The sequence below is a fragment of the Stomoxys calcitrans genome, chromosome 4 (genome assembly GCF_963082655.1).
Source record: "Stomoxys calcitrans chromosome 4, idStoCalc2.1, whole genome shotgun sequence".
Taxonomy (NCBI): Eukaryota; Metazoa; Arthropoda; class Insecta; order Diptera; family Muscidae; genus Stomoxys; species Stomoxys calcitrans.
The window spans coordinates 31,873,748-32,110,240 of NC_081555.1; the positions used below are offsets into that span (position 1 = coordinate 31,873,748).

The 236,493-nt window shown below is 38.8% G+C and overlaps 9 protein-coding genes and 1 long non-coding RNA gene across 19 annotated transcripts; 3 read left to right on the forward strand and 7 right to left on the reverse strand.

Annotated features, from left to right (window-relative positions):
- Positions 1-3,980: 3,980 nt before the first annotated feature.
- On the forward strand, positions 3,981-16,505 carry LOC106084552 (uncharacterized). Its single transcript, XM_013248308.2, has 5 exons — positions 3,981-4,089; positions 15,406-15,617; positions 15,683-15,862; positions 15,931-16,131; positions 16,200-16,505. Exons 1-5 carry the CDS (start codon positions 4,078-4,080, stop codon positions 16,246-16,248), a joined length of 654 nt encoding a protein of 217 aa, XP_013103762.2. The 5' UTR covers positions 3,981-4,077; the 3' UTR covers positions 16,249-16,505.
- Positions 16,506-26,769: 10,264 nt separating this feature from the next.
- LOC106084544 (monocyte to macrophage differentiation factor) lies at positions 26,770-49,593 on the forward strand. Of its 3 annotated transcripts, none has more exons than XM_013248296.2 (5): positions 26,770-26,893; positions 33,122-33,351; positions 33,432-33,622; positions 48,160-48,328; positions 48,446-49,593. In XM_013248296.2, exons 2-5 carry the CDS (start codon positions 33,181-33,183, stop codon positions 48,728-48,730), a joined length of 816 nt encoding a protein of 271 aa, XP_013103750.2. In that variant the 5' UTR covers positions 26,770-26,893; positions 33,122-33,180; the 3' UTR covers positions 48,731-49,593. The 3 variants fall into 3 exon arrangements, with proteins under 3 accessions (XP_013103750.2, XP_013103751.2, XP_013103752.2); XM_013248297.2 differs by having other exon boundaries at positions 26,770-26,887; XM_013248298.2 differs by lacking the exon at positions 26,770-26,893 and adding an exon at positions 27,508-28,501.
- A 3,469-nt stretch (positions 49,594-53,062) lies between these two features.
- On the reverse strand, positions 53,063-56,814 carry LOC106084545 (HEAT repeat-containing protein 6). The gene is made up of 3 exons (XM_013248299.2): positions 56,754-56,814; positions 55,413-56,557; positions 53,063-55,254 (listed from the first exon to the last, which is right to left on the reverse strand). The coding sequence occupies exons 1-3, from the start codon at positions 56,810-56,812 to the stop codon at positions 53,123-53,125; spliced, it is 3,336 nt and encodes a 1,111-aa protein (XP_013103753.2). The 5' UTR covers positions 56,813-56,814; the 3' UTR covers positions 53,063-53,122.
- Positions 56,815-57,414: 600 nt separating this feature from the next.
- On the reverse strand, positions 57,415-75,243 carry LOC106084546 (retinoblastoma family protein). Of its 2 annotated transcripts, none has more exons than XM_059368000.1 (15): positions 74,876-75,243; positions 74,668-74,810; positions 74,406-74,594; positions 67,825-68,167; positions 67,607-67,757; positions 67,503-67,537; positions 67,289-67,440; positions 66,450-66,985; positions 64,804-64,902; positions 64,619-64,716; positions 64,371-64,547; positions 60,732-60,849; positions 60,571-60,665; positions 60,327-60,494; positions 57,415-58,450 (listed from the first exon to the last, which is right to left on the reverse strand). In XM_059368000.1, exons 1-15 carry the CDS (start codon positions 75,014-75,016, stop codon positions 58,289-58,291), a joined length of 2,607 nt encoding a protein of 868 aa, XP_059223983.1. In that variant the 5' UTR covers positions 75,017-75,243; the 3' UTR covers positions 57,415-58,288. The 2 variants fall into 2 exon arrangements, with proteins under 2 accessions (XP_059223983.1, XP_013103754.2); XM_013248300.2 differs by having other exon boundaries at positions 60,571-60,668.
- Positions 75,244-76,820: 1,577 nt separating this feature from the next.
- On the reverse strand, positions 76,821-83,898 carry LOC106084556 (protein twisted gastrulation). Its single transcript, XM_013248310.2, has 3 exons — positions 83,673-83,898; positions 77,222-77,561; positions 76,821-77,152 (listed from the first exon to the last, which is right to left on the reverse strand). The coding sequence occupies exons 1-3, from the start codon at positions 83,896-83,898 to the stop codon at positions 76,966-76,968; spliced, it is 753 nt and encodes a 250-aa protein (XP_013103764.1). The 3' UTR covers positions 76,821-76,965.
- LOC131997291 (uncharacterized) lies at positions 83,018-83,653 on the reverse strand. Its single transcript, XR_009398175.1, has 3 exons — positions 83,521-83,653; positions 83,164-83,375; positions 83,018-83,106 (listed from the first exon to the last, which is right to left on the reverse strand). It is a non-coding gene; the product is annotated as an uncharacterized LOC131997291 (long non-coding RNA).
- Positions 83,899-85,877: 1,979 nt separating the features above from the next.
- Positions 85,878-102,815, forward strand: LOC106084532 (GPI inositol-deacylase). The gene is made up of 17 exons (XM_013248268.2): positions 85,878-86,165; positions 86,292-86,438; positions 86,516-86,591; positions 91,779-92,272; positions 92,341-92,520; positions 92,577-92,741; positions 92,819-92,916; positions 92,980-93,130; positions 93,190-93,328; positions 96,723-96,852; positions 96,912-97,037; positions 98,502-98,695; positions 98,770-98,959; positions 101,776-101,926; positions 101,986-102,323; positions 102,395-102,502; positions 102,563-102,815. Exons 1-17 carry the CDS (start codon positions 86,031-86,033, stop codon positions 102,726-102,728), a joined length of 2,988 nt encoding a protein of 995 aa, XP_013103722.2. The 5' UTR covers positions 85,878-86,030; the 3' UTR covers positions 102,729-102,815.
- LOC106084537 (DNA polymerase subunit gamma-2, mitochondrial) lies at positions 86,760-91,565 on the reverse strand. Its single transcript, XM_013248284.2, has 4 exons — positions 91,498-91,565; positions 87,923-88,683; positions 87,769-87,867; positions 86,760-87,706 (listed from the first exon to the last, which is right to left on the reverse strand). Exons 2-4 carry the CDS (start codon positions 88,608-88,610, stop codon positions 87,426-87,428), a joined length of 1,068 nt encoding a protein of 355 aa, XP_013103738.2. The 5' UTR covers positions 88,611-88,683; positions 91,498-91,565; the 3' UTR covers positions 86,760-87,425.
- Positions 102,816-107,285: 4,470 nt separating the features above from the next.
- Positions 107,286-215,528, reverse strand: LOC106084536 (inhibitory POU protein). 6 transcript variants are annotated; one of them, XM_013248283.2, is made up of 9 exons: positions 215,163-215,528; positions 183,619-183,675; positions 177,711-177,890; positions 119,091-119,268; positions 118,885-119,025; positions 118,315-118,546; positions 113,502-113,665; positions 113,087-113,444; positions 107,286-108,606 (listed from the first exon to the last, which is right to left on the reverse strand). In XM_013248283.2, the coding sequence occupies exons 1-8, from the start codon at positions 215,184-215,186 to the stop codon at positions 113,383-113,385; spliced, it is 1,038 nt and encodes a 345-aa protein (XP_013103737.1). In that variant the 5' UTR covers positions 215,187-215,528; the 3' UTR covers positions 107,286-108,606; positions 113,087-113,382. The 6 variants fall into 6 exon arrangements, with proteins under 6 accessions (XP_013103737.1, XP_013103733.1, XP_013103731.1 ...); XM_013248279.2 differs by lacking the exon at positions 215,163-215,528 and adding an exon at positions 204,845-205,999 and having other exon boundaries at positions 113,502-113,659; XM_013248277.2 differs by lacking the exon at positions 215,163-215,528 and adding an exon at positions 204,845-205,999.
- A 3,450-nt stretch (positions 215,529-218,978) lies between these two features.
- LOC106084538 (casein kinase I) lies at positions 218,979-233,679 on the reverse strand. 2 transcript variants are annotated; one of them, XM_059368004.1, is made up of 4 exons: positions 233,429-233,679; positions 226,211-226,314; positions 225,301-226,075; positions 218,979-219,576 (listed from the first exon to the last, which is right to left on the reverse strand). In XM_059368004.1, exons 2-4 carry the CDS (start codon positions 226,284-226,286, stop codon positions 219,387-219,389), a joined length of 1,041 nt encoding a protein of 346 aa, XP_059223987.1. In that variant the 5' UTR covers positions 226,287-226,314; positions 233,429-233,679; the 3' UTR covers positions 218,979-219,386. The 2 variants fall into 2 exon arrangements, with proteins under 2 accessions (XP_059223987.1, XP_013103739.1); XM_013248285.2 differs by having other exon boundaries at positions 226,211-226,317.
- Between the last annotated feature and the right edge of the window lie 2,814 nt (positions 233,680-236,493).

Sequence of the window (236,493 nt, forward strand, 5' to 3'; positions counted from 1 at the left end):
AGAAATCTGGTCGACATGGGATTACTGTGACCACCACACGGAGCTGAAACTTTGAACTCAAACTTTTGTGGTGTTCTTCGTTATCATGGGAAGCTTAGCTGAAAGCTACCAGGCGACTCCACAGGTTGCGAATAGTGAAAAGCTTCGTATTTCTGCGGAGTAGCTGCAAATGCGGCCGCGGACAGTTAGCGCTTTCGAAAGGAGAGTCCCAGTGGGGGATCAGGTGGCACTGACTCTTACTTAAATACTGTGTGCCAATGATACTCGAAATGACAAAGGAGAGTTATTGGCACCTACAAATAAGCGTCTGTTCCCAGGATAGAGGCAACTGGAGGCGAGCATGAAATCTTGAAGCAAGCGGTTCGCTGCATCGAACGTGAATGCAATCTCACATAACCCATGCGGTTAGGACTCTCGGCCATTAACCTGTACCCGAAAAACTATAAGGATTATTCTGAGAAACAAAAGAAGAAACGAAACGAAACAAGTAAGAGCGTGCTAAGTTCGGCCGGGCCGAATCTTATATACCCTCCACCATTAATCGCATTTGTCGAGTTCTATGCGCGGTATCTCTTTTTAGACAAACATAGAATATTGAATAAGAACTGTTATCCTATTGGAGCTATATCAAGTTATAGTCCGATTCGGACTATAAATGAATGCTGATTGACATTGTAGAAGTCATTGTGTAATATTTCAGTTCATTCAGATAATAATTGCGCCTTGTAGGGGCTCAAGAAGCAAAATCGGGAGATAGGTTTATATAAGAGCTGTTTCAAGCTATTGATCGATTCAGACCATACTAGATACGTATGTTGAAGGTCATGAGAGAAGCCCTTGTACAAAATTTCAGCCAAATCGGATGAGAATTGTGCCCTCTAGAGGTTCAAGAAGTCAAGATCCCAGATCGGTTTATATGGCAGCTATACCAGATTATGAACCGATTTGAATCATACTTAGCACAGTTGTTGAAAGTAATACCAAAACACTACGTGCAAAATTTCAGTGAAATCGGACGATAATTGCGCCCTCTAGAGGCTCAAGAAGTCAAGACCCTAGATCGGTTTATATGACAGCTATACCAGATTATGAACCGATTTGAACCATACTTGGCACAATTGTTGGATATCGTAACAAAATACGTCGTGCAAAATTTCATTAAAATCGGATAAGATTAACGCCTTCTAGAGGTTCAAGAAGTCAAGACCCAAGATCGGTTTATATGGCAGCTATATCAGGTTATGGACCGATTTAAACCATACTTGGCAAAGTTGTTGGATATCATAACAAAACACGTCGTGCAAAATTTCATTCCAATCGGATAAGAATTGCGCACTCTAGAGGCTCAAGAAGTCAAGACCCAAGATCGGTTTATATGGCAGCTATATCAAAACATGGCCCATTTACAATACCAACCGACCTACACTAATAAGAAGTATTTGTGCAAAATTTCAAGCGGCTAGCTCTACTCCTTCGGAAGTTAGCGTGCTTTCGACAGACAGACGGACGGACGGACGGACGGACATGGCTAGATCGACATAAAATTTCGCGACGATCAAGAATATATATACTTTATGAGGTCTCAGACGAATATTTCGAGTAGTTACAAACAGAATGACGAAATTAGTATACCCCCCATCCTATGGTGGAGGGTATAAAAAAGGGACATGATCTACAGATCTACAAATGTAATGTCCGGACACTTTATAGAGAAGGTGCAGTATACACACTGGCGGATGTATTGGAGAAGTACAAGGCAGACTTTACCAACCTATAGGAAGTGCAATGGAGGCATCACAACAACACCAAACGCTGACAAACTATTCTATAGCTGCCATAACATGAGGCACGAATTCGTCTGTTAGTCGGAGACTGAAACACCTTGTCTCCAGCTTTACTCCGGAGACAAGAGACTAGCCACAATTCGCATAAAAGCCACAATTTTCGACATTAGCCTTTTTTGTGCCCATGTCTCGAGGGAAGACAAGGGCAGGCAAACCAAGGATATTTTCTATGAGTACCCAGAGAGAGAATATGACGGCTGACACGCCCACGATATTAAAATAGTTATGTGAGAGGTGAAGACCACGGTAGCACAGAGGTTTGGCATGTCCACCTATGACGCGGAACGACTGGGTTCAAAATCTGGCGAGAACATCAAAAACAATTTTCAGCGATGGTTATCCCCTTCTAATGCTGGCGACATTTGTGAGGTGCTTTGCCATGTAAAACCTTCTCCCCAAAGAGGTCTCGCACTGCGGCACGACGTACGGACTCGGCTTTAAAAAGGAGGCCCCTTATCATTGAGCTAAAATTTGAATCGGACAGCACTCATTGATATGTGAGAAGTTTGCAGCCCCTCTTTCTTAATGGAATAATCATGGGCAAATTTGTATTTGCTGGGAGATTTTAATGCAAATATTGAAGGAAGATAGGAAAATATCTTTGGACCAAAATTAAGCCTCCACGAGATAACGTCCAATAGTGGGTTGAGGCAAATAGATTTCGCCGCAGCAGAAAACATGGTAGTTAGCAGCAACTGATTTTAAGATAAAACAATTCACGAGGCCCCAAATATAGAATAAAGGAACCAAATTGATCGCGTTGTGATAGATGGATGACTTTCATACAGCGTGTTAGATGTACGATCGATCCGTGGAGCGAACATAGATTCGGATCATTATCATGTTGCAGCAAAGGTTCGCACCCGTTGGAGTATGTACGAGTAAAGTACGATCTGACACTACCCGAAAGCTGGACAATGAAAGCTGCAAAACAACGGATGATAAAGACATACAAGCACTCCTTGTCCTGATGATATAATGGCGCTGTGGCAATCCATTGCCCAGTCCAAGGAAAATGCCTCGAAATTTGTATTTGGGTGGAGTGGCGAAATGCTACTGAAACCAAGAATACAACATACAGAGCAACCCTGCAATCAGTAGCAATGCGCAAAATGAAGGAAAGGCATCGAGAGAAAAGGAGAGAGTAGAAACGTCTTTTCCGCAGAAAAAACAAGTAAAAGCGTGCTAAGTCCGACCGGGTCGAATCTTATATACCCTCCACCACGAATCGCATTTGTCGAATTCTTTGCCCGGTATCTCTTCTTAGGCAAACAAAGGATAATGGATAAGAATTGTTATGCTATTGGATGCTATATCAAGTTATGGTGCGATTCAGACCATAATTTAATTGAATTTTGGTGACCTTGGTAGAAGTCATTGTTAGAGATGAGCGATGGGTAAGTACCCAAAAGATTTAGGATGAAAAAGGTTCTTTTTATAGGCTCAATACCCTATATCGGGAGATCGGTCTATATGGAAACTATATCCAAATATGGTCCGATCTGGGCCACATTTGAAAGGAATGGATAGGGGTCTACCAGAACTCACTGTGCCAAATTTCAATGAAATGAAATGAAAAATTACCAATTTATTGCCTCAAGACTTTAGGCCTGAAGATCGGTCTATATAGCGGCTATATAAAACTAAAATCCGATTTCATGAGATCAGAAGATTATAATATAATATATCTCGATTTTTGCTTAAGTCTTAAATTTGTTCCTTTCATTTCATGTGACATTATCATACCGCCCTCGTACATAGTAGATCTAGTAATTTTATTATTTTTTAATATGTAGTATCTTTGTGGCTAATAACTCGCTTAGAAGCGGCTCTTAGTCTATGATAGTAGTAATAATAACAGTCAGCCAAGTCAATCGAGAGAGAAAGAAAAGAGAAGAAACTCTGGCAAAGGCAAAGGTGGTAAAATGCTGGCTAGCTACACATCTATACTCAGAATTAGCCAAAAGCCAGGTGATGGAAATTGCTCATCATTATAACGAAAGCTTACGCTGTTCGCTGGCTGGCTGGCTGGCTTGCTCGCAATGTCTTTGTTGGCGATTTTCAAAACAAATCTCGTTCCAATACCATTTTGGCATTGGACACATTTCATATGCAAATGACAATATATAAGGAAACAAGAAGCGTCTTCGGTCGTATTTGCCAGTAAGAATTCGTTCGATTAATACGTGTCATCTGAGCAACCCGGATCGATAACAGATTTCAAAAATACAAAATGACACGATTAGTAAGTCTTTGAAAAAAAAAGATAAGTTTATAGACTTTAAAAACTTAAGAGAGAAAAAAAAAGAAAAATGGAAGAGCATTATTAATACTTACAGTATAAACACTAAAGGATCTGCAAAGAAAAACAATATCGAAATATATTAGAGTGAAATTACCAAAAATCGATAAGTGAAACAAAAATCGACAAAGTGAAAAGCCTTAAACAAGCGAAACATTTTAACATTTTTATGAAACAATTATTATTAAAAAAATAAATGAAAAAGTTCAACATGAAAAAAGAAAAGATGACAATTGAATTGTTGGAAAGAACAAAACCAAAAGTTTATATGAAAAATGATATATAACACATTTAAAAAACAATGAAATGTTTGTTAATCGGAATTTTTTGAAATTCTATGCCAAGTGAATATTAAGTGAAATGCTTTTAATGTCAAAAAGAAAAAAAAAATTAAATAAAAGTATAGTAAAAAACGTCAAACATAAAAAAATTCAATAGAACCTTCATCGGTTATTTTAGAAATTTCTAACAATTTGTGTTTTTTATATATCAAAAACCTAAAAAACTAAAGTGGATTTTTTGACAGAAATAAAAATGGTGAAGCGCGTGTTTGTCTACTTTAAACACCTACAAATGCTCTCAAAAAAGAAAAAATTATATAAATAGAAACTTTAGATAAATATAACTAGAATACTATTGGTATAAATATAACTCTCATATTTATTAACAAAATTAAAAATAAAATTAAATATTTACACTAGAAATAAATAAAAAAAATATAAGGAAAACAGAAAACAAATTAAAAAAAAGTGCTGAAGCACGTGTCTATCCCTTTAAGGCCTCGATGAATAAATTAAAAAAATTATGATAAACGTCTTATTTTATAAAAATCTATATATGTGCTTGGCTGTATTTTCCCTATAGACCAACAAAAAAAGATGAAACGATTTTCTTGAAATGTTCAAAAATTTTTCTTCTTATCCGATATCTGAACCAAAAAAGGCATGTGAATGAATCTTTGAAGATTCATAAATGAAGATCATAACAAGAAAGTTCGCCATATCGAATAAGAATTACGGCCCATAGGCCCTCCAGAAGTAAAATCGGGAGGTTGTAGGTAATCGTCTGACGATTCAGAGATATATGTTTGCAGAATTTTTCCAAAGTAGTTATACCAAATTGTCTTCGTGTTCTAAATATGCTTTTAACATTAATAGGTTGAATTATTTCCAACGGATTATTCTTACTGAGGATGAGGTGCTGAATGGTTTAAAGTCATTAAAGAGTTCCAAGACACCAGGGTCGGATGGTGTACCGGCAAATATTCTTAAATCTTGGGCCTACGAGTTACATAGACCACTTACGGCCATAGGCAATGATTCATTATCTTCAGGATATTTTCCTCATTACTGGAGGTCAAGTTATGTAATTCCTCTACATAAAAATGGTAGCGGATGTATTATTGAGTATTATAGGGGTAATGCGAAACTAAGTACAATACCAAAGCTGTTTGAACTGCTGATTTCTCTAGGATATCCCATTTTGTCACACCAATTATTTCACCCTACCAGCACGATTAAGGGGAGGTCGACTTTGACGTGTCACGCATATGATTGTTTTGCAAACTGATTTCAAACAGATGCAATTTACACTGATTTTAGTAAGGTTTTCGATACTGTGGTGCATGATTCATTACTGTTTACACTTGATATGATGGGTTTCCCATTTGTTCTTTTGAATTGGATAGCTTCTTATTTACAAGATCGTATACAGAAAATTTACTTTAACAATAATCTTTCCAAAGATATAGCTGTTTATTCTGGTGTTCCACAGGGCAGCCATTTATGTCCATTACTGTACGTTCTTTACTTGAATGATCTTCCATCAGTCATTCAGTCTTCAAGGATTTTAATGTTCGCAGATGATGTGAAGATGTTTTGTAATTTGGGTTCTCCAGATCGGTCACTGTGCTTGCAGAGCGATCTGCACTCTCTGGTGGACAGGTGCGGTGTTAAGGGCACTGCGCTTAATCTTAAGAAGTGCAAGAAGTTTGCTCTTTTCAGAGTTGAACCTATTCTAGGTGACTATTATATAGGTTCTTATAAATTGGATAACGTAGATTCTTTTACTGATTTTGGTGTTATTTTGGATGGTGGATTACGTTTCAATTTGAACATTGACTCTTGCATCAATAAGGCAAAGTCTATTTTGTTTATATTTATATTATATTTTGAATTGTTGAAAAAGTCAGAAAATGGAAACTCTTGAACTACCAGTGTATAAACATCTCCAAAGAACAGTGTGTCGCTGCAAGAAATCACTGGTATTGATTCGTTAGGGATTGCAGAGAAAATTATGTGTGAGTCCGGAATTCTTTGGGGGAACAAAAGTTTTGACTGCTTTAAATCGCCAGGATCTGATAATGTATCAACGGTCGAACTTCAAGTGGTGTCCGATAGACTGGCTTCATGGCTTAGAGAGATTTACTTTCCTTTTATCACCATGTCATATATACCAGGGGGTTAAAGGGACACTATGGTAATTTTTATTCCAAAAGCAGCTACGGCTGCCGGAAGAAAGTAAAAGATTTTCGTCCTACTAATTTGTAATCCTTATAACAAAAAACTCTAGGGAGATTCATAGAAACATGTCTTGGAACGAAAATTCCTGGAGATAGCCTTTCTCGGCAATAGCACGCCTATAGCAAAGACAAGTCCAAAGAAACTTCCCTACAAGATCTAGTTGGCTACATAGAAAGCTTTCTGTGTCAGGAAATATACATAAAGCCGGCATTTCTTGACATTAAAGTGGCTTTCAATAATGTAAACCCGACTTCAAAAATAAAGGAATTCCTAGGCATTTGTACTAACGTAAGAAATTTTATTAATAACTTACTTACTAATTCACATATTATGACTGGCTTGGAATCTGTAGATCTACCCAGATGGGCCACTTATCTGGCAAAAGAGTTATGTTGGTTAAATATTCAACCCTATTTCATTATATCTGCATAAGTTCGTTAGACGTTTTATTTTAGATAGTCCCTGGACTTTCTCCAGCTCGTTTTTCTCATTTACATAACTCAAAGAGGATTGTTTAAGAAAGAAGAGACTCAAATCCACTGTCACTTTAGCTTTCGATAGTGAATAAATTGAAAATCTTCCAGACTTTTAAATTTGTGCACACACAATAGAGTTATTTATGGTACAGCTTCAAAAAATTTGCATACAAAATCCGTGCCAAAGAGATGATCTTTGCCATTCTGAGTACTGGTTTGTGGTCAATAATTTTTTTCTTGAAGTTTTGAATAAATTTGAATGTAGGTATATGAATGTAAATACATTCATAATTCTTTTATTTGTTTTTCTTAATCTATAAACCTGTTGCTACTACTAAGCAAAAGTCAATGACCCCATGTTGACTTGAAGATATATTTTAGCAACATCCTGCTTGGGGCTAAGCAAAAAAAATCGATAAAAACAAACGGAAAAAGGAAATAGGAAAGTTTAAACGCAATTCAAAAAAAAACTTGTATCAGTATTAACATAGGTTTAAAGGTTATTAAAAAATAATTTAACACATTTTGCCACACACTTGTATAATTTTAGATGTCAATCACGAACGTAATAAGGTATAAACTTCCCAAACTGTTTAAATCATAGCTTTGGTAAACGCCTATTGACTAATTATGAGCCTATTATATGCGGGGAACTTTATTATTTATTTAATACACAGATAAAATGAAGCTTCTATGCTTCGTTTTTAATTATTGTATGAAAATTTCCTGTTTTTTGAACTTACATTAAAGACAACATTTCAGTGAAGTTTTCTTTAAATAAATTTAAATTTAAATTCAACTAAATTTTTCTCTAAAAACCAAATTTTCCCTGAATAAAAAAATTTAATGAAATTTTCTCTGCTTCGTGTTTGGTATTAGCGTGTAAGGCCACTACAAAATGTTATTGATAACTTAAAATGCTTGTATCTCCTTAACTTAGCTTCTGAATGGGAGCAAAATTCAATAAAAGTTTTTCTTCAGATAAAATTTCTATGACATTTTAAAAAATTTTTTAACAGACAAAATTTTTATGAAATTTTCTCTAAAAACCAAATTTTTATGAAATTTTTGTCTAGGCTCGCTAACATACATTGCAATGTGTAACAAAACAAATTACCACCTTAATATACTTCCATCCTATGAGTAGAGGGTATAAACATTTAAAAGTTATAACTTTTATAACTAATGCAATATTTGCATAACGTCTATTCCCAACATTCGCCCCATACACACCTTAAACTTTAGGTTTAAAGCGGGCTGAATCAAAACTTCCTATAGTTTATAATTATAACACCTTGTGCAACACATAAACTTTCGTCATTAGTTTATCAACCGATTGAACCACTTTTGTCGCCCCATATTCATTAAAAATGTCTTTCTCGGTCACAGTTTGCGAATACTCTCTGCTTTGGTTTAAGACATTGGCGGCGATTCACATTAATTAAACATTAATTGGTATTAAAAACGCTTAAGTGTCAGCTTATATTTTGATCGACTTTGGTGACAGCCTTTTGATATGCAAATATTATGCGAAACGTAATCCATGCTAATTATAAAGACGTTTGCTAGTCTGCCGACATATTGATAGTGGAATTTTAGTTTTAAATAAACTATAATAAATAATAAATTTTTGCAGTATAGTAAATTTAGTTTGCAGTAGATTAGATGGTGGCAGATCCTTATTGGTGTAGAGTCTACAGTGCAGACCCTTCACATACAAATATATAAATATTTGCGAAAACTTAAAATGATTGTATCTCCTACATCGTAAAATTTAGAATAAATTAAAAAAATTCAGGAAATATTCCTTCATAAACCAGATTAGCCAGTCCATTCTAGGCTCACTTAGTCCTTTGCGCCCGACCAGAGCCTCAGGTGATATCATTGTCGTTCTCCATATCTTGATCTCATGAGTGTAGGGCAAAGATATCCCGCTCCACTAGAAACAGGTCATCAAACCATTAATGGATTAATAATGGTATTGTAGCTGAGCAGGACTCCTGCTGCACATCGCAGAGTATACAGGGAAAAAATTAAACGTTTCGATTGATGGTTGGAAATGAACTCATTTTATTATTGCTTAGAAATAAACTTAACACATAATACATACTTAAAATCCTACAATCTATACAAGACTGAACACCTAAGGACAACAAACGAAACACATGTAGCCTCTTTCCATGCTCAGGATATTTCAGCCAGTCAGCTAGCTACCTGTATTAGATGAAACACATTAACTCTTAAGGACAGTGAAGATCACTTAAAGATAAACAATACATTTAAATCTTCAAGTTTTTTTGCCTGTAAGGGCGAAAATCATGTTAATTTTACAATTTTCGTTTGTTTCTCATTCGAGACGAGCTCAGTGATCGGAGATTTTTTTGCAATGGAAAAGGAAAGTCAGAGATCACCACACACACCAACCACTATGGGACGCGTTTCGTTATTTGGTTAGAATAACTCATAGGCCATATTAGGTGTGAAGGCTTCAAGGGACGTATGTTGGTATATTTTACTTATATCGTATTTATTGCGAAAACGCCTATGATATAAATATCACATTTCACACACTCGACAACCCTGTCTTCAAGCAGTTTCTTTCCCAATGCATGTGTTTATGTAATGACAGATTTTTTGTCTACACAATTACTCTACTCCCATGGCTTACACATGATACTGTGTATCTTTTGGAAGTTGTATTGATGGCTTCTAACGCTAAACAACGGCAACGGCTCTCGCTGTTGCTCTGTGTGCCCAGGTTCGAATCTCGGCCGGGCTCTGCCGAATTTTTATTTTCAAATTGTTTGCCAGTTAGAACGAAGATTATTTAAATTTTACAATTTTCGTTTGTTTCTCTTTCGAGACGAGATCAATGAGCGAAGATTTTTCTCTTATCTCATTGGTATATATACTACATTCAAATGTTTATGACTTGTTGGCTTATCCTAAAATTACCGTGCAAAGCTGTACGGCAGCTAATAATAAATAGATACCTATTATGATAAATAAAAAATCGATACCTATTATGAGCACGTGAACCTCTTTTCAACAAAGAACGTAAAAATTTTATGTGCGAAGTCCTTGAATATTATAACCTTCCGACTCCTGTCTTTGTTGATCTTAGATTCTCTATAAACTTTATTCTACATAATTATCCCTATGCAGTTATGTTCTGCATGCCAAAATACATAACCCAGATCAGGGAAGTAAAATCTCCGCATCCAAATGTTCACTTGACCATTCAATGTTATTTTGTATGAATACAGCTGAATTCAATTGAAAGGCTTCAATAAATCAAACTCAACATTTCTTATTTTGTGTTTGATTATGCACATTTGCTCATTAATCAAGTTTTTTTTTGAGTAAAATTCTCCTACAATCGCCGCCATAGATATGATTTTGTTGTATCAAATTTCAATAAGAGCAAGCAAAGTAGTGGTTATTGTGTTTTATATTTGAACTTTGGTGTGAATTTGGCTCTAATGTAGGCGCTTGTGGAAATAACCTCCATTTTATGCTCAACCCACATTATTTCCTATGCAGAAAAAAAATCACAATTTATGTACAGGAAGTAAATGTACTGGGTATTTGAAAGAAATTAAGTTATCGGAACTAAATATGGACTAAAAGCCAACATCACGCAATATATCACACGAATGTATTCCCAATCGTTTGCCTTAATTGAATATGTATGTATGCATGTACGTATTCAAAACAAAATATAATAAACAAAATCTTAAAATTCTAAAATTTATATGCAAATGGTAGATATTGGCGATGAATACCACATAAAGCGCCAACTAATTTTACTGTTATCACAGTTGGACCAATAAAGAACCTCTTATTATGTTATTTCGCTTTTAATTATCACCATAGAATATTTCTTACCATAAGCAATGCCTTCATCAAAGATCTTTAAATTAATGAATCAGTTTCAAATATTTTTAATCATATGTTTAGACATTTGAATAGGTACATGGGCCACATATTCAGTTTCAATAGATCTCTGCATATTGCAAGGGCTATAATTAATAAGCGATCAATACAATATTAATATTATTTCATAAAACTTAAAATGCTTGTGTCTCCGTATGACTTTTTTCTGGTTATTTCCATTTCTTTTTTTTTTCTTACTCATCATCATCTAAAGTCTTCAATTTAATGCTTCAGTAATTAATAACTCAATTTCATGTATTGGCATTTGAATAAGCCAATAAATCAATATAGTGATTTCAGTTTCAATTTAAAATTTGTATGATACCCATCAATAGCGGCTCTTTGTGAAAGAGGTGAATTATCACTTTCTTCGGCTGATCACTCAATCCCTGTCAACGTGATGTCATTTACGATGAATGGACACAGGCGTCACCAGACTTAAGTATCAATAACTTTTCGTACAAGTTTTATTCAGAGATATGTTCTTGGTGTTAGGTGCTGTCTTTATGGCCATTCCCATCAGCTTAATAAATTGCGAAATGTCTTTGGTGCCTAGTTTCAAAATAAAGCGGGAGATTGTCGGCCAAATTTCCAGTTTAGCTTTATTTCGCATCAATTACTGATGTTAGACCATGGCTTGTTGCCATCACATGGCCCCGAACAGGCTGGACAAGTTCATCTTCAAATGGGAATACGCAGACCGTTAACAAAAACTTGGATATTACGGAAGAACAATTAGACAAATCGATATTCATTTATTTCATTAAATAAAAATTCATTAATTTTCTTTGTTTCGCTCTACGAGTATTAGACCACTGCAGGTATTAGGGGTGACGATGGGGATATTCGAAATATGGCGGTGGATAAATAAGAGCAAAAAAGAAGATTGTACATATCTAATACATTAAAACCCGTATTTTACCGTCTACCATTTTTAGAGCTTAAACCTGTATTTTATGCAATGACATTTTTATCCATCCTCCAGTTTTAAAGTGGGCGTGTGAGAATTGATTTCAATAAAATAGATTTCGAAATTAGGATAATGACCAAATATTTTATTTTTGGCCATGATGAGGGACATTCATAGACAAAATGTATAGGCAGAAACACATTCCTAGAAGGATATCTTCTATGGATTGCCTTTTTTTAAACACATATTACTTAAAACCGATTTTGGTGCATATTTTTCTCACCAATGGTTATGCAAAACAAATGCAATTTTTTCCACAACTTTGGTATTAAGGAAATTTGGGAGAATTACTCTCTATCAATGGGAGGCCACCGAGACCATCAGAAAAAAATTTTCGACGGTGGTTTTGCCCTTCTAATGCTGGCAACATATGTGAGGTACTATGCCATATAAAACTTCTCTCCAAAGAGGTGACGCACTGCGGCACGCCGTTCGGACTCGGCTATAAAAAGAAGGCCCCTTACCATTGAGCTTAAACTTTAATCGAACTGCACTCATTGATATGTGAGAAGTTTGCTCCTGTCGTGTGAGATAGTAAGTTGTTGGAAAGTTGCAAGATTAAGGAGTAAAGAATATAAGGAGTTTATATTTTAATTATAATCACAGAGTTGTGTAAGTTGTTGGAAAGTTCAGTAGACTCCTAATACCTTTTGTTTCGTTAGACGTTTAGAGTCCTATGGCTTTCTAGCAATATATACCATAGCTACCAATATTATGATTACAGACGTTGCACATGGTCCAGTTCTTTCTGCCTCTCTATTTCTCTTGATAATCTCTTTAGGTAAAGACCCCAGAAATTTCATGGACCAGAACCTTATATGCTTGAACTTTACTGGCCGTTCTGTATAAGATATTTCCCCTTACGCCGGTTAAGAATAGCTTAGAAGAATATAATTATTAAAATCTTTTTAAAATTTGTTTTTTTCTACAGATTTTTAGAACAATACTTCAAAAGGATTATACATGATACAAGTTTTAGGCACACTTTATTGCTGGTAGCTAAATGCTCGCAGCTAAACGCTGGCAGCTAGAACGAGTTGTTCATTTCGCTTAGACATCAGTTTGAATAACCGGCGAATTTAGCCCGTTTATTGCTTATCTGTATAAAGAATCGCTAAGTATGGAGAAATTTAATGTTATTACCTAACAAGCCAAATATCGAAACGATAAATTATAATTAGGCTTAATAAATATAAATTTCAAATGGCTTCTATTCATTCAAAGTTCGTCTATTCATCTAAGCTCGGAGCCTAATTCCTAACTCGCCTCGATTGGTCGGGTTTTGATTTCATCTTATCCATATGTATGTACTGATATGTATGGAGTTTGCTGCCCGCTGGCAAACTAGTTAGACCTGTTATGACTTTTTATGAAATTATAAACATATGTATATGAAACTTTCATAAATTGTTGTGCGAAATTATAATTGATTGAGGAATTATTAATTTATTATACTTTTGAACCCGGATATTATGCTCAGCTTCGTTTTGCACTAAGCAAAGAGTAGAATGAATTTATTCAAACTAAATGTTGTTGACTTAGAGCAAAATATGTATAAAAATCATCAAAAAAAAAAGAAATTCTCTTATATGATATCAAGCCAATTGGATTTTCCCTAAATAAGCTATCAAATCTTTAAAATGGCATGTTTGCTTTAATTAAGCAATTTCTCCTATAAAAGCTTCAGGTGAAAAAAAGGCCTGCAGTTGACTGAATCGTAACCTTCACCTTGAATAGGTTTTTAAAAGTTCTCTTAAGGATTATTTTCGATAACATTCTCAAATCCTTCATTTTTTCTATAAGATATGGATTTAATGGTTACTTGACCATAGATAAAATTTTTGATAAAATTCGCGGAGCTTGATTTCGATTGAATAACTGAAAATTACTTTAACTCCTTAACTAGATATTAAAAAAAGATTTTTTTGACTTACTCCAAAGTCTGGAGGAGACTCAAATTCCCCCGGCCCTAACGCAACAGTGGTGGAAATTCTGAATCCTGACTATCGCACATTTTATGCAGATGAATATCCACAATTGTAAGGCCACTAAAGGTCCTTCTGATGGAGCAATGGTTCGTGGACTAAGAATTCCTGGGTTTAAACTACTCAAGGGTGCGGGTAATGGTAGACACAGAGTCTGTATTCTTGCTAAGAGAAGTATAAATGTGTGTTTTCTTCCGTCGCTAAGCTCTGAAGATTCAGTAGAAGCCACCATTTTAATTAATATGTTTCATTATTGGTTAGCTTTCCCATACAAATATGGCACACGTCCAGCTGTCCCTTCATTCTAAAAATATATACAGCGTGTGTATGATCAATGTTCGCAACCACCTATTATCGGAACTATTCGTTGCTTGTAAGCATTTTAGCCATTAACCCTGGAAAGTCATACTTATTTTTTAAACACTTACATCATCCTTTGTCTGATGACTACGACCTATTTTTGGGCGCTGTAAATTACAACGTGAGCAAAAAAGAAAACTAAAATTTATTTTCATTTTTATTTGATATTAAATTTCTTGAGTTAATTGGCAGAAAAATGATACCTATTACGTCTTGTGTAAAGCGATAAGGTGGAAGTAGAGACTAGTTATCTTGGAAAATTTCTTCGAAATTTATGCATTTTACTTGATTAACTTAAAATGACAGGCAATTTTTAACTGGATATCTAATGTGAACTCTCCTCAATGAAATACAGCGTGTGGGCAATGATCGCACCAACCTATTATCTGAACTCTTCGTTGGTTATACCTATTTTTAAACATAAAGACCTTGATAATTGCGTGTTGGCTGCGATCATCAAATTTCCTGTTAATTGGCATAAAAATGGTACCTTACGACTTGTGTAAGATGAAATAGGTTATTCCAATCAAAAATGTGTAGGTGGTACTAGGGACTTCTTATCTACAATACACTTAATAGAATAGGAAATGTATGGCGGTGAAAAAACGATTTTTACGCTTATTACTAGTTTTTCTAAATATTTTTTCTGAGTTATGGCTGTACTATGTTTGTTTTTCACAGCTGGAAGCCCATGTTTTTCGCGACTCCTTTTTTGAATACTACGCAAATAAAATCTATTATCTAAGAAGAAGTAGTTGACGCAAAATGGTACATATTACATCTTGTGTAAAAGAAGATATAATTTTAATCAATTCAAAAATAAGTTGGTGGAACTAGAGGCCTCTCTAAAGTTAGCTTAAAATACTTGCAAAAGTACACTACAAACTTTTTTAATATTTTAAGGAGTTCTAAGTTAATTTCAAAATATTTTCAATTTCTATTATCAATACCTATTTTTCCATATCCCTGAATTTCATTACTCATTATTGTGTTTTGTTTTATTCTTACAGATCATTCTATTGTGCGCGGTGGTGTATGTTTCCGCTGATGTTAAAAGTCTGACAGATAAATTGGATTTATTCAAATATGATCCTTCTGACGTCTATTCCCTACCCGAGGATATTGATGATGAAAAGCCAGCTATTATATTCAATGGCGATGTCATGAAGGCCAAAGTGGATAAATTGCAAAATCTGAGCGGCAATAAAAAATTCAAATTGGAGTAAGAAATCCTTTACGAAAACCAACAAAATGAATTAAAATGCAACTACTCCAATACTTTTTCAGATTGAAAACCCAGAACGGCATTGAAGTATCTAGTGTGGGTAAATTGAAGGATGACAAAACTTTTGTTGTCAGTGGTTCCTACTCATTTACTGGTGCCGATGGCAAACGTTACAGAACCAGATACACCGCTGACGAATTCGGTTACCATCCCATTACTGAACTTGACTTGGACATTCCAGAGTAAGACATTTATTTTCAAGAAAAAAGCAATGGTCTTCTCCATTATACAAATTATCTCCTCATTTTAGACCTCAGCCCCTTAATGCAGGCTTGGGAGCTTTAAATAACAAATTTGGCTTTGATGACAAGAGAAATCGCTTCCAGTTCTTGAAGCAAGATTTAGATGCTGATCTCGATTCCTCAGCATCAACTTCCTCAACAAGGGGCAGTGGCCAAAGCGGCGATGACTACAGCTATGGCGGTGATGGTTACGACTATCAGCCACCAGCGTAAGTATTAATTTCAAAGATGAAATTAAACCCATGTTTACGTTTAAATTCTTTAATTTTTCTAATAGACAAACCTTCGAATCGGATCCATCCCGCCTATACTTGCCAGCGCTGTAGAATTCATTGTTTTAGTCCATAAGTCATTCAACACACATTACCTTTAGCAAAATCCTTGCAGTTTATCAGCAAATCATTAATTTAAAGGTTTTAACAAATAAATTTATACACTACATATGTACACATTACAAAAAAAAAACACAAACAACAACATATTTTAAGCGTATAAAATTGAAAAAAAACAAAAATATTTAATGAACAAATGAATACTTTTAAAGTGATATTAGAAATAAAACACAACTGATTTCTAAAAACAATCTCAATATATATTTTTTATATATCCATAACGATAGCTGATCTTCCGTTTGCAAGATTCTGAGATTATGATCTGATTAGATGATATACTAAGCTATAAAATAGGGCTTCTTATCTTTAGACTAAAAACATGAACTGAACATGAGATCTTTCGCAGATGTGCAGACTGCAGTATGCAAACAAGAAGTCTAATAGCTAATAATTTGTATAAATTCCCAAGCAGCTTTCTGATATCAAGAATCCCTCGGTAATACCAGCCGACAATAATTGTTTTGGCTAATAAAAGTTAGTTTAGCATAAAATGGGAGGTCAGGTTACAGGAATGCCAGAAAGACTAACGGCACCAGTCTTGCCATTTTGAGTAGTTATGAAGAAAACTGTCTTCTAACCTATATGGGTAAGAGATCGCAACCTGTTTGGTAGAACAAGACTTGAGACAGTTTAGAAAGAAAGCGAGAAGGCTCTGCAATTTGTGAAATAAATCAATGGAGCGTGTAGACCGTGACTTAAACAAGTACAAGATTGTCTATGTGAGTCTGTAATGGACTGGCACTCCACCTAACCCTAACCTAACTTTTTTAAAAATATTCTTTTGGCATTTTTTGGCAAAAATCCACCATTTTGACTGATGAACTTAAAATGATTGTAGCTCGTTAACTGGATATATAACATGGGATTTTAACTTTCCGTTACAGAAAGTTAATGCTTGTAGTTTTCCCATCATTCTAAACAGCGTGAGCTCAATGATTGCAGTCGCCTATTATCGGAACTATTCGTCGTTTGCAATCCTTTTTAAGCCATGGGCCTAGTTTTTCTTCTTTAGATGATTTTAAGGAGCAGCACTAGACTTCACCTTGGACATAGAAGGGGTTTTAATAACGTCAGATCGAAGACCATACATGAATCTCTGATTCTCCTTCTTCTAGCGAGTTAGATTGATTCAATACAGAAGGGCAGGATTATTAACACATCACTAACGGATGACAAGAGGTTTTTAAAAGGGATTCTCAAATCTTTTGAGGAGGAAAAATTAAGGGTTGTTGCTTACGCGGATCACTTCTTCATCATGGTGGGTGATCGCTTTATCTCTACTTTTACGAATTTCATTAAGGGCGCATAAAATTAGCCGTCTAAATACGAGTAAAGCATGGAGCTTGCCATTTATTGTTTATGTTGGGCCTAATGATGCGGTCTGACAGCAGGGAAAATGCGGCCCGGCGGAGTATGTATCAGGAGCGTTATTTCGTTTGCGTTTTGTCGTTTCGTTTGGAGGTAACCGTCTTTTCCTTGAACTTTTGTTTATATGAATTGGTTCAGATTAGATCAGGAGAAGTTGCTAGAAAAAATGGCGACAAGTTGTCTTGTGGACGGATGTACTTTCAGGCGGACTACCTCGAAATCAATGCCTTTGCATCTTAACACTTTATGGTGAAAGCTATCAGGGTTTTCTGGTTCGCGGTTCAGTCAGGGAATGAGACAACTGGAGTGTTAACCAGGATGTAACAGTTTTTTATTTTTTTTTTATTTGCAGTTAATTGCTAATTTGTTTTTACATTTTTAGGCTTTGTATTAACGGCATCATATTCTACAAGTCCCTCAGCGAAACAGTAGAACCTGGCCTTTGAGCAGTAGCTGTTAGTTTTTATTTGCCCCTCACATGAGAGGCAAAGATCCCAGATCGGTTTAAATACCAGCTATATCAGGTCATGGATCGATTTAAACCATACTTAACACAGTTGTTGGAAGTCATACCAAAACACCTCATGCTAAATTTCAGCCAAATCACGCTAACTTTTGAAGGAGTAAAACTAGCCGCTTGAAATTTTGCACAAATACTTCTGATTAGTGTAGATCGTTTGGAATTTGAAATGGGCCAAATCGGTTTATGTTTTGATATAGCTGCCATATAAACCGATCTTGGGTCTTGCACGTGGTATTTTGGTGTCATTTCCAACAACTGTGCTAAGTATGGTTCAAATCGGTTTATGTTTTGATATAGCTGCCATATAAACCGATGTTAGGTCTTGACTTCTTGAGTCTCTAGAGGGCGCAATTCTCGTTCGATTTTACTGAAATTTTGCACGTGGTATTTTGGTAACACTTCCAACAACTGTGCTAAGTATGGTTCAAATCGGTCTATGTTTTGATATTGCTGCCATATAAACCGATCTTGGGTCTTGACTTCTTGAGCCTCTAGAGGGCGCAATTCTCGTCCGATTTGACTGAAATTTTGCACGTAGTGTTTTGGCATCACTTTCAATAACTGTGTTAAGTATAATTCAAATCGGTTTATAATCTGGTATAGCTGTCATATAAACCGATCTAGGATCTTGATTTCTTGAGCCAATAGAGCGCGCAATTCTCATCCGATTTGGCTGAAATTTTGTATGAGGTGTTTTGTTAAGGCTTCCAATAAATGTGCTAAGTATGGCGCAATACTTAGCACATTTCCAATTGGTGCATAATCTGCTATAGATGCCATATAACCAATCTGGCATTTTGACTCCTTGAGCCTCTAGAAGGCGCAATTCTCATCCGATTTGGCAGAAATTTTTACAACGGCCTTTCCATGACCTTCAATATACGTGTCTAATATGATCTGAATCGATCAATAGCTTGATACAGCTCCCATATAAACCTATCTCCCGATTTTACTTCTTGAGCCCCTACAAGGCGCAATTCTTATCCGAATGAACTAAAATATTACACAATGACTTCTACAATGTTCAGCACTCATATATATTTATATGATATAGCTATATATGATATAACTCCAATAGCATAACAGTTTTTATTCAATATTCTTTGTTTGCCTTAAAAGAGAGAGAGGAGAAAAGAGGTGCGGTGCTCCAAATATCTGATATCGGTGCACATTTGAATATCTGATTCGTATTCTACACCCAAATACCTTTATCTAAGCCCCATATTGCGATGGTCAGTAAATAATTGTTGCTTGTGGGGTGTTTTAGGCAAGGGGTAAACCCCCAATACCATTCATTTTAGCCCCACATTGATGTGGTTGGTAAATATGCCCGATTTAGGGGTGTTTTGTGGAGTGGGGTGGTTCCCCAAACATCTCAAATACCTTCTATTTAACCCCTTATTGCAAAAGTCAACAAATATGTCCGGTTTAGGGTATAGGCCTTAAAACTATAAATATCGAGATCCACTCCCTTTAAGACCCCAAATTGTCATGGTGAGCAATACGTCCTATTTGGGCGTTGTTATGGGGATGGGACGTCCCCCAGGCAGTTGGCCCCGAATTTTGATATCAGATTCGTGGTCTACTCCCAAATACCTTTCATTTGAGCCCCATATTTCCATAGTCGGCGAACATGACCCGCTTCGGGGGTGATTTGGAGGATGGGGCGGCCGTTCTGTGACTTGGCCTTGAAAATATATATCGGATTAGTGTTCTACTCTAAAATACTTCTTATTACAGACCCATATTGGAATGGTCAGCAAATATGCCCTATATGCGTGGTCTTATGGGGGAGGGGTGGCCCCATACACACTTTTTCCCGAATATTAATATCAGATTCGTGCTTTACTCCCAAAGACCTTTCATTTGAGCCCCATATTGCTATTGTAGTAAATTTGTCCTCTTTGGGGGTTGTTTTTGGAAGGGGTAGCCCTCCATACACTTGGTCCCACATTTGGATATAAGATTCGTATTCTACACTTAAATGCCTTTTATTCGAGCCCCATATTGCCATGATCAGTAAATAAATCCTGTTTGGGGGGTGTTTTGTGGAAGGGGTGCACCCCCAGAAACGTTTTCTACTCTTAAATACCTATCATTTGAGTTCCATATTGTCATGATTGGTCTATATATATATATTTGGTAGGTTTTGGGGTTGGGGCTGCCCCGAACTGCATCCGAAATTTGGATACCAAATTTTTATTTTTAGTTTACTGTTAGAGAGCACCCAAAATTTCGCTTAAATCGGGTAAGGGGGAGGGTCCGCTCCCCTTCAGATATCAACAAATGTAGTACCCTATTTTCAACACGGGATCATTATGCACCATCTGTGAAAATTTCAAGAAAATCGGTTCAGCCGTTTTTGAGTCTATAAGGAACACACAAGCAAACAAACAAACCGACAAACAAGCACAAATTGATATTTATAGATAAGAATTTTCGAATATTTCCAAAAATTTAAGTTAATGCTTTTTTACTCTTTTTTACACAAAATTTTATTCGATTTTACGCTTTCTACAATTTTGGTTACGCTTTTTGCTAGTAAATTGTTGGCATCACTGTTCATGCCGCTGGCCTATGACGCCAGCGTCAGCAATTTTTTGTTTGCCATATAAAATGTATGTATGTATGTTATATGAGTCGACTCGTTGATTGCGTTTAGACTCAAAAGGAGTGCCCAGTAACGCAGGCGAACAATTCTGTCAAATAAAGATCGTGCTGCAAGTATTTTATAGCTTCTAATTCATGAAAAAATCGGTGTAGACAATTTTTTTTTTCGAAAAACACCTCAAATTTGTAAATAAATCACGCGATCTTTGCAATAACGTTGTAAGTTTGAGCTAAAGAATATTTTTGCGTGTTTTTCCTGTAAACTGTCCTTTAGCAGCCTACATTTTTCAACATTTGATTAATTACAAAATATATTTTATAATAATAATAATTAAAGAATATGTTTTAAAATCTTTACCTGGCTTGAAGCTGCTTTACAAATCTATTTCACAGCTGTTTGCGCACCTTTCGTCACTTTGCAATTAATCTTTAGATCTACATATGTATGTGTCCACGATTTGAGAACGAAAACTTATGACGTTTCCAACGAATAGTGAGTTATGCTCTTCTTTAGTACAGCGGTCAAAAAAAGTATTCATCATTCAATGTTTTTTTTTTAATAAGTCTACAAAAGACAATTGGATTAAAAACATATTAAACTAATGATGCAGTAGTGCTTGTGTGATATATATGTACACAATTTCATTGTTTTTAAAGAAAAAAATAGTATTTATTGGAACAAAAAGGGCCATTTTACAGCTGAACACAAAAAATTAAACAAAAAAAGTATTCATCATTGCAAAAAAACAAAAAAATAAATAACATAATTTAAAAAAATTAATACTTTGTTATTCGACCACCGCGTCTTATAACTTCTTTTAAACGGTTTGACATCGATTGGACTAATTTAGCGGTTATATTTTGGTCTATATTAGTCCATTCCTCCATTATCACCTGTTGCATTTGACTCTTGCTCGAAAAATTGCGCGTTCTCAATTTGCGTTCGAGATGTTCCCAAAGATGTTCAATTGGGTTCAAGTCGGGACTTTGAGGAGGAGTTTTAATGACTTTGGGGCAGTTATACAGCATCCACATCTTGGTATTTAAAGCAGAATGTTTGGGGTCATTATCTTGATAATATTGAAAGTTATTACCAAGCCCAAGTTTTACAGCACTATCTTTTAAATTCCTCTTTAAAATGTCAATGTAATACTTATGATCCATTACTCCATTAATAATTTCAAGATTTCCCGCTCCTGAAGCCGCCATACACCCCCAAACCATTAAACCACCTCCACCATGTTTTACAGTAGCAACTGTGTTTCGTTCTTCAAGCTCTGTATTTGGTTTTCTGTACACTATGACCTTTCCATCGCACCCAAAAAGATTAAACTTGCTCTCGTCTGCAAAAATGACTGTTTTCCAAAATGATTCGGGCTGTTTTACATACATTTTTGCGAAGTTTAGCCTTTTCACTCGGTTTATTTTATTTATAAAGGGCTTCTTACGTGCAGTTCTTCCTCTGTAACTATGCCTTTTGAGTGTATTTCGAATTGTTTGTGTAGTAACTTCCTTCCCTAAATATTCCATAGTGTTTTTACGAAGAATGGTCGCATTTGTCTTCGGAGTTTTCTGAACTTGCCGCACTAGCCAACGCACATCTCCAACTGAAAGTGCTTTTGGTCGACCAGATCTTGGTTTATTGTCAACAGTTTTCGTTTCTGTCCACTTTCTGATGATGGATTGTATAGTAGATCGTGGTCTATTTAATATTTCACTGATAGTTTTTTGAGTTAAACCATTCCTGTGGTGTTTTATTATCAAAACTTTTACCTCATCAGAAACCTCGTTTTGCTTACGACCCATTTTGACAAAAACTATATTTTCAATGAAATTAAATATTTGCTGTCAAGGGCAAAGCCTCCTTTACTAAATAAAACAGAAAAGGGGGATTCCCAAATAATATTTGAATTTGACTTTGATGATAGCACATCAATGATGAATACTTTTTTTGTTCTGTTTTTGGTGTTATTATATAAAATTGCATTTTTTGCGCTAATTAAATTTATTTTTTTAATTTATTTTAAAACATATTACGAAAAATAAACTATTGCATAAAACTGCATTATTTGTTTTCTTTAAATTTTCTTCAATTACCCAAAATAAGTGAATTTATTATCAATTTTGCTAATGATGAATACTTTTTTTGACCGCTGTATGTATGTTTGCTAACACGCACTTTTGCAAAATTTCATTAACAATTTCACAATGCCATAAATAATCATAACACGCACTTCTGCAAAATTTCATTGAAAATTTCACAATCCCATAAATAATCATTTATTTATTGGCAAATTCTTGCTTATTTCTTGCCTATTTCTATTGAAATTGATTTAAGAAGTTCGACAAAAGTTAACACTACCGCAAAATCACTTAACACTTGTCGATTTTGTGTCGTCATACATTACAACAACAATTTTGCATTAATGTGAGATTTCTTTCTTTGCAAGAGAGAGAGAGAGAGAGAGCAGCATTAGCAACCACAAAACACAGCAAAATCAATGAACATAGTCTAATTTCAAAATCGCGAGGCTCTCGCAGAACACAACATAAACACACTGGAGTGAGGACACTATGAACTTTGATATGGGTAAAATGCAAGAATATACCGTTATACAAATCACGCGACCAAGAAATTAATGCAGGGGTTCACTATGGTAAACTCAGTTTACTTTAACAAACTATTTATAAGAATATTTTCACTTTGTTTGTATTTCGCAAATGTAACAATTATTGAGGACGACAACTGTATTACACACTAAAACAATTTTTCCCGACATTTGTGCAACCGTTTACAGTGGCAAGATAGCAGAAAACTTCATAGACGAGTAAAAAAATACGAATTCCAAGCGGTTGAGTTTTAATTCTGACAACGTTAATCAAAAACTATGTAATTAACAAATTTATTTTTTGTATTTTTGCCACAGAACGAACCCGAAAGTGCATATGCACTTTAACGACCGATCATTAGCTCTCTTCGCACTTGACTAAATATATGACTCAATAAATAAAGGACAAAAAAAGAATGGTAAGGTTCAGGGCTACCAGAGTTACCGCTTCTTTACTTTAGAAATTTGCAGATTTGAAGGGTTGGTATTCTGTTACCATTTCTGTTGGGACGCCACAAGTTCGAATACACAGAAAAAAATAAAATGATAATATCAATCAAAGTTTTTGAGAAAGATAATTGAAAAAAATTTTCAATTAAAAAAATTACATATTCAATTCAAATAATGATTGAAAAATTTTGAAATTTTCGATTAATTTATTAATTGATCTAATTAAAAAATTATTGCAATTTTCGAAATATCCAATTAATATTTCAATTGGATCAATTAACATTTAATTGAAAATATGCACAAATTTATTAATGAAGCGTTGAAGTGCAAAATAGTTATTAAGTGGTTATTGTACAATAAACCCAATTTAGCAAAAACCTACAATAGCAACTCAATAACTAAAGTGCGTTATTTTTCTTTTGGCAACCCTATGGCATTTTATTGCTAGTGCGGAAGAAAATTTTTTATGTTTCGGTTTTGTGACAATCGGCTCACGATATTATGAAACTTATTTGTTTAACAATTATTAAAAAAAACTGCAATTCATTAAGAACATATGCATTTGTTTTTGTCACAAGTAGCGTCGGGTGTTGGGTTTGTTTTTTTAGATTGCATCACTAATAATTAGCCCGTGAACGCAATAAAAATGCTGATCCCAATAAAAACGCTGTCAAAAACATCCCTGTTTACAAATATTGGGTTGCCCAAAAAGTAATTGCAGATTTTTCATATAGTCGGCGTTGACAAATTTTTTCACAGCTTGTGACTCTGTAATTGCATTCTTTCTTCTGTCAGTTATCAGCTGTAACTTTTAGCTTGCTTTAGAAAAAAAGTGTAAAAAAAGTATATTTGATTAAAGTTCATTCTAAGTTTTATTGAAAATGCATTTACTTTCTTTTAAAAAATCCGCAATTACTTTTTGGGCAACCCAATACAAATCACTTGAATCGTAATGTAAACGGCTTTTGGAGATTATCTCAAATTAAATAGATTTGGGCTCTATTGTAAATGTGGTTTTAACAAACTTGTTTGGAAGTTCAAAACCTGCAAGAGAAAAATCGTGTTGGGTAAAAAACGATAATTCTAAATAAAAAACGGAAATTCTGCTGACCATTGCTTTCTTGAAAGAAGAAATGTTGTTATCTGTTTCAGTAATCTTAAACTATCCATCAGATCCACCAGACCAAATCCTAAAATGTATTAATCCATCCGTTTTAATTTTGTAAAATAAAAGGAACACCCAGTTAAAAACATACGCATATCGATAAATGCCAACAGACATCGATATATGTATATCGCTTTTACTTTTCCATCCCTACTTCTTTTGGTATTGGCTGCAGAGTACAAAGCCGAGCCGATGTCAGCCGGCGGTGCGTCGCAACCGACCTAAGGTACGTTCAGATTTGTCAAATATTTGACCCAGCTTGTTTTATCATTTTCGTCGAAAATATGTCTAATTCATACATTCTTGATTTTGTATTCATATTAGACACATTTATTTGAAACATTTTGTTTGTCCAAAAAACAAATCATATAGCGTTAACTATTAGATTGAAAAAGATTTTTATTTGCCTTACATTCGATTGTATGTAAAATTTGTGTCTCCTTGTTTAATCGAACAAAACAATTGTAATATCAAACATCGAATTGGACATATTTTAGGCGAAAATGATAAAGCAAACTGGGTCAAATAAAGGGTGATTTTTTAGCTATTATCTTTTTGGCAACACTGTTTTAAACAACGCACGCATGTTTCGTGTCAAACAACTTCAGTTTCGAAGATGATGCGAATCGTTACGCGCTACCGTGAGATAATATCCCACAAATGCAAGAGCTTGGCTTGCATAACATGTGGTTTCAACAAGACGATGCCACATGCCACATAGCACGCTTAATAATGGACTTATTGAGAGGCGAGTTCGGTGAACATTTTATTATAAGTTTGGGTCCGGCCAATTGGCCTCCAAGATCAGATCATGCGATTTTACGACTTTAAACTACTTTTTGTGGTGCTATGCCTCGTGACATAATTACCAGGTAGTGAACCGTAAACAGCTGAGTACAATTTTTTCTCGCAAAGTGCACTATCTTTCAACAAGCTTTGGTTGTGTGGGTGTGTATTGTAGTTAAGATCCATAAAACACACATACAACGAAAAATGGCACGAACCAGTAACATACACAGAATCAGAGTTGCACTAATCACTGATTTTGACATATGGTGCACTCAACATTTTGTTGTTGGGCAACTGCCACCACCTTTAAATGAATATATCTTGCTATGCCTGACATAACGAACGGCGTGCCGCAGTGCGACATCTCTTTCGAGAGAAGTTTTACATAGCATAGTACCTCATAATAATATGGCATGATACCTTACAAATGGAAAACCACTGCAAAAAATTTTTCTGATGGGCTCGCCACGATTCGAACCCAGGCGTTCAGCGTCATAGGCGGACATGCTAACCTCTGCGCTACGGTGGCCTCCACATGCCGTGTAATAGCGGCTTAATTCATAGCGCCGCCGTTTTGAATCGGCTCAGCCGACAAGCCGCCGCCATCACTCAAGATTTTGGCAAACCGCCGTCGTCGACAAAAAGCCTCGTCTTTGTCCTCTGATTGGCTATGTGTGGTTGATTATTTATTATTTACTGGATTTATTGATCGTCAAATTGATAAATACAAAACAACCCACTTTGCATTTAGAATTCGTCTGAAGTGGACGCTTCGGGATTCGGTGCATAGTCATCGTTATACTCAGTACAGTTATAACTGTACATTGTTTTTAATTCTGTAATTTTATTACACGTGTTTTTATATACAGTTGGTGGGGACACCAACTTCGGAAGTACAACCTGGCATATAGAGTCGTACTCTGCCATTTCAATTAAAGTCCAAAACAACCCACAAACTACACAATAGGCCAGTCCTGGTGGAGAGTGAAAGAACCACATAAATTGGCGCTTTTGTTTTGTTTAAGAGTTAGTGAAAAACCAGAGTAAAATGAAGTAACGGTAATTGTAAGAATCACTTCCGCATTTTGCATACAACAATGTTATAAACTAAATTGTTGATAGAAATCAGAAAAAAAACTGTGATTTGTGAATAAATGCTATGCTGTGATATAATAGCACTAAACGGATAATGACGAAATCGAAGAAAGAAATTTAATATACGTAGCCAGAAATAGAAATTTAACAAGGATAACCATGTGTAGGGCTTCGTTAGAAACAACACAGTGGCGGAAGTGAAGAACAAGACATCCTAGTGCTCTTTGTTTGATTGAAGCTATTGTGAAGTGCATAGTACTTAAGTTGATTTAGCTCAATACGGTTTGTTTGTGTAAATCCCTCTACAATGTTGAGAAATTCCAACATAGTACCTACTGTATATTATAGATGGCTTTATATACATACATATTTTAATATACTATGTTGCTTCTTATAGTGTTATGAGAGTGTTTCAGCACCTGTCAACGACCACAATAATCTCAACCAAACCACCCACCCTCTCAATGGTCATATGTCTCGATTTGGTGTCAGCCATTTGGGCCATGTTTTATTTGTGTGTTAGAGGAAATATCATAATTTAATTATACAGGACCCCACTCACTGTTCGGGAAATCAAAAAATACTTGTGTACATTTCCCTTTAATAGAAAACGTGTGTAAGCTGGCCATCTGTATCTTTATATTAAAATTATGTAGGGTGATGAGTAATTAATCATTGAATATAGTGTGTTGAATGTGCAAAATTTAGCAAGTTTCTTTGCATCATGTTATGGCCAAATAAAAAAAAGATCTGAACACTTTGGGGACTTAAGAATCAATTTGGGAGGCAAATTCTACAACAAAATTAATAGCACAAGTGCTTTGTATAGTGTAATTTTTGTCTGCTACCGAAGACCGACCCTTGGCAGCCGGTTGTACGTACCGGATTGACCCGATGGAATCCCTTATCTGTAAGAGCTGCCGCCTCGCTGTACAACACACTGCTACAATAACAACAACCGGCTCACAATATCGGTTTTGGCAGTTTGAGCGGCCAGCATGTGTTCATTTGTTTATAGCGCGCCATGGCCATGGCCAGCAGTATATTAAAGAGATCACACCTTAAAACTGTTGTTCACTTTGAAATCTCGTTTGTTATGGAACGATTCAGAGAGGTTCATGCTTTTTCGAACTAAGAAACGTGTATCAGCATGCATCATCTTGCAAAGCCATCAATTTATAGGGACACCAAACTCACTTTTGGTCAAGTCAACGTAGCGCAGTGGTTACCATGTCCGCCTTTGCCTTGGTTCGAGTCCTGGCAAGAACACCAGAAAAATTTTTCAGCGGGGGTTTTCCCTCCTAATGCTGGCGACGTTTGTGAGGTACTATGCCTTGTAAAAAAACTTCTCCACAAATAGATGTCGCACTGCGGCACGCCCGTTCAGACTCGGCTATAAAAAGGAAGCCCCTTATCGTTGAGCTAAAACTTGAATCGGACAGCACTAAAATGGGAGAAGTTTGCCTCTGTTCCTTAATGGAATGCTCAAATTTGCTATTTTGAAAACTGAGATTATGCTTGAAATATCTTTGAACGCATAGAGCTGTTGAGAGCGACCTTGCAGTCGGGGAAAAGATGGTAAGTCTCGATTTGTCTCATTTGGATCCTTAATATGAATTGCATGGAGTGAATATCTGGGTAACGGTGGGTTTACAAAGTCTAAGGCCACATCGATAGTTGATTCTGGCTAAATAATTAATTTTGTTCACTCGGTTCATTCTGCAATTCATCGAAAACAGCTGATTTGAAAGAATTGGCGAACAAATTGAATGGCAAAAGGTTAATGGTTTGTCTCACACCAAACGCATGAAAGTTTAGCGTATGCAATGTAAGAAAGTCTTATTCCTTGTTAGTTGTTCCATTATGTCTTGTTGTAACCACATTTTCATGTGGAGGTGGCGATCCTCGTCAAGCTTCTAGAGGTGAGCGAGTTCGATCCGGTCCAAAGGAACGATCGCCGCTGGATCTGTCTTGTTGTTGTAGCAGTATGTTGTGTTCTATCTCTCGGCTGCTTGATTTTATTCCATCCAGATCCAGGACGTCTGCGACTAAGATAGAGTGCGTCCAGACGGATCTGGGTCTGAGTCAGGTGGTTCTGGCTAGGCAGTTAAACAGATACGTGTTTCTTGTGGTCCCAGTTCACAATCAGAACACATCCTGCATGTTGACATCAACCCTTGCTCTGTAGTAGTAGAGGCGGCTGCATCTGATAGATCATAATTGAGCCAGAACTACACTGGTTTAACGGGGGAGGACAATTTCATCAGGTGCAATGAGAGGCAGTCGTTCTCCAAGGTTCTCATTCACGTGTTAGCAATTCATTACATCTGATACAGTGTCTGCATGAATGTTGTCTAGTTCTGTTTGATATGCCGATTGATCTAGAGGAGGTGATGGTTTAGATGGTCCCTGCGATAACAGCTCAGAATGTATTGCTTGGACAGCATGTAGTTAGATCTTTTTTAATGTATGGGTCACAGTATACTTATGTTCCAATCATTGGCTATTCATTCTTCCAACCAGATGGGACAGACAAGTTGATGCATATGGATCAGCGTATCGCCGGTCTTAAATTGCTTCGGAACTTGTTGCCTTGTTCTCCTTTAGCTAGGCCACATCTACCTCATTCTGACTAGGTTGTGATTGTAGCCACATTTGTATGTGGAAGTACCGATCCTCGTCAAGATCCCTAAGATAGCAAGCTCATTCCGGTGCATAAGAACGATCGCCTCTGGATCGCTTTGGCCATTGGTTATTTAAAGGCGCTAATTACTCGAATTGTCATATCGAGCATCACAGGCACTCAGTATTTAAGCAAAGGCTGGTGCCGCCAGGCCTCTTACTGAGACTATCCCCTAGCTATCGCTGATTATTCGATACTGCAATTGCATTAACTCCGTATACAAAACATTCCCAATAGCTTTTCGTTGAGCCCGGTAGCTCTCAGCTGAGCTTCTCCTGATGACGATGAACACCACATAAATCGGAGCTCAGAGTTCCAATCCATGTGGTGCTCATAGTCATCCTGTGCCGGGCTCATTCCATTTTCTGTCTTGTTGTTGTGACTAAAGCCACATTTGTATGTGGAGGTATCGATTCTCATTTAGTTTCAAAATTGAGCTAGCTCATTCTGGTCTATAGGACAGATCGTTGCGGGAATATTATGGCCATTTATTATTTAATGGTGCCAATTACAAGTCTTGTCATATCGTGTATCACAAGCACTCAGTATTTAAGAAAGAGCCGGTGCCGCCAGGGCTCTCATTGAGACTCTCCAACCGATATCACTGATTGCCGGCGATGTGCCGCGATGTGCCGCTATACCATAGAGAAAAGGAGTAATTTCTTCATAAAATTGGAGCAGTCGAGCGAAGTATATCGTAGTCGTCAGGTGGCTGTCATTTCGCGGCCATTTCCCATGAACATTTCATTAGGGAACAGCGGATACTTCTCTCATATCAATGAGTGCAGTCCAATTAAAGTTTAAGCTTAGTTATAAGGGGCCTCCTTTTTTAGGCCGAGTCCAAACGGCGTGCCGCATAGCGACTCCACTTGGTATAGAAGATTTAACATGGCAGAACACCTCACAAATTTTGTTGTTGTTGTAGCAGTGTGGTGTACATTGCCAAGTGGAAGCCAAGATTCAAGCACGGTTTATGTGGCAGCTATTTATATCAGGTTATGGACCCATTTGAATAACCATACTTAGCGCAGTTGTTGGAAGTCATGCCAAATTTCTGTCAAATCGGATAGTAATTGCGCCCTCCAGAAGCTTAAAAAACAAGACCCTAAATCAGTTTATATGGCAGCAATATCAGGTTATGGACCGATTTGAACCATACTTAGCGCAGTTGTTGGAAGTCAGTACACGTCACGTCAAATTTCTGTCAAATCGGGTAGTAATGGCGCCCTCTGGAGGCTCAAGAAGTCAAGATTCAAGCTCGGCTTATATGGCAGCTATATCAGGTTACGGACCGATTGGAACCATAATTAGTGCAGTTGTTGGAAGTCCTAATGAAACACGTTTTGCCAAATGTCAGCCAAAAAAGATAGGAATTGCGCTTTCTGGAGGCTCAAGAAGTCCAGATCCCAGAAAGGTTTATATAACAGCTTTATCTGGTTATGGACCGATTTGAACCATACTTAGAGCAGTAATTGGAAGTCATAGCGAAACACGTGATGCCAAATTTCAGGCAAATCGGATAGTAATTGCACCCTCTAGAGGCTCAAGAAGTCAAGATTCAAGAACGGTTTATATGGCAGCTATATCAGGATATGGACCGATTTGAACCATAATTAGAGCACTAATTGGAAGCCATAGCGAAACACGTGATGCCAAATTTCAGGCAAATCGGATAGTAATTGCACCCAAGAGATTCAAGATTGAACCATACTTAGCGCAGTAGTTGGAAATCATAACAAAACACCACATGCAAAGTTTCAGCCCAAAACAAATGAGAATTGGCATGGGGTCGAATGCCTTCGATAAATCCAGTGATCCCGTCCTATCACATGGCCTGGGATAATTGAAGCCACGGCAAATGTGTGCGGAGAGGGCTTGTAAAGCAGTTGCTGTGCTATGCAGTCTTCGAAATCCATGTTGATACTCGGCAAAGGGAAATTCTCCTACGAGGCTCGGGAGAGTAATGCCTCAAGAGTCTTTGCTACTGCTGAGAGAAGGAAGATCGGTTTATACGACTCCCCCAAACTCGGGTCCTTTCCAGGCTTCAGTAGCGGGATCACTCTGCCCATTTACCAGACATCGGGAACTATAAGAGTGCTTAAAGACAGGTTGAGGAAAGTAGTAAGATACTCAACTCCAGGTAAATCCAGATTGTTCAACATCAATGTAGAGATTCCGTCGTAGCCCAACGCTTTGCATAATTTGGCGCCACGGATGACATTCGTAACTTCACCCACAGTAAATTGTGATGGCTGTTCATAGGCTCGGCTTTCCGCCTTGCACTATAAATTGACGGTTGAACAACCTGGCGCATCTCTTCGGATCAGTCAAGGTTACGTCGCCAAAAGTGACTGACGTCCTGTCATCAGCCAAAACGAATAAGAAATGCGCCCTCTAGTGGCTCAAGGAGTCAAGATCCAAGATCGGTTTATATGGCAGCTATATCAAAACGTGGACCGATATGCCCCATTCACAATCCCAAATCCATCTACACTAATAAAGTATTTGTGCAAAATAAATAATAAAAATTGTGCAAGCGGCCAGCTTTACTCCTTCGAAAGTAAGCGTGCTTTCGACAGACAGGCGGACGGACATGGCTAGATCGACTTAAAATATCATGTCGATCAAGAATATAGGCACTTTTTGGGGTCTTAGACGAATATTTCAAGGAGTTGCAAACAGAATGACAAAAGTAGAATATCCCATCCTATGGTGGAGAATATAAAAAGGTTCCTAACTTTTTGAGTCATTTGAAGCTCAAGACATTCAACCGGCATATCGATTACCTAAACTCGGAAGACCATGTATTTTGGATAGATAAACGGACAGGATCTTTAATGGAGACAACTGTGGCGAAGATCTAGCATTAGCGAATCTTGACATGTGGTGCTTAAATTTTTCAATTGAACTAAAGAATCCTTAGCAGTTAATCCTTTTGTATATGTCATCCCTTGGTAACCGGCGTTTGGACTTTTAAAAACAACTAAAACAAGAGCCACCTGTTCATATCGAAGTTCTATTATTATTGCCCCTAGACTAGCTTATCTAAATGATAATAGATTTCAGTGGCTACTAGTTTGCAACTGACGACTAAAAGATAAGACGCTTAAATTTGCACAAATAAAGAACCTATAAACAGCAATAGCAGGTACTCTTTTTATGGGCTCATATGAATTAGTAGACTGCCGTTTGTGATATACGAGCGTCCAACTATACCATGTATTATCAATTCATTATTATAAACATTAGAGCGAGTGTATGTATGGCCACTGTAAAGAGTATTTTGCATTATCGCTTTATATATATATGTATAGCATATGTACCAATAAATACATATGTATATTCATTAAATGTACATATGTAGGCAATTTTACTACTCCACTATTGATGATCGCCCCAAAGCAGAATCAAGTGTTTTTTTGGTTTTGTGTTGTATTCGTTTCGTTTGTTTCTTTTTAATTCATTCATATCTTTTTATGCCTGCCCTGAACGTCTTTTTTCTGTTTGATTTTCAGTTTAACACATTTAGTAGACTGGTGGTTACGAAAGCGAGGGACAAATTTCACTGGCCGCTATGAAAAACGTCATACAAGAAGTTCAAAATAAATACTCATTTTTAGATAACCTTCTAACGAACTTCTGGAAATCATGGACAAAGTCGAATTCCACATTTAAGCTACAATTAAAGAATATCAAATGGAAAAATAAAAAGGCAGAGCCTGGTTGTGCATACAAACCAACAGAGGTAAGTGCACTCAGTCCATAACAACAGCAGATTACTGTAGTTTTGTTTTTTTTTTTTTGTTTTGTTTCTCTCGGTTACAGATAGAGAAGCTGGCAAATGTTATAACCCATGGTATTTGGATTATTCCCGCAGTGATATGTGCCAATAAATTATTTGAGCGTTCCAAAAATTCCAGCCAATATTTGGTTTCGTGGGTTTATGGTGGAGCCTTAACGCTGCTTTTTACAGTTTCAACATTTTTCCATTGCTCATGTTTTTGTGATAATCAGAAGTAAGTATGACTAAAAGGAGATCCCAAAAAATTAGGTTGTTTAACAGCAAAATATCTTCAAACACAAAGGACATCTTTTGGGGTTTAAAATGCTTTGGAGGAAATTTTGTTTGTGTTTGGTAAATGGTTAAATCGAGGCTCGTTTCGAAAGAGAAACAAACAAAAATTGTAAAATTAAATGAACTTAAAAATGAAAAAAAAAAATCGGTAAAGCACGGCCGGGATTCGAACCTGGACAAACGGAGCTACAGCGAGAGTCGTTGTCACTGTCTAGCGTTCGAAGCCATCAATACAACTTCCGAAAGATGCACAAAATCATTTGTATACCATGGGAGTAGTGTAATTGTGTAGACAAAAAATCTGTCAATACACATAAACACATGCATTGGGAAAATTACTGCTAATAAACAGGGTTGTCGAGCGTGGTTAATGTGGTATTTATATTATAAAAGCGTTTTCGCAATAAATTCGATACATGTACAACCTTAAAACCTTCACATCCAATATGGTAACAGCTAGAGCCTTTGCTGTTGTCTAGCGTTCGAAGCCATATACAAATTCCAACAGATGCACCGAATCGTGTGTATACCATGGCAGTAGTGTAATTGTGTAGACAAAAATTTTGCCATTACACAAAAACACATGCTTTGGGAAAAATACAGCTGACAGACAGGGTTGCCGAGCTTGGTTAATGTTGAATTTATATCATAGAGGCGTTTTCGCAATAAATTCGGTATAAGTACAACATACCAACGTAAGGCCTTTAAAGCCTTCACACCTAATATGGCAACAGCGAGAAACGTTGCCGTCCTCTAGCGTTCAAAGTCATCAATATAACTTCCAACACATGCACAGAATCATGTGTATACCGTGGCAATAGTGTAATTGTGTAGACAAAAATTTTGCCATTACGCAAAAACAAATGCTTTGGGAAAAGTACAGCTAACAGACAGGATTGCCGAGCTTGGTTAATGTTGAATTTATATCATAGAGGCGCTTTCGCAGTAGATTCGGTATAAGTACAACATACCTTCGTACGGCCCTTAAAGCCTTCACACCTAATATGGCAACAGCGAGAACCGTTGCCGTCCTCTAGCGTTCAAAGCCATCAATACAACTTCCAACACATGCACAGGATCATGTGTATACCGTGGCAATAGTGTAATTGTGTAGACAAAAATTTTGCCATTACACAAAAACAAATGCTTTGGGAAAAGTACAGCTAACAGACAGGGTTGCCGAGCTTGGTTAATGTTGAATTTATATCATAGAGGCGCTTTCGCAGTAGATTCGGTATAAGTACAACATACCTACGTACGGCCCTTAAAGCCTTCAAACGTAATATGGCAACAGCTAGAGCACTTGCCTTTGTCTAGCGTTCGAAGCCATAAAGACAACTTGCAACAGGTGCACAGAATCATGTGTATACCGTGGCAATAGTGTAATTGTGTAGACAAAAAATCTGTCATTACACAAAAATGCTTTGTGTAATGACAGCTAATAGAAAGAGTTGTCGAGCGTGCTTAAATACAACTTCCAACAGGTGCACAGAATCATGTGTATACTGCCATCAGTAGTGTAATTATGAAGACAAAAAATCTGCCAGAGAAGATTTGGTAAACATACTGGCGGGTACTATGGAAAGTACAAATCCGACAGTACCGCCTTACAGGATGTGCAATGGATGGGGATTGGCTGTAACGAGAAGCTTAGTTGCGATCTACCGGACGCGTCCACAGGTTGCGGATAGTGGAAAGCTCCATACGCAATAACTGTAATTGCAGTCGCGGACAATCAGTGGTGTCGAGCGCAGAGTCTCCGTGAGTGGCCGGGCAGCACCGGATCTCGCACAAATATTGAGTGCCTATGATGCTCAATATAAAAAGGCGAGTTATTGGCGCCTTAAAATAACTAATGGCCATCATGTTCCCGCTCCACTCGGTGCCTTGGACACCTATAGAATCTAGACGAGAAACTCCACATACAAATGTAGCTACAACAACAGGGTTTAAAGTTCTTAAGCCATACATTTTCTAATCATGATAGAAGACGAAGCGTCTCAAATTCCGAAATAAATCATAGTTGGATTGATTGACTAAGTCGAATTCTATTTATACCCTACATCACTACTGTGGTACAGGGTATAACTTAGTGAATTTGTTTGTAGCATCCAGAAGGAATGCATAGATAGACCCGTTGAGAATCAGAGATAGATTCGTCGATTCGATTTAGCTACAAGTCGCAATTTTAATCCGGTCGTCTTCAAATTTGGCACATAGATTTTTGTTCGCGTAGAGACGAAACCTATTGAAATTGGAAAAAATCGGTTCAGATTTGGATATAGCTCCCATATATATGATCGTCCGCTTTGCACTAATAATGCAATAAAATGGTCATTTGTTAATCGATTTTCTCGAAATTTGGTATGAGGGATTTTTTATACCTTCCGATATTACAGGTGAATATTATAGAAATCGGTTTAGATTTAGTTATAGCTCTCATAATATATATCGCCCGATTTTCACTCCTAGAGCCACTGCAAGCGCATTTATTGACCAATCTTCCCAAAATTTTGTACAACGCTTTTTTCGACGACTTCCACATGTCTATGGAGTTTGTTCGAAATCGGTTCAGATATAGCTCCCATATATATATTCGCTAGATTTTGGGAACTATTGCAATGAAGTGCCCACTTGTTAACCGATTTTCTCGAAATTTGGCAGGAAGGATTGCTTATGATTCTTACTATTACTTTTCACTTCTAGAGCCACTGCAAGAGCATTTATTGACTAATATTTCCAAAATTGTGCAAACCGCTTTCCTCGATAGTTTGGTAAAAATCCGTTCAGATTTAGATGTATCTCCCATATAAATGTTCGCAGATTTTTTATAAATTCGGATGTTGGGAGGCTTAGAATACACACTGTTTAAAATGTTGGCAAAATCGGGTAATTAATGCAGCTTTTATGGGCTCAGACCCTTAACCGCAGATTGGTCTACATGGCAGCTATATCTGAGTATAGTCCGATCTGAAATAATTTTAAGTCGGAGGTTTATAACTACTCACTGTTTGAAATTCCAGCGAAATCGGGTACTAAATAAAGCTTTTATGGGCTTCAGACCCTTTTTCGGCAGGTCGGTCTATATGGCAGCTATATCTAAATATAGTCTCATATGAACCATATAAAATTGGGATGTCGGAGGGCTCAAAGCAACTCACTGTTTCAAATTTAAGCGAAATGGGGTGATAAATAAAGCTTTTATGGGCTTCAGACCCTTAACCGGGATATAGGTCTAAATGGCAGCAATACGATCTGAACCGTATTTGGGTCGGATGTCGGCAGGTTGAAAATAACTCACTGTTTGAAATTTTAGCGAAATCGGATAATAAATAAAGTTTCTATGGGCTTCAGACCCTTAACCGGGATATCGGTCTAAATGGCAGCTATGTCTAAATATAGTTCGATCTGAACCATATTTGGGTGGGATGTCGGCAGGTTGAAAATAACTCACTGTTTGAAATTTTAGCGAAATCGGATCGGAATAAATAAAGCTTTATGGGGGATATATGTATCTAAATATAGTCCAATCTGAACCATATTTGTATCAGATGTCGGGAGGATTAAAACAACTCTGTTTCTAATTTCAACAAAATCGGATAAAAAATAAAGCATTTATGGGCTTCAAACACTTTATCGCCAGATCGGTCTATATAGCAACTATATCCAAATATGGTACGATTTGGCCCGTTCAAGAACTTAATAAGCGTGCAACAAATTTTGCCAAATATCAGCTCAATATCTCAATTTTTGAAGGCTGTAGAGTGGAAAGACACGAAAGGACACACGATCGTCTTAAAATTTTACGGCGATCGGAAATATATATACTTTGTAGGGTCAGAAATTGATATTTCGATGTGTTGCAAACGGAATGACTAAATGAACATACCCCCTATCCTATGGTGGTGGGTATAAAAAACACTTCCCTCCCCAAAACACACCTGATATGACTTCCAATGTTCATGCCAACACTGCTAAATTTCCCATGAACATTCCATTAAGGAACAGAGGATACTTCTCTCATACCAATGAGTGCAGTCCGATTAAAGTTTAAGCTCAATGATAAGGATAAAAGACTAACTACCACTGAAAATTCTTCTGATGTTCACGCCGGCATGTGAATCCAGGCTTTCGGCGTCATAGTCGGTCATGCTAACCTCTGCGCCACAATGGCCTCCAATATTTATGCCATAGTAGTCAGCAATTTGCGAACCCGATTTTAGGCTTCGAGCCGGTCAAACTTCACATCTATCAAAAGTTTTGGTAAAACTTCTTTTGCATTTAAACCTTAATTTTACGCTTGACATCGAAATGAATGGCAACAAGTGATCTAACATATACTCATGTATATATTAGCGGATTTTTTAATCACATTGAATTATTAATATCCCAATCTCAAAATCAACTTTAAATCTTATCACAATAAAGTACGAAGAAGATAAGGTTAGCACTTTAATACTCTTTGCGTTGTCATCGAATGCATTGCATTTCCTTTAAATAATTTCTAAAACAGTTGTTGAAATCAAAATAAGTAGGGTCTGCGCTTTGTTCTCCTTTCTGTTGCTGTTGAAAACAACTTGAGATTATCATGACATTCTCAAGTGGCAATATGTTATAATTAAACATCATAAGAATTAGAAAACTGTATTCACGTGTTATTAGCATGTTTGTATACAAGGTCAAAGGCACGGTAAAAGCGGGACAAAGCCCAGAATAATCCCTAACAAGTTAAAGCTTGTAAAGTGCCTGGACCGAATGTTAAATACCCTCCACCATGGATCGTATTTAGCAAGTTCTTGGGCACACATAGGCAGAAACTAAAAACTTATCGATATAAGATAAGTATTACATCCTTCAGATTCTCAAGAAAGGGCCACTGTAACGCGGAGATCAAATGCTGGCAGAAGCATCAAACAATTTCTCAGTGGTGTTTATAACCCCTATTTTTCTGCAGGCGAAATTTATGAGGCATCCAGCCATAGAAAAGTTCCCAGCTAAGTGGTTTAGGCAGGCGGCACACAAAAAAGAGACACCTTATCATTCAGTTGATATGTGGAATCTGTAAATTCTCAAGAAACCGTTAATAAATTGTTGTAAAACTCCACCCATTCCTGTATCCGATGCATCAATCCACAAAGATGTTGGATGAACAAGTAGAGCTGCATCAGCTAATGAGTTCTTGCATTCCTTGAAAGCTTCAAGTAAGTCCTCTGTCCATTGGATCTTTGCGTTCGTTCCCTTTTTATTTCCAGAACAGATTGCATGAAGTTTTGACTGTTGATGTGCTGCATTAGGAATAAATCGTCTATAAAAATTTATCATTCCTACAAACCTTCGCAGCTCTTTTTCAGTTTCTGGCAACTTGTAACCTTTGATTGCTTCTACGCGGGATGGCAGAGGTTTGATACCATCTGAATTGACTACATATCCTAAAAATTCGACTTCTGCAACTCCTAGCACCGACTTGGAGTAATTAATAGTAACGCCAAACTCTCGAAATCTTGAAAATAATTTCCTGAGATGTTCCAAGTGCTCCTCTTTGTTGTTTGACGCAATGAGGATATCATCTATATAGGCGTAACAGAAATCCAAACCTTGTATGACCTCGTGTATGAAACGCTGAAAAGACTGAGCTGCATTACAAAGTCCAAAGCTCATTCGGGGAAACTCAAATAACACAAATGGAGTTATAATTGCAGTCTTAGCAATGTCAGATTCTTCAACTGGTATTTGATGATATGCTTTAACAAGGTCCACTTTACTAAATATTTGCTTACCGCTCAACATGTGTCCAAAATCGTGTATGTGAGGAACAGGATAGCGATCGGGAGTGGTAACAGCATTTAAACGGCGGTAGTCGCCACATGGACGCCACTCTCCATTTGACTTCGGGACTAAATGCAACGGACTTGCCCAGGAACTTTTCGAAGGACGACATATACCTTGTTGCAGCATCAAATCAAACTCACGCTTTACAATTTTGAGCTTCTCAGGGGACAATCTTCGAGCTTTTGCATGAACCGGTGGACCTTCTGTGTGGATAACATGCTTCACAGAATGCTTTGCTTGTAAAATACGATTGTCACTTTGCGTCAGTTCAGGAAATTGTAGAAAAAGTCTACAAAATTCTGAGTTTTTTGAAATTGATTTTACAGAATTTAAAGATCCAGAAAATAACGTTGCTTTACTTTCTGATCTGGACCTATTATCTATCAGACGATTGTTCTTAACATCAACCAATAATCCAAAATGGCTAAGAAAATCAGCGCCAATTATTGGTCTGTTAACACTGGCAACGATAAAACTCCAGATAAATTTTCGGTTGAGGCCAAGGCTTAAGGTAAGAGTTTTTATACCAAATGTTTTAATAGGGGACTCATTAGCTGCTATTAATTCAAGACTTGATGGGTTTTGGCGTTTTTCAGTTGAGGTAGCCGGGAACACAGATACATCAGCACCAGTATCGATGAGAAACTCATATTTTAGGTTTGTATCACGAACAAAAAGGCGACATATCTGTTGGCAGTCGTCATCCGTCAGCGATGATGAGGAGCCTTTTAGTTTTCCGGCGAAAAATTTGGCACAAATGAGCAGGGCTGGACACATTTGTTAGCACGATCACCAAACTTATAATGATACCAACAAAAAGGTTTATCACGTGACTTACTCTGTGACCTGCCTCTTGTTTTTGAACGGCTTCTTGATTGATTTGCGAGTGCCTCGATTTTCTCGATTATTTCTTCAATTTTGGCTTTTAAATCCTGAATTTGTGTAGACTCTGTCGGTTTTCTTGAGGATATAGCACTAAGATCCCATGTGAAATCTTATCGGCCATAGCCGCCAAATTGCTTAAAGATTCACTGCTTACCGATAAAATTGCTTGAGTTTGCTTCGGAAGTCGTTGCATCCAGAGAGTTTTTAAAAGTTCATCCGAAACCTCACCAGAGGCTAAACAGATCATCTCACGGAGTAATGTTGATGGTTTTTTATCGCCAAGCTCCATTTCACGCAACAAACGCTTCAACCGCTTCTCCTCCGAATCCATGAAACGCTCTTGGAGACTCTTCTTTAGCGTTTCATACATATTTGTTTCTGGTGGATTGAGAATAAGGTTGCTTACCTCCGAAAGAACGCATGCGTCTATGGAACCAACAATTGTATGAAATTTGGTTGAATCGGATGTTATTCCAGATGTTATAAATTGGCTTTCGACCTGTTTGAACCATAATGCTGGATTGTTGCGCCAGAATGGTGGAATTTTCACTGAAACTCTTGAATCCTCCACTGGGTCTGTTGGTAGCGGGTCATCCATTATAGAGTTTGACGAAATATTACCATGAGCCAATGGTGAATTCATTCCAGGAATGATTTCTTCAAAATGACTATCTAGGGTTCTGCAGGTGTTTCCGGTTGGCGAATGAAACATTGTCTTATGTGCTTTAACGTGTAGTCGGGGTCACCAATTGACGTGGTTAAGGATGCAAAACGAAATAAAACGCAAACAATTAACAAATTTATGAATATTTTTAATTTTGCTTCCTGACACGTCACTTATATTTTTTCGAATGAATCAAATTTTTTTGTACAATGAAAAGAAAATGACAATCCAATGCCTACTCAATTTAACATATTTTTTAAAACTCAAAAGTGTTATATAAACTAACAAGGAAAATGAAAACTTAACCTACTTTGTTAAAAAAATAAATAATTTAAACGATTGAGAATGATAAATGTGGATACATCACAAACCTCTTATTAATGCTGGTGACATTGGTGTGATAATTCCCTGATCATATCATCTACACTAAATGCTGCAGAAACAGCAGTCATTAACATGAGATGAGTATCCTTTATGGTATTTTTTGAGAAATATTTCATTTTTTCTATGAACCCAGAACGGCAAGTGGTTTAGTTTAGATTAGGAATGCCGTCCGGAAACTTAAGGATACTGTGTTGTTGTTGTTGTAAACACATTTTCATGTGGAGGTGGCGATCCTCGTTAAGCTCCTGCAGGTGAGCAAACTCGTTCCGGTTATTTAAAGGCGCCAATAACTCGCCTTGTCATATGGAGCACCATAGCACTCAGCACCATAGGTACTGTGCAAGAGCCGGTGCCACCAGACCTCTGATTGAGACTCTCCACTCGATACCGTTGATTGTCCGCAGCTGCAATTGCAGCAATTCCGTATGGAACATACCACTATTCGCAACCTGTGGACGTACCCGGTAGCTCGCAGCAAAGCTTCGCGTGATAACCATGAACGCCGCACAGATCGGAGCTCGAAGTTCCAGCCTGTGCGGTGCTCATTGTTAGACCGTGCCGGGATACCCATATTGCATATGGCGTACCACCTTAAGCTCGGAAAATATTTTGTTTAACGCCTTTGAAGTCTAGTGGAAGATAGCTCCAAAAGAAAGTTTTCGTTTTACAACTTCTGAAGAATTGGACCAAGTTAGGCCAAGATGAACAGTCATTCGCCTCTACTATCGGTTCTGTGCACCGAAATGACCCAGCTGCTGCAAAAAACCTGATCAAGTTTTGCAATCCATACACGTAAGAGTGTTGTACACTGAGGCGGCAGCCCTTGTCGATGAATTGCTCCATCGGGTCAATCCGATACGTACAACCGGCTGCCATGGGATTCACGTAAACGTCAATGGACCTTGTGGCATGCATCCATGATACCATCCGTGCTCTCGTTTCCTCTCAGGTTTCATGGCTCGTATAACCAGCAGAATGTGGTAATGCCACCTATAATCCCGTGGGTAGCAAAAATTGGCTTTATTTTTTGACACCTTCACTAATTTTTTTCCGAGAATAACGAATTTGAAGTGCTTTTAGGACAGAGGCCAATAGACCACCTAAGGTCAAACACCCCAAAAAATGCAGTGTCTCAGCCTATAAAATTCGTTGTATTCCATCTTTCGTCTGCTTGATTCTGCTGAATATCCAGATGCAGAAACTCTGCGACTAAGGTGGGGTGCGTCTAGAGGGATCTGGCTCTGGATAGAGTAGATTTGGCTAAGCAGTTAAACAGGTAACATTAGTCGTGTGGTCTCAGGTCAGCCTTAAAGGCCACACCGGATACAAGATACAAGTGGGAGATGTATGTGAATCTGGGCCGATTATTATGAAACTTATGGTAACTATAGCTATCATAGCTCATATCGGATGAAAGATATATATGGAAGCTATATCTAAATCTGAACCGATTTAGTTCAAAGTCAATAGCATGTGTGTTTGAACCAAAAAACTGAATTGTGCTACAACAAGTTCGACCTGCACCTTGATGACAAGAATAGATGGACGGACATACCTAAATCGGATCAGGAAGTAATTCTAAGCCGATCGGAATATTTAAAATGGACCTAGGTTTTCTCTTTTTTAGCGTTGCAAACAAATGCACAAGCTTAGAATCCCTTGCACCACAATGGTGGTGCATGGCATACAGTACAATTTTTACATACAATTATGGTTTTACATATTTGTTGACCATTTATCGCTGTGCTCATTAGTAATCGCCAAGAAATGTTTACATTTTCCGGCACAAATGAGTTCAGAACAAGTAATAAAGGGTGATTTTTTTGAGGTTAGGATTTTCATGCATTAGTATTTCACAGATCACGTGGGATTTCAGACATGGTGTCAAAGAGAAAGATGCTCAGTATGCTTTGACATTTCATCATGAATAGACTTACTAACGAGCAACGCTTGCAAATCATTGAATTTTATTACCAAAATCAGTGTTCGGTTCGAAATGTGTTCATTCACCGTAACGTTGCGTCCAACAGCATCTTTGAAAAAATACGGTCCAATGATTCCACCAGCGTACAAACCACACCAAACAGTGCATTTTTCGGGATGCATGGGCAGTTCTTGAACGGCTTCTGGTTGCTCTTCACTCCAAATGCGGCAATTTTGCTTATTTACGTAGCCATTCAACCAGAAATGAGCCTCATCGCTGAACGGTGAATGAACACATTTCGAACCGAACACTGATTTTGGTAATAAAATTCAATGATTTGCAAGCGTTGCTCGTTAGTAAGTCTATTCATGATGAAATGTCAAAGCATACTGAGCATCTTTCTCTTTGACACCATGTCTGAAATCCCACGTGATCTGTCAAATACTAATGCATGAAAATCCTAACCTCAAAAAAATCACCCTTTAAAACAAAATCCGATAGCTACACAATTTTAACTTTTATAGAAAAATAACTCGGTTTTAGTACTATCTGACAATTTTGCAAAAATTTATTTACAAACTGATTTTAAAAAAAATTGTTTTAATTCATGCTTAAAATAATCACCATGTTAAGCCCAGGGGCACATAATGCCCTTACTGTTTTTTTTTTCTTTTTAATTGAAATCTCATTTGCTTTTTGTAACGGGATGCATTTTTTTCATTCACATCAATCACACACACACACACACACATGGCATTGCTTTATCCACTACTAGCCACAATGTCCGCATTACACAGTTTTGATTCAGTAATAAACTGAACTTTGAACAGAATGTAGTTGAAAATTAATTGCATGGTATGTGATTAAGAAAATTATCATCATATGGAGAAAGTTTTGCCTACGGTCAGAGAAATTAGAACTGTTATTACAATTACAGTGGAAGATTGCGGAAATTTATGCAATGTGATGTTAATTAATTCTTACACAGAGAAAAATTTAATGAAATTTTTTTCAATTTGTTCCCTTAAATATTTTATTGATAATTAATATGAATTTAATTAAAAAGTAATCCATTCAATCGTTTTTTTCAATTAAAAAATTATTGAATTTTATAATTAAATCCGGCTTGGTTTTCATTTACAAAAAGTGCAAAAGCAAATTTTGCCTTTTTCAAATAAAAAAAAGGAAAAATTAGCCTGTTTGCGCTCTTTTATTTTGATCTCTTAAATCGTTTCGTGATTTTTCGTGCATAGACCAGCTCAAGATCATTTAAATTCAATGCTTTCTGTTCAAAGAATACGAGTAGCAAAGAACTTATTAAAGTTAAGCAAGTGTATGCTGTTGTCAAAACACTTTGACTGGCATCGTGGATCGAGATTTCTGATACGCCATGTGTATTCATCAACACCTTTGTCAAATTGCTTAAGGTGCTCCACATACCCAACGACTATTGAGTACGGTGTAGAGCACTCTTTTGTCAAACAGGTCTCTCCCAAGCGCAGTAAGAGAGGAGAAAGGCTTACTCTCCACTATTCCGATACAAATATTTAGAACAACAAACACATCTACTTTGCTAAACTCTTTTTGTTGTGCCCCTGAACATTCTTTGTATGTCACTGCAAGTGTTTTTATGCTGAGGCCACATTGACCTACGGACCGGTTCTTTTGGTTTGTCTGTTTGCGCTCTTTTATTTTGATCTTTATAATCCTTTTTGTGATTTTTCGAGCACATTCCAGCTGGCAAACCCTTCCATAATTCATTAGCCAAACGTTGGATTTTTTATAAAAAGCCTTCAAAATTAAGATAAAATAACAAAAAAGTACACCATCCGTCGATATTTCCACTATAGTAGAATTGACAAAAGGACTTGATAGGTCGAGTACTGAAATATTAAGCAATTTTGACTTCTTGCGCATCTAGAATCCACAATTTTCGCCCACTGAACTACCAATTTGATTTCTCAGCCCAAAAAAAAATTATTAGCCAATTACATTGAAATTTTGTAAGTGAATCGAACCAAACACTATGGAGCAGTTTCTGGGCCATGGTCTTTGGTGGGGACTATTCAAACTTTAAGCGCACTTTACCGGTCAAAAGGGTAAAGCCTAAAAAGGTCTTAAAATTCTCTTACCAAACATTTTTTATACGCTTTGGATAAAACCTTGATCGTAGACAGATACACTAATCTCTCAAACACGGCTCGGGTTTAGCTGGTTGGCTGTGCAAATTGAAAAAATTCATATTTTATAATATACCAGCTGAACCTGGCCGACTCGGCTGCGCCTTCTTTTGCTTTATATGGAACAAAACTATCCTTTACAAATTTATTATACTCCACTCTTAAATGACTTTATTTGATATTCCCATTGGAATTTTGGGAGTTGAAGGCCCCCAGGGTGATGGTTGGTGGGTTTATGGAGTGGTATGGACCCCCAGTGTGGACTCCCGAAAGTGGGTATGCATTTCATGCTCTACTCCCAAATACTTCTCATTTGAGACCCATATTGCCATGATCGCTACATATGTACATCCAATTTAGGGGTGTTTTCGGGGGTGAGGTAGTCGCCTAGACATTTAGCCCTGAACAAAATATAAGTATCGTGCTCTACTTTCAAATACCATTTATTTAAACCAATGGTAATAGGTTTAAAGGGTTTTTATGGGATCAAAAGGGATTCCCCGAACACTTGGCCCCATAAATGGTAATCAAATTCGTTTTCAAATCTCAAATACCCTTCATTTGAGTCACACATTGTCATTGTACTCTTTCGAGTATGTTTTGGGGAATAGGCGTAGACAAATTGTTCCCAACAGTGTGTATCAATTTCGTGCTCCACTTCCCAATACCATTAATTTGACATGGTTGATAAATATGTACGATATAGGTGTGTTTTGGGAAGTGGGGTGGTCCCCCAAACTCTTTGCCCTGAAAATATATCAGCATCGTACTCTATTCGCGTGTATCTTTACATCATTTATTTGAACCCCATATTACCATTGGCTTTAAAATTGGGTATCAAATTTGTTTTCTAATCTCAAATACCTTTCTTTTAAACCCTTCATTGCAAAAGTCAGCAAATATGTGCTGTTTAGGGTATGGGCCCTAAAAACAATCAATGTCGAACTCCACTCTCTTTAAGACCCAAATTGTCATGGTGAGCAGATACGTCCTATTTGGGGGTTGTTACGCTGGGTGGGTCGTCCCCTAGACATTTTGTCCGGAATGTTGATAGAAACGCGTTTACCAAATGATTCCTGATCAAATTTGCAATCCAGGGTTGCCATTGAATTTTCGAAATTCGAAAATTGGAAAAAGTTACAGCACTTTTGAGCACACTTGAATTTTTCGAATTTTACTACAAGAAAATTGCGATTTTCAGTTTGTTTTTCGAAGAATAACTTTGGGGACTGTGTCTAATAGTACTTTTAAGCCATGAACTGCAACTCTTCGTGTTTAACTCAAAAATTTTTGGGGCTTCGAAACTCGAAAATTTTCAAAGGCTAACCCCTTGCTCGAAAAATGCAAAAAAAATATCAAAATGAAAATTTTTGAGAATCGCATTTACCAAATGATTCCTGACCAAATTTGAAATCCAGTGTTGCCATCGAATTTTCGAAATTCGAAAATTGAAAAAAATGTTAGAGCACTTTCGAGCATACTTGAATTTTTCGAATTTACTACAAGCAAATTGCGATTTTCTGCTTGTTTTTCGAAGAATAACTTTGGGGACTGTGTCTAATAGTACTTTTAAGCCATGAACTGCAACTCTGCGTCCTTATTCGTTGTCTACTACCAAATACCTTTCATTTGAGCCCCATATTACCATAGTCTGCGAACGTGTCCGGTTTAGGGTGTGGTGAGTCCATTCAGTGCCTTGGCCCTGAAAATATATATCAGATTCGTGTTCTACTCTAAAATACCTCTTATTTGAGCCCCATATTTCAATGGTCAGCAAATACGACCATTTTAAGTGGTATTATGGGCGTGGGGTGGCGCCATAGACACCTTTATCGAATATTGATATCAGATTCCTGCTTTACTCCCAAAGACCTTTGATTTGAGTCCCATATTTCTATGGTCGTAAATTTGTCTTTTTGGGAGGTATTTTTTGAGACGGGCGGCAACCCAAACACTTGGTCCCATATTTGGATATCGCATTCGCATACTCAAATACCTTTTTTAGGCCTCTTTTTGTTATGGTAAGTAAATAAGTCCTGTTTGGGAGGGATTTTGGGAAAGGGGTGGAACCCAGAAACTTGGTGGCCCCATTTGGATGTCAGATTCGTATTCTTCTCGCAAATACCTTACATTTGAGTCACATTTTGACATAGATGGTAAATATGTCCGTGTTGGTGGGTGGTCCCCAAACTCTTCGTTCAAAAATTGGATATCAGACATGTTTTCTAATCTTAAATACCTTTCATTTGAGTCCCATATTGTTGTGATTGGTCTATATGTATGTGTTTGGTAGGGGTGGGACGTCCCCCCTAGGTACCCCAACCGAAATTTGAATAGCAAATTTTTGTTTTTAGGTTACCATAAGAGATTAAACAAAAATTCGCTTAAATCGCACCATCCATCGCCGAGATCTGGCATTTCTGAAATACAGGGTGAGGGGGAGGGTCCACAAACATAATTTTAATCAATATTACAACTTTTAATAAGTAACGAAAAATTCAAATTCGCCTTTATTCCCATATGCATATTAACTCCTTGGGTCAAGACCTCCCCCACACACACTCTCTCAGTCATTGGAAATTTATCAGCCATATTGTTTCTCTTATTTTTAGTGGCATCAAAAATGTTCTACATCGCTGTGATCGTGCTATGATATACATATTCATTGCTGCTTCATATTTCCCGTGGCTACAATTAGATAACCTTGATCATTCCAATGTCTTGGTATGTTTGGAATGGTTAATTTGGTTACTGGCAGCAATTGGTATCACATATCAACAGGTATTTGTTTTGTGGAGTATTAAAATATAAAAAAAGAAGAAAAAAGAAAAGAAAAGAAACAATTGATTGATTGTCTTGTTGTGTGGCTGGTAAAATGAAACTATTCCTTTTTTACAGATATTTCATGAACGATTTAAATGTTTGGAAACTTGTTTTTACATACTAATGGGATTAGGCCCGGCCTTAGCTGTTTACGGGACGGGTCATGAATTTCCTGGTATGACTGAACTTAAATTGGGTGGATTTTTCTATATTGTAGGAATATGTTTCTTTAAATCAGACGGTCTGATACCAATGGCTCACGCCATATGGCATTTGTTTGTGGTCATAGCTGCCGGATTTCACTATTATGCCATTCTAGTTAACCTATATCCCCCCGAAGAGACCAATTCCAATGTTTAACAAAAACCCAAAAGTGTGAAGGTGGTGGTGAGAGTTAGTTACTTAATTTATTCAATTCTTTTTAGTTTTTTTTCGCATTCTTCATATTGATTTTTGAGTTTTCACTTCACAAAGCGCGCGCCCCTCCCATCCCATCGTTTCCATTAGTCAATTTCTCAATGATGTTCATTTACTCGTTACTTTGTTTTCTTTGGAACCATTGATTTCATTTTGTAATACCGAATTTATTTTGTTACAACTATTTTAGTTAAGTTTTTTTTTTTTTTTTGATTTTTTTTTGGTTATTCTATCGAATATTTTAGAAATCATTGCATTGCATCTTCAAATTCAAAGCTTCCGAGCAATTTATTTCTATTTTAATTATAAAATATATACGTTTATAAGCCAATGTACACGTACATAATGAACAATGACAGCCTGAAAGAGACATATTGAAGACTCCATACATTTGTATTCTCTCCATACTATAAAAATAATTTTTTTTAATTGTCGACTTGGAGGAGTTTGAATAGAATTATTTTGAAAAAAAAAAAAAAAAAACATAAACGTCTTCCTTGGGGGACCGATCAAACAAACGTGCGACCGACCGACGAACAAACCTTATGTGTGTAACAAGATTTTCTCCCTTATACTATTTACCGCAAGGAATGTTTACATATGTATGGCACCATCATGTTAACCGCCATACATGTATACACGCATACCAACACACGTATGCATATAAATGTGCACATTATTTTTGTAAAATGTAATCGAGAGAGTGTTTACCCAGTGTAAAGTGTGATTTTTTCAAATATTTTTGCCTCCAAAGTATAACCACCAATTTTCCAAAACCAAATTATATATACCTAAATAAATGAAAATGAATAAAAAATAACTTACTAGTGTTCAATAGTAAATGGAAATAATGTTTTTTATAGGTTAGCATCCAAGACATTAGTAAAAAAATTGTAATTATTATTATTCTTATATATATATATATAATGATAAACATATGTATATGTATGTACGTATTTAAGCTATAAAAACAAAACAATGTTCAAAATAAAATAAATTGCAATGAAGTTAATCGATATATGTGTGGGAGTGTTGTTTTTTCCTCTATTTTTGAGAATTTATTTTGGGATTTTCTTAAAAAAAAAAACATTAAGAAACAAGCAAGAGCGTTCTAAGCTCGGCCGGACCGAATCTTATATACTCTCCACCAAGGATCGCATTTGTCGAGTTCATTGCCCGGTATCTCTTTTTTAGGCAAGCAATGAATAATGGACAAGAATTGTTATGCTATTGCAGCTATATCAAGTTTTAGTACGATTCAGACCATAAATGAATTGAGTGATGAAGACCATAGTAGAAGTAATAGTGTAAAATTTCAGCTAAATCGTATAAGAATTGTTGTTCTTGTTGTAGCCACATGTCTATAAGTGGAGGTGGCGATCCTCATCTAGCTCCTATAGGTGAGCAAGGTCGTTCCGGTCCGGTACGGACTGATGGCCGCGAGAACATAATGGCCATTGGTTATTTAAAGGCGCCAACAACTCGCCTTGTCATACCGAGCATCATAGACTCGCAGTATTTATGCAAGATCCGGCGCCACCCGGCCAGACACTGAGACTCTCCGCTGATTGTCCGCGACTGCAATTGCAACTACTCCATATGGAGCATTCCACTATCCGCGAGCTGTGGACGTGACCGGAAGCTCTCAGCTAAGCTTCTTGTGATAACAACGAACACAACACAGTTAGGAGCTTAAAGTTCCATAGTTATCCCGTGCCGAAATACTCTATAGAGACTCAAGAAGTAATATCGGGAGATCGGTTTATATGGGAGGTGTATCAGGCTATGGATGGATGCAGACCATATTTGATACGTATGTTAAATGTAATGGGAGAACCTGTTTTTGCTAAAAAAATGCAAAAAAAATAAAATGTGAAATTTCACGTAATTTTGTTTATTGTTCGAATCGTTTTCGAATTTCGAACTGCAGAATGCTGGAAAATGATCGAAATTCGAAAAAATGAAGGAGTTACAGCGTTTTTAACCTTGAATTTTTACGCCAAAATAGATTTGATTTTTGCGATGTTGTTCATAGAAAACTTTACACTATTCCTTCATCCAGCACTACTACGGAAAGAGATTTTCCACACGAATCCAACGGTGTCTGAAAAATTGTGAAGTTTGCAAAACTAAGGAAGTTACAGCAATTGCAAACTCACGTTGGTTTTTTTTGAATTTTTTGGATATTAATTATGCGATTTTGAAGCAATACTCTAAAGTTTTCAAGGAAATAGTCCAGCACCATTACAGAAAGGGGTTTTCCTGATGGACGAATCCAACGGTGTCCTCAGAATTTTGAAATTGGCAAAACTAACAATGTTACAGCAATTTCAAACTCACCTCGATTTTTTTTACCATTTTTCCAATATAAATTATGCGATTTTGAGCTTGTTTTTTGAAGAAAAAACATGGGAGTTGCACTAATCCGATTTTTTGCAATAATCTACAATACTGTATACTCAACTCGAAAAATTTTTTCGCATCAAAAATTGAAAAATTTCATAAGGGGTTAGGCTTTGCTAAAAAAAATGCAAAAAAAATAAAATGTGAAATTTCACGTAATTTTGTTTATTGTTCGAATCGTTTTCGAATTTCGAACTGCGGAATGCTGGAAAATGATCGAAATTCGAAAAAATAAAGGAGTTACAGCGTTTTTGACCTTGAAAATGACCTTGAATTTTTACGCCAAAATAGATTTGGTTTTTGCGATATTTTTCATAGAAAACTTTACAATATTCCTTCATCCCGCACCCCTACGGAAAGAGATTTTCCCCACGAATCCAAAAATTGTGAGGTTTGCAAAACTAAGGAAGTTACAGCAATTGCAAACTCACGTTGGTTTTTTTTGAATTTTTTGGATATTAATTATGCGATTTTGAAGCAATACTCTAAAGTTTTCAAGGAAATAGGAAAGAGTATTGCTTCGTCCAGCGCCATTACAGAAAGGGATTTTCCTGACGAATCCAACGGTGTCCTCAGAATTTTGAAATTCGCAAAACTAACAATGTTACAGCAATTTCAAACTCACCTCGATTTTTTTACCCTTTATCCAATATTAATTATGCGATTTTGAGCTTGTTTTTTGAAGAAAAAACATGGGAGTTGCACTAATCCGATTTTTTTGCAATAATCTACAATACTGTATACTCAACTCGAAAAATTTTTTCGCATCAAAAATTGAAAAATTTCATAAGGGGTTAGCCTTTGCTAAAAAAAATGCAAAAAAAATAAAATGTGAAATTTCACGTAATTTTGTGTTAGAAGTCTTAAAAAACACTTCATGCTTAATTTCAGCCAAATCGGATGAAAATTGTGCCCTCTAGTGGCTCAAAAAGTCAAGATCTAAGATCGGTTTATAGGGCAGCTTTTTCAAGTAATGGACCGATTTGAACCATACTCAAGAAGACAAGATCCAAGATTGGTATATATGGCAGCTATATCAAAACATGCACCGATTTGATCTATACTTGGCCCAGTAGTTGGAAGTCATTATAAAACACTTCAATTATAGCCAATTCGGATGAGAATTGTGCCCTCTAGTGGCTCAAGAAGTCAAGACCCAAGATCGGTTTATATGGCAGCTTTTTCAGGTAATGGACCGATTTGAACCATACTAAGCCTAGTTGTTGGAAGTCATAATAAAAAACACTTTATGCAAAATTTCAGCAAAATCGGATGAGAATTGCTTCCTCTAGTGGCTTAAGAAGTCAAGATCCAAGATCGGTTTATATGGCAGCTATATCAAAACATAGGCCGATATGGCCCATTTACAATCCCAACCTACCTACACTGATAAGAAGGCCTACACTGATAAGAAGTTCTTGTGCACAATTTCAAGCGTCTAGCTTTACTCCTTCGAAAGTAAGCGTGCCAGACGACAGACAGACGGACGGACAGACATGTCTAGATCGACTTAAAATGTCATGACGATCAAGAATATATATACTTTATGGGGTCTTAGATGAAAATTTGGAGGTGTTCCAAACAGAATGACGAAATTAGTATAACCCCATCCTATGGTGGAGAGTATGAAAATGGTGACTGTCAATATTTCCGTAGCTCTTAACTCATGGAAATTGTATTAGCTGGGTCAATCACAGTGGTTCATATAGCAATTGTGTTCAAAAAAAGTTGATCCAAGCCTAATGTACTTCTGGCCGACAGATTTCGATTCTGAACTTCTGTAAGGTGCGACGTAGAACTTAGAGAGAAGCTTTACATAGTTGAAATACTCACATCGATGTCGATAGCGGCAATGAGATATAGTAAATGATATAGTTTTTTCTTCTGTTATGTATTTTCTTATGCTATGAAGATCGATCCCATTTTTCCAAACTATTCTAGTGCCAGTGTTTCGCATAAATAATCATTGGCGGACTTTTGTTCAGGGCCGAGATTGTGTTGCTGCTTTGTTTTCGCTCGCTCTGCCAGCACAAGTGAACATGATAGTAGGGGTGCTGCCTTTTCCGGTACCATACGAAGAACAACCCGTTTCCAGGTGCTTCTTATGGTCTCCACTTTCAACGCTAGATGCCTTTTCAACATTGGCCAATCTTCCTGTTCAGAGCACCTCAACAAATGTGTTAAGGCTAAACACAGTTGTTCCTGTAAGTTGTCTCGATGATTGTATTCATGAAAATTATCCAAATTATGTGACTGCTCTATAGCCTCCAATATTGAGGACCAAAACTTTTCGAAATAATTGCCAAAGTGTTGCCTCTCAGCGATGTTGGTTATGGCAGAAGTTGCATTTATTCGCACTTTAAAGTTGGCATGATGCACTATGACATGGCACAAGGCTGGATAAAGGGTACTTTGCCAATCTATTAGTTCGGTTATGGTGAATATGACTGGATTTCGCATAACATTGCTGATGGCATAACAGCTGTTCCATTTTACCTTAGCATTGCCCGATGATCTTATACAATCGCTTAGTTTGCAAATTGCACGCTCAAATAATTCCCTCCAATTCAGGTGAGTATTTTCCAATTGTAGATGTTCCTTCCTTAGCAGGCGCAAAAGATTGCCCAAAGTGCGTACAGCATTACAACGAACTTTATCATTATCACTGCAGGCCATTGTAGAAGCCTTGATCATTCGATATAACAATTCGTCGGATACACGCTTCTGATTGTCCTTAGAATCTATGGATTTGCCCACTAGCGCATCACTTATGTTACCCAAAGCCCAGAAGGTCTTGATACGTACAAGCAAGTTGGCATCTGTTACCAGGCGCAGTGCCAGATCTGCGGTATTCTCCACAAACACAAAATCACTACGCAACGATGGATAGAGGACATAAACGGCTAAAGCTCTGACAGCTGCTGCACGTAGAATGGGTTCTTCGCTGCTATCTGAGCTTACACCTGAAAGAAAGCTAAGCAGTGCCAACTGCAGGGAATGTGAACAATTTTCAAACATTACAACACCAATGTTTGATAGAGCATCGCATAAGGTAATTCTAACAGTACTGGTCTCTTCACTATCCCTTCGTATGTGTTGCATTATAATGGGTAGAATATCAGTCCAGAACTTGCCAAAACTTTTTGTTTCAAGTGAGGAAGTGGCCAAGCCATTTTCTAGCACGTAGCGACTTATTTGAAAAGCGCAACTGTCAATGCATCTTGCCGCATATAGACGAACTTCAGGCAAAGTGTTGGCTATGACATGTTGCAATGCTGCAGAAACTTCTGGCAAATGCGATTTAAGCATAGCAAAGTGTGAGCTCATAGCTATTAACACCTGTATACTTTCAATGCGCACAGATTGTGGCACAATGAGAGAGTCGTGATCTTTTAAATTGAATAAGACCCGAAGTAGTAACCACGAATTATCGTTTGAAGTACGTTTTTCACTGTCCGCACTGGGGGGTTTCTCTTCTTTTGGTTTTTTTAGAACTTCCTCCTCAGCATCTGATTCCACAAATTCCTCATCATTGATTATATCCAATTCTTCCTCACCCAAAGCATGTGTGTTATTCTTGGCCGTTTGTCTGCCACTCTGAGGTTGCGGTAAGCCCAAGGCCTCAGCAATTTCAGGAGTGGCTTCAGCTGAAGGCACTAGAAACTCCAGCACCATCAATGAGGAAACTTGAATTGCAGCATCACGATGGTATATCAAGGGCTTGACATGCTTTACAAAACCATTCACAAAGCCCTTATCGAATTTTTGAAAGGGTGTGGCTTGAACCAATACTGCCAAACATTTCAGAGACTGTGTCAATACTGGCAGTGAAGATTCTCGGGTAAGTATGGTGCTGAGAGCTTGATAAATGGCAACCACTGTAAAGCCCAAATTAACAGAAAACGGTATAAATGTTACGGGACAACGTTTGGTGTTGATTTCTGCTTGGCATAAAAATCCTTTGGATCCATATAAAAGCTGTGCACAAACTTGTAGAGCTGAACAACGACATCGCATATTTGGATCATGCTGGGCAATGTATAAAAGATTATCTGGTGATTCAGCTGTAATAAAGTAAAAAATATATGAATTAAGCTTTAAAAAAAATGGTTTTTATATTCAATGGGAAAAACAAATACAAAAAAATGATACTGGGTGAAATGATTTTTGGAGACCCGTGTTGCTATTGGATTTGGTATGTTATGCATTCTAATATATTTACCTGCCGTTCCACTGGGAAACAAAACATGCCAATAGCCATAAACATATCTTCGCTCCAATGTTTTGACAATGGCTTCGATAATGGCAATGGATGCTAATCGTATTTTTGCCATTCTATTCCTCTCAAAGAGAACACGATTCCCTGAATTCTCTAGTTCTGAGGCTTCCGAGTCACTGGTTCTTATATCCATGGATAAAAGAGTTACCTTTCTCTCGGGACTTCCACTGGTCACATTTCTTTCCGCTGTATTGGATTTTAAACGAGGCTTGCGTGTTTTTGGAGTTTTACCTCCACAATTGCGAGTTTTCTCGGAACTCATGCTATTTTCAAAATCCTCTGCAGAATCATATAATGCTTGCTGTGACATATAAACCTTTTGAGGCATTATTGGAAACTCCTTGATGTTATCCAGGCCAAAATGCAAATAAGATCTTGCAAAACCCAATAGTTCGGAGACATTCTGCTTCACCAGTTCAGGGTTTAGGCTTATAATCCTTTGTATGGCTTGCAATGTATGAAGTGCAAATACTGGCAGCATATCCGAATCAATTTTTGGCCTTGATTCACTGGCATTAAAAAATAAATTCAAAAATTTCTTAAGTATATCATCACAAACTTGTTCCTGCTCCTGGGATAATGGGGAACAGCATAGAATGCCAAGGCATATATCAATACAACGAACTGCATTCACTAGCACATCAATAGAACTCTCCCATGCCACATACTGAAGTAAACCATTATTGCCAGAGCCAATAATATCAATGAAATATCTGTCGACATTCATGGGATGCTTTGCAAATAAACCACACAAGGTATTTAATATTTTTATGAGCGTTTCTGGCTTTTGGCATTCCTCCAAGTTTTTTCTTAACAATTGTAGAACCACATCGAATTGCGTTTCATTCAAGGTGGGCAGTTTATTTTGCTCCCAAAGGTGTGTCATACAAATGACCACACTCACACTCTCGTCCGGAAGTAATGCGTTCAAATCATTAGCAAGCAGCTGGATGATTTCATCAACAATTCTAAACTGCTGCGATCTGTTTTCACAACCATATTTGTCCACATGTTGTATTAGTTTAGAAATCTCAACCAGATCCTTATTTCCTTGCCGGCAACAAAGCAGGTGTTCCAAAACTAGATCCCTAAAATTGGGTATTGAGTTAGTTTAAAGACTTGCGATATGATATATGGGGGACATATTGACATATTACTTTCTAAAATTTATACAAATTTTAAATATTTTGGGTCACATTAAATCATATTGCCAAAAAGTCCAAATCCATTCCATGTTTTGATATAAAAACATAAAAGATATTAAATAAATTGTATATTACTCACATAGTTTCACCAGTCTCTTGAGAGGTATTTTTTGGTTTGTTTTGATTTTTCCCTTTCATCATTCACAATGAATGGATATCGATTCATTGTGAATGATGAAATTGATAACCTCGCAACGCCGCGAGATTATCAATTCCTATGAATGGCGGTTGCTGTTATTAGATGTGTTTTATTTTACTACTATATAGTGCAGTGCAATGAAATTTGAAATTTAGATTTACGACATCGTAATGACGGTTGATCGTTTGGCTTAACCTTATTCAGTAAATCCTGGGGCCCAATTCTCGCGTCCGCAATCGACTTACTACGATCAATTTCGCATTTTTTGGATTATGACATCCGTTATCGATTAATTCTATTCGAAATTCGCAAAGCAAGTTATCAAATTATTTATATAAAAAAACATGACCAAACCAAAAGTTGTATCATTTAAGCACTTAATTTAAGACAGCAGGATATTTTTCAAGGAAAATGTTATGGCTTTATCCAATTGAACTTTGGATGCTGTTCTCCTTGTGCTCGCCCGAAAAAACAAACATCAAACAAGCACCGTTGGCTGTGCTACAGGCGACATAATCCACATATTTTTTCTCCTCTTTCACATAAAACAGCAATTTATGGCGTAAAAACAGTAACATATCGCTAAAAAAAAACAATTGCATATTGTGAAGAACGTGTTTCATTTATTTTTTTGTACTAATAACTTTTTTAAACTACCACCATTTGCTTTGTTTACCTTTGAGATGGCAAAATATGTTCGGCGTGTGGATTTTTCTTCCCCGAAATCGATAACTTTTTGACAAATTACGATCATAAGCCATGATCAAATTTGTACTAACGGAATTAATCTTCGAACAAAAACTCGCTAGATAGCGGGATGCGAGAATTAGGACGATGGATGACAACAATCTATTTATAAAATTATTTTACGTATTAATTTAAAGTTTTTGTTTATTATTAAATATTGAATAATTTACATGGTTTTTCACGTTATTAGATAATTATTTGTCATTTCTATACGACGAAATTTTGTTAACAAAAAAGTTAGTATTAGCAATACAATGTACATAACTAAAGACTTTTTTCATTTTAAATAGATTTATATATACTAGTGCATATATATAGATAGATAGTTGATGGAATTCATTCTAAAACAACGCGTTGTTAATTCAAATATACATATGTAAGTATGTATGTATGTTTGTTTAGTTTTTATGTTAATAAAATTTCTAATAGTAGTTTAGAATGATTATTTCGATAAAATTAAAAATTAAAATTTATGAGTTCAAATACTTCTAAAGGGAAACTTTCATATAGAAAATGTTGGTGATAATAAATGGTTCTCTTAGCGAATTATATACAGGAAAGTTCATTTTTATATTATAAACCAATATTTTGCTTTTTCTCTATCTCTCTCTCTCTCTCTTTTGAATAAAACATAATAATAATTGAATATAAAATCTTGTGCAAACTACGGATTTCATTTTGTCGTTGAATAAATAAAAAAAGTTGGTTTTATAAAAACTCGAGCGCAATTATTGGTGTTCTTGTTGACGATCTTTCATCATTTTTAAAAGAGCCTGATTTCCGGAACCTCTTGTTCGTTTTCTATCTGGTTCATCTGCTGGGTCCATTAAGGCAAAGGGTAGATTACGTTTTCCATTGCTGTTAATGATGGCATTTATCTTCTCTAGATCCTGAAATAGATTAAAAAAAAAATGGGTTACAAAAGAATTCAGGTTTTAGGCGGATAGTGGAATGCTTCATACGGAGTAGCTGCAGCGGTATCGAGCAGAGAGTTTCAATGAGAGCCCCTGCGGCACCGACTCTTACAAAAATGTTGACTGCCTATGATGCTCGATATGACAAGTCGGGTTATTGGCGCCTTTAAATAATCAATGGCCACCCTGTTTCCCCGGCGATCGGTCGAGCTTGCTCACCTACAGGAGCTTGACGTGTATCGCCACCTCCACATGAAAATGTGGCTACAACAACAACAACAACGAGTTCACTTATGTAAAATCGGTGCGGCGAGTGATAGCATGTGTAGGTCATGCGGAAAATATGATGAGACGTTGGAGCATTTAATATGTCATTGCCCGGCTTTCGAGGCTAACAGATACCGGGACTTAGCTGGGGACACTGTACCATTTATGAACCAACTTAAGGGCGTGACATGGAAAAGAATTAAGGATTTTGTAAGTAGCACGGAATTCCGTCCGTCCGTTTGTCGAAATCCCAATAGAGGTCGAACGTGCAAAGCTAGCCGCTTGACATTTTTCACAGATACTTAATATCGATGTAGGTTGTTGGCTATTGCAAATGGGCAATATCGGTTCAGATCTAGATATAGCTCCCATATAAACCGATCATACGATTTGACTTCTTGAGCCCCTGGAAGCCACAATTTTTATCCGATTTGGCTGAAATTTTGCATGTAGTGTTCTGTTATCACTTCTAACAACTGTGTTGCATGCGGTCCAAATCGGTAAAGAATCTGATATAGCTGCCATATAAACCGATCTCCCGATTTGACTTCTTGAGCCCCTGGAAGCCGCAATTTTCGTCCGATTTGATTGAAGTTTGGCACGTTGTGTTCCGTTATGTCTTCCAACAACTGTGCCAAGTACGATTCAAATCGTTCTATAACCTGATATAGCTCCCATATAAACCGATCTCCCGATTTAACTTTTTGGGCCCCTCGAATCCATAATTTTTGTCCGATTTTGGCTGAAATTTGCACATAGTGTTCTGTTTTGACTTCCAACAACTGTGCCAAGTACGGCCCGAATCCGTCTATAACCTAATATAGCTCCCATACCAATCTCCCGATTTGACTTCCAGAGCCCCTGGAAGCCGCAATTATTGTCCGATTGGGCTGAAATTTTGCATGCGATGTTATGTTACGACTTCCAACAACTGTGCCAAAATCAGTCTATAACCTGATATACCTCCCACGTAAAACGGTCTTTCGACCATCCTTGTTCGGTTCCTAGAAGCTTTAATTTTTGCTGGTTTGACAGAAGTTTGGTATGTAGAATAACCTGATATACCTCCCACGTAAAACGGTCTTTCGACCATCCTTGTTTGGTTCCTAGAAGCTTTAATTTTTGCTGGTTTGACAGAAGTTTGGTATGTAGAAAAAAATTATGCCCTACAAATAAATTTATTTTGAATAAATTTTAAGGAGAATCCATGGTGGTGGGTTCCCAAGATTCGCTTTCACTTGCTTAGTATTTAGAGCGCACAACAAGCCGATTACTGGCTTAGGTGTATATCCATTGTCGCATGGGGCGGATTAATATCCGTACCCTCTTTTCAACCTAACCTAATATTGTTGAAAAAGCTTTGAGGAATTCAAGGAAAAGAATATAGAAATTATGCTTTCCCCCACTGTCAATAAGAAGGAGCGCTAAACTTTAAATACTCATTTCTATAAAGCCTTGTAAGAACTTTTTGATTTTAGACCCATTGTATCTTGGGCAAATTTTCTAAGAATTTTTCGCAGATTCCGATTTTGTTAACCGCTTTGTGGATTTATAAATTGTCCCACCCTTATATGTATATATTCACCTTGCCAGGACTGCGACAAATTTCAAATATTAGTTGATTGGGCGAGGCCGTGTATTTGTCCAATTCGTTTTTGTCCAAAGCATGAACAAAAAAGTAGTGATTTCCCGAGAGTTGTTGTGGAAATGTTTGCTTTTCAGTTGGATGTGGCGATAAAAGCAAAACATTATCCTAGAAAACAAAACGAAAACACAAGCATGAATAAACATACATACATTTTTTTTTATACACATGATTTTCCACTTACCGAATTCTCTGGTTTCTTTTTGCTGAAATTCCAAGCGTATGGTGTCATCTTTTGCATATAAATTTCGTTGTAAAACATTATGATGTCTCCCACTTCTGCTGATAGGTTTTAATTGGTTTTATTAACAATTTTAACATTAGCTAATCGGCTTCTTTACTTACTTATATCATCTTCATCTGCCTTAATTAGGACTTCCCTGTAAATGCTGCTTGTAGCCTGTGGCTGTTTTCTATAGAACTTCATTATGTCTCTAAAAAGTTTATCACTTACTTCGCCAACCTGAATGGGGAAAAAAACAAAACATAGACCATCTGTGATTAGGGAGGTTTAAAACTAAATGTATCCAACTATTACAATTTAATAGTTCTTAAAAACATTAAATTCTAATTTGTATCCTTAAAACCATTCCCCACTCTATATGGACCGGAAAAGCCCCCAATCTGTGAGGTTTCCTTCTAGTCTGCCACTTCAGGACGTTACAGTAGTCCAGAATGACGGGGAACTAATCGTCCGACAAGTGTCAAGAAAAGAAACAAGCAAAAACTTGCAAAGCTCGGTCGGGCCGAATCTTGGGAACCACCATGAATTCTGCTTAAAATGTCCATAAATTAACTTAGTTGAGGGGCATATGTGTACTTAACATACCAAATGTGTGCCCAAAAAAAGTCAAAAATTGAAGCTTGTCAGCGGCAGTAAAAAAAACTAGTCGGGAGATCGGTTTATATGGGTGCTATATCAGGTCATAGAACGATTTTGACAATTAATTACCATTGATGTTGAAAGTTACAATAAAGCACAAAATTTCACCCAAATTGGATAACAAGTGCGGCTTCCAGGATCTGTTGATGTCAAATCGGGAGATCGGTTTATAAGGGTGCTTTGTTTATCAGAGGCCCAATTACCGCATACGTGAACGAGCAAAACATAGAGCTGGCAAACTATCGATAATCGCAACATTCGATATTTTCAATACTTTTAATAATAAATACCGATAGTATCGATACTATCGTTAATTTCCCATCACCTATATTTTAAACGAAAATGGGAAATACAAATCTGGAAATCGATTTATATAGATGCAATATCAATGCAAAGACCAAATAAAACCAAGGTTAATAAAGTCAGTTGGAAGTGATGAGCGAAATCATTGTAAAAAATATTAGTCTAATCGGATAAAAATTGCGCCCTCTATAGGCGCAATGTATCTTAAAGGATACATTCAGTGTTGGATTGCTTATTTTTGTTTTGCAAAAAAAATTTTACTTTTGCGATAATATCTATCGGAAAAATATCAATCGATATTCAGTCAAAAAATGAAATATCGATAGTGCCATTGATTTTTTGACAGCTCTATTAAAACAGCTGCCGAATTACCGCATACGTGACCGAGTGCGCTTTCGTATCGAATGAAATTTGATTCCGCCACAGGATATTCGCCGTCCTGCCGACTCTTTCGCTGTCCCACAATGTTGCATGCGCATTCGTCGTTCACTTCCTTAACTCGGACCGTATCCAGCGCCATGTCAATTTATGGATGTTGTAATGACCAGTCGGCAATCCGACCAGTCTGCAATCCGAGGTTATGCTCCCTCAGCCCCAAAATAAGTGACGTCCGGTCCCGGGAGATACTCATCCAAGGGGCCATGGCAACCTAAAGTTGCACTTTTTGTACAATTAACGTAGAAAGAGTCTACCCAAACAAAATGCTCGCCCGGCGAAAGGTTTATTAATTCGGTATTAATTCTTGGCTAGGCCACTGCCTGCTTCCACACCACATCTTGATGGGCCGGCACCCAACAAGGACTGAAGGACTTTGCCATTGCTCTTTGCATCTCCCAACCAGTCTTGACCTCATAAAGCCCGATGTCTTCATCTCCTTCGCCAAATATTTTTTACTGAATGATTCTACACCCGATGATTCCCTTATTCCCAGGAACTCAATGAAGTCCCCCGCCCCGATGCCCTTAACCATTTTCGGCCATCCGTGTAAACAGGGTCAAGAGAAAAGCGGAGTACCTTCAGCCCAGAGCGCCAGTCTTGACCTCATAAAGCCCGATGTCTTTATCTCCTCAGCCAAATATTTTTTACTAAAAGATTCTACAACCGATGATTCCCTTATTCCCAGGAATTCAGTGAAGTCCCCCACACCGGTGCCCCTACCCATTTTCGACCATCCGTGCAAACAGGGTCAAGAGAAAAGCGGAATACCTTCAGCCCAGAGTGCCTTTCCTGGAGGCTGCATCTGCCGGAACGTAATTAAACCAGAACAACTCTAGTTGCCGGGGGAGGTCAATTTTTAATTTAATAAATAAATTACAAATTAAAAATTAAATTAAATTAAAAATTGACCTCCCCCTCCAATTTTTCTGGAATTACCATCGGGTATTGTGCGGCTGCGGACCGTAGGCCCTCTGCCTCCTAGACCCGAACATGATGGCAACTGACTGGAGAGATAGAGAGAGAAACAAACTTGGGGGCTATCCCCTCCAGATGCAAAATTGACCTCCCCCTCCAATTTTTCTGGGATTACCATCGGATATTGTGCGGCTGCAGACCGTAGGCCCTATGCCTCCTAGACCCGAACATGATGGCAACTGACTGGAGAGATAGAGAGAGAATCAAACTTGGGGGCTATCCCCTCCAGATGCACCCATTCTCGACGCCCTCCCGGACCAACTCACCACACTGGTGTTTTTATACCCTACACCACTAATATGTTACAATGTATTATAACTTAGTGCATTTGTTTGTAACACCCAGAGAGAAGATAAGTATACCGACTCAGAATCACTTTCTGATTCGATTAAGCTATGTCCATCTGTCTGTCTGTCCGTCTGTCCATGTTAATTTGTGTACAAAGTACAGATCGCAGTTTTCATCCCATCGTCTTTAAATTTGGTACAGGCATCGGTTCAGATTTAGATATAGCACCCATATATATGTTTGTCCGATTTGCAGTAATATTGCAATAAATTTGCCTTTTGTTAAGCGAAAGTTGGCGGGAAGTATTTTCAAATGACTCTTGACATTACTGGTAAATTTCATGCAATTCGGAATCAGATTTAGATAAAGATCTTATATATATATGTTCATTCGATTTTGAGAAATATTGCAAGAAAGCGCTGATTTTTTATTAACCGATTCTTGCGAATTTCATAGAAATCTGCCCATATTTAGATATAGCTGTCATATATGTATATTGGCAGATTTTCACCCCAAGAGCCACTGCAAGCGTATTGATTGACCAATCGACGACTACCAAATTATTTGAGAAGTTTGCTCGAAATCGTTTCAAAATTAGATATAGCTCTCGTAAATATGTTCGTCAGATTTTGGGTAATTTGCAATAATGTTGTCATTTGTCAATCATAGTCATTAAAGTTTGAACATTACCGCCGGGGTCCACTAAAATTGGTTCAGAATTGGATAAAGCTCCCACATTGTACTTACAGGGTAGGTGTAGTGTATTATACAGTCGGCACCGCCGGACTTTTGCCCTGCCTTACTGGTTATTAAATAAGTACGTTTCATTGGCGCACCCTGTATAGATAGACGATGTACACCACACAAAGTAAATTAATTTTGAGTCATCCCTGGCGGTCTTTTCAGTAAATAGCTTTGTATTTATATGTTTTAAAAACCTACCAATTTTGGTAGGAACCTACCAAAAACGGCAACACTGATCACAAATACTTATAAACAAACAATGTGTCAAAGCTGTGGTTAGAGTAATTGTTATTAGACTATAGGTTGGTGTGGGGTTATTTTTAAAATTTTCCCAGAAGATATTGTTCACTTACCTTTATATATAAATATATTGCACACATAAAAATTTGATCTAAATGTCTGTCTTGCATCAATTCGGTTCTCTTCGTTATGGAATATTCAAATAGAGTCCATATTTTAAGCACCATCTCATCCCCAAGATCCAGTTCTCTGCATAATTCTTTTATGCGCAGCCAGGCAAGTGTATAAAACTGTAAAATAAATTTTATGTTAAAAAAATGATATTGCATCTGTTTATTTTTTTTTTTATCAATACACATACCTTTCTGAGAAATAATTTCAAGGGTTTAGAGCGCTTAGGAGCAATTGCTTGTCTACTGACATCATTATTTTTGTTAATGATTTGGGATGTAGCACTCTCTACAAGTATTGAAAAAAAAACTCAAATTAATTTTATGTTTTTGGTCTTTTTCTCTAACTTAGTCTATAACTTAGTTTTAAAATTACCTTTGGGCGTATTAAAGAGATCTCTTCTTACAGATTCATTGACTACAGGTGTAGATGCGGCACTGAACGTATCAAACGCAGAGTTCATTGGTGATTGTACTATTTGGACAAAAAAAAAGCAAAGCAAAGATTTAGCAAAGCTTTCAAGTGTTATTAAAAATCAAAGAAAGGGCGAAACTTAAGTTTTGTAGCTTAAAAATAAAACTGAAATTTTTTTATCTGCTTTGTTCTGGTTTATAAATTCGCAGTGCAGGTTTATAAGAACAGTAAAATTTTACAACACATAATTTTGAAGAAAAATTGAGTCTTTTTTTAAATTGACGCGTTGCTGATGTTTAGGATATTGTGAGGAAGAGTATTCGTTAGAATTTAGGGATGCCACCGTAGCGCAGAGGTCCGATGTAGCATGTCCGCCTATGATGCTGAACGCCTGGGTTCGAATCCGGACGAGACCATCAGAAAAAATTTTTAGCGGGGGGTTTCCCCTCCTATTGCTGGCAACATTTGTGAGCTACTATGCCATGTAAAACTTCTTTCCAAAGAGGTGCCGCACTGCGGCACGCCGTTCGGATTCGGCTATAAAAAGGAGGCCCCTTATCATTGAGCTTAAAACTTGAATCGGACTGCACTCATTGATATGTGAGAAGTTTGCCCCTGTTTCTTGGTGTTTCGAACCCAGGTGTTCAGCGTCTGCGCTACGGTGGCCTCTACTGGTAATTAGAATTTAATTAAAAAGATGAGTAAAATAAGATAGAAGGTAAAGAACAAATATTCTAATGAATCTTTGGTCAATGTTATCAAGACCAATAGCATTCGACTTGACTGATCTAAGACAATGTAAAACTTCGTCGTGCGATACACATCTAAACTCAAAACTGCAATCAAAATTTGTGCTTTCCCAAAGCCTATCAGTGTCTAGGTAACAAAATCTCCATTCTATTCATTTATATCACCTTGGATTTCCAATGCCGATATCGTTTATAGCCCTTCACTTGATTTTCGTGTCTAACAGCGAATAATTTTTGGGTGAATAATATCGTAAATTTGCATCACTAATGAGTGCATTAACTTTATTTCTTGCCGTGCGGAATTCCTCATGAAGTTCAGGCGTTTTAAAACGTTTCCACCTGGAGTAGGCCTGGTCCCTGTTACGAATAAAATTCCTAATAGTGGAATTAAACCAAGGCTTAGTATCCGATTTCTTCATCTTAGCCGGAATGGGGACTGTTGCATCATAGATTCGTCCAATGTTATCTTGAAGAAAGCTACATTTCTCATCGATAGATATAAGACCATATATCCCATTCCAATAGACTTCCTGAATCCTTTCATCTAAAGCAGAATAGTCAAAATTGTTGAAGTCGCGGTACGAAAAGTTCTCCATTGTCTTTGACACAGTGAAATTGTAAGTCAGATAAATCAAATCATGTCTTGAGAAACAAGGGACAGACGATATTTGGTCATAGAGCGAAATATTAGAACACATCCTTTGATATCCTTTTATTTGCCCATTACTATATACAAATTTGTAGCATATGAATATCGAACAATTATATGGCAGTGTTGCTACACATTCGATGCGTGCATTCTTAGACCGAACTGTGGGATGATTTCTTAAATTTCTCAACATTTATTTTGTAACTTACATTGCGGTTCAGAACAATCGCTATTGTTAACTTTAACTTCCGACCATGTTGGTAGCGGCATAGGCTCCTTTTTAATCAACTCCCAGAGTGGCGAAGACTTTTTCCACGCCAAATTATCCAAACACATTTCCTCTATTAGATTAAGATGCTTAATCAATTCCCGGTTTAGTATGCCATTGTGACTTCTGACTATAATTTCGATAAGTTTGTAAAATTCGAAAGCAGTAATACTGAAACATTCCAAAATCCAGGGAAACTTCAGAGGTGAATCGTAGGCATCAAGAACTATTTCAACACTGCATGCAATTAGTGTAGTATTGATGCTATCACTTTTTTGTAGTATTATATTGAGATCGATGTGCCTATTGGTTACTTCGGATTGTAGAATTTTGTCCATTAAATAGTAATACAATGATTTTGCTAGTTGAAATTTGTTCACAGACTCTTCCTTGTTGGGGAACTTGTTGTAGAATATCTTAGACATAACTGTGACTTGGTCTTGCATTTTCTTCATAACCTCTTCACTTGTAGATTTCCTAATAAATAGATTTTATGTTTGTATGGTTATGGAAATCAAGTTATAATATATATTGGGTTGCCCAAAAAGTAATTGCGGATTTTTTAGAAGAAAGTAAATGCATTTTTAATAAAACTTAGAATGAACTTTAATCAAATATACTTTTTTTAAACTTTTTTTCTAAAGCAAGCTAAAAGTAACAGCTGTTAACTGACAGAAGAAAGAATGCAATCACAAGCTGTGAAAAAATTTGTCAACGCCGACTATATGAAAAATCCGCAATTACTTTTAGGGCAACCCAATATATGAGCTTAACCTTTACCTTATAAAATCTGTGTAATCGGTTATATTGGAAATTTCACGTAATTTCTTGACATTGTTTGTAGCATTTGCCACCGGATCTAAGATGCCATCTTTGCTGGGCAGGCTTTCTTTCCTAGTATATGGTGTATTGGGCATCAATGACTTTATATCCTAAAATAGTTGCTTATAAATACATATGCTGCGACAAATATGGATCAAAAACACCAACTTACGGATTGTAAATCAATTTTTATGCCAGATGACTCATCTGTTGGGCAAATGCATTCAAAAATCAATAATGGCAATTAGCTATATATAACAACGTGAGCGAGCTTACGTGAACTATTAATCTTGCGATAATCCAACAAAATTCGTTCATCTAATTCGCCCATATTCAATACATAGAGTTCGTAGGCGCCTTTCAAAGACCTCAAATTACGTTCAAAATTGGCATTGGACACCAAAGTATCTTCGCTGCCACACAGAGTCTATAATTTAAACATAACATAGTCTAGTATAATGATCACCTATAGAGAATTTGAAAAAAGAACCTACATTAGAGTCGAGGAAATCCTGTATGTTCCTTTTGAATGTTTCCTTCATATTTATGGCATCATGTGGTGAAGCATTCGTCATATTACACAGTGGCTCAATAATGCAATAGTCTTTCAAAATTCGAGCATCAAAATCTGGTTGTCCCCACTTGGGTGGCACGCCCACAAACTTTGGATTAATGAGATCGGGATTTTCGCTTAGTACATTTCTATAAATTAGGTCAATACACCAGATTAAAAGATGGAATGACATTACAATGTCAGTCACTTGGTTCTGATTTTTGGCACAGAGGTATAGGTACCAACTTATTTTAAATAATTTTCCATATGGGCATTTAGCAGTCCTGCAAATAAATAAAAATAAAACTTTTACATTAAAAATAGAAAAAATTAAATTAAAAATTTCCAAAAACTAAAACGAAACAATTTAAAATTTTGGTAAAATTTTATTTCCATAAAAAATTACACATCCGATTTCTTTAGGACTGCGAAGATATCATCCACATATTTTGTTATTATCTTTGTTTTGGCTATTTACTCCATTGCGTTGTCAAGTAGGTCCTTAGTAGGTGTAGGTGTTTAGAATTAAAATTGATACGTCATCCGGAAGCGGTGGATTTTTGGTACCAATCAACTTACAGTACGTTATTTTGTCTATGTACCATACGGTCAAGGTATGGTAGTTTGATTTCTAGTTCCTCCTCTTTAGCGACCTGTATTTGTCAGTGGTAAGCATTTAGAGCTTTTAAAGTTTGGTCCACATCCGATTTCCTTACGACTGGGAAGATTTCATCCACATATTTCGTAAACTTTATCCTTATATTTGAAGTATCTTGTGTCCTTGATACAAAATGAAATTATTTCCTTTAAAATGTTGCATGGTATACGGTTATGTTTTCCATTTCTCCCAATTTTCTCTCAATCATTGCACCGGGGTGTTCGGAAATAATGAAACCGCATAAAATGAAATTAAAATGTCATCTCATTTTAAAGCTTCCGATTTTTGTCCTGAAGTCTACTGCGTGCTTTATGTTTTATTTAGAATTCGCGGTTGTTTGTTCCAATATATTTACCACGTATTTCCATATGTTATAGGATGGGGAATTAACATTTGAACCAAGGCGTATTTATTAGGTGTCCGCATCAACCCAGCTGATAGACCTTGATATGTCAATTCATTTTTGAATTCGCCTTACAAAAACAAAAAACATCAAAATAAATATTTTTTAAATAGATTTCTGTGTTTACCGGTGTTATGATTCTTAAACTTAGTTTATATGATGGCTTCCAACAACCTTAATCGCTTTAAGCTTAACTCAGGGTACTTGGGTCCCTTGTGTCGACCTTAAAAAGATTGAAAAAGCGCAGAAGAACCCAGATTAGATTTACCTCAGTACAATGTCAGACAGTAGAATGAAAAAGCCAACATGCATGACAAAACGGCGGCCCGGCGGGCTGGAGAGATTCCTCTAATCTGCCATTTAAGGCTTTAGTTGTCAAGAATGGCAAAAGAACTAGGTTAGGTTAGGTTGAAAAGAGGGTGCAGATATTAATCCGCCCCATGCCACTATGGACATACACCTAAGCCAGTAATCGGCTTGTTGTGCGCTCTAAACACTATAAAGTAACCTCTAAAAAGAAAATTTTAAGTTTGGAATTCCGGCACATATTCTGCATAACTACCCCGGAGTCTTATGTGGTCCATAATTATGTCGAATGACATATTGACGTACTTCTTGCTTCCTCTTAGGTTAGGTCCACTATAGACATACACCTAAGCCAGTAATCGCCTTGTTGCCCGCTCTAAAAACTGTAAAGTAACCATGCTACTTACAAAATCCTTAATTGTTTTCAATACCACTCCCCTAAGTTGGTTCATGTCTGATATTGTGTCTCCACCTAAGTACCGGTATCTGTTGGACGCGAAAGCCGGGCAATGATAAAGGAAATGCTCCAACGTCTCATCATCTTCCCCGGCAAAAGGACTAAGTGCCTGAAGATAATTTTGACCTAAAAAAAGGTTTTCGTTTAGCCATAATCCTAAACCTAACCCCGCAATTTCTGGGCAATGCCACAATAAATGCTCAGCCGTCTTTAACTCATCCTTATCCCTACAAATCAAATGTAAGTCGGTCATGTGTCCATCAAAGTCCTGAAATTGCAAAGAGTGTGGTAGCTTCATCCCTGAATACACCAAATTGCTTCAAATTGGTGAATAGCACAAACTTTATCTTTCGGAGAATACATCAAGCCCATCGGTCAATCTTGTCACACGGCCACACACCATAATGACAACATCAACCTCGGGGCCAACATATTTCAACTGTCCTCTTCAAATGACCGGAAAATCCCATGAATATCCAAGAGCTTCAAAAAGTCATACAAAACCCCTCCTTGTGGTGATTGAGCTCTAGTTAAAATCTTCCCATTTGAGACCTTTGCTAGCAGCTTCACTTGATAGCTATCTACCGCTAAAATAACCTAGTGAAAACAATGCCTTCTCGATGGTTATATGGGTTAAGCCTTTGGATCTAATGGGAGTTTTGTATATTTTTAAATTTGTTTTTTCTTGCTTGCCACTTCTAAACTTCTTGATCTGATTGGTCTAAATAAATTTTCCGAAAATTTTAAATGTCTATCTCTTGATCTTCTCGGCTCTCAACCGTCTGTACACCTGTTAGAGTGAGGCTTATTTTTATTTCTCTTTCTAATCTATTTCTTTTTCAACTCGAAATTAATAGTCGAATATTTCATTTATAATGATTTTCTCTGACTGGGATTTGAAGCCATGGATGTGGATTATGTTTAATTGCACTTTTTTTACAGTGCACTTAGATTTTTCATATATTGTATGGAAATTAATATATATTTTATGAAACAAGTCATTGGCATTGCTTGATCCATTTAGTTGTAAGTACCAGTCTGTATCTTTTATTAATTGGTCCACTTTAGATGTGTCAATATTGACTTTAGCTTCACCTTGTGTTTTTTTTATTTGATACTCTTTACGATTCTCTTGTTTGATTCATGCATCCACATATATCGTAATGTTCAGCGATTTTTGTTTTTATTACTGCAGCATCCACTCGCTCTCTTTTCCTGATGCATCTTATGAATAAGTGATCTATTCAGGTTTTGGTATTGGTGTTTAGTCTTCTCTTGTTGGGAGTATTCCAGGGTTTGTTGCGCTTTCTCTTTAATAAATCAATATTTAAGTCGCCAGTAACTCTCAGGTCATTTTTGTTGTTTACATTGCTATGGGCTTCATCCAACTCTTTCAAAAAATGCTTTATGCTTAAATTCGGTGGGGGATAAATAGCTATAATTGTTATGTTTGTGTTAAACATGCTCATGTCTATTCTTAATACATCAGCCAAATTCATTTGCACATTTGCATTGCAATGCAATGCCACAACCTCTTCCTTGTCTATTGAAAAAAGAGGAACTGAAACCATAAATTTTGTACAGTGCATTCTCATCGCGCGTAATATTTACTTCTGCTAAAATTTTAATCCGTGTTATAATCATAATATATCTTTAATATAAGTCATGAGCGTATTATAATGTTTTCGTTGTGATCGTATGTTTATGTGCAAAATATTAATAGAATAATTCATTAGTTAATGTTTTATTTCACAAAAATTATTTAATGTATCATATGTATAGTTCATACCTTATATTTTTCATTTTATTCCGTTTTCTTTTTTTTATCAATGTTTATTTAGAAATTGTTTCCTTGCGATATTGCTTTTATTCCCATGTCTTATTTCTATAGGAAATTTTGTCAAAATTTCATTTCTATAGGAAATTTTGTCAAAATTTCATTTCCATAGGAAATTTTGTCAAAATTTCATTTCTATAGGAAATTTTGTCAAAATTTCATTTCTATAGGAAATTTTGTCAAAATTTCATTTCTATAGGAAATTTTGTCAAAATTTCATTTCTATAGGAAATTTTGTCAAAATTTCATTTCTATAGGAAATTTTGTCAAAATTTCATTTCTATAGGAAATTTTGTCAAAATTTCATTTCTATAGGAAATTTTGTCAAAATTTCATTTCTATAGGAAATTTTGTCAAAATTTCATTTCTATAGGAAATTTTGTCAAAATTTCATTTCTATAGGAAATTTTGTCAAAATTTCATTTCTATAGGAAATTTTTTCAAAATTTCATTTCTATAGGAAATTTTGTCAAAATTTCATTTCTATAGGAAATTTTGTCAAAATTTCATTTCCATAGGAAATTTTGTCAAAATTTCATTTCTATAGGAAATTTTGTCAAAATTTCATTTCTATAGGAAATTTTGTCAAAATTTCATTTCTATAGGAAATTTTGTCAAAATTTCATTTCTATAGGAAATTTTGTCAAAATTTCATTTCTATAGGAAATTTTGTCAAAATTTCATTTCTATAGGAAATTTTGTCAAAATTTCATTTCTATAGGAAATTTTGTCAAAATCTCATTTCCAAAGGAAATTTTGTCAAAATTTCATTTCTATAGGAAATTTTGTCAAAATTTCATTTCTATAGGAAATTTTCTCAAAATTTCATTTCTATAGGAAATTTTGTCAAAATTTCATTTCTATAGGAAATTTTGTCAAAATTTCATTTCTATAGGAAATTTTGTCAAAATTTCATTTCTATAGGAAATTTTGTCAAAATTTCATTTCTATAGGAAATTTTGTCAAAATTTCATTTCTATAGGAAATTTTGTCAAAATTTCATTTCTATAGGAAATTTTTTCAAATTTTCATTTCTATAGGAAATTTTGTCAAAATTTCATTTCTATAGGAAATTTTGTCAAAATTTCATTTCCATAGGAAATTTTGTCAAAATTTCATTTCTATAGGAAATTTTGTCAAAATTTCATTTCTATAGGAAATTTTGTCAAAATTTCATTTCTATAGGAAATTTTGTCAAAATTTCATTTCTATAGGAAATTTTGTCAAAATTTCATTTCTATAGGAAATTTTGTCAAAATTTCATTTCTAAAGGAAATTTTGTCAAAATTTAATTTCTATAGGAAATTTTGTCAAAATTTCATTTCTATAGGAAATTTTGTCAAAATCTCATTTCCAAAGGAAATTTTGTCAAAATTTCATTTCTATAGGAAATTTTGTCAAAATTTCATTTCTATAGGAAATTTTCTCAAAATTTCATTTCTATAGGAAATTTTGTCAAAATTTCATTTCTATAGGAAATTTTTTCAAAATTTCATTTCTATAGGAAATTTTGTCAAAATTTCATTTCTATAGGAAATTTTGTCAAAATTTCATTTCCATAGGAAATTTTGTCAAAATTTTATTTCCATAGGAAATTTTGTCAAAATTTCATTTCTATAGGAAATTTTGTCAAAATTTCATTTCTATAGGAAATTTTGTCAAAATTTCATTTCTATAGGAAATTTTGTCAAAATTTCATTTCTATAGGAAATTTTGTCAAAATTTCATTTCTATAGGAAATTTTGTCAAAATTTCATTTCTATAGGAAATTTTGTCAAAATTTCATTTCTATAGGAAATTTTGTCAAAATTTCATTTCTATAGGAAATTTTGTCAAAATTTCATTTCTATAGGAAATTTTGTCAAAATTTCATTTCTATAGGAAATTTTGTCAAAATTTCATTTCTATAGGAAATTTTGTCAAAATTTCATTTCTATAGGAAATTTTGTCAAAATTTCATTTCTATAGGAAATTTTGTCAAAATTTCATTTCTATAGGAAATTTTGTCAAAATTTCATTTCTATAGGAAATTTTGTCAAAATTTCATTTCTATAGGTAATTTTGTCAAAATTTCATTTCTATAGGAAATTTTGTCAAAATTTCATTTCTATAGGAAATTTTGTCAAAATTTCATTTCTATAGGAAATTTTGTCAAAATTTCATTTAGGCCTGAACCATATGATGCTTGATGTTTAGGTTACCTTTATAGTGCTAAAGCTCTAGCTCTCAGGGCGGCGGTTGCCTATCCCTCAAAAAGTTGTGTTGTTGATGCAGTAGTTACATATTTGCATATGGCGGTAGCAATCCTCGCGAATTTCCTATAGGTGAACAACGTCGTTCCCGACCACTGGCCATTGGTTATTCAAAGGCGCCAATAACTCGCCTTGTCATATAAAATATCATATCCAATCAGTATTTAAGCAAGAGCCGGTGCCTCTTGGCTTCTACCTAAGAATCTGCACCGGATAACAATGATTGTTTGTGTGAGCAATTGCAGATACTCCGTATACCTAAGGAACATTCAACTATTTGCTACCTTTGAAGGCGCTGGATAGCACTTAGTTACTCTGGTGAGCTAACCACACAGATTGAAGCTTTAGTTCCCACCTGTGTGGTGTTTATAGTTACTCTTGGTGCCCCCCAATATGCTGGTTTGGATGGTTGCTGCAATAACATATACAACTACATAGTAAACAAGTTTTCGATTATTCGTGGTAGAATTTACATATCGAATGCCAATCCCAGAGGACCTTAAGACATTTGGCAATAACCCTTATTACGTAACTAATAACCATTTGGAATAGTTTTAGTGTGTATTTGAAGCAAGTAATGGTACACATATTTTTTAAAAATTTACTCACCTGAATTTGGAATTTTTCTTCTCATTGGGTGGTGGAACAAAAAGTTGCTCAAATATATCGGTATAACGCATAAAAACATTCGAAGTTATGCTGTAACTACGTTCCATTTTATTGATTTGATTCAGAAACTGCTCGGGTAGTTTTGCCATTTCACACCATTTCCTCATCTTTGAGGTAAATTCATAAATGCTGAAAAAAATACATACGCAAATAAATTGGGTGTAAAAATTTTTTTAATTCCCTAATAACACAGCCTACATACCTCATATTGCAATTTCTTAGCAATTTAACCACGGATATGCAGTTGCCCAAAACAACATCGTTTTTACCACCTCCCACAGTTGGAGTATATGAACCACGGCAAGCAGCATATAGAGCACAACAAAACCAATGTAATTTGTCTCCCTGATGATTTAATGTGAACATTTGAACAGTTTCGCTTTGTTGTCATATCATATCTTCCTACTTACCTCTAGGGAACAACTCTGAGATATTTCTAGGTACTTGTTCCATGACAACTCTTCCGTCTCCCTGTCCATGTTAAGTTCGCGGCACAATTCCTCATATCTAGCACGTATAGCTTCGGTTTCATCTTCGCGAGATTGGGTCATTATGATAGTCAAAACGTTTACTATAGGGTCTGTTGAATTAAATATATACACTAGCAAGGTCTTCACAGTCCAAATGTATTGTTGCTACACATTTAAAAAGGAACAAAGCCACTAGCACTAGCGTTGTTAACTTTATTTCTTAGTAGACTTGCCAATAATGACAAATTTTTGTCTTTGTCGACTCAGAAAAACACAAATATAGTCTCCCCCCAACCGATATGAAAGAAAATAAATGTCAAAGAAAAAAGCAAAAAAGGCGGGAATGTCATAGGGATCTATTAATCGACTAATCGATTAATCGACTTTTTGTGTGAAATAGTCAAAGTCGACTTTTATTGGCTAAAAAAGTCGAATAATCGACTCTGAATCGACTCGAAATAAGTAAAAAAAAATTGAAAAACGTCGAAAAAGTAAAAAAAACATAAAAATTAGAAAAGTCGGAAAATCAAAAATAGTTGAAAAGTCGATGCGGATTTAATTACAAGTCGATTTTTGCCGATTTTTTTAACAATGGTTGCAATAGTTACAAAAGTGATCTTTACGAAGAAAAATAATGAAAATAACTCAAAATGGAGCGTTTTAAAAAAGAAAGTAAAAAAAAACCCAAAACGCCACCCAAAAACCAAAGTGAATCTATCTAGACAATATGTGATTCAATATAAGGTATTAGAGTAAACAACGAATCTGATTATAATTGACAGTCTTTAAAAGCTCACAAAATTTGTTTTGCGAATTAGGGCATACATGGCACAGATGTTAAGTCATAATACAATTAAAACAAGTAAAAACGTAGTAAGTTTGGACGAGCCAATTTTTGCATACACCGCACCACGAACAAATTTTTTATCCTATTGTTTCTACTATATTCATAGTTGTATCCAAATACGGGCCGATTTGCATCATACAATATTTGGTTTAGATGCCCAGAAATCTAATACCAGTCCCAGCGGTTATAAAATTCGCCCTACCCAGCCAGACCTATTCGACTCAGACCCAGATCACTGTGAACGCACCCCATCTTAGTCGCAGAGTTCCTGGGTCTTAACACTCAACAGAATCAAACAGACTAAAGATAGAACACAAACTGCTACAACAACAGCCATATTTATTGCGACACTTATTAGCGAAAAAATTAATCATATAAATTTATATTAAGGAATGCGGTGACATCTATTGACAAAATAGTTGGTTTTTATACTCATTTATATTTAGCAGTGCTGCATAGTATCACACAACAAGATCTTTGTTACCTCTCTTGTTATAGACATGAAATTGAGAAATATATTACCATAATCCTCAAAACAAACACACTGAAAAAAATGTTTCCATAAATTAATCTACAAAAAATCAACCGTGGTAATCAACAACGCGTTAAATAAATAGCAACCCCATATCATCAAATATTCAAATCACCCTTTATTTGTAGAATTAATCAAGAGAATTGGAAAAAAAACTCACTGGTTACAAAAAAAATTCAAAGGAATTCCAACTTCCTAAAGACACACGTTGCACGGTAAAGTAAATTTTTGATAATTAACTAAATATGTACGTTATATAAAATTAAAATATTTTTTAATTGTAATTGTTCTTGGTTTTGTGTTGTACGCAGATTATAAAGGCTAAGAATCGTTTGAGTTTATTATTTACTTCTTATACATCTATAGTTTGCCTTTCTATCCACTCTATGTAATATCGTCACGTTTCTTTTCATTTTATGAAACAAACACTAGCCCCTAATAATATGTAGAATAAAATGTACAACACGTAGGTAATGGACAAATTTGTTGTTAAAATATTGTATATATAATATGTTTGTATGTATACATACGTATTCTACTTTATTATTGTTTTCTATTATACATTAGATACTAAAAACACAAAATACACAATTCCTATATGTATAATATTGAATACTATATAAAAAAATCGAGTAGAGTCTGCTGCATGGGTTAGTAGTTGCTATTTACAGAGCCGTCAAACGGTCCCATGTTATCGCCGAAATCTTGCATATCCTCGTCCTCATCGAAGTCATCACCCAAATCCTTAGGTTCAGGGCAATTTCTGCAGCGACTTTCATTGAGTCCATAATTAATGCATGTTGAGCCAACACACTCACAGCAACCATCGTGGAACCACCTGAAATTGTGTTTGACATATAAAAATATATAGTATTAAAACAATATGTATTGCCTTTTCCCATCTTACCTATAACCACTTGCGCCGGTGCTTTGACAGCTTTGGCGACATTTGTTCCACGATGTACATTGATCGAGATAGATAACAGTACAATTCACTGTTCCCATATGGTCACGTTCTTTGACGGCAACATCCAAGTTCTTATCATTGTTTTCCATAGGATAACTGTGCATTTTTGGACCAGACAATACCTTATCAAAATCTAATTGGAATGTAAATATATTCCAATCCAAGCCATCCACTGGAGAGGAAACAAGAACATTAAAAAGCTCGGGTACACCTTCAAAATCTTCCACATGGGACTTTTTAGAGAAAAAGTTCATAGTATCATTTGGCTTGGGGCAAAGCTCTGAAAAGAATAGATTTTATTGGGTTAGTAAGTGGCTAAAATCATTTGAAATAGGTACAGAAACGTATGCACAAAATAATGCCAGTGTAATATTCAGGAAAATGTTCTAATGTCTCCCATACTTCGTCTTAAAGAACCTGGAGAAACTACTGGTAAGAAAGCAGCTATCAGCATACTAATAGTCAGTCGGTTTACAGTGCCTTTTGGAATAGACGATAATTTTGGCTGTCTCCTTCGGTACAGAACGGCTTGAAGTTGGGACCTATGAGGATCTCCTCTCTCCTGGCGTAATGAATTAATACGATGCTAGATGGCAGTATGTTAAGGCATCACTAGCGCTGGAATCGATTAGAAAGATTGTGATTTGAGCAACTCCGCAATGAGGAGTTTGATTACATCTTTTGTGGCTTTTTGTTGTCAGTGGGATTCTTATGGTCTTGAACAAGCTCGTTCCGGTCCAAAGAACCGATCGCCGCAGCAACAAGATGGCCATTGGTTATTTAAAGGCGCCAATAACTCGCCTTGTCATATCGAGCATCATGTCGTGCTGTTGGGCCATGGGTTGTTGTTGTTGTGCCACATTTTCATGTGGACGTGGCGATCCTCGTCAAGCTCATGTATGTGAGCAAGTCGGTTTTGGTCCAAAGAACGTTCGTCGCGGGAACAAGGTGGCCATTGGTTATTTAAAGGCGCCAATAACTCGCCTTGTCATATCGAGCATCATAGGCACTCAGTATTTGTGCAAGAGCCGGTACCGCCCGGCCTCTCACAGAGACTATCCTCTCGACGTGTATATACCGCCGGTTGGCAGCTGTGTCCCGATTAATGGCCAGGCCTACAGCCCCGACATAAGTGGGTTGCTATCTGGCCATAGTCGTCTGGTTCTGGGGGATTTCAATGCACATCACTCGTCATGGCATTCTCCCCTAGGCAACGACCAGCGTGGCATAGCTTTGGCAGAGCAGATAGATAGCTCCACGTTTTGCACGGTGAATGAGGATGCCCCCACTAGGATTACGAGGAGGTGCAGCAGCTCGCCAGACATCTCAATCGCATCCCCTGATCTCCTGAGTGACGTATCCTGGCAAGCCGTCATCTCTTTGGGGTCAGACCACCTCCCCATAATCCTCACCATCGACCGACCACCCGACTTCATAACCTCTGAGCGCCGAACGTTCATCAACTATAAGAAGGCCAATTGGACTGGCTTCAGAGAGTATACCAATCGCCGCTTCAATGAACTGCCACCCCCCTCTGATGTGCTTGTGGCCGAGAGGAAATTCCGAGACATCATCAACGCAGCAGCCGCTCGCTTTATACCAGCCGGTCGAATACCGCAAGTGCGACCCAATTTCCCGGCGCAAGCAGTGGTACTCGCAGACGAGCGTGATGGGATTCGTGCTATGGACCCCGCTAACCCCAGAATCAGCGAGCTGAATCTGGAAATAAACAGGGTAGTCAACGAACATAAGCGGAATTTGTGGCTGGAACACTTGGAGCAATGTAACTTAGGCACCGGTGCAGGCAAATTGTGGGCCACTGTTAAGTCTCTCTCGAACCCCGGTAGACGGGACGACAGGACCTCAGTCACTTTTGGCGAGTTAACCGTGACTGATCCGAAGAGATGCGCCAGGTTGTTCAACCGTCAATTTATCGTGCATCCCGAGAGAGACAGGGCAAGGAGGAGAGCCATTCGCCGTATTCGTGGTCTCCGAGCCGATGAACAGCCATCACAATTTACCGTGGGCGAAGTTACGAATGTCATCCGTGGCGCCAAATCTTCCAAGGCGTTGGGCCCCGACGGAATCTCTACATTGATGCTGAAGAATCTGGATTTACCTGGAGTTGAGTACCTTACCACTGTCCTTAACCTGTCATTGAACACTCTTATAGTTCCCGATGTCTGGAAAATGGGCAGAGTGATCCCGCTACTGAAGCCTGGTAAAGACCCGAGTTTGGGGGAGTCGTACAGACCGATCTCCCTTCTCTCACCAGTGGCTAAGACGCTTGAGGCATTACTCCTCCCGAGCCTCGTAGGAGAATTTCCATTCGCCGAGCATCAACACGGATTTCGGAGACTGCACAGCACAACAACAGCTTTGCATGCCATCACCACACACATTTGCCGTGGCTTCAATCAACCCAGGCCATGTGATAGGACGGTCCTCGTGGCATTGGACCTATCGAAGGCATTCGACACGGTCAGCCATGCCAAATTATTTGAGGACATCGCCAACACGTCCCTCCAGCCAGGCCTTAAACGTTGGGTCGCGAATTATCTGTGTGGCCGCCAGTCATTTGTGGAATTTAGGGATAAGAAGTCAAAACACCGTAGAGTGAAACAGGGAGTTCCCCAAGGCGGGGTGATATCTCCGGCTCTGTTTAACCTCTACCTTTCCTCCATCCCACCTCCTCCAGACGGCATAGAGATCGTATCATATGCGGACGACTGTACGATCTTGGCATCAGGCCCCCCACCCATTGATGACATCTGCGATAGGTTGAACGTCTACCTCAACGAGCTTGCCTCATATTTCGCTGCAAGAAATCTGAAGATATCCGCCACCAAATCTTCAGCCACACTGTTCACTACAAATACGCGTGAGGTGAATTCTGAGCTGACTGTGATGGTCGATGGAGAATTGATTCCGACCATCAAGTGTCCCAAAATACTTGGCGTCACATTTGACAGCTCCTACACTTTCTCCCCACATGCCACAGCAATCTGCAATAAAGTCAAAAGTAGAAACAAGGTCCTCAAGTCACTCGCTGGCAGCACTTGGGGTGCAGGCAAAGAAACCTTGTTGACCACGTACAAAGCAATTGGCCGGTCTGTGGTAAGTTATGCAGCGCCAGTGTGGTCACGTCAGCTTTGTGACACGCAGTGGAATAATATTCAGATCTGTCAGAATGCCGCCCTCCGAACTGCGACGGGCTGCCTCCTTAGTTCTCATGTGGACCACCTCCACCAGGAGACAAAGATCCTACCAGTGCGAAGACATAACTACATGCTGTCTAAGCAATACCTTTTGGGCTGTTATCGCAGAAATCATCCAAATCATCATCTTGTGGATAGATACCCACCGCCCAGAAGCCTTAAGGTAGATCTACATGATCTAGAGCGTGAGGTCCAGCGCTATAAGAGAGAACCTCTAGATCAAGCGGCATATCAAGCGGGTCTGAACAACATTCATGCAGACACGGTAGCAGACGCGTTAACTGGCTACCGGGTGAATGTAGTCCTTGGAGTACGACCGCCACCCATTGCACCCGAAGAAATCGACCTCCCCCGGCAAACCAGAGTGATTCTGGCTCAATTACGTTCCGGCAGATGCAGCCGCCTCAATTCCCACAGAGCTAGGATTGATGCCGACGTGCAAGATGTATGTCCCGACTGTAACCAGGGACCGCACGATACACGTCACCTGTTTAACTGCCCGGCCAGACCCACTCGACTCAGACCCAGATCCCTGTGGACGCACCCCATCTTAGTCGCGGAATTCCTGGGTCTTGACACTCAACAGAATCAAGCAGACGAAAGATAGTACACAATAAACTGCTACAACAACAACAACAACTATCCTCTCGATACCGCTGATTGACCGCGCCAGCTTTTGCAGCTATTCCGTATGGAGCAATCCACTATACGCAACCTGTAGCTCGCAGCCAAGCTTCTCGTGATAGCAATGAACACCACACAGAACGGACCTCAAAGTTCCAGCCTGTGTGGTGCTCACAGCTATTCCGTGCCGAGTGGGCCATGGGTACTCGAGGGTGGCGACAAGCTATACACCTGCGCGACCTTCTGTCAACAATAGCCGCGCGAATAAGGTGTTGGCAAACGCAATGGGTTACAGGTTGGCAAAGGTGCTGTGGTTCAGTTTTTCGCGGAACATGTCACTTATCCTCGGGCTAAGGAAGCACAACCTTAGACTGTTGGTAGGGGTCTTGATTGGCCATTGCAATGCCTGATATTTAAAGTCTACCTTGACGCTGAGGGAAGCGAAATTCTACAGGATGTATTACGACGAGGAGGAACTGGAGATAATGGATGCCTGGATTCATTTCCGGCTGAACGAATCTCTTGCTTGTAAGAACTGTTGTCTGGTCCGCCTGTTTCCCTTCGTTTTTGTCTGGATCGATCGATTCGCCTTCATTGCTGTTTTCGTTCTACTTGTGTACATCGTACTATAGTGGATCTCCATATGTATTCTTCATCTTCTTTTTCTCTTCTCTTTCCTTCTAGGGTGAAAAAAAATAGACTTCTCCGAGTCAAGCGGAGAAGTCTATAGTCCCTTTAATCTATTATTATTATTTTGGTACGTATTTCACAGTCGGATAAGAATTCCATTCTACAGGTTCATAAAAATTCAAATCGGTAGATCCGTTTATACGAAAACTATATCAAGTTATAGACCGATTTGTACCATACTTTGCTTTAATATTTAAAGTCATTGTGCAAAATGTCAACCAAATCAGAAAAGAATTTCGTTCTCTAGCACATTGAGTGCTAAGCGGTTTTGAGGAAAACCATCCCAGGAGACCAAAGAACTACATTTCATACATCTTTCACTAAATAAAACCTCAAAAAGTTATCCTAGACCCATGTATGATTTTGCAAAAATATTCAGTAAATTAATCTTTATTTAAAAATCACAACTAATTTCAATCAGTGTCGTTTTAGAAAAGAAATACAGGCACCCCACGACGGGTTATGTGTCTCAATGTGCTAGAGGCGCATGTCGGTAGACTGGGTGGATGGTAGCCATGATTCAATCTAGAGGTAGCGTCATTAGCACAACAACAAGAATCTATCCCCAACAAAACTACCTTGAGTGACGAATGCCGTAAATAGAAATGTCAAAGTGGTTTAGGAAGTAAACTTTGTTTTACAACTTATCTTCTTCAAATATGTCTTATATTTGTGCGGAATATCGGATCAAATAAAACACCTTTTTAAGATTTTAGAAAAAATCGCAGCTGTGTTATCAAGCCTTTGACATTTAGATTTACTACAAAATTAAATTGTATTCAGCTGTTCGAATGACCTCACCTTATAAGTCCATTGCGTATGGGAGCACTATACATATCCACATATGGACCGATTTGACACATTTTTAATCTTAAATAACGTACTCCGAAAGAAGTGTATGTCCAAATTTAGGAGGGGCTAGCTTGGAAGTAAGTGTATTTTCATCAGATAGAAGAATGGATTGGGCTAGACCGAATTAAATGCCATGGTGTGCAAAAATATATATGTATATGTATGGAGGCCACCGTAGCGCAAAGGTTGGTATGTCCGCTTATGAGGAATCCTGGCGAGAACATCAAAACAACATTTGTGAGGTACTATGCCATGTAAAAACTTCTACCCAAAGCGGTGTCGCACTGCCACGTCTTTCGGATTCGGCTATAAAAAGGAGACCCCTTGTCACTAGGCCTAAACCTGTATCGGACAGCAATCTTTGATATGTGGGAAAATTGCCCCTGTTCCTCAAGGAATGTTGATCTGCAAATTTGCATTTGCATATATGTATGTATGTACCTATAGTGAAAATTACGATTTCTTATTATCTGTTATTGCATGTAAACGGCTAATTACCAGTACGACTTCGCATCCAAAACATCTGACTTGCACTGGATAGGTCTTTAATTAAACACAGCAATTATCGTTTAGATTATTGTAGCGTTTACTTTGATTTTCACTGTAAAACACCTGCACCCAACCTATTTGAAATCCTTCTTTGATACACCTTGCAAAAATTAGCAGAATGGATTCTCACTTAATACTACAATATGAAAATCCGATATTTGCTGATATACAATAAAAAAATATGAAACATGGTAACCACAATCATTTATCGATTTTAGACAATGTTTTTTCTTTTTTTCTTTGATATCGCTAAGATATTTATCAAATTCCTATTTAACAAACACGCTTGCACACAAACATACTCACACACACACACATGCACACAATTATGATCAATGATTGTTTGTGTTATGCGCAAAGTAGTATCTATGGGATACTACTCTATCACTCAAAACTTGTTAATATTCTGCCCATACGTCGCATTACTGGTTGATGTTGATTGACATCTTTCGACTTACCCACACAACTGCAACATTCTTCGTAGAATTTCTTTCCAAGACATTTGAGACACTCGTGACAACAGGAACAATTTTTTAATTCACATTTACAACTTTGTGTCAACAAACATTTGGAAACGATGGGAGCACATACGGATTCGTTACATGACTCGACCACTGAACTGTAGAAAAATATAAATGCAAGTAGCAACAATGTGCCTAGCGTTAAACTCCGCAAAATCTCCATATTGTAGAAATTTGTAATTGAATCTTAGTTCAAATCAAAAAAAAATAAAACAAGAACGAAACACGAACAACAAAAAAGGGACGGAAAAGTCAACTTAACATTATTTTGGCACAGGACGACACTTCTATAATATGGCTTGCCGTAGGCACACTCACGTTGGGATGTTTAACAAAAATAAAACATAAAAAAATTGTCGCTTGCAAAAAAAAATCTAAATCTATTCCCTGTTTTCTTTGTGTATTTGAAAGACGTTTGATTACGTTTGATGCTGGCTGAAGATCATATTTACTTTTTTCTACGAGATGACGACTTTTACGTAACGTACATAAAACGCTACAACGTAAAAGTCGTAATAGCTTTTTACTATTGTCTAAGTCGAGAATGCCTGGCAAAACCATTATTATGCTACGTTTCGATGGGACAAAAAAATAAATCATATACCGTGTTCGGGCAGGGCGGATTTAAAAAGGTGGTCTCACAGCTGTTAACAGCCAGCCAGGTATGACGGTATTAAGATGTAAAATTTTTATTTACATTCTCTTTGTAGTTATCTTTTTTCTCGCATATTCTCTGCTCATGTGTATCACAGAACACAAAGTTCTTTGTTTGTGTTGGCAAAACGTCGATCAGCTTTATGACAAGATGGCGGATTGCATCATATGATTTGTGGTTGTTGTGCAAATGAGACCACTTTTAATATGTTTGTCATGGTGTTCGGGCAAGGGTTTAAAATCTTAAAATCAGCTTAAAGACTATCAGCGTACTGATGGTCGGATATCAGACCACCTTTAATTTTTTTGCCATGGTGTTCGGGCAAAAGACTATCAGCGTACGGATGACAGGAGATTAGAAAACGCGGTTGCTAACTGCTTAACAAGAAGACCTTCACTAGGCCCATTTTGTTCCCAGATAGAAATATTCCATAGAGGATGCAAAACAGCAGAAATTATAGAAGAATTAAATAGGTAACCAACTCTTCTCGATGAGAGCACCGTCCAGTCAGCCAATTCAAGCCTACATATAGCTGCAGAATGGCGAAGTTTCTCCGACCGAGAAGCTCGAACAGAAGAAGCACTGACTCCGTAGCTTGATCTGCGCTTAATAGAGACCAATTCCTGGCCAGTTCTTCATTCGCCTCATTCTCCCCCATCCCATGGAGACCCAGAGGAGCCTGCCAGTCCTTCGAATGGTTCCAAGGAGGTCCTTGCATCTTCTTGCCTATCTCGACTTCACATGGGTCAACTGACAGTAAACTGGCTATAAGGGCAATTGACATCCTCGATTCACTGAGAGGAAACAATCCACTGGAGAGGAAACAAGAACATTTAAAAGCTCGGGTACACCTTCAAAATCTTCCACATGGGACTTTTTAGAGAAAAAGTTCATAGTATCTTTTGGCTTGGGGCAAAGCTCTGAAAAGAATAGATTTTTATATGAGTTAGTAAAATTATTTGAAATAGGTAAACTGGCTATCAGGGCCATTGACATCTTCAATGCCAAGTACTGGCAAAAATTAAAAAATGTATGTCGACAGATCGCTTGGCGTAACTTTAAGCTTTCCTAGCGGGATGCTGTCAAAGTCCATATTAAAAAAAACGTCGGCGAAACGCTGGAGAAGAATAGGCGAAAAAGTTGTACTCTGTTTATAGTGAGGAACGTGGCAAAAAAAAGTTTAGTGACAACGTTTGACATCAATGACGTCATCATTTTTGTTTTATTGGTTTTAATTGTTCTTTTTTTTCTTTTTGTTATTTTATTCATTTGCAAAAAAAATAATAAAATCATAAGTGCAGTTAAAAAACGTATTTTGGTATGAAAATAAAAACAAAAAATAACTGTCAAATTCCGTTCGCGGAACAATTAAAGATTTCCGTGACTATCCCGGAAGCAGAATACAATACCAACCCTTATTCAGTGAATCCTATTCGACAACGGGAATATGGGTGATTTTCTTAACATGTGAAGGGAGTTGTTAGCTGTTCTCTCTCCATTCATTTTTAATGGGCATGGCAACCCTGTGCAACAACCGGTAAAATGTCACCTAATTCCACGGTAAATAAACAGTCCATTCATTCATTTGTTTACGCAAATAAATTTTGAGTCGGTAGCGCTGCTCGCCAGCTTGCCTCGAAATGTTTAAAAATGCATTCATTCTAATAATTGTTGCTTCGTTTGGATGCTTCCTATACGGTATACGTCATATATATTTGGAAGTCGAAGATAATGCATGCCGGATGACTTATATGTTTGGCGTGCCACAATTTTCGGTAAGTATTCAATGAAAAATAATATAATAATAGTTTGTATTTCTGTATTTGGTACATATACATGCTATGGGCATGTATAAGTATATTTTTAAAATAATAAACTAATGCATGCCAATTTTCCTGAAGCAAGTAGAATTTGAAGATAATAAACTATATCCCCACTATGGTCTCTACTACTACTACGAGGGAAAAATTCTCCAAAATGTAAACAATTTAAAACTTACAGGAGCTCCAGTAATATTTATACCCGGAAATGCGGGTTCCTATAAACAAGTGAGTGCCAAAATTGAAATATGTATTATCAAGGCCAATGACATCATTTTATATATAATATGACTTTGATATTTTAGGTTCGGTCCTTGGCTTCTGTGGCGCTGCGCAAAGGCATGGATAATGAGCGTGGCATACATTTAGATTATTTCACAGGTAAGTGTTTATTTTTGTATTATTGTTGGACTCAACATTGACTAATCGACTAGACGTTTTCAAAATGTTGTCCTTAAAAAATCATTATCTTTCCAAAATTATGTTTTTTTATGAGTAATATTGATATGCTCTATAATCTTTATTGTGCTTATATAAAATTTCCCCAAATTATAGTAGTATTCAATATTTATTGCCTTCAATTTTGCTTATCACATTGCATAAATGCCAAGGCCACATTGACTAGTCAAATTTTTTGTTCTTTTTTTTAATCTAAAAGTATGTAGCCATTGACCAATCTGCATGGTTCAGATAATGATTATAGATAATTTCATACAAAATTATTTGCCATATGACTAGCTGTTCAAAGAAATATAAAATCAATTTTGATTAACACATGTTCTGACAATATTCGGATATGTTCTGGGTTTCACTTTCCCCCTCAATTCAATTTGTTATTATCACGCAAACAAAAAGTCCAAATTATTTATTTGTTGTAAGATACTTTTTTGGTTTTATGTAAAAAAATCTAGGATATTTTGAAACTTTATTAACGTGATAAAAAGCAATTGATTTAAGGGGAAAAGTGAAACCCAGAACCCGCCCGATTATGTACATAGACTTTAAATTCTTGATCCCAATACTTTTTTTTGTATAATTTTTCTGTCTACAATTGTAGCAACTGAATGTTAAAGACCAACTACTAAAATAAATAATTTAAATAACAATATGTATTGCTGTGAAAAACTTTCAAAAGACTACAGATATTTTGCTTTTTGCAGAGGTAACTTAATGCTAAATTCCAACAGCTACAATGAACAAGGATTTTTTATATCATTATTTACAAATCTTTATTAAATACAGTGGAAGGTCACTGATATGTATTGTCTCTGCCAAAGAAGTATCTCTATTTCGCAATTTTAAAAGGCCAGTTTTTAAAGAATCATTTTCCACTATAATTGTGTATGGTATACCAAGGCAATCAGATTTTGTCAGCAAAAGTTCAATTTCATTATTTGATTTAGCATGCAATGGCTGTTCATGCAAGCGTAGTCCTGCCCCCTTTAGCACATATTTCAAATGTAGGCATAGATCATCTATATCGCCACTACGGACATCTACAAACTCAAGAAAATGATCAAAAAATTTTATTTTATTGTCTTGATGTAAACTTGAATACCTGTACACAATGTTGCTATGCCACATTGATATGGTGCCAATTTCTTATTTAATCTTAATATTGGTCTATCATTGTAGCTGCCAGCATCAAAAAGTAGGGCTGTAAAACAAATCTAATCTATAAGCCATGAATATTTTAATAGAAATCCACTTACCACAAGTTGTTAAACCCATATCTATAACAGATCTGATAAGAGCTATGGCTGTGGATGACTCCTTTTGCATAAAGCCATTCAAACGCACCAAAGTAATCGTTTCCATATCCACAGTGTTATCAAAAAGATTAGATTTTATAGTTACCGATTGAGAGTCCTTGCTAAAATGTCCGTCTTCCAATTCTTTTGACATATCATAAGGTTCCACCAAATAACGGCTGGGGTCGGCCGAGAAACGCATCCACCATATTTTACGTTCTCTTTGTATGCTATAAAAGTTTTCCAGGCCTTGAAAAGCCGGCAAATACTTATCTGAGATTAATTGCACGGTATGAGAGCACTTTTGTTGGAATAAACACTCGTTCTCCTCAATTGCTGGTTCTGTTAATATGCTCTTCTGTATTATTGATCCAAGTCTAAAATTTGTGGAATCTAACAATTTTTGGTAGTTTTTCTTGAAGTTTTTCGACTGCATAAAGGCCAACCGTCCATTACCGGTTGTTGATGCTTTGATTTCTCGTATATCACACTGATTGTTGTTTGATACCAACCCCTTCCAATGGTTTAATAGTTGATTTTTAAATATTTCACCATTTTTTAACAGGTTAACATCTGCAACCCGATTTTCATTTAGATAACGTCCTTGTAAATAGTCTGTTTCTTTTAATGTTTGTAAAATGCGTTTCATTGTGTGACCTTTTAGGACATTTTTATACGAAAATTGTAAGGGCCGGCGGTTTAAGTGGTAAACAAACTATCAGCTGTTTGTGTTTACCACACGTTGCCATATTAAACGTTTGGCAGAGAGAGAGAGGAAAAGTTAAAAGTTGTTTAGACGATGCAACTATTACTAGCGACAAGAAGCAAAAAGCGACAGGCGGCAAAAATAAATCAATTAAATTACACAATATAGTGAAAAATTCGTTTAAGTCATATTTTCTGTGGTTAAGATTGGTTAGGATATGCAAAGAGTTTCTTCCAATAATGTGGAACGGCATGTGAGATTGAGATTGTTGTTGTTGTAGCAGTGTGTTGTACACTGAGGCGGCAATCCTTGTCGATGAAGGACTTCATTGGCTCAATTCGGTACGTACAACAGGCTGCCATGGGATTGAGGTTGAGATTGGTTAGGATATGCAAAGAGATCTTTCCAATCATGGGGAAGGCTATGAGGCTCTGCTTCCATGAACGGATAGTGGAGACCATGAATGGATAGCGGAGAATGAGGCGGTTGAGGGTCTAGCCACCAATGGATCTGATGGTGAGCGACGATTATTCTACTGAATCAGTAAACTTCCCATTGTTGTTGTTGGGGCAGTGTTTTGTACACTGAAGTGGCAGCCCTTGTCGAAGAAGGACTCCATCGGGATAATCCGGTACGTACAACCGGCTGACATGGGATTGCTTGACAAAGCCCTGTGAGGCCATGGTCCTTGGCTCAGTGTTTCGCGGAACATTTTGCTATTGGGAGTCCTGACTGGTAATTCCAAATTCAGAGTTTTTCAGTCGTGATGATGGAGAATTTTGAGACGGTCGAGCACACTTTGAGTCACTGATACCCAATTGCAGGGAGAAGCCATAGGTTTGTGGGTGAACGCCTCTTTCATCCAGGGATTTAGCCTTTTCGTCATTCTTGACAAACCTAAAGGCTTAAGCGGCTGGCTGAATAAAATACTCAACAATGTGTAGTGATCTCCTGTTTGCCCGACTCTCTTTTTGTTGTAGCCACATATTTGTCTGTGGAGGTAGCGATTTTTGTAAAGATCCATAGGCGAGCAAGCTTGTTCCGGTCCATAGGATCTATCGCCATGGGAACATTATGCCCATTGGCTATTTAAAGGCGTCAATAACTCGCCTTATCATATGGAGGATGAGCGCGGTAGCTCTCAACTGAGCTTCTGTTGATGAGGATAAACACCATATAGTGGAAGCTCAGAGTTCCGACCCGTGTGGGGCTCATAGTCATCCCTTGCCGGATGGCGAACCGATGATGCGACAAAGACGGATAATGTACAAGGCGAATCCTTCCATGTTAATGGGTAGGACATTTTCTTCCCCGATACTTCAAAGCTATTTCCCAAGGCTTTCTGTATATACAGATATGTCCAAATTGGAGGAGGCAGGATTCCTTTTTGTGGGATTTTTTAGGCTTCTAGACGGATATAGCGTTTTTTAAGTAGTTTAGGTATTCTGAATCAGTAAAACCTCCTTTGTGTGAGTTTTCTGGTAGGTTAGACGATTTCAACGTTGACCGCGCAATGAGGCGTGGGCTGATGTTGTGAATTGTAGGCCATCAAGGCATTGTGATAGAGTATTTCGCCGAATAGAATGGAGGCCACCGTAGCGCAGAGGTTAGCATGTCCGCCTATGATTCTGAACGCCTAGGTTCGAATCCTGGCGAGACTATCAGAAAAAAATGTCAGCGGTGGGTTTTCCCTCCTAATGCTGGCAACATTTGTGAGGTACTATGCCATGTAAAACTTCTCTTCAAAGAGGTGTAGCAATCAGTCACGCCGTTCGGACTCGGCTATAAAAAGAAGGCCCCTTATCATTGAGGTTAAACTTAAATCGGACTGCACTCATTGATAGGTGAGAAGATTGCCCCTGTTCCTTAGTGAAATGTTCATGGGCTAAATTTGCATTTAGAACATGAGATATCATGGGGCTGACAAAGCATGACCCCGGAAGTCTGATAGTTCTGGCTGGTCATTGCAATGCCACGTCTTTACCGACAAAGGAAAAGGCGGACATATACATCGCTTGTGGTAGCGATGAGGAGTTGGAGGTGGTCAAGCATCTATCAGGCTCTGCTGGATCCCGGCCAATAAACAGTGGTAGATAAAAAGGCTGCTGCTGATGTTCTAGCCACGAACGGCTTGCTGATGAGCACTGCTCATGCTTCTAAATGAGTAAATCCTATCAGTTAAAGCTTCTTGGTAGGATAAACGCTTTCTACGTTGACCACCACGGCTTGCCAATGCCAAGGCCTTGTACCGGGTGTTTCGTGAATTGAACGTTATTACACCTGGGGCTGAGTTCGCATGACCTCGGACTGCTGATAGAAGCCCATTGAAACTTCAGGTCTTTGACGTCGTGCTGGACATAGGAAAAGGCGAACTTCTGCGGTCGAGCACCTTTTGGTACACTGCTCTGCAATTGGGGGGAAAACACAAAGGAATATGGATTAACATATTGTTGTTGTAACCACATTTTCACGTGGAGGTGGCGATCCTCGTCAAGCTCCTGTAGGTGAGCAGGCTCGTTCCATTCCAAAGAACCGGACTCAGTATTTGTGCACCCGACCTCTCACTGAGACTCTCCACTCGATACCGCTGATTGTCCGCGACTGCAAATACAGCTACTCCGTATGGAGCATTCCGCTATCCGCAACCTGTGGACGCGCCCGTAGTTAAGCTTCCCGTGACAGCAATGAACACCACATATATCCAAACTTAATGTTCCAGCTTGTGTGGCGCTCACAGCTATGCCGTGCGGGGATGGATTAACAACGAAACTTTTTCCTCTCGTCATTCTTGACTTGAGGCCTGAAGTGGCTGACTGAACCAAACTCTCACCTATAAGAGGAGTCTCTCGCTCGCTCGGTCTGGCTTCATCTCGCTTTTGTGTTGTTGGTTAGTTTGCTCTTCCCTTTTCGTTCTACTGTTTTGCGCCTTACTATGGGTCTCTATGTATATTCTTCGTTCTACCTTCTTTTCTAAGGCGAACACAATGGATCTAAGGTCTCTGAGTAAAGCGGCTAGTAACCGAGTTTGCTTGAAGCGTGTCTCTCAATCTGTAAAATAATTTATTTTTTTTATCTCCAATTAATTTTTTACTGTGTTATTTTACCTTTCAGTTAATTTTGAGGAGCAACTCTCCGCTCTTTATGGTGGTTATTTGGAAAACCAAAAGAAGTTTCTTCACTATGCAATCTTGGCAGTAAGGCGGTTGTATGCAAAGAAATATAATGTTGATAAATCCGTGATCTTGATAGGTCATTCCATGGGTGGCAAGGTAGCTGAATCTGCTTTGCAGGATCCGGAAATTTCAAAATACATCAACACCGTTTTATACATTTCAACGCCCATAGACAAGCCAGTGGTGTATTTCGATTCAAAACTGGATAAATTTTATGCAACAAGCACAAATTATTTGTACAACAAACATGCCTCACACATACCGAATAGGGAGACCAATGTTTGTACAAATTTCCAAGATAAAATACCCCATAGAACGAATGAGTCAATGATCTTGGATAATGTTCTTATGATTTCTATGGGTGGAGGCAATAGAGATCTATTGGTGCGTGATGGCTTAACAATATCGCAATTTAGTGACATACATGCTATGGTAAGTCTGAAATGGAGCAGAAAATGTTTATAAATATACAAAATTTTTTTTTTTTCATTTTTTTAAAGACCTCTTCAATTCCCAATGTATGGTTGAGCTGTGACCATTTGTCAATTGTATGGTGTTTGCAATTGGTAACGGTTATAAATCGCTTCCTCTTTGGCATAACTGTGATTGATGACTACCGCAATGTCTACTTCTCGAATGATAAGTTATACCGCACCAGAGCAGCCATCAATTATTTTGTGGTCAGTAGCTTTTTGGCATGAACTGATAGTGGAAATATTCATTTTTTGTTTTACAGAAACCCTTAAACAAGCGCAAACCCAGTGAGATAGAATTTACAAAATCAACTGGTGATTCCATTTGGCAGGAGGATTCCAAAATTGCTTTTCGCAAATCTTTCAAATATGGCTTGCGTACTGAGTATAATCATATGATGCCAGTTTCAAAATATAAAGACTTTAAGGTAGCATGGCTATTCGAAATTTATAAAATACGGACCATTAATCATTTTTATGTCTTCGATTTTTGTTTCTATTACAGAAAGTTTACATAGAAATTGATAGTTTTGAAGATTTTGAAGATGATTGGATATATGGCTGTGCTGCAGTTGCTAATGCTGTTAATGGAGGCATCACATGGTAAAGTCACTTTACCTTAATCGAAAAACTACCTACCATTACTCACATTTTTCTGCTTAATAGCGAACAAGGTCTACCGATTTCTCATTACGTACAAAACATACCCTCAAATGACAGATATCGTAGCATAGCTCTGCTTGATTTCCAGCATCTTATAAATTATTATCCCGATTGGTCACATGTGCTTGTTAGACTTAAAACTACCAGCAAAGCGGTTAGTATGACATATTTTTATGATGAATTTCGAAATTTAATGAGAAACCGATTTTACAGACTTCTTTAAAAATAGATGCCTACCGAAAAGATGAAAGAAGATATCAAGTCAAATCTCCTCGACTATTTTCATTTAAGCCCAAGGTTCTAGTCAATGAAACAACGCTGGGCACCATACATAATGAAATTCTTATTGAAGGTAAGACTTGCGATCGTATTGCAATTCTCTGCGACAAATCATAATAGCTATAAAATAAATAATTTACACTGTGTGAGTATTATAAAACTCAATTCCCGTTCATTTCGCGGTAAATCCAATGATATTTGGTGTGTTACCCAATTGGGGGTAAAAGCCATAGGTTTATGGATGAACGCCCCTTTCATCCATGGATTTAGCCCTTTCGTCATTCTGGACTAACGTTGAAGTTTAAGTGGCTGGCTGGATAAAATACTCAACAATGAGTACTGATCTCCGGTCAGCCTGACTCCCTTTTTGTTGTTGTAGCCACATATTTGTGTGTGGAGGTAGCGATTTTCGTAAAGATCCATAGGTCAGCAAGCTTGTTCTGGTCCAAAGGACCTATCGCCAAGGCTATTTAAAGGCGTCAATAACTCGCCTTATCATATCGTCATTTTTAAAGCAAGCACGGGATTGCTGTGAGCACAACACAGCCTGAAACATTGGGATCCGATCTGTGAGGTGTTCAATGCTGTCACGAGAAGGTTAGCTGCGAGCTACCTGGCGCGTCCTCAGATTGCCGATGGTGGAATGCTCCATACGGAGTAGCTGCAACGGCAGTCACGGACAATAAGCGGTATCAAGCAGAGAGTCTCAGTGAGTGGCCGGCAGGCACCGGCGCTTGCACAAATACTTAGTGCCTATGATGCTCAATATGACAAGGCGGGTTATTGGGGCCATAAAATAACCAATGGCCACTCTGTTCCCGCTGCGATCAGTCATTTGAACCGGAACGAGCTTGCTCACCTGCGGGAGCTTGAAGAGGATCGGCACCTCCACATGAAAATGTGGTTACAACAACGACAACAACAACTGTCACTCGATACCGCTGATTATACACGACTGCATTTGCATCTACTCCGCATATAGAGTATTCCACTCCATATCTGGTGTTTTACCCTGGTCTTTCTATTCTATTCTATCAATTCCAACTTTTTCCACACATTTTCGATAGTGTAGCCCTCTTTAGCTGTTGTGGTACAATCGACAAACTGCAAGTTTAACCCAACCAACCATCTAGCAAAATATTGGTAAAACATTCTTTGAAATACCTTGCAAGGTCTTCCAGATCAATCTTCATTGTCTCAATGAGGTTGTCAAGGAAAGATTAACACGATCAATGAGGCACGGTCAGTGTTGCCACTCAAGAAAATTATTTCCTACCAAACCCGACCAAAAATTACCAAATGTTCAACAAACCAAAAATGGGGTATATGTTTTAGTACCCACCATCGAAAAGTTGGCCATTTGGCCAACACATCAAATTATACAGGGCTACAAAGTACTATATCGTCCTTATTCATATAGGATCTAGACATGTCCGTCTGTCTGTTTGTTGAAATCACTCTACAGCCTTAAGTTCAAAGATGGCCTATATCTTGATAAAGCACCCTATATACCGATCTCCCGATAAAAAATCTTGAGTTCATAAAGTCGTATTGCCCAAACTATAATGAATATCCATGTCGAGTTTGGATAAAGCGATCTAACGATTTGAGTGTATGAGCCCAGAAATACGCTTTTACTTCCCATTTTCGTTGTTGCAGTGAGATGCACGTGCCCCCAACTTTTGAGTGTAGACCAGATTTAACCATATTTTTATGCAGCTTCCACGTAGCCCTGTTTTCCGACTGAAGGGATTTACGCAGAATTTACAAAGTTTGGAAGATATCCCTTAACACTCGTACCAGCAGTTGCGTTCCATATCTCAACTTGCAAAAGCAAATTTTGCCCATGAATATTCCACTAAGGAACAGGGGCAAACTTCTCACATTCCAATGAGTGCAGTCCGATTCAAGTTGAAGTTCAATGATAAGGGGTCTCCGAATGGCGTGCCGCAGTGCGACGCCTCTTTGGAGAGAAGTTTTACATGGCATAGTACCTCACAAATGTTGCCAGCATTAGGAGGGGAAATCGTCATAGCCGGACATGCTGACCTCTGCGCTACGGTGGCTTCCCAACTTACGCCCTTTTTTTAAATATGAAGCAATGAGACCCTTTGGAACCCCCTTGGCCCCTCGCTATCCTTGGCTTAATTCTGTACTCCTAACGACTTAACAGAAACGACACGAAGTAAATTAATTGAGTCTTCCGCGGCGGTTTTTTCGGTAATCAACTTGTTGGAAATACCGACCAAAAATTGAGGTCAGCCTACCAAGAGAATAAAAACCTACCAATAAACGGCAACACTAGGGAGCATATTTTTCAAGGAAAGACTTCCAACTTTATCCAATTATACATTTTACTTTGGCTGTTGCTACCTTGTGCCTGCCCAAAAAAAAAAATTATGAAGAAACACCGTTGCTTGTTCCCGGCATGGGATAGCTGTGAGCACCACACAGGCTGGGACATTGAGATCCGATCTGTGTGGTGTTCATTGCTGTCACGAGAAGCTTAGCTGCGAGGTAACGGGAGGGTCCACAGGTTACGGATATTGAAATGCTCCATTTCGAGTAGCTGTAACTGTAGTCGCGGACAACCAGCGGTATCGAGAGGAGAGTCTCAGTGAGAGGCCGGGTGCCATCGGCTTTTCCACAAATACTGAGTGCCTATGATGCTCGACATGACAAGGCGGGTTATTGTAGCTTTTAAATAACCAATGGCCACCCTGTTCCCACGGTGATCGGTCCTTTGGGCCGGATGGAGCTTGCTCACCTACGGGAGCTTGACGGGGATCGCCACCACTACATGAAAATTTGGCTATAACAACAACCGTTGCCTATTATAGAGTCGACGTAAGCCTCATATGTTGTAGGCCTCTTTCATATAAAACAACAATTTACTATGAAAACTGTAATATATCGTTAAAACCCATGACATATTGTTTAAAATGTGTTTTTATTTATTTTTTTACCTGTAATTACTTTTTTAAACAACCACCATTTGCTTTGATTATCTTTGAGGTGGTAAATCGATTTTTTCTCCTCCAAAATCGATAAATTTTTGACAAATTACATTTGTTAGCAATAATCCAATTAGTATCTGCGAAACGGAATTAATCTTCGAACAAAAACTCGCTCGTTAGCGGATGCGTCGATTAGCCCCAGCTTATTGGCGCCTTTAAGTAACCAATGGCCAACCTGTTCCCGCGGCGATCGGTCCTTCGGATTGTAACGAGCTTGCTCACCTACGGAAGCTTGACTTGACAGGGATCGCCACATCCACATGAAAATGTGGCTACAACAACAACCGTTGCCTGTGATAGAGTCGACGTTTGCCTCACATGTTTTAGGCCTATAATTTGGTCCGGCTGTACTTTTCATCTATTGCTTTATGAATTTTTGATTTAATATACATATTTCTAAAATTTTTATTATTTCATATATAATAATAAAATATATACATATATTCAAAGGCTTGGAAGAACCCTTTCCCACTCTGCAGTTCAAGGTTGAACCTCTAGCTTGTGCAAATGATGACTATGAAGTTAATGCTAAAATATGTGTGCCTTGGGCACGAGGCTACGATCGCCATGTCCATAGAAAGTATGTAAAATATATATCATAAAATTGTTCAATATCCTAATAAAAGATTTTCCCCTTAGGCATGATTCCAAAGACAAACATATTTATGTAAATGCACCGTTTTCTGCACCCTCGGGATACAATACTACAGAGAATCCGATTACATTAGAGTTGTATCTAAATCCTGCTTGCCGTTACAGAATAAGGTATGCACTGCAAATTATAGAAAAAATACATATAACAAAAAGAATAGAACATTTAAGTTTGGATGTTAGATGTACTCCTTTCTTGAAAGACTTTCTTTCAGCCCGATATTCTAATGATGTCCAATTTAGGGGTGTTTAGGTAAACCATACTGCCTTTAGTTTAAGGGGAGTTTATGTGATGAGGTATGCCCCAAACACTTGTCTCCAAAATTGGTTATCAAATTCAAATACCTTTAACTTGAGTCCCATATTGCCATGGTCGGTAAATTTGCACTCTTTGGGGCCGTGTTTTGGGTTGAGTCGTCCCCTAAGCACTTGTCCCCAAAATTGGTTATCAAATTCGTTTTCTAATCTCGAATTACTTTCATTTGAGCCACATATTACCATGGTCGGTACATTTGTACGCTTGTACGATTTAGGGGTGTTTTGGTTAGCATCGTGCTCTACTGTCAAATATCATTTATTTGAACCCCATATTGCCATCGGCCTCAAATGGGATATCAAATTTTCCTTCTAATTTCGAATCATTTCTTTCTTGAGCTCCTTATTGCAAAAGTCCGCAAGTATGTCCGGTTTGGGCGTGGGCCCCCCAAACCGGTAGGACGTCCCCTAGACAGTTAGTCCCGAATGTTGATGTCAGATTTGTGCTCTACTTCCAAATATCTTTCATTTGAGCCCCATATTTCCATAGTCTGCAAACATTGAGCCCCATGTTGCCATGGTCAGTAAGTAAGTCCTGTTTGGAGATGTTTTGGGGAAGGGTGGACCCACAGAAGAAGGGGTGGTTCCACATTTGGATATCAGATTCGTATTCTACTCGCAAATACCTTTCATTTGAGTCCCATATTGCCATGGTCGGTAAATGTGTCCGATTTGGGGGTGTTTTGTGGGTTGGGGTGGTCCCCCAAACGCTTGGACCGACAATTGGATATCAGGTACGTTTTCTAATCTAAATACCTTTCATTTGAGTCCCATATTGTCATGATTGGTCTATATATATATATATATCCGGTAGGTTTTGGGAGTGGGGCGGCTCGCCTAGGTACCTCATCCGAAATTTGGATACCAAAATTTTTGTTTTCAAGTTATTATAAGAGAGCACACAAAATTTCGCTAAAATCGAACCACCCATCTCCGAGATCTGGCGTTTCTGAAAATTAAGGTAAGGGGGAGGGTCCGCCCCCACTTAAAATTTAAAAAATGTAGTACACTATTTTCACCGCGGGATTATTATGCAGCACCTATAAAAATGTCCAGAAAATCGGTTCAGCTGTTTTTGAGACTGATTTCCAAACCGCTATACTGCGGTGTAGTCAGCCCTAATGATGCTTCTTCTATATAGACAGGGTTGCCATCGAATACAAATTACAAGCGGATACAAATGGATGCCAGACTAATATATAACACCTTTTTATTAAAAAACCAAAAAAAATTCTTAACTCATTTTCCTTTCTTCATCATTAGTTATGAACTCTCTGTGGCTGGAACTTCATCGAAGATAGTGCAAGAATTTTATCATTGGCTACCAGCGCATTTAACAGCTGTTCTCTTTTGGGTGCTGCGAAATCAAATAGTGAAGTTTCAAAACTCCGAAAAGACCATATTTATTAAACCCTATGCTGGATTTTTCCAATGTAAATCCCTATATATAGTCACAGGTAAATAGCAATGGCTGTTGTTGAATTTCCTTTGTAACTCAAAATCCCCTCTCTCTCTATCTCTCCCTCTTTAGCTTGCCGTCTATTGAAGAAAATGTTAATGCCTATGAAGTTCCTGCCTATCACTACTGATGCTACCAATTATAGTTTTTATGTGTCTATAATAATACATGGCACTGCTATTGTGTTGTCGATTATAGCAGTTTTTGCCATTTGGACTGTTTTAACTTTCCATGGAAATATCCTTTACAAAATAGCACTCAAGTAAGTTTTATGCAGAGGTTTAATCACCTAGTAATATAACACAACAAACGAAGATGAGGGCTACAGGGAGAGATCCACAATTGGAAGGTGGAAAAATAACCCCCACGGGATAACTATGAGCACCACACGGGTTGAAACTTAAATGCAAATTTGATCATGAACATTCCATTAAGGAACAGGGGCAAAAATCTCATATCAATGAGTGCTGTTTAAGCTCAATGATAAGGGGATTGCTTTTTATAGTCGATTCTGAGCTGCGCGCCGTAGTGCGACACCTCTTTAGGGAGAAGTTTTTACATGCAAAGTGTCTCATAAATATTGTCAGCATTAGGAAGAGAAAACTTCCGCTGAAAAATTTTTCAGCGTCTTAGGCGAACATGCGAACATTGTTGCAATCACAAATGGCGGACAATCAGCCATATCGATTGGAGAGTCTCAGATAGAGGTCGGGCGGCACCGACTCTTACTTAAATGCTGAGTGCCTGCGATACTCAATATGAAAAGACGAGTTATTGGCGCCTTTAAATTACCAATGGGTATAACGTTTCCGCGGCGATTGGTACTATGGACCGGAACAAGTTTTCTAACTTCGCCATTCCGTTTGTAACACATCGAATTATTGGTCCAAAACCCCATAAAGTATTGGGTTGCCCAAAAAGTAATTGCGGATTTTTCATATAGTCGGCGTTGACAAATTTTTTCACAGCTTGTGACTCTGTAATTGCATTCTTTGTTCTGTCAGTTATCAGCTGTTACTTTTAGCTTGCTTTAGAAAAAACGTGTAAAAAAAGTATATTTGATTAAAGTTCATTCTAAGTTTTATTAAAAATGCATTTATTTTCTTTTAAAAAATCCGCAATTACTTTTTGGGCAACCCAATATATATATTATTGATCGCCACGACATATAAATTGGTCCCGATGGCCGAGTCCGTCTGTCTGTGGAAAGCACGTCCACTTTGGAACGAACAAATACTTCTCCTATGACCTATGACACACGTGCCAACTATCGCCTGAATCGGCCTTTAACCTGATGTAGCTCTCATATAAACCGATCTCGGACCTTGAATTCTTCAGCCTCTAGAGAGCGCAATTATCCGATTCGGCTAAAATTTTGTTCTACGACGTTTTCTATGACCTTCAACAGATGTGTCAATTATGGTTTGAATCGGTCCAAAGGTTGATATAGCTCCCATATAACCCGATTTCCCGATCACATTTCTTGAGCTTCTAGAGGGCGCAATTGTTATCTGATTTGGCTGTAATTTTGCACAATGCCTTCTCTCATGACCTTCAGCATACGTGCCAAGCATGGTTTGAATCGGTCTAAAACCTGATATAGCTCTCATATAAACCGATCTCCCGATAACACTTCTTGAGCCTCTAGATGGCGTAATTGTTATCCGATTTAGATGTAATTTTGCATAATGTCTTCTCCTATGACCTTCAACATACGTGCCAAGCATTGTTTGAAACGGTCTAAAACCTGATATAACTGTCATATAAACCGATCTCCCGATAACACTTCTTGAGCCTCTAAATAGCGTAATTGTTATCCGATTTAGCTGTAATTTTGCATAATGACTTCTCCTATGACCTTCAACATACGTGCCAAGCATGGTTTGAATCGGTCTTAAACCTTATATAGCTCCCATAAAAAATGATCTCCCGATCACATTTCCTGAGCCTCTAGAGGGCGCAATTGTTATCCGATTTGGCTGAAATTTGAATCGGTCTAAAACCTGGTATAGCTCTTATATAAACCGATCTCAGATCTTGAATTCTTGAGTCTCTACGGTGCGCAATTCCTATCTGATTCGGCTAAAATTTTGTATTATGACGTTTTCTATGACATTCAGCAGATTTGTCAAATATGGTTTGAATCGGTCCAAAACCTGATATAGATCCCATATAAATCACATTTCTTGAGCCTCTAGAGCGCGCAATTGTTATCCGATTTGGCTGAAATTTTACGCAATGACTTCTCCCATGACCTTTAACATACTTGCTAAGCATGATTTGAATCCGTTTAAGCCCTGATATGACTGCGATATAAACCGATTAGACTTCTTGAGCCTCTAGAGGACGCAAATGCTATCCGATTTGGCTGAAAATTTGCACAATGACTTCTCCCATAACCTTCAACATAGGTGCCAAGCATGGTTGGAATATGTCTAAAACCTGATATAGCTCCCATATAAACCGACCTCCCAGTCACAGTTCGTGAGCCTCTAGAGGGCGCAATTGTTATCCGATTTCGCTAAAATTTTGCACAATGACTTCTGCCATAACCTTCAAGATACGTGCCAAGCATGGTTTGACTAGGTCTTAAACCTGATATAACTCCCATATAAACCGATTTCTCGATTACACCTCTTCAACCTCTAGGTGGCGCAATTGTTACCCGATTTAAAATTTTGCACAAAGTCTTCTTTTACGACCTTCGATATACCTGACAAGCATGGTTTAAAACCCGATATAGCTCTCATATCGATCGATTTTACTTGAGCAAGCTCGTTCCGGTCCAAAGGCCGACCGCCGCGGGAACAGGGTGGCCATTGGTTATTTAAAGGCGCCAATAACTCGCCTTGTAATATCGAGTTTATTTGTACAAGAGCCGATGGCGCCCGGCCTCTCACTGAGACTCTCCGTTTGAGCTCCCAGCTAAGCTTCTCGTGACATCAACGAACACCACACAGATCGAATCTCAATGTTCAAGCCTATGGGGTGTTCACAAATATCCCGTGGAGGGTATATCATATTCGGCCCGGCCGAACTTTGCACGCTTTTACTTTAATGTTTTTACTTACTTTTAAGGATGACACGAATATCATCTGCTTCATCCGAAGTTTTATTGAAAATAATGAGCACTTTACCACTGTCATTTGGAGCCCTTTTCATATCAATTTCTATGGCCACATGTAGTGGCATTGGACTTTTATTGGCCACAATATTTTATTTCCTTATGGTAAGCAACAACTGGTCTTCCCTTATTATATTTCATTTAATTGCTATGTAATTTTTAAGATTTCAAATGCCTACAAAGATTATCTGGAGGATTGGGCCAAGGATAAGGCAAAGGGAATTTTCAAGACAATAAGCAAAAAATTTAAGGAAAGAAATAAGAAAAAGTCTGATGAAACTGCACTTGTGCCCAGCAATGCTGAGGTTTCTACAAACAATGAAGACAACGAAGAAGACAATCAAGAAGAAAATGACAACGAAAATGAAGTTCAAAATGCCGAATCCGTTGAATATTTTGAAGGTCTCGAAAACTTTGCCTTTCACATTGCCATGTTGTTGTTGCTGGGCATAATGGCTATGCTGAACTTTGGCCTGGGTATAGCCTGGATAAAATCGCATTAGTAAGAGTTTACCATTTACTAAAAGTTTTCCGCATAAAAGTTTTAAATATTTAATTTTATTCTATTTTCAGTCATGGTCATCATCTTAATGAACATCTTCCGGATCCTAGCTTATGGCCATCTATTATAACTTTATCCAGTCTCAGTTTGTTGCTTCAAGCTGGAGCTCCTCATAAATCGTTAGTATTTATTGGCTTGTGCTAATCTCATTTTTTGTATAATTTTTTTCATACTTTCAGTTCCGGTTACAACTACGTTGCCATTGTATTGTATATGTGCTTTTGTTGTTGCATTTTGTATTGTCAGGAGCACATATACCGTTTGAATTATCTAATAGCCGCTGTCTACCTTAGTGTGGCTTTACAGGAAGTATTACATTACATACAAAGACGCAGATCACATTGAGTTTAAGAGTCGAAAAGTATTTATTTATGCCAATTACATTGTTTTTAGTTTTAATATTTAATAAATATTTAATTTTTTGTTACACTACAGTTTGACTACTCAATTTGTCACACGGTTGTGCGCACCGGATTGACCGATGGAGTCCTTCCTCGGCAGGGGCTTCTCAGTGTACAACACAATGCTATAGCAACAACAACTACTCAATTTGTCTCTGAACACTCTTGTTGTATTCGTTCACTGGAAAAAAATGAAAATGGATAGTTCAATTTCGCCATTTAAACCAGTCAAGATTTCGAGGGAAGGTCTCGCCTATAACTAAAACTCTTCAGGAATTACTATGTCGAGCGTTTTTGAAAATTAACCCATAGGATGGTATTGTCTCAAATTGTCTCTGAACACTCGTGTTGCATTCGGTCACTGGAAAAAAATGGAAATGGATAGTTCAATTTCTCGAGTTCAAAAACTCGAGGAAAGGTCTTGTCTATAACTAAAACTCTTCAGGAATTACCACTCTCGAGCGTTTTTGAAAATTAATCCATTGGATGGTATTTGACTCTAGCAAGGCCTTAGATGCGGTAAATCACGCAAAATTTTCAAGGATATCGTCAGCATGATTCCCCAGTCGAGGTGCAACATCAACTATTTGTATGGTTGTCCATCCTATTTGGCGATAAAAAGTCCGGAAAAACACAAAGTGCCCCAAGGTAACTTGATATCTGTAGCGTTGTTTATATGCGGAAAGTTATATTATTGGAGAAGATTTCGTAAGAGCATCTGCGTGAACCGACAGATTAATATGCATGTGACATTTTAAGTGACACATAACGTTATTGCTATGGGTTGCCCAAAAAGTAATTGCGGATTTTTTAAAAGAATTTAAATGCATTTTTAATAAAACTTAGAATGAACTTTAATCAAATATACTTTTTTTACACTTTTTTTCTAAAGCAAGCTAAAAGTAACAGCTGATAACTGACAGAAGAAAGAATGCAATTACATAGTCACAAGCTGTGAAAAAATTTGTCAACGCCGACTATATGAAAAATCCGCAATTACTTTTTGGGCAACCCAATATATTTTGATAACGATGACAAGCAACCTATATCAGTTTCATATTCACATGGCGGGCAACATGTTTTGTGTATGGTATGTTATGTCTATGTCTCTAGGAGGCCACCGTTACGCAGAGGCCACCGTAACGCAGATTTTAGCATTTCCGCCTATGACGCTGAACGCCTGGGTTCGAATCCTGGCGAGAACATCAGAAAAAATTTCCTGCTGCGGTTATCCCCTCCTAATGCTGGCGACATTTACGAGGTGATATGCCATGTTAAAACTTCTCCCTAAAGAGGTGTCGCTTTGCGGCACGCCGTTCGGACTAGGCTATAAAAAGGAAGCCGCCTATTATTGAGCTTAAAATTTGAAACGGACAGCACGCACTCAGTTGTATGTGAGAAGTTTGCCCCAGTTCCTTAGTGGCATGTTCATGGGCAAATTTGCATTTGCATATTATGTCTATTTCTCCAGCAGGATATTTAAAAGATCACAGCACACTCATACAAAACAAAAGGCAATTTCCCATTTGAACTGAAGAACGTAAATCAGTTAGTGTCCTTCTACAAAATCCTTTATTATTTTCAAGGTTTTTGCCTGTTAGGGCGAATATCATTAAAGTCTACAATTTCTGTTTGTTTCTCTTTCGAGACGAGCTCAATGATCGGAGATTTTGCTTTGCAAATAGAAAAGGAAAGCAAGAGTTCGCAACACACAGCAACCACTATGAGGCGCGTTTCGTAATTGTGATTAGAATTGCTCATCGGCCATATTAGGTGTGAAGGCTTCAAAGGCCGCACGTTGGTATGTTGAAATTGTCCTGAATTTATTGCGAAAAAGCCTCTATAAAACAAATACCACCTTAATCACGCTCGACAACCCTGTCCATAAGATGTACTTTCCCCAATGCATGTTTTTGTGTAATGACAATTTTTTTGTCTGCACAATTTACACCATTCCCATGGTATGCACATGATTTTGTACATCTGTTTGAAGTTGTACTGATGGCTTCGAACGCTAGACAACGGCAACGGCTCCCGCTGTTGCTCCATGTGCCCAGGTTCGTATCCCGGCCGGGCTCCGCCGAACCTTTTAATGTTCAAGTTTGTTGCCTTTTAGGGCGAATATCATTAAATTTTACAATTTCTGTTTGTTTCTCTTTCGAGACGAGCTCAATGATCGGAGATCTTTTTTGCAAATGGAAGGATTTCAAACTCAGAGATGGCTTAGGTTGGGTTAGTTTTAAGTGGGAGTCTGCCATCAGACTCACTTAGACGTTTTCGTCCATTGTGATACCACAGGAACAGAAGAAGGAAGATGCCTTCTAGTTCCTACCGTTGAACCATCCAAATCAGTTTAAAAAGTCCAACAACTTGCGAATATTCACATCCGCTTAATTAAACAAGTTCTCGAAGAAATGAGAGTCGAAAGTGGAACTCCTTCTGACTGTCATTGCGGGACACACACACAGCAGATATTCTATAGTCTATTCTTTCTCGACGTCCTCATAGCTTCAGCAAAAGTCGTCACTAATAACCTTCAGTCTGTCAGCATATGACCTGTCAGACAGTGATTTGTCATGAAGGACACAATGAGTAAGACGTCACGTGAGTGACAGTAAAGCGTTTGACGTGAGTGACAGTAAAGCGCTAGACTGCTTCAATTCTAGATTAGGACCCATAATTTTGGGGTATTTATATCCCCCCTGTGGAACAGAGAAACGGTCGATAGGACGGCGAAAATCCCGTGGGAAGATCCTGGTCGTGAGAAGACGAGGCTATTGCTGAAAGGAAGTCAGTATAGCTTTCGGTATCATAACGGGACACATAGGACTACGAGCTCTCGTATGCAACATCGGTGCGGCAAGTGTTAACATGTGGGGAAGATGATGAGACGTTGGAGCATTTCCTATGTCATTGATCGGCTTTCACGGCTAAAAGACACCGGTACTTAGGTGGGGACAAAATACCAGACGTCAACCAACTTAGGGGAGTAGTATTGAAAACAATTAAGGATTTTGTAAGTAGCACGGAAGTCCAAACTTAAAATTTTCCTTTTAGAGGTTACTTTATAGTTTTTAAAGCTCACAACAAGCCGATTACTGCCTTAGGTGTATGTCCATATTGGCATTGGGCGGATTAAATCTACATCCTCTTTTCAACCTAACCTTACCTAACCTAAGTACACCAATTACCTTCAACCCTCACAGAAAACACGTCCATTTAAGCAGACCCTCCAATTTAGTTTCATGATTCTCTGGAAGCCTTAATGTTTATTCGATTTGAATGAAAGAGTCGATTTGAGGCCACCGTAGCGCAGAGGTTAGCATGTCCGCCTATGACGCTGAACGCTTGGGTTCAAATCCTGGCGAGACCATCAGAAAAAAAAAACTATAATTTTAGCGGTGGTTATCCCTCCTAATGCTGGCAACATTTGTGGGGTACTATGCCATGTAAAACTTCTCTCCAAAGAGGTGTCGCACACTGCGGCACGCCGTTCGGACTCGGCCCCTTATTTTTGAGCACTCATTGATATGTGATAAGTTTGCCCCTGTTCCTTAGTGGAATGTTCATGGGCAAAATGTGCATGTGTGTAAAAATTGAACCACAAATTAAGATTAGTAACTTGAGTAGCCTACCAAAAGGCGCCCGAACCTCGTTCGTTAATACCTAAGTTTTTGTGTAGTTCTTGTGGAACCTATGTTAAATATAATTATCCCAGCTAAACCCACAGGCAAATTAGTTGAGATGCAGAAGGGAGCGAGATTGGCCACTTTAAAGTTGCCAAGGTAATGGCATTCAGAACCATTATTTGCTATTCAACATCTTCAACACAGCAAATACAGTCCAGTAAGGTACATAAATAGCAATAGTTCCCATTGAAGCCAATCTCCGGATTTGACTACTTGAACTTCTACAGGCTTTACTTTTTATTCGATTTGATAAAAATTCCAATTGCCTTCAACCCTTACAGAAAATACAATCCAGATAGGTAAGTAACAACATGTATCGTTTATTTAAGCAGAGTCACCAATTTAGCTTCATGATTATCTGGAAGCCTTAATCTTTAATCGATTTGAATGATAAAACTCAGATATAAACCGATTCTCCCATTTAATTTGGCTGCAACACGGTAAGTAAAGTTCGTGTATTACCTCCAAAATCCACATAGAATACAACCCAGATATATCCTCAAATTAGACATGGGCCCCATTTCAACTGTTAACACGATTTGACTTCTTCAGTTCCTACAGCTCATTTTGTACTTTTTTTCTTGGTGGAGCTGAAATGTAGATAAAGCAATCAACGTCATATATGAATATTTTTCAAAATAACTTTGAAAAATCCTTGTGCTGGTGCTCCCTTTTAATCCCAAACATTTTCGAAAAGAGAAGAGTGCCAGTGGTAAAACGGTTAACAAATAAAAGTCAGCTGAAATTCCCAACCCCTAGTGGGACTAGTGGATTTTGGTAGTTTTTTTTGGTCTGCACAAAATGAAGTCGCATTATTTTCAACTAGACTGACTTTATTATCCGCTACATTCGGTAATAGTACATCTACAGTTAGTAATGAATTGAAATTAACAAGATAATGTTTTATTCGTTTTTAATTTGGTTTCTTTTGTTGTTGTTGTTGTTGTTTTTAGTTTCATTTTGCAAATTACATATTTACAGATATAATAATTAAAAAGAGATGGAAAAGGATACTCGTTATTGGAATAAAAGTAAAACTGCATGGGGGTATTAAAATTTATTGCTACTTATGTAGATACAAAACTACTTAAAAGTAAATCTATGAAATGTTTTTTTTTTGTTTTTTATTTCACTTTTCGTTTTATTATTTAAATATTAATTATTTATAATATAATTTTCTCTGTTGGTATTTTCTTGGTTTTGTTTTTTTTCTCTTTCTAATGGCTTTGTTTCTTTTTCTTCTGTTGCTGTTATTTATTTGTTTTTGTTTTTTTCTTTTTTTTTTGTTATGTATAAAGAATATAGCACATACATAGTTTTATATGTATGTATATGCTTCTATACATAGTTATGCATGTATGTATGTAGTACGTTGTCTTTATGTATAGGAATATTTACATACATATTCAAATAGTAGTTTAGTTTTCGCCATTTTGTTTTTCGTTTGGTTGTAAATCTAGTTAAATCTGTACATCTCTATAGTCTTAGGAGTATTTTGTAAAAATCTTTATTGAAAATCATCCTGACCGTCCACGACAGGATCATTTCATCAATAACAGCATTTGCGTCAACGTCAGCATATTTTTCTTCGTCTTCTTCTTCTTCTTATCACTGTTAACGCCTTCCTCTATAGTCCTCTTTGTCTGTTTTTTTTTTGTTATAATTATATTAATAATTAATTGTTATACTTATAGTTTGGCAACAGGTTAAATTCGTTGCATTTCCGAGTGCTTGAGTGCTGCTTTCGTTTTTGAAGTTCCATCGTTCACCAGTTCCAAGGAAAATCTTATCCTTTTTGTGGGGGTGGGGGAAGGCGGCAGCCTTCAGTGCAGATAGGTGACTTTATGTATTTTGTTTTCCTTTTTTGTTTTTATTAGTCTGCATGTTTGAAGTATGGATTTTCATTTCAGATAAGTGGCTTGTATATGTGTGTGAGTGTGTGTGTGTGTGAGTGTTTTTGTGTGTAGTACTCTAAAGGAAGCATAGAGACTACGACATTGCAATTACTAAAATAAAAACAAAAATAAAAAAACTTAAAAGGTATTCCAGATGTCCTTGAAGGTCTCCGAAAGGCATACATAATAAATTTGACTATACACATCAATGTCGTAGTTCCCGGTTTTAAAAATGTATCTGAAAAAAAAGAGAAAAAAACAGGATATTTAATATGAGACAATGATTAAAAAGCATTCAACAAAATGTTTATAAAAATTTAAAATTAATTTAGATAATAAATAAATTGTCAATCAGTTAAAACAGTTATCATCAAATAAATCAGCAAAAATGGGTTTCTGTAAAGAAAAGAAAAAAAAAAACAGGAAAGTGAAAATAAAATTAAAACAAGAAATGAAAAATAAACAAAAATAAACATAGGAAATAAAATTAAACAAGTAAAAGCGTGCTAAGTTCGCCCGGGCCGAATCTTGAGAACCCACCACCATGGATTCTGCTAAAAATTTATACAAAACAAGTAAAAGCGTGCCTAAAAGTTCGGCCGGGCTGAATCATGCTAATCGGAGCTATGTCTGGTTATAGACCGATTTGGACCGTACTGGGCACAGTTGTAGAAAGTCATAACAGAACATTATATGCAAAATTTCAGCCAAATTGGTTTGTAAGGGCTCAAGAAGTCAAATCGGGAGATCGGTTTATACGGGAGCTATATCAGGTTCTTGACCGATTTGAACAGTACTTGACACAATTGTTAGAACTTATAACAGAACACTACATGCAAAGTTTTAGCCAAATCGGAGAAAAATTGCAACTTCCAGGGGTTCAAGAAGTCAAATCGGGAGATCGGTTTATATGGGAGCTCTATGTGCAAAAATTCAGCTAAATCGGACAAAAATTTGCCTTCCAGGGGCTCAAGAAGTCAAATCGAGAGATCGATTTATATGGGAGCTATATCAGGTTCTTGACCGATTTGAACAGTACTTGATACAATTGTTGAGAATTATAGCAGAACACAATGTGCAAAATTTCAGCCAAATAGGACAACAATTTTGGCTTCCAGGGGCTTAAGAAGTCAAATCGGGAGATCGGTTTATATGGGAGCTCTATGTGCAAAAATTCAGCTAAATCGGACAAAAAATTTGGCTTCCAGGGGCTCAAGAAGTCAAATCGGGAGATCGATTTATATGGGGGCTATATCAGGTTCTTGACCGATTTGAACAGTACTTGATACAATTGTTGAGAGGCATAGCAGAACACTATGTGCAAAATTTCAGCCAAATCGGACAACAATTTTGGCTTCCAGGGGCTTAAGAAGTCAAATCGGGAGATTTGGAGCTTTATCATGTTCTTGATCGATTTGGACCATACTTGACACAGTTACTGAGAATTATAGCAGAACACTATATGCAAAATTTCAGCCAAATCAGACAACAATTTTGGCTTCCAGGGGCTCAAGAAGTTAAATCGATAGATCGGTTTATATGAGAGCTAAATATATTCAAATCTGAACCGATATGAATCAATGTTGGCTTCCAGGGGCACAAGAAGTCAAATCGGGAGATCGGTTTATATCGGAGCTATATCCAAATCTGAACCGATATGGCCCATTTGCAATTCCCAGCGACCTACATCAATATAAAGTTTCTGTGCCCGACAGACGGACGGACATGGCTAGTTCGAATCAGAATTTCGGGAAGATCAAAAATATATATACTTTATGGGGTCCTAGATCAATATTTCGAGGTGTTACAAACGGAATGACTAGATTAGCATGGTTATAAAAATGCAAAAACCAAAAAAGTCGATAATTTAAATCAATAACAATTAAAAAGGCGTTAAGTTCGGCCGGGCCGAACTATGGATATTCACCACCTCGGCTATATACGTAAACCACCTTTCGTCATAATCCGGTGAAAAATGCATACCTTATGCCTCAAAGCGGCTATATCGAAATATGCTCCGATTTGGACTAAATACTTATAAGTACAAGTCATTGTTCATTGGAGGCCACCGTAAAGCAGAGGTTAGCATGTCCGCCTATGACGCTGAACGCGTGGGTTCGAATCCTGGCGAGACCATCGGAAAAAATTTTCAACGGTGGTTTTCCTCTCCTAATGCTGGCAACATTTGTGAGGTACTATGTCATGTAAAACTTCTCCGAAAGAGGCGGCACGCCGTTCGGACTCGGCTATAAAAAGGAGGCCCCTTATCATTGAGCTTAAAACTTGAATCGGACTGCACTCATTGATATGTGAAAAGTTTGCCCCTGTTCCTTAGTGGAATGTTCATGGGCAAAATTTGCATTGTTCAATTGTGTATAACAAAATATTGATCCTTTTAGTAGCTATATCCAAAAACAAACTGATCTGAACCATAAACGATATGGATGTCGAAAAGCCTAACATAAGTCACTGTGTCAAATTTCAGTGAAATCGGATTATAAATGTGCCTTTTGTGGGGCCAAGGATTTTAATCGAGACATCGGTCTATATGGCAGCTATATGCAAATTTTGATCGATCTAGACCAAATTGCAGAAATATGTGGAGGAGCTTAAGTTAACTCACTGTCCCAAATCGGACAATAAATGCCCCTTTTATGGGCCCAAAAACATCGGTCTATATGGCCTAACACAACTCACTGTCCCAAATTTTGGCGAAATCGGACAGTAAATGCGCCTTTAATGGGTCCAAAGCCTTAAATCGAGAGATCGGTTTATATGGCAGCTATATCCAAATCTGGTCCGATCTGGGCCAAATTGAAGAAGGATGTCGAAGGGCCTAATACAACTCACTGTCCCAAATTTTGGCCAAATCGGCAAATAAATGCTCTTTTATGGGCTCAAAACCTTAAATCGAGAGATCGGTCTATATGGCAGCTATATGCAAATTTTGATCGATCTAGACCAAATTGCAGAAATATGTGGAGGGGCTTAACTTAACTCAATGTCCCAAATTTCGGCAACATCGGACAATAAATGCCTCTTTTATGGGCCCAAAAACATTAAATCGAGACATCGGTCTATATAACAGCTATATCCAAATCTGGACAGATCTGGGCCAAATTTAAGAGAAATTTCGAAGAGCCCAATACAACTCACTATCCCAAATTTTGGCGAAATCGGACAATAAATGCGCCTTTAATGGGTTAAAAGCCTTAAATCGAGAGATCGGTCTATATGGCGGCTATATCCAAATCTGGACCGATCTGTGCCATATTCCAGAAGTATGCGAGAGGCTTAACTTAACTCAGTGTCCCAAATTTCGACGACATCGGCCAATAAATGCGCCTTTAATGGGCTCAAAACCTTAAATCGAAAGATCGGTCTACATGGACCGATCTGGGCGAAATTGAAAAAGGATGTCGAAGGGCCTAACACAACTCACTGTCCCAAATTTTGGCCAAATCGGAAAATAAATGCGCTTTTTATGGGCTCAAAACCTTAAATCGAGAGATCGGTTTATATGGCAGCTATATCCAAATCTGGACCGATCTGTGCCATATTCCAGAAGTATGTAGATAGGCTTAACTTAACTCATTGTCCCAAATTTCGACGACATCGGGCAATAAATGCGCCTTTTATAGGCCCAAAGCCTTAAATCGTGAGTTCGGTCTATATGGCAGCTATATCAAAATCTGGACCGATCTGGGCAAATTGAAGAAGGATGTCGAAGGGCCTAACTTAACTCATTGTCCCAAATTTCGACGACATCGGGCAATAAATGTGCCTTTTATAGGTCCAAAGCCTTAAGTCGTGAGATCGGTCTATATGGCAGCTATATCCAAATTTGGACCTATCTGGGCTAAATTTCAGAAGTATGTCGAGAGGCCTAACACAACTCACTGGCCCAAATTTCAGCAAAATCGGATAATAAATGTGGCTTTTATGGGCCTAAGACCCTTAATCGGCGGATCGGCCTATATGGCAGCTATATCCAAATCTGGACCGATCTAGGCCAAATTGAAGAAGTATGTCGAATGGCCTTACACAACCCACTGGCCCAAATTTCAGCAAAATAGGATAATAAATGTGGCTTTTATGGGCCTAATACCCCAAATAGGGGGATCGGTCTATATGGGGGCTATATCAAGATATAGTCCATCTTCGAACTTAACTTGCTTATGGACAAAAAAAGAATCTGTGCAAAATTTCAGCTCAATATCTCTATTTTTAAAGACTGTAGCGTGATTTCAACAGACAGACGGACAGACGGACGGACATGGCTAGATCGTCTTAGATTTTTACGCTGATCAAGAATATATATACTTTATAGGGTCGGAAATGGATATTTCGATGTGTTGCAAACGGAATGACAAAATGAATATACCCCCATCCTTCGGTGGTGGGTATAAAAAATCTCATTTGAATTGAGAATGCCAATGTGGCGTATGATTATCGATACTGTGACAGTTACGGAATCATACGCCACCCAGTACAATAAAGGTAAATGAAATATTTAAAGGGAATTGAATTGAAATGAGAAACAAATAAAAAATTAAAGCGAGGATGTAAGTAGGTCTAGTAATTGAATGAAAAATAAGAAAAAATTTAATTATAATAGACTACCAAAAGTAAATAAACTAAAGAAAAAGTACAATATTTCGCGTAATATCTGTATGGAATATATTTGGCAACCTATTAAAGTTTAGTGGCAAACTTACCATTAGTTGTAATGTTATTGCATTTGATATGTTGGTCCATTGTTTGCATTGATCGTTCCATATATAATCGCATTTGATTGTTGGCATCATGTAGAGTGTGCAGCCATGAAGGGGTCGATGATCGATTTGAATTTGGATTGGTGCTCGCTCGCATTTGGTCATCTTCATGGTCATCATGGGGTGTTGGGGTCTGTTCACGTCCACGTCCACATCTTGGGGCTGGGGCTTTGGTGTTCGGTGTGATCCGTGGTGGGGGAGGCAATCTACATGTAGTGGTCTCCGGGAAACATCGGCTATCAGTAACCAAACCCCGTTGATCCGTGTCCAGTCATCGAGGGTGTAACGCTGCTAACTATACCTAATTGTGTTGTTGTATTAGTTGATTGTCATTGTTGTTGTGCAGCAAATTTCATACGTTTTTGTTTTTGTCTCTGATTACAGAACCATACTCGCACCACATTCTTCTTCAGGTCCAGCTTCTCGGCAATGGCAGCTATCTTCTCACCAGATGGTCTCGGTTGAACGGCAAAATACGCTTCCAAAGATCGCTTTTCAGGTGCCGCAATGGAAGTCCTTTTTCTTGAAAAAAGACTCGATATAGATTACTTTAGAAAAACAAGCATTCCAATATGTCTAGAGGTTTTTTTTTTCTTTTTTTTCCATTTGGAATTCATGTGGAATATCTGACAGTTTCTGAGACTATGAGTGGGAGTGTAAGCACTGTTATTATGGTCAAGTTGATGGTCAAATGAGAAATGTTATAAACGATATACATGGGCTATTTCTAAGAGAAAAAGCGAAATAACTTTTAGTATTTATCCTATCTTATGGCGATATCCTTTTCTACATTACAAAATCTAGGTTAGTTTAGTAGTAGAAGTATACTGCCTTTAGATTTTAACTTAATGGCCTATAAATTATTTTGATATCTAAAGGGGCGGACCCTCTCCCTCAAAATTAAAACTTCATTCAAACTAAAAAGTAGATTGATTGGGCCAATATTGGACTCAATAAAGGCATTTTTAATACGCCCTTATGTTAGACTTGGCACTAAGGCCGCGACCCTAAAAATCTCCCCAAAAAACCCTCCAAAAAGACATTTAGACCGATTGGGATAATAGAGGACACAAATGAAAGATATTTTGGAGAAAAACACTTATTTTAACACTTTTAAGCCTCAAAAGAATCACCCCCTAAAATAACTCCACAGAGCGGATACGTAGATTGATAGGAATGATATGGGACGCAGAGCAAAAGTATTTGGGGACAGAATAAGATATCAAAATTTGGCACTCTGTGCAAAATTTGACGTTGATTTCTTTATTCGCTTGCACGCTATCGTGATTTCGACAAACGGACATGGCTAAATATGGGTCTCAGGTCAATATTTTTTTTACAAATAAAATGTCTGGATAAGAACACCCCCATCCTATTGTGGTGGGTGTGGGATAATAGGCGACTCATATGAAAGGTTTTTGGAAGTATAATACGAATCTGATAGTAATTTTAGGGGCTAAGTGTCTGAGGGACACCAAATCTTCAAGGACAACATAGAACTTAAATGAAAGGATCTGAGAAAGTATCGGATTTGTAAGCCATGTCTGCAATTTGTTGGATGATACATCTGCTGAAGTATTGTTTTGACGTTAGTTGTCTTTAGAGGTGCTAACCTTCACTCTACAGTGGCTGCCAATCAGGCGTTGGATTAATACAGAGAGAGTTTCCTTGCCTGGCAAAAAGGAGAGAACAAGCTTCCTTGTTTGACAAAAAAGAGGTATAGAGAAATCCTTGTGTGGCAACGGAAAGAGAGAGAGAGAGCGCGAGAGATTCCAATTTGGCTGAAATTTCGCACGTGGTGTTTTGTTATGACTTTCAATAACTACACCAATTACGGTCCAAATCGGTCAATAACCTGATATAGCTCCCATATAAATCTATCTCCCGATTTGACTACTTGAGCCCCTGGAAATCGCAAATGTTATCCTATTTTGCTAAAATTTCGCATGGAGTGTTTGTTGTTGTTGTTGTAGCAGTGTATTATACACTGAGGTGGCAGCCCTTGCCGATGAAGAACTCCATCGGGTCAATCCGGTACGTACAACCGGCTGCCATGGGATTGATTGTTGCAACAACTGTGCATGTACTGTCCACATCGGTCAATAACCTGATGTAGCTCCCTTGCAAATTGATCTTTCGATCTTACATTTTAAGCCCTAATTGTTATCCCAATTGGCTAAAATTTCGCACGGAGTGTTTTGTTATGACTTTCAACAACTACACCAAATACGGTCCAAATCGATCAATAACCTGATATAGCTCCCATATAAATAGATCTCCTGATTTGACAACTTTAGACCCTGAAAGCCGCAATTGTTATCCGATTTAGTTGAAATTTCGCACAGAATGTTTTTATACCCACCACCAAAGGATGGGAGTATACTAATCTAGTCATTGCGTTTGTAACACCTCGAAATATTGATATAGGACCACAAAAAGTGTATATATTCTTGATCGTCTCGACATCCTGACTCGATCTAGCCTTGTCCGTCCATCAGTCTGTCGAAATTACGATATCGGTCTAACGCGTAAAGCTAGCCGCTTGAAATTTTGCCCAGATACTTAATATCGATGAAGGTCCTTTGGATTGCATATGGGCCATATCGGTTCAGATCTGGATATAGCTCCCATATAAACCGATCTCTCGATTTGACTTCTTGAGCCCCTGGAAGTCGTAAATTTGTCTGATTTTGCATGCGGTGTTCTGCTACGATTTCTAACAACTATGGCAAATACGGTCCAAATCAGTCTATAACTTGATATGGCTCCCATCTAAACCGGTCTCTCGATCATCCTTGTTCGGTTCTTAGAAACATTAATTTTTGCGGGTTTGACAGAAGTTTGGTATGTAGAATAAAATTATGCCCTTCAACCACATTAATTTTGTATAAATTTTAAGCAGAATCCATGGTGGCGGGTTCCCAAAATTCGGCCCGGCCGATCATATCACGCTTTTACTTGTTAATGACTTCAAACAACTTTTTTGAGTACGGTTAAAATCGGTCATAACCTGAGTTTCTTGCAAACTAGCTTAGTTCCGCGAAACAAAGTGTGAAATGTAAACATGAATTCAAAACGATAATAAAGGATAACCGATCGCCCTTTTAGTGTTCTACGACCCCTAAAAGTTTCAATTTGTGTATAATTTTGTACCATTCACAAAAGTTCTATTCACATGCGTTCCAGTCATATACGTTCCTTCACATACGTTCCATCACATACGTTGCCGTCACATACGTTCCCGTCACATACGTTCCCGTCACATACGTTCCCGTCACATACGTTCCCGTCACATACGTTCCCGTCACATACGTTCCCGTCATATACGTTCCCGTCACATACGTTCCCGTCACATACGTTCCCGTCACATACGTTCCCGTCACATACGTTCCCGTCACATACGTTCCCGTCACATACGTTCCAGTCACATACGTTCCCGTCACATACGTTCCCGTCACATACGTTCCCGTCACATACGTTCCCGTCACATACGTTCCCGTCACATACGTTCCCGTCACATACGTTCCCGTCACATACGTTCCCGTCACATACGTTCCCGTCACATACGTTCCCGTCACATACGTTCCCGTCACATACGTTCCCGTCACATACGTTCCCGTCACATACGTTCCCGTCACATACGTTCCCGTCACATACGTTCCCGTCACATACGTTCCCGTCACATACGTTCCCGTCACATACGTTCCCGTCACATACGTTCCCGTCACATACGTTCCCGTCACATACGTTCCCGTCACATACGTTCCCGTCACATACGTTCCCGTCACATACGTTCCCGTCACATACGTTCCCGTCACATACGTTCCCGTCACATACGTTCCCGTCACATACGTTCCCGTCACATACGTTCCCGTCACATACGTTCCCGTCACATACGTTCCCGTCACATACGTTCCCGTCACATACGTTCCCGTCACATACGTTCCCGTCACATACGTTCCCGTCACATACGTTCCCGTCACATACGTTCCCGTCACATACGTTCCCGTCACATACGTTCCCGTCACATACGTTCCCGTCACATACGTTCCCGTCACATACGTTCCCGTCACATACGTTCCCGTCACATACGTTCCCGTCACATACGTTCCCGTCACATACGTTCCAGTCACATATGTTCCAGTCACATATGTTCCCGTCACATATGTTCCCGTCACATATGTTCCCGTCACATATGTTCCCGTCACATACGTTCCCGTCACATACGTTCCCGTCACATACGTTCCCGTCACATACGTTCCCGTCACATACGTTCCCGTCACATACGTTCCCGTCACATACGTTCCCGTCACATACGTTCCCGTCACATACGTTCCCGTCACATACGTTCCCGTCACATACGTTCCCGTCACATACGTTCCCGTCACATACGTTCCCGTCACATACGTTCCCGTCACATACGTTCCCGTCACATACGTTCCCGTCACATACGTTCCCGTCACATACGTTCCCGTCACATACGTTCCCGTCACATACGTTCCCGTCACATACGTTCCCGTCACATACGTTCCCGTCACATACGTTCCCGTCACATACGTTCCCGTCACATACGTTCCCGTCACATACGTTCCCGTCACATACGTTCCCGTCACATACGTTCCCGTCACATACGTTCCACGCACAACTTTATCGAAAACCTGGAACCAAGTGAGCATCGCCTTAAGTCGGTTGCCATATCAACCTACCCTAAGCTGTAGGATTCTGGCGAGCTCCTTACACTTTCAACCCATTTCCTTTCTGATTTTTAAAACTCTGTTGATTTGGTTTGTAACTTCTGGTAGATATGAGTAAGTCGCCTTTCCTGCAGAAGAAGCTGATCATCATATCACAAAATTTCCCGAAAAGCCTTTACTTTTATGCTGCCTAAGGGTTATCAATTATGTCTCGTATGTATGTTTAAGTTTGTGCAGTGTTGTTGACCATACTCCAGTGCTTCATCCACTTGAAGAAATTCCAATTGAACACCATAAACCATAATTCCAATACTTTGCTAGACACATTATTGGAATACGATGTAAATGTGATTTTTTTTTTCATTTGCGAATTTGTGAAAGAGTCTCCAATTATTGTACGCACTGGAGTAGTGGCGTTTTAGCGTTCTGATTGTGGATGTTACATTTTGTGGGGGCATTAACTAGAACGCTGTCTACCTTTTCTTTTCGCCGGCAGGCAGTACACTGGGGGCATCAGGATCTCGTCGTTTGTTTTTCGCCTGAGCCTCCGCTTCCTCCAGCCACGCCTGCAGAATGGGCTTCAGGGCAATCATGTTATTGTGAGACAGTGTGAGACTTTCAAATCGACATATTGTACTTTGAGAGAGCGCCCCAACTCCAGGTAACTTTAAATTCGCTAGTGCTTTTCCGACATCGGCTTGTGTGACTCCTAGATTTGGAGGTGAGATGTTAGTTATAAAGTCAATGAAAGATTGGTTAAAGTGTAGGTCAGATAATCGCAATAATAGATTAATAGACTTGAAAGATTTTTAGAAAAAAGTGTTGCAGACATTAGCGAAATTCCAAAACATTAATTTGGTATTCGGAAACATCTATACACGTTTATTGTGTACAGATGTTTGTATGTGGGACCACATAGGGTAATCAATTAGTCCCAACTATTACCTTATTTTTACAAAAGGGTACTACGGAATAGGCGTGCAAGTCCATTACATGCTTAGTGTTGCGATTACCAAAACTGAAGAGTTTTTTTTTTAAATTCTTTACCTAATTTTATTCTTCTTTGTTTAAATCTCTCCGCAAACGCCTCGAGTTCTCTAGGATCTGTATCGGTGTCCGGATGTAGACCCGCCGCAGCAACTGCCGCTGTTATCACAGGATGATGTACCGCAGAATGACCATGATGACCTATATATCGTATAGAAGTTAACAAATTGAGGGTTTAGATATGATGAGAAGGTCTTAGAACATACCCGTTGAGTGTCCACCTAAACCACTCGGATGATGATGCGTCATCATGTGGTTCATACTGTGGTAGGATCCATGTAAATGCTGGTGCGTAGGTGTTAAAGGCGTTTCTGAAATGGGGGCTAGCGTTGTCATCGAACCCGTTGGATCCAGCATATCTAACTGGTCCATTGAGTGATGCATCTGAAAGAAAGAAAAATATTCGTTAGGATTTGTTTTTAAATGTATGAATTATTTTGCTGTTTTCTTTTTTTTAATCGTTGTTTTATATGAATTTCTATTTTATTTTAACAAGAGATATTTACAAAATGTTCTTAAAAATTGCAATTTAGCCCAATCGCAATGCTGAATGTATGCCAACGCTTGAAATAGTGTAAAAATTATGTGCCCATGAAAATTCCTTTAAGGAACAGTGGTTATACATACTTCTCTCATACCAATGAGTGCTGTCTGCTACAAGTTTAAAAAGGCCTCCATTTTTTATTGCCCAGTCCGAACGGCATGCCGAAGAGTGACACCATTTAGCGGGGATTTGAACCCAGGCGCTTAGCATCTCAAGCGGACATGCTAAGGTCTGAATTACGTTGAGTGTATGAAACATTTTTCTAACTTTCACAAAAGCTGCAAGGGTAGTGTCAGTCTGAAATCAGACACACCTAGACAATTTTCGTCCAATTTCGTCCAACAGACAAGAGTCTCTGGTGTGATTAAAACGTACGACCTTCTACATATGTTTCAATCAAATTAGTTCCAGTCCCAAACGTTCCGTCAAATACGTTCCAGTCACTTTGCAGACATTGAACTGTCATAGGTTAGGTTTGGTTTAAGTGGCAATCTGGCATCAGACTCACTTAGACGTTTTCGCCCATTGTGATATCACAGGAACAGAAGAAGGAAGATGCCTTCTAGTTCCTACCGTCGAACCATCCAGATCGCTTTAAAAAGCCCAATAACTAGCGAATGTTTACATCCGCTAAATCAGACAGGTTCTCTTCTCTCCCTGCTAGTGCGGGACACACACACACGAGGTGTTCTATAGTCTCTTCTTCTTCGATGTCCTAACAGCTTCTGCAAAAGTCGTTGCTGGCAACCTTCAGTCTGTCAGCATGTTTTCCGATTAAACAGTGACCTGTCATGATGGACATAATGACTGAAACGACTGTGCTAGCCAATGACAACAAAGGGGTAGACCTCTTCAAGTCTAGATTAGGCCACATAGATTTGGAATGCTCACAGTCCCCTCTTTGTGGGGGTTGTGAATCAAGAGTCAAGTATTGAATTGACGGAACACTAGTATTGCCATCTGGAAGATCATGTTACACGGATGGATCAAAGCTAGAGGACAAAGTGGGCCTGGGAGAACCCAGGGACTGAGATCTGTTTTAGACTGCCTGACCATAATACGGTCCTGCAGACGGAGATCCGGGCGATCACGGAATGCGTGAAGTAGTGTGGTGCTAACGCGAGGACTTTGAGTGTGAACATCTTTAACGACAGTAACAACCAGGACGGTAAGGTCACGAACAGTCTTGCAGTGTAAGAAGGAGATTAACGCTTTCTCTGAGGATGGCAAAATCCGCATCGTTTGGGTTCCGGGCCATAACGGAGTAAGGGGAAATGAAAGGGCAGACGATTTGGCGGTGAAGGCCAGAGGACTGCGGTCAATAAACTTGGTTAACCCGAAGCCTTTCGGGTCGACGCAGTCGGAGTTAAGGGAGTGGGCGACGAATGCGCATGCAACCTTGTGGACGGCAAAAATCGTATGGGGGGATCCAGATCGTGAGAAGACGAGGTTATTAATAAAAGGAAGCAAGAAGGAGGTCAGTATAGCTATTGGTATCAAAACGGGACACATAGGACTACCAGCTCAAGTGATAGCATGTGTAGGGCATGCGGGGAAAATGATTCGACGTTGGAGCATTTTCTTTGTCACCCGGCATTCGCGTGACAAAGAAAATACCGGTACTTAGGTGGAGACACAATACCAGACATGAACCAACTTAGGGGAATGGTATTGAAAACAATTAAGGATTTTGTTAGTAGCACCGAATTCCTAACTTAAAATTTTCTTTTTTATACCCTCCACCATAAGATGGGGGGTATACTAATTTCGTCATTCTGTTTGTAACTACTCGAAATATTCGCCTGAGACCCCATAAAGTATATATATTCTTGATCGTCGCGACATTTTATGTCGATCTAGCCATGTCCGTCCGTCTGTCCGTCCGTCCGTCCGTCCGTCTGTCTGTCGAAAGCACGCTAACTTCCGAAGGAGTAAAGCTAGCCGCTTGAAATTTTCCACAAATACTTCTTATTAGTGTAGGTCGGTTGGTATTGTAAATGGGCCATATCGGTCCATGTTTCGATATAGCTGCCATATAAACCGATCTTGCGTCTTGAATTCTTGAGCCTCTAGAGTGCGCAATTCTTATCCGATTGGAATGAAATTTTGCACGACGTGTTTTGTTATGAAATCCAACAACTGTGCCAAGTATAGTTCAAATCGGTCCATAACCTGATATAGCTGCCATATAAACCGATCTTGGGTCTTGACTTCTTGAGCCTCTAGAAGGCGCAATTCTTATCCGATCAGAATAAAATTTTGCACGACGTGTTTTGTTATTATATCCAATAACTGTGCCAAGTATGGTTTAAATCGGTCCATAACCTGATATAGCTGCCATATAAACCGATCTTGGGTCTTGACTTCTTGAGCCTCTAGAGTGCGCAATTCTTATCCGATTTGAATGAAATTTTGCACGACGTGTTTTGCTATGATATCCAACAACTGTGCCAAGTATAGTTCAAATCGATCTATAACCTGATATAGCTGTTATATAAACCGATCTTGGGTCTTGACTTCTTGAGCCTCCAAAGTGCGCAATTCTTATCCGATTGGAATGAATTTTTTGCACGACGTGTTTTGTTATGATATCCAACATCTGTGCCAAGTATAGTTCAAATCGGTCCATAACCTGATATAGCTGCCATATAAACCGATCTTGGGTCTTAACTTCTTGAGCTTCTAGAGTGCGCAATTCGTATCCGATTTGGCTGAAATTTAGCATGACGTATTTTATTTTTACTTTCAACTGTGTCAAATAAGGTTCAAATCGGTTCATAACCTGATATAGCTGCCATATAAACCGATCTGGGATCTTGACTTCTTGACCCCTAGAGGTCGCAATTATTATCCGATATGCCTGACGGATCCTCTCATGACCATCAACAAACGTGTTTATTATGGTCTGAATCGATCTATAGCCCGATACAGATCCCATATAAATCGTTCTCTTTATTTTACTTCGTGAGCCCCAATGGGCGCAATTCTTATACGAATTGGCTGAAATTTTACACAGGTCTCCAACATATAATTTAATTGTGGTCCGAACCGGACCATATCTTGATATCGTTTTAATAGCAGAGCAACTCTTTTCTTATATCCTTTTTTGCCTAAGAAGAGATGCCGGGAAAAGAACTCGACAAATGCGATCTATGGTGGAGGGTATATAAGATTCGGCCCGGCCGAACTTAGCACGCTTTTACTTGTTAGAGGTTACTTTATAGTTTTTAGAGCATAAAACAAGCCGATTACTGGCATAGGTGTATGACCATAGTGGCATGGGGCGGATTAATATTTGCACCCTCTTTTCAACCTACCCTAACCTATCCCCTTACAGATGCTGCCAAGGTATCCTGCCATGTTAAAACTTTTCTAGCTAGTGGTGTCGCTTTGGGGCACGCCGTTTGGATTCGACCAAAAAAAAGGAGGCCTCCTATTTCTGGGCTGAAACTTTAATCGGACTGCACTCATTGATATAAGAGAGGTATCCCCTGTTCCTTAATGGAATGTTAATGGGCAATTTAGTAGTAGTGCTTAATATTTATGTAGGTCGTTGGGGATTGCAAATGGATCATATCGGTTCAGATGTGGATATAGCTCCCACATAAACCAATCTTCCGATTTGACTTCTTGAGCCCCTGGAAGCTGCAATTTTTGTTCGATTTGGATGAAATTTTGCACATAGTGTTTCGTTATGACTTTCAATAACTGTACTAAGTACGGTTCAAATCAATCAAGAACCTGACATAGCTCCCATATAAACCGATCATAACCTCATATAGCTCCCATATAAACCTATCTCCCGATTTGACTTCTTGAGCCCATGGAAGCCGTAATTTTTGCCCGATTTGGCTGAACTTTTGCACATTGGGCTTTGATATAACTTCCAACAGCTGTGCTAAGTACGGTTCAAATCGGTCAAGAACCTGATATAGCTCCCATATAAACCGATCCCCCGATTTGACTTCTTGAGCCCCTGGAAGCTTCAATTTTCATCCGATTTGGCTGAAATTTTGCACACAGTGTTTTGCTATGACTCTTACTAACTGTGTTAAGTTCGGTTCAAATCGGTCTTTAACCAGATATCGCTCTGGGTTTTCGCCTACTAATGCTGCCAACGTTTGTAAGGTACTATGCCATGTAAAACTTCTCTCCAAAGAGGTGTCGCACTGTGGCACGCCGTTCGGACTCGACTATAAAAAGGAGGCCCCTTATCATTGAGCTTAAAAAACTAGAATCGGACTGCACTCACTGATATGCGAGAAGTTTGACCCTGTTCCTTAGTGGAAAGTTCATGGGCAAAATTTGCATTTGCCTTTTGGCTGAAAATCCATGGTGGTGGGTTCCCAAGATTCGGCCTGGCTGAACTTAGCACGCTTTTACTTGTTAAAGCTATCTGAATGCTAAAATGGTAGAAACTAGAAGGCAACTTCCTCCTCCTGTTCCTATCACCAGGGAATAAAACGACTTGGTGCAGACCACCCACCACTTTAGCCAACCTAAATACAGCTTATATTGTAATTCCGATAAACCACCGTGTTTTTGCGTTAACGCAAATACTGCTACCAATCTCTGTAGGAGTTTAGGAAGAAAAAAGATATAACTAGGATAAAAATTATAAAGTTTTGCTAAAAATTTTAAGAGGAGTCGATTTATTTCCTACCCCCGCCCTGATTTTTTAACTTTAGTTTAAAGTTTAGGGTCGATTAACGGTAGGTAAGACCCACCTCACCCAGCATGTTTTTTTAATGATAATTAAAATAATTAGAAACGAAATGTAATTATTAGCTCAAAATATTTGCAATGTCGCAATAAATTCTATGGCCTTTCCTCGGCAAAAATCTTAGACCTGAGCTATTGGAGTGGGTTCAACTTAAATCATTTTGCTTAAGGGTTATAATTACTTTCGATAATAAGCTGTAATGCCTCCTCTTTTTCTCAAAACTTTGTAAATACTTTTGTACACATACAACCAACTGCATTGGGGTGTGTGTGTGTGTGTGTGTGTGTGTGTGTGTAGGTGTTGTACATGGGGCTATACTTAAATTAATTAGTAATTTTACTTTAAAATCGTATTTACATAGTTAAATACAATGCTGCCAGACGGACAGAGGGACGGACGGACGGACTGATGGACAGACAGAGGCATGGCCAAACATATACCACAAAATGCTGCTCTCTTATATTAAAGAGGAAATAAATTGACAACATGATACTACACTAGAAGGGGATAGGAAGACAGACCTTCTTTAGGCGGAATCATCAGGAGAGAGTGAGCACAGCTGCGAGTGAGTTGGGGCCATGGAGGCCTGTGAGAGAGCAGGGACGCAATAATAACAATAAGACAATAATACATAATGTCGTTAAAGTGGAACGCTCTTCAATTATAAACCAATCCCAAAATTAGAAAGGCTTTTATTGGTTTCACCCTTGGCTCTATCTATTCGAAATGAGCCTTTATTTATGCACGAGGCATGAGTATTCATTTGAGTGAGCGAGGCCTGAATGGATGGACGGTTGGCTGTATGAGTATGTATCCATGTGATGTCTACTGGGAGCCAGTACGCCGTCGCAAAATTTGCAACCCCTTGGAATATTTCAGCAGAGCATAAATGCCGCCCGAACTACCACTACAATTGCTGTTACCCCCGCTTCCAACGAACCAACACAGCCACCACTACCATGGCCATCAACATCACATCTCCATATTCACACAAATACATGCACACACACACGCACCAACAAAGGCAAATCATTTGAATCTGTTCTGTGGTTGGCTGGAGTGGCTGCAAAATGCCATTTGATGGGTATGCTCGCTTAGAATTGAATCAAATCTTTGTTGTTGATGTGTTTTTGTTTTTATTTCGTTGCTTTTTCACCATTCAGATACTCTCTGCCAGCAATGAAAACAAAAACAAAAACAACAATGCCATACAACAATAAATGCATTTTCATTGGGAGGTCCATTAAGAATTCCACAATGTTCCACACCGAACACCAACAATATTGATAAGAAAGGCACACTCACACAGACACACACACACACACACACATTCGTGCATGCAAACATATGCCAAGAGAGTACATAAATGAACGAATGGACAGACTTTAGCATTGTGGTGCGTACAAATCCTTGCACATTGAAAAACAAGGAAATGTGTTTTGCATGAACATGGATGGACCATAGCAGCAAACAAAGTATTCAAATGCTAAAAGGGAAGAGGGATTCTGGGGGAGGGGGGTCAATAGGCATATTGTATTCTTGTATGTTTATATGCATATACATGAATACATGTGTATATGTGTATGTGTGTATGCTTGTCAGTCACCATTTGGAACCTGCATGTATGTATGCAAGGATATGTACATATAAATTAAAATACTTGGTATACAAATGTTTAGAACATGAATGTGTATGTATGTATGTGTGTGTGTGTGTGTGAGAGGCTCCCAAAATCGACAACACCATAACATTTATATAGGCATATCGTTGTAGTGCCACATCATTGAAGTTTAACTCACCCACCCTTCCCCTAGTCAAATTTACAATCACTTGTACCCCTAACGATTTAGAAACTTAACAATATGATTGTTATGTTGTGCAAAGGGGATTGAAATAAAAGAGGGGCGACGATATCGTTAAATTGTTAAGTCCTTACAAAGTCTGATGGGCGTTTATCAATAATAAAATGGAGTCTCTGTTGCCACTCCTTCGTTTTGCAGCTCTTTAATAACATTCGTAGTTATGTAAATGTGAAGTTAATTTAAATTTTCTGAAGAATTTTTAATAATTTCTATGGGCCAGTTAACAGAGACTACAAGACTGTGGTTCACATGTTGATATATGAACCTTTTAAATTGGAAATTTCTATGAAAAATCAAATTGAAAGACGTATCGTTTGAATTAAGAGAGGACAATGCACAGTAGAATAAAATCGAACAAATAACTAGTGAACATTGTGGCATTTGAGAACGAATGGAGATAAACCTTTGAAATGGTTAGAGCAGAGGTGTTGTTGAAATCATGTGCAAAATTTCAAGACCCTAGGCGGTCCTGGCACTTCTTGGCAGTGCTCTAAAGTTGGTCACCTCGGTATTTAGAGAAATTGTTCGTGCTGCCAAATTGTTATTTGTGGTCCGATTTCCAAAATGCTCGAAAATTCCCACAAGAAAATGACTTGAGTCATACAACTCCACACTCTCCACTCCACAAAAAAGTTCATTTAAGTCATACAATAACTCCATTGGTTTTAGGGATATTCGACTTTTAATTTCTATTGGGTTTCTAAATGCATTTTTAATAAAACTTAGAATGAACTTTAATCAAATATACCTTTTCTACACTTTTTTTCTAAAGCAAGCTAAAATCCGCAATTACTTTTTGGGCAACCCAATATTTTGATGAAAAAAAAAAAATTTTTGAAATTTTGACATTTGTGGTTGGATTTTCATTTTAATTCATGATTTGGATTGGTGATAAAATTTATAAAGACTATGCTGCAGTATGCGTCAGCATCCGATAATTCGGTTAAAAGTTGTAGTTGTAGTAATTGTTAAGCACTATCCAGCAAAAAAGCACTATCGGACCAAAAATTAAGATTTGGCAGCCCGAACCATTTTTCGAAATGCCGAGGTGACCAACTTTTGGGCTATGCCAAGAGGCATATGATTTCGATAACACTTCAGCTCTATGCACCCAATTAAATTTGTTATTCAAAACAGCAAAAATGTTTGCTAAAACAGAAGATTTTGTCTGCTGAAAATGGGAAAGCAGACATTACTGCCGTAAGAGCAAACATAGGGCTGATGTATTAGCAAATATTGCTTACTGCTGTCTTGAGTACACAAGTCCGCTTATTGTTTTGGTTACTTTAGGCATTTTTTTTTTGAATTTTATTTCGAAGAACTGCCGTCAATAAACTTGGTCAACCCGAAGCAGCCCGAGTTAAGGGAGTGGGTGACGAATGTGCATGCAACATGTGTAGCATGTGTAGGGCATGCGGGGAAGATGATGAGACGATGGAGCATTTCCTTTGTCATTGCCCGGCTTTCGCGTCCAACAGATACCGGTACTTAGGTGGAGACACAATATCAGACATGAACCAACTTAGGGGAGTGATATGGAAAACAATTAAGGATTTTGTAAGTAGCAATTCCTAACTTAAAATTTTCTTTTTAGAGGTTACTTTATATTGTAGTTTTTAGAGCGCACAACAAGCCGATTACTGGCTTAGGTGTATAGCCATAGTGGCATGGGCGGATTAATATCGGCACCCTCTGTTTAACCCAACCTAACCTAACCTATTTAGAAGTTTTGTTGGAAGAGTTAATTTAAATTGTGGAATATTACTGTAAAGAAGCTATCTGGTCCATCCATTGGTATACATTTCGAAATGTGGCTGAGCTAGCTCGCATTATTTTTATTGCTATACTAATGTGCACATGACTGGCATCGGTCCATGTTTTGATATAGCTGCCATATAAACCGGTCTTGGGTTTTGACTTCTTGAGGCTCTAGAGGGCGCAATTTTGCACGTCATGTTTTGGTATCACTTTCAATAACTGTGCTAAGTATGGCGCAAATCGGTCCATAACCTGATATAGCTGCCATAGAAACCGATCTGGGATCTTGACTTCTTTAGCTTCTAGAGGGCGCAATTTTCACCTGATTTGGCAGAAATTTTGTACAACGACTTCTCCCACGACCTCCAACAAACGTGCCCGAATATGGTCTGAATCGATTTGTAGTTTGATACAGCTCCCATATAAACCGATCTCCCGATTTTGCTTCTTTAGCCCCTACATCCCCTTCATAATTAAGCAGCGGTAATCAAGGTACATAAGTCCATGTATTTTTGTAATCAAGGTACAGGTCGTATTTGTTGTCCAATTGTCACAAAATTTTGCACATGTAACTTTTTTGGCCCAAGGACGGTCGCTATTGCTCCCATACATATGTATCGCCCGATTTGCAATAGTAACTACAATTTTAAACCAATCTGCACAAAGTTTGGCATGGATTGTTTCGTTACTAATCTTAACCTGTCTGCAAGATTTCATCTAAATCAGTTCAGATTCAGATATAGCTCCCACATATATGTATTTGGCACGGATTGTTTTGTTACTGATTATATATATATACTGACTATATACTTCCATATATATTTATCGCCGGATATCCATTTATATTGCCGAAATATTCAAACGATCTGTTCGAAAAAATCGGTTCTGATGTAGATATAGCTCTCATATACTATTGCCCGAGTTTATAATTGTTGGGTAGGTGTAAGGTATTATATAGTCGGCTCCGTCCGAATTTTGCCTTTCCTTACTGGTTTTTACATTTTTTTTTTTTCGATTCTATCCCACTGTGCAAAAAACCGGTTAGAACCCTAAACAAGTAAAAACGTGTTAAGTTCGGCTGGGCCGAATCTTATGTACCCTCTACCATAGATCGCATAGTGTGGATTACACATTTCCAGGCCGTGTGTATTTTAATTTCCAAGCAGTGTGGATTTCACATTTTGATAAAAAAGTACAGTATCACTAGAATGAAGTGTTTTATTTGACGTCCCAATATATTTGCAAAATTTTGTCAAAATCGGTCCAGATTTAGATATAGCTTCTATATACATAGACAGAAGCAGCATGAATCAAAAGCTGGGTACTGTACTCGTGTTTCGACGACACTTTCGATGCAATCTTTTTTTTTATTTTTAGCTCATTTCCCTCGCTATAACCAACATATGGACGACCCCTTTTCATTACAACATCACTATATATTAGTTTAATGGCGATCTCAGTAGATAAACACACTCTTTCGTTTTTTTTGGAAACGACATTTTCCTGCCATTTTTAAGCCACTTTGCTTTTAGGTGCGCACACAAATAATTAAATCGCTTTTTTAGTGCTGTTATTTAATTGTCGTCGATACTTATATTAAATTTCGCGGAAATCCAGATTCCAGTATCCCTGGAATGTGTGGGGTAGTTCCTAGTCTCACAAGCTCGTCCGCTTTACAATTCCCTGGTATATCTCTGTGGCCCGGTACCCAGAAAAGTTGAATTTTGAACTGTTCAGCCATCTCTAGATCTGCGGCAGTCGAGGGAGGTTTTTGTGTTCAGAAATACGTTCTCCAGGAATTTCATGGTTGCCTGGCTGTCTGAGAAGATGTTAATGCCAATCGTCGTAATGACCACTTTCGGTAGGCCACTTTGCTGTTGCTCGTAGAGCATCCTGAAGTATATCTCTTAGAGTGCTGGGAAACTTTCCCCCAACCGCAATTGACACGTCACCAGCACACGCGACCACTTTTACGCCTTTTTCTCCCAGAGACAGTAATATATTGTTAACGGCTATATTCCAAAGTAGAGGAACAGTACACCTCTGAGGCGTCCTCTGCTGACCCATCTATTTAGATTCACAGATCCCAAGCCTGCTGTAATGCATATTTTATAAACTTTCTTACGGTAGAGTTGACGTCTAGAAACTCCAACTCCTTCATGATTGACGTCGGTTTAACATTATTGAAAGCACCTTTAATGTTAAGAAATATTACCATTGTATATTCCATGACAGCGATGAATGTATGTAGCAAACTAGGTCGTGAAGGGCTGTTTCAGTGGATTTGCCTTTACTATATGCATGCTGCTGCTGAGACAGGTGATCTCCAGGGATCTTTGCCCTAGAAAATATTTCTATCAACCTCTCAAGAGTGTTCAGCATAAAGGATGACAGACTAATAGGACGAAAATCGTTCGCCTTCGTGTGGTAGGGTTTTCCTGCTTTTGGAATGGAAATGAGCTTCGTGTCCCTCATCCCACAGATATATATCACATTCTGATACAAGCAAAGTATATCTCCCTAAGCCAGGGAACCAGTCTATCAGTAATTCAACCGGTGATACATCATCAGGGCCTGGCGACCTAAAGGAGTCGAAACTTCTTATCCCTAAGAGCCTGCGACGATGCATATATATCAGTGACAACCTCTTCTGGCGCCACGTTGTCTGTTGGAGAAGTTCCCGGAAAATGAGTATCAAAGAGTAATTCTAGTGTTTCGTCACTAGACTTTGCCCAAACATTCTCTGACTTCTGAATATACCCAACCGAAATAGTTCTCGAGGACAGAATCTTCCCTAGTCTAGAGGCCTCAGATGTATCCTCCACGGAGCTTCAGGATTCTACCCAGAATTTGTTCTAAGCCTTTCTCAGCTCACCCTTATATTTTCTGAGCTTAGTACTCGATAATACTATCTTATCTATAGAAGGGTTTTCCATTTTAAAACAATAATTGAAATATTTATATTTACTGTTTGGCGCCTTAAATACTTTCTCAGTTAATTTATGTTGAATGTCAAAAAAGGTGCACAAGAAAATATGTCACCTTTGACAGCCCAGTATACCGTTGTGAAGTGTTACCAGATTGATTTGTTTTTTGTTTTGTAGTGTTTCAGAGCGTTTATATTAGAATTCCGTTATTATTATGTTCAAATTCTTTAAAAGTTGAATTTTGAAAAGTTGAATTTTGCCTTGAAAACCTGTTATTGGCTCCATAGTGCTTTGGCCAGAACTGTCTAGTGTTAAGAAGTGTTAAGTGGTGTTAAGAACCTACGGTATTTTCTCTTTTTTTGGTATTCTACATTGAAATCACTGCTAGCAATATGAATTATTATAAAAATAATGCAATTATGATATACTTCTGATCTAATGATCTAATCCCCCTTAACCTTACATGACACATAACCACATATAGGTAGGTGTAAAAAACCTTAATATGGCCGCTTAATAATAAAAAACACATTTTTTTGTTCCTCATTTTGTCCTCGTTATAGCGACTTTCACATATTTCTCAACAAATTGTTTAAAAATTTATGACATAGTAGAAATTATTATTTTATTCATGGGTGGTAGGTTAGAGTCGAAAAAAAACACAGTAGAAATGTTTGTAAACTAGGACAAGTGTGCACAAGAATTTATGCATGCATTATTAAAGTGTCCTGCAAATGATGCACATCTGAAACGGGGATATTTATTTACTATGTCCTACAATGGGGGGTTAGAAGGAAAAGTAATGAATTATTTAGAATAAAAAAAAAAAACATATAAATAAATGTAAGTCAATGGACTTGGATTCTTTAAATTTAAATTAAACTTTTATGTCATAGCATTTAATAACAATTTGATTAATAGGTTGAAAAATATTTCATATGGTGACTGAATGACAAGCAACATCTCTATGACAAAATATGAATTTACCTAAAACTTATCTTAAAATTGCATTTTTAACAAAATATTGGTCAAACAGAAATCGAGTTTGATAATTTTTATGTTTTGTTTTTGTTATTAGCAGTTGTGGAAGAGTTGGCCCAGAATAGGGGAAGTGAATGTCACTTGTCACTTGTTTCACTCTACTCGCTAGTTGTGGGTATGTGGATTACCTTAATCGATGGAACAAATCTCATTGAAAACAACTTTGAAACTAGAAATCCTTACTGACGTCGCCAATTGTGCCAGTGATGACTTTTTGAAAGTTTTTCTGTTGCTCAAATGAATGAACTTTTGCCTATTAATGACTAAAATAACGTTTATTCCATTTAAATATTAGCAAAGGTCACTCTGCCAATTATCTACATATCAGATGGCAATTATCTACTGTCAGGAGACAGGGTGCCAATTATCTAGTGTCAGGAGACAGGTTGGGCCCATGATCATGTACTCCACTCCCAGTACATGGATATCGACGACTTGACACTGTTGATGGCAATGGTACTTTCTACGACATTTGCATCTCTTCAAAAACAACTGAGCCTCCTGAGCTCAGTTGTGGCTCATGAGTGACTGACACTTCCCAGGGTCGCTAGGTCTTTTTAGAGAGCAAGGTAAGAACTCAACAAGCAAACACGTGCTAAAATCGGTCGGGCCGAATCTTATATACCCTCCTCCATGGATGGCTTTTGTCAAGTTCTTTGACCGGTATCTCATTACAGGCAAACAAATGATAATGTATAAGAATTGCTATGCTATCGGAGATCTATCAGGTTATGGACCAATTCGTAGCATTTTGGTTTAGATGGTGAAGGTCATGGGAAAAAGTCGTTGTGCAGAACTTCAGCCAAATCAGAAAAGAACTGTACCCTCTAGGAGCTCAAGAAGTGCAATCGGCAGATCGGATTATATGAAGCTACTAGCTGGACAGGACCCGCTTCGCTGCGCCTTTTCTCACTCTCTTATTTTATCTGAGCCCTATACTGGCACGGTCAGGAAAGTCCTGTTTTGGGGGTAATGGTACGGCCTTTCAGCTATTTCGCCCCAATGTGGATATCATATTGGTGCCCTACTACCCAATCCAAATGCCTTTCATTTGAGCCTTGTATTGCTAAGGTGGATAAATAAGGCCGGTATACCCCCATACCGGGGGGTAAGGTGGACCGTCAAATGTCAGATTCGTTCGCTAGTCTCAAATACCTTTAATTTGAGCCCCATATTGCCATTATTGTCATTATTGGTTTGTATTTCCATTTAGTGGGCTTTGGAGGTGGCGCGGCCCCCCTAGGTATCCACACTAAACAAGGATACCAAATTTCTGTTTTTGAGTTATTAAAAACACACAAAATTTTAAATTGCCGCAACCATCTTCGAAAACTGGAGTTTTTAAAAATAAGGTAAGGGAGGAGTCCGCCGATTGCAGTTTGAATTTTAGATCTACCTCATTCTCTACATTTTAGTGGTGGATTGGAGTAGAGAAACCCTTTGCCCCGAAAGTGGAAAGTGAATATCAGAATCATACTCTACTCCCAAAAATCACATTTGTGCAACGTATTGCTGTAGTCGGTTTATATGTGTAGTTTAGGGGGAATTTAGGTGAGGGATCCCTAAAACCCTTGGCCATAAAACAGATATCAGATTTGAGCCCTTTTTGTCATAATCAACAAATATGTCCACTTTAAGGGCTATCTAGGGTGCGATGGCCACCCATATTTTTAGCCCTAAAAAATATCAGCGTTTCATTTATTTGAGCCCCAATAGCCATTGGTTTAGGGGGTGAGACGACCTCCAAACACTTGGCCTTGTTTTGGTTACCTACATTCAAAATCATATTTCAAAGCTACCACTTGGTATACCACACTTTTAAAGAACCGTAGGTTCTCCTGCTTCTATGCCAATTATAGGGTGAAAAGTGTACTCTACAACCTTCTATTGCTATTCTATTCTATACTGATCGGCCTTCATATATTATTTTTAATTCCTTTTTTTTGAATAGGATAGGGGGAAAGGGATTGCACTCTGACACATCCTTTGATTGCACTCTGACACATCCTTTGATTCGAGGCCGTCCTACATGACAATTTGGTGTTGTTTTTATTAGGAGGAGATGGTAGCTCCCCCGACGCTAAGACTTGAAAGACAATTTATTTCAGTCCTTTATTGTGGCGATATACGTGTCCTGCTGAAGGACTGGCTGGACGTTATCCAGATTCTTGGATCCTAATATCAACATTAGATTCGAACCAGTCCCAGACTCTATCCCAAATATGTATACCAGATTCGGAGTCAAATCCCAAAGACATTTCATTTGATACCCATTTTGTGACGTTGGACATTCATGCCCGATTAAGGGGTTATTGGGGTTGGAGAGGCCCCGTAGACACCTTGGATCAAATGCATATAACAGATGAGTACTCAACTTCCGAACACCTTCCATTTTATATCCTGTTCCAATTGGTAAATAAGTCCTGCTGGAGGGTGTTGGGGGGTTAGGGAGGCGCCTCAGATACCAAGGAATAAATTTGTATATCAGATTCTTACTCTACTATTAAATACCTTTCATTTGATACCCAAAGCAATGAAAGAGTCCTGTTGGGGGGTTTTTTGGGGGTTGGGGGACCCCTTGAACCTTTTGGGCGAAATTTGTATACCATGTTCGTACTCTACTCTTTAATACCTTTCATTTGGTACCCATATTGAAACAATCGGTAAACATGTCAGTGCGGGGGGATTTTGGGGGTTAGGGAGGCCCCTGAAACACCAAGGAATAAATTTGTAGGTCAGATTTGTACTTTACTTTTAAAGACCTTTCATTTGATACCCATATTGCCCAAAGCGGTGAAAGTGTCCAGTTGGGGAGTTTTTTTTGGGGGTGGGACCCTCTGAACAATTTGGGCGAAATTTGTATACCAAGTTTGTACTCTACTCTTAAATACCTTTCATTTGATATCCATATTGTCCCAATCGGTAAACATGTCCTTCCGGGTGGGTTTTGGGATAGGGCGTCCCCCCAGGTTATTTGACCAAAAGATTTTATACCAATTTCGTGTTTGCAGGGTACCATAAGGTAGCATACAAAATTCGCTTAAATCGGTGAACGCATCTGCGAAATCTGACATTTTTGAAATTTGGGGTATGGGGGAGAGTCCGTCCCCCCCCCCCACCCCCTACGGATATCAAAAATTGTAGTACTCTATTTTCATCGGGGGCCCAAGCTCTACCATCTGTAAAAATTTCATGAAAATCGGTTCAGCCGTTTTTAAGTCTATACGGAACAGACAAACAAAGCGCAACAATTTCATTTGTATACCCTACACCACTAGTATAATACAGGGTATTATAACTTAGTGAATTTGTTTGTAACACCCAAAAGGAAGAGAGATAGACTCATTGATAAGTATACCGATCGACTCAGAATCACTTTCTGATTCGATTTAGCTATGTCCGCCTGCCTGTCCATGTTAATTTGTGTACAAAGTACAGGTCGCAGTTTTCATTCGAACGTCTTCAAATTTGATACAGGCATGTTTTTCGGCCTAGAGACGAAGCCTATTGAAATTGGAAAAAATTGGTTCGGGATCTGAATATAGCTCCCATATATATGTTCGTCCGATTTTCAGTAATAATGCAATAAAATGGTCATTTGTTAACCGATTCTCTCGAAATTTGGCAGGAAGAATTCTTTTACGACTCTCGACATTACTGGAGATTTCCATGGAAATCGGTTCAGATTTGGATATAGCTGTCATATATTTATATTGCCCGATTTTCACTCCTAGAGTCACTGGAAGCACATTTATTGATCAATCTTGCCAAAAAAATATTGCACAACGCTTTCCTTGACGACTACCACAATATGCATAGAGTTTAAACAAACAAAATTTTAAATTGTCGCAACCATTGACGAGATCTGGAGTTTTTGAAAATAAGGTAAGGGGGGAGTCCGCCTATTATAGTTTCGATTTTAGACTTACTTCATTCTCTTTGTGTTGGTGGTAGATTGGAGTAGAGAAACCCTTTGCCCGAAAGTGGAAATCACATATTGCTATAGTCGGTTTATATGTGTGGTTTAGGGGGAATTTAGGTGAGGCGTCCCTGAAACACCTGGCCATAAAACAGATATCAGATTTGAGCCCTTTTTGTCAGAATCCACAAATATGTCCACTTTAGGGGGTATCTAGGGTGGGGCGGCCACCCATGTTTTTAGCCCTGAAAAAATATCAGCATAGTGGTCTACTCTCATAGTGCTCTTCTCTTGATTAGGGAGGCCCCTCAGACACCAAGGAATAAATTTTTATGTCAGATTTGTACTTTACTTTTAAAGACCTTTTATTTGATACTCAGATTGCCCAAAGCGGTGAAAGTGTCCAGTTGGAGAGTTTTTGGGGGTGGGGGACTCCCTGAACAAATTGACCGAAATTTCTATACCAAGTTCGTACTCTACTCTTAAATACCTTTCATTTGATACCCATATTGTCCCAATCGGTAAACATGTTTGTCCGGGTGGGTTTTGGGATGGTGCGTTCCCCCAGGAACCACAATGTGCATAGAGTTTGGTCAAAATCGGTTCAGATTTAGATATAGCTCCCATATATATGTACGTCCGATTTGCAGTAATATTGCAATAAAATGGTCGTTTGTTAACCGATTTTCTCGAAATTTGGCAGGAGGGATTTTCTCTTGACTCTTAATATTACTGGTGAATTACACGTAAATCGGTACATATTTAGATATCGCTCATATATATATATATATATATATATATATATATATATATATATATATATATATATATATATATATATATATATATATCGCCCGATTTTAACTTTTAGAATCACAGCAAGCTCATTTATTGACCCATCTTGCCAAAATTTTGCAAAACGTTTTCCTCGACGACTACCACATTATCAGAGAAGTTTGCTCGAAATCGGTTCAGAATTAGATATAGCTCCCATGTATAAGTTCGTCCGATTTTGAGAAATATTGCAATAAAGTGCTCATTTGTTAACCGATTCTGTCGAAATTTTGCAGGAAGGATTTTCTTATGACTTTCAGTATTGCTGGTGAATTTCATAGAAATCGGTTCAGATTTAGATATAGCTGTCATATATGTATATCTAATATTATCATATGACTCTCAGTATTGCTGGTGAATTTCATAGAAATCGGTTCAGATTTAGATATAGCTGTCATATATGTATATCGCCAGATTTTCACCCCAAGAGCCACTGCAAGCGCATTGTTTAACCAATCTTGCCAAAATTTTGCACAACGCTTTCCTCGACGACTACCACATTATCTGAGAAGTTTGCTCGAAATCGGTTCAGAATTAGATATAGCTCCCATATATATGTTCGTCCGATTTTGAGAAATATTGCAAAAAATTGCTCATTTGTTAACCGATTTTCTCGAAATTTGGCAGGAGGGATTTTCTCTTGACACTCAATATTACTGGTTAATTACATGTAAATCGGTTCAGATTTAGATATAGCTCTCATATATATATATATCGCCAGATTTTAACTTCTAGAGTCACAGCAAGAGCATTTATTGACCCATCTTGCCAAAATTTTGCACAACGCTTTCCTCGACGACTACCACATTATCTGAGACGTTTGCTCGAAATCGGTTCTGATTTAGGTATAGCTTCCATGTATATGTTCGTCCGATTTTGAGAAATATTGCAATAAAGTGCTCATTTGTTAACCGATTCTGTCGAAATTTTGCAGGAAGGATTTTCTTATGACTCTCAGTATTGCTGGTGAATTTCATAGAAATCGGTTCAGATTTAGATATAGTTGTCATATATGTATATCGCCAGATTTTCACCCCAAGAGCCACTGCAAGCGCATTGTTTGACCAATCTTGCCAAAATTTTGCACAACGCTTTCCTCGACGACTACCACATTATCTGAGAAATTTGCACGAAATTGGTTCAGAATTAGATATAGCTCCCATATATATGTTCGTCAGATTTTGGGTAATTTGCCATAATGTTGTCATTTGTCAACCGTAGTTTTTACAGTTTGAACATATTTGCTCGCCGAGGTCCATCAAAATTGGTTCAGAATTGGGTATAGGTCCCACATTGTACTTATAGGGTAGGTGTAGGGTATTATACAGTCGGCACCGCCCGAGACATTTGCCCTTCTTTACTGGTTATTTAATAGAAGATATCAGGTTTTAGACCGATTTAGACCATAGGTGGCACAGTTGTTCAAAGTCGTAGAAAACGTCGTAGTACAAAATTTAACCAAATCGGATAAGAATTGCGTTCTCTAGAGGCTCAAGAAGTATAATCGGGAGATAGGTTCATATGAGAGCTATATTAGGTTGGAGGCCAACGCAGTGCATAGGTTAGCATGTCCGCCTATGATGTTGAAATCCTGGGTTCGAATCCTGGCTCCTCCTTATGCTACCGACATTTCTGAAGTACTATGGCATGTAAAAAAGTAGTTGAAACTTGTTTTTTGACTGATTCACGCCAATAATCAAGGCGACAGTCATATCATATCGCGCAAAAGTGTATCGATTCTGACATTTAGATAATTTTCACACATTTTTGTCATTTGTTGTTAAGTAGCAAGTGTAGCACATACGTAGTTATTTGTGAGCATCGCAAATAATTATTTATCGTTTCCTATTCAGGATATCAAGTTAATCTGGAATAATTTATTATTTAGTTTGGAGTACGAACAAGTGTACCCAATTAAAGATACACAATCATTTGAGTGCAAAGAGTGAGCCGGCCTTTGGCGGAGCCATCCATTAAAATAAAATACACAAACAAGAGCGATAATTGTTAAATGGTTGCAAGCATGATGGCCAAAGCAAACATCAGAAATCATCACCAAAATGCAACAGCCCACTCAGCCAGCAGCCAGGCAGCATCCAGCCAGCCAGAAGACCATTGAACCAAACAAGCATTCAGCATTCCAACATTAATTGCAACAAACACTAATGAGTAATTTTCAAGTAGTTTAAATATTTACCCAATTGTAATTTGGCCAAACAAAGGGCAAGAGAGAGAGAAAGCCTGTATGGGATTTGTTTGCACTGTCAGGCCGCTGGGGAGTCTATATAAGGCTGCTGCTGCTGCATGCTATCAAAGGTCGAGCAAGAGGTAAAAGTGGTAGGCAAACATTCGAAGAGAATCTATTGTCAACCATTAATAATTTTCGACAATGAATAATAATACACCGAAGGAAGGAAGGGTAGAGGGGGAGTGAGGCAAAAGTCCCAAATGCTCTGGGTAAGCATCTGTTATTATTCCAAACAAATCAAAACAAGTGCAATGGGCCAACAATAGTAGTACTACAATACAATCTTAGGTATAACCCTCATCACCACACAAACACAACTAACGCTCTATGATGGTCTTAAGAGCCCAATGCGATTGGGAACACAGCAAACGAGCACACAAATCTTCATAAATTGAAACTGCGGCCTAGAGTATCAAATTGAAATGAGCCGGTAGATGGGGTGGAGTGGTGGTGCGGTGTGGTGTGGTGAGGTAAATGGGAAAATGATACACTTTATTTTTACGCGTTGTACACAATCGTAAAACAACAAATTGCCACATAAATACGGGGTGGTTTGCCACGTAATAGATTTTATTTTCCTCCTTTGTGTTGATCCTTCGAAGGCAATTTCTGTCCGAAGCTGATGCTTTGAAAAGGGGTTCATGTGGCACTTCACTACCTCGATGCATGAAAGTTTTCAATGCTAGCAAGAAGCAACAGTAGATAGTCATCACTGCCATCCAGCCTTGTACACCGCAATGAGCACTTACGCATTGAGGCCGAATGTAAATGTGCAACAGCTTTTTCATGTTGCCTTTGTTTTACCTTTAGCCTGCTGCGTCCTGACAATAAATACAGCAAAAAGGTAAGATTAAGTCGAACAAAACTACCCCGTGCTGAAGGTAAATGGACAATAGATGGGAAGTGAAGTTGAATTCGCTTAATTTAGGGAGTTGGACAACAACGAATTTAGAGAGCGCTATATTTGCAATAACCTCAAGAGTAGCTTTAATGGGAGCTACTAGCTGGCCCGGAGCGCTCCGCTACATTATAAAATGGCTTTTTGAAAATGGATTTTTCTTTAAGCATTTTTAAGCTGGTGATCAAAACATTCAGGGGTACGGTCTCGTTCAGAACCTCATAAATTATTTTTTTATACCCACCACCATAGGATGGGCGTATATTATACCCTCCACCATAAGATGGGGGGTATACTAATTTCGTCATTCTATTTGTAACTACTCGAAATATTCGTCTGAGACCCCATAAAGTATATATATTCTTGATCGTCGCGACATTTTATGTCGATCTAGCCATGTCCGTCCGTCTGTCCGTCCGTCCGTCCGTCCGTCTGTCTGTCGAAAGCACGCTAACTTCCGAAGGAGTAAAGCTAGCCGCTTGAAATTTTGCACAAATACTTCTTATTACTGTAGGTCGGTTGGTATTGTAAATGGGCCATATCGGTCCATGTTTTGATATAGCTGCCATATAAACCGATCTTGGGTCTTGACTTCTTGAGCCTCTAGAGTGCGCAATTCTTATCCGATTGGAATGAAATTTTGCACGACGTGTTTTGCTATGATATCCAACAACTGTGCCAAGTATAGTTCAAATCGGTCCATAACCTGATATAGCTGCCATATAAACCGATCTTGGGTCTTGACTTCTTAAGCCTCAAGCGTGCGCAATTCTTATCCGATCAGAATGAAATTTTGCACGACGTGTTTTGTTATGATATCCAACAACTGTGCCAAGTATGGTTCAAATCGGTCAATAACCTGATATAGCTGCCATATAAACCGATCTTGGGTCTTGACTTCTTGAGCCTCTAGAGGTCGCAATTCTTATCCGATTGAAATGAAATTTTGCACGACGTGTTTTGTTGTTATATCCAACAACTGCGTAAAGTATGGTTCAAATCGGCCCATAACCTGATATAGCTGCCATAAAATCCGATCTTGGGTCTTGACTTCTTGAGCCTTTAGAAGGCGCAATTCTTATCCGATTAGAATGGAATTTCGCACGACGTGTTTTGTTATGATACCCAACAACTGTGCCAAGTATGGTTTAAATCGGTCCATAACCTGATATAGCTCCCATATAAACCGATTTTGGGTCTTGACTTCTTGAGCCTCTAGAGGGCACAATTCTTATCCGATTTGAATGAATTTTTGCACGAAGTATTTCGTTATGATATCCAACAACTGTGCCAAGTATGGTTGAAATCGGTCCATAACCTGATATAGCTGTCATATAAACAGATCTGGGGATTTGACTTCTTGAGCTTCTAGAGGGCGCAATTCCTATCCGATTTGGCTGAAATTTTGCATGACGTATTTTAATTTTACTTTCAACAACTGTGTCAAATAAGGTTCAAATCGGTTCATAACCTGATATAGCTGCCATATAAACCGATCTGGGATCTTGACTTCTTGACCCCTAGAGGTCGCAATTATTATCCGATATGCCTGAAATTTTGTACGATGGATCCGCTCATCACCATCAACAAACGTGTTTATTATGGTCTGAATCGGTCTATAGCCCGATACAGATCCCATATAAATCGTTCTCTCTATTTTACTTCGTGAGCCCCAATGGGCGCAATTCTTATACGAATTGGCTGAAATTTTAAACAGGTCTCCAACATATAATTTAATTGTGGTCCGAACCGGACCATATCTTGATATCGCTGTAATAGCAGAGCAACTCTTTTCTTATATCCTTTTTTGCCTAAGAAGAGATGCCGGGAAAAGAACTTGACAAATGCGATCCATGGTGGAGGGTATATAAGATTCGGCCCGTCCGAACTTAGCACGCTTTTACTTGTTTATCTAGTCATTCCGTTTGTAGCACCTCGAAATATTCGTCTAAGACCCCATAAAGTATATATATTCTTGATCGTCTCGACGTTCTGAGTCGATCTAGCCATATCCGTCCGTCTGTCGAAGGGTCGAGCGCTTAAAGTTAGCCACTTGAAATTTTGCACAGATACTTAATATTGGTGTAAGTCTTGGAAATTGCAAATGGTCCATATCGGTTCAGATTTAGATAAAGCTCCCATGGGGGCGCCACAGACACCAAGGAATACATTTTTATATCAGATTCTTACTCTACTTTTAAATACCTTTCATTTGATATCCATATTGCCCAAGGTAAATGTGCCCTGCTGTGGGGTTTTGGGTGGTGAAAGACCCCTCAGACACCAAAGAATTCGTCTTTATGTCAAATTTGTACTTTACTTTTAAATACCTTTCATTTGATTCTCATATTGCCTAAAGCGGTGAAGGTGTTCTGTTGGGGGTTTTTTGAGGATGGGAACCCCCGAAAACTTAGGGTCGAATTTATATACCACAACTTCGTACTTTACTCTTAAATACCTTTCAATTGATACCCATATTGTCCCAATCGGTAAACATGTCCGTTCGGGTGGGTTTTGGGATGGCGCGTCCCCCAGGTTATTTGACCCCAATATTGTATACCAATTTTGTATGCCACCATAAGGTTTCGCTTAAATTGGAGCGCTCATCTCCGAGATCTGGCGTTTTGGGTAAGGCGGCCTAATTTCGTTGCCTCGATTCTGCTGACCCCAGAATCCGAAAACTGCATTTGGAAACCAATAGGGTGATCTAAACATAGTAGGAACTTATGGCTAGAGTAATTGAAACAACTAAAACGGAGTTTTTGCAAGCTCCACAGATAAAATAAAGGCCCTGCAAAATTAGGAACCAATGGTGTCATTATCATGAACAGGCGTTGTTGAAAATATTGACAACATGCGGGTATGAGTTTGTGAACGCGCATTGTTGATTTCACACATCGACCATTAGGAATATCATCGCTACAAAATAGGTTTAAATGACTCTTAAAACATTGTATGTACCCAGGTGGCTGTGTTGCAATGTGGTAAGACGTTTGTTTTTACTATTTTTTTATTCTATCCCACATTGCGATAGTATGGTCATACAATGCTATCCTTTACCCATTCTATCGTCGTTTTAGGTCTCATAGCCGCAGTGCTTGCCTCATACTTAATCTGTGCCCTGGTAACCGTAGTGGATAATAACTGCGCCTTTTAGAGGCTCAAGAAGTCAAGATCGGTTTATATGGCAGCTATATTAGATTATATACCGATTTGCACCATACTAAGCACAGTTGTTGGAAGTTATAATAAAACACCTCATGCAAAATGTCAGTCAAATCGGACGAGGATTGCGCCCTCTAGAGGCTCAAGAAGTCAAGACCCAAGATCAGCCATACTTCGCACATTTGTTGGAAGTCATAACAGAACACCTCATGCCAAATTTCAACCAAATCGGCTGAACTTAGCACAATGGTTGGTTGGTTGACACCAAAACACCACGTGCAAAATTACAGCCAAATCGGAAGATAAGTGCGCCCTCTAGCGGCTCAAGAAGTCAAGACCCAAGAACGGTTTATATGGCAGCTATATCAGGTTATGAACCCATTTAAACCATACATAGCACAGTTGTTGGAAGTGATACCAAAAGACTTCATGCAAACATTCAGTCAAATCGGACGAGAATTGCGCCCTCTAGAGGTCAAGACCCAAGATGGGTTTATATGGCAGCTATATCAAAACATGGACCGATTTGGTCCATTTACAATCCCAACCGACCTACACCAATAAAAAGTATTTGTACAAAATTTAAAGCACCTAGCTTTACCCCATCAAAAGTTAGCATGCTTTCGACAGACAGACGGACGGACGGATAGACGGACGGAAGGACAGACGGACGGACATGGCCAGATCGACTTAAAATGTCATGAGGATCAGAGATGGGGTCTTAGACGGACGGAAGGACAGACGGACGGACATGGCCAGATCGACTTAAAATGCCATGAGGATCAGAGATGGGGTCTTAGACGCATATTTCGAGGTGTTACAAACAGAATGACGAAATTAGTATACCCCCATCCTATGGTGGAGGGTTAAAAATCTCTGAAGCGATCTAAATTGTGATGCAAGTTTACCCAAAAGCGAAATATTGGTTAAAATTCGTTACCCCTTTTGTTAGCATCCTCGAGGCCCCTACCCTGTATAAGGAAGTATGTTTTACAGTCGTTGTTTGCTGACACCAAACACTGTCACTTGTTTCAGAATTTTCTGCTTTCATTTTCAATTTGCCACAAGTGACAGAAATAGAGAAAATCAAGACTTCAAGCAGTCCAAAAAAAAAATAAACAAAGCAAAAAAACGCCAGGTACTTTTCACTTTTCAGTTCACTGGCACTCACTCACCCATGGACAGACGGACGGACGGACGAAAGGGCGGATGGATGGTCGACAAACAGACAACTGGTAGCTGGTAATGCCATTATAAGTTTCTGGGTTAACATATTGTCAGGGTAGTTAATGCACGCAGCGACAACAGCAGCAACAAAAAAATCACCCTCTTGAATTTAACGCCATAATTTTATTCGCATATTGCGGTCCCCATGCAGTTCATTTAAACTTATTTTCTACCAAATGCCCGAATAGAACTTAGGTACACTTTTGGGAACCATATAGAGCGCCCCGACTCAAACTCAACTCAACTGAACTCTTACCTATAGGGGGGGCAACATCATGAAACTTGTTTAGCTGGTAACATCATGCGGCAACAATCTGCGGCAGACAGACAGACAGACAGACAAACGGATAAACCAGCAACATCGACACTACTTTGGCAGCATCTCACGTCGAAGGGCGGCAATAAAAGAACATCATGTTTGACCGACAATGACAGGGGTGGGGGGGAGGTAAGGATGGAAATAAGGCACAAGTAAGGCTGTGGTGGCATCATGGGACAACAAGTGTAATAGAAGAAAAATGAGCTGTGGGATGGGGTTCGAATGGATGAATGGCAAACATGCGTAACAAACGAGCGTGGAACAGGTCGGCACACTCGCAAAGAAGGAGAACATTAAGGAAAGATACATTAAACACATTAGCCAGGGTTATAACCTTGCTCCTTGCTATGCCTTCAGATGTGATCTGTGTGATGATGGTGGCATGGTGGTAGCGACAAACCGGCACAAGTACTCGTAAGGTGGGTTAAAGGGGCCACAAAAAATATTATGATTTATTTTTATTACAGCGGGTGTTTTACGAGAGCGAGAGTGATAGAGAGAGCCCAACCCTATATGGGTAGCATCTCAGCAGCACTTGTCCGTTCAGCATGCTTGTTAATTTGTTGGGTGGATTTGCACTTGCTACCGATGCGGTCGTTGCCTCATTGCTATCATCCTTTTATGCCTTTTGCTTTCATTTATTGGCATTGCCTGGGAATTCCTTTGGGATTGTCTAACAAATTGTGTACATTCATTGCCATAAAAAACGATTTTAGCTCTACAAGTTCATTGCGGCATGAGCACTTGTGCGTAACTCGCTTCTCAGCTCAGCTCAGCTCAGCTCGATTTTAACTGCCACAGACGAGTCTTTGCCAACGAAAATGAAGACAGTGGTGTGACTAGCAAAATCTGTAGTTAAAATCTAGGTTACACAGCCTGTTGGTATTAAAAGCAATCGATAGATGCCATATTTTCAGTAAATTCATACAGACTTTTCTCTTCTCATTCATACTTATTTGCAAGGAATTGTTTCTAATCAGACAGCGATCTGCCATGAGGGGCATGATGAGTCAGAGTTCTTTACTAGCCCATAGAAGTTAAGTTATTGACCTTTTCAAGATCAGCCTCATCCGTAGCCTTTTGTGTATTTTTTTTCGAAGTATATGTTCAAATATTACCAGAAAATATGTCGACAAATTAGGACACAACTACTGATACCTTCGAGCGTTAAAAATGGTTCATTATGACTGCCTCCTCCGTAGAATTTTATATGGTAATCGATACAGAAGTGCTTGATATAGAAAGAACATTCTTCAAGGCTGCTGATAGCTGATAGTGGCACCTGCAAGGATACCCCAGAATTAATCCCTAATAAGGGTGAGATGCTTACGAGGCGTTGAGTCAGCTTATCTAGAAGAATAACAAGGCAGCAGGAGCCTATGGAATACCATCTGAACTATTTAAGAAACAAAGGAGGCAAACATGAATCAAGCCAAGCCATAGTAGTGTTTAACGTAGACACCTGCCACGATGGCTTAATCCTGCAGGGCTCTTAACCCTAGGTGAAAACGATGCATCTACCAACGCCCCCATACATAGCCGAAACTAGCATGAGTACCAATTCGAGTTCACGTAATCCGGACGTGTCCTCCTTCTTGCTAAGGAGCAGAGCATTATCCAAACTCTTGCTGATCTATGGGTCACGGCACACGGTTGAGTACATGCAACTCCACACCGAGCAACGAAATGCCCTTCCTGCGATTTTTGGTGTTAAACCACAGACACCACGTTGCTCCCAACTGTGGCCTCATCATTAGTCATGCTGAAACCGAAGTTCCAGGGGCTCCTGACTCCCGTGGTACCAGATTAAGGACTCTAGTTCGACCAAGTAGTCCAACTACTTTCAGTTGCACTCCAGACAGTTCCCAACTGGTCAAGTAATGGGGTGATGTAAGCAATATTTTATAGCAGCACGTCATTCAGAAACAATCAGAAATTAGGTGGCATAACCCAAAATGACTCAGTACATGACTGAGCCAAAACAGGAGTGCCATCGAAAACATTCAGACACTCGTTATACATTCTGCTAGTCACAGCAACACCGTGTAGAAACTTTCAAAACTTCAGAACTTCAACACACACACCCACTTGACTAGCTCCAAGATTTCATGGTCCAGCCGCCTTCAGCTTACCGACCTTTTCGATGCAGCCTACTAACCACTCATCCATCCGTCGTCCCATCGCCCCATCGCTTCAACCGTCTATCGTCACCTCCCTTCGACCAGCACCGAAACTCCATGGTTCAGTCGCCATCTACTAACCGACTGAGCCAAAACAGGAGTGCCATCGAAAACATTCAGACACTCGTTATACATTCTGCTAGTCACAGCAACACCGTGTAGAAACTTTCAAAACTTCAACACACACACCTACTTGACTATCTCCAAGACTTCATGGTCCAGCCGCCTACAGCTCACCGACCTTTTCGATGCAGCCTACTAACCACTCATCCATCCGTCGTTCCATCGCCCCATCGCCACCTTTGACCAGCTCCGAAACTTCATGGTTCAGCCGCCATCTACTAACCGACTTTTTCGATGCATCCTTCTGACCACTCCTCCATCCATTGTCTTATACTTCTCCTGTCCTTACTTCCACCTCTATCCGTCTCCACATAAATTACATTTATCCAGCATTTTTCCAACGTAGTGTCGTAACCAGGAGATCAATTGCTAAGGAAAATCCTAAACAATACAATACCTGGGTAGCACTTTAGACCGAGATGAAGTGTTATTATATACTTTTCACCTAAATGGTCCCCGTGGTGGGGGGGGGGGCATGTGTCAAGGCAGTAATTGGAATGCTTTTGAGATTTTTTGTAAAGGAACAAAATATCTGTAACAACCAACTAGTCTAAGGTTCTTCCTCCGCCATCCACCCCATGTCACTATGAACATAAGACAGTAATCGTCATCTTTTATCCTCAATACAGAAAAGTAACCTAAAAAAATCTTTGTCAGTAATTCTGTGATACTCACAAAATCCCTTTTCATTCCCCATTCTAGGCTCCTAACTCTGACCGTTTTCAAGTGACCCGGCAACAAAACTACGCTGATCGTGCCATTCTCAAAAACTCGATTATTTACCTCTTATCTTCCAAGGCAATCCGTGACCTTACCACACTGGTTGTTATAGCTCTAATGGCGAACTTACACTCCATTAGGACATTCATACTCGATGTCCTCGCATTTAACAGGCGAAAACTTCCTACATGTCAATGGGTGCTATCAAATTCAAGTTTAAGCCTTTTTATAGCCGAGTCCGAACGGCGTGCAGCAGTGCGACACCTCTTTGGGCAAAGTCTTTATTTAGCAAAGTACCACAAAAATGTCGCCATCATAAGGAGGGGATAACCACTACATAAAATTCTTTCTGTTGTGCTAGGCTAGGCGGATATGCTAACCTCTGAGCCACGGTGGCCTTCTGTCCCTGTTCCTTAATGGAACCTTCAGTGGCAAATTTGTATTTGTACTTTACGTTAAAACTGTACAGGTGGTGCAGTTTTAACGTACATCGTATTCGCCCAGATTTTCGCAGAATCGTAATATGGGCAGCCAGAAACAGAACTCAGTCTTTGGGTCCTCAATGAAGATGTCAAACCTATTCTGTTCTCTAGTCAAACTATTCATTCATCCGTGTAGCATTAACTTTCAGATGGCAGTAATCCCAGACTGTGCAACAGTATCTCGCACTCTACGTGAACCTCAAGTGTCGTCTCGTTTCAAGTAACTGATTTGAATCCTCTTCCAATCCATCCAGGTCTTCTGTAGTTGCCTCGATTATCTCACCATGGTATGACCAGCTTGTATCTTCCAACCGTTCTCCCATTGCCTTAAGTCTCGTAGCCGCAGTGACAGACTCATATGTAATATGTATGGTTTTAGTTCGAAAATTTTGAATTGTCTTCATTGCCTTAGTAGGCGTAGTTCACCTATCTTGGTCCCTAAACCTTTGGTAATCCTCACCTTGAACTTGGTTCCTAAACCTTTGGTAATGTCCTCTTGTGGCACTTCTTCTCCGTCGCCGTCCACCAAACTACCAAGCCATATGTTAGTATTGCTTAAATTAAGCTCTTACAGAGTCAGTGGATTTTCCTCATATTCATGCCCCATTAAGAACCTATGTCATGTCTTATAGTGCCAAATATATGTGAGCCATCCCAGTATGCCCATGAATGTGACACTTCCACTTCCAGGCAAGAAGCTGTCTAAGATCACTCTTAAGTATTTGACCTCAGGGTGGGGACTAAAAATACCCCTTCACAAGGGTTAGGGCAGTAAAATTCCTTTTTCCAAGGATAAGGGTACTAAAATTCCCTTCCCCAAGGATAAGGGTACTAAAACTACCCTTCATTAATAGTAAATCTTCCAAAAATGCCTTTTCACAGGTGTAAGGGTACTAAAAATACCCTTAATCAAAGATAATTGTACTATAAATTGCCTTTTATAAGGGTAAGGGTACTAAAATTCCATTTCACAAGGGTAAGGATACTAAAACTATCCTTCATCAAAGATAGGGGTAGTCAAATTCCCATTTTACAAGAGTAAGGACATTAAAATTCCCTTTTACATGGGCAGTGTACTAAAACTACCCTTCATTCAAGGTAAGAGTACTAAAATTTCCTAGAGGTACCTAAACTGCCCCTCGTCGAAGAAAAGCGTATTAAAAATTCCGCTTTACAAGTGTAAGGGTACTAAAATACCCTTTCACATGAATAAGGGTGCTAAAATTCGTTTCAACAGGACAAGTGTTATGGGTACTAAAACTACCCTTCAGCAAAGGTAAGGATACTAAAAATTCCCTTCACAAGAATAAGGGCACTAAAACTACACTTCAGCAAAGCTAAGAGTACAAAATTATCTTTCTGCAATGGTAAGTGTATTAAAAGTTTTCTTTCCCAAGGGTAAGGGCACTAAAAATTGCCTTTCCCAAGAGTAAGGGAACTTAAAATTCCCTTTTCAAAGGGTAATTGCACTTAATTTCCCTTTCACAAGGGATAGACCACTAACACTACCCTTCATCAAAGGGTACTAAAAATTTAATTTCATAAGTTTAAAATTCCTACAAATTCAATTTCACAAGGTTAAAATTACTAAAAATTACCTTTCACAAGATAAGGGTACTAAAACTACCTTTCATCAAAGGAAAGAGTTCTAGAACTATCCTTCAGCAAAGGTAAGGGTTATAGAAAATCTGTTTCACAAGGATAAGGATACTCAAAATTATGTTTCCCAAGGTTAGGTGTACTAAAAATTCCCTTTCGCAAGGGTAATGGTACTAAAACTATCCTTCAGCAAGGGTAAGAATACTAAAATTACCCCTCAGCAATGTAAGTGCACTGGAACGGATAAGGGTTATAAAGATTCGCTTTCCCAAGGGCAAGGGTACTAAGAATACCCTTCAGCAAAGATAAGACAAGTACTAAAACTACATAGTTCTTACCCTCGCACTGGTAAGACGAGCTCGATACTTTTAACCGCTTTAATTTTTAGGACTGTATTTAAATCGTTTACCATCTTTTCCTCCTTGCCTAAGCGTTTATGTCGCCTACACCACTGTGCACCATATGTTCAAAAGGATGTCATCTGTCTTCATGGGCATGTAGCATGTAGTCGTACACTTATTGGTGGCAACTTCTATTTTGGTATTTCTTTGTTCTTTGGCTGTGCGCTTTGGCTTTTCATAGTGGCAGACAATTGAGACAGCTCACCAGCTCGCACGCTCTCTGTCTATGAGTGTGTAGTTGGTAAATCGAAAAAGAATGTTTCAACGACAACGGCAATATTGGAATTGCATTAATGTCCTTGTACAACAAACATTAAGGCAGCAGGATATTTTACCCATTAGATTGTATTGAAACTCCCATCTATCTTGGTATGAGTGTCTCTCGGGTTTGTCTGTTTGTTCATGTGCTCATCCGTTGGCCCTTTTCCTTTTTGATGGTGTTGTTCGATTGTGTTAGATAAGTGTGTGTGTGTGTGTGAGTGTGTGTGAATTGTAGAGGACCCATATCAATGCCTCATTTGTCTGTGCCCTTTTTTTCTGTGCTTGGCTCTAATTCTATTTTATTCGCTTGTTGTTGTTGCCTTTGTTATATTGTACTTCAATGATGCTTTAACATATTGTATTTGTGAGTGTTTTTTGCTGTTGTTGCTGTTTGTGTTTGCCTTTATTCCTGTGATTCATGCTTTTTGCTGTTTTTATTTTCGGTTAATGGAAATCTGCGTATAATCCTCCCCGAGTTGATAAGATGGGCGGGATAAACTAGTTATTGCCATTAATACGATCAATTTGATGTGCATTTCGCATTGCCCAAAAACGAAAAAAGACTGGTAACATCCTTATTGAAAACATTAAAGCTTAACAGCCAGAGGAAGGGTGGGCGATTGAACGGACTACGGTAAGGTACTTAACATGAGCTACAAGCAGCATGTACGTACTACCACTTCAATTCTATACCGGGCGCGGGCATTGAAGCATAGACAACACAACAAGTACTTAATGCTGTGTTTCCGTTTTTTTGTTTTTGCTGTTGAGTGTTTAAAGTTGTGTTTCCTTCCTGCCTGTTAGCAGCAGGGCAGAATAGCAGGTTGTTGCCGTTGTGTCACCTTTGAAGGACTCTGGCGTTTGTCCGTCCTTCCATCTGTCTGTCTGTATCTCTATCCTTTGGACATTAAGATGTTCTTAAAAAGGTTTAAATACTTTTGAGATGTCAAAGTTTTCGTTTGAGCACTTTTCGCCTAATGGAAGCTGACGCACTGACTGCTGCTGGCTGGGTTACTCATCATCAGATTTATCAATAAATGTAAGCAGCTTGTATAACTTTAATTCACTTTGCAACAGGGCAGCTAGCCTTTGAAAGCCAATGAAAACAGTGGCAATGGAAATGCCCCTGTTTTTTTTTTTTTGTTGCTACTACAAGTACTTTAGATTCATCTCTGGGTAAAGGCTTTTAAGTGCATTAAGTGTTTAGTCCCGGTGGTTTAATGTTGAATGCATTTTGGTCTATGTATCAGTACAGGGGTATTAACATGGATACATTTATGCCTTTGATTCTTAGCAAGAGGTCTTATGTTAATTTCTCTTTCAATATCCTTAGTCCATGGAGGGGGGAGCATTAAAGCAAATGCAATATGGGAAATGATATTTCATATCTCTTTTCTGAAACAATTGGTGAAAAAAACTAATCTTTGTATTTAGCCCAGGCGTTTCAGATTTCATTGATCACACAACGACACAATATTTGTGTAGTTATAGGTTTGGTTAGGTTCATCTAGTAGCTGAGTTTACGGAAAATTTTCTGTGATAGACGATTTTGAGGATATCATATCACATAAGTTCAGAGATCTGCATTTGTGAGACCAAATACAATTTTCTTTATTCTTTGCATGTATTGACCTAAAAGGCGTAGTTCTGCCTACTACTGCACTGGAGACAATTTTAAATGTTCGAACCGTAGGCCAACAAACTAAGTATGACATAGGCACTGTGGCCATTTCAATTAAGGCGATGGGAGAGTAGATGGGGGATAAGAGCACAGTCACATCTACCACCAAGTTTTACATGAACATGCCATTAAGGAGCAGGGGATACAACTTTCATATCGATGAGTGCAGTTTGATTAAATATAAAAAAAAAAACAGTGATAATAGGCTTCTCTTCTTATGTCGAGTCCAAACGGCGTGCCACATAACGACACCACTTGGTAGAGAAGTTTAAACATGGCAGGATACCTCACAAATGTATGGTTGCCCAAAAAGTAATTGCGGATTTTTTAAAAGCAAGCAAATGCATTTTTAATTAAAACTTAGAATGAACTTTAATCAAATATACTTTTTTTACACTATTTTTCTAAAGCAAGCTAAAAGTATCAGCTGATAACTGACAGAAGAAAGAATGCAATTACAGAGTCACAAGCTGTGAAAAAATTTGTCAACGCCGACTATATGAAAAATCCGCAATTACTTTTTGGCAACCCAATAGTTGGCATTAGTAAGGGGATAACCATGGCTGAAAATTTTCTTGATGTTCACGGCGAGGTTTGAACCCAGGAGTTCAAAGTCATCGGCAGACATGCAAACCTCTGCGTCTCGGTGGTCTCCTGAGAAGGTCTTATCACGGCAGCATAAACAAGGCGATAATAGAACATCTGACTGTATAGGGAGAGATTTCGATTCGAATATCTGAGAACGGTCGAGTGCGAGACATTGATGCCAGTGGCGGACTCTTGGTTTGACGGAACTCTGGCATTGTCATCTGTTAGTTAATTTTACAGGCCTGGCTGAAGGACCAAGTAATCACTGAAAGTGTATCATGATACAGTGCCAATGCGAGGACGTCAAATATGAACAACTTTACTGACAGTAAGTTGGTCTTTAGGTCTTCGAGTTGAAAAAAAGAGATTAACGCCTTCTCTGAGTAGGGCATAATCTGTATCATCTGGGTGCCGACCCATAGTGGAGTAAGAAGGAATGAAAGATGACTTGGTTTTTTGTCCATACGCAGGTTAAGCTCTTGAACGAGCAAAACCGGATCATATTTGGATATAACTGCCGCATAGACCGATCTCCCGGTTTAGGGTCTTAAGTCCATTAAAACCGCATTTATTATCCGATTTCGTTGAAATTATAAAACGCGAGTTGCACTAAGACCCATGAAAATGGTCCATATCGGGCCATAGTTAGACATATTATCATCCGATTTTGTTGAAATTAACAGTGACATCCTATCGACATCCGAAACCAGTTTGGTCCAGATCGAACTATATTAAGATATAGCTGCCATATGGACCGATCTGCTAAATTGGGTTTTTGCAAATTGCAAATTTTGCCCATGAAGATTCCACTAAGGAACAGGGGCAAACTTCTCACATATCAATGAGTGCAGTCCGATTCAAGTTTAAGCTCAAAGATAAGGGGCCTCCTTTTTATAACCGAGTCCGAACGGCGTGCCGCAGCGCGACACCTCTTTGGAAAAAGGTTTAAAAGCCATAGTACCTCACAAATGTTGCCAGCATGAGGAGGGGAAAACCACAGCCGAAAATTTTTTTCTGATAGTCTCGAACGCAGGCTTTCAGCGTCATAGGCGGACATGCTAACCTCTGCGCTGCGGTGGCCTCGGGTTTTTAACCCCATAAAATCCGAATTTTTTACCCGATTTCGCTTAAATTTGATCACTAGGACCTCTCGTTGTCCGACCTGAACATATTCCAGATGCGACCATATTTAGATATAGCTTTATTATAGACCGATCTGCCGAATTAGAATTTTAACCCTATAAAAACCCCCATTTGTTATCCGATTTCGCTGAAATTTGAAACAGACCGGACTAAATTTGGATATAGCTGCTATATATATAGATCTACCAATTTAGGGTCTTAAGCCCATAAAAAGCCGCAGTTTCCTATTTTCCTGAAATTTAAAGCAGTTACTTACTAGATTTCCCAGATTGGAACATACTTTGACATAAATTTGGGAAATGGATTTGCACTAGACCACCTAATATCTGAACCGCGCATGGTCCATATCAGACCATGTTTGGATATCGCTGCCGTATGGACCGATATGCAAATCTGGGATCTTAAGCCATGAAATCCTTATTTATAATCTGATTTCCTTGAAGTTTTATGACCATACATGACATGCATGTTGGAGGTTATAGGAGTAATCACTATGCAAAATTTCATTAAAATCAAATAACAATTGCGCCCTCTAGACGTTTAGGGAGTAAAAACGGGAGGTCAGATTATACGGAAGTTGGAAGTGGTAGGAAAAATTATGCGAAATTTCACCATAATTACATAAGAATTGCGCCCTCTAGAGGCTCAAGAAGTGCAAAAATATTGGAGGTCAAAAAAGAAACCGATCTCCCTCTGGAGACCGGTTAATATGGGAGCTTTAAAAGGATGTAGCCCGATAAGACGGCGACTAAGAATACATATAATCGAAGTTGAATATTCCTTGATATTCTAAGAAGAAAATTTTAAAATACGTCAATTTGAAAGCAAAAGAGCGGGAGCTGAGCGAAAAAGAAATTGACGGAGCGGAGCGGAAAATTTTTTTCCCAGAAATGGAATAGAGCGGTGCGGAAAAAAGGTACCCGGTCCGGATCCCTGGGTTAAACACCGATTTGGCCCACTCATAGTACAGCTATTAAAGACCATAGAAAAAGTCATTGTGAATAATTTCAGCCAAAAGGGATAAGAAATAAAAAAATTTTTTGACAAAAAACGCATGTCCTCGGCCTAGTATCAGTGCGAGCATGAAATAATTGGTAGTTGATATGGCCACCGTAGCGCAGAGGTTAGCATGTCTGCCTATGACGCTGAACGCCTGGGTTCGGATCCTGGCAAGACCATTAGAAAAAATTGTCAGCGGTGGTTTTCCCCTCCTAATGCTGGAAACATTTGTGAAGTACTATGCTATGTAAAACTTCTCTCCAAAGAGGTGTCGCACTGCGGCACGCCGTTCGGAATCGGCTATAAAAAGGAGGCCCCTTATCATTAAGCTTAAAACTTGAATCGGAGAGCACTCATTGATATGTGAGAAGTTTGCCCCTGTTCCTTAGTGGAATGTTCATGGGCAAAATTTGCAATTTGACCCATGGAGCATGGTATATATTATACGGCCCAACCGAACTTAACACACTTTGAGCTTTTTTATTTCTACCACCATAGAATGGGAGTATAGTAATCTCGTCATAATCGTTCTATAATCCATGTAAGTAAGAGCGTGCTAAGTTCGCCCGGGCCAAATCTTATATACCCTCCACCATGGATCGCATTTGTCGAGTGCTATGCGTGGTATCTCTTTTTAGGCAAACAAAGAATATTGAATGAGAACTGTTATGCTATTGGAGCTATTCAAGTTATAGTCCGATTCGGAACATAAATGAATGCTGAACATTGTAGAAGTCATTGTGTAATATTTCAGTTCATTCGGATAAGAATTGCGCCTTGTAGGGGATCAAGAAGCAAAATCGGGAGATAGGTTTATATGGGAGCTGTATCAACCTTTTGATCGATTCAGACCATATAAGACACGCATGTTGAAAGACATGAGAGAAGCCGTTGTACAAAATGTCTGTCAAATCGGATGAGAATTGCGCCCTCAAGAGGCTCAAGAAGTTAAGATCCCAGATCGGTTTATATGGCAGCTATATCAGGTTATGAAACGATTTGCGCCATACTTAGCACAGTTATTGGAAGTCATAACAAAACACCTCATGCTAAATTTCAGCGCCCTCTAGCGGCTCAAGAAGTCAAGATCCAAGATCGGTTTATATGACAGCTATACCAGAATATGTACCGTTTTGAATCATACTTAGCAAAGTTGTTGGAAGTGATACCAAAACACAAATTTTAGTTAAATCGGACGAGAATTGCGCCCTCTACAGGCCCAAGAAGTCAAGACCCAAGATCGGTTTATACGGCAGTTATATCAAAACATGGACCGATGTGGCCCATTTGCAATCCCAACCGATCTACACTAATAAAAGGTATTTGTGTGAAATTTCAAGCGGCTAGCTTTACTCCTTCGAAAGTTAGCATGCTTTCGACAGACAGATGGACGGACAGACGGACGGACATAGCTAGATCGACTTAAAATGACATGACGATCAAGAATATATATATTTTATGGGGTCTCAGACGCATATTTCGAGGTGTTACAAACAGAATGACGAAATTAATATACTCCCATCCTATGGTAGAGGGTATAAAAATACAAAAAATCCTAAATAAAATACTACGAACCATGGTAACGGCCCCTTGGTACATACGTACATGCGACCTACATTTCTATGCTATTGAAGTTATATCGGGATATTGACTGATTCGGAGCATACTCGGCTTTGATGTTGAAGACCATAGTAGATGTCATTGTGCTAAATGTCAACCAAATCGGATAGGAATTGCGCCCTCCAGGCGCTTAAGAAGTATATTGGGAAGATCGGTTTATATGGGAGCTATAGCAAGTTTTAGATCGATTCAAACCATTCTTGGTACATCTATTGGAAGTCATAAGGAAAGCCAATGTGCAAAATTTCATCCAAATTCCATAAGAATTGCGCTCTCTAGGACTCAAGTAGTATAATAGGGAGATCGGTGCATATGGGAGCTATCTCAAAACAAGAACCGATGTGGCCAATTTACAATACCAACAGACCTACACTAGTACGAAGTGTGTGTGCAAAATTTCAAGTGCATAACTTTACTCCTTTGTGCATATGGGAGCTATCTCAAAAATTGAACCGATGTGGGTAATTTAGAATCCCAACCGACCTACCCCAGTACAAAGTGTGTGTGCAAAATTGCAAGTGCCTAGCTTTACTCCTTTGTAAGTTAGCGTGCTTTGGACGGACCGACGGACGAACATGGCTTAATCGACTCAGAATGTCAAGGCGATCAAGAATATTTATACCTTGTTGGGTCTCAGATCAATTTTTCGAACAGAATGACGAAATGAGTATACCCCCATCCTACGGTGGAGGGTATTCTTATAAAGGGTGATTTTTTTGAGGTTAGGATTTTCATGCATTAGTATTTGACAGATCACGTGGGATTTCAGACATGGTGTCAAAGAGAAAGATGCTCAGTATGCTTTGACATTTCATCATGAATAGACTTACTAACGAGCAACGCTTGCAAATCATTGAATTTTATTACCAAAATCAGTGTTCGGTTCGAAATGTGTTCATTCACCGTAACGTTGCGTCCAACAGCATCTTTGAAAAAATACGGTCCAATGATTCCACCAGCGTACAAACCACACCAAACAGTGCATTTTTCGGGATGCATGGGCAGTTCTTGAACGGCTTCTGGTTGCTCTTCACTCCAAATGCGGCAATTTTGCTTATTTACGTAGCCATTCAACCAGAAATGAGCCTCATCGCTGAACAAAATTTGTCGATTCACTGAAAATGATTTCACTGAAAATGATTCACTGAAAATGATTTGCAAGCGTTGCTCGTTAGTAAGTCTATTCATGATGAAATGTCAAAGCATACTGAGCATCTTTCTCTTTGACACCATGTCTGAAATCCCACGTGATCTGTCAAATACTAATGCATGAAAATCCTAACCTCAAAAAAATCACCCTTTATATAAAAATAAATTTGTGTTTGTTTGTAGGTTTGTTTGTTTGTATGTTTGTGTGTTCCTTATAGACCCAGAAACGGCTGAACCGATTTTCTTGAAATTTTCACAGATGATGCATAATGACCCCGTGGTGAAAATAGGGTACTACATTTTTTGATATCTGAAGGGGGGGGGGCGGACCCTCCCCCTTACCCTAATTTTCAGAAACGCCAGATCTCGGAGATGGGTGATGCGATTTAAGCGAAATTTTGTGTGCTCTCATATAGTACCCTAAAAATAAAAATTTGTTATCCAAATTTCGGATGGGGTACCTAGGGGGGCTGCCCCACCCTAAAACCTACCGAACATATATTTAGACCAATCACGACAATATGGGACTCAAATGAAAGGTATTTAGGATAAGAAAACGCATCTGAATTGTTGGACCAAGTGCTAGGGGGACCACCCCAAGCCCCAAAGCACCACTAAATCGGACATATTTACAGACCATGGCAATATGGGACTCAAATGAAAGGTATTTGCAAGTAGAATACGAATCTGATATCCAAATGTGGGACCATGTTTCTGGGGGTCCACCCCTTCCCCAAAACACTATCCAAACTGTACTAATTTACTGACGACCATGGGAATATGGGGCTTAAATAAAAGGTATTTTAGTGTAGAATACGAATCAGATATCCAAATATGGGACCAAGTGTTTGGGGGGCCCCGCTCTCACCAAAAACATCCCCCAAAGGCGACAAATTTACGACCATAGCAATATGGGACTCAAATGAATGGTCTTTGGGAGTAAAGCACGGATCTGATAACAATATTCGGGAAAAGTGTCTATGGGGCCACGCCACCCTCACAACACCACCCAAATAGTAAGTATTTTCTGACTATTGCAATATGAGGCTCAAATAAGAGGGTTTTTAAAGTGGAACACGAATCCGACATATATTTTTAAGGCCAACTCGCTGAGTGGCCGCGCATCCCCCAAAACACCCCCAAAACCGGTCATGTTTGCCGACTATGGAAATATGGAGCTCAAATTAATGGTATGTGGGAGTAGACCACGTATCTGACATCAACATTAGGGGCCAACTGTCTAGCGGACGTCCCACCACCATAACAACCTCCAAATAGGACGTATTTGCTCACCAAGACAATTTGGATCTAAAAGAGAGTGGAACTAAATATTCATAGTTTTTAGGGCCAATACCCCAAACCGGACATATTTGCTGACTTTTGCAATAAGGAGATTAAATGAGATTAGAAAACTAATTTGATATCCAATTTTGAGGGCAATGGCAATATAGGGTTCAAACAAATGATATATAGACATATGAGAATAGAGCACGTTGCTGATATATTTACCGACCATGTCAATGTGGAACTTAAATAAAAGGTATTGGGGGCTAGAGCAAGAATTAATACCCATTTTCGGGACCAATTTTCTGGGCGTCTACTCCTTTCCCAAAATACCCCACAAGCAGCAATTTTTTAGTGACCATCGCAATATGAAAAGTATTTGAGATTAGAAAACTAATTTAATAACCTATTTTGGGGCCATGTGTTTGGGGGAGGCCTCATCCTGTCAACTCCTCTTAAGCCAATGGCAATATGGGGTTTAAATAAATGGTATTTGAGAAAAGAGCACGATGCTGATATTTTTTCAGGGCCAAGTATCTGGGGGACCACCTCTTTCCTGAAAATACCACTAAATCAGACATCATGAGAATATCGGGGCTGAAATGAAGTATTTTAAGATGTAGTACACCTTACATCCAAACTTAAATTCGTAGACCAATAAAGATCATATGGGATTCAGATAAAGGCACTTATATTGTTAAACTGTTAGTCAAGTTAGCATGGTATTTCACTAAAAGATCTTTAACTGTCGAAAATAAATATTCCAAGGAAACTTTTGTTCCATATAAGTAAAAGAAGGCGCAGCGGAGTGGGCCCGGGTCAGCTAGTATAAATATGAAGAAAACCATTGCAGGGGAATGGGCCAAATGTAATCTGCCGGATTACATTTGAGCAGCTTGCAACTCGTCTTTTGACCAACTCAGTAGGCAAAGGGTGGCCATATCGATTAAAAGTGCATAAATTCAATAAGAAATGTATTTTTACACAATTGATAACACTTCATGTCAGCTATCCTGTAGATAGCTAAAAAAATTCAATAACTTGACAATGTTGACATCTACTAATTAACAAAAGTCTTCAAGGAAATGAGAACCTACAGTGAAACTACTTGCCGTGGTAGAACTTTTCAATATAAACATGACTTAATAAATATAATCCAATGTCATGTTAACTTATTTTTTTCTATTAATTTAGTCATCATAACAATGTAGACACTTTACCGATAACAATATTTGCAGTCAATATCCTCGATAATGTGATATGTAAATATACTTTGCTGTAATAAGAAGTTTTCTTTCCATTCTTTTTTGTCCTTTCAAAAGTTTCCTAAATACACGTTTATCAATGGGAACTCCTAGTTTTCCACTTTGTTTCGTAACTTAATGCATTATGATTTATCAAGTAAATGCTTTTAATTGTAATAAGCTAAGTTCATTTGCATTGCAGGCAATTGGATGTGCGTGTGCATGTGTTTATACACATACAACGTACAAAAACGTACATGAATAATAGATGTATATAGTACACACATATATATGTGTGTGTGTGTGTGTGTATATTGTATGTAAGAAACAGAAACACTTGCCGCCTTCTGCGCAGTATCCTTGTGGTAATGCATACCACCATGTATTCCAAAGTTTTGTACAAAGTTTGTGGGTATACAAGCATGGTCGCATACTTCTGGCGAAGTTTTTCTCGTTTTCTGTGTTGTGGAGCAATTTAAACAGAATGAAATTTTACTGGTTATAGGAATTTAAATTTTTGCAGTTGTGTTTTTTTCTTTGTGCAAAAAATTTTAGCAGCAAAAAAACTGAGATTAGCCTTAAATTGATTTTTTTATCCATTCATTAAATTCGTTAAAATATGAAATACTTGAATTCTTTGAACATTTAACATAAATTTAGTGAAATCGTGTTTTCATTTCGCCCTCCAAGGAAAAAAGAAAAAAAACAGTATCTCTGAGTAGGTAGCTATTACGAAAAATGTTAAAGCCTTTCAGGAGTAGGCTCAAAATGGACTGCAATGACCCAACAGCTGCGGTGGTAGCATCAGACCATAGCATGTTGCCCTCCCCTCCTATAGGTGAGGCTGCCCTTGGCACCTGTAGTCGAGAGTAATTCTTCAAGCGCACCATCTGTCGTCAGACTAACAAATGAGGAAGGATTCCACCAGATCATCGGTCCCAAGTGGAGGATCTGGTTAATGATCGGATTTTTGAACATATGTGGAACTCTGTAGAGGGTCCACCCATACAAATGATAAGCTGCAAGTTTAGATGGGACATCTTTATGCTACGTTTTGCGTCGGCGGAATGTATTGATACCGTCGAACAGCTCGTCAGAGGTATTCACGCTCCCTGGGAGGGCGCAAAGCTCGACGTGGTGAGAAAGATTGATATCCCCCGGCTCACAAAGGCTACGGTCTTAATCAAGGGATGGGGCAGTAAATTTGCGACGGAACGCATGTTGGGATTCTTGGGCAAGCAAAACCAAGGTTTGGTCGCATAAAAGTGGGAGGTCTTTCACATGGAGGAGAAGGAGGAAGGAACTCTCTTTGTGGTTGGCATTGATCAAGTCTCCGTGACAAGTTTGGCTAAGACTAAAGGCATGGCGCACTACGAGAGCAAAGCTGTATTTTCGCAATTGCAATATTGCAATTGTTAACCGATTCTATCGAAATTTGGCAAGAAGGATTTTCTCTTGACTCTCGGTACTATTGGTGAATTTCATAAAAATCGGTTCAGATTAAGATATAGCTCACATTAATTGTATATATATTGGGTTGCCCAAAAAGTAATTGCGGATTTATCATATAGTCGCCGTTGACAAATTTTTTCACAGCTTGTGACTCTGTAATTGCAGTCTATCTTCTGTCAGTTATCAGCTGTTACTTTAAGCTTGCTTTAGAAAAAAAGTGTAAAAAAAGTATATTTGATTAAAGTTCATTCTAAGTTTAATTAAAAATGCATTTACTTTCTTTTAAAAAATCCGCAATTACTTTTTGGGCAGCCCAATATATCTCCCGATTTTCACTCCTAAAGCCACTGCAAGCACATTTATTGATCAATCTCCTTAAATTTTGTACAACGCTTTCCTCGACGACTTGCACAATATCTATAAAGTTTAGTCGTAATCGGTTCAGATTTAGATATAGCTCCCATATATATGTTGGTCCGATTTGGACTTATATTGTGCAAGTGACTTGAGGTCGTTGTTTCTACTTTTGACCATATCGCAAATAGCTGTTGCATTTGTAAGAGCTGTCAAATGGGGCGCCAAGTATTTAGGGACAGTTGATGGTCGGAAATGTCGCTCCGTCGATCATCACTTTCAGCGCCCTATGCATCTCATACGTGTATATGAAGATATCTTCTAATTTCTTGCAGCGAAATAAGAGGCAAATTCGTTGAGGTAAATGTTTAACCTATCGCAGACGTCATCAATGGGTGGGGGGCCTAATGCCATGATCGTACAATCGTCCGCATATGATATTATCTCTATGCCGTCTGGAGAAGCTGGAATGGAGGATAGGTAGAGGTTAAACAGTGCCGGAGATAGCATCTTTGCTAATGGTGAGAGAAGGTAGATCGGTCTGTACGACTCCCCCAAACTCGAGTCGTTTTCAGGCGTCAGTAGCGGGATCACTCTGCCCATTTTTCAGACATCGGAAACTTTAAGAGTGTTCAAAGACAGGTTGAGGACAGTTGTAAGGTACTCGACTCCAGGTAGATCCAGATTCTTCAGCATCAGTGTAGAGATTCCGTCGGGGACCAATGCCTTGGATGATTTGGCGCCAAGGATGACATTCGTAACTTCGCCCACGGTAAATTGTGATGGCTGTTCATCGGCTCGGAGATCATGAATACGGCGAATGGCTCTCCTCTTTGCCCTGTCATTCTCGGGATGCACAATAAATTGACCGTTGAACAACCTGTGCATATCTTCTGAGCAGTCACGGGTATTTCACCAAAAGTGACTTAGGTCCTGTCATCCCATCTACCGGGATTGAAAAGTGACTAAACAGTAGACAACAGCTTGCCTAAACTGGTGCCTAAGTTACATTGCTCCAAGTGTTCCAGCCACAAATTCCTATTCGCCTATGTTCATTGACTACCCTTTTTAATAAGCGAGCGGCTGCTGCGTTAATGTCTCGGAATTTCTTCTCGACAACTAGCACATCCGAGGGGGATGTCAGTTCACTGAAGCGACGATTGGTATATTCTCCGAAGTCAGCCCAATTGACCTATATCTGATTATGATATAGCAGATCGGTCTATGTGGCAGCTATAATGAAATATAGTCCGATTTGGGCAATCGGCAGGCATAGTATAACTCACCGTTCCAAATTACATCGAAATCGGGTAATAAATGAGTCTTTAATGTATTTAGATTTGTCGAAATATAGAATGTATGGTACTTTGAAATCTACTTCCTTTTAGATTGTAGAGGACAAATATTTAAAAATTTTTTTGGATTCGATTAAAAAATAATTGGATGAATTAATTGAAATGTAGGACATATGGGCCTTTTAAATCTCCTCCTTGAATTGAATTTACTTAAGCATCATATTTAAAAACTTTTTATCATTCGATTAAAAAATGATTGAATGAATTAATTTTTTAATAGAAAGTTACAAAATTTTCAATCACGATTGTGATTGAAAAAATTTTCGGGTTCAATCAAAAAATTAATTGAATCAATTAATTTTTTAATTGAAAATTGGAAATATTTCAATGACGACAATAATAGAAAAAATTATTGCCAATTATTATTATTATTATTTTTATTATTTATTAATAGATTTTTGAGTACACAATGATAGAGGTTTGAAATTCAGTGTTGTTGTAAATCTATAAAGCTGGCATAGCAAGAATGCTGTTAGCCATATAATTCATTGATATTACCAAAGGTTGGCTGATTATAGTATGTTAATCTATGTTATATAAAGTTGTTTACATATTGGAGACTATAAAAAAGAGAAAGTGCTATTTTAAAAGTTAAATTCATTTTGTATAAAGTTTCTATATTTAATACAATTTTCTAAATATTTGTATAGAGATAAAAAATTCGTGCCATTCAATATGCTTATTACTTCGTTTACATTAAGTGTGGGCTTATTAAAGTAAATAATTCTGAGATTTGTGTATATTGGGCACGAGCCGATAAAGTGGAAGGTGTTCTCGGTTTCGTCTGTGTTACAAATTGAGCAAACGCCATCGGTATTGTCTCTGAAAGATCTAGCATTTAAATTAAGTAACCCGCCTCTAGCCTTTACAATGATACTTGTAGCACGTGAAGATAAGTTCGCAGTGAGTTCCGGTATCCTGGTGTATTCAAGCTGTGGGTAAAGGTCATGGAACTGTGAGCCTTTTGCCCTAACCTCAAAATCTAATCTCTCCTTTGATTTAAGTAGTTCTATAACTTCTTTCCAGTACGAGGGTAAATGTGTCGCGTTGTAGTGCAAAGAAAATTGCAGAGATTGGCATATATTGGACCATTCTTCTGCCCAAGACATATTCAGTTCTATGATCTTCAGCGCAAGAATACGTGGTAATCGTCGACAGTCTAGTTGGAGTACTCTGTCAATGTAGCAAATTATTGCCAATTAAAAAATGATTGAATCAAATAATTTTTTAATTGAAAACTATTTTATTTTCAATTAATTTTTTTTAATTGAAAATTTTTTGGCAATTTTTTTTTCTGTGTATGCAGGACATTTCTGTTTCCCAAGTTTTTTTAAGGCATTCTGACCATATAAAAAATGTCCGACATTTACAAAATTCTACCAAAACTTGACATTCCACCTACCAATCTACGACAGAGGAAAAATCTCTACAACTCTCCTTCTCTGAAGTCAAAGTGTGGGTGAATTTATCTTGCATGACAAGCGTTTGTGGTCAAAAGGGGGGACCGTTAGGCAGGCATACACATACTAACAAAACATATGAGAAATTATGAAAGTAAGTGTAATGGTGTTGTGAGAATACCTACACATGTGGTGAACTGTTTCTATCGATTTTTTTCCTGTTCATGCACAGAGTGGACATTTACCTCATGTCACGTTTATTTTGATATCCTTTATTTTTTTCTATTCGTTTATCCTCCGACCGTTGATAGCCATAGTGACAAACAGCAGAGATAGTGGTAGCCGTGTTGTGTTTTTTGCTTTTCTTTCCTTTTTCTTCGTTCCGTTTACGGTAATGTGACATGTGAGAGGTATCATAACGTATTCTGACAATTGTAATTTCATTAATTTGTTCTCAAATTGTCATACAATGGTCATAAATCAGTTCCCGAATTGGGCACATTACACCACTCGAAATGAGAAAAAATAAAATTAGCCAAAAGGAGGTGAAAGGCAATTTTTTGTGCCAAAAAAAAAAAAAAACAAAAAATATTTGCAAAATAGAATGCATAAAATATGTATAGGAAAACTTTGGCAAAGAAAACTTTCAAGTATTATAGGCAGCTTATAGGAAGAGAAAAGTTTGTTTAAGAAATTTATGAAGTCATCAAAAATTAAATAGGTTTGCGACTTAAGTTGACAGTCTGCTTTAAATGGCTCCTAATGTCAAAGGAAAACTGTGAAATTCCTTGGAGTAAAGATAAACTTAATTTTTTGCGAACCTTTCAACTTAAAGATTTGAAATGAACCAAATCTTGAACTTAAAAATAAACTTAATTTTTTACGACTTTTTTATCTTGAAGAATTGAATTGAACAAAAATCTTGAATTTAAAGGTGAAGTCAATAGAATTATAAGTAATTTTCAATATTTTGATTTTACTGATCCTTCTTATCCCATAGCAAATTAAAGGAGTGGGTTTGCGAGATCGGTTTATATGGGAGCTCTATAAGGTTATAGACCAATTCGGACCGTACATGGCACAGTTGTTAGAAGTCATAACAGAACACCGAATGCAAAATTTTAGCCAAATCGGACAAAAATTGCGACTTGTAAGGACTCAAGAAGGTAAATCGGGAGATCGGTTTACATGGGAGCTATATCAAGTTATAGACCGATTTCGACGCTACTTGGCACAGTTGTTGAAAGTCATAACGGAACACTATCTACAAAATTTTAGCTAAATCGGACAAAAACTGCAGCTTTCAGCGGCTCAAGAAGTCAAATCGGGAGATTGGATTATATGGCAGCTATATCAGTTTAAGGACCGATTTGGACCGTACTTGGCATAGTTGTTGAAAGTCATAACAAAACACTTCATGCTCAATTTCAGCTAAAACGGACAAAAATTGTGGTTTGTAAGGGCTCCAGAAGTCAAATCGGGAGATCGGTTTATGTGGGAGCTATATCAGGTTATAGACCAATTCGGACCCTACTTGGCACAGTTGTTAGAAGTCATAACAGAACACTAGATGCAAAATTTTAGCCAAATCGGACAAAAATTATGGCTTCCAGGGGCTCAAGAAGTCAAATCGGGAGATCGGTTTATATGGGAGCTATATCAGGTTATAGACCGATTTGAACAGAACTTGGCACAGCTATTGAAAGTCATAACAAAGCATTATGTGCAAAATTTCAGCCAAATCGGACAAAAACTGCGCCTTTCAGCGGCTCAAGAAGTCAAATCGGGAGATCGGTTTATATGGGAGCTATATCAGATTAGGGAACGATATGGACCGTTCTTGGCACAATTGTTGGAAGTCATAACAAAACACTATCTGCAAAACTTTAGTAAAATCGGACAAAAGTTACGGCTTCCAGAGGCTCAAGAATTAAAATCGGTTTATATGGGAGCTATATACAAATTTGATCCGATATGGCCCATTTGAAACCCCCAACGACCTACATTACGGCACTGGATAGCTGTGAGCGCCACACAGGCTGGAATATTGAGCTCCAATTTGTGTGGTGTTCATTGCTGTCACGAGAAGCTTATCTTCAAGCTACCGGGCGCGTCCACAGATTGTGGATAATGGAATGCTCCATACGGAGTAACTGTAACGGCATTCGCGTACAATCAGCGATATCGAGCTGAGAGTCTCAGAGAGAGGTCGGTGGCACCGGCTCTTGCACAAATACTGAGTGCCTATGATGCTCAATATGGCAAGGCGAGTTATTGGCGCCTTTAAATAACCACTGACCACACTGTTCCCGCGGTGATCGGCCCATTGGACCGGAACGAGATTGCTCACAGGAGCTTGACGAGAACCGCTTCCTCGATATTAAAATGTAGCTACAACAACAATCTACATCAATAGTAAGCTTAGCGGCTAGCTTTTCACGTTCGACATCAATCATAATTTCGACAGACGGACGGATGGACGGACGGACATGCCTAGTTCGACTCAGAATGCCGAGACGATCACTAATATATATACTTCATGAGGTCCTTGATCAATATTTCGAGTTGTTACAAACGGAATGACTAGCTTGGTATACCCCCATCCTAAGGTGGTGGGCATAAAAATATTCCAGCAATTCCTTCTTCCAGAAAAAGAAAAAAATCTGGTGTCTTACTACAATTTAAATCACATATGCCTTAATTCAAGCAGTTAATGAAAGGAGTGAGCTTCAAAACAAGGAGTAATCTAAAAAGGACAACAAAAAAACCAAACAGGTGTACCAAATGAATTTTCTTTCCTCTAAACCACTTGTGGTTTACTTGATAACACGACAATATGTACAAGTTCAGCCCACAACAGCAGAAAAAAGAGAACAATAACAAAAACAACAACAGAAACTTGTACGTGGTCAAAGGGGAAGATAGTTTAAGGGAAATTAAACCATATGTCGAACATATCCATCCGTGTCCAAATCATTGGCAACAGCGAGCCTAACTACAACCACAATGACGGGGACAATGTTAACTCTTAACCGGAAGCAAGGTAGTGTAATTTAAATTGAATTAGTTTTCCTTTAGGGGTGGACGGACAAACAAAAAAATTTACTCCTCGAACAAGGATAACTGGTCCGCCCGCCAGTTATGAAAGGGATGGTATTAAATGGTACTGTGGTACTTTTATGACTATTTGAAGGCACTGATGGTGATAGAAGAAAATAAGCCAATGGGTTTGGAAGTCATTTAGAGTATTTTATGCCATGAACGCCTTCCCAAAGTGGAGATTATGAGCTATTGTAGACCCGATTTGACCCGGTAGAGGAGTTGGTAACGAGCTGGAATTGTCAGTGCCGAAGAGATTAACACTGACTTTAAAAGAACATGATTAGACGAATACTAATTTAGGCCTCAGTAGTAGTGAAACATAAGGATAATCTGACTGGATCAGAAAACATGTATTTTGCCATAGGAAGGGAATTACTTATACAAAAGCACTGGAGACTTTTCTACATATACAGAGGCCACCATAGCGTGGAGGTTTAGCATATTGCCTAAAGCGGTGAAAGGGTTCTGTTGAGGGTTTTTTGGTGGTGGGGGACCCCCGAACACTTAGGGTGAAGTTTGTATTCCAAGTTCGTACTCTACTCTTAAATACCTTTCGTTTGATACCCATATTGTCCCAATCGGTAAACATATCTGCCCAGGTGGGTTTTGGGATGGGGGAGTCCCCCATCCTTGAACCAAAATTTTATACCAATATCATGTAATCGGGGTACCATAAGGTGGCATACAAAATTTCACTTAATTCGGTGCACCCATCTCCGAGATATGGCGTTTTTGAAAATTGTGGTTAGGGGAAGGGTCCGCCCCCTCTTTGGAAATTAAAAAATTAAAAAATTAAAATTAATTAAATCAACTTTACCATCTGTGAAAATTTCATGAAAATAGGTTCAGCCGCTTTTAAGTCTATACGGAACAGACAAACAAAAAACAAACAAACAAAGCGCAACAATTTCATTTTTTTACCCACCACCGAAGGATGAGAGTATATTAATTTTGTCATTCCGTTCATTTCCGATCAATTTTTATATTCTTGATCGTCGTAAAAATCTAAGAAAATCTAGCCTTGTCCATCTGTCTGTTGAAATCACGCTACAGTCTCTAAAGATAGAGATATTGAGCTAAAACTTTGCATAGATTCGTTTTTTGGCCATAGGCAGGTTAAATTCGAAGATGGGCTATATTGGACTAAAACTTAATATAGCCCCCATATAGACCGATCTGCCGATTTAAAGTCTTACGCCCATAAAAGCCACATTTATATAAAAGGCCTATAAAAGACACATTTATTATCCGATTTTGCTGAAATTTAGTGAGTTGTATTGGGCCCCTCGACATCTTTCTTCGATTTGGCCCAGATCGGTCCAGATTTGGATATAGCTGCTATATAGACCGATCCGCTGATTTAAGGTCTTGGTCCCATAAAAGGCGCATTTATTGTCAAATTTTGCCAAAATATGGGAGGGTGAGTTGAGTTGGGCCTTAAGACACACTGCTTCAATTTGGTCCAGATTGGTCCTGATTTGGATATAGCTGCTATATAGACCGATCTCTAGATTTGAGGTCTTGAGCCCATTAAAGGCGCATTTACTATCCGATTTCGCTGAAATTTGGGACAGTGAGTTGCGTTAGGCCTTTCGAAATCCTTCTTTAATTTGGTCCAGAACAGTCTAGATTTGGATATAGTTGCCATATAGACCGATCTCTCGATTTGAGGTCTTGAGCCCATTAAAGGCGCATTTACTGTCCGATTTCGCCGAAATTTGGGACAGTAAGTGGCGTTAGGCCTTTCGGCATTCCTTTTATACCCACCACCATAGGATGGGGGTATACTAATCTAGTCATTTCGCTTGTAACACCTCGAAATATTGATCTAGGACCCCCTAAAGTATATATATTCTTGATCGGCTCGAAATTCTGATTCGTACTAGCCATGTCCGTCCGTCTGTCTGTCGAAATCACGATAGTGGTCGAACGCGTAGAGCAAGACACTTGAAATTTTGCACAGATGCTTAATATTGATGTGGGTCGTTGGGTTGAAAATTGTTGTTGCGATTTGGCTGAAAATTTGCATGTAGTGTTTTGAAAATTTGACTTTCAACAACTGTGCCAAGTACAGTTCAAATCGGTCGAGAACCTGATGTAGCTCCCATATAAACCGATCTCCCGATTTGACTTCTTGAGCCCCTGGAAGCCATAATTTTTGTCCGATTTGGCTGAAATCTTGCATCTGGTGTTCTGTTATGACTTCTAACAACTGCGCTTAGTACGGTCCGAATTGGTCAATAATCTGATATAGCTCCCATATAAACCTATCTCCCGATTTGACTTCTTGAGCCCCTGGAAGCCATAATTTTTGTCCGATTTGGCTGAAAATTTGTATGTAGTGTTCTATTATGACTCGCAACAACAAAACTAAGTACGGTCCAAATCGGCTTATAACCTAATATAGCTCCCATATTAACCGATCTCCCGATTTGACTTCTTGAACCCCTGGAAGCCTCAATTTTCTTCCGATTTGTCTGAAATTGTTCACATAGTATTCTGTTAAGACTCGCAACAACAGAGCTAAGTACGGTCCAAATCGACCTATAACCTGATATAGCTCCCATATATATCGATCTCCCGCTTTGACTTCTTGAGCCCATGGACGCGACAATTGTTGATCGATTTGGCTGAAATTTTACATGTAGTGTTTTGTTATGACTTTCAACAATTGTGCCAAGTTCGGTCAAAATCGGTCAAGAACCTGATATAGCTCCCATAAAAACCGATCACCCGATTTGACTTCTTGAGCCCCTCGAAGCTTCAATTTTCTTCCGATTTGGCTGAAATTTTGCACATAGTATTCTGTTAAGACTCACAACAACAGAGCTAAGTACGGTCCAAATCAGCTTATAACCTGACATAGCTCCCATAAAAACCGATCTCCCGCTTTGACTTCTTGAACCCATGGAAGCCACAATTTTTGTCCGATTTGGCTGAAAAAGAGCGGTTCAAATCGGTCAAGAACCTGATATCGCTAACATATAAACCGATCTCTCGATTTTAAATTCTTGAGCCCATGGAAGCCTTAATTTTCTACCAATTTGGCTGAAATTTTGCTCATAGTATTCTTTTATGACTCGCAACAACTGTGCGAAGTACGATCCAAATCGGCATATAACCTGATATAGCTCCCATACAAATCGATCTTCAGATTTGACTTCTTGAGTCCTTACAAGCGGCGATTTTTATCCGATTTGGCTGAAGTTTTGCATATAGTCTTCTGCTATGACTCACAACAACTGCGCCAAGTACTGTCCAATTCGGTTCATAACTAGCTATAGCTCCCATACCGTCACCGGATTGTGACGAAAGGTAGCTTACATATATACTCGAGGTGGTGGGTATCCAAAGTTCGGCCCTAATGTATTTTTACTTGTTATATAGGGTTGCCCAAAAAGTAATTGCGGATTTTTTAAAAGAAAGTAAATGCATTTTTAATAGAACTTAGAATGAATTTTAATCAAATATACCTTTTTTACACTTTTTTTCTAAAGCAAGCTAAAAGTAACAGCTGATAACTGACAGAAGAAAGAATGCATTTACAGAGTCACAAGCTGTGAAAAAATTTGTCAAAGCCGACTATATGAAAAATCCGCAATTACTTTTTGGGCAACCCAATATAATACTCGTAGATTTCAACGGCATATGCAACTTTGTTTGTTCCCCATTAATTATTCTCCCTTTCGCCCCTTTCAGTTGTCCAAAAAAGAGCATTTTTTATCATCGGGTGGACCATTCTACACAATCTGTGCAAATTTCACGAAAATTGATACAGCATTTTTTTTTAACCAAACAAACACACCCAACAGTTCCCGTTTGCTACGGTTTCAATATCCTTAATTTAGCTTCTCTGGATATCAAGAACCAGTTGGCAATATCGTCATTTCTCCACTCGAACAAAATGTAGCATATTTTTATGATTACAACAAATCATAATTTCTATAATCACGGTTAATGATATTTTTGAGCTTGAGTGTAGGCAGGAGATGATACGACGATGATGATAGAGAAACGAAAGGGAGTGAGTTGGGGCAGAGAAATAGTGAAAGGGTTGAAGAGTAGCTTGCATTCCCATCACTCAGTTAGAATGGCAGGCTCATCATATCCGTCTTAACTCCTTCATTACAGTAATTATAATTTGAAAGTGGTATTGCTGTTGTCGTTGTTGTTTGTCTAATTATTACAGTTGTTGTTTTCGTTGCTGGTAATTGTAGCATAATGCCACCCAACAACACCCAACTGACTGCTAGACACAAACTACCACCATACACTTACAGCTCTCTTTCATTCGATAAAGTGCTGATTGTGGTGGTGGTGTTGGTGTTGGTGAGCCGCTCTCTGCCTATTTCTCGTTGATTTTATTGTTATTTTAATTGAATTTTTGACAGTTTGGCTAATAACGAGAATGAATTTTCGTTTGGCTTTCGATTTTTTTAATACAATTAAAGTAATAAAAATGTGTACACACACACACATACATACAGGCCTACTGCTGCGAGTGTTACTAAACATGGTGGTTTTCCTCCTGGGAAATGGACACGTGACGGTCGTACGCCAGGTAAGTAAGTACATCAGGAATCGTGTCGTTAATTGTATTGTCGTTACACGGATACTTGTTCTTGTTGCTGCTGCTGTTGTTGTTGTTGTTATTGGTATGCCTACCATACCTGTCTGATATTTGAGTCGACAAGTGGAGTGGAGTCGAGTGGCAATTGTTACCATTTGTACGTTTTTCCAAAGCAAGGGGTTCATCGCCTAAAGCGTTTGCTTAAGTTATTGGTTTGCTGCTTGATTATAATCAAATTTCGTACTGCATAACCAGTTTCACATTCTGAAGACGACCATGGGCCATGGAAAAACCATTTCATGAGTTACCAGAAATCGGAGTGTGTGGGTGTTTACACGCCTCTTGTACACGACAAAAACACGCTCCCACACTTGCATTGGCATTGTGCAAGGTGTCGTCTGGAAATTATTTCAAGTGGTTGATGGACACGCTGCTACTGCTGCTTGATAAGCATAATGATGATGATGCTCAACTATTTTCTTGTTTCAAATTATGATTGTCGTATCAGCCGGGAAAGAAGTTTTGGAGATAGCAGTGGGCGTAAAAGTGGCTTGTGCTATATTTGTACCTTTGTTTGCCTTTTGTGACAATTCATCCAATTACAAAGCAGTTGTGATAAGTTTCCATGTTGTGGCATAGTCGAGATGATATGCGAGTCATTGCTGAATTTCTGCAATTTCATGTTTCCCATGACGTTATTAAAAACACTCCAGAATATTGAAAATGAAGGATAAATTGACATGAGTGATAATGTTGTTAATAATTCCCAACATTATTACCATTGAGGGTAAGGCCCCAAGGTAGGCGAGTTGATAGCGTGCTCAGATTGCCAAAAGGGGAGTCCTGGGTTCGATTGCCCCCAAAGGCTTTGATCTGTCGCTACAGTGGTATCACATTGGACTTAAAATTGTCTAAGTAAAGAATTGCCACTCTTTCTAATCTAACCTAATACTGAGGGTTTGGGTACAGGATTACCCTTGACCCTTACTAATGAGCACCACCATAGGATGGGGGTTTACTAATCTAGTCAATCCGTTTGTAACACCGCCAAATATTCGCCTAAGACCCCATAAAGTATACATATTCTTGATATGTATATCCGTCCGTCTGTCGAAATCGCAATAGAGGTCGAACGCGTAAAGCTAGCCGCTTGAAATTTTGTACAGACACTTACTATTGATGTAGGTTGTTGGGGATTGCAAATGGGCCATATCGGTTCAGATTTAGATATAGCTCCCATATAAACCGATCTCCCGATTTGACTTTTTCAACCTCTGGAAGACGCAATTTTGGTCCCATTTAGCTGACCAACAACATTGCTTAGTACAGTCCGAGTCTAACCTAACACTGAGGGTGTGGTTACAGGTTTACCCCTGACCCTTGCTAATGAGCACAAGTTTTTGTTATATTCACCACCATAGGATGGGGGTTTACTAATCTAGTCAATCCCTTTGTAACACCTCGAAATATTCGTCTAAGACCCCATAAAGTGTACATATTCTTGATCGTCTCGATGTTTCGAGTCGAAGCCGAGCCATGTCCGTCCGTCCGTCTGTCGAAATCACGATAGAGGTCGAACGCGTAAAGCTTGTCGCTTGAAATTTTGCACAGACACTTACTTTTGATGTAGGTCGTTGGGGATTGCAAATGGGCCATATCGGTTCAGATTTAGATATAGCTCCCATATAAACCGATCTCTCGATTTGACTTCTTCAGTCTCTGGAAGACGCAATTTTGGTCCTATTTAGCTGACCAACAACATTGCTTAGTACATTCTGAATCGGCCTATAGCCTGATATAACTCCCATATAAACCGATCTTCCGATTTGATTTCCAGGGCCCCTGGAAGCCGCAATTTTTATCTGATCAGGCTGAAATTTTGGATGTGGTGCTCCGTTATGACTTCCAACAACTGTGTCAAGTACGGTCCAAATTGGTCTTTAACCTGATATAGCTCCCATATAAACCGATCTCCCGGTTTGACTTCTTGAGTCGATTTGGCTGAAAATTTACATGCGGTGTTCTGGTACGATTTGCAAAAACTGTGCCAAATACGGTCCAAATCTGTCTATAGCCTGATATTGGTCCCATGTATTCTTTTTCGATTATTAGAAGCTTTAATTTTTGCTGATTTGACAAAAGTTTGGTATGTAGAATAAAATTATGCCCTTCAACTACATTTATTTTGTATAAATTTTTTGCAAAATCCTTGGTGGTGGGTTCTTAAGATTCGGTACGGCCGAACTTAGCACGCTTTTACTTGGTTTTTCATTCCGCTTTCGTCCGAGGGCGAAGTGGCAGGCGAGTGTTTTGTTTTAAGAGAAGCAGACCACGATATTCACATATGGCGCTAAGATGGAGTCAGGTATCGAATTGGGGGTATATTCCGAGACACTCATAATCGATATGTCGTTGAGATTGTTCGACGATCTTTCAGACAGAGGTCTCCGCCAAAACGATAGCCGTAAAAGAAATTATAAAAAGGGCCGTCTCAAAAACTTTATATTTTTAGGGTAACATTTTGGCAGCCCTTGTGTTCGAGAACAGTGAGATCGGAATTTGTGGCGGAGTATTTGGAATCCCTGAATAGTCACCGGGCTCACCACATAGCACTAACTTGGGTTCCCGGACACGATGGTATTGCGAGAAACGAGATGGCAGACGAATACGTCAGGTATGGCTCCAACATGGGGAGCAAATTAGTCGTCGAACGTGTCATTTGTCGAACTACTGAAAACATTTCAAGGAAATTTTGTCCTCAGAGAAGGTTAGGCTAGATTTAAGTGACAGTCTCCCATCAGACTCACTTAGACATTTTCGTCCATTGTGCGACCACAGGACCACAGTTCCCACCGTTGAACCATCCACATCGCTATAAAAAGACCAATAACTTGCGATTGTTCAAATCCGCTAAATCAGACAGGTTCTCAAAGAGATGAGAACCTAAAGTGGAACTTCTTCTGACTGCCAGTGTGGGACACACACCCAGAAGCTGTTCAATAGTCTCTTCTTCCTCGATATCATCACAGCTTCTGCAAAAGTCGCTACTGGCAACCTTCAGTCTGTGAGCATGTTTTCCGATTAGACAGTGACCTGTCATGGCGAACACAATGACTGAGACGTCTGTTCTAGCCAGTGACAGAAAAGCGGTGGACCTCTTCAAGTCTAGATTAGGCCACATTATTTTGGAATGCTCATAGTACCCTCTTTGTGACCATCTCTTATTCGTTGCCCTTCGGGTCTGATCCTGAAAACTTAGCTTACATGTCGCTAGAGGCATACCCACATATTCCAGTATATCTGGAATGTGTAGGGTAGCTCATAGTCTCGCAAGCTTGTCCCGTTACAATTCCCGGGGCTATCTCTGTGGCCTGGCACCCAGAACAGCTGAATTTTGAAATGTTCAGCCATCAGAAATGTGTTCAGAAATACGTTCTCTATGGATTTAATGGCTGCCTGGCTGTCTGAGAAGATCCAATCGTCGTAATGACATTATATCTTAGCCATTTCACCACTTCCTTAATTGCAGGGATCTCCGCTTGATACACACTGCAGTAGACGGGTAACCTTTTCGATATGACCAGTTCTAGATCTTTAGAGTACACCCCAAAGCCCACCTGGGCATTTAGTTTGGAACCATTCCTATAGAAGTCTATGTAACTTCTGTTACCAGGGATATTGTAGTTCCAATCGGTTCTATCAGGAATAGTGGTACAGTACCCCACGGCAGTGGTCGCTGCAATTTGTCTTGCCACAATTTCCAGAGGCATAAGATTAAATTCAGTGCATCAGATGGTGTCGTCCTCAGTGCGGCTGTGATGCACAAACATGCCATCCTTTGCATTGAGCAGTAGGTGGATTTTTGAAGCGCCGTCCACCAGACCACAACACCATGTAGCATTATAGGTCTGACAACTGCAGTAAATACCCAATGCATGACACGAGGTCTAAACTCCCAACTTTTGCCAATGTCTCTCTTGCAGGTGTATAGGGCAAGAGTTGCCTTTCTTGCCCTTTCCAAAATGTTGGATTTGAAGTTCAATTTCCTGTCCTGAGAGAAATATTTATGGAAATTTGGTCTTTAGAGAAAATTTCGTAAAAATTTTGTCTTTAGAGAATATTTCAAGGAAATTTTGTCTTCAGAGAAAATTTCATGGAAATTTTGTCTTTAGAGAAAATTTCATGGAAATTTTGTCTTTAGAGAAAATTTCATGGAAATTTTGTCTTTAGAGAAAATTTCATGGAAATTTTGTCTTTAGAGAAAATTTCATGGAAATTTTGTCTTTAGAGAAAATTTCATGGAAATTTTGTCTTTAGAGAAAATTTCATGGAAATTTTGTCTTTAGAGAAAATTTCATGAAAATTTTGTCTTTAGAGAAAATTTCATGGAAATTTTGTCTTTAGATAAAATTTCATGGAAATTTTGTCTTTAGATAAAATTTCATGGAAATTTTGTCTTTAGAGAAAATTTCATGGAAATTTTGTCTTTAGAGAAAATTTCATGGAAATTTTGTTTTTAGAGAAAATTTCATGGAAATTTTGTCTTTAGAGAAAATTTCATGGAAATTTTGTCTTTAGAGAAAATTTCATGGAAATTTTGTCTTTAGAGAAAATTTTATGGAAATTTTGTCTTTAGAGAAAATTTCATGGAAATTTTGTTTTTGGAGAAAATTTCATGAAAATTTTGTCTTTAGAGAAAATTTCATGAAAATGTTTTCCTTTTTTTTTCAAGAGCGTTTGGTCTCTTTCTTTAAGCTCTAATTTAACCTGCCAGATTTTGAAATACAATTTAATGACTTTATTTATCAGGCTTAGCACTGAAAAAAATTCATTTTAATACAATTTAATGTAAGTTTGACACTGAAAGCCTAGGTTCCCCTAGGATATCACAGCATTTGTTATGATTCAATTAAAATGCAAAAATATTTTATGTGTCCAGAATAAATTTTTAGAGTTTTGAACCCAAAAAAAAAAGACACTTGTTTCCACTACTAAAAAAAAAGAAATCTCTAATATGGCTGGTGAACATTTAAACTACAACAACGCCAACACCAAATTCCCCAAGGACAAGGTAGACAAATGTTGGTATCGTTTTTGGCCTTCCATGCACAATGTTATCCGAAAAGAATTTAATTCAGTATCAGCTCTTGGGTATTTCTTGCATATATTTTTCTCATTAATGTTGCCATATAAATAAAATACTCTCCCACACATACACACACACAGACACACTAACACCCTCCAGCTCCTTCTGTTTGCCCAAGAAAAGAAAAAAACAGAGGTATATATGCTATTTGGTGTTTGGCGTATGATGTTGCCCACACGCACACATACTAACACAGGACAGGTGGTATGAGTATAAATACTTCAGTTTTATGCCACATTGCAGACAGAGGAGTAATAAATAAAAAATGACTTCTGTGAATGGCAGACAGACACATTGCCCCAATTGGTTTGTTGACTAGTTGAAATTGGTACAGAGATCCCACTCACACCCTCTGCTTGTATCCAAATTAAACATTATAATAAGCAGTAGAAGAGCATTAAGTGTGAGTGTGTGTGTGTGTGTGTGAGTGAGCGTGTATGAATGAGAGAACTGCTTGGTTGCATGACTCAATTTTTCAAATTAATTTGCTAGGTTAATGCAATCTTACCTGCAGTGGCCTTTGCGGAGGACCTCCCATACTGTGATGATGATACATTACATCATGCTTCATTTGGGAGGTCATTTGCGAGGGATGTACATGAGACGCTTGATGCTTTCCTATGTCTATCGCAGACAGCGCTTCCGCTCTGCTGAGTATGCCATCATTGATTCCAGCAAATATATCGCCCTGTAATAAAAATAAATTAATAATCATAGGTCGCATTTAGTTAGAGATGTTAGAGGAAAATTCTGTTGGTGTGAAATTATTTTTAACAAATGTATTATGGAAAATGGCCAAGTTCTTTTTTCACATCTTTTTCTAAATTCTGTTATTTTAAACACTACTTCGTTCAGTTTTGATGGCACTAAATCTAACTTTTCTTCTCAGTGGGTTAAGGACACTTATATCATAACTCTTGTCAAAGGAGCTGTTCCAATTTGTCTTCTAAATATAAAGAAATTATTGAAAAACTAGAAAGAGCGTGCTTAGTTCGGTCGGGCCGAATCTTATATATCCTCCACCATGGATCGCACTTATCGAGTTCTTTGCGCGGTCTCTCTCTTTTTTAGACAAACAAAGAATAATGAATAAAAATTGATATGCTATTGGAGCTATATCAAGTTTTATTCCGATTCGGACCATAAATGAGTTGAATGCTGAACATTGTAGAAGTCATTGTCATTGAAGTCATTCCATTCCGATAAGAATTGCGCCTTGTAGGCGCTCAAGAAGCAATCGAAAGATCGGTTTATATGGGAGCTGTATCAAGCTATAGATCGATTTAGACCATATTGGATGCGTATGTTGGAGATCATGGGTGAAGCCGTAGTACAAATGTTCAGCCAAATCTTATGAGAATTGCGCCCTCTAAAGGCTCAAAAAGTCAAGATCCCAGAACGGTTATATGGCAGCTATATCAGGTTATGTACCGATTTGCGCCATACTAAATACAGTTGTCGGAAGTCATAACAAAACACTTCATGCAAAATTTCAGCCAAATCGGATGAGAATTGCGCCCTCAAGCTGCTCAAGATGTCATGATCCAGGATAGGTTTATATGGCAGGTATACCAAGTAATGAACCGATTTGAACCATATTTCGCACAGTTGTTGGAAGTGATAACAAAACACCACGTGCAACAATTACAGCCAAATCGGGTAAGAATTGCGCCCTCTAAAAGCTGAAGAAGTCAAGACCCAAGATCGGTTTATATGGGAGCTATATCAGGTTATGAACCGATTTGAACCATACTTAGCACAATTGAATCGCGAAAGTCGGCCAATGAAATAGGAAATGGTCCAATGTCTCATCATCTTACCCACATGATATCCCTTGCCGCACCGATTTTGCATCCGTTAGGATAGGTAAGCTAAATTGACCTCCTTTCTACTTTCTTTCAGTAATAGCCTCGTCTTCTCACGATCCGCATCTCCCCATAGGACTTTCGTCGTCCTACCAAACGTTTAACAGTGCTACATCTGTTCGTCGCCCAAACCCTTAACTCGGATTGCATCGACCCGAAAGGCTTAGGGTTAACAATGTTTATTGACGGCAGTCTTTTGGCCTTCACTGCCAAATCGTCTTAGTCCGGTATAGCCCAGCACCGAAACGATGCGGATCGTGCCATCCTCGGAGAAGGCGTTAATCTCCTTGTCACACTCAAAGACTGTTCGTGACCTTACCGTCTTGGTTGTTATTGCTTTGATGGCCAGTTAACTGTGCGTAAAGATGTTAACACTTGACTTTCTCGCGTTAACACTACACTACCTCACGTATTCCGTGATCGCCCGGATCTCCGTCTTCAGGAACGCAATATGGTTTAGTAACTTTTGAATATTTTTATACCCTCCACCATAGGATTGGGGTTTATTAATTTCGTCATTATGTTTGTAACATCTCGAAATATGCGTCTAAGAAGTACATATATTCTTGATAGTCATGACATTTTAAGTTTATCTAGCCATGTTCGTCCGTCGAAAGCACGCTAACATTCGAAGGGGTAAAGCTAGGTGCTTGACATTTTGCACAAACACTTCTTATTAATGTAGGTCGGTTGGGATTGTAAATGGGCCAAATCGGTTCATGTTTCGATATAGCTGTCATATAAACCGATCGTGGGTCTTGACTTCTTTAGCCGCTAGAGGGCGCAATTCTTATCCGATTTGGCTGAAATTATGCACTTGGTGTTTTGGTATCACTTCCATCGGTTCATAACCTGATATAGCTGCCATATAAACCGATCTTGGTTCTTGAGCCTCTAGCGGGCGCAATTCTTATCCGATTTGACTGAAATGTTATTTTTTGCACGTGGTGGTTTGGTATCACTTCCAACAACTGTGTTAAGTATGGTTTACATCGGTTCATAACCTGATATCGCAGCCATATGAACCGATCTTAGGTCTTTTGTACGACGGCTTCTCCCATGACCTTCAACATACGTGTCCAATATGGTCTGAATCGATCTATAGCTTGATACAGCTCCCATATAAACCGATCTTCCGATTTTGCTTGAGCACCTACAAGGGGCAATTCTTATCCGAATGGACTGAAATATTACACAATGATTTTATTTTTATTCAGTGATAAAAGTCCCTAGCACGAATATTTTAGCGATTTTTTTTTTTTGCAAATAATTTTTTGCCAAGTATTTTTAGATGGACAATGAGTGACCAAGGTGGCGTATGATGTATGACATATTTGGGTATAATTATAGAAAAGTAATCATACTCACCCATGTCCAATAAATTTTACAGAGATATTATTTTAAATGGTTGACGCTGTGTCAGAAGTTTTCGTCAAATCATGGGTGCTCCAAACTTTATGACATATTTTCACCATGGAACCATAACCGTAACACATTTCTGACAGACAGTATGAGGAAACTCTAACATGCCCTGATGTTTAAAGTACGCAATTTGGACATAGGATATATGTTTTTATACCCTACAGCACCACTGTGGTACAGGGTATTATAACTTTGTTTGCCACGTAGGTTAGGTTAGTCGACTTTTTGTGTAAAAAAGTCGAATAATCGATTTTGAAGCCGAATAGTCGAAAGAAAGCTGCACTGAGAAAAAAGCTGCCCAGAGATATTTGTCTAAAATAAGCAAGCGACATTTTCTCGACGTTTTAAAAGTATATTCGAATCAATGGACGAATCGAACAATATTTTATAGTAGCTCCCATATAAGGGTACATTTTACAAATAGAGATTTTTGCACCGAATTCAGCAACGTCTAGATGGAATTAAGAATATATAGAGTTCGATTGAGTGAGGGTGGTCTGTTTTCATGTTTAACACCATTTTTGCAAAATGGTCTTTGATAAAGCCGAATACATAAAATCGCATAGAATAGAGATAATTTTGTGTTTCTTTTGGGGTTTTATAGAGGAAGTGCTAAAAAATAAAAGTTCGTCGATTCATATGGGCAATAAAATGTGATGTCCTACTTGAGTTTTAACATTCAGAGTAACACTAGTTGAAAGTCCTCTAGGTACTATCGACAATTTCAAGCTTAAATTCAATTACAACAAGTAAAAGCGTACTAAGTTTGGCCGTGCCGAATCCTGGCTACCAACCCCCATGGATTCTGTTAAAAATTGATACAAAATAAATTTAGTTGAAGGGCATAATTTTATTCTACATACATTCCAAATCGGACAAAATTTGTGGCTTGTAAGGGCTTAAGAAGTCAAATCGGGATATCGGTTTATATGGGAGCTATCTGAACCGATATGGCCCATTTGCAATCCGCAACGACCTACAATACATCAATATTAAGTATCTGTGCAAAATTTGAAGCGGCCTGAAGTGTTTTGTTTTAACTACCAACAACTGTGTCAAGTATGGTCTAAATCAGTCGATATCCTGATATAGCCGCCGTATAAACCGATCTCCCAATTAAACTTCTTGGGGTTCTGGAGGACGCAATTCTTATCTAATATGGTTGAAATTTTGCATATGTCGTTTCAAGTATGGTCTAAATCGGCGTATAACCTGATATAGCTGCCATATAAACCGATCTCCCAGTTTGACTTCTTAAGCCTCTGGAGGTCGCAATTATTGCTCGATTTACCTGAAATATTGGTAGTGGTGTTTTTCTATGACTAGTGTTTTTCTAATTGAAAATGTCATTCAAAGAACTTGACAAATGCGATCCATGGTGGAGGGTATATAAGATTCGGCCCGGCCGAACTGAGCACGCTTTTACATGTTTATGTTTAAATTGGAAAAAAACATGTTCAAAATCGCAAAAAAGTCGAATTTTTACAAAATGTTGATGTCTATTTTCTTTATAAGAGTTTTTCAACCTGACTTCCACAATGAAAATCATTAATTTAAAACAGAGGAATCAATAAAATTTTTCCTACGGGAAATGTATAGTCAATTGCCCCAAATATACCGGTCCTAAACTGGAGAATTAGTTACATGTCACAGGACTTATCAAACAGGAAATGAAAAGTTTCTATGTCATAACTCTTAATTATTTTTTAAAATGTCGCTTACTTATTGTTTAAAGTTGCATGTTAGCTCCCTTAAAAATACTTACAAAGTATACTCATCCTTTTCGAACTGTCCCAGGACCTATCCTACGGCGTTAGAATGGTGGCAATTTGTCACCTCGAGCGACAATCCTTTATAAAGGTGATAGGTTTTTTCAATGTAAGGGGACGAGAACTGGAATCGGTCCCTATCACCAAAGGACCTATCCCGTTGCAGGTTTGGGACCTGTCCCCTTTCCCCTAGGGTTATTCTAGATTTTTCCAACAAGAGGTGTTATTTTGAATCTCCCGGAATAGTTTTGCAAGCGTGTTCGTGGTGGCCATTTGGATAACCCTATATAGACAATAATGTAACAATTAAACGTTCGAGAACCTTTGAGACTCCTAAAATAAATTGATGTTCCAAACAAACTATCGTTTGATCTGAGACTATCTCCCTTATCTGTGTGTATATGACATGTTGCAACAGAAAGTAATTTCTCACAGCATAGTGGGTCATTTCAAAATTACCAAAAGCTTGTCTCAAAAAAGAAATAAAAAGTTCATCCAGCAAGTATTAAAATATTTAAATTTATTTCCTTGTGCACTTAAGTAAAATGATGCATCTGGTCATGGTCAAAGGACATTGTGCCGGAAATTTGAAATGTGATTCGATATAAGAAGAATATTCACACTTTTACTTTCGTAGTGATATTTTAAAATTCGTCATTTGTATGGGCAATAATTCCTGGTATTACGAAAGTAAACAATAAAATATCAACAACAAAAGCAGCAACAGCGGAATAAACAAAAACGCCAAACAAAAAATGGTTGGTTGTATTTTTATCAAGTATTTGCATATTTAACACACATGGCCACATATTCATATGAAAATATGTACATATGTGTATGTGTGTGTGGTGTATGTATCTATGCAAATGAAACATTGGATACGTAGAGGACATGATTACAGTCCACACACATCCTTGCAAGCGTTTTTTCCCCGTATAGATACCAAGCAACCAATGCGTGTGAATGGAGATGTACACTTATCACGCTCGTTTGGGTATATGCACAAGCTTACACATGGCTTGCGTGCAGGTGTATGTGTGCCACATCTCAAAAGTATGCTGCACATCGGTGTGCTTATAAATCATAAATGTTTAATTTAGTTTTTCTTCTTCTTCTTTTTTTGTTGCTCTGCCGTAACAGCAAACAATAACAAAAAAAACACAATCTCGGAAATTTTGAATCGCCATTCACACATACACACACACACACAGCCACCCACTCAGCACATCTAGCAAGCAAGCATGATGATGCTTTGGCAATTTGTCAGGTGCACGTGTGCGTATGTGTGTATGCGGCTGAGAACAAGAGTTGAGTTGAGGAGAAAGAAAGAAGTTTTGTTGTGTCTGTTGACTTCACTTACATTTTGGCGTGCTGACCATGAATTGCATAGAAGGGATGCATCTTCTAACAAGCGACTCTGAAAAGATGGAGAGAGAAAGAGAGAGGGAACAATACACAGAGAGTTGTAAACATTTTTAAATAAGTTTTGTTTTTATTTATTTTGTTGTTGTTAAGTCATTTTCGTATTTTCTTTTTAATTTTTCATAACAAAAACGTTGATAGGTATGTTTTGAGGTATATGTTAAGGCAAACAAAATATTAAAGGATTTAGCCTTAATAAAATATTGCCTTAAAAAATTAAAATGTGGAAATGAAGGTCAAGATGCATGTTTGACACGCTTCTAGAAAAGAAATATTATAAAATTTGTTTTTTAGACATGGCTATTTTAACATTTTTGTTTTATAGAGTCCTAATCTTTTTCACTCCATCGTGAATCGCATTGTAAAATTCTTTGGACGTTTTCGGTTTCAAGGCAATAGCAAAAACAATATAACTGGAAGTCATAAGAGGATAGCCACATAGACTATAAAATTTTTCAATGCAATTTGAAGCAGAAAGTCTTGCTCAAGGTGAAAAGATCAGTTTTGGGCATATGTACTAGAGTACGTAATATTTCCAAGCCCATGGCCCTGCAGGAAGTATGGGGTAAATTAACCCCAGTAATTCTAGTCTATTGCGTGGCTGCTTTGGCCTATTTTTCTTTTCACGGAATAAATCGGTGAATACACCCGCTTAAATGTGTCTAATAATACAAATTATCGGTCATATCACCAGTCATTTTAGTCCATTGCTTGTCTACTTTTGCGTTTTCACAGAATAAACCGGTGAAAACGCCGGGTTGGATGTATCTCTGTTGGGGACAGTTCGTTTTTTAGGTGCGCATTCGTTGTTCTTGGTGTTTTTCTTGTTGTACACACACCGTATAAAAAAAAATCACGTGTGTTCGTCTAAACCGGAGAAATTACAGTTTTTTTTTTTTTGATGACCGACTTTTTCACCGACCGGTGAAGTGACCAATATTTCAAACCAGTCAAATGACCGACCGCATGCAAAACTTCAGCCAAATTGAACAAAAATTGCGACTTGTAAAGACTCAAGAAGTCACATCGGGAGATCTGTTTATATAGGAGCTATATCAGGTTATACTCCGATTTGGACCATACTAGGCACAATTGTTGGAAGTCATAACAAAACACCACATGATAACTTTCAGCCATATCTGACAATAATTGCGGCTTCCAGGGGCTCAAGAAGTCAAATCGGGAGATCGGTTTATATAAGAGCTATATCAGGTTATAGACCTATTTGGACTTTACTTGACACAGTTATAAGAGAACACTATATGCAAAATTTAAGCCAAATCAGATGAAAATTGAGACTTCCAGAGGCTTAAGAAGTCAAACCGGAAATCGGTTTATATGGGAGCTATACCAGGTTATGGACCGATTTAGACCGTACTTGGCGCAGTTGTTGGAAGTCGTCACAGAATATTACGTGCAAAATTTCAGTAAAATCGGGCACCATGGGGCTCAAGATGTCAAATCGGGGGATCGGTTTATATGGGTGCTATATCAGGTTATAGGCCTATTTGGACCGTACTTGGCACAGTTGTTGGAAGTCGTAACACAATACTACGCGCAAAATTTCTGCTAAATCGGACAAAATTGCGGCTTTAAATGGCTCAAGAAGTTAAATCTGGAGATCGGTTTATATGTGAGCTATATCCAAATCTGAACCAATATGGCCCATTTGGAATCTCCAAAGACCTACATTAATAAACATTATCTTTGCAAAATTTCAAGCGGCAAGATTTAAGCGTTCGACCGCTATCGTGATTTCGACCGACGGATGGATGGTCGGACGGACGAACGGATGGACGAACGGATGGGTGGACGGATCATGGACGGACGAATAGACGTATAAACCGATGGACAGACGAACGGATGGACGGATGGATGGACGGACGAATGGATGGACGGACGGATGGACGTACGGACGGATGGACGTACGGACGGATGGACGTACGGACGGATGGACGTACGGACGGATGGACGTACGGACGGATGGACGTACGGACGGATGGACGTACGGACGGATGGACGTACGGACGGATGGACGTACGGACGGATGGACGTACGGACGGATGGACGTACGGACGGATGGACGTACGGACGGATGGACGTACGGACGGATGGACGTACGGACGGATGGACGTACGGACGGATGGACGTACGGACGGATGGACGTACGGACGGATGGACGTACGGACGGATGGACGTACGGACGGATGGACGTACGGACGGATGGACGTACGGACGGATGGACGTACGGACGGATGGACGGACGAATGAATGGACGGGCGGACGGATGGATGGACTAACGGAAGGATGAGCGGACAGGGCTCGATCGACACAGAATGTCGAGAGGATCAAGAATTTATATACTTCATGGGGTCACAGATCAATATTTCGAGGAATGACTAGATTAGTATACGCCCATCCTATGGCGGTGGGTATAAAAAGATGTTATAAAATTTTCGTCCCTTCTTTGAAGAACATCGGAGATAACACAGAATGCTGCATATACTCCTATTGAATACACAGACACTTTAGGAAACGAAACGATTTTGAGATATATATTGGAAAAGCCTGCCAAAATTTAAATCAGCCTACCAACGTAACAAAAGAAAAACTTTTTAAAGCGTGCTAAGTTTGACCGGACCGAATCTTATATGCCCTCCATCATGGATCGCATTCTTCAAGTTCTTTGCCCGAGGTCTCTTTATAGGCACACAAAGGGTAATGGAAAACAATTGCTATGCTATTGGAGCTATATCAGGCTATGAACCTGTTCGGACCATACTGGGTTTTGATTTTGAAATTGAAAGCCATTGTGCAAATTTTCTGCCAAATCGCATAGGAATTATGCGCTTTAGGGGATCAAGAAGTAAAATCAACCTAAAATTTACCTTTCTAGGTCAACCGACAGTTTGTACGATTTACTCTATAGAGTCGTCAACATTAGAGGGGGCCTGATTTCTCTTTATATGTTTCTTCAGAGCTTTGTTATGTTCTATTAGGACAAGTTCAGCGCCTCAAACCTCAAAACATGTGAATTTTTCGGCACTTATTAGCTCACTATCTGGCTCTACCTACTCCAGTTGACAACAAGTAAAGGCCATTGTCCACATTTGAGATAAAGGAAGCACCAAGATTGTCCTAGGCTTTGCCAAGTTAAAGACGCTCAGAGCCGTTATTCAATCAATCAACCCCAAAGTAACCCAACTTAACCAAAAAACAAGTAAAAAGGCGTTAAGTTCGGCCGGGCCGTATCTTATATACCCTCCACCATGGATCGCATTTGTCGAATTCGTTTCCCGGTATCTCATTTTAGGCAAATAAAGGATAAAGAGTAAAATTGCTATGCTCCGATTCGGACCATAATAGTATTGACAGTTGGAGACCATAGTAGAAGTCATTGTGTAAAATTTCAACCAATTCGAATAATAATTGCGCCCTTTAGAGGCTCAAGAAGTAAAATAGGGAGATTGGTTTATATGAGTGCTGTATCAGGCTAGGGACCGCTTCAAACCATATTTGATATGTATGTTGAAGGTCATGGGAGAAGCCGTTGTACAAAATATCAGCCAAACCGGATAATAATTGCGCCCTCTAGAGGCTCAAGTAGTCAAGATCCCACACCGGTTTATATGACAGCTATATCAGGTTATGGACCGATTTCAACCATATTTAGCACAGTTGTTGAAAGTCATGACAAAACACGTCATGCAAAATGTTAGCCGACTCGGATAAGAATTGCGCTCTGTAGTGGCTCAAGAAGTCAAAATTCAAGATCGGTTTATGTGGCAAATTGCAAATTATGCCCATGAACATTCCACTAAGGAACAGGGGTAAACTTCTCACATACCAATGAGTACAGTCCGATTCAAGTTTTTAGGCTCAATGATAAGGGGCCTCCTTTTTATAGCCGAGTCCGAACGGCGTGCCGCAGTGCGACACGTTTTTGGAGAGAAGTTTTACATGCCATAGTACGTACCTCACAAATGTTGCCAGCATTAAGAGGGGTAAACCGCCGCTAAAATGTTTCTCCCATGGTCTCGTCAGGATTCAAACCCAGGCGTTCAACGTCATAGGTGGAAATGCTAACCTCTGCGCTACGGTGGCCTTTATGGCAGCTATACCAAAACATGGACCGATTTAAAATATACTTGGCGTTGTTGGAAATCATAAAGAAACACGTCGTGCTAAACTTCAGCCAAATCGGATAAGAACTGCGCCCTCTAGTGACGCAAAAAGTCAAGGACCAAGATCGGTTTATATGGCAGCTATATCAAAACATGGACTAAAATGGCCCATTTATCATCCCAACCGACCTACACTAGTAAAAAGTATTTGTGCAAAATTTCAAGTGGCTAGCTTACTTATTCGAAAGTTAACGTGCCTTCGACAGATAGACGAACGGACAGACGTACTGAGGGACGGACAGACAGACGGACGGACGGATCGACGGACGGACAGACGGACTGACAGACGGACGGACAGACAGACGGAGGGACAGACAGACGGACGGACTGACAGACGGACGGACAGACAGACAGACAGACGGACGAACAGACACAGACGAACATGGCTAGATCGACTTAAAATGTCATGACGATCAAGAATATATATACTCTATGGAGGCTTAGAGGAATATTTCAAGGAGTTACAAACTGAATGACGAAGTAAGTATACCCCCATACTATGGTGGAGGATATAAAAAAATACTATCTGGAAATTCCACAACAAGTTGGGCTGTAAACTAAAATTGATACTAATTGTTTTTTCTTCTATTGTAACGTGCAATTTGTTGTTTCTTGATCCTTTATACTCAAAAAAAACCCAACACCGGCGGAACTTTGCAGTTTGTATTGGTATGTGATGAAAAAATGAGAGCGGTGTAATTTCCCCAACAAAGGCACAACTGATGCAAAAAAATATCCTCAACCAGAGATTCATTCATTTTTCCAGCCAAAAGAAGTTAGTGGGAAAGGTGGGTGGTTGGTGGCCGCATTGAAGTATTTTGAAAGTAAAATGCATTTTTCATTTTCCGTTTGAGGGTTTTGTTCACCGTTAGCGTTTGTTCTGCTCATTTGGAAACTACCACAAAATTTATTGGTTAATTAATTGTTTTGGCTGCTTGTTTCTTTTGCAGGAAATTAAGATAAATGAGAGCTGGGCCTTGACATTGAAATTAAGAACCACTCTCCCAATTGTGTAGATAGTAGACACAGACAGACGGACAGACGGACAGACAGACACAGAAGCATAGCCGAGCACAGGGCGTCCTCGTACTCGTAGTGAAGATGGTTAAACATAAAAAGCAAATGTTCATCATAAATTTACTGCCATCGCAAGTTGGACACAGAAAAATTACCTGTTGTTGTTTTAGAAGGAGTCGTGTTGGCACTTTTGTTACTCAACAAGCAAACTTTTAATGGTGTAATTTGTTACTTCGATAAGTTCAAATAAAGCTGTAATTATTGTAATCACCCTCACTTGCCTCAATGTTCCAATTAATAAATGTTCACATTAATTTTGTTGTTTGTTTTTACACAAGCATACCTTAGGCTTTTGAAGAGGGGATTTCAAATGGGATGAATATCATATAAGGCAAAAGTGGCAAAAACCTTAAAAAAAGATTTTTTTTTTGCAAACCACAAACTGTTGCAATTAAAACCACCGTGGCATATTTAATGCAATCATGGAACAGTGTAGTCACTAAGTTAAGTTATTTAAAAATTCGATTAAATTGAAAAATTACATTGGTGATGGTTTTGATATGGGCTGACATTTTGCCTTTTGATCCCAATAAGTATAATGCGAAATATTAACGATAACATAAATGGCCATGACGCACTGTGGGATAAAATCAAAAATAAGACTAGTAAAGATTCTGCCGTTTTATAACGAAAAAAAATTATCTTCGAAATTTTAAATGATTAAAGCTGAAGTGTTAACGAGATCATGTGCAAGGCCCTAGGCGGCCCGGGCGTCTCTTGTCAGCCCCCTAATGTTGGTCACCTCGGCATTTCAAAAACTTGTACGGGCTGCCAAATCTTCATTTGTTGTCCCATTTCCAAAATTCCTTTTTATACTCTTTACTATAGGATATGGAAGTATACTTATTTCGTCATTCCATTTGTGACACCTAGAAATATTCGTCTAAAACCCCATAAAGTATTGGTTGCCCAAAAAGTAATTGCGGATTTTTCATATAGTCGGCGTTGACAAATTTTTTCATAGCTTGTGACTCTGTAATTGCATTCTTTCTTCTGTCAATTATCAGCTGTTACTTTTAGCTTGCTTTAGAAAAAAGTGTAAAAAAGTGTATTTGATTAAAGTTCATTCTAAGTTTTATTAAAAATGCATTTACTTTCTTTTAAAAAATCCGCAATTACTTTTTGGGCAACCCAATATATATATTCTTGAACATCATGACATTTTAAGTCGATCTAGCCATGTCCGTCCGTTTGTCTGCCCTTCTGTGGAAAGCATGCTAAATTTCGAAGGAGTAAAGCTGGACGCTTGAATAATTGCTATTAGTGTAGGTTTGTTGGGATTGTAGATGGGTCATATCGGTCCATGTGTTGATATAGCTCCCATATAAACGGATATCCCGATTTTACTTCTTGAGTCCCTGGAGAGCCCAATTCTTATAAGAATTGGCTAAAATCTTCCATGTAGACTTCCAACAACTATGTCAAGTATGGTTCAAATCGGTTCATAACCTGATATAGCTCCCATATAAAATGAGCTTCCGATTATAATCCTTGAACCCCTAGAGGGCGCAACTCTTATCCGATATGGCTGAAATTTTGTACAACGGATTCTCCTATGACCTTCAGCATGCGTAATCAAATATGGTTTGAATCGGTCTATTATCTGATATAGCTTTTATATAATACGATCTCACGATATTACTTCTGGAACTCCTATAGGGTGAAATTCTTATTCGACTTGGCTGAAATTTTGCATAATGACTTCTACTATGGTCTCCAACATCCAAACCAAGTATAGTCCGAATTGTTCCATTACCAGATATGGCTCCAATAGAATGACAATTTTTTTCCCATTATCCTTTGTTTGCCTATGAAAAGATACTAGCCAAAGAACCTGATAAATGCGATCCATGGGAGAGGGTGAATATAATTCGCTTTTACTTGTTATCTAAAAAGGGTAGATTTCAAAAAGAATTTCAATTTTACCGATATTGTTCAAAACTATTGATATTGACGCAATATATGGTTTGTCAGCTCCAATCCAGACCTAAGTATCGGAGTTCTTTATTAGCAAAAGCCGTTCATTATCAAAGGAAATGTTCCATCATCTTCCCTACATGTCCTAAACAAGCTGTCACCTGCCACACCTGTTCTGCATAAGAGCGCTTGAAGGTCTATGTGAACCATAATGATACGGAAAGCCATACCGATCTCTTTCCAGTTTCCTCCAAGTAAAAGTCACATCTCTCCGATTATAATCCCCCATAGGGGTTTCGTCGTCCTACCGACCGTTTCAGTGTTCCACAGTGCTGCATGTGCGTTTGTTGCTTAGTTGTTGTTGTTGCTTAGTCCTAAATTGCGTTGCCCCGAAAGGTTTCCGCTATCACCAAGTTTACTAATAGCAGTCCTCTGGCCCCTACGACCAATTCGAATGCCCTCTCCCCTTGATTCACATTCAACGATGCGGTCGTGCCATACTCACAGAAGGCTTTAATCACCTTCTTACACTCGCAGACTTTTGTTACCTTACCGCGCTGGTTCTTATAGTCCTGATGGCCACTTTACTGTCCGTAGAGATCTCAACACTCGATGTTCTGCGTAAACTCAACCAACTCACGCATTCCGTTATCGGCCAGATTTTCGCCCTCAGGACCGTATTGTGGTCAGGCAGTCGAAAACAGATCTTAGTCCCTGGATCATCAATGTAGACCGCCAGGCCGCAACTGTCCTCTAGCTTTGATTCATTTGAGCATCATAAACTTTCAGATGGCAATACCAAAGTTATGTGCATTCAAAAACGTGCCACTGACAGCACATCCTAGCACGCTACCTCAATTGACGTCTCAGGAGGCATTCAGTAATTGGCGTTTAAATAAAAATTCCAGCAATGAATGGCTGGGCAAACAGACTAGACATTATTGTTGTTGTTGTAGCCACATTTTCCTCGTCAAGCTCCTGGAGGTGAGCAAGCTCGTTTCGGCCCAAAAGACCGATCGCCGCGGGAATACTGTGGTCATTGCTTATTTAAAGTTGCCAATAACTCGCCTTGTCACATCGAGCATCATAGGCACTCAGTATTTGTGCAAGAGCCATTGCCGCCCGGCCTCTCACTGAGACTCTCCGCTCGATACCGCTGATTGTCCGCGACTACTGTTGCAATTACTCCGTATGGAGCATTCCACCATCCGCAATCTGTGGACGCGCCCGGAAGCTCGCAGCTAAGCTTCTCGAGACAGCAATGAAAACCACACTGATCGGACCTCACTTTTCCAGCCTATGTGGTGCTCACGACTTTCTCGTGCCGGGACAAATAAGAACTTCGTGCGCCAGTGTACTTAGACGCGAAAAGTTTCTGCACGAACAGCGTCTTCGTTGCAAAGTTCTTGGAAATAAGAGTTGTTGGTCGTTTGTAAAAAGAGTGAAGGGCAACTCATCGACTATCCCGTCGCTCATTAAAGACTACCCTACATTCACTGACCCGGTTAATAAGGTTAACCTGCTGGCTGACATGTTTGCAGGAAAGCGATCAAAGACTCCCCGTTATTGAAGACGTATCTAGTTCAATACCTCAGATATATTTTCAAACACGTGGAATCAAACGGGTTCTTGCAGATCCCGATGTAAATAAATCCCCGGGCCCAGATGGCATATCGTCACTTGTTCTATGCAAGTGTTCTTCGGCGCTCGCTCTTCCTTCGAGTGTTTTCCCGGCGCGTTGGAGGATTGCAAACGTGCAGCCTATCCCCAAGAAGGGCGAGGCTACCAACCCTGCCATTTACCGATGAAAAGCTTTGCAGGGTTATGGAAAGCATGGTTTATCACCATTTAGTGAGATACTTAGAGTCCAATGGTCTTCTTAGCTAGCGACAGTATAGGTTCCGCAGAAATCGTTCCACGGGTGACCTGATGGCATTCCCGTAGGAACATTGGAGTCGATCTATTCACCAGTTCAATGAGAGTAAGGTCGAAAACTCTTTTCAACCTAACCTAACCACGACATTAGTTTTTATGGATATCTCCCAGACATTTGATAGGGTCTGACATGGTGCTTTCTTCTCAAAACTTGTCGCTTTTGGTGTCGGTAAAAACTTCGCTCCATTTATATCGAGTTTTCTTAGAGATCGCACTATAAGAGTTGTTGTAGATGGGTTCCCATCTAACGAATATAAATTGACCGCAGGAGTATCGCAAGCTCTGTCCTATTGGGTCCGACTTCGAATCCGATCGTTCGCGGATGACAGCAACCTCTGTCATTCATTTTCAATCGACCACAGACCGAATCTTCGAGAGATTGAAGACAAGAGGCGGATTATAGACGAAACTCTGGCCATTTCTGAGTGGGGTCGAATGAATAGATTCGATTTAAATGTACGCAAGCCGCAGTGCTGTTTGTTGTCCCTCAAACGATTCACTGACATTTTACAATCGTCAATATCTATCGACGGTGTAGATATCGAGCACTCAGAGGCTCTTGATGTTCTGGGCATGAAGATACAATGTCATGTCCGTTGGTCAAAACATCTATTCGAAGTGTCAAAGGAAGCATTCAAGTACTTGGGCTTTCTTAAGCGGTGTAAGAAATTTTTCACTCCCTCTGATCTTTTTAATATTTACACAACGTACATCACACCAAAAATGGAATACAACTTGCAAATATGGGCCGGAGCTTCAAAATCATCCCAGGGGCTGCTTTACAGCATCCCGAGGTGAGCGTTGGTGTTGATTGGAGGTAAGGTATTCAACTCTATTGTTTCCCTTGAGCATCGTCGAAATGTGGGTTATGTGCCGCTGTTCCATCGGCTGTTTGTCACAAATACGAGACTTTCTAAAAGCTCACAACGGTTTGTAATCGATTGGCCATCTGATCGGACCATGCACTGCCGAGAGAATTCTTTTTTCGCTCGAACGGTTTGTATTTGGAATCGACTTCCGGCAGATATATTTCCCACTATCTACGACATCCAGAAAATCCACACAAATGTCAATAAACACTAAACTCAACCAAAGACATGACTGCTGTTTTAGCAAACCTAGGGCTGCTGTATGCAAACATTTCTTACTGCTATTTAAACGAACTAAACTGAGTTCACAAGTCTGCTGTATGCTACTTTTTATGGTTGCCTGTTACTTGTTTTGATTACTTTGGGCATTTTTTTAGAATTCCTTTAGAAATTTTGTTGGAAGAGATGATTTTAATTTGTGAAATATTTCTGTACAGAAGCTACCTGATCCATCCATTGCTGCTGCTACTCTGAAACTGCAGTACTACTGGTGTAATAGCAGAACTACAGCTACAATAGCAGCAAAATTAAATACTAATACTCAGCAGACAATGTTTGCTATTTTCAGCTCACTTTTTTTTTATGAGTGTACTCCCTCTTCCCCCTCTGATCCTTAACTATCCTCCCCAACACAATGCACTGCTTACATAGGGGACATCCCCTGCGTGTTGATTAGTTAAGAAATAAAAAGGTGTCTCATTCGAAACCTTTTCTATTCCTTCCATGTTCCCTATCGTCGCCCCGATTATAACGCAATGGCATGTCCCGCTCCTTTCCATTCTACCATCATCGTAAGTCTGCTGGCCATACCTGATGGTTATAATAGTCAACAGTGCCAGAGTAATCGTGGCCCTCATCGCCGCGCCTATGCCAAGGTAAAATGTTCTTTGAAGTTGTAGTAATGTCCTTAAGTTCATTGCTGTCCACCAAACTGCTGAAGCGTAAGTAAGTTTTGGTTTAATTGTTCTTGTAGAGCAAGTGGACTATCCCCAGATTCGGGCCCCATTTTTAAAACTACGGGACGACTAGACAGTGCCCCATATCTGTACAACTTCTTAGTTCGCTCCTGGATGTGGCACTTCTAATGAAATTTCCTATTCATGATCAGTCTCAAGTATTTGTCTTTGTCGGATATCGAAATCGTGCTGTTGAGGAAATGAGGCGCCCCAAATCGGCCCACCTTCGTGATCCTCATAAACAAGCAGATCTCAATCTTCTCCATGTTTAAATTCACACCCCTAGATCTAACCCAGTATGCCAACCCCCAGAAACCTTTTGGGCCCTTCTTCGTAACAGACGGGTTGAAACCCTCTTTTGTCCGGATCCTTTGTTGCTGTTGTGTAACAGCGTGTTGTATACTGAGGCTGCAGCCCTTTGCCGATAAGGAACTCTATCGGGTCAATCCGTTACGTAAAACCCGCTGCCATGCGATTGGTCAGGATCTGTATTAGACTATTTAAGGTGGCCAATCATAGTCGTGGCGATAAAATACCCACCTATGGCGTGCCTGTGCCACATTGCCAGCTGTACTTATATCCTGTGGTTTACGCAGTCTCTAAGGACCCGGTAAACCTGGTACTGGTCTATTGAATGAAATGGAGTGAATGGAGAATGGCGTAGAGCAAAGGTTAGCATGTCCGCCTATGACACTGAACGCGAGAGTTCGAATCCTGACGAGACCATCAAAAGAAATTTCAGCGGTGGTTTTCCCCTCCTAATGCTGGCAACATTTGTGAGGTACTGGCTATAAAAATGAGGCCTCTTATCATTGAGCTTAAACTTGAATCGGACTGCACTCATTGCTATGCCGCGGTTCGAATACTGGCGAGACCATCAGAACAAAATTTTTCAACGGTGGTTTTCCCCTCCTAATGCTGGCAACATTTGCGAGGTACTACCTGAGGTAATGGCTATAAAAAGGAGGCCTCTTATCATTGAGCTTAAACTTGAATCGGACTGCACTCATTGATATGTGAGAAGTTTGCCCCTGTTCCTTAGTGGAATGTTCATAGGCGAAAATTGCATTTTTGGTCTAATGATTGGATGATGGTCTTTACATTGTTAAAAGATGAATGGCTTAGAATAGTGGCGATGTCCAAAATAACACACAATCCATACCCATTGATTGTATATTGGGTTGCCCAAAAAGTAATTGCGGATTTTTCATATAGTCGGCGTTGACAAACTTTTTCACAGCTTGTGACTCTGTAATTGCATTCTTTCTTCTGTCAGTTATCAGCTGTTACTTTTCTTTAGAAAAAAAGTGTAAAAAAAGTATATTTGATTAAAGTTCATTCTAAGTTTTATTAAAAATGCATTTACTTTCTTTTAAAAAAATCCGCAATTACTTTTTGGGCAACCCAATAGAATGTAGTATGCTACCTGCTAAGAATGGATACACCGGTAGTGAAGTTTGGAAAATTAAAGAAAAAGCAAGAAGACGATTTTTTGGTAAATGGCAACAAGCATGGAAAACCTGCACTAATGGCAGGTACACTAATAACCTCATCCCTGGATACATGCATGGATGAAACCAAGTCACGGAGGACTAAACTTCTACCCAACGAAAGACTTTGTATAAAATAAAAATGGATAAAGTATACATATACAAGTGACATTACATCCATTAAATACGAGATTTAATGTCATTGTATACGAAAGCGCACTTGATCTCGTATGCGTTAATTCGGTCCCTGGTCAGAATGAGATAATCGTATTTAGTTGTAATACGGCTGAAAAACAACAAGGCAGCTGAAACCGATGGGTTAACAGCTGAACTATTTAATATCGGAAGCGATACCCCTACGAGGTGTATTCATAAGCTCTTTAACGCAATCTGGTCAGAATAATAAATACACAGTGATTGGAATCTTGGGCAGTGTTTTGTATGCAAGATAGTTGCCCAAAAAGTAATTGCGGATTTTTCATATAGTCGGCGTTGACAAATTTTTTCAACGGCTTGTGACTCTGTAATTGCATTCTTTCTTCTGTCAGTTATCAGCTATTACTTTTAGCTTGCTTTAGAAAAAAAGTGCGCGAAATTTTGTTTACATTTGTTTGTTTGGCGTCAATTTTAATATGGAGCCTACAAAGGAGCATTTTCGTCATATTTTACTTTATTATTTCCGTAAAGGAAAAAACGCGGAGCAGGTTGCTAAAAAGTTACGAGATGTGTATGGTGATAAAGCCTTAAAAGGAAGACAGTGTCAAAATTGGTTTCGCAAATTCCGTTCTGGAGATTTTTCACTTAAAGATGAGCCACGTTCAGGTCGGCCAAATGAAGTTGATGATGACCAAATCAAAGCATTAATCGAATTGGATCGTCATGTAACTGAGCGTGAGATAGGAGAGAAGTTAAATATACCAAAATCAATCGTTCATTATCACATAAAAAGTCTTGGACTGGTGAAAAAGCTTGATATTTGGGTACCACATGTATTGAAAGAAATTCATTTAACAAACCGAATCAACGCTTGTGATATGCACCTTAAACGCAATGAATTCGATCCGTTTTTAAAACGAATCATAACTGGAGATGAACAATGGATTGTTTACAACAACGTTAGTCGAAAACGATCATGGTCCAAGCATGGTGAACCAGCTCAAACCACTTCAAAGGCTGATATCCACCAAAAGAAGGTTATGCTGTCTGTTTGGTGGGATTGGAAGGGTGTGGTATATTTTGAGCTGCTTCCAAGGAACCAAACGATTAATTCGGATGTTTACTGTCAACAATTGGACAAATTGAATACAGCCATCAAGGAGAAGCGACCAGAATTGGTCAATCGTAAAGGTGTCATATTCCACCAGGACAACGCTAGACCGCACACATCTTTGGTCACTCGCCAAAAACTGAGTGAGCTTGGCTGGGAACTTTTGATGCATCCACCATATAGCCCTGACCTTGCACCATCAGATTACCATTTATTTCGATCTTTGCAGAACTCCTTAAATGGTAAAACTTTCGGCAATGATGAGGCTATAAAATCGCACTTGGTTCAGTTTTTTGCAGATAAAGACCAGAAGTTCTATGAGCGTGGAATACTAAATTTGCCAGGAAGATTGCAAAAGGTTATCGAACAAAATGGCAATTATATATTTGATTAAAGTTCATTCTAAGTTTTATTAAAAATGCATTTACATTCTTTTAAAAAAATCCGTAATTACTTTTTGGGCAACCAATAGAAGACAAGTCAGTATGTGAGAAATAAATATCCATCCCACACAAGCGTGCTATATATGATACAAATAGAAGAGGAGTAAAATCGGTCATAAGAAGACACTGAAGAACTCTGTGTTAAATTCGTACTGGCTTTTAAAAATGTTAGCAATTCACACGAGAAATGCCACAAATATTTCTTGCATACATCAAAGTGTCATCAATCGGGGTAGCTCCAAAGAGCTCAATTCAAATTTGGTTTAGTTTATTATTTTATCATACTTTCTGAGATTTCTCTCTTAAAAATTCATGCACTTGGCGAAGATGGTATGCACATCAGTAGAGCAAATTCATAATTGTTTATAATTTAAAGCATAAGGCATAAAAAAATCTTAACTAAGTAATGGAAAAATTTTAAGCATATTTTTCACTTAAATTTCTTTTCTCTATACCCACACCATAAAATACAAAGCTATTTAAAAGTCGCACCATGTCAAATCGCTCAGCAAGAGCAATGCTACATAAGCCAACAACAGAAATGCAGTGATGCAGACAACTACGGACAAACGAAAAAATAATGACCACCACCCCAAAGTGAAAAGTTGAAAAAATCAACAACTTTGTATTTTAATGAGAAGAAAAAAAGGATCAAAACAATAAAATCTCCAAAAAAGGGACCTGGCGCTACTTTTGTTATTAAAAACAAACAACCACCACCACCAGTGTCATAGCAAATCCCACCAAGTGCGAATCACGCTCCTCAATGATACATACAACAGGATTTGAAATCGCTTAAACTCTAAGCTGGCTGGCTGGCTGGTTGGCTGGCTGTCTTATCTCATTAGGAAAAGATTTATTTCACTGTGGTCTGACATATTTTTTTTTTATTTCACTTTTACAAGTCCTAATTAGCAACAACATTCTTTTTTCCTCTTTCAGATTTCAGAAGAGCAATCAACATAATCAATTAAACGCTGCATTTACAAGGACAATAGGATAGCAAGATAGAACATCCCTTCAAAGTGTGGTAAATTGAAAATAATGGTACTTGGAAATTGGATATAATTGTACGGTCACTTTGAGTGAATTTTGAACAATGAATAGGCAAGTACGAGCATATGCACATTTAGGTCTTATACAAAAATTAACAAAAAATACGCATGAAGTTTATTGCAGGCCTTGGAAATTTTCGAAAACTTCCAATGCCAAGTACAAAAACAAATAAACACACATTTTAATGGACTATTTGATTTCAGTTAGACTTGCATCGGTGCTTAAAGGAATTACAAACTTCACATATTTTGTATTTTTATACTCACTACCATGTGAAAGCAGATGAGGCAGTGCTTGGAGTATTTGAGAGAAAGATACTTCGTAAAATATATGGAGCAATTTGCGTTAACGGTGAAAATAGGCGACGTATGAACCACGAGCTGTATGACGACGATAGCGTAGTTATACGCATCAAAATACAACGGCTGCTTTGGCTAGGTCATGTTGTCAGAATGGATGAAGAAGCTCCAGCAAAGAAGTCTTTGTACGGTGGTACACGCAAACCGGGAAGACCAAAAGCCCGATGGAAAGATCAAGGTGTGGGAGACACCTCGAAACTTGGTGTCAGAAGGTTTAGAATGAGCGCAGAAGATCGAGGCGCTTGGAACGCTATTCTACGCTCGGCTACTGGAACAATTATTCTCTCATAGGCAATTAAAGTAAAGTAATACTCACTACCATAGGATGGGAGAGGCCACCTATGACGCTGAACGCCTGGGTTCAAATCCTGGCGAGACCATCACAAAAAATATTCAGCAGTGTTTATCCCCTCCTAATGTTGGCGACATTTGTAAGGTACTATGCCATGTAAAAACTTCTCCTCATAAGAGATGTCGCAATGCTGCGCGCCGTTCGGACTCGGGTATAAAAAGGAAGTCCCTTATCATTGAGCTTAAGTTTGCCCTGTTCCTTAATGGAATGTTCATGGGCAAAATTTGCAATTTTTACCATAGGATGGGGGTATACTAATCTAGATATTCCATTTGTAACACCTTGAAATATTGATCTGCGACCCCATAAATTATATAAATTCTGAAGCGTCTCGATATTCTGAGTCTATCCAGCCATGTCCGTCCGTTCGTATGTCGAAATCACGATAGCGGTCGAACGTGTAAAGCTACCCGCTGGAAATTTTGTACAAATTTAAACACTGACGCGGTAGCCCTTGCCAATGAAGAAATCCATCAGGTCAATCCGGTATGTACAACCGGGATTGCAAATGCGACATATCATTTAAGATTTGGATACAGGCCCTATATAAACCGTTTCCCGGATTTGACCTCTTGAGCCCTTAGAAGCCCCAATTTTTACCCAATTTGGCTGAAATTTGGAACAACGACTTGAGTTATGACTTCCAACATCCGTGCCAAGTGTGATCCGAATCGGTCTATGAGCAGATATAGCCCCCATATAAACCGATCCCCCGATTTGACTTTTTGAACCCTTAGAACCCACAATTTTCATCTAATTTGGCTGAAATTTGGAATAAATACTTGAGTTATAACTTCCAACATCCATGCCAAATATGATCCCAATGGGTCTATAAACAGATATAGCCTCCAATATAAACCGATCCCCGGATTCGACTTCTTGAGCCCTTAGATGCCTCAATTTTCATCCGATTTGGCTGAAATTTAGAACAAAGACTTGAGTTATGACTTCCAACATCCATTCCAAATATTATCTGATCCGGTCTATAAACCGATATAGCCCTCATATAAACCGATTCTCGGATTTGAGCTCTAGAGCGCTTATAAGCCTCAATTTTCATCCGATTTGGCTGAAATTTGGAAAAAAGATTTGTGTTATGATTTCCAATACCCATGCCAAGTATGATCCGAATCGGTCTATAAACAGATATAGCCCCTATATAAACCAATTTTCACCTGATTTGTCTGAAATTTGGCCCAAACCTATCTTATGACTCACAACATCAGTGCCAAGTTTTATCGGAATCGGACAACTTAATAATAATGGCCACCCCAAGTACCGACATTTAGGAGTGGTCTTGGATAGGAAACTTAACTGGAAGTGTCACATTCAGGAGCGTACTGAGAAGACTCACAGATGTTGGGCACTATGTAGACGGGCCGTAGGTTCGAAATGGGTCCTGAGTCCAAGCATAGTCCAATGGCTCTACAGAAGCATGATAAGACCAATACTCACTTACCCCTCAGTAGTTTGATGGACTGCTATGAAGAAAAAGTGCATCATAAGGACCATACAACATGTTCAGAGAACATGTTGTCTTGGCAAAGGCGGAGCGATGAGGACCACGCCTATTAGGGCAATGGAGACTATTCTAGATATCCGACCCAATGACATACAGATAAAAATTGAGGCAGCCACTGGGGCTATGAGACTTAAGGCGATGGGAGAATGGATTGAGGATGGGAGCAGCTCATACCATCGCGGTATAATCGAGGCGACGATAGGAAACCTGGTGGGAAGGGAAGAGGTTTCCGATCGAATACCTGAGACGACACTTGAGGTCGAGTGCGAGGTACTGCTGCCAGCGGCACAGGCTTGGACGGACGGAATCCTAGTATTGCCATCTGAAAAATCATGTTACACGGATGGATCAAACCTAGAGGACAGAGTGGACCTGGGGGTCTACATTGAGAACCCAGGGACTAAGATCCGCCTAACCATAATACGGTCCTGAAGGCGGAGATCCCCGCGACCATGGAATGCGTGAGGTGGTGTGGTGTTAACCCGAGGACGTCGAGTATGAACATCCTTACAGTAAAAGGCAATAACAACCAGGACGGTAAGATTACGAACAGTCTGGGAATGTAAGAAGGAGATCAACGCTTTCTCTGAGGATGGCACAATCTGCATCCTTTGAGTGCCGGGCCATAGCGTAATAAGGGTGAATGAAAGGGCAGACGATGAGACTTTGGGGCATTTCAAATGTCATTGCCCGGCTTTCGCGGCTAGCAGACACCAGTGAGTCTTGCCAGATGCAGACTGAAGGTACCAGGGGAAGATTTAATATTATTAGACCCATATGACATACCAAAATCGTGATTCTGTTCCTAACACTTAATTTAGTTTAATTTTATTTTTTTAATCGTATTTTATTTACTTTATTTTATTTAGGTTAGGTTAGGTTGAAAAGAGGCCGCAGATGTTAATCTGCCCCAAGCCACTATGGACATACACCTAAGCCAGTAATCGGCTTGTTGATGGCATGCCTACGCAAATCCCTCCTCAGTCAGCAGTGGCGATAAAATGTTCACATTTTTAAAAGCTTTTGGTTTTGCGTAGAAAGGACGTAAGGCTTATGGGTCTGAAAGCCTTTGGTGTCGCATAACTTGCCTTGCCGGGCTTGGGTATCGGAGTATATAGTGGTCCCAATATTGGGCAGATGAGGCGCCAGATAGTCTGCCTCTTTCTGTAGTAACGCCGGAAAATTCCATCAGGTCCGGGTGACTTGAATGGTTTGAAGCTCCTCAAGGATTCCTTCACCAGAAATTCCGTAATTATAAACCTTCGATCAACGTCATTATTCCAAGATGCCGATGTCTCCGTGAGCCCCTTCGTATCCTGTGGAAAATGGGTTTTCATCAAAAGCCTCAACATGTCCTCCGTTGTCTCTGCTCTCAATCCCATGTCGTCTATTAAAGATTCAGTTTGGACATGGGTTTTTGAGGGAAACTTTTTTATCTTGGCAGCGTCATTAAAGCTATCGACCTGTTCGCAGAAAAGCTTCCAGGAGGCACGTTTTGCCGCTCTGGTAATCTTATTGTAGTCCTTGAACCGTGTGTAATACACACCCCAATTAACGTCCGCTTTTTTACGACGTGCTCTATTAAAAAGTCTGCGGACCTATTTCCCAATATTGCGAATCTCCCCGGTCTTCCAAGGTTTTTCTTGGACTGATTTCCTTTCCAACTATGTGCAGTCCTACCCACCAGTGCAGTCTCAATCCTGTTGACATTTTCGTCAATCTCTTCTATGCTTGGACAATCTAAATTATCTTGCCCAAGTCTTCTTCTGAGTAGCCTTCCGAATTTTGTCCAGTTGGCGCTGGCCGTGCTATTCTAACCCTAATGTAGCGATGGTCAGAGAAAGAGTGTTCCATGGGGACCCTATAATCCTGAACCTTATAGATAAGATTTTCCGAACATATCGTCACTTCTAATACCTCCTCCCTAATCCTATTAACAAAGGTAGCGGTGTTACCAATATTAAGTGTTATTAGGTCGTTGGTATTCAAGAACTCTGCCAGGGCTTGGCCCCGCTTATTAATGATGGTACTACCCCACGAAATGTGATGAGAGTTCGCATCGCACCCTATTAGTACCTCGTTCCTATCTGTTTTACTTTCCTCACCAGCTGTTGCAGCTCCGACGTGGGTGGCGGTGTTGGAGAGTCGAAAGGTAGATGTCAGGTATGTTCCACCGTCTCCCTGTCTCACCACTGTTGCATTCGACGTTGACAACTCTGGGGAAAATATATATAATTCAATTTTTATGACAAATAACGCAGGTCCTCGGCTGAGTACCAGTGTTAGCATAGAATAATTGGTAGTTGAAATGGTTCAGTCCAGAAACTTTGTTCCGGGTCGTCCATGGCTCCTGAATTAAGGCAATATGCCTTTGCTGATTTTCTCCATCAGAGCGTGTGTAGCGGTCTCGCTCCGGTGGAGGTTTATCTGGATTACCTCAATCATTGGTCCTCTGGTAAATGGACATCTTGGGAATAAGTGATGATCTCATCGTCTGATCCCTGTTATTTAGACGGCATTGACTTTCCTGTCACTGCACTGCCTGATGCCATCGTTTTAGGATATTTGCCTAGTCTAGCCTTCCGACTCCTTATAAAGTCGGTAATGGTTCCATCGTCGGGTCCCTGTTCGTTAAGCTGGATTGGGTTTCCATTCCCTGTACTGCCTGATTGTTAATACTAGGATCTATGCCTATCTTAGCCTTCCAAATCTTAAGTAAATGGGTAAAAAAGTTACTTCGGAAAAAAATAGAATGAGATTTTCTGTTATTTTCAGCATTCAGTTGGAAAGGTGTTATATACGCACATTAGGGATATATCCATCCATATCCATATCCAGGGGTATATCCATCCACAATCAGATTAAAAATTGCCGACGATTTTTTTGCTGTTTATTGTCAGGCATTTCTTTTGTTTAAAAATTTCGACGAACATCAAAGATTTACAAATTTCTCAGTAGATTTGCTAGTGGTCAAATATGTTGTTAACGTTATGTTACAGCGTAATCTCAACATGTTGAGAGACATGGCAAATAATTTGGAGAAGGGAAACTTTTAATACAATTTCAAAGTCTGTTTGCGCTTTCTTTTTTGGTCTTAAAATCTTATTTAAACGAACGGTTCAGATTAACAAAATGGTCTATAGCCGGCCAATATGCTGCAATGAAATCTAAAGACAATTTCAAGGGTTTTATTCATCTCTGTTAGTCTAACTCAAGGATATGTAGTTATCAAAAAAAAATCAAAATGTTTGTTTTTCAGTGGTTTTAATTATTTTTGTTTTTTTTTTTTGCACCAATTTATCGTTAAATCTTCGATGATCTTAATTTTAAGGGTTTGCCAACTCCTAATTTTCCTAAACCAAAAAAATCCGCGAGAAACTTTTCCCCCTCAAAAAATATAAATCTCATAATTTTGTAACAGAATTCATTCAATACAAAAGAAACCTTAAATACATAGTTTCATGTTTCATTTTTGAAACTTTAAAATTTTCTAAGTACGAGTACATCATTCATGTAGGCCAATTTAATGTGCAACTTTTGTACAGCAACAACATGGCAATGTTGGAGATATGATTTGATTTGAATAATTCATTATTACTCTGTGCGTTGTTTGGATGTCTATGCGGGTGTGGGTGTGTGCAAATGAATGAATGAACGAACGAACGAACGAACGATACAACAAACTCCATTTTATGCTTTAATTTGCATTAATTTTTAATTGAATTGTAAATGCTTACCGAAGGATTTGGCATGCAGCGCCTCATTTGCTCGGAACTTCGATAGGAAGGACTGTAGCGACCGGGAAAACAACTGGGCGCCGACATTTTCATTTTATCCGTCGATGAGTACATCGACATGGTCATGCAGCCTCCCACGAAATCTTCTTCTAGTTTGAACGCCCTGGAGGCGTCAAAAGTCGTTGGAGAGTAAATTTTGAAGCACTTTTAAACAATTTCAAGCACAAATCCTGCTTACAACAAGCAGGACAACACAAATTAACAAATTTTCGAAATCTTTTGCGTTGGGCCCCTGGAAAGGCCAATTTAAATTCTTTGCTTTTCTTCTTTTGTTGATTTATTTTCTCCAGCGATATCCTTTGCTATTTTGTTTGCTATGGTATATGGATTAAGCGTTGGCACTCTAGAACGCACTCACTGACACACACACTCGCGTTTGCGATTTTTTTCTCTATATTTCTTAAATTTATTAATGCACAATTAACGGACGCAACAACACTTCTTGTGAGTATGGGGGAGGGGGGGGAGGTGAAATGGATTCGGCCCCTATATATCCTTGGATCTTTAGTATTTGTTTTATAAATTTTCTTCACTTTCCCTTAGGATTTTGGGATGCAGTTGTAGTATGTTGTTGGTATGCTGGCTGGCTGGTTGGCTGGCTAGCTGTATGGGATATGCAAATCATTCGTTTACCGTCGCCGCCGCCACCAGATATGAAACTTTAATTATAAAATTGATCACAATTGATAATGAAATAACGAATGCTAACTATGAATCACAAATAAGCTTGATAAATTATAAAGTAGGTTGTTTGGCTGCTTCGTTGGCTGGCTGACTGACTTGACTGCCTGCGTGGCTGGCTGTTCGGTCGGTCGGTTGGTTGGTTGGTTTGTTGGTCTGGTGGTGGTCGTCGTAGTCGTCGGCCGCTTGGATAACAAACACGCACTGTTATGGGTATAATTATTGTATCTCGAGAAGGATTTGGCCCACGAGTGAGTCGCCTTGCCTTGCCAAGAACATGAAGACGAAGTAGAAGAAGAAGAACAACAACAAGAACAAGCAGAGGCAGACAGTAAGTGTAAGTAAGTGTAGATATCTATCTGTATCTGTATCTGCTGCTATTGTTTAAACTAAACGGACCCGAACAGATTTCACAACTAGACAACAGCCGTGTGATAAAGAATTCTATGATGAGTTTTACTAACTCCAGTTTATTTTGGGGAGGACATGTTTCCATAATTTATAAGAGGCGTGCCCAGGCGCTGATGGTCCACCCCCATTTTGCATGGCCAAAAAGGAGCACATCAAGTGTCTCTGCCGCACAAGGGTCTCAATCCTCATTGGTTCATCATGCATTTTGTATGACAAACGGAAGTTGCTCGTTAGCTTTTCATCTCCACTACAACTATGTATGCACAGTACCCAGTGGTTGTGGTGTGTGCTTGTTTATATGTATGTGTGTGTGTACGTGAGGCAGCACAACATTTTAATACACTCTTACACACACACACACACTTTTATTCAATCATTGTGAACATGCAAAGCTTTTTTCTCCACTTTCACTGCTACACACACATATACATGGACAAAAAGAAAGAGAGCATACACTGCAACACATACATAAACAAATTCCAAAGACTCTGGTATATTTGATGTTCGGTCATGCGCTCTCGCTGGCTACAGCATTTGGATTGAAAGTCGTCGCATATTTCCAACGCACAGCGGATACTCTAAGTGTAGACGACAGAGGCCTCCACTGCGAACGGATGTTTTCAACGGTGACGACCAACCAACCGACCGACCGCCTTAATCCAGCTCAACCACCAGCAACAGCCTTGCCTAGGCGATATTACAACCCAAACCAAATTCGATAGTTGGGTACAAGAGATTAAAGCAACGTTTCTAGTATTTTTATATGGTGTTTTGTTGTTTTGTTTTTCTTTCTGTCTTCGATTGTGATTTGTTTTTGAAATGTAGTGGCAATTATTTGCTAACAATTCCTGGATGCTAGCTACCCAAATACCAAACGAGTACATCATCAATTCATTTTCATTGCTTTTTTCTTCTCTTTTGGTTTTGTGTGTGTGTTTTTTTTTTTTTACATTGGAATATTTAACGAGATATTCACATCCGTTTGTTCTTAACTCGGTTACGCCAAATTCACTTCTGAATTCCGTTTCGTCGATAGATTCAGAGTTTCATCGTTGTGTACATTGGGCGGAATCACTCTTACATACATATCTCTCAACATGTCAATATGTATATTTGCATATACATATACACAAACAAAAGTAATGTCTTTGGCGAGGATAAGAATACTACGGAAAAGTCCGACGGCATATCGCAGAGTAAAGCTTTAAAAAAATTAAACATATAACAAGTAAAAGGGTGCCTAGTTCCGATGGACCGAATCTTGGGAACCCGCCACCATGGATTCTGCTAAAAAATTTTACAAAATAAATTTTTTTGAAGGTCATAATTTTATTCTACATACCAAACTTTTGTCAAACCAGCAAAAATTAAAGCTTCTAGGAGCCGAACAAGGATGATCCAAAGACCGGTTTAAATGGGAGATTATAAACTGATCTGGGCCGCATTTGGCACACAGTTGTTGAAAGTCGTATGCAAAATCGGACAAAAATTGCGACTTGTAAGGACTCAAGAAGTCAAATCGGGAGATCGGTTTATATGGAAGCTATATCAGGTTATAGACCGACACAGATATTGGAAGTCATAACAGAACATTTCGTGCAAAGTTTCAGCCAAATCGGACAAAAATTGCGGCTACCCGAGGGGCTCAAGAAGTCAATCGGTTTATATGGGAGCTATATCAGATTATAGACCGATTCGAACCGTACTTAGCACAGTTGTTGGAAGTCATAACGGAACACTACATGCAAAATTTCGGGCAAATCGGACAAAACTTACGGATTGAAAGGGCTCAAGAAGTCAAATCGGGAGAACGGTTTATATGGGAGCTATATTAAGTTAAGGACCGATTTGGTCCGTACTAGGCACAGTTGTTGGAAGTCATAACAGAAGACTACATACAAAATTTCAGCCAAATTGGAAAAAAATTGCGGCTTCCAGGGGCTCAAGAAGTCAAATCGGGAGATTGGTTTATATGGGAGCTTTATCAGGTTATAGACCGATTTGGACCGTACTTGGCGCAGTTGCTGAAAGTCATAACAGAAGAACTATTTGCAAAATTTCAGCCAAATTGGACAAAAACTGCGGCTTCCAGGGGCTCAAGGAGTCAAATCGGGAGATCGGTTTATATGGGAGCTATATCAGGTTATAGACCGATTTAATTAGTTCTTGGCGCAGTTGTTGGAAGTCATAAGAAAACACTACATGCAAAAATTCAGTTAAATCGGACAAAAATTGATGCTTCCAGTCGCTCAAGAAGTCAAATTTGGAGATCGGTTTATATGGGAGCTATATCAGGTTATGAACCGATTTGGACCGTACTAGGCTGTTTGAAGTCATAACAAAACATTACATGCTCAATTTCAGCCAAATTGGTCAAAAATTGCGGCTTGTAAGGACTCAAGAAGGCAAATCGGGAGACCGGTTTATATGGGAGCTATATCAGGTTAATTGCGGCTTTCAGAGGCTCAAGAAGTCAAATCGGGAGATCGTTTATATAGGAGCTATATCTAAATCTAAACCGATATGGCTCCTTTGCAATCCCCAACCACCTACATCGATATTAAGTATCTGTACAAAATTTCATGCGGCTAGCTTTACGCGTTCGGCATCTATCGTGGTTTCGACAGACGTGCGGACTCAGAACGTCGAGACGATCAAGAATATATATACTTTATGGGGTCTTAGACGAATATTTCGAGGCATTACAAACGGAATGACTAAATAAGTATATCCCCATGGTATGGTGGTGGGTATAAAAAGAATTTCCCTTTTTTGTGATTTGATTTGTAAGCATGAGAAAGAAATTAAAATTGTAACTGAACGGGAAAAAGGCCAAATGGTTTTGTAAGGAACGGTAAAAACTTGGCAATGGTAGGTTAGATTGGGTTTAAGTGGCAGTCTGCCATTAGACTGACTTAGACGTTTTCGTCCATTGTGATACCACAGGAACAGAAGAAGTATGATGCCTTCTAGTGCCTACCATAGAACCATCCAGATCGCATCCGCTACATTCGCTAAATCAGACAGGTTCTCAAAGAAATGAGAACCTAAAGCGGAACTCCTTCGATGTTCTCACAGCTTCTGCAAAAGTCGTTGCTGGCAACCTTCAATCAGTCAGCATGTTTACCGATTAGATAGTGACTTATCATGAGGGACACTATGACTGAGACGTCTGTTCTAGCCAATGACAGCAAAGCAGTAGACCTCTTCAAGTCTAGAATAGGCCACATAGTTTTGGAACAACGAATGATAGATGATCACAAAGAGGCGGTTGTGATCATCTATCATTCGTTGTCCTTCGGGCTTGTTCCTAAAACATAGCTTACATGTCGCTAGAGGCATACCCACAGATTCCAGTATCCCTGGAATGTGTAGGTTAGGGACTAACTCGCAACCTCGACCGCTTAACTATTCCCGGAGATATATCGGTGGCCAGGCACCCAGAATTGGTGGATTTTGAACTGTTCAGCCATCTCGATGAGAGATCTGCGACAGTCGAGGGCGCTTTTTGTATTCAGAAATACGTTTTCCAGGGATTTAATAACCGACTTGTTGTTTGAGAAGATATTTTCACCTATCGTCGTAATGACCTTATATCTTAGCCATTCCACCACTTCCTTATTTGCAAGAATCCCCGCTTGATACACACTGCAGTGGTCGGGTAATCTTTTCGATATGACCAGTTCTAGATCTTTAGAGTACACCCCAAAGCCCACCTGGTCGTCTAATTTATAACCATCCGTATAGAAGTCTATGTAACTTCTGTTACCAGGGATATTGTAGTTCCAATCGGTTCTATCAGGAATAGTGGTACAGTACTTTTTATCAAAAAGCGGCTCAGGTAGGGTGTAATCCACACTGCCTGGAACATCGGATATTGTATCAAGGATAACGCACTGTCCGTGGCCGCTACATGAACAATGAGAAAGCTCCCTTAACCTCACGGCAGTGGTCGCTGCAATTTGTCTAGCCACAATGTTCAGAGGCATTCGATGTAGCATTAAATTCAGTGCATCAGATGTGTCGTCCTCAGTGTGGCTGTGGTGCACAAACTAGCCATCCGTTGGATTCGGTTAAGTATTGAACAGTATGTGGACTTTTGAAGCGCCGTCCACCAGATCACAACACCATATAGCATTATAGGTCTGACAACTGCAGTATATACCCAATGCATGACACGCGGTCTAAACCCCCAACTATTGCCAATGACTCTCTTGCAGGTGTATAGGGCAGGAGTGGCCTTTCTTGCCCTTTCCAAAATGTTGGATTTGAAGTTCAATTTTTTGTTTAACAAAACACCCAGGTATTTTGCGCTTTCTGTAAATGGAACATTTTCTCCTCCCAAGGAGACAGGTGCCACTGTAGGCAACTTGTATCTCCTGCTGAAAAGAACTACTTCCGTCTTGCACGAATTTTCGCCTAGACCACTTTCCGCAGCCAACTTCGCTGTCGTACGTAGAGCTTCCTGAAGTATATCTCTAAGAAACTTTCACCTAAACACAATACGCGACCACTTTTACACCTTTTTTTCCAGAGACAATAATATATTGTTAATGGCTACATTCCAAAGTAGAGGAGAGTAGAGCCTTGCCTAATGGCTAAGGCAGCTTTCTCTCTGGTCATGTGGCTACGAACTCCTTAATACTCCTTAATACAATGTCCGATGTTCCAGGCAGTGTGGATTGTACTCTGCCTGAGCCACTTTTTAATGAAAAAAAAGTACTGCACCACAGTTCCTGGTAAAACCGATTGGAACTACTACATTCCTGGTAAAAGTAGTAACATAGACTTATATACGGATGGTTTCAAACTAGACGACCAGATGGGCTTTGGGATGTACTCTAAAGAACTAGAGCTGGTCACATCGAAAAGATTACCCGACCACTGCAGTGTGTACCAAGTAGAGATCCTTGCAATTAAGGAAGTGGTGGAATGGCTAAGATATAATGTCATTACGACGATTGGCATAAATATCTTCTCAGACAGCCAGGCAGCCATTAAATCCCTGGAGAACGTATTTCTGAACACAAAAACCGCCCTCGACTATCGCAGATCTCTCAACGAGATGGCTGAACAGTTCAAAATTCACCTGTTCTTGGTGCCGGGCCACAAAGATATCTCCGGGAATTGTAAAGCGGACATGCTTGCGAGACTAGGATCTACCTTACACATTCCAGGGGAACTGGAATCTGTGGGTATGCCTTTAGCGACATCAAAGCTAAGTTTTCAGGATCAGACCTGAAGGGCAACGAATGATAGATGGTCACAAAGAGGGCACTATGAGCATTCCAAAACTATGTGGCCTAATATAGAGTTGAAAAGGTCTACCGCTTTGCTGTCATTGGCTAGAACAGACAGGAAAACTTGCTGACACACTGAAGGATGCCAGCAACGACTTTCGCAGAAGCTGTGAGGGCATCGAAGAAGAAGAGACTATAGAACACCTTCTGTGTGTGTGTCCCGCACTAGCATTCAGAAGGAGTTCCACTTTAGGTTCTCATTTCTTTGAGAACCTGTCTGATTTAGCGGATGTGAACATTCGCAAGTTATTGGGCTTTTTAAAGCGATCTGGATGATTCAACGATAGGAACTAGAAGGCATCTTCCTTCTTCTGTTCCTGTGGTATCACAATGGACGAAAACGTCTGAGTGAGTATGATGGCAGACTGCCACTTAAACCTAACCTAACCTATCTCTATCCGTTCTCAAATGGCATAGTTTTTTTCCCAATGTGCGCTGGGCGTTACATAGAAGAGAATGCCATAAAGTATGACGCGCATTAAAACATCCTAGGACCCGGCAATTATGGCCTGACAGTAAGCCACTAATGTCGGGCCTACTGTCAGCCAGCAGTACCGGACCTGAGTGCTGTCCCCATACATTCCATGTTGAAGTGACTAGCGCCAGGAGCAGGCGAGATGGGTATGGTATGTCACGAAGGCCAGTCCCCACCCACATTCTGTATGCGTGACAACTGTGCAGGCTGCAGGTGTCGATCAGCTTTTTGTCCTAGATCGCTGCAACCATTATGTTTTCTGACTCATAAAGTCCACTATTTCGTCGATCTTGCCTCGGAGAGCAGTGCAATTCAATTGCATGAAAGATGCACTCCGCGGCATTGGCTCATCCATATTGGGTCTGGGGTGTTGCTGTTGCGTATATTGCCACACGGAAGAAGTTGAAGGGGTTACATAATACGAGGAAGCATGTGACCCACTACTGTCACCGTTAGCACAACACCTTGCAAGTTATTCAATGAGACTATACTCCTGTAGTGATGTACTTGTTACACCGCACCGACACCGACAGATGATGGAGGTTGTTTAAATTTGTTTGCAACAAACTAGCGTATCAAAATGTTGAACAAAAGATGCAATCTGTCCTTGTATTCAAAACGAGGGTCGGAGGGCGAATCAGAGTTGAGAATGATTACTCCGAACCGGAATCCGAAGCTTTGTAAATTACACTGGTCAAAAAAAAAAAGGTTGGCAGTTTCCTCAGATATATGAGTTGTTTATATCTCAATTTCATAATATACAACTACGTCATCAGTACAAGCCATGTGTTCCTTTTATTATATGTCAGAAATGCGTGGGTTGTCTACGGATATGTTTCAGTGAAAAAAGAGATGTCATTGAATCCGTAGAACCCATGACTTAGCGATTAGATTTGCAAATAATTTTTGCTAAGTATTTTTTTTATGAACCATTAGTGGCCAATGTGGCGTATGATGTATGGCATACCTGGGCATAATTAACGAAAATTAATCATACACACCCATGTGCAATAAACTAAATAAAGAAATCATTTTGAATGGTTGGTGCGGTGTCAAAGTTTCTTAAGACAAAATTAAAATGAAATTTTCTCTAAAGACAAAATTTCCATGAAATTTTCTCTAAAGACAATATATCCATGAAATTTTCTCTACAGACAAAAAGTCCATACAATTTTCTCTACAGACAAAATTTCATGGAAAGGCCAAATTTTTTATGAAATTTTCTCTAAAGACAAAATTTCCATAAAATTTTCTCTAAAGACAAAATTTCCAGAAAATTTTCTCTAAAGACAAAATTTCCAGAAAATTTTCTCTAAAGACAAAATTTTCATAAAATTTTCTCTAAAGACAAAATTTTCATGAAATTTTCTCTAAAGACAAAATTTCCATGAAATTTTCTCTAAAGACAAAATTTTCAGAAAATTTTCTCTAAAGACAAAATTTCCAGAAAATTTTCTCTAAAGACAAAATTTCCAGAAAATTTTCTCTAAAGACAAAATTTCCAGAAAATTTTCTCTAAAGACAAAATTTCCAGAAAATTTTCTCTAAAGACAAAATTTCCAGAAAATTTTCTCTAAAGACAAAATTTCCAGAAAATTTTCTCTAAAGACAAAATTTCCAGAAAATTTTCTCTAAAGACAAAATTTCCAGAAAATTTTCTCTAAAGACAAAATTTCCAGAAAATTTTCTCTAAAGACAAAATTTCCAGAAAATTTTCTCTAAAGACAAAATTTCCAGAAAATTTTCTCTAAAGACAAAATTTTCTGGAAATTTTGTCTTTAGAGAAAATTTTCTGGAAATTTTGTCTTTAGAGAAAATTTTCTGGAAATTTTGTCTTTAGAGAAAATTTTCTGAAAATTTTGTCTTTAGAGAAAATTTCATGGAAATTTTGTCTTTAGAGAAAATTTCATGAAAATTTTGTCTTTAGAGAAAATTTCATGGAAATTTTGTCTTTAGAGAAAATTTCATTGAAATTTTGTCTTTAGAGAAAATTTCATGGAAATTTTGTCTTTAGAGAAAATTTCATGGAAATTTTGTCTTTAGAGAAAATTTCATGGAAATTTTGTCTTTAGAGAAAATTTCATGGAAATTTTGTCTTTAGAGAAAATTTCATGGAAATTTTGTCTTTAGAGAAAATTTCATGGAAATTTTGTCTTTAGAGAAAATTGAAATTTTGTCTTTAGAGAAAATTTCATGGAAATTTTGTCTTGATAGAAAATTTCATGGAAATTTCGTCTTTAGAGGAAATTTCATGGAAATTTTGTCTGTAGAGAAAATTTCATGGAAATTTTGTCTGTAGAGAAAATTTCATGGAAATTTTGTCTTTAGAGAAAATTTCATGGAAATTTTGTCTTTAGAGAAAATTTCATGGAAATTTTGTCTTGATAGAAAATTTCATGGAAATTCTGTCTTTAGAGAAAATTTCATGGAAATTTTGTCTTTAGAGGAAATTTCATGGAAATTTTGTCTGTAGAGAAAATTTCATGGAAATTTTGTCCTTAGAGAAAATTTTCTGGAAATTTTGTCTTTAGAGAAAATTTCATGGAATTTTTGTCTTTAGAGAAAATTTCATGGAAAATTTGTCTTTAGAGAAAATTTCATGGAAATTTTGTCTTTAGAGAAAATTTCATGGAAATTTTAGAGAAAATTTTCTCTAAAGACAAAATTTCCAGAAAATTTTCTCTAAAGACAAAATTTCCAGAAAATTTTCTCTAAAGACAAAATTTCCAGAAAATTTTCTCTAAAGACAAAATTTCCAGAAAGTTTTCTCTAAAGACAAAATTTCCAGAAAATTTTCTCTAAAGACAAAATTTCCATGAAATTTTCTCTAAAGACAAAATTTCCATGAAATTTTCTCTAAAGACAAATTTTCCATGAAATTTTCTCTAAAGACAAAAATTCCATGAAATTTTCTCTAAAGACAAAATTTCCAGAAAATTTTCTCTAAGGACAAAATTTCCATGAAATTTTCTCTACAGACAAAATTTCCATGAAATTTCCTCTAAAGACAAAATTTCCATGAAATTTTCTATCAGGACAAAATTTCCATGAAATTTTCTCTATAGACAAAATTTCCATGAAATTTTCTCTAAAGACAAAATTTCCATGAAATTTTCTCTAAAGACAAAATTTCCATGAAATTTTCTCTAAAGACAAAATTTCCATGAAATTTTCTCTAAAGACAAAATTTCTATGAAATTTTCTCTAAAGACAAATTTTCCATGAAATTTTCTCTAAAGACAAAATTTCCATAAAATTTCCTCTAAAGACAATATCTCTATTAAAGACAATATTTCAATAAAATTTTCTAATCAAAAAATGAATTTAAACCCAAATTAAGCCAAAAATTAAGTTGTCACTGAAACTACTTTTCAATAAGTTTTTCACTTACCAAGGTTTTTAAGAGAGCAAGCATTTAAAATTGTTCCAAGCTCTTCGGTCTTGTGCGGAATTGCTCCAATTTTTAACATCAAACTTCAAAATCTTATCCTTGACCTGATTTTTCCATTGAAGTTTCGGTCTTCTGGTGTTGGCGCGAATAATGAGTTCCTATTCAAATGTCTTTCTGGCTACAGCTTCTTTCTAATGATCATAAGATGATCAGGTAACGTAGGCACCTGCTGTCTTTTTCAGTATTCCCTAAGCATGCACCCCTAAAACAGGCAGTATTAACGGCCCATTTATTGTTAAATTCAATTAAGTTTTTTGTCGTTGCTCATCTAAAGTGTGTGTTGTTCTAAATAAAAAATCATCCAGTTTGGGAGTCTTGCGTTCAACTAAAAAACAAAATATAAGATACAAAATAAGAAATTAAGGCAAAATTCTATGAACTTCAAATAAAAAAACTATACAAAATTTAGTCACATGTTATTTAAAGATTAAAAAAAAATACAAATTTTCTCTAAACAATATTTCTTTAGAAAAAATGTTATGCAAATATCCTTTCTTTCTAAGAAATGTTGTATTTAAAGAAAATTTCTTCGGGTCTTTAGGAGAAATTTTAGTGATGGCATGCAAAGCAGTTGTTGTGCTGTGCAGTCTACTGAAAACATGCTTATGCTCGGCGAATGCAAGTTCTCCAACCAGGCTCGGGTGGAGTAATCCCTCAAGCTTCTTAGCTACTGATGAGAGAAGGGAGATCGGTCTGTACAACTCCCCCTTACTGGGTTCCTTTTAAGTCTTCAGAAGCGGGATCACTCTTCTCATCTTCCAGATATCGGGTACTATAAGAGTGGTCAGAGACAGCTTTAGGATAGTTGTAAGGTACTCGACTCCAGGTAGATCCAGATTCTTCAGCCTCAGTGTAGCGATTCCGTCGAGGCCCTGCGATTTGGAAAACTTGGCTCCACTTCGTCCACGGTAAATTGTGATGGCTGTCCATAGGCTCGGAGACCACTGATGCGACGAATGGCTCTCCTCCTAGCCCTGTCACTCTCGAGATGCACAATAAATTGACAGTTGAACAACCTGGCGCACCTCTTCGGTCCAGTCACGGTTACTTCGCCAAAAGTGGCTGAGGTCCTGTCATCCCGTCTACCGGGGTTCAAGAGTGACTTAATAGTAGACCACAGCTTGCCTAAAACGGTGCCTAAGTTAAATTGCTCCACGTATTCCAGCCACAAATGCCGCTTATGTTCGTTGACTGCCCTGTTTATTTCCAGATTCAGCTCGCTGATTCTGGGTTTAGTGGGGTCTGTACATCGAATCCCATCACGTCCCTCTGCGAGTACCACTGTCTGCGCCGGGAAATTGGGCCGTACTTGGGGTATTTAACTGGCTGATATAAAGCAAGCGTCTGCTGCGTTAATGATGTCCTGGAATTTCCTCTAGGCAACTAACACATTCGAGAGGGTTGGCAGTTCACTGAATCGGCGATTGGTGTACTCCCCGAAGCCGACCCAATCGGGGTTCTTCTGATTCAGAGTTTATGAAGTGGGCAAGTCGGTCGATGGTGACAATTATGGGGAGGTGGTCTGATCCCAAAGAAATAACGATTGAATGGAAATGTCTGGCGAGCTGCTGCTCGTCCTCGTAATCTTAGAGGGGGCATTCTCATTCACCGTGCAGATAGTAACCCACTTATGTCGGGTTTGTAAGCTTGGCCATTAATTAGGACACAGCTACCAAACGGCTGTATATACACGTTGTATAGCTCTATCTCGGCAGTACCGAACCTGACTGCTATCCCCATGCACTCCGAGTAGGGGTCACTAGCGCCAAGCGAAGGCGAGATGGGTCTATACTGCACGGAATGCTGTATCACGATGGCCAATCTCCCACCTCCATTCCTTAAGCGATCCTTACTTAGCACATTGTTTCCGTTCCAATTTTGCAGGCTGCAGGTGTTGGTCAGCTTTGTCTCCTGGATCGCTGCAACCAGTATGTTCTTCTGACTCATAAAATCCACTATCTCGTCAATCTTGCATCGGAGACCGTTGCAATTCAATCGCAAAAATAATACACTTCCCGGCACTGGCCTGACAATATTGGGGCTGGGATGCTGCTCTTGCGTATATTGCCGCACGGAAGAGGTCGGGGGGTCACATAGTCCGACGACGAGGACGTAGAAGGCGACGAGGACGCGGAAGGCGACGAGGACGCAGAAGGCGACGAGGACGCAGAAGGCGACGAGGACGCAGAAGGCGACGAGGACGCAGAAGGCGACGAGGACGCAGAAGGCGACGAGGACGCAGAATACGACGAGGACGAAGAATACGACGAGGACCCAGAAGGCGACGAGGACCCAGAAGGCGACGAGGACGCTGAAGGCGACGGGACGCAGAAGGCGACGAGGACGCAGAAGACGACGAGGACGCAGAAGGCGACGAGGACGCAGAAGGCGACGAGGACGCAGAAGGCGACGACGACGAACCTTGTGGCCCACTGCTAGGTATGTTCGCACAGCACCTTTAAACATATTCAATGTGACTAAACTCTCGTAGTGACGTATGGCCAGAGCAAGATCGGAAATGTACCCACTCCATGCACCGGTTACACCTCACTGACACCGACCGAAGATGGGAGGCGGTTCTGGCAAACCGAACAGAACCAGAGTCCGGGGTTCTTTTCCACCCCGACACTGACCAGAGGCGTGCGGAGAAGGCACTCCGGGATGTGCCTGTCCCATGACGAAAAAAGGACGAACACGTGCACTGTGGCGGCAGCCCTTGCCGAGGAAGGTGCGTAGAAACCGCTTCCATGGGATTGCCCTGTTCTTCCTTGTTTTTGTCGTGACATGGTCACAAATAAGACTTATATGAAGAAATTTGAAAATTACTACACTTTTAATAAGCGTGTTTTATTTGGCAGCTAGCTAGGTTAGGTTGAAAAGAGGGTGCAGATATTAATCCGCCCCATGCCACTATGGACATACATCTAAGCCAGTAATCGGCTTGTTGTGCGCAGCTAACTAACTCTTATTATTCGGTGAAAAATGTTTACGCCCACCTACACTTAACGTAATAGGTACTTTTCTGGATACAACAGCGAATTCAAATCGCCAAAAGGAACTTTTGCCCGAGTGTTCAACTGCGTCTTTTTGGCGCTGCTTTTGTTTTGGCTTGCTTTCAGTTTCCCATCATCCTTAGAAAAAAAAGGAATTTTATTAGGGGAATATGGCGCAATCATTAATACCATGTGTTAGAAAATTATCTTAGTTTTCCTAACTCGAAAGATAATGAAATTTGGTCAAAATTAATTTGCGATATTTCTTAGTCCCAAGGGCAATTGGAAAGAAAGACGGTACCAAACTCAGTTTAATTTACAGCAAAATAAATGTAAAGCACAATCTATTGCCTGCAATGTTATACTGCTCGTCTTTTCGCCTAACGTAATAGGTACTTTTCCCTATGCACCAAAAAAAAACTGGCAGATGAGCTAACTGGTCAAATAAAGCACGCTTAATAAAGCATATGAAAAGAACATGTATTGGGTTGCCCAAAAAGTAATTGCGGATTTTTTAAAAGAAAGTAAATAAATTTTTAATAAAACTTAGAATGAACTTTAATCAAATATACTTTTTTTACTTTTTTTCTAAAGCAAGCTAAAAGTAACAGCTGATAACTGACAGAAGAAAGAATGCAATTACAGAGTCACAAGCTGTGAAAAAATTTGTCAATTTTTTTGGCAAACCATATATATTGGGTTGCCAGAACATCGTCATATTTGATATTTCTACATAATCTGGGGGGGGTGGAAGTTAAAGGTATACATTTTAAAACTTTATTAGTTTCGATATTGTAATTATTTGTAATATTATAAGGTGTGTGTGTGTGTGTGTGTGTGTGGGTGTTTGTATGTGTATGTATTAAGAAGTTTCGATACATTCTCTAGATTCTTAAAATATCATCTGTTATTTGTTGTTTTCTATTATATTTTATTTTTATTTTATTTTTCGTTTTTGTTGTTTTTATTATAACTTTGTTTTTGTTTTAACTCCAACACAGTTAGCATTTATTGACATAATTCAAAATTATTAATATTAATAATTATCGTAATATATATTTTTAGTGGATGATGCAAATTATTTTGCAGCAATAATTGTATGCAAATTTTGTATTTGTTGAATTTTACATGAGTTAATATTTAACTATTTGTTTAAGCATAAAAGTTAAAATTATTCAGAGAGCATAGTCTTGCCGCTCGCTTTCTCTTTCTCCTTCTCTCTTTCCCGTTCTCTGTCGTTACGGGTCTCGGCTTGGCCTAATAGAAGCGCCGTATTCGGTTGACTTTGATGGGTCTTCTGTTTCAGCATTGTCCAATCGTAAATGTAATCGTACTGATGATTCAAGGTGCGGAAGAGTATTCTATAAAATGAGGAAAAACATATTAAAAAATACAATTCAAATTGTTTGATAAATAAACAAAATTTTGCCAATGGCATTTGCTCCAGTTGTTATAATTTAGTATAGAGTATAAAATATCGGGTAGAATTTGATATCAAGCATCTTAGGCACTCAGTATTTGTGCAAGAACCGGTTCCACCCGGCCTCTCACTGAGACTCTCCGCTCGATACCCCTGATTATTCGCGACTGCCGTTGCTGCTACTCTGTATGAAGCATTCCACTATCCGCAACAGCAGCTAAGCTTCTCGTGGCAGCAATGAGCACCACATAGATCGGACCTCAATGTTCCAGACTGTGTGGGGCTTACAGCTACCCGTGCCGGGACTGCTTAACTGCAATTCGTTTTAGTGAAAAATCTCGCTTAAATGAAACTTGATAGGAAAAACCATTAATATTTGGTATTATTAAATGAAATTAAATTCGCTTAAGTGTAAATCGCTTTACTGAATATACCGTTTAACTGACAATGTTTTTATACCCCAAATTCCGTTCATATATGAAACTGAAATCGCATAAGTGAAAAAAGTATTTACATAGAAAACAATCTGGAATTTTGTAGCTGGAACACTTGGAGCAATGTAACTTAGGCACCGGTTTGGGCAAGCTGTGGTCTACTGTTAAGTCACTCTCGAACCCCGGTAGACGGGATGATAGGACCTCAGTCACTTTTAGTGAAGTAACCGTGACTCATCCGTAGAGATGCGCCAGGTTGTTCAACCCGAGAGAGACAGGGCAAAGAGGAGAGCCATTCGCCGTATTCGTGGTCTCCGAGCCGATGGACAGCCATCACAATTTACTGTGGGCGAAGTTACGAATATCATCCATGGCGCCAAATCATCTAAGGCGTTGGGCCCCGACATAATCTCTACATTGATGTTGAAAAATCTAGATTTACCTGTACTTGAGTACCTTACTATGGTCCTCAACCTGTCTTTGAACACTCTTATAGTTCCCGATGTCTGGAAAATGGGCAGAGGGATCCCGCTACCGGAAAGGACCCTAGTTGGGGGGAGGCACCAGTAGCAAAGACTCTTGAGGCATTACTCCTCACGAGCCTTGTAGGAGAATTTCCATTCAACGAGCATAAGCATGGATTTCGAAGACTGCATAGCACAATAACTGCATATGATACGATCTCTAAGCCGTCTGGAGGGGGTGGTATGGAGGATAGGTAGAGGTTAAACAGAGCCGGAGATATCACCTCACCTTGGGGAACTCCCTGTTTCACTCTACGGTGTTTCGACTTCTTATCCCTAAATTCCACAAATGACTGGCGGCCACACAGATAATTCGCGACCCATCGTTTCAGGCCTGGCTGGAGGGACGTGTTGGCGATGTCCTCAAATAATTCGGCATGGCTGACCGTGTCGAATGCCTTCGATAGGTCCAGTACCACGAGGACCGTCCTATCACATGGCCTGGGTTGATTGAAGCCACGCCAAATGTGTGTGGTGATGGCATGCAAAGCTGTTGTTGTGCTGTGCAGTCTCCGAAATCCATGTTGATGCTCGGCGAATGGAAATTCTCCTACGAGGCTCGGGAGGAGTAATGCCTCAAGCGTCTTTGCCACTGGTGAGAGAAGGGAGATCGGTCTGTACGACTCCCCCAAACTCGGGTCTTTTCCAGGCTTCAGTAGCGGGATCACTCTGCCCATTCATCCAGACATCGGGAACTATAAGAGTGTTCAATGACAGGTTAAGGACAGTGGTAAGGTACTCAACTCCAGGTGAATCGAGATTCTTCAGCATCAATGTAGAGATTCCGTCGGGGCCCAAAGACTTGGAAGACATTTGTAACTTCGCCCACGGTAAATTGTGATGGCTGTTCATCGGCTCGGAGACCACGAATACGGCGAATGGCTCTCCTCCTTGCCCTGTCTCTCTCGGGATGCACAATAAATTGACGGTTGAACAACCTGGCGCATCTCTTCGGATCAGTCACGGTTATCTCGCCAAAAGTGACTCGAGGTCCTGTCGTCCCGTCTACCGGGGTTCGAGAGAGACTTAACAGTGGCCCACAGTTTGCCTGCACCGGTGCCTAAGTTACATTGCTCCAAGTGTTCCAGCCACAAATTCCGCTTATGTTCGTTGACTACCCTGTTTATTTCCAGATTCAGCGGTACAAGTGGAGAGTCTCAGTGAGAAGCCTGCCGACACCGGCTCTTGCTTAGAACTGACAAATACTCGATATGACGAAGGTGAGTTATAAGCGCCTTTAAATAACCAATGGCCCATAACGTTCTTGTGGCGATCGGAAAGACTTTACTCTCATATGGAGGTTGACGAGGATCGCCACCTCCACATACGGGTTTTCTTAATTAACATAATTTTAGCATAATAATCTTCGTACCTTTATTTCTTCTATCTTCATTTCGTTTGTATTATTTTACACTTCTCTTTCACTTAAAAAATGCTGATCAATTGCTAAAAACTATTATAGTGACTACCTCCATCAGACACAAAAAAAAAAAAAAAAACATTGGTATACTGATCTCAAACGTAGTCATAGACGCCACAATGACTGCACAACGCAGCGGATGTATAAATAAGGCAGAAGTAAAAAAAGCAGTCATATAAAAAATCGTAAAATCGTTTCGAATGATCAAAAAGTAAATTTGCCCAAGTTAGTTGAAATCGTATACACACACACACACACAGAGAAACATTGAAAACGAAAGAACGTCTTGAATGTATCTGTATTCTATGAAAAATTTCTGGCATTAGTACACGTAGATTTGCTAAATGTTGACCAAACACAACTCGTAGAAGATTTTGAGCATTACTCAAACTTAACAAAATGAAATTTTTGAGTCGTTGTGTGACAATAGAGGGGTCAGGGATCAATTACTTCGGTAAGATTTATCCAAAAGCCGTTTTGAAAGGTCGATGATAAGGTTCTGTCGCAAAACCATTTTTTGAGCAGGTCAATAGCCGTTGGTGTACAACCTTTTTCCACGTGGACCTGTTTTTTTTTTCTTTTCTGAGCTGTATGGAGCGGTTTCAAGTTTTACCATATTATATACGCTAGCATCTTTCGTTGGTTTCAATAACAACTAGCCCTCAGAGCTCGCTCCGCATGGGCGCATCTTGGCTTCATAGGTTTGTTTACATTGTTGCAAAAAGTTACACTCAGAGAAATTTATAAGTAAAATCATTCCATTATCTTGTTTTAACGACAAGTTCGTATTCTATTCCTAAAATGTTTTTATTTGAGACCCAGGTTGGCATGAACATGTCCTATTGTGAAGGTTTGGCGAATGTGCTAATTGCCGAGTGGAAATTCCGGGACATCATTAACGCAGCAGACGCTCGCTTTATACCAGCCAGTCGAATAGCCCAAATACGGCCCAATATCCCGGCGCAGGTAGTGGTGCTCGCAGATGAGCGCGATGGGATTAGTTGTACGGACCCCACTTGCACCAGAATCAGCGAGGAGAATCTGGAAATGAACAGGGTAGTCAACGAAGATAAGCGGAATTTGTGGCTGGAACACTTGCAGCAATGTAACTTAGGCACCTTAAGTCACTCTCGATCTCCGGTAAACGAGATGACAGGACCTCAATCACTTTTGACGAAGTAACCGTGACTGATCCGAAGAGATGCGCCAGGTTGTTCAACCGTCAATTTATTGTGCATACCGAGAGTAACTGGGCAAGGAGGAGAGCCATTCGACGTATCCGTGGTCTCCGAGCCGATGGACAAACATCACTATTTACCTTGGGCAATGTTATGAATATCATCCGTGGCGCTAAATCATCCAAGGCGTTGGGCCTCGACGGATTCTCTACACTGATGCTGAAGAATCTGGATCTACCTGGAGTCGAGTACCTTACAACTGTATTTGAACGCTCTTATAGTTTCTGATGTTTGGATAATGGGCAGAGTGCTGCCGCTACTGAAACCTTAAAAGGATTCGAGTTTGGGAGAGTCGTACAGAACCATCTCCCTTCTCTTACCTGTAGCCAAGGCTCTTGAGGCATTGCTCCTCACGAGCCTCGTAGGAGAATCTCCATTCTCCGAGCATCAGCATGGATTTCGAAGACTGCATAGCAAATCGCAAATTTTGCCCATGAACATTCCACTAAGGAACAGGGACCAACTTCTCTTTTTACATGGCATAGTACCTCCCAAATGTTGCCAGCATTAGGAGGGGAAAACCACCGCTGATAATTTTTTCTGATGGTCTCGCCAGGATTCGAACCCAGGCGTTCAGCGTCTTAGGCGGACATGCTAACCTCTGCGCTACGGTGGCCTCCAAGACTGCATAGCACAATTGCTTTAATTGCCATCACCGCACACATTTGCCGTGGCTTCAATCAGCCCAGTCCATGTGATAGGACGGTCCTCGCGGCACTGGACCTATCGAAGGCATTCGTTACGGTCAGCCATGCCAAACTATTTGCGGAGATAGCAAAAAAACACGTCCCTCCAACTAGGCCTGAAACGCTGGGTTCCTAATCAGCTTTGTGGTAGCCAGTCATTTGTGGAATTTAGGAATAAGAAATCGAAGCACCATAGAGTAAAACAGTGAGTTCCCCAATGTGGGGAACTGTTTAATCTCTACCTATGCTTCATTCCACCGCCCCGCGAACCTATCTGCGATTGTTTGAACGTCTACTTCAACGAACTTGCCTCATATTTCGTTGCAAGAAATCTGAAGATATCTGCCACCAAATCTTCAGCCACATTGTTCACTACAGATACGCGTGAGGTGAATAGTGAATTGAAAGTGATGGTCGATGGAGAAATGATTCCGACCATCAAGTGTCCCAAAATACTTGGCGTCACATTTGACAGCTCTTACACATTCTCCCCACATGTCACAGCAATTTGCGATAAAGTCAAAAGTAGAAACAAGGTCCTCAAGTCACTTGGGTTGCAGACAAAGAAATCTTGTTGACCACGTACAAAGCAATTGGCCGGTCTGTGGTAAGTTATGCAAAGCCAGTATCGTCTCGTCAGCTTTGTGACACGCAGTGGAATAATATTCAGATCTGTCAGAATGCCGCCCTCGGAACTCCGTCATGTGGACTTCCTCCATCAAAGATCCTTCCATTGCGAAGATAACTACATGCTGTCTATGCAGTACCTTTTGGGCTGTTATCGCAGAAACCATCCAAATCATTATTTTGTGGTTAGATATCCACCGCCCAGAAGCCTTAAGGTAGATCTACATGATCTAGAGCGTGAGGTTCAGCGCTACAAGGGTGAACCTCTAGATCAAGCGGCATATCAAGCAAGTCTAGACAACATTCATGCAGACACGGTAGCAGACGCGTTAACTGGCTACCGGGTGAATGTAGTCCTTGGAGAACGACCGCCACCCATTGCACCCGAAGAAATCGACCTCCCCCGGCAAACCAGAGTGATTCTGGCTCAATTACGTTCCGGCAGATGCAGCCGTCTCAATTCCCACAGAGCTAGGATTGATGCCGACGTGCAAGATGTATGTCCCGACTGTAACCAGGGACCGCACGATACACGTCACCTGTTTAACTGCCCGGCCAGACCCACTCGACTCAGACCCAGATCCCTGTGGACGCACCCCATCTTAGTCGCGGAGTTCCTGGGTCTTGACACTCAACAGAATCAAGCAGACGAAAGATAGTACACAATAAACTGCTACAACAACAACAACAACCAAATAGTTTAGCATAATCTATTAAATTAAATACTTTAAATTACCTGAATAACTGGCGTAGGTACATGTAATCGGGCTGTTCATCGAAACGCAAACTGCGACAGTAATTCAAATACATAGAAAATTCAGCTGGAAAACCTTTGCATAGAACTTCAATTGGTGTCGACATCTTCTTTTCCGATATCTTTTCATATTTCTGCTGCTTGTTGGTGGCCTTCATTCCTTGCCATGGCAAAACACTGCGATTGAAGTACATCATAACATAGCCCAATGATTCCATATCATCTCTACGGGATTGTTCAATACCCAAATGGGCATTAATGGATGCATAACGTGCAGTTCCAGTCAAGTTTTTATCCTCCCGATAACCGATATGGCTGCGAGTGGTAGGATCGCGGTACTTTTTAGCCAAACCGAAATCAATTAAAAACAATTTATTGCAGTGACGCCCTATGCCCATTAGAAAATTATCCGGCTTGATATCGCGATGAATAAAGCACTTCAAGTGAATGTATTCCAAGCGTCCAATCATTTGATCAACCAGCATCAGAACGGTTTTAATTGTAAAATGGCGCGTGCAAAAGTTAAATAAATCTTCCAATGAGGGACCCAACAGGTCCATTACTAGTATATTGAAATTCTTCTCTTTGCCATGATGACGAATGCGTGGTATACCGACACCGCCGCTTAAAATGCGATACAATTTTGCTTCGTACTGCAACTGAGGATGACGAGCAGATGTACTTTCCATTTTAACGGCGACTTCTTCGCCACTCTGTATGCTTATGCCCAGATAGATGTCACCAAAGGAGCCGCTTCCTGAAATGTATCACAAGGGCAACGTTAGTGACAGACTTCATTTATATTTCCTAACGAATAAGACTATAGATGCAAAACTTTATATCTCTTGTTTGTCTGGATGTACATAAAACTCTCCTTTTTATTTATTATTACCTATTTTGCGGCTGAGTCTGTATTTGCCGCCGACTATGACATCCGTTCTGTTCTTCATTAGATTAAATTTATCCATGTTGGAAAAGGGATTTCCCACTTCTCAGCTTCTGAAATAAAAAAGATGGTTTTTAATTGGTGGGCATACAAAGTCGGCGTAAGTATTGTATTACACTTTGCTCTTATTTAAATAATTTTCAAAAACAGATGGGTTCAATAAACAATTTGTCACACAATTGTGTGGCAAATGTTTTTTTACATTATTTACAAAATTCTCAGAGTGAACTCAAATAAAATATGTCAAGTCACATTTTCGAAACACATGTTAGGTATGCTTAAAAAGAGGTTGCGGATATTAATACGCCTCATGCCACTATGGCATTTGTCCAAGTCAGTAAACGGCGTGTTGTGCGCTCAAAATACTATTGGGTTGCCCAAAAAGTAATTGCGGATTTTTAAAAGAAAGTAGAATGAACTTTAATCAAATATCCTTTTTTTACACTTTTTTTCTAAAGCAAGCTAAAAGTAACAGCTGATAACTGACAGAAGAAAGAATGCAATTGCAGAGTCACAAGCTGTGAAAAAATTTGTCAACGCCGACTATATGAAAAATCCGCAATTACTTTTTGGGCAACCCAATAAAAACTAACATCGAAAAAGAATATAAGTCAGGAATTCTGTGCTACTTACAAAAGTCCTTTTCCTTAAAATACAAAATACTTAATCCATGCCAAGCCCCTAAGTTGGTTCATCTCTGGTATTCTCTGGTATTGTGTCTGCACCTAAGTGCTCCCACGTTTCATCGTCTTCCCCACATGCCCTACACGTGCTATCACTTGCTACAGCTATTCTTTATAAGTGAGCGTGTCATGCATTGGTTATACTGCAGTTGTCAGACCTATAGGGCTATATGGTGTTGTGGTCTGGTGGACGGCGCTTCAAAAGTCCACCTACAGCTTAAAAATTAATCGGATCCAAAAGATGGCTTGCTTGTGCATCACAGCAGCACTGAGGACGACACCATCTGATGCACTGAATTTAATGCTACATCTTATGCCTCTGGACATTGTGGCTACCCAAATTGCAGCGACCACTGCCGTAAGGTTAAGGAAGCTTTCTCATTGTTCATGTGGGGGCTACTGTCTTATCCTTGATACAATATCCGATGTTCCAGGCAGTGTGGATTACACCCTACCTGAGCCGTTTTTTGATAAAAAGTACTGTACCACTATTCCGGATAAAACCGATTGGAACTACGATATCCCTGGTAATAGAAGCTACATAGACTTCTATACGGGCCAGGTGGGCTTCGGGGTGTATTCCAAAGATCTAGAATTGGTCATATCGAAAAGGTTACCCTACCACTGCAGTGTGTATCAAGTAGAGATCCTTGCAATTAAGGAAGTGGTGGAATGGCTAAGATATAATGTCATTACAACGATTGGCATAAATATCTTCTCAGACAGCCAGGCAGCTATTACATCTCTGGGGAACACAAAAACAGCCCTAGACTGACCCAGATCTCTCAACGAGATGGCTTAACAGTTCAATATTCACCTGTTCTGGGTGACGGGCCACAGAGATATTCCAGGGAATTGTAAAGCAGACGAGCTTGCGAGACTAGGAACTACCTTACACATTCCAGGGATACTGGAATCTGTGGGTATGCCTTTAGCGACATGTAAGCTAAGTTTTCAGGACCAGGCCCGAAGGACAACGAATGATAGATGGTCACAAAGAGGTGGCTGTGAGCCTTCCAAAAACTATGTGGCCTAATCTAGACTTGAATAGGTCTTCCGCTTTGCTGTCATTGGCTAGAACTGACGTCTCAGTCATTGTGTCCGTCATGACAGGTCATTGTCTAATCGGAAAACATGCTGACATACTGAAGGTTACCAGCAACAGCGTTTGCAGAAGCTGTGAGGACATCGAAGAAGAAGAAGAGACTATAGAACACCTTCTGTGTGCATGTCCCACACTAGCAGTTAGAAGGAGTTGCACTTTAGGTTCTCATTTATTTTAGCGAATGTGAACATTCGCAAATTATTGGGCTTTTAAAGCGATCTGGATGGTTCAACGTTAGGAACTTGAAGGCATCTTCCTTCTTCTGTTCCTGTGGTATCATAATGGACGAAAACGTCTAAGTGAGTCTGATGGCAGACTGTCTCCTAAACCCAACCTAACATATCCCCGCCTCGATTATACAGCGATGGTATGACCTTCTTCTATCACACTTAGTCTGTATGTCTATGGGTTGGACATCTAGAATAGTCTCCAGAGTCGAAACGGGCGTGGTCTTCATCACCCCTTCTATGCCAAGACAACATGTTCTCCGAACCTGTTGTGTTATTCTTACGTTGCACTCCTTCACAGTCCTTGAAACCAATGAGGCGTAAGTAAGTTTCGTTCTAATCGGGTAATAAAATGCGCCTTTTTTTGGGCCAACGACCTTAAATCGGAAAAATATTGTTCGATCTAAATCATACTAAGTATGAATGTCGTGGGTACTAACACAACTCGCTGTGCTTGATTTCATGGAAATTGGTTAATAAAATCGCCTTTTATGAGCCTAAATCGGGATAGCGGTATATATGGCAGCTATAGGCAAACATAGTTCGATCTTTACCATAATTGGTACTGATGTCAAGGGTCTTAACATAAATCGCTAAGCCAAATTTCAGCAATCGGCTAATCGTTTTATCGACCCTGTTCTGCAATTCAATTTTGTTCGAATGTAAAACGATTTCTGTTTCAATGATCGGAGATTTTGTTTGCAAATGGAAAAGGAAAGCCAAAGATAGCATACGAACCACTATGGGAGGCGTTTCGTCAACCATATTAGGTGTGATGGCTTCAAGGGCCGTGCGTTGATATGTGGTATTTGAATCGTATTAATAGCGAAAACGCATCTATGACACAATTACCACATTAACAACCCTCGACCACTCTGTCTTTTAGCTGTACTTCTTCCCAGTATGCAAAACTGGACTTTTATATACCAAATGAATGGTCTGAAAAAGGGCCTTTCGTTGGACAAGGAAATTAATAACGAAATTATTAAAAAATTTAGTTTTTTGTTTATAACTTTTTCAATAATACTGTCAAGCAGATGCTACTTTGGATTAGGTAGTCAGTTGAGAAACAAGGCCACCTCTCGACAGACGAAAATTACACTATACAAGGCACTGATACTACACGTGTTCTTATATGAGGCATGGGTACTTGTGAATGCAGACAAGGCAGTGCTTGGAGTGTTTGAGAGAAAGATTCTTCGTAAAATATATGGACCTGCTTGGGTTAATGGAGAATGAAACACGAGTTGAATGACGACGATAAGTTACACGCATTAAAATACAACGGCTGCATTGGCCAGATCATATTCTTAAAATGGATGAAGAAGCTCTGGTAAAGTTTTTTTGATGGCTAAAACGGTGGTACACCCAAACCGGGACGACCAAATGCCCAATGGAAAGATCAAGCGGTGGGAGACAACGCGAAACTTGGTGTCATAGATCATAGAGGGGCTCAGAAGGTCGAGGCGCTCGGAAGACTAATGGGACAAACATTCGACTAATGGGACAAACGTTTTGTCATAGCCAATTAAACTAAACTGTTGCAAACGGAATGAGTAGATTAATAAACACCTATCCTTTGGTGGTGGCTATAAAAAATCTATGCAAAGTTTCAGCTCATTTACTTCATTTCTGAAGGGTGTAGCGTTATTTCGGATAGACGAAGGGAAATGGTTGTATCGTTTTAGATTTTTACGACGACTTAATTGTATACTCAAGTGGCAGAAGGGTAAAACTGTCTATGAGATCTTTAAAAGTCAAATGGACCAGTCTCAATTCACATGAAAATCGGATCCACAACTTCCACACTAGTAAAATAAGAGTTTATGTCTAATAGCGTGGTGAATATATGGTTCAAATTTTCTTGGCAATCAGCTAGTATTCACCATAAAAACAACAAAATTGTGCTAAGTTCGGCCGGGCCGAATCTTATATTACCCTCCACCACGGATAGCATTTGTCGAGTTCTTTGCGCGGTATCTCTTTTTAGGCAAACAAAAAATAATTAATAAGAACTGTTATGCTATTGAACCTATATCAAGTTGTAGTCCGATTGGGATCTTAAATGAATTGAATGCTAAACATGGTAGAAGTCATTTTGTTCTATTTCAGTCCATTCGGACAAGAATTGCCCCTTGTAGGGGGTCAAGAAGCAAAAATGGGAGATAGATTTTTATGGGAGCTGTATCAAGCTATAGATCGATTCAGACCATATTGGACAGGTATGTTGAAGGTCATGAGAGAAGCCGTTGTACAAAATTTCTGCAAAATCGGTTGAGAATTACAACCTCTAGAGGCTCAAGAAATCAAGATCTCAAATCGGTTTATATGGCAGCTACATCGGTTTATGTAACGATTTACGCCATACTAAGCACAGTTGTTGGAAGTCATAACAAAACACCTCATGCTCAACTATAGCCAAATCGGAGGAGAATTGAGCCTTCTAGCGGCTCAAAAAAATCAAGATCCAAAATCGATTTATATAACAGCTATGCCAGGTTACGAGCCGATTTTAACCGTAATTAGCAATGTTGTTGGAAGTGATACCAAAATACCATGTGCAAAATTACATCCAAATCTGATAACAATTGCGCCCTCTAGCGGCTCAAGAAGTCAAGATCCAAGATCGGTTTATAGGGCAACTATATCAGGTTATTATCCAATTTGTACCGTACTTGGCGGAGTTTTTGGAAGTGATATCAAAGCAATTCTCGGACGAGAATTGCGACCTCTAGATGCTCTAGAAGTCAAGACCCAAGATCGGTTTATATGGCAGCTATAGCAAAACATGGACCGATTTGTCCCATCTACAATCCCAACCGATCTACACTAATAAAAAGAATTTGTGCAAAATTTCAAGCGCCTAGCTTTACTCCTTCGTAAGTTATCGAGCTTTCGACAGACAGACGGACCGAGATGTTAAGATCGACCTAAAATGTCCTAAAGATCAAGAATATACATACTTTAAGGGATCTTTGACGCATATTTCGATGCTCAGGAAGTCAAGATCCCACATCGATTTATATGGCAGATATATCCGGTTTTGTACCGATTTGCCAAATCGGATGAGAATTGCGCCCTCTAGAGGCTCAAAAAATCAAGATCCAAAATCGATTTATATGACAGCTATACCAGATTACGAGCCGATTTTAACCATACTTAGAAATGTTTTTGGAAGTGATACCAAAACACCACGTGCAAAATTACAGCCAAATCGGATAAGAATTGCGGCTCAAGAAGTCAAGATCCAAGATCGTTTTATAGGGCAAATATATCAGGTTATGAAACAAATTGTACCATACTTAGCAGAGTTGTTAAAAGTGATATCAAAACACCTCGTGCAAAATTTCAGTCAAATCGGACGAGAATTGCGCCCTCTATAGGCTCAAGAAGTCAAGACCCAAGATCGATTTAGATGGCAGCTATATCAAAACATGAACCGATTTGTTCCATTTACAATCCCAACCGACCTACACTAATAAAAAATATTTGTGCAAAATTTCAAGCGCCTAGCTTTACCCCTTCGAAAGTTAGCATGCTTTCGACAGACAGACGGACGGACAGACAGGCGCATATGGCTAGATCGACTTAAAATGCCATGAAGATCAACTATATCAGGTTATAAACCAATTGGAACTTTACTAAGCACACTTGTTGGAAGTGATATCAAAACACCACGTGCAAAATTACAGCCAAAGCGGATATGAATTGCGCCCTCAACAGCTGAAGAAATCAAGACCCAAGATCGATTTATATGGCAGCTATAGCAAAACATGGACCTATTTGGCCCATTTACAGTCCCAACCGATCTACACTAATTAAAAGTATTTTTGCAAAATTTCAAGCGCCTAGCTTTACTCCTTCGAAAGTTAGCGTGCTTACGATAGACGGACGGACAGACAGGCGCACATGGCTAGATCGACTTAAAATGCCATGAAGATCAAGAATATGTATACTTTAAGGGCTCTTTGACACATATTTCGAGGTGTAACACACAGAATGACGAAATTAGTACACCCCCATCCTATGGTGGAGGGTATAAAAACTAAAAAAAACCCCTTATACCTAATAATTTTTTACGTTATATGTTAAATTTTAGTGATCAAGTGCGCATTGTCTGGCTGAGAATATTAATTATGTGTATGTATTGCTTAATCCCTTCTAAAATTTGTTAAAGTTTCAATGATTTTCAATTACCAATTTCAATACACTGTTCGTTCCACTTTTGTGCTATTATGGGGCCTACATGGACACGACCTTCATAAACAAGTAATTGTGATTTCTGGAATGCCGTAATGTAGGAAATAAGAGCATTAGTTTAAAAATACTGAATTTAAAAGACAGTAGGCCTGACTTAAATAAAATTACCATAGAAATATAATTTTAATTCAATTTGTAGTCTTCTCTGCTAGATTTTGAGTACATTTTATTCCATGGTACCAAAACCACAAAAATTTAAAAGAAAATATAGAGACATGATTCATATTCTACAGGTGCAACTTATGTGGAAACACATGAATATTCTTTTGATTGCAGTTAAATGTGTTAGGCATCACTTTCGATATTTAATAAAAACAAAAATTGTAATAATAATAAATAATAATAAACAAGCTACTGCTATGTGTGGTGAAATTGTTACGTATATTATACATTCAACTCTTCCATGCTTTTGCCATAATGGTGAGTTATTTAGAGGGTATTTTGAAATATTTTTAGATTTTCATGTTTTTTTATTCCCCTTTAAATGCGACGAGAAAACTTCACAAAACGTACGTACGTATTATTTTTCTCTTTTGCCTATGAATATGATTTGTCTGTTGTCTGATACCAGCCGCAGACCACAATGGGCAACTTATAACTTACATATTTATGTACGTACGTATGAACGTACATGCATATATATGTTTGTGCACCTACACGAAAATAGGCTAGGAACAGAAAATCAGCATTGCAAGCTCAAGGGATTTAGAAAAAATAAAAGCCCTGCATAACAGTAGCCCCATTTCAAGGGACGTACACACAATATGGCAGAATAATTCATTCCCCGGATTTTACATTCAGATGCACTTTCTTTTCATCTGCGAACAGGCAGTTTCAGCATTCAGCAGTGTACACATAAAAGAAAAAATATTTTCACAAGATGTCTTACCACTGAAACAACAAAATGGTGCTCTTTCTCAAGGTTGACGTTAACACCGTTCCGTAGTCAAAAGATTAAAGGAAGAAAAAATAAACTATACAAAAGAAACTGGTGATATATCCAACAATGTAATTTCTGGAAATATCCCTTTTAATTCCAACAGATTTAACGATCGATTTTTTTATTTCCGTATTAAGCTTGCTTTATATCTTTTTCGACGAATTCAGTTTCTGGCAGCAGATAGTTGCCAGATTAACTGTTTTTTAGCAGAAATGTTGCCACACTGTGGTAGTAGTCGGTACTAACAGTGTGGTTACTGCATGAGGTGGTTGCTTGTAGTAGCAATTCGATAATGGTATCGTATGTAGCATGGACAGTTGGGGTTGGCATTATGTTCGTCTATTTAAGTGAACAACTGTCAAACTCCATATAAAAATATTGTAAATGAAATGTCTTAAAAATTGAAATGCATTTTTTAAGCTAATGACTTCAAACTAGCAATTAAGGACAATCAATCCTAGTGTACTATGATGACAGGATTGTGTTGGTACAAATATGTTGTTATAAAAGTGTTAAAGTAAATTAAGATATTTTGTTGAAGGTTTTTATAACTTAAAGCGGAGTATGCTGCTTTAAACCTAGTACTGACCTCATTCGCAGCGAAAAAAATGCCTATTATCCCTATTTTTGCCAAAACACAAACAAAATGCAAACAACACACAAAAAAGACAAAAGCATTGACCCGACACGGGATCGCTGTGAGCACTGCACAGGCTAAATCATTGAGGTCCAATCTGTGTGAAGTTCAAAACTGTCACGAGAAGTTTAGCTGTGAGCTACCGGGCGCCTCCTCAGGTCGCAGATAGTGGAAAACGCTGCTACGGCAGCCGCGGACTATCAGCGGTATAGAGCGGAGAGACTCAGTAAGAGGCCAGGCTGCACCGGCTCATGCACAAATACTGAGTGTCTATGATACTCGATATGACAAGGCGATCGGTCCTTTGGACCGGAATGAGCTTGCTCACCTACAGGAGCTTGAGAAGGATCGCCACCTCCAAGGAATTGAAGCAGAGTTCATAGGCGCCCATTTCATGAGCATTTAATTACCTTTGAAGTGAAATTTATACTGACGCAGCGACATTTCGCAACTATGAAAATGCCTATTAAATTATTGCGAAATCCGACGGACTCTTATTATTTGCCAAAACACAAACAAAAGTCACACAACAACACACAACAGGGACAAAAGCATTGAAGCAGATTGGTGCCCATTTTGTGGGCATTTAATTACATTCACCCTTAATTGAAGCGACATTTTATTGGCGCAGCAATATGTTGCTACTATTTTGCTCATAGAATTCAGTACAACTTCTATGGAATGTGTTCGCATTTTCTGCGTCACCATATTTGTTTTAAGCTTAGTACTGACCTCATTCCCAGCAAAAATGCCTATTAAATTATTGCGAAATGTGAGGACTCTTTTCTTTATCAGAATACAAATAAAAGTCAAACAACAACACACAACAAAGACAACAGTGTGGAAGCAGATTTGATTCGGCCCATTTCGTGAGCATTTAATTGCATTTGCAATTAAAATTGTGCGAAATTTATCCTGATGCAGCAACATGTCGCTACTATTTTGCTCATAGAACTCAGTACCACTTGTGCGGAATGTATTCGGGTTATCTTCGTCACCATTTTTTATAGTGCGTTTTGACTTAGACTTTATAGTGCGTTTTGACAGTTGTTTGGCCGAAAAGTCGAAGTCAGTCCTAGGCTTAAAAGTTGGTACTTTATTCGTTTTTCACAGGTGAAAACACATATTTTTTACGGTTATTTTTTTGAAACTACAAAAAACTCAGTGACAACGTAATACTTTTATGAAAAAAATTTCACAAGTAATGAGGGAATGTCCTACTGAATGCAATCAGTAAGTTTTTGCTTCAAAATCCATTGTCTTAAAAAAAGTTATCATGGAAATATTTCGCTGAAAGCGAATATAGTACCACCCTTTCGCAACTGCAGAAGTGCCGAAAGAGTCTTTCAGATGGCATACGATTAGGCTAGACCCAAGGGTCTCAATGTTAATCCAGAGAAGACTGAAATCTGTCGGCTCGCGAGAAAGATGAAGGTGGTCCAATTTGATGCACCACGTTTCCTCAATAGATGGATTTCGATATCTGACAAGATCAAATGCTTAGGAGTGATCTTGGATAAGAAGGCTCACAAATCTTAGGCACTATGTAGACGGGCCGTAGGCTCCAAATGGGGCCTGAATCCTAAAATAGTCCACTGGCTCTACAGGAGCGTGATTAGACCAATGCTTACTTACGCCTCAGTAGTTTGGTGGACTGCTATAGAGAAAAAGTGCAACATCAGGACCATACAACGGGTTCAGAGAACATGTTGTCTAGGCATAGGTGGAGCGATGAGGACCTCGCCCACTAGGGCACTGAAGACTATTCTAGATATCAGACCCATTGACATACAGATTAATGCCCATATTCACAAATCTTAAAGTAGGCATATTTGACAGATTTCCTTTATTGAACTATCAAATAGACCTACTATAAAATTGTTTTAAATTTTGTGAGTACCGGTGTAAGTGTGAGGCAGCCACTGCGGCTATGAGACTTAAGACTGTGGGAGCAGGTCTTACCATCGTGGTATAATAGAAGGGGCGATATGAAACCTGGATGGATTAGAAAAGGTTTGCGGCATTCCTTCTCGGGCGGATGGTCTTATGAAATGGCACTCCCTAACCAGCTGTTCATCGCTTCTGCTACCATTTCTTTCAGAGAGAAATTTAAACATCCTGTTTGATACTCTGCTTAAACTAGAGGTTTCCTTTTGTAACGATGGATCCCTCCCTCTTGATCAAGAATACCCAACCTTAGTTATTGGGTTGCCCAAAAAGTAATTGCGGATTTTTTAAAAGAAAGTAAATGCAAAATTAAAACTTAGAATGAACTTTAATCAAATATACTTTTTTTCTGAAGCAAGCTAAAAGTAACAGGTGATAACTGACAGAAGAAAGAATGCAATTACAGAGTCACAAGCTGTGAAAAAATTTG

What these genes read in the sequence shown, in the direction of transcription:
- LOC106084552 (XM_013248308.2), top strand. An exon ending in AATAAAAAATTCAAATTGGA is followed by an intron (nt 15,618 to 15,682) that starts GTAAGAAATCCT and finishes ATACTTTTTCAG; the next exon opens with ATTGAAAACCCAGAACGGCA. An exon ending in TACGACTATCAGCCACCAGC is followed by an intron (nt 16,132 to 16,199) that starts GTAAGTATTAAT and finishes TTTTTCTAATAG; the next exon opens with ACAAACCTTCGAATCGGATC.
- LOC106084544 (XM_013248296.2), top strand. Translation starts at nt 33,181, where the DNA reads ATGAAAAACGTCATACAAGAAGTTCAAAATAAATACTCATTTTTAGAT. An exon ending in GTGCATACAAACCAACAGAG is followed by an intron (nt 33,352 to 33,431) that starts GTAAGTGCACTC and finishes TCTCGGTTACAG; the next exon opens with ATAGAGAAGCTGGCAAATGT. An exon ending in TGTTTTTGTGATAATCAGAA is followed by an intron (nt 33,623 to 48,159) that starts GTAAGTATGACT and finishes TCTTATTTTTAG; the next exon opens with TGGCATCAAAAATGTTCTAC.
- LOC106084545 (XM_013248299.2), bottom strand. Translation starts at nt 56,812, where the DNA reads ATGAAAGGGAAAAATCAAAACAAACCAAAAAATACCTCTCAAGAGACT. An exon ending in CAAGAGACTGGTGAAACTAT is followed by an intron (nt 56,558 to 56,753) that starts GTGAGTAATATA and finishes ACCCAATTTTAG; the next exon opens with GGATCTAGTTTTGGAACACC. An exon ending in GTTTCCCAGTGGAACGGCAG is followed by an intron (nt 55,255 to 55,412) that starts GTAAATATATTA and finishes ACTTTATTACAG; the next exon opens with CTGAATCACCAGATAATCTT.
- LOC106084546 (XM_013248300.2), bottom strand. Translation starts at nt 75,016, where the DNA reads ATGACCCAATCTCGCGAAGATGAAACCGAAGCTATACGTGCTAGATAT. An exon ending in GATTACACAGATTTTATAAG is followed by an intron (nt 66,986 to 67,288) that starts GTAAAGGTTAAG and finishes TCTATTTATTAG; the next exon opens with GAAATCTACAAGTGAAGAGG. An exon ending in TTTGTCGCAGTCCTGGCAAG is followed by an intron (nt 58,451 to 60,326) that starts GTGAATATATAC and finishes AATCTATTTCAG; the next exon opens with GATCTAGAGAAGATAAATGC.
- LOC106084556 (XM_013248310.2), bottom strand. Translation starts at nt 83,898, where the DNA reads ATGGAGATTTTGCGGAGTTTAACGCTAGGCACATTGTTGCTACTTGCA. An exon ending in AGAATGTTGCAGTTGTGTGG is followed by an intron (nt 77,562 to 83,672) that starts GTAAGTCGAAAG and finishes TATTCTTTTCAG; the next exon opens with AGCTTTGCCCCAAGCCAAAT. An exon ending in ACCGGCGCAAGTGGTTATAG is followed by an intron (nt 77,153 to 77,221) that starts GTAAGATGGGAA and finishes ACACAATTTCAG; the next exon opens with GTGGTTCCACGATGGTTGCT.
- LOC106084532 (XM_013248268.2), top strand. Translation starts at nt 86,031, where the DNA reads ATGTTTAAAAATGCATTCATTCTAATAATTGTTGCTTCGTTTGGATGC. An exon ending in TTAAAACTACCAGCAAAGCG is followed by an intron (nt 93,131 to 93,189) that starts GTTAGTATGACA and finishes CCGATTTTACAG; the next exon opens with ACTTCTTTAAAAATAGATGC. An exon ending in TAATGAAATTCTTATTGAAG is followed by an intron (nt 93,329 to 96,722) that starts GTAAGACTTGCG and finishes ATATATTCAAAG; the next exon opens with GCTTGGAAGAACCCTTTCCC.
- LOC106084537 (XM_013248284.2), bottom strand. Translation starts at nt 88,610, where the DNA reads ATGAAACGCATTTTACAAACATTAAAAGAAACAGACTATTTACAAGGA. An exon ending in TATGGGTTTAACAACTTGTG is followed by an intron (nt 87,868 to 87,922) that starts GTAAGTGGATTT and finishes TTTGTTTTACAG; the next exon opens with CCCTACTTTTTGATGCTGGC. An exon ending in CATAGCAACATTGTGTACAG is followed by an intron (nt 87,707 to 87,768) that starts GTATTCAAGTTT and finishes TTGAGTTTGTAG; the next exon opens with ATGTCCGTAGTGGCGATATA.
- LOC106084536 (XM_013248277.2), bottom strand. Translation starts at nt 204,970, where the DNA reads ATGACCATGTCGATGTACTCATCGACGGATAAAATGAAAATGTCGGCG. An exon ending in GCTGCATGCCAAATCCTTCG is followed by an intron (nt 183,676 to 204,844) that starts GTAAGCATTTAC and finishes CCATCTTTTCAG; the next exon opens with AGTCGCTTGTTAGAAGATGC. An exon ending in CATGGTCAGCACGCCAAAAT is followed by an intron (nt 177,891 to 183,618) that starts GTAAGTGAAGTC and finishes TTTTTATTACAG; the next exon opens with GGCGATATATTTGCTGGAAT.
- LOC106084538 (XM_059368004.1), bottom strand. Translation starts at nt 226,286, where the DNA reads ATGGATAAATTTAATCTAATGAAGAACAGAACGGATGTCATAGTCGGC. An exon ending in CAGACTCAGCCGCAAAATAG is followed by an intron (nt 226,076 to 226,210) that starts GTAATAATAAAT and finishes GATACATTTCAG; the next exon opens with GAAGCGGCTCCTTTGGTGAC. An exon ending in TACCTACGCCAGTTATTCAG is followed by an intron (nt 219,577 to 225,300) that starts GTAATTTAAAGT and finishes CTCATTTTATAG; the next exon opens with AATACTCTTCCGCACCTTGA.